General features: G+C 41.6%; 7 protein-coding genes and 1 long non-coding RNA gene across 16 annotated transcripts; 4 read left to right on the top strand and 4 right to left on the bottom strand.

The window, feature by feature from the left end:
- Window positions 1-20,305: 20,305 nt before the first annotated feature.
- Window positions 20,306-25,453, bottom strand: LOC100698024 (dynein light chain roadblock-type 2). 4 transcript variants are annotated; one of them, XM_005470889.2, is made up of 5 exons: window positions 25,315-25,453; window positions 24,550-24,628; window positions 21,868-22,035; window positions 21,665-21,742; window positions 20,306-20,819 (listed from the first exon to the last, which is right to left on the bottom strand). In XM_005470889.2, exons 1-5 carry the CDS (start codon window positions 25,315-25,317, stop codon window positions 20,764-20,766), a joined length of 384 nt encoding a protein of 127 aa, XP_005470946.1. In that variant the 5' UTR covers window positions 25,318-25,453; the 3' UTR covers window positions 20,306-20,763. The 4 variants fall into 4 exon arrangements, with proteins under 4 accessions (XP_005470946.1, XP_005470945.1, XP_003440421.1 ...); XM_005470888.2 differs by having other exon boundaries at window positions 20,306-20,815; XM_003440373.3 differs by having other exon boundaries at window positions 21,678-21,742.
- psmd7 (proteasome 26S subunit, non-ATPase 7) lies at window positions 25,378-30,621 on the top strand. The gene is made up of 8 exons (XM_003440374.5): window positions 25,378-25,547; window positions 25,946-26,037; window positions 27,672-27,764; window positions 27,855-27,952; window positions 28,060-28,140; window positions 28,252-28,343; window positions 29,363-29,561; window positions 30,003-30,621. The coding sequence occupies exons 1-8, from the start codon at window positions 25,474-25,476 to the stop codon at window positions 30,270-30,272; spliced, it is 999 nt and encodes a 332-aa protein (XP_003440422.1). The 5' UTR covers window positions 25,378-25,473; the 3' UTR covers window positions 30,273-30,621.
- Window positions 30,622-31,394: 773 nt separating this feature from the next.
- hprt1l (hypoxanthine phosphoribosyltransferase 1, like) lies at window positions 31,395-37,763 on the top strand. 2 transcript variants are annotated; one of them, XM_003440375.5, is made up of 9 exons: window positions 31,397-31,848; window positions 32,163-32,269; window positions 32,662-32,845; window positions 33,075-33,140; window positions 33,228-33,245; window positions 33,497-33,579; window positions 34,404-34,450; window positions 36,075-36,151; window positions 37,204-37,763. In XM_003440375.5, exons 1-9 carry the CDS (start codon window positions 31,831-31,833, stop codon window positions 37,249-37,251), a joined length of 648 nt encoding a protein of 215 aa, XP_003440423.1. In that variant the 5' UTR covers window positions 31,397-31,830; the 3' UTR covers window positions 37,252-37,763. The 2 variants fall into 2 exon arrangements, with proteins under 2 accessions (XP_005470948.1, XP_003440423.1); XM_005470891.4 differs by lacking the exon at window positions 36,075-36,151 and having other exon boundaries at window positions 31,395-31,848.
- A 701-nt stretch (window positions 37,764-38,464) lies between these two features.
- nudt7 (nudix (nucleoside diphosphate linked moiety X)-type motif 7) lies at window positions 38,465-40,625 on the top strand. Of its 2 annotated transcripts, XM_005470886.4 has the most exons (4): window positions 38,465-38,641; window positions 38,739-38,944; window positions 39,619-39,777; window positions 39,878-40,625. In XM_005470886.4, the coding sequence occupies exons 2-4, from the start codon at window positions 38,789-38,791 to the stop codon at window positions 40,229-40,231; spliced, it is 669 nt and encodes a 222-aa protein (XP_005470943.1). In that variant the 5' UTR covers window positions 38,465-38,641; window positions 38,739-38,788; the 3' UTR covers window positions 40,232-40,625. The 2 variants fall into 2 exon arrangements, with proteins under 2 accessions (XP_005470943.1, XP_003440424.2); XM_003440376.5 differs by having other exon boundaries at window positions 38,465-38,944.
- A 426-nt stretch (window positions 40,626-41,051) lies between these two features.
- nfat5a (nuclear factor of activated T cells 5a) lies at window positions 41,052-65,044 on the bottom strand. Its single transcript, XM_005470887.4, is given in 13 exon segments — window positions 41,052-44,986; window positions 46,264-48,298; window positions 48,384-48,568; window positions 50,102-50,234; window positions 50,354-50,406; window positions 50,508-50,642; window positions 50,764-50,936; window positions 51,064-51,254; window positions 51,863-52,046; window positions 52,189-52,810; window positions 55,415-55,432; window positions 55,435-55,542; window positions 64,680-65,044. Coding segments are annotated over 13 exon segments (4,293 nt in total). The 5' UTR covers window positions 64,753-65,044; the 3' UTR covers window positions 41,052-44,603.
- A 3,013-nt stretch (window positions 65,045-68,057) lies between these two features.
- On the top strand, window positions 68,058-195,862 carry wwox (WW domain containing oxidoreductase). Of its 4 annotated transcripts, XM_019361516.2 has the most exons (10): window positions 68,058-69,124; window positions 71,147-71,211; window positions 71,483-71,540; window positions 71,642-71,811; window positions 79,883-79,989; window positions 103,635-103,723; window positions 107,669-107,854; window positions 110,078-110,342; window positions 159,284-159,378; window positions 195,216-195,402. In XM_019361516.2, exons 1-10 carry the CDS (start codon window positions 68,880-68,882, stop codon window positions 195,250-195,252), a joined length of 1,317 nt encoding a protein of 438 aa, XP_019217061.1. In that variant the 5' UTR covers window positions 68,058-68,879; the 3' UTR covers window positions 195,253-195,402. The 4 variants fall into 4 exon arrangements, with proteins under 4 accessions (XP_019217061.1, XP_005470941.1, XP_025764902.1 ...); XM_005470884.4 differs by lacking the exons at window positions 159,284-159,378; window positions 195,216-195,402 and adding an exon at window positions 131,159-131,458 and having other exon boundaries at window positions 68,059-69,124; XM_013268640.3 differs by lacking the exon at window positions 159,284-159,378 and having other exon boundaries at window positions 68,065-69,124; window positions 195,216-195,862.
- On the bottom strand, window positions 190,965-235,826 carry LOC112841771 (uncharacterized). The gene is made up of 3 exons (XR_003220945.1): window positions 232,317-235,826; window positions 231,523-231,593; window positions 190,965-196,566 (listed from the first exon to the last, which is right to left on the bottom strand). It is a non-coding gene; the product is annotated as an uncharacterized LOC112841771 (long non-coding RNA).
- Window positions 235,827-236,927: 1,101 nt separating this feature from the next.
- On the bottom strand, window positions 236,928-239,829 carry LOC100699096 (transcription factor Maf). Its single transcript, XM_019361517.2, is given in 2 exon segments — window positions 236,928-238,756; window positions 238,759-239,829. Coding segments are annotated over 2 exon segments (978 nt in total). The 5' UTR covers window positions 239,354-239,829; the 3' UTR covers window positions 236,928-238,373.
- Window positions 239,830-254,350: the final 14,521 nt, after the last annotated feature.

The raw sequence follows: 254,350 nt of genomic DNA, 5'->3' as shown, positions 1-254,350 counted from the left end.
TAAGGCATGTCTACACAGGAAAAAAATGTCCTAATATCCAGTACTGTGTAAAAGTCTTGACACTCCACTCATTTCTTCATCTTTTGCTTCTTTTGCTTTGTGTTAATGCTTTTAAAGTAGTCCCAAGCAACAATTCACCAGACTTTCTAAAGGTGTTTCAAAGTTTTTCTTTAAATATTGGCTACTTTTTCACTCACTTTTAATTCAGTCCTTGTACCAGCCACTGAACACTGGCCCATGAGTTATTACTCCAGTCATCTAACTCAAGGGATGAACCAGTGTTATGTTTACACATAACAACTAATCAAGGAACCAATTTTAAATTTCACTTTTAAATTTATGCACTTTGGCATTTTTTGTGACAGGCTGCTAGTAACAACGATGAGTTTGATCAACAAGGTGATTTCCAGAGCGCTATTAGCCAAAAACTTGGCATATCTTATCAGGGTCTGTAGTGTGTCATTAACAAATCTGAAGTACGTAAATGAAACTGAAACAAGTGGAGGAGAAAAGAACAGTATCTGTAAGTCATGTCCATAGAAAACAAAATCTAGCAATGACCTGACACAGAACCCAAGATCCGACTCGATCTACTATCTACCTGTTCACTGACCATCTGAAATGGTCTCAGTGGAAAAATGGCTGTCAAGAAGGCTGAGATATGCCAAACTACACAAGAACTAGACTGAAAATCAGTGACAACAGGTTTTATGAAGTGATGAATCCAAATTTGAAATTGTCGGCTCAAATCGTCACTATGTATGAAGTAGATCAGGAAATGTGTACAACTGTGAGTGTGACCCATTTGTAAAACACGGTGGAGGCACATGTGGTTTGGGACTTCATTTTAGCCAGTGGAGTTGGAGATCTTGTGAAGACTGACAGTATCATGAACACAGAAAAGTACAAGATACTGATCCATCTGGAGAGCATCACAAACACACAATGGATCATCATCAGTCATGGACTGGCCTCCCCATAGCCCAGACCTCAGTATTAACTAGAAAAATTTGCATTTCCTGCGAAAATGCAGTGTGGATGCCTTAACGCTGAAGCTGTCTGCTGAAAAGCTGAAAAAGCTGAAAAGTTGCAAAAAGTTGCATGGTGGTGGAAAAAAAAAAAACGTCACCCTGAGCAGGATTCGAACCTGGCACTCCTGGGCTCAAGGCGACAACTCATCTCACTGTGCCAAACTCACTCTCACAAGGAAAGAGATGGAGAGACTGACAATTATGGTGGAATGAGTAGAAGCTGCTGAGGATTGTGCTGATAAGAGGTGAAAAGGCTGAAAATTTTGCAGAAAAGAGGTGACTCAGTAGAATTTCTGCAGAAAAGAGGGAAAGAAGCAGAACGTTGCGTTGAAAAGAGGTGAATGAGCAGAATTTCTGCTGAAAAGAGGCAGAAGGTTCTATATGTAGAAAAAGAAACACTGTTGAACCATGTGTGAAATAAAGAAAGAAATGAAATGAAAGAACAACCTGGTTCTGCTCAAATTCACCAATCAGAGGTACTGCTTCTGTCTGCTTCATCAGGCTGTTTACTTGTATGTATTTCTGCCATGTGGTGTTGACAAGAATCTGAGGTCCATATTAGAAAAGCTGCTAAAATCATAAAAGTTTGCAGAATTGTAATAAATTAGCAATATAAATTACAGGTCTGTGATAGTGTATCAATTTGTAGTGAAAAAAAAAATGTTGAACAAGGTGGGATTGAACTCACGACCTTTGAGCTGCAGAGCCGTGTCATTACTGATTGCGCCACCTGGAAAGGGGGCAGGGGTCTGAAAGACAGATACTTCAGCAGTCAGAATTAGATCGCAGTGAGAGGCAAAAAACGCCGTTTTTTGGTGTTACAAAACGTCGTGTAACTCAAAAACTAGGAGGGCTAGCAGCATAATTCTTGTACTGGGTGAATCAGGGGACTTTGGTGTACTTTGACTGCGATTTTCATTGCTCTATGTACCTCCGTCGCGGAGATATGACGAGAGAAGAAACGGCTTCATTTTCGGAGTTTGAAAACTGAGAGGAGGACAGATTTCCACCCCTCAAACAAACGTAATTCATTGCTCAACGGTAAGATAATTGTAAAAACTGCTTCCACTGTGAGTGTCAGCAGTGTCTGAAGATATATTGGCACAAGCCTCATGTCCTAACTTTGCTTTGTTAAAGAGATATGGCGATTTGAAAATGCCTCCCGTTACAGAATTTCAGCTCTGAATTTCAAAACCTCCCCATAGACTTTGAATGGGGAGTTGTCAGACCTTGTGTCACTCCGAGGCAAATTGCAAAAAAACGGTAAATCTCACAATAAAGATAGTGACATTGTCTGAAAGCCAGCAAAAATACCTACGTTTTGATGTATAATTTGTGGGGGTTGAGTGTAAATTGAGTAAGTAGCAAGAAGTTGTTCAGACATGAAGACAAAATTCAGAACGGACCAGCACTCACTCTGAGTTAATTGCACAGAATTGTGGAAGTTTCCCATTCATTTCAATGGGACAAATTAAAGGAAAAAAGTGTAATATTTTAAAAAGTATAACAGTAATAAACACCAAAAGTCATAGCAGGAATTAGCAGAAAGAGCAGAACAGTTTAGAGTTTGAACGGAGAAAATCGGCTGAAAACTGAAGAAGTAGTTAAGCGGCGAAGAACGGAGCAACTTGAAGAATAAAGTATAAAGAATAAAGAGAAACAGGAACTCAATAGTGTGGAAGCCCTTTTAGGGCATCCACACAATAATAACTAGAAAAATTTGCATTTCCTGCGAAAATGCAGTGTGGATGCTGTAAAGCTGAAGCTGTCAGCTGAAACTAGCTGAAAAAGCTGAAAAGTTGCAGAAATTGTAAAACCTTTGCAAAAACTTGTAATAACTTTGCAGAAGCATAAGAACTTAGCAAATATGTAATTACTTAGCAGAACTGCAATAACGTAAAGAAAACACAATACTTGGCAGAAATACAATAACATAGCAGAACTTAGCAGCAGAAATTAGAATAAATATTGTAACTTAGCAGAAACAAGATAACTTTTCAGAAATACAGGATTTTAGCAAACATGGTACAAGATTACATAGATACTTTATTTAAACAAAAATACCTAAACATTGCACAAATACTGTGATTTAGGACAAATACTACAACATAGCAGAAATGCTGTAATTCAGCAAATATACTATGCTATGGCACAAATAGAAAGAATATGCTCAAATACTATGATTTTGCTCAAATAATATGATTAAGCAATAATACTAAGATTTAGCAGAAATACTGTATTTAGCACAAATACCGAAAAGTAGCAGAAATACTGTAATTTAGCATAATAGTAATAACTTGCACAATTACAAATATGGACCTGGTAAATGGCCTGTATTTATATAGCACTTTTATGGTCCCTAAGGACCCCAAAGCTCTTTACATATCCAGTCATTCACCCATTCACACACTGGTGATGGCAAGCTACGTTGTAGCCACAGCCACCCTGGGGCGCACTGACAGAGGCGAGGCTGCTGGACACTGGCGCCACCGGGCCCTCTGACCACCACCAGTAGGCAACGAGTGAAGTGTCTTGCCCAAGGACACAACGACCGAGACTGTCCGAGCCGGGCCTCGAACCGGTAACCTTCCGATTACAAGGCGAACTCCCAACTTTTGAGCCACGATCGCCTCCATATATGGAAACACACATGCACAGAGACACACACAGGATCCAATTCAATCAACCAGTGTAAATATATTGATTTTAAATCACACAATAAGAAACACCCATAAAAAGGCTCTCTCTCTCTCTGTCATACACACACACACACGCACACAGACACACACACACACACACACACACACACACACACACACACACACACACACACACACACGCAGCAGCAAGTGAACAAACAGGGGCTGTACATACAGTGTTTCCTGTATGTTTCTAGGTGGGTCAAAAAGCCTGGAGCTGCTTAATTTGAATCCACCAATCAGAAAGGCTATGTACTTTTTCCCGCCAAAACAGGTGCACCTGTTTTTACACACGCAGCACAGAGACAGGATTTGTGCAGTCTATTTTTCATAGTGAGGACTCCTCTCAAACAAATGGCTATAATTTCCTTACCAGCTGCGCCACTGGGAAAGACAGTGAGCTCTTGGGAAACAGGGTGATGAGCAGTCAGAATTAGATCGCGGTGAGAGTTGGAGTTACAAAACGTCGTGTAACTCAAAAACTAGGTGGACTAGAAGCATAATTCTTGTACTGGGTGAATCAGCGGACTTTGGTGTACTTTGACTGCGATTTTCATTGCTCTTTGTACATCCGTCGCTGAGATATGACGAGAGAAGAAACGGCAGACCTCAGATATGATTGGCTGGCTGGGAAGCCGTGCAGGCCCTGATATGTAAATTTGAATGTCTCAGTCCTCACAGAGGACCTGGCAAAAATATATAGAAATAGTATGATTAAGCATAAATACTACATTTAGCAGAAATACTGTATTAAGCGGCACGGTGGTTAGCACTGTTGCCGCACAGCAAGAAGGTCCTGAGTTCAATTCCACCATCAGGCCGGGGTCTTTCTGTGTGGAGTTTGCATGTTCTCCCCGTGTTTGCGTGGGTTTCCTCCGGGTACTCCGGCTTCCTCCCACCGTCCAAAGACATGCAGCTTGTGGGGATAGGTTAATTGGATAATCCAAATTGTCACTAGGTGTGAATGGTTGTCTGTCCTTGTGTGTTGGCCCTGCGACAGACTGGCGACCTGTACCCCGCCTCTCGCCCTATGATAGCTGGGATAGGCTCCAGCGCCCCCCGCGACCCTGAAAAGGATAAGCAGAAGCGGATGGATGGACTGAATTAAGCACAAATCCTATAAAAAGCAAAAATACTGTACTATGATTTGGTAGAAAAACTATAATTAATCAGAAATACTATATTTGGCAGAAATACTGTAATCAGCACATATACTGTAACATGACAGAAATTCCTCCACTTAGTAGTAATACTATAACATAACACAAATGTTATGATGAGTTGAGCGGCTGGTACTCTGGTGCAGTCAGCACAATCTGGAGCTGAACACTCTTAAAACTGTAGAGATGACAGTGGACTTCAGGAGACATCCCTCAACTCTGCCCCCCCTCATCATATCAGACAGCCCTGTGTCGACTGTGGAGATCTTCAAGTTGCTGGGTACCACCATCTCCCAGGACCTGAAGTGGGAGACCAACATCAACTCCATCCTCAAAAAGACCCAGCAGAGGATGTACTTCCTGAGACAACTGGGGAAGTACAGTCTTCCACAGGAGCTGCTGATCCAGTTCTACACTGCAGTCATTGAGTTTGTCCTGTGCTCCTCCATCACAGTCTGGTATGGTGCAGCCACTAAACAGGACAGGTGCAGACTGCAGCGGACTGTACGGGCAGCAGAAAGGATCATCGGCGCCCCCCTGCCCTCCATCCAGGATCTGTACCTCTCAAGAACCAGGAAACGGACAGGGAAAATCATCACAGACCCCTCACACCCTGGACACAGACTTTTTGATCTGCTGCCCTCTGGCAGACGGTACAGAAGCCTGCAGAGCAGGACCACCCAACACAGGAACAGTTTCTTTCCCCTCACCATCTCCCTTCTAAACAGTTGAACTGTCACACTCCTCCCACTGCCAGACTGCAACTGCACCTTATGTACATTCTGTAGTATTCATTCCACCTCATTTCATTTCTGTATTTTATGTATATACGTTTAGATTAGTTTTTTATAGTTGGTTTACACAGCTTTGTGTATGCATGTGTAATGTATATATAGATACGTGTGTGTGTGTGTGTGTGTGTGTGTGTGTGTGTGAGATTTACATTGCTGTGCTCGAGAGCCACCATCTACCGGAACCAAATTCCTTGTATTTGTATGCACATATACTTGGCCAATAAACACGATTCTGATGACTTGGCACAAAAACCATGAGTTAGCAGAAATACTATGATTGAGCAGAAGTACTAAGATGTAGTAAAAGTACTTTGATTTAACAGAAATACAATTATGGAGGAGTAATACTTTAAAATGGGAGAAATATTGATACACACACACATTCACAGAGCCTAAAGGGAAGAGTATTTGTGCCATGGAGTGTTAAGAAGAATCTGAGGTCCATATTAGAAAAGCTGGTAAAAAGTTTTCAGAATTGTAATAAATGATGAATATGAATTAGCGGTCTGTGATAGTGTATTAATTTGTAGGGCAAAAAACATGTTGTCCAAGGTGGAGTTGAACCCACGACCTTCGGGTTGCAAACCTGTGTCATTACCAGCTGCGCCACTGGGAAAGACAATGTTTTCTTGGGAAACAGGGTGATGAGCAGTCAGAATTAGATCGCGGTGTGAGGCAAAGAGCGCCGTTTTTTGGAGTTACAAAACGTCATGTAACTCCAAAACTAGGTGGACTAGAAGCATAATTCTTGTACTGGGTGAATCAGCGGACTTTGGTGTACTTTGACTGCGATTTTCATTACTCTTTGTACATCCGTCGCTGAGATATGACGAGAGAAGAAACTGCAGACCTCAGATATGATTGGCTGGCTGGGAAGCTGGCAGAAATATATAGTAATAGTGTGATTAAGCATAAATACTACATTTAGCAGAAATACTGTATTAAGCACAAATCCTATAAAAAGCAGAAATACTATATTAAGCACAAATCCTATAAAAAGCAGAAATACTACATTAAACAATATAAATAACCTATAAAAATGGTATAAAAAGCAAAAATATTGTAATATGATTTGGTAGAAAAACTATAATTAATCAGAAATACTATACTGGGCAGAAATACTATATTTAGCACAAATCTTATAAAATAGCAGAAATAGTATGATTCAGCACAATAGTAATAACTTAAACAGAAAAATTGGAAAAGCAAAATGGACAGCTGAAAAAATGCTGAACATGCTAAGAGTCCTTCAAATGTACTTGTTAAATGAAAAAAAAACTCAGCAAAAAAAGTGTAACAGTCACACAATCACAAATATGGAAACATATGGAAACACACATGCACAGAGAGACACACAGGATCAAATTCAGTCAACCAGCCTAAATATATTGAATTTAAATCATACAATAAGATGCTCCCATAAAAACTCTGTCTCGCCCTCTCTTTCTCTCTCTCTCTCTGTCACACACACACACACATACACACACACACACACACACACACACACACACACACACACACACACACACAGGATCCAATTCAGTCAACCAGTCTAAATATATTGAATTTGAATCATACAATAAGATGCTCCCATAAAAACTCTCTCTCGCCCTCTCTTTCTCTCTCTCTCTCTGTCAAACACACACACACACACACACACACACACGCGCGCGCGCGCACGCGCGCACACACACACACACACACACACACACAGGGAGAGAGAAGTAAGTTTCTAGCTCAGTCAAGCAGCCTGGGAGCTGCTGAATTTGAATCCACCAATCAGAGAGCCTGTGCACTTTTTCCCGCCAAAACAGGTGCTCGCAGCACAGAGAGACACAGGATTTTTGCAGTCTATTTCTCATAATGATGACTCCCCTCAAACAAATGACCATAATTTCCTAACCGTAGGGGCTAGAACGGTCATTCTTACACCTTTTTTTTCAGAAGAGATGGGGGAATCTTAAAGTGTTTAAAATTTATCATTAAAATATGAATTATTAAAGATATTTGACTTGTAATGCACCATAACTGAGTAGAGGCAAGCGAAAACTGCCTTGGCTTGCCCTCAAACAACGCTTTCTAACTCTAAATCTATTTGGAGTATCAATATCATTCTTTCACCGTAAGAGACAGCAGGCTTTGGTGAACAGTCATGGAAATTTTCAGGTCTCTGTGGAAATCCAACAGAAAGTTATGACGAGAGAAAAAAGTGGTTCATTTCCAGAGTTTGAAATCTGAAGAAATTTGAGCGAAGGACGAATTTCCTACCCTCAAACAAGTCTAACTCATTTCAGAACGGTAATAGGTGAGAAAAAAATTCTTGAATTGTGAGTGTCAGGAGTGTCTGAAGATATACGGGGACAAGCCTCATGTCGTAACTTCGCTTCGTTAAGGAGATATGACGATTCGAATATGCCTCTCATTAGAGAAATCAAGCGGTGATTTTGAACAAACTCTCCATTGACTTTCTATGGAGAGTTTTCTGACTTTGTGTTGGTCTGAGGAGATTTGCCAAAATTCTATAAATCTCACAACCATGATAGTGACATTTTCTGAAAGCCAGCAAAAATACCTACGTTTTGATGTATAATTTGTGTGGGTTGAGTGAAAATTGATCAAGTAGCAAGAAGTTGTTCGGACATGAAGAGAAAATTGCCAAAGGTACAGTGGCTCACTTAGAACCAACTGCATAGCAACCATAACAACGCATGTATTTTGTGAAAAATCACAAAAATGAAACTCAAAACTTAAAGAGGGACAATATGAAAATGGTAACAGATATGAAAAAGCTGAATCATTCATGAATAGCCCAATAATTTGTGAACATTTTAAAGTTTGAATGGTTGTTCTAGGTGAAAGTATGACAAAGTAGTTAAGTTTCAAAAACAAGCAAGTTTTAGCAGAATTTTGGAAGTTTTCCATTCATTTCAATGGGACAAAAAATTGCATAAAAAGCTTAATATTTTAAAAAGTATAACAGCAGAAAATACCAAAAGTCATAGCAGGAATTAGCAGAAATAGTAGAATAGTTTAAAATTTGAACGGTGAAAATCGGCTGAAAATTGTGGAAGTAGTTAAGTGCCGAAAAACGTACAAAAAGTGGCAACTGGAACTAGAAAAATTTGCATTTCCTGCGAAAATGCAGTGTGGATGCTATAAAGCTGAAGCTGTCAGCTGAAACTAGCTGAAAAAGCTGAAAAGTTGCAGAAATTGTAAAACCTTTGCAAAAAATTGTAATAACTTTGCAGAAGCATAAGAACTTAGCAAAAATGTAATTACTTAGCAGAACTGCAATAACGTAAAGAAAACATAATACTTGGCAGAAATACAATAACATAGCAGAACTTAGCAGCAGAAATTAGAATAAATATTGTAACTTAGCAGAAACAAGATAACTTTTCAGAAATACAGGATTTTAGCAACCATGGTACCAGATTACATAGATACTTTATTTAAACAAAAATACCTAAACATTGCACAAATACTGTGATTTAGGACAAATACTACAACATAGCAGAAATGCTGTAATTCAGCAAATATACTATGCTATGGCACAAATAGAAAGAATATGCTCAAATACTATGATTTTGCTCAAATAATATAATTAAGCAATAACACTAAGATTTAGCAGAAATACTGTATTTAGCACAAATACCGAAAAGTAGCAGAAATACTATAATTTAGCATAATAGTAATAACTTGCACAATTACAAATATGGACATGGTAAATGGCCTGTATTTATATAGCGCTTTTATGGTCCCTAAGGACCCCAAAGTGCTTTACATATCCAGTCATTCACCCATTCACACACTGGTGATGGCAAACTACGTTGTAGCCACAGCCACCCTGGGGCGCACTGACAGAGGTGAGGCTGCTGGACACTGGCGCCACCGGGCCCTCTGACCACCACCAGTAGGCACACAATAAGATACACCCATAAAAAGGCGCTCTCTCTCTCTCTCTCTCTCTCTCTCTCTCTCTGTCACACACACACACACACACACACACACACACACACACACACACACACACACAAGCAGCAGCAGCAGAAGCAAGTGAACAAATAGGGGCTGTACATACAGTGTTTCCTGTATGTTTCTAGGTAGGTCAAAAAGCCTGGAGCTGCTTAATTTTAATCCACCAATCAGAAAGGCTATGTACTTTTTCCCGCCAAAACAGGTGCACCTGTTTTTACACACGCAGCACAGAGACAGGATTTGTGCAGTCTATTTTTCATAGTGAGGACTCCTCTCAAACAAATGGCTATAATTTCCTAACCGTAGGGTCTAGAACGGTCATTCTTACACTGTTTTGTTCAGAAGAGATGGGGGGATTGTCAAGTGTTGTGTGTTTAAAGTAAAAATATGAATTTGTAGAGATACATGACATGGATGAATGGTTGACTTACAACCCATGAAAGCCCCAATATGGAAATTTGAATGTCTCAGCCGTCAGATGTGATGGGCTGGTTGGGAAGTCATGCATGACTTGATATGTCAATTTGAAAATTACAGTACTCACAGAGGATTGGCTCCCTGAGGAGCTGGCAGGAATACATAGAAATACTATGATTACCCAGAAATACTGCGTTTAGTAGAAATATTATGTTTTAGCACAAATACTATAAAATGGCTGAAATAGTATGATTTAGCACAAATGCTGTATTTAGCTCAAATACTGAAAAGCAGCAGAAATGCTATGACTTAGCACAATAGTAATAACTGAAATAGAAAAATTGGAAAAGCAAAATGAACAGCTGAAAAAATGCTGAACATTCTAAGGCTCCCTCAAATGTAATTGTTGAATGAAAAAAAATCAGCAAAAAAAAGTATAACAGTCACACAATCAAAAATATGGACACATATGGAAACACACATGCACAGAGAGACACACACAGGATCAAATTCAGTCAACCAGTCTAAATATATTGAATTTAAAATCATACAATAAGATGCTCCCATAAAAACGCTCTCTCGCCCTCTCTTTCTCTCTCTCTCTGTCACACACACACACACACACACACACACACACACACACACACACACTAGCAGCAGCAGCAGCCAAATAGCCTGGGAGCTGCTGAATTTGAATCCACCAATCAGAGAGGCTGTATACTTTTTCCCGCCAAAACAGGTGCAGCTGTTTTTACACACATGCAGCACAGAGACAGGATTTGTGCTGTCTATTTTTCATAGTGAGGATTCCCCTCAAACAAATGGCTATAATTTCCTAACCGTAGGGCTAGAACAGTCATTCTTACACCGTTTTGTTCAGAAGAGATGGGGAGATCTTAAAGTATTGACAATTTATCATTACAATATGAAGTATTGAAGATGTTTGACTTCTAATGTACCATAACTGAGTAGAGGCAAAGCGAAAACTGCCTTGACATGCCCTCAAACAATGCTTTCTAACTCTAAATCTATTTGGAGTATCGATATCATTCTTTCACCGTAAGAGACAGCAGGCTTTGGTGAACAATCATGGAAATTTTCAGGTCTGTGTGGAAATCCATCAAAAAGATATGACGAGAGAAAAAAGTGGTTCATTTCCAGAGTTTGAAATCTGAAGAAATCTGAGCGAGGGATGAATTTCCTACCCTCAAACAAACCCAATTCATGGCCAAATGGTAATAGGTGAGAAAGAAATTCTTGAATTGTGAGCGTCAGGAGTGTCTGAAGATATACTGGGACAAGCCTCATGTCTTAACTTTGCTGCGTTGAGATATGACGATTTGAAAATGCCTCTCATTAGAGAAATCCAGTGGTGATTTTGAACAAGCTCTCCATTGACTTTCTATGCAGTTTTCAGACTTTGTGTTGGTGTGAGGAGATTTGCCAAAATTCTATTATATAGAAATACTGTAATCAGCACATATACTGTAACATTTTAGAAATTCCTCCACTTAGTAGTAATACTATAACATAACACAAATGTTATGATGAGTTGAGCGGCTGGTACTCTGGTGCAGTCAGCACAATCTGGAGCTGAACACTCTTAAAACTGTAGAGATGACAGTGGACTTCAGGAGACATCCCTCAACTCTGCCCCCCCTCATCATATCAGACAGCCCTGTGTCGACTGTGGAGATCTTCAAGTTGCTGGGTACCACCATCTCCCAGGACCTGAAGTGGGAGACCAACATCAACTCCATCCTCAAAAGACCCAGCAGAGGATGTACTTCCTGAGACAACTGGGAAGTACAGTCTTCCACAGGAGCTGCTGATCCAGTTCTACACTGCAGTCATTGAGTCTGTCCTGTGCTCCTCCATCACAGTCTGGTATGGTGCAGCCACTAAACAGGACAGGTGCAGACTGCAGCGGACTGTACGGGCAGCAGAAAGGATCATCGGCGCCCCCCTGCCCTCCATCCAGGATCTGTACCTCTCAAGAACCAGGAAACGGGCAGGGAAATCATCACAGACCCCTCACACCCTGGACACAGACTTTTTGATCTGCTGCCCTCTGGCAGACGGTACAGAAGCCTGCAGACCAGGACCACCCGACACAGGAACAGTTTCTTTCCCCTCACCATCTCCCTTCTAAACAGTTGAACTGTCACACTGCTCCCACTGCCAGACTGCAACTGCACCTTATGTACATTCTGTAGTATTCATTCCACCTCATTTCATTTCTGTATTTTATGTATATACGTTTAGATTAGTTATTTATAGTTGGTTTACACAGCTTTGTGTATGTATGTGTATGCATGTGTAATGTAAATATAGATACGTGTGTGTGTGGGTGCGTGTGTGTGCGTGTGTGTGTGTGTGTGTGTGAGATTTACATTGCTGTGCTCGAGAGCCACCATCTACCGGAACCAAATTCCTTGTATTTGTATGCACATATACTTGGCCAATAAACATGATTCTGATGACTTGGCACAAAAACCATGATTTAGCAGAAATACTATGATTGAGCAGAAGTACTAAGATGTAGTAAAAGTACTTTGATTTAAGAGAAATCCAATTATGGAGGAGTAATACTTTAAAATGGGAGAAATATTGATACACACACACATTCACAGAGCCTAAAGGGAAGAGTATTTGTGCCATGGAGTGTTAAGAAGAATCTGAGGTCCATATTAGAAAAGCTGGTAAAAAGTTTTCAGAATTGTAATAAATGATGAATATGAATTAGTGGTCTGTGATAGTGTATTAATTTGTAGGGCAAAAAACAGGTTGTCCAAGGTGGAGTTGAACCCACGACCTTCGGGTTGCAAACCTGTATCATTACCAGCTGCGCCACTGGGAAAGACAGTGTGCTCTTGGGAAACAGGGTGATGAGCAGTCAGAATTAGATCGCGGTGAAAGGCAAAGAGCGCCGTTTTTTGGAGTTACAAAACGTCATGTAACTCCAAAACTAGGTGGACTAGAAGCATAATTCTTGTACTGGGTGAATCAGCGGACTTTGGTGTACTTTGACTGCGATTTTCATTACTCTTTGTACATCCGTCGCTGAGATATGACGAGAGAAGAAACTGCAGACCTCAGATATGATTGGCTGGCTGGGAAGCTGGCAGAAATATATAGTAATAGTGTGATTAAGCATAAATACTACATTTAGCAGAAATACTGTATTAAGCACAAATCCTATAAAAAGCAGAAATACTATATTAAGCAATATAAATATCCTATAAAAATGGTATAAAAAGCAAAAATACTGTAATATGATTTGGTAGAAAAACTATAATTAATCAGAAATACTATACTGGGCAGAAATACTATATTTAGCACAAATCTTATAAAATAGCAGAAATAGTATGATTCAGCACAATAGTAATAACTTAAACAGAAAAATTGGAAAAGCAAAATGGACAGCTGAAAAAATGCTGAACATGCTAAGGATCCTTCAAATGTACTTGTTAAATGAAAAAAAAACTCAGCAAAAAAAGTGTAACAGTCACACAATCACAAATATGGAAACATATGGAAACACACATGCACAGAGAGACACACAGGATCAAATTCAGTCAACCAGCCTAAATATATTGAATTTAAATCATACAATAAGATGCTCCCATAAAAACTCTGTCTCGCCCTCTCTTTCTCTCTCTCTGTCACACACACACACACACACACACACACACACACACACACACACACATACATAGGGAGAGACAAGCAAGTTTCTAGGTCAGTCAAGCAGCCTGGGAGCTGCTAAATTTGAATCCACCAATCAGAGAGGCTGTGTACTTTTTCCCGCCAAAACAGGTGCAGCCGTTTTTACACACTCAGCACAGAGAGAGACAGGATTTCTGCAGTGTATTTCTCATAGTGAGGATTCCTCTCAAACAAATGGCCATAATTTCCTAACCGTAGGGGCTAGAACGGTCATTCTTACACCGTTTTGTTCAGAAGAGATGGGGGAATCTTAAAGTGTTGACAATTTATCATTAAAATATGAATTATTAAAGATATTTGACTTCTAATGCACCATAACTGAGTAGAGCAAAGCAAAAACTGCCTTGACTTGCCCTCAAACAACGCTTTCTAACTCTAAATCTATTTGGAGTATCAATATCATTCTTTCACCGTAAGAGACAGCAGGCTTTGGTGAACAATCATGGAAATTTTCAGGTCTCTGTGGAAATCCATTAAAAAGATATGACGAGAGAAAAAAGTGGTTCATTTCCAGAGTTTGAAATCTGAAGAAATCTGAGCGAAGGACGAATTTCCTACCCTCAAACAAGTCTAACTCATTTCAGAACGGTAATAGGTGAGAAAATAATTCTTGAATTGTGAGCGTCAGGAGTGTCTGAAGATATACTGGGACAAGCCTTATGTCTTAACTTTGCTTCGTTAAGGAGATATGACGATTCGAATATGCCTCTCATTACAGAAATCAAGCGGTGATTTTGAACAAGCTCTCCATTGACTTTCTATGGAGAGTTTTGCGACTTTGTGTTGGTCTGAGGAGATTTGCCAAAATTCTATAAATCTCACAACAATGATGGTGACATTTTCTGAAAGCCAGCAAAAATGCCTACGTTTTGATGTATAATTTGTGTGGGTTGAGTGAAAATTGAGTGAGTAGCAAGAAGTTGTTCGGACATGAAGAGAAAATTGCCAAAGGTACAGTGGCTCACTTAGAACCAACTGCATAGCAACCATAACAACGCATGTATTTTGTGAAAAATCACAAAGATGAAACTCAAAACTTAAAGAGGGATAAGATGAAAACGGTAACAGATATGAAAAAGCTGAATCATTCATGAATAGCCCAATAATTTGTGAACATTTTAAAGTTTGAATGGTTGTTCTACGTGAAAGTAGGAAAAAGTAGTTAAGTTTCAAAAACAAGCAAGTTTTAGCAGAATTGCGGAAGTTTCCCATTCATTTCAATGGGACAAATTAAAGGAAAAAAGCTTAATATTTTAAAAAGTATAATAGTATAAAATACCAAAAGTCATAGCCGGAATTAGCAGAAATAGCAGAATAGTTTAAAACTTGAACGGTGAAAATCGGCTGAAAATTGTTAAAGTAGTTAAGTGCCAAAAAAAGTACAAAAAATTGGCAACTAGAATAATAAAGTACGATAAAGAATAAAGAGAAACAGGAACTCAATAGTGTGGATGCCTAAAGCATCCACACAATAAAGCAGTGTGGGATCATCATGACAGAGAATGGAACAAAAGGCAGCCAACATCCAAAGAAGAGCTTTAAATGTCCTTCAAAGAAGCCCAGAGAGGTATTCCTGAACACCGGTTCAAGAAATTACAAAAGAAACACCGGCTGTGCTGGAGAATAAAGGTGGTCATACAAATATTAACTTTCAAGGCTTTTAGAATTGTATGTTTCTGTTTCCATTTATTACACCTATTTGTCATTATGTACTCAGTAATGTACTTGTCATATATAAAAAATTTTTAGTCCCAGAATTAAAGGGACATCAGTTTTTGAAAAATGAGCTCTGGTCTCTGTTTTGTTTGTGTGTGTTTTTTTTTTTTTAAGAGTCTACGTGGTCTCCAGCTCAGATAAGATGGCATAATGATCTATGGTATGGAATAAATACTATACCGTGGATAAGCATTAAGTCAACAAACCCTATGTCAGTTCATTTTAAAAAAACACACACAAGATTTTCCTGAAAAGATTTCCTTTTTCACGATTGGGAGGTTTTGATGACAACATTTGAACATGCTGTATGACCTTATGCACCAAAATCAGCAAAAAGATTCTTTAACTGCATTCCGTGCAGTGACTATGAAAACCATAACATGTGATTCAATTTCACATCCATAAAAACAGAAACATTTTCTGTGTTGTGCAGCGCAGTGTGATCCTAAACAGATTCTTATCTCTCATCTCAACAAAAATGTTTCAACTTCACAACACAAGTGTAAAGTAATTGTTATGTTATATGTCACTTTATATTTCTTGCCTGAAGGAAAATTTCTGCCTTGACATTTATTTGGCAGGTTTAGCCTAACTAAAAGCTGTGCGCATAAGACAGAAATGATTACTTTTAGCTTCGCTATCATCAGGCATGAGTTAATGTAAGTTCATACTTAGAGCTTGCACCACTCCTATATCACATGCATTTCTTGATAACATCTAAGCAATTTTAGTCAGGTAGGTAGCTGGGCTTTGATTATACTAGAATATTTCCCCACTGCAGATGACTGCTTTTACTTTTCTAAAACTTATGAATACTTTTTTGAACTTCTGGCTAAAACAGATCACTCTCTTTAAGATGAGAAGGGGATTCAAACTATCACCCACAAAACATCAGACTTTGACCATGACGCTTGGCTATTTAGAGAAAAGACATATTCAGTATTATTACTTATTTATTAAAACTTCCTAGATTAATAATAATGGGAATATTATTTGAAACACTTTAACACGTTTATTTATTTATGCACTAAGGAAGGGGTGCTGCAACACAGCCAACACCCCTACCTCCCTGCTCATGGAAATGTCTGGCTCAGGAAGCTTCTGGATGCCTATCACCAGATAGTTGTTCTCTGCAGAGACATAAAAGACAAGCTGAAGCATCAAATGCAGGCAAACAACTGAGCCAAAAGTCAACATCCATATTAGAGATAATCATTAAGTCAACAAACCATAACTAATTCACACTCACCTGTTGCAACAATGATCTCATTGCTTTTGGAGCAGACTCGGAGGGTGATGACGTCATTCTGAGGGTCAGTATCTCTGATCACGCTCCTGGCTAATGCCACAAGGTTTTGGAGTTGCTCTGCATACTGTACAGTCATGGACTGATCCAAAGTTGATCTGATGGGGATGCCTTAAAAGAAATTAATTTATTCAGAAATTCATCAGACATTCAGACTTCATTTTAAGATTTTCCTAGATAAATATTCTTTTTGGCAGAGGTGTAGTGCTTCTGGTGTGGTAACCTAGTCATTACCACAGAGACGAGGACCCTTAGCCATGAAGGATGCTCTGTACAACATCTGGACATAACCAGTGGCCGTTTGACCCCCCTGCACCTCCTGAAGCTCCATTGTTCCACTGAAGGAAAAAGCACCCCAGACCATTATTGCGCCCTCTCCACTGTGGAGCATTGGAAACATCTCAGGTGGAATCTGCTTGTCCTGCCAGTAACGTTGGAAACCATCAGGACCATCAAGGTTCTTTCTCATCAGAGAATAAAACTTTCTTCCAACTTTCAATGACCCATGTTTGGGGCTCTCTTGCAAAGTCCAAACGATCAGTTCTGTGGTGTTCAAGGAGACGAGGCTGGTGAAATTTTGGGGGGTCTTCCACTTGACTTTTTTGTTCCATAACCCTGAGGATCATTTAAGAAATTCTAAATGACTGTCTTACTGCGTCCCACCTCAGCAGTGATGGTGCGCTGCGTGAGACCCTACTTATGCAGTTCAACAACTTGACCACGTTCCAAAAGGGAAACTTTTTTTGCCTTTGCCATCAGAACGTCATGACAGTTCTGATGGCAAAGGCCATCAGCAAAGGCAAATTCATTGACAGAAAATGACAATGAATCAACATTTTTGCACAGATTTGACCTTTTAAAGGCATGTGGTCCTAAACTTTCGATCAGCTATAAAACAGCCTGTTTCAGTTTAAGCATTGTTTTCAATAAACTGCATGCTCAAAAGAATGTTTTGTCTCACTCCCATTTCTTCTTGTTGCATATTGAAGCTCTACTTGGAACCTTGTTAAGATCCAACTATGCAAAATATGATTTTTGCCATTTTTCAAGTGGTCTTAAACTTTTGATGGGGACTGTATATATACCAACGCTGGTATTGGTATTAGGATTGATATACTTTGTTTCTATCCACTAAGTGTAGTTTGTAGCCCACTGAACTGTGTAACAAATTATTTTTTTGGAAATGAAAAACATGTACTATGAATAATGTCTGAACCTTTTTGGTTTGACTATTTTATTTATAGTCTGTAATACATTTAAACAACAGAAGCTGACCCAAAATGCTTTAGACTCGGGACAATTTACATTCCAGGTCTCCAGAAAGTGATGTTTTAAAATAAATAAAAAGCTGGAAGGTGTTTTACTTTATTAAGTAATTATTGTGCAATCACAGTGATTTAGTGGTTGTCAAAATGTGTTAAAAATTTGCAAATTCATGATGATTCATCTCATGATACACTGCTCTTCCCTACATAAGGCAAAGTGCAGACTACATGAGGGACAGAACTGAAATTTAACAAAAAAATACATGAACACAAAACAAGCCAGGGCGAACAGGGGCATAACCAAACTAAACTGGGGACAGCTAAACTAAACATGAAACGTGCAAAACTTTAGCATGAAGTAATCTAAACATGAACTGAAGTAAATTGAACCAGTAAATTGAAAAAAATCCTAAAACCTGACATGACATGAAGCAGGATGGACAGACAAACCGACTGAACTGAAGGAAACAGAGGACGTAAATACACAGAAGGGTAATGAGGGAAGTGGAAACACCTGGGGAAACACAGCTAACACAAATAAACAAGATGCCACAGGGGAAGCAAAACTAAACACATTGAACATGAAAACACAAGACTTTCAAAATAAAACAGGAAACATGGAAAGACATGAACTGGGACACGCAAGCTTACACAAGAGACAGCGAGAGGGAGCAAGAGATGGAGAGGGACACAGAGGAGAGAGACACAAAGGGAACCTACATAGACAAGGAGATAACACGTGACAAACAGAAAAAGACTAATAAACAAGGAGACACGGGTGAAACATAAACTAGACTAAAACTTACCCAGAGCATCCTGACCAACTGTGTCACAGTCTGGTACATAAATTGCTCTATTGCTGACCGCAAGGCACTGCAGCAGGTGGTGAAAACCACTCAACGCATCACAGGGACTCCACTTCCTGCCACTGAGGATGTCCACAAGAATAGATGTCTACGCTGAGCAAACATCATTCTCAGGGACTCCTCTCATCCTGCCAATAAACTCTTCCAGCTCCTCCCCTCCAGTAGGCGCTACAGGACCCTTCAGACTAAAACCAGCCGGTTTAAGAACAGCTTCTTCCCCACAGCTGTCACCCTACTGAACTCAGTCCACTGCTGAACCTTTTCATCCACACTCACTCAATCCTTCTACACTCCTCCTCCCCCTTATCCCTCCCAGTGACCACAATCATGGCTGTCATTCATTCTCAACATTCACTGTGTGCTCACATTGATTTCGGCTATAGATTTTAGGACACTGGCATACATAGTCTCTGTTATAATGCGTACACTGTTCACTATTATAGCCTGTTCAGAGAGCTATGTTTCCACTACTGTAGATATATTCATAGCACTCTTTGCCACACACTGGTACATCTATGTATGTATATATGTGGCACATCTGTGTATTTGTTCATAGTACATCTGTATATTTGTCTGTAGCTCATCTGTATATTTAGTCTCTCTGTACATAATTCTGTTCATAACTATTACACCATTTATACTACCCTTATCTGTATATATCTGTATATCTGTATATTTGTTCTCCGCTTATCTGTTTATAATCTGCTCTTATTGCACTTACTGCTCTTGCACTTCTGGTTAGATGCAAACTGTATTTCGTTACCCTGTATTTATACATGTGTAATGACCATAAAGTTGAATCCTAATCCTAATCCCTAACTAATAATAACAACACAGGAACTTAACATATTTCTAATATAACATAAGAAATCAAAAATACAAAATAAACTCAAAATGCTGGGTCAAAGACCCAGCCCCTGACACTTTATAGGTTAAAAGTATCAGCATCGGTATTTTATTAGCAGTAATGGACCTGCATTTACTTGGTATTGTTTTTTTCTGTTTGTTTGTTTGTTTTTTTCATTTTAAAGCGGGACATTATTATGTAGTTGTAGGAGTAATTTCTTGAACTAAGCAATCATTGTGGTGTACCAGTTTAAGATGAAAAAATATACATAAAATCAGGTCTTTACTCATGTGTTATTACTGCTCCAGCACAGTATTGACCTAAATGGTCAAAAGTGAATATATACTTTAACTCACTGTGTCAGCACCTTTTTTCCTCAGTCTCATTTCGTGAGGATGACAAGAAACAGTGTGGTTCCTGGACCATGACAACTTTGAGAACGTGTTCTTGAAAAATATCAGCGAGCTCATCAAGCGGTACTGTACCAATCTGGAATGTAACTGATTTGATTTTTCCTTTTATTAATTTGCATGTTTAGGGACATCAGCTCGCTTTAATTCAATTCATTCTGACATAAACGTTTCTTCTGCACTTCAAGGTGTTGATCATCATAGACGTAAAGCCCAAAGATCTCAGTCAGGCATACAGAAGTGTACATCTCCCTGGATGAAATCCATGATGTCAGTGAATGTTAAGTTGCACCAAAACATGTCGAGACGAGTATTAGTTTATTTATCCAAGACATTTGAACTTGTCACCAGTGAATTGTAAAAATAACGCTGTCTTGCCATCTAGTGGTGACAGTGTGCACGGCCTCACAATGTCTGTGGTCTTCTTATGATGTGATTAAAAATGGCTTCAAGGACAGACATCGTTATTTTGCCTCCTTCTTTTCTTCTCTCAGCTGAAACATTCATCTCATCCATGTCTTTCAGTGTGCACACATCAATAGCCATCACTTCCCTCCTTCTGTAGCCAACCAGGATACTCTATTCCCAAGGGAGAACCTGTCTGAGGATAAGGAAGAGTCTGATCAGCAGGAGGAAGAAGAGGACGAGGAACAAGATGAATAAAGTATCAGGGCAATGAAGCTGTTTCTGAGACCTATGTGGATAGTGAGTCAGTCTCAAGATAGTGGAATGTGTATACATACCTTACCTCAAGGGTAATTTTTATTTGATATGATGGAAACAGTTAAAAAGTGACCCATATAGTCGATATAAAAAAAAAAAATTCATATAGTTTTTAAAAAATACTTGATACTGATATGCAATGCTGGGCATACACTGTATTTGATAATTATTGGATTATATAACAATATAATCCAAGGTGACTTGGTATTTAGAGGTTACAGTGATAAATTCCCTGATTCTGGAAACTAATGTCCAATGAGTTCAAAGAGTCCATCAGAACATTCATCTGGGACAGATGTGTCATACTCAATGGCATCATCATTGACCATAACCATGACCAGAAGTTGGAAAATTATGATTTGGAAGAAGACACTGATACACACGGAGACAATTCAAAGAGTTTGCAGCCTCCATGAGCATGAGGATGGAGCTTATCAATCTGCTGCTCTTCCTTTATGATCTTTTTACAAGCTAATCATTAAAACAAACAAACAAACAAACAAACTGATAAATAAATCTAAAATTTGCTTTTACAATTGTGAGTTGAAAGATGCATTTGTAGCACCTGGTGACAAGGCTATGTGACATAATTTGACCATGATGCTTGGTTATTTAAAGGAGGAAAAGATAAATAACAACAGAAATATATTTTAACCCATTTTAAAACTTTTCTGTCTTTCTTTCTTTTTCTTTTTGCACTTAGCAGGTGGTGCTGCAACACACCCAACACCCCTACCTCCCTGCTCATGGAAACATCTGGCTCAGGAAGCTTCTGAATGCCTATCACCAGATAGTTGTTCTCTGCAGAGACATAAAAGACAAGCTGAACCATGCAAATGCAGGCAAACAGCTGAGCCAAAAGTCAACAACTACATCACAACAACTAAAATCATTAAGTCAACAAACCCTAACTAATTTACACTCACCTGTTACAACAATGATCTCATTGCTCTTGGAGCGGACTCGGAGGGCGCTGAGATCATTCTGCGGGTCAATATCTCTGACTGCGCTTCTGGCCAATATCACAAGTTGTCGAAGTTGCCCTGCATATTGTAGAGTCATGGACTGATCCAAAGTTGATCTGATGGGAACACCTTAAAAGAAATTCATTCATCAGAAATTCATCAGACATTCAGACTGTCTGTATATTCAGACTTCATTTTAATATTTTCCTGGATAAATATTCTTTTTGGCAGAGGTGTAGTGCTTCCTGTTTGAATAGCTGAGAGCATCAGTCATGCACATGTTTGAGCTGTTACTTGTTTACACACACTGATCAGGCATAACTGAGCAAAAGTGATCAAACAGACTAAATTTACAACCATAAAGTCATCTGTCTGACCATTTTCATCAGTTCTTACATGGTGCTTTCAGTTCCCTCCTCCCTGGATATGTCTTCTCTCTCTGTGTCACACTATCCTGGGGGACACTTGCCCACACACTCTAACTTTGAGGCCCTCTCACTCCCTCTCTTATTCTCTAGTGAATTTTGAATGTCACAGTTACAGATGTTGTTAGGATGCCTGGGTCGTTGACCCAGGGTTTTTGAGTTTATTATATTATTTATAATTTCTAGTCTCTTGTTTCTTAAGTTCTGTCTTATGGTTTATGTCTATGTTCTCTAGTTCCTCTGTCTCCCCTGTCAGCTGTATCCCCTTGTCTAGTTCGCGTCTCTGTGTATCCTTTGTTGCTATATCCCCGTGTCCAGTCAGTGTCTGTGTCTGCCCTGGTCCCATGTCTCTGTTCTCTCTGTTACAGTGCGTGCCTGTGAGTCTGTGTCTGTAAGTTCAATCTGTGTTATGTTTCCTGTTTTATTTTGAAGGTCCCGGTCTTATGTTAGTGTATCTGGTTTTGCTCTCCTTGTCTCGTTAGTCCTGATTTGCCCCAGCTGTGTTTCCCTCCTGTTGCCCATTCCCTGATTGCTCCCTCTGTGTATTTAAGCCCTGTGTTTTCCTGTGCTCTCTGTCGCGTCGTCCCTCATGCTGTGTGTATCTCCCTGTGGCTCCCTGTGTGTGTGTTTCGTTAGATTCTTTTCAGTTTAGGTTTTGTAGATTTTCTTTGTTCAGCAATAAAGCTGTTTTGAGTTCACCGTTTTGTCTCCGGAGTCTGCACCTTGGGTCCTATTCCTGTCTGCACACAGCCGTAACATGACAGATGTATCTGACAGCTCAGGTGGAGCGCAGGATTCATCCAGAGGAGAGCTGCTTTATTATAAACTATTCCACGGTGTAAACCTGGACTCTAACACTCGATCTAAGCACAGATTTTTTTTTCGTCTGTATGCCATGTGAGGTTAGGTATTTTTTTTTAAAGTTAGTACTAAATACTGTAAGATTCAGACATTAATCTGCTCTCTTTATTTATTGATTTTTTTTCTCTCAACTGTTGCATTTTCAAAGATATTTAAATGTTCTATATTACAGATCTGAGAGAAGGAGAAAAACAAACTACATAAAAATGATTTTTGGTGTTGCAGAGTTTTATGACTGGATAATTTGACTAAAAATCTTAAACACTGCAAATCTATTATTTAAGAAAAAAAATATTTCCATTGCCTAATGCATCTTGTACCGTTGCTTCACTGTAGGTCTCTGAAAGGGAAACCAAATACATATGAACAGCAATAATAACTGCCCATGGGCCAGATTTTTTTAATGCTCTCCTCTAGAGCACAACTATCTTTTGGCATTAAAAAGCTGCTGTTGGGATTTAAGAGGCACAGCGTCGGTTATGGTGCTGAAAGCAGTTTAACAGTAAATTTAACATAGTAAAAGCAGACATATTGTTTTGGGGGGTTTGTGACAGTTAGAGTGCTTAGTTATTTGGAATGAGAAGGCTAAATGTTATCAGAGAGTGTGTAACTGTGAATGGAAATAGACTGGTACTTACACAGCATTTTTCTACTTTAACTGAGCACTGAAAAGGCTTTGTGGCGGGTGGATGACTCAAAGCTGTGAGCACAGCACTCTGTCCTGTAACACTTCACTCTGTCCTCATGTAGAATATTTAGAGCTGAGTCCCTTTCTGGTCCTCTGTAGTAATAGTATTTTACTGAAACCGAGCAAAACTGAGCTGCATTTCAGCTTTTCAACTGCATTTCTGCACAGAGATCAATACAAAGTGAAAACATCTCTTCACACCTTTTTTCAGTAGTGTGTACGATTTGGATCGTTCTTCACACACATGCAGGGGGGCTCACGATCTAATGGTAAACAGTGTTGGTGTAAGAAAACGTGTTAACAATGCAGTTACACTGTGTTATTTTTGTTAGGCGATAACTTGCTCCCTTGTAGGCCTTCATGGAGCACATGTCTTAATGAGCCACTAATCTGTGCGGCTCTTGCTAGTTATTTACTGAAATGAACTGTTGATAGCTATCAGTTGCAAAACTAACACCGTGCCTTTTTGGGAAACCCCAACAGTAACTTTTTGACACCAAAAGAGGGTTTTAAGCTGCCGCACACCATTATTTTTGTCTTTTGCCTTTATTAACTTTCTTCCATTTCAACTCATTATGACCACCATGAATATTTTATTTCCTCTCTTGGAAAAAAAAGTGACAGAGCATCATTCTGAGCAGTACTGCTCTGCTTTTTGGTGTTGCTTACCATCTGGATCGACAACTAGCGTTCCAATCACACCTTTAGTGGCTTCAATCCTCTTCATTTGTGCCTCAACTTCCTCACCCTGCTCAACCAAAAACATGATCAGGCACACATTTACATAAAAAATGTGGCTTTTCCAAGGACATTGTTATTAATATATGTGGCCTATTTACACCCTGCTTCTCGACTGTTAGTGGGATAACAAACTTGAATGATTTATAACAATGTCTTACAAATATAAGTGACTCCAGGTATACTCAAGTAATGGGGGTAAAGTCACCCCCATTTGACTTTACTTACTTATCGGAAATGTCATTCATTTTCAGATACTAAGTGTAGCTTGCTAGAATTAAATGACAGAACAGATACTAAGGCTTTCTGTCTTATATAGTTCATAATCCATCGTGCTTGTGTGATTAGTTTCGTATAATATTATTAAAATGTAGTAAAGAGAAAATAAAAATATAACATAATAAATGAACACAAAATTAAATATAAAGCCAATACTTCTACTTTGAGTGGTTATTTGATAGTGGTTTGTATCATTTCGGGTTGTAAACCTGTTATAATACTTTTATACCCTTAAAAAGAACGGTAGCTCATAAGTACTGGCAGGTTGATGTATTGTTCACCTTGTTTGGTAAACATAAAGTTATCATTATGTAGTAGTTATAACTTTAAGCGTCTTGAGGCTTCTGCTGTTGTGATTTGACGCTATATAAATAAAACCGAATTGAATTGAATTAAAAGTTGCTCATAAAGTCGTACCATTTCGTCGGTGCTCAATTGCCTTCTTGCCGTTTTTGTGCGTCTCTACCTTCTCTCTGTTGCCAAGAGAAACGGAAGAGACGTCAGGAGCGAGCGGAAGTGTAGCGTAGCCGTCATTGTGTGGAGGTGTGTTGTATTCTGTTTATCCTGCCTGCGAAAATGCCGGAGTTAGCGGTGGAAAATGTGGTCGTTCACCCCCTTGTGTTGCTCAGCGTGGTGGATCATTTCAACAGGTCAGTGAGATCTGTATTTAAGTTCCGTCTTATTATCAATATTGGACTCCAAAGTGTCCTGAAGTGTGACGCCGCTGCTAGGCTAAGCTAACGTTAGCCATGCTGAGTCAGAGTGCCGTTAGCTAGTTAGCTTCTGAAAGTGTCAATGAACTGTATGAGCTGTAAATGAATCCAAAAAACAGTGTTATTCATTAGCATTTCTACACACTAATCTACATGCCCGAACAGTTTGATCTGGTGTCGTTAAGCATGACGGAGCTGTGCACTAACTCTAGCTTAGCTTACAGGCTAGCTAACGAGTCAGACTGTATGGGCTTCATTGATTACATTTTTACAGAAATCTGTGACGATAACACTTTCCTCTGCTCGTTTCTTTTTTAATTTTTTTCAATCTACAGAATAGGAAAAGTGGGAAATCAGAAACGAGTGGTCGGTGTCCTCCTGGGGTCATGGCAGAAAAAAGTTCTGGACGTCTCAAATAGTTTTGCAGGTAAAGTACATCCTTAGACATATTTTCACCTTAAAATGTACTAATACCTAAGCCAAGCATTTACACTGTCAATTTCCACTGTAATATGATGATGTCTTTAGAAAATGTGTGTTCACGGGATGTGTTTTAGTTAGAACAGTCACAAACGGACATTTTATGACTAAAGTGCCTGTGTTAGTTTCTTGATGATATTATTCCCACATATCTTTTAGCTTTGTAGTCTACCGAGTCCAGCAGCATCCCACAGTCTGTGATTTCGGCTTTATTTTATTTTCTTGCATTTAATAACCATTAAACATCTTTGTCAATTGAAGTAAAGAAATCTCTAGTATTCTGTTTCTGACCTTTGCTTTTCATCCTCTTTTTGACACAAGCATGTCCACTAACATATGGGTGACCAACCTGATTCATTTTATGCCATGTTAAAATAGACAAATGCCATTTCTAAAGCAGTGATAAAACATTTGTTCAAACACCTATGTTTGTTTTCATTTTAAAGCTTGGAATCATTTTTAGGAAGTTGTATGTGCCTGGACATGCCGCAGTGCGTTCATAACTCAGCTGCCAGTTTTTACCCACATTGTCCCGACAACACATCATCACCACCCTTAAGGCCTCAGTACACTGGTCACGTTGGTGACTTCATGCACTGTCGGTAGTGTGAGCACAGAGCTGGTGGATAATTTAGCCGGTGCAGTATTCTTCTGAATAATTGATGCCGCCAATCAGACGAAATCTCCACATCAGTGCTGATATAGGAGGAAGAGAAGTCAAAAGTGAAATTAAAGCATTTAGTCTCATTTTTTTCAGACTGTCACAACATCTCCCTTTGTATAAGCTGTGAATCTCTTTTGTACTGATAGAGCATTAAAACAATGGTTAGAATTGACACAGTTACACACTTGTGTCTTCAACTGTGTTGGCAGTGGCACAACACACCAGATTACAAAAATTGAGAGGTGCGTAGCATAGCATAGCATAGAATAGAATTCAACTTTATTGTCATTGCACATGTCACAAGTACAAGGCAACAAAATGCAGTTTGCATCCATCCAGAAAGTGCTTTAGCAATAATATAGATTTATTACAGAATATAGATCTATTATAGGTATGTTACAATGTACATGGTATGAAGGTATGTTATGAATATACTATAATTATAAGTATGTACAGGCTATAGCTGTAGTGAGTGTACAGGCCATGTACAGGCTATGACCAGATTATACATAGCTGCCAGAAGCAGACTTGCGACAGCAGATGTGACATCAGTTTGGTGTCAGCTTTGTTGTACGGTGGATATAATGGGGTCTTTGTGGCCTATAAAGTCCTTCACACCTACACATCCCTATGTGCTCTTGCTCCCCAGTATTTATCTGACATTCTCCTCCCCTGCGCCATGTCCTTATTCATTTAATTACTATTTTTGTTTATTCTAACTATTAAGCGATTACAGGACACCAGTGTAAAACTAAGTGGTGTACCAGTTTAAGAAGATCTATTAAGTCAGGCTTGTCTCATGTCTCATTATTTATTGCCAATCACAGTATTGGTCTGAATTATTCTAAAAGTGAATATGTATTCTGAGCCAGTTTTTGACTCACTCTCAACTTGTTTTTGTTTTTTTTCCTCCTCAGTGCCATTTGATGAGGATGACAGGGATGACTCAGTTTGGTTCCTGGACCATGACTACTTGGAGAACATGTATGGCATGTTCAAGAAAGTTAATGGTAAAAGCAGTGCTTCTGTCTCTTAAATTAGTATGTTTTTAATGTTAGTGTGTCATTCAGATTTTCATACTTTTGCGTTCACTTTTTCAGCCAGAGAACGAATAGTTGGCTGGTACCACACAGGACCCAAATTACACAAGAATGACATTGCCATCAATGAGCTCATCAAGCGGTACTGTACCAATTCGGTAAGTAACTTGATATGTTTTTTCCTTGTATTAATGTGCATGTTTGTGGACATCAACTTGCTTTAATTCTATTCATTCTGACATAAACATTTCTTTTACACTTCCAGGTGTTGGTCATCATAGACGTGAAGCCCAAAGATCTCGGTCTGCCCACAGAAGCATACATCTCCGTGGAGGAAATCCATGATGTAAGTGATCGCTAAGGGGCAACAAAAGTCGGGACAAGTAGTTTGTTTTGTTTTTTTTCCTCAGATCATATTCAAAAATCTTAATTCATATGGGTAATTCCTTCTTTGTAGGATGGCACACCAACATCCAAGACATTTGAACATGTCACCAGTGAGATTGGAGCTGAGGAAGCAGAAGAAGTGGGAGTGGAGCACCTTCTGAGGTACTGAGCAAAGATTTGAATTTAAACACATTAATGCTACACTGTTATTCGAATAGAGATTTCAATAAACAAAGAATAAGTGGTATAACAGTACAGAGCATTAACTGTGCACTGCCAGGGCTGCACAATTACGGCAAATTTTATCACAATTATTTTGATTGATGTTGAGATAAAAATTGATTGATTTTAGTGACAAAAATGTTTTTATTGGACTTTGATATAAACATAACTCTGCTTTCATGTTCCTGCTGATGTAAAAATCTCTGCATCAACATAACATTCATCTTCGTTCGCCTAAATTGCAGCCCAAGAAGAAGAAAAATAGAAATAAAGAAATTGGACCAAAATTTAACACACAATTAAATTACCACAATTAATTAACGGATAATTAATTACCAGTTAATTACCACAATTAAATTACCCGGGCACTGCGTTCACCTTTACACTGTGCTTCATTCCTTTTAATTAAAACATTTTTGACAACATATAAAATGTTTATTCAGCTGGCTTAAATGCAGAAAAGGCAAAATATAAAATCCTTTATAACTGCATGGATGTGAAGTGACAAAGTTCTCATGAGTTGTGATATACCTCTTTATGTCCCATGCAATATTTTGTTGTTCTTGTCAGAGGAAATAACATATCTTTTGTCCACTGTGCTGATCAATTTCTTGCAGTCTTTGTCTTGCAGTCACTGTCTTTAGTGAACATGCGCGTCTGACCAAGTGTAATGTGGTTGTGCTGAGGATGCATCACATTAGCAACCACTGCATTGTTTTTTGTGGCCTTAACATGCATAATTACACTGCAGTGTGTGGGGTGGGGTGGGGGGATCATTGAAATCAATGAAAACACAAATGAGGAGAAAATTAAAAAACAAGTTGATTCTTATTCTTGTTTACATGTGTGAGCCAAATGTGCCACAAAACCATTGAAGAAAAAAAAGTGCCATGGATCTTGCATCATAATTTTAGGATAATACTTGTGGTCACTGACTTATTGCTGCATCCCGTCTACAGAGACATCAAAGATACAACGGTGGGCACACTATCACAACGCATCACAAACCAGGTTCACGGCCTAAAGGGACTCAACTCTAAGCTGTTGGACATCCGCTCTTATCTAGAGAGGGTGGCTGCAGGCAAACTTCCCATCAACCACCAGATCATCTACCAGCTGCAGGATGTTTTCAACCTGCTGCCTGATGTAAATCTACTGGTAAGTTGTTTATGTTTGAGGTCTGTTTACTTCATGTTTAATCTGAGAGAGATTATAAAACACGTGTAGTTGTATGTTACTTTGGGAATTTCATGTTAAAGATGTGGCCATTACCTTTTTTTTTTCATTAAAGCTTTACAAATACTTTAATAATCAATGCAGAAACTTAATAAGGAAAATTGTGTTTAGTGTGATAGTTTTTTCAAACAAAACTCAAAAATGAACTGGCATTTTCAATATCATGATAAAATACTCATATGCCTTGCTAATTTGTGTTTTTAATTGCTGTGATAAACAAAACCTTAGGTGTGAATATGAGCTGTGTGTGTGTGAGATCCAATTTGCGCGATCACAGCAATAGAAAATGTCTTTTATTATACATAATAAACTACTAAGTTGTTTGCTTTGCTATGATAATATGCAAGTTTTTGTATTTTGCAGGAGTTCACAAAAGCCTTTTACCTAAAGACCAATGACCAGATGTTGGTGGTCTACTTGGCCTCGCTCATACGCTCTGTGGTGGCTCTGCACAACCTGATCAACAACAAGATTTCCAACCGAGATGCAGAAAAGAAGGAAGGACAGGAAAAGGAGGAAGGCAAGAAAGAGAAGAAGGATGACAAAGAGAAAAAAGATGACAAGGAGAAAGACAAAGACAAGGAGAAGGAGAAAGCAGACGGTGCCAAGAAAGATGAGAAGAAGAAAAAATAGTGAGCGTTCTTCCTCTGCAGTCCTCTCTCAAATCACACCGCCATCTTCTGGATGGTGCTCTACTTTGTGTCCACGGGCACAGCTCTGTATGTGGGTCTCGGGCTAAAAGTAGGACTCTATATGGGGGAACGGTGTCATTTGAGATTTGGTCTCATGGTCACAAACGGCACTCTCAAAGACTTGTTATCCTACAGAGATGATGTTTGCTCGTCGGTGTTGGCCAATGTGAGAACATGCTGTGTCCTGTTTTCATAGTTGCAAACACCCGGTGTTGCTTTTTTTTTTCTTTTTTGTATGTTCGAGGAAAATGTTTCTGTATCATTCATTAAACTTGGATCATATTATAAGATGATTGTTCTGATTCTGTCTTTACATTTTTACACATTTTTTAAAAAATATTTAAAAGCGTGCTGAAGTCACCATTATAATTATAGAATTGTGACTCCACTTATAATTATGGAAGGGGAAGTTGAGTTAGAGAAAAACAAATGTGCGAGGCTTACGCTGTGTGTGTATGTTTATGTAAATTGGTAGGGCAGTTTTAACTCAGCATTGCTAAACTTGACAAATTGCCAACTGTCTTGGGACAGTCAACTGATACAGCTGACTTGTTTTAAAGTGATACTACATAAATACAGCAAAACTAAGCTTCAGTTTAAATACTTAAGGTAAGAAAGCCAGGGGAATAATAAATGTTTCCCTGTAGAGAAACTGTTATTAATGGGGCATAATGGGAAAAGAAAATACTTTAGATTATTTAGAAATTGCACACAATTTGTTTTCACATTTGCAGCTCATCTAGCAGATGATGCAAAGTAAAGCAATGTCCTCAGCAAAGGTTCTGACTAGTCTGAAAGACACCGCTAGCACCTTAATGAGTAATGACCCAGTGCATTTCCTGTTTCAGTATAACTTTTTCACACTTATTCTTTCATACACAAGTTTTGCATTAGTAAAGAATAAAAACACTTTAATTACAATTGTGATAATCATTTAACATTTCTCTTTTTTTAAATTTTAATGTAGCTACAGGAAACATTTCTTGCACATAAATTTCAAGTTAAAAGCGGTTTAATTAATGTATTGGGCCTGTCTGTGAAATCATCGCTGAGCACAGATGCGTGATAAACGCTCGCGCACAGCTCTCTGATGAGGAGGAGCCATCACCTGGCATGTTTTTGTTTTTTTAAACTGCGTCATCTGCAGCTTCTCCCCAGCGCTGGAAGTTTCTCGCTCTTTCACTTACCAAAATATACGCGAAGTAGCAGCAGAAGTAACACCACCATAGCGCGTTTAAGCCCTGGTTGTGTGGGACAAATCAGATTATCGGAAAGGCAAACTGGATTCTGACGTAAAGGGCTTAAACCCCGGCGGAGGAGCGTCGCGTGTGCCGCTCCAGCTCACAAGCGGTCCGTAAAAAAAAGGAAAAGAGGAGAGCCGCTCGTGCAGCCTCCTGTCATCAAACCTCCACACACCCCTCCTCTTCTCCTCTCAGGACCTGAGCATGACTGTTCAGATTTTTCGCTGCGACTGAACGGATCGGACGGCCGCCGGTGTCATGGCTTCCTATCTGCAGGTGAGGCTGCCAGCTGCCGTCCTCTCTCCGGGCTGGGGTGTTTCGTACTTGTCGGGGTGTGGTTGTGCGCGGCGCACGGTAGGCCCTTTTAAACAGAAGGAGGAGGCACGAGCTTTTTCCTCACAATCTAAGCTGTCATGCCTTTTTACCTTACTACCATCCTACCACTAATTCGCCCAGTAAACTGGGTAAACAGGTGGTTGAGAGGGTCGGTGTTGCCGGGGGGTGGGGGGCTTCACTTTGATTTAACGCATCTTTGGCGCACATTATCTGTCAGTGCCAAATAGTTTGCGCATGTCAATTTCTGGTTCCAGATAGCTGATGATGAGAAAGGCCACGACCTGGACCTTTTCTGTGTTCCCAGACATTACGAGAACGATTTGGACAAGGTGATTATCCCACATGGACTCATCATGGACAGGTAAACTGATTTGTCACCTCTCTGGCTGGGTTTTTTGTTTTGTTTGTTTTGTTTTGGTTTGTTTTTTGGGGTGGAGGGTGGGTTCACAGCAGACATCTTGGTTGCACAGGTGTACTGATGGGAAGCTGCTGCAATCGTGAGGTACTTAATGGAGCTGAATCATGTTTTCAGAATGTGTGGTATGAAAAACAGGTGTGCACTATACAAAATACTGCTACCCACAACCAGGAGTGGATTTGTATGTGGGTCTGAGGGTATATGTAGACTCGATGCCAGTAGTGCTAAAGTGCAAAATCACTTAAAGGATATTCTCCCCATCATTTAGGAACTAGGCTTCATTATGATTTACAGTTCTGTCACTGTTTCTCTCTCCCACCTCCTCTTTGATGCAGGACAGAGCGTCTGGCCCGCGACATCATTCGAGACATGGGGGGACACCACATTGTAGCTCTGTGTGTGCTGAAAGGCGGCTACAAGTTTTTTGCAGACCTCCTCGACTACATTAAATCACTGAACCAGAACAGCGATAAATCAGTCCCGCTGACAGTGGATTTCATTAGGGTGAAGAGCTACTGCGTAAGCCGCCTTTCTCATTTCATGGATGTGAGGGGAGGGAAATGGAGTTGGCAGAAGTACAAATGAGAGCAATCTTGTTAAAAAACGCTGCAGTGCAGAGGCATTTTGGAAAGTAGATTTTTTTTTTTTTTGATAAAAATGTTCATTATGAGGGAGTTTGAGCTTATGGACACTGTCTCCTTTTTGTGTGTCCCCCCCCCCCCCCCCCCCCCCCCTCCCCCTCTCCCAGAATGATAAGTCAACTAACAAAGTTAAAGTCATTGGAGGGGATGAGCTGTCCAATCTCTCAGGCAAGGTTAGTCTTTCTGTCACAGAGGAATACTGCTGTCTTCTTCATAGAGGTTTAAATTATTAACTTTGCTTCTGTTTTTTTGCTCTGCAGAACGTTTTGATTGTTGAGGTAAGCTCTTGTTATTATCATTCAGGTGGCTGATGTGGATAAAAAAAAAAAATCTACATCTAAAACATGTTCTCTATTATTAGAGTTAAATAAAACATTAAATACTCAACATATTTTATTACTGCTACTGTAGTGGTTTTAAATTGCAGTTATGTTTTCTTGCTTTTAACATTAAATATCAGACATGATATCTGATAAATGCTTCTTTGTGCTTACATCTCTAATTTGAAAACTTCCGGCTTTGTTGAAAGGATATTGTGGAGACGGGAAGGACGATGGAAACGCTACTTTCCCTGCTGAGTGAATGTAATCCCAAGATGGTTAAAGTTGTAAGGTAGGCACCCTCAGATGCTGTTTATAGTGCATGAGACTGAATTACAGACCTCCACAGTAACTGGCTGGTATGTCTTCAGAGAGACAAAATGCATCTAGCTAATGGATACTCTCCTTTAGGACTGTATTAGAGATGTGATGTGACGGAAGGATGGAGCAGCTTAAGAGTTAATCTGCAGTTCTATTAACTGCACTGTGGAGGCAGAGGCCATTTCTCTGATGTATTCCTGATAGCTGGTTAAAACAGGAAAAGTGCTCAGCCGATACAGTTCCCCTCTGATGTTTGCACCACTTACAGTAGTTTGGGAGGAACATCTCTGTGGCTGTGATGTGTGCCGTGTAATAGTCTCCTATCAGTTTTTTGTCATACCCATTTAAATAGAATTATAGACTTTTAAGGGGTAGTTTACCACAGGAAAAAATAAAGCTCCTCCCACTTGAGTGTGATTTCGAACCATGTGATTATTTTCTGTTCCCCCTGAGGTTTTGCAATATCTACCACTGAAATGTCTTTCGAGCACACTGCAGCTGAACTGACACTTTTACAATCCACAAGCTTCTCTTTTTTCAGTTAGAATTGTCGTTTTCTAGAATCTACCACAGTAAAAAATGTAATTTTGTGAAATAGGATTCCTCAGTTTTGTCTGTACACGGGTCCATAAGCTCAAAAAAAGAGTTTAATCTTGGACTGCAAATAGCCATGTTTGGGTGGATGTAACAGGGCAGTGAAAGATGTAAAATGTGACCTGAATAGCCTTTCTTTTGATGACAGCTCTTTGTCTTTGACTTCTTCATAAAGCTTCATTTCCTCACTTATCATTCCAGTCTCCTGGTGAAGAGGACCCCAAGAAGTTCAGGATATAGACCAGACTGTGAGAACCTCTTATTTTTCTTCTGCATTCTCTGTTTAGTGATGAATGGTATGGCTCAATTTGTGACTTTCAGTCATTTGCGACTCTTCGAAGACCCAGTGAAAATTTTAATGAAGCAGGATTATAATTAATCTCAGGGAAATCTACTCTAAATGTAGCCGAGCCTGGCACTTATGTACTAATGCAAGCCTTATAACCCCCTACTCACACCATCTGTGATTATGTAATGCTTTTAGGTTTGAGTTGGGTAATCTCTTTAAGATCGTCCCTCAAGGACAGCTGTTACTGTAAGTGTTTTGACTTTCTGCTGTACAGCGCTGACTATTTAAGTACAACCTCACTGAGACCATAAAAGAGCAGTGACTGCTTGTTTATGACAGAGCCAGTTTGTTGTTTGTTTTCTTCCAGTGGTCTTAAAAGTAGCTTCTGGTTTCTCTTATTTGTAACCCTTTGTATCAGTGATGTTACATAGGGAGATTTCCCCTTCTCACAGCTCCTAATGTTCCTATCACTGCAGCCACTTTGGACTTTACCTTTCCCATCTGCTCCAGTTGTTTCTTCTGCCCTTGCTGTCTGCTGAGATTTCCACATATATCACAGATGCACTTTGTTAACCACCACTATGTCTGGTTGGTTGGTCGGTCAGCAGCTGCTTGTCTGTCTAGAAGTCAAACTCTGATAGGACCATATTGTTATACTGCTATGATCAGAACTCTCTTCTAAGCCATCTTTTTCTATCCACTGGTAGTATTTCTTGATGCCAGCTCCTTCCTCTATCCGTTGATGGTACATCCCAGGAAAAGATTTCCATGGGGGTTTGGTCATCATGATAGTTCCTCGTCCTGTTCCCTAACTATCCTCAGTTGCCGGAGGTATTCTTGGAGCAGCTCCCCGGGTTGCAATCTTTCTGGTGACCTGAGATGTTCTGTGTTTCATCCTGGACTTTGGCTCTGACACTCCGACACTCACTAATCCTCCCCGTTCCTTTTTCTGTTGCTCGTAGACCCTCAGGGTGCTAGACTTCAGGTAGAGAGCTCTGCACATTGTGAGGAGTTTTTGTGTCTTGACATGAGTGCCATCTCTCTGCTCCTGTGGTCAGTTTGTTATTCCAACTGGGTATCTGATGATCGATAGGGCACAGACATTGATGGCTTAGATCTTATTCCTTCTGTTCAGCTAGCTTCTTAGAACCTACAATACCTTTCGGGGGTATATGGCTGTGGCTGATCTTTGTGTGACTTTATCATGGTTCTCGTAGGCCTGTGGTATATACAGGTACTTATAGTTGTCCTATATATCTGTTATTTTATCTTCTGGTGACTCCACCCCTTCATATCCATCGTATCAGCTCTTAATGATGAGCTGGCTTAGAGGGTTGAGGCCTATGCAGAACAGCAGTGGGGACACCTTGGTATATTCTGCATTTGATGGCAACTTGAGTGATTGCCTTCGGTTTTGTTTCCAGTGTTGTTCCGCAGACCCATTGACTTCCTGATAAAGGTTATTAGCACACTAATAGCTTTGTACAGTGCCAACCACTCCAGTATCCATGTGATTTTACTTATATAATATAAATACATGTTATAATGTAATTTTTTTTTTTTTTAAATTTTTTCCCCCCCAGACATCGGTTTTGAGGTACCGGATGCCTTTCTGGTTGGCTATGCTTTGGATTACAACGAGTACTTCAGAGATCTCAGTGTAAGTGTTTTTTGGAAGTTGGTTACTCAAGGTCTCCTATTATAAAGGTGATTCTAACACAGATTTAGCTGGTTTGGGTTAGTGCAACATCCACTGGAGATGGCTGTGGTTCTAATAATCGCTGGCAAGCTGGCATAATACTGGACCCTGACTTGCCCCCATGCATCCATTGGCATGGAAGTGTGTGAATGTGTGTGATGGGGTGAATGATGCTTGTAGTAAAAAGTGCTTTGAGTGCTCAGAGTAGAAAAACAAAGTGCACAAGTGCCAATCCATTCTATTTACCCAAAGATGTGGAAAATGTCTGATGTTTTTCCATGCTCACAAGAGCAAGTGCACCTGAGATACTGAATGAGTAATTGGCTTGATATTTCACAAATTATCAGTCTGACCTAAGATGAGATTATTTTAGATATTACTGTTTTTACATAGTTGTTTTGAGGGCCCCTCTAATATGCATTATCAGGATTTATCCTGCATTAAAAACTGATTTTGCCCTTCACTGAAAGAAAAAGATCATTTTCTCTAAATGGTCTAAGTGGGATTACATTTTCTTGAGCTTAGTTTGAGTGAACTAGTTGTGCCATAACAATATGTGGACCAGTTATGCTTCCATACATAGTCATCCCACCAGAGGCCCAATTTGAGCCAAATCATGACATTATTTAGGCAGACTGTTGAGGTTAGTTTTAGTCACTTTATCCTCAAAAATCTTGAAAGTGGAAAAGTATATTTATAGTGTTTTGTATAGTTACAGGATTGGGCAACAAATGATGTTTTTATATGGTTGTGTAGTGTTGTATTAAAGTTTTAAGGTATTTGTGAATATAACTTGGCCTTAAATATTTGCTGCAGTAGGAATAAAAGAGGTGTAAAAAAAAAAAAAAAAAAAAAGAAATAAAAATAAAACGCAACTGCAGATTCAGGGTCCTGATGTTCTGCCTGCTTACTCACCATGAGGATGCCATGTTTGGTGTCACTGGTTTTTAGTGAAACCAGTGCTATGATATTCAGCATTTCTGTTGTTTTTTTTCCCCCCTTCCTTTCTTCAGCACATCTGTATACTGAATGATCAAGCAAAGGAGAAGTACAAAGTGTGAGCAGATGAAGTGCTGCAGAGGCTGATGTCTGAATCGCTGAAGACTTGGACCACTGTGACATGCCTCGTTAGCTTTGCTGTGTTTTGAAACGTATTTATTTTTCTATATGCGAATCCACGAAAAATGACTTGTGGGTTGTAACTAACTTTAAGAACATTTCTTTCCCCCCTTATAAGTGGGATTAATTCTGTATATTATCAATATTTTGGTTGTCAATTTATTGAATTTATGTTAAGAATTAAGGTGTAAATAACAGTTTTGAATAGAAGTGGAGATAAAGAATGTCATTAATTTGCTATTATGGAAGTACGCACATCTCAGGCTACTGCTTTATTTTCAGTGAGCTGTCAGATTATTTGTAGCCTTCGAATGTTCCAGTTTGGATTTATACTGAAGACATATCCTCTCATTATGCCATAAAATGACTTGTCATGTACTGTATGTTTTGATTCATGTCCAATGTTTTCACCAAGGACCTCTTTACAGCAATACAAATCCCAGTGAAACCTCGAGTCTGTTTTCTATTTTCCCAGAAGAGGGAGTAACACTGCATTTATGCGTGTTTTTTAAAAAACGTAATAGGCCTACATTAAACTAATTACAAAAACACACTTTACTTTGGTACTATATGAAATAGTCAGGAGTGGCAAAAGTATGTGAGGGGGGTGTAGGACATGTTTCAGGGCAGTAAGACTGTGGTTAAGAATGACAAGTACAGGTGGGATTGCATCAGGAAGGAGGCTGAGCTGGAGGTAACCAGGATGTACAGGATTAGGAAATGAGTACATCAGATGGACAGCTCAGGTTGAAGAGACGAGGCTGAGATGGTTTGGATGTGTGCAGATGATAGATCGCGGATATACTGTGGAAAGGATGTTGAAGATGGAGCTGCCAAGCAGGAGGAAAAGAGGAAGGAGTACGTGCAATGGGTTAGTGAGACAGAGGAGAAAGCTACGGATAGGGTGATATGGAGGTAAATGACACTATGGCGACCCCTAAAGGAGGCAGCAGAGAGAAAAAGAACGCGACAAAAATACCCTCTCTCGAGTTTCTCCGCAGTCATGATAATCTCCGTGATCCTATTAGAGAATTTGTTTTAAATTCTCAAATACTCTCAAAATACACTTTTACTCTTTTTGAGGCTCAAGCATCAACACCAAATGCTTCAGCTAATTGAATAACTGTGTCTAAAGCGGAAGTTGTCACAATTTGACATCACATCCTTTTCTAGTGTTAGCTTAAACTCTAGTAGGAAGTAGCTGTCAATGCCGGGCGAATGGTGTGGGGAAAGTTTACCATTATATACACATTAGCTTTCCTGCAACGCAGATGTTTTCTGAACTACTATGGACTGATTAGACTTAGCTCTGCTGCTAACGTTAGCTTCACTGTAAGCATTACAGTATTTTATTTTAGCTGTCAACGTTTGTTTTCCAAGATTTTGTGTTTATTTACTAATAAGTCGGACCGGAAAATCCTGTTTCAAGCTCACCTTCCAGATTGTTCAAGACGGACTTTAACCAGGTCACTCACTATCATGCACGTTAAAGAAGAGATTATAGGCATTTTAAAGCAGTTTGACATAGGAGGTAAGTTTTCCTATCTGCCAGTGCTGCCCAGAGCTTCTGTGCTGATCCCGCTGTTCGTGAGGAGTGGGCGGCTGTACACCTTGATGACGCTACGTTCAAAAGAGGTAACTTGAGTGGGTAATTGCGGTTTCTTCTGACTTCTCTATCTGGGGTTCGCCACAGCATTTCATCTACCTTTATCTGACCTCTATCCCCAGCTTCCTTTTCTGTCACACCAACCCCGTGCATGTCCTCCATTCAACATCCTTCTCCAATGTAGGCACTCTGTCCTCTGCACTTCCAAACCATCTCAGCCTTGCCTCTCTAACCCGAACTATCCCTCTGATGTACTCATTCTCAAAAAGTATTTTTGTCAGAGCCACCATCTCCAAAACATACATAAATACATATAGGTCGTCTCACTAACATCTTATAAACCTTCACTCTCGCTACTGTCTTTCCACGGGCAGTATTGTGGCAAGCACTGTTTCCTCACAGCACGGTGGTCCAGGGCCTGAACCCACCGTCTGCCTGGGGTCTTTATGTCTGACGTTTTGCATGGCTACCTCCCATAGACGGCAGTTAGTGGGGTTATGTTAATGGATGATTCTAAATGGCTGTAAGGTGTGAATGTGAATGCAAATGATTGTGTCTGCGTAGCCCTGTAACAGACCTGTCCAGGATGTACCCTTCCTCTCACCGTGTAGCAGCTGAGATAACACTGAGTTGGATGCTCTCTCTTGGTCACTGTCTCCATCCATCCTGTAAATCGATCCTGTTTATGTTTGTTTCTTTGTAGCTGAGGACCAGTGCTGGTGAGGTGTGTTTCCCAGGTGGAAAGAGAGACCCCAGTGACCATGATGATGTGGACACAGCTCTAAGAGAAGCAGAGGAGGAGATAGGTCTATCGCCTGATGACGTTCAGGTGGTCTGTACGCTGTTCCCAATCATTAATAAGGTAGAATAAAACAAATAATTTTCTTTAAGAGTATTGACTGACTTGAGTCTCATCCATTTTCTCAAATCACCCCCTCCTAATTGTCGTTCTTTGTCAACAGACCGGTCTGTTGGTGACCCCAGTTGTTGGCTTCATAGAGGAGTCATTTTGTCCCAGTCCAAACCCAGCTGAGGTCAGTGCTGTGTTCACAGTCCCATTGGACTTCTTCACCAGCAAGGAAGACCACCACTCTACATATGGTGTCGTTGGGATGTCGGGGCTGCTGCACTCATTTTATTTTGTGGACACTGATTCGGGAAGCCAATATCACATATGGGGATTGACTGCCTTGCTGGCCATCCTGGTTGCTGTCCTTGCTCTTAAAAAGAAACCCGAGTTTGAAGTTGGCTTTGACTCCGAGGACCCAATAGCATTCTTCCAACAGATCCTACACAGAAGAATCAGTAAACTCTGAACAGCTTTTCCACAACACCTGAAGCCCCATTTAATTTACTGTATAATTTCTATGAATGTGTGTAATAATTGTTTGAAAGGATGTATATAAACTTTCCAGAGTGTGGTGAAAAGATGCAAATAAAAAGATATTTTCAGTTTTTCAAAATTCATTTAATGTAGCAGCAGGATTACAGATATAAACAAGGAGTATACAAATGTCCAGACAAAGGCAAAATTACATGTTAATAATAGTTCAGATGTATGATAACACGCCAGGTTTGACCTTTATCCCTACTGCAGGGTCTTAAGGCTAGATACTAAAGCTCAAGCTACACAGAACGGATACAACAGAACTGTTGGAGAATGTGAAATAGAAGCGAACTAGGAAAAGTGAGCAAACTGATTACACACAAGATACAGCTCACACTATTGGCAATTTAATTTATCATGGCTGCCCCTTTTGATCAAGCGTTTCACAGCAACAATAGTAATGTTGACAAGCACATCAACACAAAGTTCTCGATAAAAACAATCTCCACTGTCTCGTCCCTTTAACCTCACATGTACAAATCTCATGAGGCATGAAAAGCATTTTCAATAGAAAACAACAAGGTGACAATTCACTGGTGAAGCTGCACAATATTATGTTGATATCTTGCAACGGATTGAGAATATGTTAAAGTATAACAGTTACGTTTATGTCCGTGTCAGGGGGAGGAGAAAGTAACGGAAAAGCTTTCGGATGTTAAACAGTCTTAGAGAATAAAAAGGAGCAATGAGACAAAAGGGACACCAGTAAACACAGCAGAGCAACGTTTAAGTTATCAAGGCACACAAAGTTCTGTTGAAAGCATCACAATTGAAATTCAAAATACCCCTGCAGTATATTTCACATTTAAATATACATGGATATTCATTTACATGACTGAAGGACAAAAATATTATGCAAAGATTTGTGTGCTCTTTTCAACGCCTTTAAATCAACACGGTTTCTTTTTTTTCTCTCCCCCCGGTGAAGTGGCTATTCGTCAAAGTCGGACTGAAATTAATAATAATAAAACTAATGGTCGGTTTTGAAATTACACCACAATCAAAAACAATTTGACCAATGTGCAGTGACACAAATGACAGCTGGTGCCGCCCTGCCCATCCCCTTCCCTCCACCTCAAAATATATATGTTCTCTAAGCCTAGAATTGGTCCGATGTCAGATGTAGAGCAAGCCCCATTCCACACACCATGAGGTAAAATTTACATTCATGAAACCGAAGTCACGGGTTGGCTTTCTGTGTTGGTATGGCTTTAAGAGGCATTACTGTTCCGCACTTCTTCCACAACATCATGTGCTCTTTAGCTCCCCTAACTGAGAGGGATGGAATGCTTGGAAACATCACTACTGCACTCTAACTTGATCTACAGTTAATGGACGAGTCAAAGTGCCATTTGAGATGCATGATGTTAAAAAACAAAAACAAAAGAGTTTAAAATACAAAACGCCCACACAAAACACACAGAGCACAAAAAAAAGAGGAGAAAACTTCACGTTATGTTCTACAGTTTGCGTAAAGTCAATATCATGACAGTAGATTTAAGTCTAACATAATCGCTTGATGTCCACTTACATTTCTAGTTTCAGTCATAGACTTAACAATAAACCTGCGCTTCATTTCAGGGGAAAAACCAACAAAACACTAGCAATGATAGTTCTTTGCTATGAGCAAAAAAGAAAAAGTTTAGTTTAGTTTTACAAAAATACTCTACATTTTGATACATGGATACAAAATTCTAAAAAAGATAAGTTACTTTTAAAATGGATCACTAACAGCTGCAAAGATAAAAGAGTATGACCATGAAAATGTAAACAAATGCATGTGAGCAATGCGATTCTAATGTCTGAAGTCTCCAAGAAAAAAATCATGTCTTTTTTTGGGGGGGGAGGGGGGCATAATGCCAAATTGGCTAATATCAGATTTGGAAAGTTCAGCAATGTCAACTCTTCATTGAAAAATAGAGTAATGTATCAAATCAGTGGAAATGTTAATGAGATAAACTGATCCATGAAGCAAAGTACCTTCGCAAAACTATCAGAAATCTTGTAAAAGAGCAAAACAAAACAACCCCCCAGCATGCTGAATTGTTAGCCATGTGAGAGCTGCATTATGTGAACGAACAAATACAAATGAGTAAACGTTACGATGGCAAGGACAAAATGGCGACCATTCACAATCAGGAGCTTTGGTATGCCTGGGTGGGTGCACTCCAGTCTGATCCCTCAACAACAGCCAGCTCTTTGCTTCCAAACTAAAAACAAATGCAAGTGCTATTGATAGTACAAACTGTACTAACACGACGACAGAAGTGCCCATTACTCCTCTACATAGCACCAAAGATGAAATCAAAAATGACAACCTCTATGTAACAGATTTCATCTACCAGTGAGCCCCTGTTCACAACACAAAGGACAGGAGCCAGCTTCATGCGGCACCAACCTGCACGGGCTACAAACAGAAACAAAAACTTAATATCGAAACACAACACGAACAACAGTAAAAACATTCCAACGAGAAGAACCGAGACTTAGTACAAAAGAAAAAAACCAAAACAATGAAGATCCTTCATGTAAATGTACAAACTAAACGAATCAGTATTTCAGATGTGTTGTCAGTGTCTAAAACACAAAAGGCCTAGTTACCACTCAAACACTGACAAGTGACAATGCCGTTTGTGGGAATGGCTGTTTTTGGATAGACTTGACTGGACCACTGGGACTGAATACAAAGAGGGACTCAACAGTGAGCAGACGTTCTATACAAAGTTGTCTAGACCTCAAAAATATTCTGACATGAGAGAAAATGTAAAAATGATGTATCTATTTGTACAAAGACGACTGCTTTCATTTTTTTTTCTCTTCTTCTTTGTTTTTTTTTTTTAACCCCACCCACTGGACGTTTCAGAGTACAAATTCATCTTAGATCAGTAGAGAGCTGTGGACGGATATAAGGAGTAGCAGGTTACACAAAAGAGGTTATAAAGTGCTTTAGATAAAATGTTTATAAAACCACACAACACTCCATTTTCACTAGTGGAAAGGTTTTTTTTTCTATCCACATTTAACTGATAAAGAGTTAACTTTTTCAAAAGCAAAAAAAAAGAAAAAAAAGAAAAAAATATACACACTAAATAGTTGAATGCTATTTAAAATTTCACCAAGAAAGCATCTGCAACCTCTGCGATGAGGCCTGCACATAAGAGAACACTGGGAAGTGCCAAGCAAAGGCCACGTCACATTATTCACCAGGATGAATCTCATTTATGAGTGTGCAATATTCCCTCAACTCACCAGGGTGCTTTCAGTAACACAATGTCTTTACCACACTTTTTGTGATAAAAGTTAATTTCATACTTGTGGTGCCAACACCAATATTAAACTGTGCTGCCTCTAATAATAAACCCGCTTGAGTGCAGACTCCACCCATGCCAGTAAATGTTATTAAAAGAAAACATGAAACATTATCCTACAAAGAACTGTACAGTCTAATATTCTGTACTCTTGGAGCAAATTTCATGGCATTTTTGACATATGGAAATGTAAGCTGTTTATTAACAGCATGATTGTTCATATTCTCCACAGCAAAAGAAGTTTAAATCTAATTACTGTGACGTGACTTCATCCCTGTTTTTACATCAGCTAATCTCCCAAACTAACTAAACAGTTAATTTGTTTTTAAAGTTGGTGTTTCGGGTAAGATAACAACTAGCTGAGAAATGTGTGAGGAGTTTACACACTCAAAATGAGATTCTGCCTTTATCTGACAGTTATGTGCAATCTGATCTTCCATAACTGACTGTTTTTTTATTTTTAAATCTGCCTTCACAACACTCTCCCATCACAGCACCATTCCTCTGTCACCGTTCCTCTGTCGCTGACATTCTTCATCCCTTTCCTGTTTTTTCCACAAATATCTTTATCCTTATCATCATCATAATCATTACCACCACCGTCATCATCTCTTAGGCTCACATTATTTTAAAAAGAAACAAAAAAAAAAACAACTGGCAACAAAACACTGCATTTGTGCGGCTGGATAAAGCAGTTATTACAGGCCTCTCTGATCCTGCAAGAGGGGTAATAACAAAGGTGGGTTCATTAATTCAAGAACAATGGATGAATGGAGGCTACAGTTAATGATAAATATTTCTTAAAAACAGGTCACATGAACTCATGATTTGGGTTTTCAGTAAAAAGGGCAAGTAATTCTTAAATATTTAAATGACTTTTTTTTTTTTAAGCATTGGCACAAACCCCCACACAGGGCCGTTTTTAGGGTGTATAACTCTGAGCTACATACATATCACTCACCCCCTAAGTGCTGACAATGGTCCAAACAATAATCACTGCTTCTGTAGGCTTTCCAGTAGGTCCTCAATTTTATCCATGCTGGACGATGTTGATATGGATGCCTGCAGTTGATTCTGTAAGCTGCTCTGTATCTGTGTCTGTAGACTGGTCTGCATTGGTGTTGGTAGGCTCGCTTCTATGTTTCCTTGTAAACTGGACTGAAGGGCTGTTTGTGTGTTTGCCTGCATTGCGTTCTCCAGGGTGGTCTGCATTTGTGCCTGAAGGGTGTTCTGCAAGCTGCTATGCATGGTAGCTGGGATTGGGGAGGCAGCTTGGGCCATGGGCTGATCCAGCAGAGTCTGCATGTGACCGGAGTTCTGGATTTGGTTCTGGGCAGGTTGGCTGGGTCCAGAAGACGTGAGCAGCTGGGATGAGTCTAAAAGAAAAAGAAAATAATATTATCCATCATTAAACAGTAAATGTAGCATATAACTGTAGCAATGGAGTAACTCAAGAAGCATATGGATTAGAGATGTGCATGACTAGATGACTAATTATCACTACTGTCACTAGTGGGTACCAGACATACTAGCTGTTTAATCTAATTCTTTCAAATTTTATTTGATGCCAAATGCCGATATATTGTTGTGTCCTGGATATTATGCAGCCATCTATCACCAGATGGAGCATCATTGTTGACAAATGCCATAAATCTGTTAATCAGGCTTGATTTTTTTTGTTAAGACTATTAGGGTTAGGTCTTTTAAAAGTAAAAGAATGAGTTTGTGGATACAAGCGGTACTCTTCCTCTGAAGGGTGGATGGACTCTCCCTTAGCTATAGGGTGAGGAGTTCAGTCACGGGCTCAGAGTAGAGCCGCTTCTGCTCAACATCAAAAGGGGTCATTTGAGGTGGTCGCCTCCTGAGTAAGATGTTCCAGAGGGGCATGTCCCACTTGGGATACACAGGAGAGATTAGACCTTTCGGCTGGCTGTGAACAACTCAATGTTTTTTTTGAGAAGTTGGAGGTGGTGGCTGGCAACAGGGAGGTCTGGGATTCTCTGCTTAGGCTGCTGACCCGTGACCCAACTTTAGATAAGCAGAAGCAAATGGCTGGATTATTTATTTATTTATTCTTTTAGATTTTAACTTTTAATTAAGTGGTTGTCAAGACTTTTCGAACAAGGTGCATCATTCAAAATAGACAATATGCCACACTTTTCAGTTGCAATTTATTCATTTCTCGGATGTCAATTTGTCATATTTTAATAATATGTGAACATCATTTTTAGTACCATGTTTTCTTATTATATTTAATATTGGATTATTTTAAGTGTTTTTCTTTTTCTTCATTGTCTGGAGTAAAACGTGAAATATTCATAATGCAACATGTGAGGTGCTGCACAGTTAAGAGGCATGATTTATTGTTGATAGATGTGATTAATGGTTTCAAATGCCTTTGTTTAAAGATTTTGACATTGTCCATTATGCTTAATATCAGAGTGTTTCTTAGTTTTAGACTAGTCGGTTAGTCAAATTTTTTATCCCTCTCATTTAGCTGACTAACAGAATAGTCACCAAGAACCAAATATGGATATATACAAGTTAATAGGTCGATCATGATAGTACCATATGCTTCAGAAAATACGAATTTAATACGGTTAACTTTGATTTACTCTAGATTAAAAGGTGTAGAGGATCAAAATTGTCTTACCATTCTGAATGCCAAAAACAAACAGACTGGCCTGTCCTTGAGAAGCCACATTGCCACCCACAGATGTCTGGAAAAGCTGCTCTGGGGGCTGCTGACCAGGGCTGGCTACCACACCCACACCACCCTGCACCACAAAAATGGTTGTGGCGGGGGCTGGAGCCTGGTTGTTGAGGTCCTGTGAGCCAATAGTACTCTGCAAGCTGGACAGATTTGTCTGTGGTATGAACAGCTCCACAGGTTGATTGTTTTGGACAGAGCTTGAACTTGGGCCCACTTGCATTGGCTGCTGTTCCTGGAACAAGCTCTGTTGTTGGTTCTCAGTGGTTGTTGAGTTGCTGCCCGAAGAGCTCTGGTCTTGGAAGGACATGGGCTCTGCTGTATCTGACTGGGTGATTCCAACACTAATGGTCCCCATAGGGGAAGGGCCTTGGGTCTGGGTGCTAAAGAGAATAGTAGGAGCGATAGCCTGTGGGTTCAGATCTGTGGTGCAGAGAAGCAGACCTGTTTGCTGTGGTGCAGGGTTGCCCTGTGAGTGATTGGGAATACTTTGAAATAAGGAACCCTGCTGGCCCATTGGAAGCTGTGCTGATTGTTGTTGGTTCTGCTGTGGGGACTGCTGCTGATCCATTGGGGTGCTCTGTTGCTGCATTTGAGACTGCGGTTGATTTTGAAACATTGAAACGGACTGAGGTTGGCTGGCTGATGTCTCCATGGAGGAGAGGAATGCCAGCTGCTGCTGTTGCTGGGGCTGGGGCTGGGGCTGATGGTTTGGCGTCAGGTATAGGGTTGATCCTGTGGACTGCGGCTCTGAGTTGAGACTGCCACTAGTCAGTACAGTCAGGGTATTCTGGATGAGGGCAGCCTGGACCTGCTGTTGGGACCCCTGGGTTTCGGCCATGGGCCTGGGCGATTGGAAGAGTTGCTGTGGGGGGGATGTGTGTGAAGGAGGCTGTGTTGGGAAGCTAGTCTGGATAGTAAGTAGTTCTCCAGCCTGTTGAAGGAGAGAGCTGGCCTGGAGGTGTTGCTGTAAATTTTCCAAAACCTGCTGCTCTTGAAGTTGCTGCTGTTGTTGTTGTAGGTTGCTCAACGCTTGATTTTGCTGCTGCTGCTGTTGTTGCTGTTGCAGCTGATGTTGCTGTAAATTGGTAAGAATATGATTTTGTTGTTGCTGATCCTGAAGTTGAATATTGTTTAGAACTTGCTGTTGCTGATTTTGTTGCAGCTGCTGTTGCTGTTGTTGAATATTTTCCATAATTTGCTGTTGCTCTTGTGGCTGTAATATAAGTTGCTGTTGCATCTGTATGTTGTTGATGACTTGCTGCTGTTGCTGCTGAAGGTTTCCAAGTATTTGTTGCTGTTGCTGCATTTGCTGTTGTTGAAACTGCTGTTGTATTTGTTGTTGCTGCTCCTGTTGTTGTATCTGTAGCTGTTGCTGTGCTGACAGTGAATTATCTGTACTCCCCAGTCTAAGGCTGTTCATGTTCTCCTGGACATGCTGCTGAAGGGAATCTGCAGAAGGTGTGGGGCTATACAGCACAGAGTTTAGCTGCTGCTGAGCTACAGCTGCTTCTAACACCTGCTGGAGTGTGGTGTTACTTCCTCCCTGGAGTTCTCTAACTGCCCTTTCCAGCTGGGCCACCTCTTCCTGGGGAAAGAGGGAGACCTGGGACTGCTGCGGCTGTGCCTGAGAGGAAGGTGCTATCTGTGGCATGGCCACAACCACCACCCCTGCACTACTACTGGAACTCTCAGGTGACAAGCTTTCCTGGGGGTCTCTAAGGAACTGCTGGGGGACTTCTGGTGTCACAGGTGGTATTGTGGTGTCTCCTGACACAGAGAAGGAGGTTGTTGGGGCAATTTCTTGCTTTTGTATCGTGCTGAGGGACTCTAAGCTAGGGAAGACCGGGGGTGCCTGGGGAAGGTCCACATCTTCTGATGGTAAGGGCATTGTTCTCTGAAAGGACTCTCCACCTGGATGAGGACTAGAGCCAAGGTCCAGAGTCTGCTGCACTGTGATGAGCGGGTCAGGGGATGACTGAGAAAGAAAAACGGTGTTACAGACTGTATTTCTCAAGCAAATATTTTAAAATCTCTTCCTCAAAAAGCAGGGGGTATCTTACTTTGAAGACCTCTGTGGATGGTGGATTGCTAGACACTTCCATAGGTGTGTCCTCTTGCCGTTTGGAAGTCTGGTCAGAGATTTCTGTTTGTTCGGAGGGCATAGATTTGATCGGGGTATCAAATAAGCAGGTCTTGACCATGGATATCCCCTCCGTTTTTACTGTCAGCACATTTGAGTTATCAGCTGGAGGTAAGAGTGGAGAAAAGGACTGTTAGAATGTGAGATGGCAATGATTAGCTACTTGAAATCTACATGAGGAGCTTAGCACACATGACAATACATGACAAGCTGCATGTTCCATGTTTGTAATGGATGATGTGGAGAAAAAAAACCCATCCAACACCAAGCACAAGGCAGTTTGCAACAACCATACAAACCAGGAGGGTATTATCTACTTTTACCATGACCACTTGCCATCAAAACGCTTTTTGTAATCCAACTAAGAATATTATTTGTTAGACTGCGCACATGGCAAACAGCTACTTCGTGTTCCTATTTTAAACTTAAATTGAATCAACTAAAATTACTAAGCTTCAACATCCAGCTTAAAAAGGAAGGAGTTTCCAAAGTTCAACCAGGAATTTTAAAACCAAGAAATAGATGTTTCTGATGATGGGCGTGACAGCAGCAAAGCATTCTGACACATTTTGTTAGTAAACCTTTCTATCCAGCGGATTATATAGCGTTCTGTGTCTTAAATATGGAGGCTGTTTTTGACACCCTGCACCTTCACCGTTTCCCTCTCACTCTCCCACTCTTACCTGTGGTCCACCTCCTCTTTATTTTCTGTGCAGTTTCTTCTTTTCCCCTTGTCACTCAGACTCAGGCTACCAGCTTCACCGTGCCTAAAATTACTTGAACCTCCTTCCATCTTCCAACAATACGCTGATATGGACTTATAGATTCACTTAAACAGGATTTTCAGTGAGTTCAACAATTCCTGTTTTTATGTTAGCTGGTGGGGGGCTTTGACAGTTCTTTGCCATTTTGAGCTTTAAATTTTTAAATTAAACACAAGAAAAAAAAAACAATTAAATAACCTTGTAAAGTAAAAGCCATAAGTGTCTGTTTTATGAAATGTATTTGACATTTGCAGATTTCAAGTAAATCAATACGATATTCCGAGGGTTTTTAGTAGAGATCACTTACAATAAATCAACTGCTGAGACTTATGATTATACATTTCCAATTTCTTAAATGCTACATCTCCTAAAATAACAATAAAACAAATAATTCAGATTATTTAAATAAACTACCATCCTGCTACTACAATCCCTTGTTAATAATAAGATCGCTGACTGCTATGCCACCTATTCCAGACATTGGAGCATTTTTTCACCAAGCCAATGTCAGGACCAATTCAATCTGCTACACATTTACATATTAAACCTTCAACTGTTAGTGGAAACACAAAGGACTGCCAGTGATCCCTACATCTCTTTTTGCCATCAGGGTAAATGTGTCTGTGACAGCAATAATTGCGGCATTGCTTAATCAGCCATTAGATTTGTCTATATGATTGATTATAATGGTGTAGTGCTATTAAAACTTGTTATAACTATCTGAAAATGGTAGCTCTATTCACTGACTTCAGAACAGAAATAGCCCATAAGTGTCACACTTAGCAATAAGTGTCAACCTTTAAAAGCCATCAATGCCATGACGGCAGAAAATCGTGAACTATGTAACTTTCATGCATAGGCTGCTTGCTGTTACCTGAGTCTGGAGTGTAGGTGAAGGGTTGGGCTTCATGTGATCTACCAGCATTGGTCATCACAAAAATACCCACAGAAACAGGAGAAGTGATTGACTGGTTGTGAAACGGAGGGACTGTCACTATCAAGTGATTCTGGAAAAAAAGATCACATTTGTGTGTGAAATGTATGCTGAAAAACAGGTTTGATACAGCAGCTTAGATTATTCAATGAAAAACTCAAGGGGATCCCCATCATCCCCACTTGCATATACCTGATGGAAAAGATCCATGTCAATCTTTGCTTCAGCTTGCCAGGAATTATCATCTGAAAATTCAATAAAATTTGAGAGAGTTTATATGCAGAAAACCATCCACACACATGACATCGAGCTACAATGCTACTAACAAAAGAAATTGCTACAACACCTGTAATGTTCTCCTGAAAAATAACTTTGGTTCCTTTAAGGAAGTTCTTTCCGATTATAAAAACTTCCTCGCCTCCTTTCACGGAGCAGCTGTGGAGACTCTTTCTCAGGATCTCTGGCACTCCTGCTGGCTGAGCTGAAGAGTAACAGAAAATTCAAACTATCATTAATAACATAACATAAAACTAAAACATATCACTTTAAACAAAACATTAGCCATCAAACTGTTTCAGGAATCCTAGTTGGCTGTTACTCACTGCAGAGGATCGGCGATGAGGGAACCTGTAAAGTCAGGGTTGATCCATCAGGCTGGGGGATGTTGACTCTGAAGGCCAACCTGGCTCGTGTACTCTTCTTCTTGGATCCTGCAACACCAATGCGAGCCTCGACATCTGCATTACGGAGCTTCAAAATTCCTACACAGTCCACCCTGTAGAAACAACACAGGAAGGAGAAGGAAGGGATAACTAAATATACAAAAGCACATACCAAATACTTTTTAAATATCAACATTGCAAGTAATAACTAGTCTTTAATTATCTGTAATAACTCCTTACGCAAGTGTCATGTCATTGCTGGGCTCCAGAGGAATCTCAATAACTGTGGTGCCTTCTATGTCCACCTCTTTGCAAGCAGTGGTGTTGCGTCCTGTCACTCTGCATGCCTGGTAGAAACCGTGAGGCTTCACTCTGCCCGCATCATTTGCTACGAACACCTGCAGCACAACTGAGTCACTCACACCTTCCAACTGCAGACAAAGAAATAAAAAATAAAATTAGTTTTCCAGTTTCTAATAAAAACCCCAAAACAAACAAAAAACACAAAACAAAACACCTCAGCCCTGAAAGATTTTCAGTTAAATATAAAAGTTTTAATCATTTGCCAATCAGCTAAATTTTAATCATTTGTCTGTGCACATTATTCATGGTACAAAAGAAGCATGTTATCTGTTCATAACCACTGAGCCATTCAAGAGCGATGTCAAGAATTTATTACTTTAATAATGAATACAAGGCAATCACTATTTATTCACTTCCCCTACCCTGATTTATCATCAAGAGGTAAAGGTACTTGTTTGGTTGTTTGCAGTGTGAGTACTGGATTTACTGTTGATTTAAAAAAATAAATAATTATAAAAAGAAACGAAATCAAAGAGACAAGTAAGTTATCCATGTTAAATGCCAGCTATTGAAATAGGAGAAAGGAAACAAGCACATGGGCAGTGCCAGTACAATCTTTCTCTTGCAGTACTCCACACTCAGTGTATTGGTTATATTCGATCTTATTTGGCAGCTTCTTCCTTAGGTGGTAATATTTCGTTTGTTAAGAAGCTGCTGGAAGCTTTTGTACTCCAACCTTGACAGTGGGGAATCCTTGTTGTGTGCGATCTTTGACAGAACCTCTGCTGCCCTCAGTCAGATAGCGAGCTCTGTGCTGGGTCTCTGGCTGCACCAGGATCTTTAGCTCCTTCCCATCACTCCTCTGAGGGAACTGAGCAGACAGTGACCCACCTTTCACTGCAGTTCCTGACTCGAGAGAGCTGCAGAGGACCAAAAATGATGATGACATTAGTGTGACATCCAAGAATCCAATTACCCAATTATTGACCCTAATGTATTGCCACAAGGGGGAGAGGTACTCTGACCTAAAGAGAGAATGTACTTTAGTAAGTGTCACCATACCTGGATATGGAACTGGTCTTATCTGTGCCCAGCTGGGATAGCACATAGTGAGGGGCTTTGGCGCTGTCAGCATCAAACACATCCATGCTATCTTCTGGAGGAGCAGGCTTGGGACCGGGCCGCTGGCGAGGAGTGCGTTTTCTAGACTTGCGCGGCACCTCCGTGTTGTCATTGTAGGAGATGGAGCTGATCAAACTGAAGTTCGAGACAGAATCATCGGCCCACATGCTGCTGCTTTGCTCCGAGTCGGGACCTGGTGCACCAGATATGGTAGGTTCCTCTTGGCAAGACATCTGGCTGTCATCAAACAGATCCTCAGGTGGTGGGGATATGCTCAACACAGTCCTTCGCTTTGATGGAGTGTTCTGGGGCTGCTGGACTCCTAGCCCCGGCAACCCTCCTGGCCCTACATCCCCTACTGTGGCGTTTGCTCCACTGCTGCCTCTGCTGGGGGCGCCCTCCGCACCTTGCATCTCTGAAACACCAGCGCCATCTCCTCCGCTGGAGTGGAGATGCTGGGCAACCTTGAGATGGTCTGACGATGAGGTAGAGGGGCCAGAGGATGTAACGCCTATGGCGAGGGAGGAAGAGGCAGAAGGGCTGGAGGTGGAAGAGGTGGCATCTGTAGTAGTGCATATAGATATAAAAGTTAGGACAGATGTTCACCACATAGCAGGCTAGCAGTCCCATTCAAGCAGCTGAATTTGTGCATGATTTGTATAGATTTCCCCTCTTCCCAACTCTAATTTCAACAAACTGTTGTGGGTTATGTGCTCTCACTGTGCATGCGAGAGCTGTCAAGCACTGACCAAATGTTCTGAAGTTAAAGTTGAGAAGGGTACTATAGGTCCCACAATGTTTTGATTTCCTACAAAACCTCTGATTAAAAATCAATGTGACAAAACTGACATGCCTTGTTTACAAAAACAAAAGCAAGCTACAAGTTGTTACATACACATTGCCAGAAAGAAAAATAACAAAATCTGGTCAAACTCTTGTACAGCCAAATTTGCAAGCTGATAATGTGGCGCCAAATTAAATTTGCCAGGGTTACAGTAGAGTTTGTGCAATGTGCATTCAATAGTAAACAGTAGTTTGCGCATGCCAATTGGAATATTGGGTTGGGACTGAGCGTAGCCATGGAGACAGAATAAACAAGCCTCTGACCTATGGAGCAGTGAACTGCAGACCATTTTATATGCAGACACTCCCTGCCTCAGAGGGCACTTCCTGCAATAAAAACGAGACAGCCAATGAGCAACAAGAGAGCTGATCATTCAAGACTTAACTTCTGTCAATCAGTAAACTGGATGAGTTAATATACTGAAGGAAGGAGTATCTTTTGAAGTTTATCATTTATAGACACTCGGAAGCACGTTTGTTTGGTTAATTATGATCTAAAAGACATCACATGAGTCATGCTTTTGATCAGCACTGCTTAGGGCCAGCTGGGTCAGACATGATAGTAAAAAGGCAGCGTTAAAAAAAGAAAAAGCGCGCTCTCTCTCTCCAACATGACTGTTCACCGGTTAGTTTGCTTTTTAGATGAAAACCATGACTAGAATCCTTCACAGTTTTAACTGATGTCAGGAACATCAAAATGCACCATGATCCAAGATCAGGCCATTTTCTTTGCTTTTGATAAGTGATATTCAAAAATACAGTCCAACGCTTGCTGGGGCAACTTCACTGTTTCATGAGCAGACAAAACCTTTGTAATTAGTGAAAATGTTAGCAACTCTGTAACATGAGAGTCAAACACTTGTGCTCGGTTCACGGTGCAATAGATGCATCTCTTTTACTTTTGTTAAAGGCATTTAAAACTCAAACTATAGAGAGGGCAATACTCAAAGCGAAAGAAATTGAAAACGTGAAATGCAATATGCCAACTCTAAAACACTATATAACGTCATAACATGAGGGATGTCGTAGGAGACGATCTGGATCTGTAAAGCTGAGACAATCTGATATGTTTTTTTTTAAAATTTACATTAAGAGCCAAGGGAAAAATAAAATTTAGTACAAGCGTCAAAAAGTTATAAAAAAAAAAAAAAAGAAACCCAAAACATCGGTGAAACAATAAATAAGAGGCCATGTCAGCATGCAAACGCTTCATTCTGAATTTAAAATTTTGATGTAGCTGTACATGTATCTGGTGTTTCTTGTCAGAGATGCAAAGGTTGAGTCTGCTGTGATGGCGACAACAGGGGAATTCAAATTGGTATTTATCTGCTCAGCTATAATACATAATACATACAATAAATGATCTAAACTGTCAATGAATAACATGAACGGCAGAACACTTTTTCCTGGTCACACTTAAAAGACGCATAAAATTACCGCCTCTGGCCTGTGGGCCACACTTTCAGGAACCTGGCCACAAAGAGTGTTAAATGACCAGTTAAGAGTATTTAAGACATTAAGTGAGTTGATTTAGATTTATACTGTGAACTGGTTAAATGCAGTGGTAGTGGTGTGTTTGCAGAGTGCGTGAATATAAAAGGTGAAACGCTGTCATGGTGCTTGATATGTTTTGAAATTTTTTTATTAACACTCTAAAAAAAAAAATCAAACCATGGAGTGGTTAAAATGTTGCCACTGTAGAGTTGGTTCACAGCAGCTTCAACTCCATTGTTTAAAATACTCTCAAAACTACCTCCAGCCTCTGTACCAAAGTACACAACACTACTGAGCACACAGCTGTGTGGAGTTAAATGATATCTTCACATCAGGTGCTAAGGGTGTTGAAATTTTTCACTTGGCCCGGAAATATTGAGTGTCAAGTCAGGCTTCATAAGCAACGTCTCTTTCCATGCTGCTGCTAGTTAACAGGATCGCCCACCACTAACAGTAAAAGATGCTGACAGACAACAACACAACAGATATAAATACGGTATAATATTGGAAAAATTGAAAGTTACAACATATATTTGAATAAATCCTGTGTTTACCTGCACAGAAGGGCTTTAGAACTAAACCCCGACTGACTTGTTGGTGCTGTACCCTTGTATAACATGGGGCCCAGCTTTGAAATACTTAATACACACTAGCCTATATAAATCTCCTTTAGTCACAAATCTTGCCTCGGAAACTGATGAAAGGGTGAAGTTGCCCCCAGTCACTCAAACAAGGCCACATTTCTTTACCCCTGCTGACTTGGGTAATAGTTTGTTACAGGGAAACTGATCCCAGATCATGGTTTTCATGGACTGAGCAGGTAGCTCACCTGACGCCAAGGCTGCAGAGGGGGAGGTCCCGCCTCTCCCCCACTATTCTGGCTCATGGTGGGTGGGTCTGTCTGGGTGGACGACGGCTGGAGCTGGAGTTCTTTGGGGAGGAGGTCATATACCGACTCTGCCATAAAGGATGAGTAGGAGAATACAAATTAGTTTCTGAAAAATAAATGAGATTATTGGTAATTGGAGGACAATGCAACTATAAAAAGATCCATACCCACTCTTCTTAGATGAAAATATTCTGTTTTTAAATACCCATTTTCAGCAGGTTTCCCTTTAACCTGTTAGGAATGGTGGAGCATGATGAAATTAGCAACCTTCAAGTTACAACTACTCCCAACTTTTTAAAACTAGAACAAAAAAACCCATCTGCCTTTATTGCCAGTTAACTCAAATAGGTTTTGCCACAATTTAACCCTGGAAACATGACGCACACAATGTTCTAAATTATTCTACTGAAAACAAGGCCTCAAGGGTTGCATAAGGGAGCAGTCTTGGCCTCAAACTGAAGCTAATGCAGAACTGCTCTCAAGCACAGTCCAAGTAATAATACAACCACTGGAGCTTAGTTCTAGAAATCGTCACAATTCTTCACAAAATAGAACCATGCCAACAGTCAATTTCACTTCCACTAATGCAAGCTTCATGGCAAAAACAAAACTCCTGCAGTATCTCACCAAAACTGGTTGTTTCCTTATTTGCTATTCGAAGACAAGTGGAAGCAATAGTGCAATCCTCCCACATCTCTTAAAAATTCTGCAGTCAACACTAGCACAACACAGGGTATCTTATGATGAACTAAATTAGCCTCCCGTGGGGTTTGGTGTAATAAAACCCACAGAGTCATGAAGATATTTAATGGCAACATGATTCCTTGTAGACATAACGACCACTGCAGCCACACTGGAATAAATCAGATCTGATGCTAGATAAACACATGATTAGGTAGTGCGGTTGCTAAGAAACAGGCACCTATCAACACCTTGATATGGATATTTCAGCTTTGCATCAACAGCACCAAGGATGTGTAGTAGTCATCTGACACTTGCCTATGATTTTGTTCCCAACAGAGCAATGAAGCTGACAAGACACATGATCTTGCACTTCTGTGATGTCACGGATGGTGCTGAGCTGGTGGCAATGCATCACCAAAATTCACGCAAGGAACAAATAAAATCTGCTATTGTTTGCATCAAGTCCCCTTACAGCACTGCTGAATGAATAGCACAATCTAAATGTCAAAAGGCCAGAGAAAGTTTCATTTCTTTTTCTTAACAAATATAGAAAGCGCTGTGATATTTCACGGATCTTGGTGAGATCAGTTTCCTGTGCAGCTAGAAAAATAAAACGTGGATTTCAGTGAACCTGTTCACAGCGAGCTTCAGAGACTATAGAGAACTGCCAGCAACCGTCTAACTGTATGCACGAATATCACAACCACCCTCAATCTTCGCCTGTGGTGCGTGGCATGAAGAAAGTGAGTCTTTGTTGCTGATTGCATTACAGATCGACTGGCAGCGAGACATGACCTCAGCCTTAACTAGTATCCCTATTAACAATAGAAGCATGCATAGTGGGTCCACTGAAGATGTGCTGTCACCTGCTTTGAACCCATGTATATGCTTCAGTATTCAATCACATGCAAACAAATGTTCTCTTAATAGACTCCCAACACATGTGCAGGAGTAGCATGGCACTTCTGCTAAATAAGAGCAGCACATAATAAAAAACAAAGGACAGAAATTGCTGTTCACTAAGCTGGGTACCCTCTGGCCAAGGTTGGCAAAAGGCTTACATGTACTGGCTAGATCAAAAGGAATCCACACTGTGTTAAAGAATGTCACTGTTGGCCTGAAAGGGGTATAAATCACCCGTTCTCTCTGGGTGCTTGCTGGTCACACAGCAACACAAAACAACCACAGAAAGTCAGACTGTAAAAGGGTTCATTGTTCATAGATTTTTTTCCTTTAAAAAAAAAAAAATTTAAAAAAAAATCAGCACATGCACTACAAATGGTTGTTTATTAGAAATAAACTTTACAGAATCTTATAATCTGTTTGACTACAATTCAGAGCTTTACTAAATTACCCCTCTAAAAGTTCACCACAGTGTAGTTTAAGCCTAAAGGATTTGCTCGTGATGGGAAACCTACCCAAGAAATGTTTTCAAATCAGAGGCATTTTAAGGAGTCTTTAAAATAAAACCAGTTATGAATCATAAAAGCCAAAAATAATGATTAGCATGTTTACCTGCAGCACAAATTTGTTTAAATGTGCACAAACATTAGGTGGAGATGCACACAAGATTCAATTATCTTGTGACACAGGCCAATAACCACACATTGTTATTGAGTCAATCACTTCAGGTTCATAAATGCACAGATTAGATTGCTGTCAGCGATTTAATTTTTACTTTTGAACCACACTTCCCAGTTTAAGTTGTGCAGTATATGCAAAAGAGTGCTTCCATATTCAAACCGTGCTGTGGCTTGTGCTTGTGGAGACTTGAAGTAAAAATGATTAATTGGAGCCTTATTGCTATTTTCTCCCATTTATTCTCTATTTTCTTTCAATTTAAAATTCCATCTAAAGCATAAAAAATGCTCATAATAATCCACCAACTAAACAGCAGCATTTCCAAATGCTTTGTTGAGAGAGTCCAGCAGCCATAATGTTTAGTAGGGCTTTTATTTTCATGTACAATTTTGGCTTCTGGCGATTATTAAATTAAAATGAACGCGGTAAAACAAATATTCTGCTGCAATCAATTTCATTTGAATGTTCCTGTTTAAATTTAAATCCAGCAGAAGTTGTGCGTCTACACCCCTCCATAAACCTGAAACTCACTTAATCTTAATCCAAAAGCAACACAAATCATAACTTTCAAAACCAAACAAGCTGTCTGTAGGTGAAAATGTCACTTTCCCCAAGAGTGCAGCTCTGTGGCTACCTGGACTTCTTTTTTAAGCTTCCCATTTGTATATAAACCTCCTGTCGTGGAAGTGCTCTGTATAGCTTTACAAAGACAACAACATCAAACGAGTATCGCTGATTAAAGCTAGGTGATGTATTTGCTTTTTCAGGAAAACCAAAAAATTTTATTTTTATTTTTTAAAAGACTCTGTGGGCTTAGAAGCTGTTCTGCAGCATATACAAAAAAAAGTTTGAAGACAAATGTTATCTCAATTTTAAATGTGTGTGAAACAGTATACTAAGTGCTTCAATTAGTGGAAACGCCATACTAAGAAACTGCTGCAGTGTCAACAGCTGCTGTTTGGATTTTGTTGCACACCTTCTCCCGCATGTACAGCAAAGTCCTTGAAGCCAGTCTCATCAGTCATCACTCAGCAGCCGTCCTGAAATGCCTCCAGGAAAATTATCTTTAATTTTATTCGTCACCTGTGCTTAACCCTAGAACACCAACGTTGGATGATTTTCACCCACGCGCTTGTAGTCAAATGCCATCTTTTGTTTATTTCTCCCACAGCTGTCAGCGATGCACGGAGATTGTGCCTTCCCTGGACAAGGCTCACACGACAAGGAAGGGGTGGGCAGAAGAACAAGTTACGACTATTATTTAATTTTAAAAGAATATTTTCGTTTACGATTCCCTTTTTCTTTTTACCAATTTTGAAGCGTTTATATAGGGTTTCAATTTATGAGACGTTGTATAAGGGGAAATGTAACAAGAGTACTTCAATTTGCCACATATTGGGTTACTTATTTTGATGGGAAGTATATTTCATCAGGCATATTATATCAGGTAAAAAATACCTGACATTAGTGACAGTGTTATAAAACTGCACATTAGTGTTCTAGGGTTAAGAACTGCCCTCTATCGAAACAGATAAAAACCTCTTTAAATGTTTTCTGACCAATCCTTAAAATAGGTTTTAAAATGTAGGTTAACTCTCCAGTTCACAAAATACACTTCCTGCACTAGATTTTGGTCTTATCTTGCTTCATAGTAGCAAGTTTGACAAGTCTGTTTGCACAAATCTATAAGTTTGTCCAAACAGTAGCCTGCAGCACACTAACCTGCCAGGAGGTTGACTGACTTTAACCTAGAACAATTAAATTGCATCATCACATAGTTATGCACTGCTCATATTACACAAGCCTTAAAGGTTTTCCAAATAGCAAGGGCACCACTCCATTTCTATTCTTTAATGAAAGATGAGTAGACAAGCACGTTTGGTTTGTTTTTTCCATATTAAAAAAAAGGGGAAAAAAAGAGGAAAAATGCATCACAACCTACAGTGGTGCTTTAATTATGGTTTTGAACACATAACAATATGGTCAAGCCAGAGTACCGACATAAAAGCTAATTACCACATTCAAACCACAAAGAATATCATTTTGGGCTTTTAAAGCTAACCATTTATCTTAAATTTTAAATTACTGCAAGAAATGGCCAAATACAATTTTTATTTGCTTTCAGCCTGCTAGTGCAAATCAGATGGATAAACAAGGTTTAACAGAATTAGCTAAACTACATTTCTACAGTGTAAATTGATTGTACTGTCCTCCTAATCATAATTTTATGGATTCTGCTGGTGGCTGTAGCTATAGAGGTGAGCATGCATGGGGATGTGGATGTTAGCAGAGGGAAACCACAAGGCCACATTAATTATTAAACAATACCATACAAAAGATGGTCCTCTGCTAATATATGCAGGCAACTTTGTGACAACTACATATCTGAGCAACAATCAGCTGCTTCTAAAAGTAGTCTCTGGTCTCTACAGTGTACAAACTGAGTCTACATGTAATGCGTGCCATATGCATTTCAACTTTTAAAAACAGAAGCTCTGTGGCCTTTAACTTGTGCCCTGCCCCCACTGAACCTGCCATTTGTCCATCTCGAGAAACTGTATAACTTTTTGGAAGTGAGGCTGAATTTCACCGGTCCTTGAGGATTTAAAAAAATAAAAATTAAAAAAATAATCGAAAACCTGCGTCATGTGGGGAGATTTCAACACTTTACACCAGGCAACAGCTAGCACTGTCTGATGTCTAAAAACAACTCTAAGGACATTGTATTAAAAGAAAACATATGGAGATGATTGGCTTTCCTACTCCTGCACAAGACAATCTGCATTTATGAACAGGCCGCCAAAGGTGCACCAAACAGGCAAACACAAACTTGATTGTGATTTAAAGTTATGAGGCAGCATGCTTTAAAGGAATATTTCAAAGAGGAAATGTCTCAGGTGATTATGAATACACAGATATGTGCACATGCACATCATGCACATAACAGAATGAAAGATTAACTCCAGTTTCATGAATAGTTCACCATTTTATTGCAAGCTCAGCGGTGCTTGGGGCCACAGATACCACCTGGTGTGTCTAGGCGTTATTATTTATTAATTTCTGCATGTAAGAAAGACAAAGCGCCCCCCCCCTCCAAAAAAGGAAATCAATAATGGCAACATTAAACGAAGGAGTCTTAAGGCAAATGACTACAGTGAATCTGTACTGCTCTTTCGATCGATTCAAATGCAATTTGTTTCAAAAGCCGACTATGCAGTGGTGTACATCAGAAAATTGGCACAATGTACGCTAATTTAAATGATGATAAAGCACTTTGGATGTAGTTTCCAGTATGTAGCTCTTTGCTTACTTTGTCTAAGTAGGTATGGCCTGTTGAGAAAAAAAAAATAACAGAAAAAACAAACTTGACTTTTTTTCTTCTTCTTGGAAGCCATAATTTGGCCAATGTATCCATTTGTACTCAGATGAAAGCAGCAACATTTTTCACTTTAGTAACAAGTTAACTGACATCCATCTTACTTAGTCACCAGGATACATCATATATTGCGGCACGTGAATTACATTGAATGGGATTCTGTGCCTTCATTCAACGTAGCCAGAGTAAGTAGCAAGAGCTGCACTTGCACACTGTTGTCCCATTGCTATAGGCTGTTGCAAGCTTTTTTGTTGTCCGACACTTAACTGCATCGTTACTTTCCAATAATAATCATGGTTTCATTGAGTGTCCTGTAATAAATTAAATATCTCACAGGGTTTCATTGGAAAGTACTACTGTCTTTAGACTGTAGTGAAGTCAGCCCATGCTTTACCTTTAAAGGACGGCCAAGATTTACCCACAAGACTGCAGTCATTAAAGTGGAAGGCAGGGCTATTAACGCTAAAGCAAGGGAGAGTTTACTATTGGCCTACATTTATACCAGAGAGACATAACAATGGGAGAAGGGCCTGTTTTCTTTAAAAAGAAACAAGTGAATGTCTGTACTGAGTGTACATATTACATATTACACAAAGCAAAGGCAGCCAGGGACAAGTGGTTAATGTATCCTGTATGTAACCTGTGGGAGAAATGTGTTGTGGAAGTAAATCTCCCTTGTGTATATGCTACAAACAAAACATGTTTTTTTTTTAAATCAGAGTAATGAGAGTACCGTAAAATCTGTGTCCTGACATAAGGTAATAATGAGGAGAAAACCAGTATCCCACCAATCACAACCACTTACTAGAAATATCTATTGCTTTTACCATTTGTTAGTAACGACTGTAGTAGAATTACACATTCTCCAATACCCAATAAGTGTTTTCATTTAAACATTGTGCTACTTTCCTGTGAATTAAAACATCTTTGCAGTGAATTGTTGTTCAACTAGCCTAACTGGATCTCCTAAAAGCAAAATATAAAGTCTTTCACTCAATTCACTGTACATGCATGATGGGCATGAACAAAACTTTTGTTAAGTATGTTGACAATTTTTCTGGACCTCTCTTTATGTCCTGTGATTACTGGACACTTATCTTTGGCTAAACAGACATGATCGAGTAAGTAAGTAAGTAATTTTTAGGAAGGTACAGGTGCGCTTTTATGAGCGTCTGAGTTGGTGTTGGATGATCTTTTTAGCAACCACTGCACCGTTTTTCTCATCCTTCGTGCATTCATTATACGCCAGTCTGTGGTGTGTTTTCATGCAGCTGAATCACCAGGTTGTAATGCTTTGCAATGCAGACACAACTCTACAGCACTCTTTGCATATAATTTATTCTAGGTTAACGTCATTTAGACTAAATTCGAGTCATTTCCAAACAACGACTCATGCTCCACTTCGGGGGACAAGCTCTTCACATTTCGCTGCGCCAGACATTTAATTTCAGTCATTGGCTGTCTTCTAATGCACTGTTAGTCATCCAGGTAGTCCATAAAAGTTCAGTGGCTTTAATGCACTGCACTGTGTAGGAAAGCAAACATCTTTAATATTGCTTGAACACGTTTATTTAATTGTAGGGGGTCAAAGCATGTTCATGATTAATCAATTAACTGGGCAGCCCTAATCTGTATATCTGTTGAGTAGGTATTTGGTCTTCAATTTTGGGCTTTCAGTACTTGGATTTGGAAATAGCATCCCAGTTCGTCTGTCTGTTCATCACGTTTCAATTCACTTTGCTGTTGCTAACTCATTTTTTGCTAGGTTGAAGCCACTTTTCATTTCCCTCTGGCAGATTTTTTTTCGTTGGCTGATTTGAAAAACAAACAAACAAACAAACAAACAAACAAAACCCAACACTTTTACAGTTTTGCTCGAGGGCTTGCTCTCCTCACACAGGAACAACACTCTCTCTGCTGTGAGAAAAGGGAAGAGACTTTTGTGTCTCTCCGAGTAATCATAATTTTTATGTAAATATAGCCAAAAATCACTATCTTGATCATTAGTTATATTTTTATGGTGTATTGTCACAGTAATAAAATCAGGCACGAGTTCTTGAGCTGTCGAGGTTCCAGTAGGACCCTGCTTGCTTCTCAGTAAGCCCTGTGTTACTATTTCTATTCGTAACTTCTGAGATTTCACATTTTCCTCAAAACAAACAAACAAAAAAACAGAACCCACTAAATAATGCAATATATTCTGGCAGCTTGGCCAGTTGTCTCCACTCACCCACATAGTCTGACATACATGAGCACTCCCAATAGATCGTTGATGAGCATGTCTGTTACCTTGACCCCAACGTGAGAGCGCACACCCAATTACAGAGATATAAATAAACAGTCATCATGTGATACAGTGTGACCATATGGCAGTCTCAACTGAGAATTTCAGGGTCACAGAGCAAAGCTTTCTGCTGGCTCATGAGCACCCTATACATAGCAGCCAGACAGATGTGGGACCAGCAGGCAAGTTAAGGCCCAGTCGGGTATAAATAATATTTGAAAAAAAGAAAGAGAGAATAATTTTTGTTGATGTGATCAAAATGTAGGGGGGAAAACCCAAAGGGTTGAAATAGCACCATTGTTTTTAGAAAAAGGAATATGCATAAATTCTTGTGTCTCAGGTTACATTTGCACTTTAGGATCAATAGATTATATACAAGCCTCCCTCATAAACAAGCAAATGCATGATAACTGCCTGAGTCGAGTAAGCATATTCAGTGACAGTTGCTTTGCACATTAAATTGAGGCGGTGGTTAAAAAGGGGAAAAGACAGGCTTGCAGGCAAAGTGCTGCTCTAACCAAGCTAAATGCAACATTAGTTAACGGTTTCGCACTCCAGAGATGCAGCAACACCCACCTAATAATAACATAACAGTTGGCTGACACGTGTGCAGCGATATTAGAGGCAGAATATATTTTGGCACCAGAGGGCCCCTTATCCTGACAGGCAGAATAGCACACTCTAGGCTTTGAAGAGCCAATAACTGCATTCTTTCAGTGAAACCAGAGAATGTGAGGAGGATACCCTGGCTCGATTCCACCAAACAAACCAAAACAACAGAGGGACTGTCACTCGGTAAAACCAAACAAGGAGAAAACACAGGACAGCCATGCACTACTTTTCCATCCATGCGATATGCGCACACACAAATACACACCTCTGCAGAACCCGAGCACTACTTAAGTACCTTAAACCACGGAACAATGTGGTGGGTAGACAGCGACCTCACAAAGCTGTGTTAGCTCATATAGGCACCTAAAATGATGCTAGTCATCAATCTGCATGACAAGTCTAACCAAAAAACACACATAATTGTTGTTACATTTACTTTACTATTCCAACATACCATGCTTTTCCACGCATGTGACATGGACAACTAACCAGCAAGGGTAGTCGAGCTGACTAACTATGCTAGCTAGTCTTGCTACTAGCAGAAAAGAGGCTAACCATTGCTAGCTAGCAGCTTAACATGAGCTATCAAGACAATCATATTAGTTCCTATTAGACAAGGACAAAACGGATTAGCGACCTCGCAGTACCTTCCTTTAGATAAATCTTACCTTTAGAGTATAGAGATTTGGGGGAATTGAGGTCGATATCCGAGCTAAGGAGGGATATAAAATCAGAGGGCATCGCAGCGCTTCATCGAGGGGAGGAGAAGCGGACACTCTTTAGTAGAAACGAAGTCGGCTGCTCCTGGCGGATAAATATTACGTTTTACAAGCGGAATGTTTTAATATACATAGTATAAAACCGTAACAATCTTAAGGCGGCAAAAAGAAAACTTTCAAAACCAAGAAAAAAAACAAAAACGTTATCTAGCACGTCTCACGTTTGTGTGTCTTTGCTGAGAGGAGACACGTTTCGTGTAACGTTGAGACAAACACACACACCGACACACAAACACACTCGACTACAGCGGGTCGACCTACCTCCTCCTAGCCCGCCTCTCTTTGCTGAGAGCATGCGCAGTGGCCCGAGTGAGAATAGAGGATTTCCAGCCATCAGAAGAAAAGGAGTATAATAGCTTGGATCGTTCTTATTTTAGGATAAATGGCATCAGGTAGAACCAGCTCGTGTGACCTAGATAGATTTATCCTGATTTCACTTACACCGTAAAAGTAAGAGTATCTTGTTATAGTTTTTTTGGATGGTGTTTATAACAAATTGAAAACTATGCAAACATTTTATCTCTTATTTATGTATAACTATTAAAGGTGGGAATCACCAGACATCCCGTGATTCCACATCACAATACTTGATTCACAGTATGATAATATTGATATTTTTAACATTCTGTAATGTCCTGAGTATTGCAATAATACATGTTGCAGTTTATCACCTTTCCAGCATACTAACACTGTAAGATGAAGACAGGTCAGTCTGACATTATTTTACAAAGGCTCATTCAGACTGATGGGAACACGTTAGCACATCGGTCTGTTGTTATTGATAGTAATTATTTGACATCTCTCTGAGAGTGATTGCAGTCAGTCCTAGTCAGACTGAGAGTGTTTGCAGAAAGGTTGCCTCGTTGCAATCATAAGGGGTTGTGAGTACCCTCGAGCTTTGGGCAACCATCTAGTCACCACATGTTCCAAGAAGTCGCAGAACGTGAAAAAATTCAATACATAACCAGTCAGCCACTGTTTTTTCATTTATTGATAGATTTTTTTTTGTAGATGCAGTGAGGTTGCATCATATCAGTATCAATATTTATTGTCCCTGTATTGATACTGTATCACCAAGCAAAGTATCACAATATTGATTTTACAATACAGTAACATTTATATTGTGAAACTCAGTAGTCAAAATCAATATTGATATTGCCTCCCCCAATCCTAACTAAATACTGTTAAAAAAAAAGCTAATAATTATTATTATTGACAGTACCTTATTATAAAAGCTAGCTAAAACAAACTTAAAACCAGGTCATTATAAGGAATATACAAGTTCTTTTTCTTGCATCATGCAACCTTTGTTCAATATCTGAAGTAAACCATCCAAAGCAATGAACAGCACACAAGCATGGCGAACATAAGGGTGCAAGCAGGGTGATGTCAGTAAAGATGATTATCAGGGGTGATTTGTGACAGAAAATAGTAGAAAGACTTAAAGGGACAGTTTACAAGATGGTATTGACACCTACCATGGTGTATGGTTTGGGGACAGTGGCACTGACAAAAAGATACACGTCTGAGCTGGAGGTGACAGAGCTTAAGACGTTAAGGTCTTCACTGACTAGAATGGACAAAATTAGAAGTGAGTACATCAGAGGGACAGCTCAGGTGGAGCAGTTTGGAGACAAAGCTAGAGAATCAAGGCTGACGTGGTTTGGGATGCACAGAGGAGGGATAGGGGCTATGTTGGAGTAGGCAAGGCAGGAGGAAAACCAGAAAACCACACAGATTCATGAATCTAGTGAAGGAGGACATGGAAGGGGTTGACAGATAGAGGAGAGTGAAAGAGGAGAATACCAAGGATAGGGTTAGATGGAGGCAGATGATATGCTGTGGTGACCTTCAAATGAAGCAATCGAAAGAAGAAGACTAAATAACTTTTAATAGTTATTTTGAATGGAGAGCACAGAATCTGTTCAAGAGAAAGGTTTCATGAAGTTTTGGGTTTTTTTTTTTTTTGGTTTTTTAAGGAGGAGGATGGAGTGGGGTAGGTGTGAGAGGGAGTAGGAGTTCTCTGGGAGGTGGAAGGTGGAAAGCAATGAGGAGTGATTAACCAAGTGGCTGAGTGGAGCAGAGAGTATACAGATGGGAGTGTGGCTGTGTGGATTTGTCGGACAAACGATTTTGAATATAGAGCTGCCACGTACGAGGAAACATATTAGAGAATGATGCTAAAGATGGCAATGACTGGCTGGCAGATGAATTTTATGAAAAATCCCTATGAACAAAGAAAAGTTGGCCATGGTCACTACCCCCTCCACTGAGTAGTGACCGTGGCAGTGCACATCCGACATTGGACAATGAGGGCAAATTATGAAACAATCAGGTGGAAGGGTTTGGAAACAGGGAACAGTGCACTACAAGATCTACGTTTTAACTGGGAAACACTGAAAGATGGGTGATGGCCTCTTCAAATGGTCCTGGGAAATTTCATCTAGATATTATCAGAGAACAACCACATTTTCTGACCTGAATCTTGGTTAGAGGCTGGGTGCCTGGAACTGTTTGCAGGACATTCTTTGGCTGGTGCAGTCTGGGCTAGGGCAACACGGGCCTCCTTCCAAACTGCAGCATTTCAGGCAACGGGCATGCAAAATCTCTCTTTCCCTGCCAATAGGTCCTTATAAATCCTAATTGTTGCTCTTGGTGTTGTTGTTGGTGTGGCACCAGAGCTTGACCAAAACATATTGAAACTTGCAACAGGGATTAAACACCTTGTTCTGAGTCTATACGGCCTAATCCCTGTCTCCATATCCACAGACTTTGAGGCACAGTCCTGCTAAATCCTTTAGGGCTCAAGGCTGTGCCACTATGAAATCATCCAGTGCACAAAGGCCAACTTGCAGATGTTTTAGGTTTCTTTTATTTTCTACTTTTTTGCTTTTGTTTCCACATGAAATGACATGGAAATGTCTAAGTGGTGGCCATTTAAAACAAAGGCAAGGTGTTTTAGTGTTTCCTTTTCTTTATCTCCTTTTATAAGATGTACTGGATCATCCTTTATGAAACAAGATTATGTGAGTATTGTGCTGTTTTACATTTTTATTATCAGTTATATTTATCAACGGTGTGCTATTCCACAGAAATTTTGCAGCCATTCTGTGGAAAACATAGACTCTGCAGACAGAAAAGACACATGTAACAAGTGCACAAACTGGTTAACAGACACAACAGGCAGGTCAAGTGGCAGGAACAAGAGAAGCAAGAGACGGGCACAGATTTTGCATACAAAAGAGCCACTGAGCTGATGGGGAACAGCTGTGCTGGTCAGGTCACATTGGCAGTTGTCGAATTTCAAGGCATGGGAAAAAAAAAAAACAGAACACATTTAGCTATATCTGAAACATTTTTACATCTATTTTTTATTTAAATGTGTGAACATTTAGAGGCAGTATAGCTCTAACTAATTCGCTTTTGTTAGTTGTTGTCATTCCACTGTGTTGACTAGTTAATGAGGTGGTTTAATGCTACCTTTGTCCCCAATAGGTTTAGCCCTGTCATCTGTTCAGATTTCCTCTGGCCCTCTTGGATAGTCTGTAGGGTACGTTTCTATTACAATAGACAGAAAAGGTAATACTGGTAAAACGTGCCCAACTGCATGGTGACCTCTTTGGTTGATAGATGTCTGAAATGTGTACAAAAGCGTAGTTATGACAGGAAAGGTGATTAATTAGTGGAGAATAAAAGGGTTGGGAGGAGATTTAAAAAAAAAAAAATCAGAAAACTTTAGCTGTTTCTTTGTCAGTGGGCCTGACTTATCTGATTACATAAATCAACAGCTCTATTTGCCCACTTCCAACATCTCCCCACATTATTCTCCTACTTTAGCCTTACAATTTATATACCCAGATCAAAGGCTGAGAGAAAACCCAGCCAGTGTTCTTTAACATAAAGCCTTTAAGCTTATGGAAAAAAACGACGAAATTAAACTTGAGACAGTAACTCGAAATTTCGACTTCGCTCTGGCTGCCATCTTTTTTTCGGTGGCGGAAACAAGCTTCCGTGCCATAACAGAAGCACGATTTGAATCACAAAAAGCCGGATCCTTAAGCATATGGTCTGCCGCCTCAATGTCCCAAAATGCAGTTCGGCAGTCGTCATCGTGTTGTTGCGGAAGTGCTGGAGGATCGCCGTGTCCGTGTTTCTGCTCTCTCTGACATCTGCATTCATTCTCCAGAGCAGATATTTCTCTCTGATTTTCATCATTCACTGGAAGCTATGGCAGCTCTGAAGTACGCAGGTATGGACGATACAGATAGTGAGGATGAGTTACCACCTGGATGGGAGGAGAGATCTACTAAAGATGGTTGGGTCTACTATGCAAAGTAAGTGAGATCTCACTATTAACGCTATCAGCAAGCATGTCTGTGTATGAGTTCAGTCCTAACACCTACTGACATCAGGGCCATGCCATTTCTATTATCATCTGGCTAACACAGCCTGCTAGCTACACTTGTTAAAAACCTCTGCCAACTGAAATGTAAAGTCTGTGTTATAAAGTGTGCCGTCCTCATTTCACTGTAGGGTTTGTGCTAATTGTTGTTAGTCTTTGATAAGTCTGTGAGTTTGTCATCTCGACCTATCCTGCCGTAGTGTCACTATCCACTAGCTGCCATGCTGTACACTTACGCTGAAATATAAAGTCACAACCCTCCTCAGTAATGGGATAATGCGTTAAAAATGTACCTTTTGGATGTGCAGCTGAAAAATCTGTAGCAAGTGTGTGATGCTGTGATGCTATCATGACAATATCGACCAGAATATCTACTCATCTTAGACATGAGGAGTCATGGAGTCAATGTGGGGCATTTACTGATTTCTTTGAACTGTTTGAATTTATTTAGGATTTTCTCAAATCCACACAAGGTTAAAAATCTACTTCCAGGCTCAAATATGTACAATATATAAAACTTAGCAAGCAACAGCTCAATGACATGCTTTTAGTAGCTGTCAACAAGCTCCTGTCTGGATACTTGATCACTCTTCTTGGGAGAATTTGTAGAGTTCATTTAAATTGGTTGGGTTCCTAGCACAGACCTGGCTTTTAAACATAGTCTACAAATTTTAAATAGATTAGAGGTCAGGCTTTGGGGCTTTGGGAATGTCATTCTAGAGCCTTAATGTTAGCTTGCTTTATCTGTTTAAAAAAGCGTTTTGATGTGTTTTGGAGCAACGGCTGGTTTGACATGAAGTTGAAAAATTTGTATGTAGTATTTCTTCATTATTCAGTCCATTTTGTGCAGTGTAGAATAGAATAGAATAATCCTTTAATTGTCCCACAAGGGGAAATTTTGTTGTAACAGCAGCAAGAAAAACACATATACAAACAAACAGGAGACGGAACAGAAACATACACAATTTTTTTTACATATTTACATCAAGGACAATGGTTACCAAAAACAGAGTACTGTACAGTTATTAAAATTAAATAAAATGAAATACAGATAAGAGGCAAACCCAGGTTGTAGTGTGAATCGGTTGATAAAATAGTGCAAGTTACAGCGCTGATATTCTATGTTTGTTGGGAGCAGTTTTGTTTGTACAATCTGACAGCTGCAGGGAGGAAGGACCTGCGGAAATGCTCCTTCATGCATCTAGGATGCAGCAGTCTGTCACTGAAGAAGCTCTGCAGTTCAGCAACATTTACATGCATGGGGTGGGAGACTCTGTCCATCAGATATGTTATTTTGGCCAGAGTCCTGTCTCCCACCACCTGCACTGGGTCCAGGGTGCATCCCAGAGCAGAGCTGGCCTTCCTAATGAGTTTATCCAACCTCTGTACCAGCACCATTGGCAAAAAAACTGCCCCAGAACATGATACTACCACTACCATGCGTGACAGCTGGCACAGTGCTCTCAGGTTTAAAAGCATCACATTTACTGTGCAGAATATACCTCTGGGGATTGTGATCAAAACGCTCAATCTTTGTCTCTTTTATCCAGAAAGCATTTGGCTTGTCGATTTTGGAGCAGTGGCTTCTTTCTTGGTTTGCACCCTCTCAGGCCACGGCGATGTAAAACTCACTTCACTGTGGACAATGATGCTGGTGTACCAGCAGGTTCCAGTACATGGCATGCTTTAGTCTTGGTGGTTCCTGGGTTGGTCCTGATTATCCTAACAAATTTTATGTCACTGAGGGTAACAGTTTGGGTCTATTTCCAGACTTTGGCAAAGTGATGATACATCCTGTATATAAAAAGGCATTAAAGATGCATCCTGTATAATTAGTCCACCCCGGAAAAAGAACAGTTCAAAGACATCATTAAAAGGCCAAAATTGCCATGACATTCATGCCCATGATGAGTGTAAAAAGTTTTTTTTTTGATCTCTATGTTTGTGCCAACAGTCATGATGAGATGAAGACACAGTGGGAACACCCCAAGACAGGAAAGAAGAAACGTTGTGCTGGAGGTTTGCTTTATTCACTTGTGTTTTTCAGTTTGCTGGAGAGTTGTTCACATGTATGCAAAGCTGAGATTATTTGATATTTCTCTAACTTGGACTTGGTTATTTGGAGTATTGTCAACCACAATACTTTTATGCAATGGCCAGTAGCTAACCAGTCAGTTAAAAAATTAATAAAACAGGACATAGAATTCAGTTTTGGCTTGAAATGTATATACACTTTTTTTTAACAAACTTTTTCTATTAAAGAATAATATATGTCTGTCTTTTCCTACAGACTTACCATATGGTTGGGAGCAGGAAACTGATGAAAAAGGACAGATAATTTACATTGAGTAAGAAGACTTATGATTAAACTCCTCATGTTTGTGGAAATGTTTGACTGCAATAAAACTACATTGCTGCTTTCATTCCTGCTTTCCTCTGTCATTTTCAGTCACATTAACAAGCGGAGCACATATTTTGATCCACGTCACGCATTTACAGTGGAGGACGTGGTGGTGAAGCCGAAGCGGTACGATGGAAACACTGCCGCTCTAGAGATCCTGCAGGGTCGTGACCTCTCTGACAAGGTTGTCCTCATTACTGGAGGCAATGCGGGCATTGGTGAGCTTAATGTTTATTTATCTCTGAAAAGTTGAAACCATCACTCTGCAGTAATGTGTGTTTCTGTGATGACACCACTAGGTGGTGATATGGTATTACGCTATAACAGAAGGGTGCTTGCCAAGACTCTCTCTACTCATGGTATGTCCCCATCTCTTCACAACGGGGCATTCATCAACATTAGCCTCCAAAATGATACACTTAGACTCAACAAATCACTCCTTAATACCGAACATGACTGTATTGAAGTTCATTAGCAGGGCTGAATTGGATGTCATTGTTAACTGTAATGAATGGTGTCCATTTGTACCCAGCAAATGCATGGCTCACTATATAATGGTCTGGAAACAAATTTATTTCCTCTTTCCTTTAGTTTAAATTAGCACAAGTCCTGGCCATTTGTTCAGACTCGCTTCTTTGTTCGAGATAGATAATGACAGCATGAGGAAAATCAAATAAACATAAAATCGTTAATTGTCTTTATATTCAAATTCTTTGTCCCAACGAAAGTCCCTGCAATGTAATTGCACTGTGTGTGGGAGTGTGTGTCTCTGTGTATCTGTGTACGTGTGTGATATGAGATGTAGCAAGGCAGCACTGTATTACATAGATTTACAGCAGCCTGGGGACCTTCACTGAGGGAAGAAGCTTGTGAACTTAAATGCCTGCCTGACCCTGATGTTCTTCTGTCTTTTATCTCTACACACATTAAGAGAACACAGTTTTTAAAAAGTAACACAAATGAAAATGATTTATTGTTTAGTCTCCCGGGCCTCTGCGTCCTCATGTGGACACTGCACTTTATACTTAAAGAGTGTTTTATACTTTTTTAAAACAATGGCGACTTTATTGTGTTTCTCTGTAATATAAACCCATTGCACCCATATGAGGACATACAGTTATTTTCTTAATTAAAAGAAGAGTTTCTGTTCAAAGATGATGCTTAGGTTTTATACTTACTGGGTCCAGCTAATGCCCAAAATTTAGGAGAAATTAAAAAGAACATTATTTTCAAGAAATATTTTTTTAAAATGTTTTGATTTAGGATTACGTCTATGTGTAGTTAAAAAAGTAATAATTTCAGTATGAAATCCACATGAACATGTGAAATGCAGTAAATCTGTACCCATAATAAGTGTAATGAACTGAAAAAACGGCAAAAGTAAAATGGGAATGGCTATGGTTAGCAGAACAAAGTGTAGCATGACTCAGATACTAAAGGATAATTATCAAAATAAAGAAAATGTGAACATTTATGGCTGCAGAACGACTGTAGGCATCAGAGGTTAAAATTGCATAAGCCTCTCATTCAAATGTATTGCTTTTACTTGTGTAGACTCGTCACCTTCATGGGGCCTTTATTTGTGTACTAAATTAGAGGATTAGTTCTTAAATACATCCGATATTTGACTTGAGCGATAATTGTATAGGATGAATGGAGAATATTACTAATAGCTTTCTCCACAAGAGGGCACAGGAGGTCTGTGATGTGCCTGCTATTGATATTTAAAAATGTTATCATATTAGCTGTTTTACACATACTTATTTTTTGCCTTAATTAAAAAAAACTATATAATGAAAAAGATAATCCTCATTTAACATTTGTTGTAATATATATTTAGTAAAAAAAATGCTGGAAAAAATGCAGTTTTTCACAAAAGACTGCATCAAGTAGTGGTAATACACAGACACTATATAGTGCATGAATACTTATTGGAACCCATATTAACATAACCTTTGTTTTGCTCATATTAAATATGCAGCAGCTTTAATTAACAGTATTCTAATAGTAATTGCTACTTCTCATGTACTCCTTTGACATTCCTTTAGTGAAATGTGGTTATGCCAATTGGTTGGACCCACTTAGCATTTTAATGGCATCAGTAGTGTTTTAATCCAAGTGTCAAGGCTATTTCCAATTCCTGTAGTGCTTATTTCCTCCACAGGAAATGTGACATTTTTATTAGTAATGGTAGGATATTAATTAATTCCAAAAATTTACATTAAAGTATTTTAATTTAGTTTCAAATGCACATAAACATGAAAACCACATATATAACATTATTTATGCATGAAATATTAACGCCTCCTGTTTTTGTGACCAGTCTTCAAGCTCCACTGCAATAGTGCTGGGAGGCGAGACAGTGATGCAGTTTGTCTTGCCAGTGTGATCACTGCGCTCGCTTTACAACATTAGTCTTCCTCTCTCTGCTTTCTTTTGTAAATTAAAAACCAGTACCAACCCGAATGGCAATTTTTAATTGTGATAATGGAAATGAATGATCGTAGTTTGTTTCCCCCCTTCTGCTCGTCTCCTTCCCCCTCCCTCTTCCTTCTTTTTAAAGGTTTTCTTACTCGTATAGACCTGTGGTGGTACACCTGTACCTCTGCATTGATTCCTAAGCGGCTTTGACCCAAGCCTGAGCCTCCTATCCATCCCCATTACACAGTACTGCTCTGGCTCTAATTCGCCCCTATCAACTAACTCTCAGGTTATTTACTGGCCAGGGGTCCATGGAACAGTTGTCCTTAAAGGGCCATTGTCCTGATTTCTCTAGCCCCCACTAGGTTCAGAATGAGGATACTTGCTTTTTAAATATAAAACTGCACAACATTGCACAAAAATGTATTTCTATTTTCCCTCTCAGGACATGTGGTCTTATTTACCCAGTGACAGCTCCTTAGGGAACTGTTTTTATGGACATTTATGTGTCCAAACACCTGGGGAAGGTCATCAGTCTCTCAGGTGACTTGTTGACATATGTTTAATAGTGGTCAGAAATAACATATCCACCTCCCGTCTTACTCAACTAAAACGGTCCTGCTATTTTTAAATTAGTCCAGTTCAGCATGTCTGGTGCACAAAAGAAAGAAAACACTTGTTCAAGTGTGTTTTTTACTTATGCAGATCTCTTTATTTCTCAAAAAGTTCTCACAGATTATTATTTTTTTATTCAGTATGTCAAATTGTGAGTTTGAAACAAATTTTTATTTATTCTGCTTTTCAGTGTTGACGTGTTTCATACCTGAACTTTTTGCACCTTCTATGGAGAGTCTTGCTGTTGAGCAGTGCATACAGTTGCAAAGCTTTACTCAGTCTAAATGCATGCACTGAATTCCACATGGTCTTCTTGTTAAGGTGTAGGGTCAATGTAGGAATAAGAAGCAGAAAAGACTTAGGATGTCCAGACGGGGAATAGCAAGGATTTAGAAAGGAGCGCTTCATAATGTTTTAGTCTCTCTATGCATTGTCTCTGCAGTGTTTTAGGACTTTCAATGTTATTCTTATTCATGAAAGACTAACAATGTTCCATAGTTGTGTTGATCCCAGTGTTGTGTTGTGAGGATTAAGTGTCAGGCTGGTGCTCTCCTCTCTCTGGATGGAGAGATCCCTAAGCATATTCAGTGAGTCGCAGAGCTGCGGGAGCCTCTGTGTGCAGATTAAACCCATAGCCTAGCTTTGTGGCTGATCATTAGATTGAGGCAGATTTGTTAAGCATAACTGCCATTAAATTGGCTGCAAAGCTCTGGTATTTACTGCACTACTGTTTATGAATAAGGACCTCCTTAAAGACCCGTGCAGCGATGCGTTAAACCCGAGCCTCAGTAAGGAGGGAAATGCATTATTCATAGTGGGAGGAATTAGATGGATAAAAAGATGTTCCTGGTGAGGATGGCGTGTGGCGTCTGTGTGTGTGTGCGTGTGTGTTTGTGTCTATGAGCATCTCTCAGGGACTACGTGTGGTTTAGATGACATCCAGAGTGCATCTGTGTTTATATTAAGTCTTTATTGTGTGTGTGTGTGTGTGTCCATCGGGTGAATGGCCGGCCAGTGTCCTGCTCTGCCTTCTCCGTATCAACTTGTGAACTGAACCGCCGAGGAAACCGAAGGGAAGTTTTATTTTATTTTTTTTTTCATCGGGCATTTCATGTTCTCACTGATGAATGTGTTTATTGGCTACGTAATAAGAACCAGTTCCGGTTGGTTAGTCAAATTATTCAACTTTATTAACCTTAGATGAAATTTGCTATGCAGACCCAAACTGGTGTAACGTGCAGAGAGTATAATGCTGGAGGCTAGCAGGGTTCAATAATGATTACAGCTCTAATATAATGGAACTGAAGTGGTTAGAGAAAGAGAGGATGGAATACATATATGTGCTTAAAGGCTGTAGGTAAAATAAAATGAAGGGGCATTGGGTTATTGTGTGTAGTCAAGTAGTTTATAGACCTATCGAGTTTACAGTCTGCACATGATGAGGGGGATGAAAGTTACATGACGGGGGAATGGGGGGGGGATTTTGATGACAGTGATGAAAATAGCCCTAATGCTCAGCAGCTATGTGTGCATGAGCAGGCCTCTGGGGTTTGTGTTTATCATTGTACACGTTTGTGATTTGGTGCGCTATGTGTTTATCAGCTGTACTGTCCTCCTTCCTCTCTCTGTGAGGCTGACTGCTGGAGGACCAGGGGTGTCCAGTGTGTTGTGAGGCCATGATGAAAGATTGTGTTGGGAGTTGGAGGTTGACACAGAGGGTCAGAGAAAGAAAAGGGGGGTTGGTGGGTGGGTAGGCGGGCGCTAGATAGGGCTGCATGGCTGGTGAGGTGGTAGTGGGGGTGGTGGGGGAGGCAGGAGGGGATAGGGAGGGGTAATAGAACCACTCCAGTGCTCTCACCTGGAACAGCTCAACCTTGGGCTGTAATTACTAACCATACATTCCACTTTTGGGGTGACATCTCCCTCCTCTTGGACTAATGGAGGGGAATTAGAGGGGATCTTAAAAGTCAGAAAGAGCGGGGGAGTTGTCCCCTTCTTCACTTCTTGGGCAAGAAATACACGGCAGCCACAGGAACAGGTGCACTCATCACATCAGAGATGGTCAGGAGTTTGAAGATGTCTCTCAAATCCGGCCACTCTTTGCATTCATAGATACACATGCACATATGAAAGACTCGTTTTGGACTAATATTTGGACTAGAGCTCAAATAATTAGTTGACAGTCAAATAATTTTTCTGTTGTTTATCAAATACTACTTTTTTTTTTTTTTTACTGAGCAATTCACCTCACTGTGGAAAATAGAATAAAATGTATAAAATATAGAAAATGAATATCTGTTTATGTATATCACAGTTATGTTGAAAAGTGAAAAAGATGGTGCTTATTAACTATATTTTTAGAAACATACTGCATGTATCTGTAACACTGTCTGCTCACTTATATAATATGTATAGTAACTGGGATGAGATGGGCACGTGGGATAAAGCCATGTAACAGTGCAGTGTCGGGTCACATGGAGGTGATTGTCGCAAGTTGTTAATAAATCTACAAATTTCTAAACTCTTTACCAACTAAAATCAATCAAACAGAAGACAGAAATAAACAGCAATAAACATAATAATAAAAACCATACTTATCATGTTTATTAATTGCCTCATAAATAGTCCAAATGCACTGTCAGTTAAAAACACCTTGTAACTCATTGAGGTTGGGCGATATGTACTCTGTTCATAATCATGTTTTTTTCTCTCGAGTTCTTTCGAGCACAAATTCAGCTCTGGAAAAGGGGATTGTGGGAACCCGACATGTTTACCCACAGGTCTTGTAATGATCTGAACCGACTTCTGTTTGCCCAATTGTACTGCAGAGCTTATTTTAGTTAAATGCCTCTTTGGATGCAGATCAAGAGAGGGAAGGAGCAGGCGGCTCCGTTTGCCAAATAAACACGTTTACTGACGAGGCTGGTAATGATCTCATTACATTGAGCCAATACACCTGTGTACGAGGGGGATCCAGAGAGGGGCAGTGGGCCAGGGAGGACAAACAAAGCGTGAAATCACTAAATCACACTCATTATTGGGGGATATCAGTAGGGCCAGGATCCTAATGTACCATGAAGAGCATTCACAGCTTAATGGACATTTTACACATTTTTATGCATTTTATACATTACAGTAAAACACATTTTCAACAATAGCTGAGGCATGTAGTGCATTCTTGCTACTTTATAAAGCTTGAGATTGAACATACACACATTCAAAGAAACTTCCCCCCATACACAGACTCTTCTCCGTAAACCTCTGCAGCTACTACGTCTGTTTAGACAGAAAAATCTGGGTGAGCATCACATCCAAGCGGGCCTCCCGTGCGCTGTAAAACAGCTTATGGCGTTTGTCGATCCACCAGCGCAAAAGAAACCCCTGTCTGACCTCTTGTCATGTTCCGCCATCAGCATACAATGCTGAAACAGGCTCCCTTTGTTGTACACCTGACCAGGAACTAATTTCGTCGCGGCCCTCTCCACCGGTAACACGGGCAAGAGGGCGGGGAGTCTCTGTTACAGCAACGCCACACTCGTTATTTCACAATTAATGTCAAGCCCTTGTTATTTGTCATTGCAAATACATGGCTTCGGCGCTGCTGCTGTTGTCGCTGCCATATTCTAATTTGTTCTCCATTATGGAAAACACTGGTGTCGATTAATTTCACTTTCATGCTTTGTACACACAACCAGTCGGTGTGAGGTGTTGTTGTTTACCAGAAGCCAGTAGTCTTGTCCAATTTATAAAGACCGGAAAAAAAACGCCTTTAAATGAAGCTGCGTTTGTGGGGAAAAAAAATATAAAAATCGTTTCCTACACATCCATATGATTTTATTATTTTTAAAAGCAGTGTTCCGATTATGCCGAAGTGAAGGCGCAGACACTTTGCGTGACACTCAGAAGTTACGATAACATTTGTTTTCTTAAGCCCGCCGCCGCTCATTCGGATTCAAAGCCTATTTTTACCCCGCCAGTCACTCTGCTTGTTTTTTCTGTCATGCTGTTTTTATTTTCATTTCCATTTCCTGTGAGTGAAATGATCTCCGCTCACAGTCACAGTCCCCTCCATTACACCTAATAAGGTGTCATATAATTTCATTCCATGCTTCACTTGTCAGAAAGGGCTTCCAATCCCACTCCAATTTTGAGTTTTAATAGATATTAGTCCTTAATGCTCTCCTCACAATTAGGCCTCCCAGTTTTGCTCTTAATGAAAATCAGATTAAGACATATAATCTAATTACAGTCTATATTAATCCACCACCCGATACACTCTGCCTACTGCTCTGCCACTCAGACCCTCTTTGCCACAATCAGTTATTGAGCCTTTCACTTTGTCAGTCAGGACTCTCATACTGCATGTGGATATGCGCTTGTGTGTGTGTGTGTGTGTGTGTGTGTGTGTGTGTGTGTGTGTGTGTGTGTGTGTGTGTGTGTGTGTGTGTGTGTATGTATATGCATATACATACACACAGGTTTGTATATAGAGGTAGGATTAAAAATATGACACGACTCTGTGCTCTTGAACTTTTCTGTGACACGTGAAGGGTAGTAAATGTCAAAGGAAATAAAAATACGGTGAAGGAAAGAAAGTTAATCTCATAAATTAATTCAACCTACGGGATGAAATGACCCATTTAGACTTGTAATTTAGAAATGAACTTCTCTCCCTCTATCTTCAGTTTTTGTCAGTTTTATCGTGACTACATGATTTGGATGGAGCCATGAAGTAGTCTTGGACTGATAAATTCTGCGCATATCGGCGGACCTCGTTTCATGGGAGAAATGTCCTTATCAGAGGCCCTTTGATGTGCCTGAAATATCACGCCAAGGTTCAGTGTGAATGTCATGTCTGTTCGATTGCTCGTTTAGTTCAGTTACGACCCGTGTTTTCATAATTACTGCCATAATTATTAACGTAATTAACAACAGCCTCCGTTTTTCTGACTCTATGCGAGCGGCGATACCTCATTGAGAGTTGGCGGTCAGATCCAAAACTTTATCTAAGACGAGAGGAAGAAGTCGTGAACCACAATAATTCAATCAGTTTCATCACTTCAGAGAGAAATGATTAACTCCACTAGACCACTGGGTTACTCAATGAAAGAAAGTATATGAAAAAATTGATGGGGATCTGAAGTTATCTTTAGAAAAAAAAAAACTCATCTTTGAGGCATTGCTCGCCTGCAGACTTTTTTCTTCTCATGTCTATGTCTCCCTGTCTTCCTGTCTGTCTGTCTCCCATCTCAGGCTTTGAGACGGCCAGGTCTTTTGCTCTTCATGGTGCCCATGTGATCCTGGCTTGTCGAAACCTGACCCGTGCCAACAAGGCGGTGAGCCTCATTCAGGAAGAGTGGGTAAGTGACAGTCTAAGTAATCCCCTGTTTCCTTGGAGCTCTAAAAGCTGGAAAGAACGTGTGGTTAAGTTACGACATCTTTCTCAAACAAAAACAAATCCTATAAAAAGACGACAACAATAAACCGACTTAGAGTAACTTCCATATTGAGGTTTAGACAGAATAAACTTTTAAACATCAGTGAGCCACACTCGTGTATTAGTGAGCATACATAGACTGGGATTTCTGTAGTGCTTTTCTGGCATTACCAATCACTTAAAGCACTTTTTACCAAATTTTTAAACCAAATTCTCACCCATTCACACACAAATCGCAGTTGCACTCCCTCAGCAATGGATACAATTTCAGCTTCAGTATCTTGGCTATGTACACTTCATATTTCAGGCTTCCCAGGATGGGGATCAAAATAGTCTGAAGCACACCAAAAAGGGTTTGTCCGTGGCAAAAATGGCCCCAAACCTAAAAACCTATTGTTGTTACACTGACACTACATTTTCAGACTCAGCTTAATTTTCATAAAACATTTGACGTGATATAAGCAAAACAATTTTTTTTGGTCTCAGTATATGCAGAATACGACTAAACAGTAGATAAAACAGTAGAAATAACTAGAACAAATACTAAAATAAAATTTAAAAAGTACTAAAATATAGTAAAATATAAATAACTTAATAAATGTACAATTTGGCACAATGTGTGGCAGGGAGCAGCAGCAACTTGAAAAGGCTTATGTTCAATAATACATGTTGTCATTTTCTGTGGAGTTCATACAATAACAACACTGAAATATATGTAGAGAAATTAAAACATGGAAAAAATTTTTTGACTATAAAACTTCTTTTGGCTCTTCCCCTATTCTTAAGAGATTGCCTCAGTGGCTGGACCCGCATGTTTGATTTGGCACACATTTTCCTTCCTGACACAGTCCCACGTATCCCGCGGATACATGCCTCCTCCCAGTCTGGAACCATAGGTTACTTTTTCACTATGATTTGTGAAATTTACTGTTTCTGTGACATAATAGTTTAAAAAGTGTTTGCGTTAGTTAAACTGGATGTTTTAGATTAGATTATAAAGCTCAGACAAATAGGAGACTTGGGGCTTCACAAGTGCAAATTGTGTCAAGCATAACATTTATAATTTAGATTTCTGCATAACCTACCTGTTTAGGGCTCTGCTAAAATAGAGGCCTTTTATTTTATAAGAGTGTGCTTTAAAGCTTCAAACCCACTTCCACATTTCACAGGAGCAGTCAAAAAACTTCTGAATGAGAGTCTCTCTTTAAAGCAGTAGAGAGAGTGTTAAACGGAGAGAGGGAGAGGGAGAAAAAGTGAGAGGGCATCTGATAATTACCTGAGATTATTGCTCTAATATCGCTGCGCTTGTGACATGTCCCCAGATTTACGAGTGTGGGAAAATAAACAAGTGAAATGTGGGTGCTGGAGCAGAAAGAATAAGCCATTAGCACTGAGTTGATTACAGAGAGCAGGACTTGAAGAAGACGGAGAGTGAGTGCTCAGCGTAGATATGAAGAGAGAAGGAGGAAACGAGGGAGAGAGAGGAAAAGCGAGGGGGAGGGAGACAAATGCCTTTGAGCGGGAGTAGATCTGCAGTGTTTAAACTCACCAAAGTCTCTAATTGAAGTATGCCCCTGGGGCTGTCAGTGCTGCTCCACTCTGTGAAATCCAGTACTTTGACTAAATGAGTGAGGAAAAGCTCTGATCCAAGCACCAGATTTTGTTGTCAAATTGATTTTTTTTTTTAAGGCTTCACACCTGCCACAGAGTTATCCATGTTAGTAAATTAACAAATGGACGCTGCCCAGGATTGCTTTTAAAGAATAAACAGCTGTGACCTATGTGCCATAAATGCTAATCTTCCTTTTTTTTTTGGTTGTACATTGGCATGTAGCATATGCAGATTGTCAGCAAAATTAATGACTGAGTTAATAGGGGTTGGTATAGTTCAAATAGAGCTGGAATAGAGAATTAGCATTCCCTAAGCCCGCTCTATATTTCCTTTTCAAGGAATCCCCCCTGTTATAGGCTAATGAATAAAAGTCACAATATCAGAATAAATCTTTGCTGCAAATTTCCCCCCTCTGGCGACATTATTAATAGATTCAGGAGAAGAATAGAGAGGAGGATTAATCTTTAAGATGATGGATGGGCTGTGCTTACCTTCCCATGCTCCTATGTTAAGGTCATTTTGATAAGAGGGTATATTTTGGGGTCCTCTGTACAAAAGGTCATCATATCTACTTCCAGGTCCCTCTCAGAGTTCCGCTCTGGCTGCCAGGAGTGGAACTGCTGTCCCGATTGCGCAGCACCTCTGACCTCTAACTACCTGCTTACTATTACTCTGTACTCTCTCTTTCTCTGCGTGTGGGCTCGTGTTGCTGTTCAGGGGTGAGAGTGATGGCTCGCTCGCAGCGCAGGGTGGTGCGGTTCAGCGTAGCGCCGTGTACCGACAGTAGGTATAATAGTGGGGTCGCTGATGGATAATGGGGCAGGTCAGAACAGGCAGGAAGAGCAGGGTCGGAGGGCTCATCCTTCCCAGCCAATCATAATGTATTCTCCCAAGAATGGCTCCTGAAATTCTGCTTCATATTTAACTCTTCAGTCATTAGTGCTTTATGTTGTAGAGCTTGTTTGGCACTTTAGTGATTATATTGCTTGTTTTTTTCCCAACTTTCTTTTTATTAGTTTTCTTTCTTCCTTTCTTTTCTTTTTTTTTAAAACTTTGTTATTGCTCGTTACTGTTTTCCCGATTAGACTTTAGCGCCGTCTCCTATGCAGTCCTAATCCGAGTTGAATGTGCTGTTTTCTCTGCCTCTATTTGAGCTGTGAGGTGAAACCCCTCCAGCAGGCTCATTAGGGGAGTTTAGAGTGGCAGAGAGGGGATAAACATTTACCTTATGATTGTGTTTTACAATAAGCCTGATGCTGGTTGCCTTTATAGGGTTCAAAGAGGGCTGTCTTTACTGTGATGAAGCCACAGTAAAACCAAGGGAATAAGCAGCAGATGGGAGCTGGAGGGAGAACAGAAGGACATGGGAAGGCAGAAGGAGAAAATGCACAAGAGTTAAGCATGATAATAAAGATATGCATCAACAGTTATATTTGTGTTGCCAAAATCGTTTGAGTCGTTCACACCAGTGCATGTAGACACCATGATGCCACCCACTAGTTAGCAAACTACTCTTTTGGAGCTTTGAGTTCCAAACTATAATGTTATCACTATGGAGGACATAATAATCATTTTCAAACACTGAAACTTTTTTTTTTTTGTGCCAGGGTTTAAATATGTTTCTTTCAGGTGTAAAATTACATATTTAATCACTGGGAATTGACTTTCTTTTGGGATTCAGCCCCAAGTGGCCATTGGTGGAACTCCAGTTTTTGGCATATCCACATTAATTTCCTAGTATTGTCATCTAAGTTTCTCCAGGGAGCCTTGTTCAGATTTTTAAGCACTGCAGCTCTTGGCCTTTGCCTGACGCTTTAACTATATGCATTCTTTTCAGTAGCCTTTTACCTACCCATCTCCTATTCCCCTCACAGTGTAAAGCAGGTTAAGTTGCTGGTTAACAACCAAAGTGTTGTCTGCATACCAGAGATGTATTTTTCCTGATTGCCTTTAAATTTATGCTTATCTTTGATTCCAGCGTTTCCCTCAGAGAACCGTAATGGACTCCCCTGAGATGTAGACCACTGCTTGGTGGGCCAACCAAGGCCCTCGGCCCCTGAGTAGAATATAACACACACATGCACACGTGCGCCTAGGTCCTTTTTTGTAATTTCTTTCCTTTTTTTTTTTTTTTAATCTAAAATGCTCATTTCCCCCATTGCCCCTTTCTACAACACATGCTAATGAGATGCTTTGTAAGGGCGTTAATTAGCGAGTTAGTCACTGATTGCTGTGCTTGTTTTTGTTGTGTGTGCGTGTGTCAGGATGGGAGGGGTTGGGGTGGTGGGGTGTTAATATGGCTGTGTGCCGCTGAGGAGAGGTTCTGTCAGGGTCTGCTCTGGAACCAATTAGGCTAAAGCCTAGTGTCCACTGAGGCTGCTGGGAGAAAAAAAAAGCCTGCTGCTTGCAATGTCAAACAGCAACATTAACACAGGCCAGAGAGGAAGAGCAAGACAGGCAGAGAGCTGATAAGCAGTGGTCATTTATACAGACAGGCAGACAGCCTAAAACACAGACAGTCCTTCACTGAATATGAAAATCAGGCAGAGAATGCACTCATACCCCTCTACCCTCTACCATGAAGTGCTATCTTTGCCATTGTTATCAGTCCTTTAGATCTATAGATATATATGTATATATGCCTTTTTTTTGCGGGCTGCTGTAGGATAAATTAAGATCCGAATCAATGGCACACAATGTTCCTTTCCAAGCACCTGCTATTTCAGGTGGAGTAACTGATTTTTTTTTTTTTAACAAAGCAGAAATGGAAAATGTTTTTAAAGACAGACAGGAAGAAGGTAGTCCAACCTTGATGTCAGTACATAATGCTGTGTTCCCATGACTTCCCGATGCACCATCTTACCGCGGCACACTGGCTTCTCCCTGCCGGTGGCTTATGATTTATAAGATAATGCCACATGTTTATGCGTCATGGCCTACATACGGCAGTATGAGGTGGCAAAGTTCTGCACGAGTCCCACATTTGTTCTAGAAATCTTCCCTGCATGACTGTGTGTGTTGGGATACATGCATTTCAAACCCTTTGCCGTCACCCCCACTCTACCTTTAACCTGAATCACACCAGTTTGGAAATTTGTGTATGTGCGTGCCTCCATGTGTCCATTTGCCCAGTGCATAACCTCCTGTGTCAGTCTGACAGGCCCTGTGCCCCGCTGGCCACCATGACATGCCACGCTATAGCCTGGCTTCTCTTGTTTGGGCCAACATGAACTGACACTTGTGAAATGCTGACCTGGTCCGTCGCAGACCCTCCAGCGCCTCAGGATGCTGCTCTTTTAGTCAGTGTTCCTCACTTCTCCCCTCACTTCATCATGCCTTTCTTTTCCCTTCTTTTAGAAGGGCCTCAAAAGTCCCTTCTCACTCACCTTTCGGACCCCTACCAGTTTGTCCTCCTCTTTTATCTTCCTAAATGATTAAGGAAATTGCAGCCCATTTCCCAGGTCAGTGAGCAGGGCTGGAGCACTCTCTTCTGCTCCCAGAGTAACCAGTATATCATAATTAATCATTTTCAAATCCTCTATCTTGCAGATGCGAGTTCACACTGGTACACTGGTATCCCCACATCAACCTCTTCTGGGAGGATGCCGATTAAAGATGAACATATCAAGCAAAAATACTGCTCATATATATTTTCTGGGGAGCTACGACATGTATAGATGTGTGCACTCTGCTAGTTTTACCTAATTTTGCCAAGTGGACTTTATTTTATTTTATTATTATTTTTTACTGAAGGAGTTCTGTGCACCTGTAGTGGTCTTTGCATTTGAAAGTTTATTCAGTTTGTAAAGAGCATGAAATCTCACCGCACAACACACGTTTTACCAGTTAGGTTGTTAGCAAGGTTATTATTATAGTTAACTAAAGTTTAACTTAAACTAGATATGAAAAACAAATAAAAATAAAAAACTAGAAATTTAAAAAAGATGGAAACTAACTGAAACGATTTTGTGAATTTGGAAAATTAATGAAAATAAAATAAAATTACAGAGGAAATGTCCTTAGTTTTAGTATTTGTTAATTTGGCAAAATTTGTGATCACATGATGAGGCTTTTATCGACAGGCATTGGATGTCTACAAGACTGTATTTTGTCATATCTATGCAGATTTTCCAAAAAAATGCCCTTTTTTGCCTTAAATACAATAATATTTAAAACAAGACTAAAACTCACACTGAAAACTAATTAAAACTAAACAAAATCTAAACATTTTCAAATGATGAAAGATAAACTGAAATAAGCAAGCCCACTCTGGAAACTAACTGAAACTAAACTGAATTAAAAACAAAAATTAAATAAAATTAAAACTAATAAGAAATACAAATTTATAACTATGGTTGTTAACAACCTGTCCTTCTGCTTTTTTGTTATTCAAAGGTCAACTTATAGGTTATAAAGCAATATGACCACATGGTGATTAAAAAAAAGTAATGTAAAATATTTTAGGAAAAGAAGTAGTTGCAAAATATGGTCATTAAAAAAATGAAATGCAGAAATAGACAATCATGACCTTCCCAACCAGTACCAGCAGCTGGGAGACCTAATTCCTCCAGCTTGTCCTGTCTGTCCTGGCTCTCCTCCTGCTTTTATATGCCCAAAAGACCTCACCTGGGAAGCCCTTCTGACAGATGCTGGAGCCCCCTCAGCTGGCTCCCTTTGATGTATAAGGCTTTACTCTGAGCTTCTCCTGAAAGGCTGAGATCCTCACCGTATCTCTCAGGGTGAGCTCAGACACCCTTTGGAGAAAGCTCATATCCACCACTTATTCTATCAGTCAGTACCCACAGCTCATGGCTATTGGTGATGGTAGAAGTGTAGATGGACCAGGAAATGAACTTTTCACCACAATCCACAGCATCTGCATCCCTGGAGATGCTGCACCAATCTGTCTGTCATCTCCTGCCCCATTCTTTCAATATTTGTGTGTAACACTGGGAGATACTTGAACTCATTTTCTTTCTCATGTAGAAATGAGGCAATTTCTTCACTGTGGGGTTTTGCTTACATATCACTGTTGGAGCTCAGATAAATCCAACAGAGATTGTTGCTGGTGATGTCAAGACTTGTACTTAAATAGCCCCTTAGGTTGTCTCCGGACCACAGCAACATACACCTGCACCTCCCTCTGCTCACCCAATCGTCTCCTCAGCTGCATCCACTAAATCACCGAGGTAGAGGTGGTTCTCTTTTATTTCCAGGATTGTACAAATCGTTCTGTTTCTTTGCATATTAGCAGCATGAATCTGCCTCTCCAGGGAGAACTTCTCATCTCTCTTTATTTGCTTATTTGCTTGTTTTCTACTTGAGCTCTGCCTGCGAATTAGGATCCCCAGTCCCATGCCTGTAACTACTTTCTACTCTAGCTTAAGAACAGAAAGGATGGATTGAATGAAGGTGCACCCATGATATGTAAATTTGATGAGGAGACCCCCCCTTTTTTAACTCAAATTTATTCCCTAGCAAGTGACCACACAGGGCTAAGGAACAGCAATAAGAGTTACTGTAATATACCACTGAGGATTTCTTTGCATTACACAGGTGACAGTTCTAGTTTAGCTTCTGGGAATACTAAAGGAGGCTTTGTGTAGTAGAGACTATTAGTACAAAAACCTTAAGAGTTGAATATCTTGAAGTTTTACAGTAGTCCAGTGTGTGATTGTGCATCTTTGCAATACGTTCCTCAGGTTCAGTATGTATGCGCCCTCACATGAACAGTGCACACACACACATTCGCGTGGTGTGTATTTAAATGCTTGATTATGCATTTTGCATAGCTTTGGGACATGCATCACTCTTCCCAGACTGCTAATAAAGTGACCAGGGAGATGGGGAACCTAAATGAATCCTAAAGTGCCTGGCTTGCATTCCTCACTCTCTCCCTCTCTCTCCCTCAGCGCGCTGCTTAGTTATTCCAGCCCACCGTGAAAAGCTGTGTGCCGCTCAGCTCTGTTCCTCCTTATGTCTGTCGGCCGTAGCCAGGTGCTCTGTCTCCTGAAGAGGTGTGGCCTGCTCCTAATTGCCTGGACCACAGTGAACTATGGGCAAATGCTTTGTGTGAGGGAGCACCATGGAGGAATAATTTTGAATAAATCACGTAGTTAGCCGGTTGATATTTTCTGCTAAATAAGCACTTCAGCGGGCGTCTCACAAGGAGGTGTGAACGTTAGAATGATGGGTCACTTGCCATAGGTCATGTTGGGGAGGATTTAAATGATTTAAATGATGTCACTGCCACTGAAGGGGACGAGTTCAGGAAGGATGTGTAAGGCAGCACCTCTTTGTTGTTTGAACCTGACAGATTTTCATCCTTCTCTCTTTCACTTTTCCCTCTGAAGGAGGACCCATTGCCCTGGGATGAGGGCTTCTTATGATGAGAGAGGTGAGAGGTTGCCTGGATCTCTTTCCCTCTTTCCCTCTCTCTCTCTTTTTCTGTCTGCCAGCAGAGAATGTTATTATTGAAGTCTGAGAAGTGCTGACCACAGAGAGACACGTCCAGCACACACTCTAATGTTTTAAATCAAGAGATGAGCCAATTGTAATAGACTGCAGCCAAATAGACCGAGGCTTAGTTGACGTCTGCCAAACAAGCAAGCATAGTAATGTCGAATGCAGGAGCCATCTGGCAACAGCCTATAACATTTATCTGCCATTACCCCAAGCTTTTTTAGCATCTTTAGCACAGTTTGAAATTAGCATAGGCTCTCAGATCCCGAGATAAAGTTCATAGGCGATGCAGTAGGCTAATTACATGTAATTCTGTGTTTGATGTCTCTGTGAGATTGAAATTGTCGGATGCTGTCTCTTGTCATCATGAGATGGGAACCTAATGATTGTATTCGGTGCCCTACAATGTCTGGTTGCATTTCACATATGAGACAGAGGAGGGGGTGAAAACGGAGAAGAAGGAGATTGTAGATGTTAGTAGCGTGTGTCGGTTAAGAAGGACATCGGGATTTGTCACTAATGAACAGACAAGTGTGTCATAACAAGTCAACTGCTGGGATATCCGACTGTTCTGACACTGTAAGTCACAAATTTCAAAGTCAGGCTGGTCGTCCGTCTCCACATTCCACAAAGCTCTCCGAAATAAAAAGATGATGTTATTACAGCTGGATGAGACTGGACCCTTTTAAAGATGTGCCTTTAAAAAGCAATACATACCTGGAGCTCTGTTATTTAATTTCTCCACAATCAATATATGCAGTTGGATTTTGATGCTGGACTCTGCATGTCATCTTTCTTGACTGTGCAAAGTGTTTTCTGCTGATATGGCTGTGTCTCCGAGCCTTTGACTTGTGTTTATAGGGTATATTCTGCAGTCTGGTCTCATGGAATGATACCAGTGAACTGCTTCAGGCATCCGAATAATCCTGCCCCAGGCACGGCTATCATTATTTTCTGGGAAGTTGTTTGTGTGCTTGTGTGCATGTGTGCATGTGCACATGTAAGTATGTATGTCTGCGTGTTTGTATGTGCTGTGACACGGAGTTAACACTGGTTTACAGCTTAATCAGTCTGTGTAACTGGATGCATATTTATCAGAGAGAAAATTCATGCTCAAAGAATTAGACCTTAGCCCATACATCATTATCAAACACACACACCCACCCACACATGCATGCCCTTCAACACATACACAGACACACACACAGATCCACATTTCATTAGAGAGGCAGATTCAGGCAGCAGTAGATTAAAAACAACGTGTGTTTTTACAGGTCCATAAATCAAGCGCAGGACGAGGGGGATTCATTTAGAGAACACCAGAGTTGTGGCGTAGTTGCCCTCACGTGACTAATGCTCAGCTGCGATACTTTGATGCACTGCCTTTTTATTAGTTTCATTCTCTCTTGCCCCATATCAACGATTATCTCTCAGCTCACATCTGACTCGTGGTCTACGTTATATGTTCAGTTCATTTTGGTGAGGAAAGAGCCAACATTGTGACGCACGATTATGCCTACATACTTGCATGTGATTAGGCCTACAGTACAGATTTACCAGATTAATTGTATGGCATTGTTTGTGTGCCGTTCACTGGAAAAAGTCAGGTCATGTCCTTTGTTCTCTGCATCCAGTGGGAATGTTAGATGATTAGCATCTAACATTTGGACTGCTCAGACTTACCACTGTTTTAATTATTATTATTATTTTTTTTTATTAGTGATGCTCTGCAGTAAAGGTAACACCCACACATTCACTACCACTTCATCTGTCATACAGCTATTGTCTCAGCCACGCTGAGGCTTAGCTGTTTGGTCATGTGTGTCTGTGTTTGTGGGTGTGTAGCCCTGATTTTCAGCATGAGTCTGACACACGGGGAGCTAGTGTAATTTCCCCCTGCACTAAAACCCCCAACAAGTGGCACCAGGGGAGAGAGGAGCATATTACAAGTTCAAGCGGCTATGCTTTCCTTTACCTCAGAGAACTACAAGCGCTCCTGACCTGTGACCAGTCATAGCCTGTGTGTGTGTTTGTCTGTGTGTGTGTGTGTGTGTGTGCGTATGCGTTGGTACGTTGAGGGAGGCTCAAAGGTGTCCGAGCTACCTTGCTGTTCTTTCAAAGTGTAAAGCATTTATTAGGGTCCAGACCTGTTTGGGGGGCCACAGGGCAATATTATTTCATGTGTTCCAATTGAGAGGTGTGTGTGTGAGAAAGAGAGAGTGTGTTCTCTGCGCAACTTTTTAGATAACCAGCTCTATATAGGAGCAGGCTAGAAGGTGAACAGGTTTGGTAAATATATCAAATAACTCTGTAATAAAAACCCGCTGTAAACCAGTGAACACAGTTTGACCTTTGACCTCCAGCTCCCTCGGTCACAGTGCTATATGTAGACCACATGCAGCTCTGCTGATTAATTCTGCTGTGGACCATGAGGAGGAAGTATGTGTCTCAAACTTCGGCTTGAAACTTTTCTCTTCCATGTAATAAAGTGTATTAAGGCAACTGTTTGTGAAACCTTTCTCTCAAATAGTGGTGATCCATTCATAACTTAGAGACTACAGTAAAATTAACCACTGTGTATCACAGTAGGTTAATTTAAGTAAATTAAAGAAGACTCAATGAGAATGGCGACCATCTAAAAAGTGGAAATCGGGACATTCCTCTTCTCAACTCTTTGAACCAGAAGTTTATCTATGCATGAGTTATGATATTAAAAGAACCCATTAGATTCAGGTTACTGTAGTCTCTAGTGATCGAGGGTGGTGACATATAACCCGAGTCTCCTGACTGAGAGTTTTGTGTTTTATTTCAGCCTCTAAAACAAAAACCAGCTCTAAATCTGCTTTAGCGATCTTTAGGGCTGCTGGCACCAGCCACCACTCCAAACCTCCCCGAGGAACTTTTTGTTGTTGTTGTTGTTGTTGTTGTTGTATGATGCAGACTTGGTATAGTAACAGATTACCTAACAAAACAGCATAATGTGCTCTTAAGTCATTTAACATATTTCTGTGAGATCAGGCTGGTTGGAAAACTAGAAATGTGAAAGTCTGCTTTTGTCTTCCTTCATCTGATGTAACTTTGTGTAAAAATCTTTCGTTAGGGTCATTGTGAGCTGCACGTGAGCTGTGCTAGAACAGCTGTAACTTCTGTCTAATTTAACTTATCATCTTCTGCTACAGGACATAATGATATGACAGCCCTTTGTCATTCCTACAGGTCTGTTTGTGGGAGCGAACGGTGAATAGAGATAATTGCTGCCTCTCATCTATCCTGTGAAGGGCACTTGTACATTTTATCCTAATTGCAACTCAATGGATATATAACTCAAGTGTGAGTGTAGGGGCTGTGTGTACTTGGATATTTCCTTGGATCAGTTTGCTCCATTAATTTTTTGGAACCCAAATCTCTATCAGGGCTTGAATGCATGATCAACAAGAGCCAACTAGGGCAGTGTAGAGGACTGGACTTATGTGCAAAGGGAGGGAAAAATCATGAAAGTAAAGGGAGGAGAAGTAGATAAGGTGAAGAAAGGGAAGCATGGAGGAGTGAGGTGTGGTTACGTGGGGGTAGGGTGCAAGGATGCTCATCTATTACATCGCACAGGAGCCCAGGGGTCAGCTTCAGCAAGACGGATTCAGAGCTATTGGGTTTGGACTCCATCTCCCATAAATCCTGGCACGTGACGCTGATGGATGTGGGCCATAAAGCCTCCCGCGCTGACATGTGGAGAGCAACATGGGAGAACCATGGGAAAAAGTGAGTGCTCCAGGTTAATGTCAGCGAAGCCTGGGAGTGAAGAGGGGATGATGGAGAGAAAGAAAGACCTGGGCAGCGAGAGATCAGAGGTGTAGAGAGGGAGATTGAGAAGAATGAGCAGAAAAAGCCGAGCGTTTGTGGGAACACTGTAACAGAATTTGCTGTGGCATTTGCAGTAATTCAGCTGTCATCATACGGGTTTAAAGCCACGTTGCTTGGAGTGCAGTGGATTGCTCCACAGTGTTTGTATGAGAGAGGGAAAAACATTCACTACTGTGTGACTGTACCAGCGTTTAGCAGAAGTAGATTTGTATTATGTGCATTTATTGTTATTATTTGCTTTTATGGTGTCTGACGCTTTACCAAGATGAATATAACTCATTAAAAAAAGCAATAGGATTATAATAGACTCAACTACAGGAACTGCCGACCTGGCTAGACAGGAAATGGAGACATGTATACTTCCTCATTAACAGAACCCCGTTTGGGCCATAAACCACCATCCCAATGTGCTCGAGGAAAATGCCCTGATTAGGCGGGTGGAGGGGCATTGCTGCCCTAATGAAGGCTTCCCCCACAGTCATTTATGATATTGGTATGGGTAGTATGGTGACTAGGCCTATGGGATGAGCTGACTTACAAGAGATATGGATGTAAGTGAGCGGACGCAGTATTTTTGTATGGATGGGAGAGTTGAGAGGGCCGGGGGAATGCATATTCACAACTCATTTGGAGGAGTCAGTTTTACTAGGTTGCGGCTAATGGAGATGAGCTTGTGTTAAGAGCCGGGGGAGACGGTAATTTTACATAAAACCAAAAGAGGTTTGAGATGGGTGCGTGTGTCTGTGTGTGTGTGGTCAGGTTGTGTTTACTTTGTTCTGCCATCTTTTTTTCGTTATTTGCTTTATCTAACCAACTGAAAAAGAAGAAGATGTGACTGAGAATGACATTACTTATCATTATCATTTTTCTCTTTTAATTTACATTTTAATGAATTGATTTATGATAAAAAAAAAAAACATCGTATTTGGTTTAATCTTGCGGAGAAAGACTTCTGTGTAGATGTACTGAGATTGAGTTTTGAGGTTAATCTGCATTTTTGTGCCTCACTTGTTAAGAGGGCAAACTTTAATTCCTGCTCTCTGACAAATGGAGGCAAATTACAAAAAAGTTTTCGGCCTTTTTTCAAAGGATTTTATGAGCACCACTATAAATTTTTGGGAGAGTTGGAAAGCGTTAATAGACACAATGTTTTATTTGCACAGTCTTGTGTAAAAAAGCTATTATGCGGGCTGGATAATAGGATTTACATCGTGTTTATGAGGCTTTATTTTTTGACCAGTGGTATTGTGCGTGCCTTACACTCATTACGATGCTTTGCAAATAGAGTTGCATTCTAATTTAGTCATTTTGGTGATGCTGTTGGTACCGTTTCCCCTATAAACTTTCAGTAAATGCAGTGGGATTTTTCAGATTTTTAAACTTGGTTGTGTTCATTAGGAAAAATAAGTCTTTGAAGGAAAACGAGACACATAAATATAGATTTTAAGGTCTTACAAATGCCTTGAACAAATGTTACAATAAGCTAATCCCTCACCACCATTGTTTTCTCTCTGCTTCCTAATTTCTCACTTTTTCTTGACTCACCCCTCGTCGCTCCCCCCCACCATCGCCACAGGAGCTACCTGAGGCCCTTGTGTCCACCTCATTCATCACCAAGGTTTGATTCCTCTGCTTTGAGAGAGATTGGGGAAAAAAAAAAGAGTTTAGGAGGAAGAGTAAAGAGTCATAACAAACCCTCCTCTGTTCTCTCCTCTTCTTTTCTACCTCCCTTCCTTCAGCGTGTGAGGGAGAGATGAATGCAGCCAGTGGAATTAATTGCACTCCGTTACTGAAGATCAGCAAGTTTGCACTGTTGGCGTGCTGATCTGCCATATGGCTGCCCACTAGGTGAACACTTTGATTAATGTTGCCCACTCCCCATTTTTTCCCCACTAATATTTGATTCTGATAACTGAAACTCAGCTCCTCATTCTTAGTCTTTCCCTCTTCGCTCCTTGCACCCCTCCTGTTTGCCTTTTGTTTCTCTCTTTTTTTAATTTATTTTTTGCCGTGGTCACCCAAGCCATCTGTATTTGCAGGTAAAGTTCGGTCTCGCCCCTCTTCCTCATATTTTTGTTTTGCTTACAAAGAGTTTGTGTGATGTGGCATCGGTATCCGTGAGCATCTGTGAGATTAGAGGGAGAAAGAAAGGCCAGAGTGTTTGTTTAAGAGAGAGCTTTGGAGCTGTGGGTATGTGTCCTTCGCACTTGATTAGGCCCCTGGTGTGTTCAGTGGTTCTCTATTAGCCTCCTCAGCCTCTCGTCTTCTACTGTGCAAAGTGACTACTCTCATGCCCAGAGGTCTTAGATGCACACGTACACACACACACTCACAAACCATGCACACAGTCAGATAGGACAGTGCGCTGGGGTCCATGCAGTAACAAGGAGGTGAACAGATGCTGGAGTCACAATATCAATAGGGCTGACTGTAGGTAATAATGCCTTAGCAGGGTCCAGCCATGAGACAGCGCTAACTAGAGAGGCAAGTCTCAAGTGGAGCATTCACTATCTGCAAATCGCACCATGTGGCTGTGTGCGTGTGTGCTTGTTTGTGGGTGCGCATACTCCCATTACATGTTAGAAAGAGCCTGATTTTGCTGCAGGGGTGCAGCGCGGCGATGTCAGTGTCATCATCAGCTCGGAGACAAAATGTTCTCACCTGAGGTCACAAGTTCAAGTTTGTTTTCTTTTTTTTCCTTCACCCCCCTGCTGTAATGAGGCAGCAATTCAGAGCACTATGCAGACATCTACACGGGAAGATCTATTACGATCACACGGGTGCTTTGTTTTCCTTCTTTTTTTATGGCCTGTTCTTGCTGCTCGTCTATTTTGGTCTTCCTCAGTCTTGTTAAGTGCTGCCATTCTCCAGTGTTTGGATGTGGCCCAGAGGGCCCTTAGCGAAACCAGGGGCTGGGAATGAGCAGCGAGCCCCAGCCAGGGGGTGCCCATGGTAGACTGCCAGTCCCACTAAATCTCCCTGATTACCTGGGGTGGCTGTGGTGTGATGGGGGTGTTACCAAGGTGCTGGGCTCTCCAAAGAGGCTGATTGAGATGCAAATGGAGGCCATAACTCAGAGGTAATGCAGATCGGAGCACCTTTTGCCTTGTCCGTTCTTGCTTACTTCACTCTCTCATCACTCCCCATTTACCCCAGCATAGGAGGAGGCACTGTTATCGTCTTGGGATAAAGTTAGATATTTATCATAGAAGGAGAGAAATACTGTGCTAGGGCTGAGTATGGGAATTGATCGTGGTTTTGACTCGACAAAAGCGCCACAAACTACCAAGTTAGCTCACATATCCCTGCATTTAGCTACATCAACACCTGAAGAGACCAGAATGTTCTCCTGTTTCTTAGACAGAACAGATGGACACTATAAAGTGTGAGGGACTCCAGGCTTGCTGGTATAGAGAGGTGGAATGAACAGGGGAGGAGGAGAGGAGGAGTAATTGCATAGTCCTTTGCCGAATTGTTCTGTGGATGCAAATTTAAATCCCTCCTATTATTTTAATAATCTGCCTTTTACTGCTTGTGCTCGGATCATTTGTTTGCAAACCAGGTTATTTGGAGAGGGAGGCTCGGGGGTAATTTCATGCTTTGGAGCATTTATATCTATAACTTAATGAGGAGAGGGCCTGTTGTTTCCTGGTAATACACTGCTAGAGGGGAGCAAACTTTTTATTCTCCGTTTAGGGTACTGTTAGAGGGCAATAATGTGGGATTACTCTGATGGAATTAAGGAGCAAACTGAGGAGAGACCTAATGTAGCTTTGGGTGATAGACGAAAGTAATACTGATGGTTTAGACGGGGTTTTTTAGGTTCATGGGTTGTACCATAGGAGGATGGGCTTTCCTGTCTGCTAATCACGATAAGCAGATTTCTTCAGATTTTAGGCCTCCTTTTTTCCATCACGTCCACGTCTAAAAGAAGAAACATCTTAATCAACATGCTCTCGGCGCACCAGTTTATAAAATTCAGATATTGTCACTCAGTTAGCGCCAGGGCAGAAAGTCAACCCAGTGGTCCCAGCTCGAACTCAATTTGACACAACCTTAATAGATTTAGCTGAGAGACAAAAGGAAGACTCGCCGTCTACAGAAAGCAGCACGCAGTCTTGCGGGATGATCGGGACTCTTAATGCAGTTACTTTCCTTCAGTGGAGCCAAAGACATCGTGGGATGGAGTGATGGAGGGGAAGGTGTGTGTCCACGTCGTCCTCCTCTTTCCTCCCTGCTCGCTGTCACTCCTTCACTCCTCTGTTCCCCTGTGTAGGATCCCTCCTCCTGCAAATTGAATCAGACTGCATGAATTAAAGCAATAATTCAATTTGTTTACAAGGCATCATTTATTCTCTGTCACGCCAGTGTTCTGTTGACGATCCGTGGCTCGCCGACCCTCGACCTCTGCTGAGGTCACATGACGCACTTATTACATTTTTCAACCAGAGTCTTTTAGGCTATTATCAGGCGACAAGGGGCTAAAGATACATGATGAGAATCCTATTATTCAAATCTGCCAAGCATTTTCACTGAATGCAGAACTGCCCTTATCAGCCGACAGGACAGATCATGTAAATCGTGCTTCAGCGACTGCATTCGGGGGTTGCTGATGAACGTGCTCCTGACTTTGGAAATTGAAGTAATGTTAATAGTAAAAACAAACACTCTGATGTCAGATGGTGCCTCCCTTTTATCCCTTTGCTAAAAGGTCACTCTTACATTCCCCGTTTGTTGCACTCGTGGTGATAACAGAGTATCTCTACCGTGTGATTTCATACAAGCGAGGGCAAGATTTTCTATCCCAGAGAGAAAGAGCAAAAGGCACCATCTCCTGTCTTTCCAGACTAAACTATTGTGACAGTGGAAAATGGTAAGCAGTTTAGAATATTGCCAAACAAAAGAGCTTTTAATCAAAGTGCATACCAGACCCTGCGGAGTATAAAACACTCCCTCATCAAAAGGCCTATTATACACTTACTCACATCAAAGGCCTACACGTTCCTTAATTGCAAGATTCTTTTCTTATTCATTTATGTTATGCTTATGTTTTTATAACGCTGATACAAAAAAGGGGGCTCGGATAACCAAATCAAAGGGGCTTAATTTATTATCTCTGAACAGCCGATGTGTGTTCACTACAACAGTATACATTTGTGTAAATGTTTTTGGTGCTTTACCAGGCCTCGGGATACTGAGATGGCACAAAGCACGAGCGTTTCAGGAGAAATTAAACAGAGTAAAACTAGCAGGTTTAGATAAAGCAATCACATTACTGTCGCACTTGAAAAGAACGCATTATTTTGTACTTGAGCGAACGGAGCTTTATTGCTGACACCCCCAAACAGAAAGTTGTGTATACAATATAAATGCACAGGGCCTAGGAGTTTTTCTCCATCTCTTTTGTTATCTAACCACAACATAATCAGCAGCTAAGTCTGCTTGCGCTGTTCAGCCAGACACTAAAGTCCCTGTGCAGAATTGCAAAATAAGTTGGGTGTAAATATGTAATTGCCAGTGCTTATTCTGAGATCTGAAATATTAGGGAGCAATATGGAACGCATTAAAATCCTGGTTGTTAGGGGTATCGGTTACACTGAAGACATGCAGGAAAATGTGCACTGTCTGCGAATCTGGCGGAGATAGAGGGGGGTAAGATGAGGGGGGGAGATAGGAGCAGGAGAGGGTGAGGAAATGGAGAAGAAGAGACAGAAGAAGAGAAGAGTAAGATGAAAATCTCTTGATGTCTTTCTGAGAACATAGACACATTATTTAAATCTCCATCACTTTTTAATGTAAATCTGATCAGGCTGTGCCCTGGATGAAGGAGGGGAGAAGGGAAGTAGAGGCAGAAATGGAGACACGCACACTGACACAGAAAGCTTTATAATAAAACACCGTTAGGAGTGAAAGCTGGATGTTGCTATCTCGCTTCACACTTGATTCTTTATGAAACATAAACAAAAAAACAAAACCATTTTATATTAACAGTCTTTTTTTTTTTCTTAATGAAAAAGAACTTACTTCCACTGTGGTGGAATATTTTTAATGTGCATGTTTGTATATATGGGTGCACGTGTCAGCTTGTATGTGCGTGCTTTATGTGTGTGTTTGTGTGCAATCTGATATCTGCCTCAGGCCCCATGGCCCTGGTCTGTCTGCATCCGAAAAGCAAACTCTGCAATTATGATGACCGCCCTGTCCTTTTCATTTCCCATCGCTGTCTCTCTCTCCCTCTCTCGTTGTCTGCTCTTATGCCTTCCCCTCTCTCTGTCTTTATTTTTCCTCTTGTCTGACCTGTCTGTCTCTTTGGAAAGGTAGCCAAAGTCTCAATAGCTGTAAAATAACGCCAAGCTCGATCACCTCAAGTTTCAATGCAAAATCATCTCGCTCTTTTTCTCTGTGTGCAGTCCGTTCACCTCACAGATAGCCTCCAAAAAATGGTCATTGTTCAGATTTACTAGCAATAACCCCCCAAAAAAGCCAAACCCCAATACTTCCCTACCTAATTTCTTATATATTGTTGTGTGAATTTTGCTTTATCTGGTTGTGCGTTCATTTAGATTTTTGGAATCGCTTTCTAAAAATTACAGCATATTCTAAGACAATTTTTACTGAACTATATTATGCTGTATTATAATGCATTGTATGCATTACAGAAGCTATTCTATACTCCCACTTTACTACATTACAGGGAAATATTGCACTTTTTACTTCACTAAATTTATTTGACAGTTAAAGTTAAAGATTTTGAAAACCTGTAATGAGCGTATAAAATATAACGCCTCACTATTCAGTAAAATTAAATTACACACCAGCATATAAAGTACTTAAAACTGCTTCACCTCCACCAGCTATACCATTAAAATTCTGCTTACACATTAGTTAATAATCCAGTGTTATAAAAAGTAATTATGTAACGTCGCCTCTGTAATGACTACTTTTTGTTTATTTAAATTGCACATTGCTGCTAACAAAGATTCAATTTAATTATTCGTATATTTTTGTACTGCTGCTTTTACCCATTAAAGTAACAAATACCTCTTCTTTTACTGTTCATCTTTAAGTTCTTTTAAAGATGATTTCTGCTCAGCGCGCTTTTTTCTCCAGCTTTCTGCCTCCATGTGACTCCCTGACAGGTTTGAATGAATGATTAGCTCATTGAAGTGCTTACTAATTAACGCATTTAATTAATTACAGTTATTAGAGCCGCGCTTACTAACATGGCACGGCCGTCGCTGACCAGAAATGTCAACCGAGTACTTAACCGAGGCCTGGCCTTTTTGCTCCCCGCGTGCGTGTCAGGTGCCCCTGATGTCCATGTTACGAGCAGCGGCACGTGCGCGCCTCATTCTTCATGTTTCTCATCTGGAAAATCATCCCATGTCCTTCCTTCACCTTTCCCATATCTGCCCCTGCAATTGCTTGATTTGTAACTTGATTTCAGGAAAGGGAAAACCTGTAGATTATCCAGCTTTCATTAGAGGGGAAAAACCCAGTCCGTGTCAGAGAAAGAAGAAATCAATTTAATACAGACTTAACTGGAGGAAATTGCATATTCTGCCTGTATGTGCTGAACAGGCACTTTCTCTTCCTCACCAGAGACCTGCCTCCCTATTAATTGCAGTGTGCGTGCATGCCAGTGAGTAAGTGGATGTGTGTGTGTGCGCGCGCGGGCGTGCATTTTGTTTGTTTGTGTGTGTTTAGTGTTTGTAATGTGCAGAACGCGTGCTTTCATTTGTGCGTTAGGCGCTCGAATGCATGTCGTTACCTGAGTGTGTATTCAGTCTTTTTGTCTGTGTGGAGGTCAGTTCTCAGACCCGTGGTAGGGCACCCAGCCAGATGTGTCCTTTTCTTTATTTGCGATGTGCATGTGCGTTCTCCACACGTGGGGTGTGTGTGTGTGTGTGTGCGTCTGATTTCTTTGTTGGTGTATAGCGCATGCATAGGCACAAGTGCATGTGACTTAGCCAGGTGGAGAGGAGATTGGTTGGTATTTATGAACAAACGTCATAATTGTGACAGGATGATATATGACCTGCACATTCCACAGTCCCCCCCCTCCTTCCTTCTCTCTTTTTCTTTTTGCTAAAAATATATATCTATGATATGAGTCTTAAAAGCTGATGGCCAATTTAGTATGGTGTGTTGCGGCCAAGGTCATAGAGATCTGAGTTCCTTGGTGTTCCTCCCTCCGAGGCCTGTTCTAATCTACAGAGCAAGAAGAGGGGCTCAAAGTCATTTCTCTAATTGCTTTTATAAGGTGCCCTTTTCACATGGTGTCTTCCCTGCTCATTCACTTTCATCGCCATTACAACACCTTACCTCTGCACCTGCTGGTTAGGATATGTCCATATTATACTGCTGTTGCTTTATATTAATATTACGAATCTCATATTCAGAGGGAGTGATACTTCAAACCACAGGAATTCGACACTTACTGCATCGTCTTCCTTTACTCGCTTCTTCTCCTCGTCTGAAGCGTTAACCGGGGTCTGCGGGCTAAGTGTTTTGTGTATATATAGGGGTTTTTCTGATTCCTTAAGTGTTGCCTCTGCATTGGTGATCTATAAGAGGCGCTGAGGTGGGGAGCAGCACAAGGTGAGGGAAGATGGAAGCAGGGGTTAAAGTATGAGAGTGAAGGCTGAGAAGGATAAGGGGAGAGGGGGATGAGATTGAGTCTAGTGCATTAAGACAGTGTATTATTTGGTGGTTCCACTTGCTTGCGTCCATTAGGGGTGGCTTCTGTGCTATTAAAGGGGTCAGCGAAATGTGTGCACCTGTGTGTGCCCACACGTGTGTGTGTGTGTTTTAAGAGTTAGTAAAGTGGTCCAGTATCTTATTGAACAGGATGGGACTCCCCTGCTCTAATACTTCTTCATTTTATTGGATTGGATGGCCCCGGTTATAATTGTATTAGAGCGCTTCCCCATCTATCCTCTCCTCCTTCTCCATCTTTCTTTCAGCAGTGATCACATGTCATTCCCGGGTACGCCGCGGAAAAGACCAGGATAGAGAAGGAGAACCTCTGCAGTTGCCAACTTTCTGTATTCACGGAGGAAAAGTTTAACGGTTTCGCTCCATCCTTGCTCTTAGTCCTTCCTTCTTTCCTTCCTTATGGTGAAAGTCCTAAAGGTCATTGTCTTGTTACAGATAGCTCGTCTTCTGGGTTTGATGGCAGGTGACAGGTGAGAGGTGTTGGCAGCAGCGGTAGTCTGAGGCATCAGGTGATGTTATCTTCACGGTGACCTTGCCGATTTCTGTCCTGAACACGTGCCTGTTTTGCGAATGCGTGGACACGAGGACGCTCACTTTGCAGCGGTTTCTAATTTTTGGAGCTTATTTACAGTGTTTCTCTCAGAATTAGCCTTTCTGTTTTAGTTGTAGCGATAGGTTGTGTGTAGCTGGGGGGCGGTAAGCACTGTCACCCTGAGCCGAGCTCTGTGGTGTTGCCTACTCAGCGATTGCTCCAGAGTTAACCAGAGAGGCTTCGCTGCCTCTCACTTTTCCTTCGCCCTTGAAGAGACCAGGAGTTGTCAGGGTCCTCATAAAAACCCTGAACGATTGCGTCTATGCGTTCTCCCTGTCTTTTTCTACTCCTTTTTTTCTTCTTCTCCTTCCAAAACCTGGCCATCTGTCTAATTGTTCACCTCCATCGCTTTAATGCTTTTTACATGCTTTTTCCCCCTCTTTCCAGGCAATAAACTTTATTTTCTTCGCAAGACTTCAATCTGCAGGGGGAGGGTAGGCGGGCGGGCAGGCAGGCTGCTCACCTTCTCCCTGCTGGATTTGCTCCAGTGGCCCCTCTTCAACCCCCCCTCTATCCTCCCTCTGGTCTCCCATTACTCCATCTCTCCTTTCCTTTCCCTCCATGTCTCTAGAGAAGAGGATATGTGTTCGTCAAGCTGACACCTGCTCTCATCTTCTCTGCTGGTCATACACACAGAGAGAGCTATCCTGTTGAGGAGGCCTTATAGTGACCTGTTAATTATCATGCTGCTGTCTCTTCTGACCTTGTTGGGAGGTAATGCCTCATTTTTCTCACAGTAAAATGAACAACTGAAGATGATTTTTTTTAAACATATGTGCTGCAAACTATATTGTTACTTTGGTGACCAAATATTACTTTTCAATCCACCTGCATTTATGTGCATGCATACCTTGTGAAAGTGGCAAGGAGTATAAATGCACACTGCACATATAAGCAATTAAATCAGACAGTTGTCTCCTCTCACCTGTGATTACTGCTGTGTACAGATCATATAAGCAGGTACCCTATAATCATATCTATAATAGCCATAATCAGCCCTTTAATGCTCTGTAATAGCATCCATATAATGGCATAGAGTGGCATCAAGAGAATAATTCAGGCATAGATAATGGTGTGATAGCGTGGTTTTACCCTTGAGTCACAACATTGAATTTGTTGTGTGCGTGTGCGGGCGTGCGTGTGCCTCTGTATGCATGTATAAACACACCCTGGGGCAGTTAAGGTGTCTGTAAAATGCCTGAAGAATCACATTTCCATCAGAAGATGCTCTTAACCCTTTATTGTTTTCTTTGTGCTCACTGCTCCATGGAGCGTCCTTGCTGTGAGTGTCATGTGTACTTAGCTGTGCTGAGACAGACACACTGAGGAAAGACGTTCCCATATGACACCCAGAGACAGGAGATCAGATCAGAGGAGAAGGGATGCAGGGGAGCAACACCAGTGGTGGCGGATGGCGAGCTGAACGCCTTTCCGGGTGTAATCTGAGCTGACAGTGTTCTACTGGGATGGCGGGTGGGAGGAAGGAGGGATACCTGGTGCTACTGTGCCCAGAGACCAGAGCATGAGGGATGCTCTGGAGTCTGGAATCTACATGCTCCATCTCAATTCATGCGGCACGCACTCGTGCTAACATATGCCAGAGTCCCATGTGAGCTCATATGTTGCAGGTAGACTGAACCTGGCTTTTTTTGTCGAGGGCCTCAGCAGATAAAGGGAAAAGTGGGGAGAGACAGAAAGGCATGGAAAGACTGTGAGTTGACAGACTTGATGAACCCCGTTGTATGATTCTATTAAACAGATATGGTCCTTGCATGCATTTTTGCTGAGGCCTTTGCCCTGCAGCACAATGCTACAGTAGGATGGAGGGGATGATGAATATTTAGCCTGTCTTCAGCAGTGTGTAAATGCAGCTATGCATTCACTTCTCAAGTCATTTATCTTTTTCTTCCTCTCTGCTATCTGTCTGCTACCCTGTCTGCCAACATATGGTGTGAGATGAGCCACACACAAACACGCAGGGAGAGGACACTGTCACTACTTATGAGTTTCTTAAGAGTCTTTAGACAGGACGGTAACTGGAAACCTGGATTCTCTGTGTGTGATTTTTTACCAGACTTCATCAAAGTAAAAGTGGGGAAAACATGGGGACTACAAGCAAAGAGCGATCACTCTTCCAGGACTTGAATCACTACATTTTCCTGTGAAATAAAACAGAATGCAAACATTCAGCCTCTACTTGTGATCACTATTTCCTTTGACAACAATGATTAAAATGGGCAAAAACTAAAAAAAGTCTCAGAAATTTCTTTTAATTTGCTGTTACGTCTGTATTTTTCTGATCATATTCTTTTCTCTTTCTCAACAGCACAAAGCGAGAGTTGAAGCAATGATGTGCAACCTGGCTTCTCTGCGCAGTGTCAGGGAATTTGCTGAATCTTTCAAAGCAATGAAGCTGTAAGTAATAAACACAATGTTGTTAATTTTCATCCCTTCCTTGTTTTGGAAATGCAGGTTGTGTGTTTTTAGGATCACGCAGGCTTGGTGTAACAGATGCCGTTTATAAATTTTGTCTCCTCTTACTCTTGCCTTTGAGGTGGTCACAACTGAAATGTGCTGGCATTTGTCCCACAAAACCACACAGTAAATGGTATTGCTCATGCAGGTGCCCTGCATATGGAAAATTGCCCTGCATGATGTTGGACCTGGACAATCAAACAACATGGAGAATCTCCAGTGTGAAAAAACAGGAGAAGAGCTGGTTTAAAACTGATTTGTTAATTAAAGTTATGGCAGAGTGCCCAACTAAAAAAAATCATGGCATTTCCTATTAGTTGATCAGACTTATTTTTAGTCTAAGAGCAGGAATAAATAAACAGTTAAGTTTAAAACTGTGGGGACTAAATAGCGTCTTTTATTTAGGACTAGCAACTATTTATCTCTTTTATTATGCCATACTGAAAGGACATCTAAAATGTTACTGATGGACACCATATGGGGAAGGCCCCAGGAGTGAGTGTGTCTATTTGTGTCGATTTGCTTGACATTGGTCGAACACACTTTATGGCACTTATTTTGTGGTGGTCAGCTTTTATAGCATGTGTCTTGCGTCCCGTGGCCGCTCGTACGGTTGCTATTTTGGGGTCATAATTTCTATCATCCATACGGCTCATCCACCCGCAGGTCTCTAGGCAGGGGAGTGTGTGTTTGTGTGTGCGTAGGGGGTGTTGGTGTCAAGGGAGCCCCTTGGGGAGAGGCCGGGCAGTCATCGCCCGTAGCAGCCCTGGGGCAGGTTATGGCCATCCAGGACACGTGTCTTGGGTCACAGCCAAACCTCACGGTGGCTTCCCTCACTCTGTGTCCTATAGTTCCCTCCCTGCGCTTACATATATCCCTCCCACCCACACTCAAGTTATGCTGGCCTCCTTTCAACTCCTCAGTCCTCTCACACTTGGTTTTTTGCATATCACTGTTTACGAATGTTTTATCTGCCTTAGTTTCTCTTTCTTTCCCGTTCTCTCGTGTCGTCTCTCTGTCTATGTCGTTCTCTCTCCACCTCAGTATTTTGGCAAGGTTGTATTTCTTCATTAGCCGTGCTGTTGGGGGGGGAGTGCGGGACTCCCAGGGGACGTCAGAGTACATTAATTCTCATCAGAAGGCGAACAGAGCAGAGTGGAGGCTGGGAGCTCTGAGCTGTGAATGGCACTGGGCAGCTGTCTGAGTCTACCACCACTCTATTACTGCACGTATGTCTTCAGGCATAACATGCACAGGAGCGGCAAACACAGCACGCACAAATATGTGCATACAGACATACGCGGGCGCGCACACACACACATACACAGATTTGTAAACACACAGAGACAAACAGACACAAACACACACACATGCTCATACGCACATGCACAATAATGCTCCTGCAGCGTGTCATTGACAGGTGAAATGTAATCAGAGTCTTTTTCTTTTCCTTCTCTCGTTTCTCACTCTCTTGCTTTTAAGTGCTTTAGTCAGTGGCTTTCACGCTGCTTTGTGTTCCATTGACCCCGATTCTGCTTTAATTGCCTGTCCTTTGAAATGAAATTACCTGGATATTGATATTGTTGAATGCGGCGCAGTTTCATTGGGATGTAATTGATGGAGGACGGCACTGACAGAAGGCCCTAATACAATTTCTACTGATCGGTCCGTAATTAACACGTGGAATTTGTTTTCACCTCTGATTTGTTTTTACTGAGTTCAGTTTTAATTTCAAGCATTTAAAATGTAATAGGTGATTTGTAAAAACTAAACAAACAAATGAATAAAACTAAAAATAATATACAAACCAGACAACCTTCGTCCACAATTCTTCCATTCCTTTATATTCTTGTAAGGGTTGGATTATTTTCTTGCTCCCTTATTATGTTGCTTCTGGTGTGCGAGTTTAAATGTGGGTCAAAAAGAGTGGCGCTCTCATATCCACTGTATATGTGTTTGGAGCAAAGTGCATCATTAACGACCAGCAGTACGAGCCGAGCTCACACAGGCAATCTCTTCCTGCTGGCCTACATTATCATAGAGGTCAGGGGTCATACCCAGGGGGGTTATTTAAAGTAAATATATAAACTGATGTCTCCCCGTTCGGTAGTTAACACCCTCGTTTGACCAGCGCTGAGATTGCACGGTGCACACAGTGTTGTGTGAGGTCTTAATGTGGACAGAGGGAATGTGGTGTGCAGCAGTAGGCCTATTAAAGACATTCATTAGACCTGCGCTTATGAGAGAGGGACTAACTGGTGGGCAGTCGAATTAACAGGCCTTTTACATTACAAGCAGACTCACCAGAGGCCCATCTGAGCTGCATGGGAGAAATCGCTGTACTGACCAGAGGAAAGTTGTTTATTTGTGGAGTTTTTTGATCACCAATTTGTGATGCTTTGTTTTTCTTTTGCCTTTACAGGTCACAACGTGCAATTCTAAAGAGGTGAAAGTGTCGTAAGCGTTAGTTTAAATCAACAGCTGCAGTGAAAGGTTGAGAAGGTCAGGCGTTGTGTCTGTGATATTACTGCCCCTAGCCACTAAATTAGGGATAGAGCCAAGAGGTTTGCACACTGTTACTGTACTTCACACTCTATTAGACACGTGAACACTGGGCCAAAAACAACTAGTCTTCTTTTTTGCCTACTTTTAAGCTTAGAGCGATTTCTGAGCAAATTTCTGAGCATTACAGCAACTTTTACTCTCCTATCTCGTGTTATCAGGATTAAATGCAGGTCGCAGAGGTTGTTTATTTACAGATGTTCTTTTAATTAAGTGAGTCTTCCTCACCTTGTTTTATTTTGGGCGAAAATTTAAATATCTCACATTCCTAGTGTGTGCGTTGCTGATAAAGCGCTGAGGTCGGCGTTCTTTAAGTTGACTTGTGCCTAGGTTGGTGCTCTTTAATGAACCTTGTGTGTTCAGAGGCCTGAAGGTGATCGTACAGTACACTACTATGTAATAGCATGGGATGGCTCATTATAGCAAGGCATAACAATTCACACATTAATTTTCCAGCATCCAGTTTTTAATTAATCCAGTAGGCAGTCTTAAACACAGGGTACACAAATTGCCTTCGGCCTCATAATTAATTCTAATGGAAGAAATTAAAAATTGGTGGGGTGTGTTTGGATTGTTCGACTGTGTTACTGTGGTTTTGAGCTCGCTGGAGCGACGCTGTCACCGACAAGGATCTCTCGCTGCCCTGACCAATCCAGCAGTCTCCTTCCCTTTCCGTGTGAGCGGGGAGCGTTGCTCAGTCGCCCACACGGATTCTGCAAGAATAAAAATGCTTTGTATGTCTCCGTCTCCTAAAACATACGCTTTCTCACTGGACCTTTTTAATAATGCCAGCTCCTTTTTTATTCCGTGACTTAGTGCGTGCTTTTTCTTTGATCTGTTTTCTTCTGCTTGGCCTTTCTGAGTCGATGTGTTGGTAGCTTTGGTTACTCAAAGTGCTGCCACAGAGCCAGTATCAACATCCATTACTTCCACCACCCCTGTGTGTTGAAACTGTTTGAGATTGCTTTTCACTGTGGTGTTGCTCTTGGATCCCAGCCAGCTGTATTCAGTATCTACAGTAGCTGTGTAGCCATAGGGAGTTGCACTGGAAACCTCTGTATCATATCAGCATTACTGATGCTCTGTCTCTGTAGACCTCTAAAGTCTACCGCACTCTGGAATAAGACACCCCGTTTCCTCTCTCTGCTTTCATTTTTCTCTAATTCCCCTCTTTTAAAAAAAATAAATAAAAAAAATCCTCCCTCTGTCTCTCATTACATCTTCTTCATCCTGATATGGTAGGAAATCTTTTTCTATGGCCGTTTGTTTTCGCTTCACAATCAGTCAAACATGTTTTGTTTTTCTGCTTTCTTCCTCCCGTAGGCCGCTGCACATTCTGGTGTGTAACGCAGCAGTGTGCACTCAGCCCTATATGCTGACTGAAGACAACCTGGAGTCCACCTTCCAGATCTGCCATCTGGGTCACTTCCTGCTAGTGCAGTGTCTACAAGACGTGCTGCGTCGTTCAGCCCCAGCACGTGTCGTGGTGGTTTCCTCTGAGTCACACAGGTAAAGAAAAGGAAGATTGACTAGTTTTGTGTTAGTGAGTGTAAATATGTTTGATTGGTCGTCGAGAGGTTGCTATCTGTATCAGTGAGGTCTTTCCATATTAAAGTCACGCTGATAATTGCCCAGAACTAGCCTGTCTAGTCTTCATGAGTTCATCGCCAGTCGTGCACTTAAAGCCGCTGCACTGGCTAGTTTTCTCGACGAGTTGACAGATAAGACTTTATGCGTATTGTCAAACATGACAGCCTCACTCACTCAAACTCATTCCTTTCCGCATGCTGTCACTGTGAATTAAACGTATCATCAGCATGATGGATGGACTTATCAGCCCAAATTTACTTTGATCAAGTATCTGCTCTTTTATGTCTGACCCCCCTGACTCAGCCCCTTTCTCCTTTTTTTTCTCAAGGAACTCCAAAGGCTCAAGTTTTTCTGTTATGCAGCAGACAAGCGCAGAGTCTTGCAGTAATCTGTAAGCCCAAGCCCCGAGCCATGTATTTTAGAGCCAGTCCCTGTCTGTGTGCAGCATTGATCGTGGCTTCAGTCAGTCAGACGGCCAAGCAGTGATTGATTGGAGCTCGGCAGAGTGACCTGAGACAACGCGAACATACGCAGAGTTATTCTAGCAGATCAAACAGCAGCACTATTACAGGGGCCCTCATATGAGTTATGTTATACAGGCTGCCATGCATGATTGGGCAGGAGCAGCAGAGGGGATGGTTTGACACTCAGATTCACTTGGGGTCACTTTGCTATTACAAGCTGTAGGAAAAGTCGGAGGAAGACGGAGTAGGAAAAGCTCATGGAAGGAAAGGTTGCCGTGAAGGGAATATTGACATGTGATTGACGCAAAACTTGCTGTAGCAGTAAGAAAAGTGGGTACAGGCAAGTTTTGATTGTGTAAAAACTGTCAGGTTAGAATAAGGAAGATGTGTACTATTTTTACGTATTTGCAATGCTAAGAATGCACAAGTATTCTCCTTACTCTTCACCCTACAGTTTGCTCTCCTTTTCTGCCTCCCAAACACTGCCTCTCTCCTTCTGTCCTCAACAATCAGCAGTGGCTTTAACCCCTTCAAAGCAGGCTAAAGCAGAACCAGAGAGAGTCAGTTACACACTAACACAGACTAGAGAGAAGGAATAAAGGAGCAAAAATAGACAATATCTCATATTGCATCTTCCATTCTGTCCACCTCATTCCAGACCTATATTACATCCACTGAAGTCCCTCCCTTTTTTGCTTGTGTTATTTTCACTTTCCGCTGATTTCCTGTTTACTTACTTAGCCTCCCCTCACAGGCAGTGTGTGACCCATGACCTGGCAGTATATTGTATTCCCTAAGCCCCTTGTCCGCTTGGTAAAGCAGTGACCTATAAGGGACAGGAATGGAAAAGATGGACGCAGGAGTAATGGCTGGACACTTTATCAGTTTCCACCACAGGGGCTTACTGTGAAATTGACCCAATACAGGTTTACTTTACTCTAGTACTGCATCAGATCTGGTCAAACGAGAGATCATATCCTTAATGAAATTACCTCTGAAATATCTAAGCTGCAGGACAGTAAACGGCATGTTTGAAAACCAAAATCTCTACATTTATATCGCTGCGAGACCTCATTCAATTGTAACGAGGCACAGCTTCGGCTTGTCGTGCAAACAAATTTTGATTTACCAAAAAAAAAAAAAGGCTTTAGCGTCGAGGCAATTGATTTATTAACCTCTACTTGCTGAAGTAGTTACGAAGTTGCAGCACATGAAATGAAAAGCCTGCAGATGTTGTAATTTAGCCAAGCAAGGATGTTGCGGAAGGCGACAGTAAACAAGAGGCAGCGAGCTTGTAAAATCACAACAAGGAAACCAGGTGACATTTTGATTGGTTGTTTTCTAATGACTGGATTAATATGTAGGATGTGTTCCGCTGGTTTGGAGTCTCATCCCGCGCCTCTCACACATACGTACACACACAGACGCATAAATACACAGTGTAGTTTTCGTGTATTGAGATTTTTGTGTGAGCGTGTAATAACACAACGAGTAGTGTAATGTTTAAGGGGCCTTGTCAAACATCTGGATTTTAACAGCTCTGTCGCAGGCAATTAAAGAACATCATGTCACGTCTTTGATTTGTATGCAGAAAGCGCCACACATCTGCCGGCGGAAAGCCTACGCGCAGGCCGAGGCAGACTCACACTAACTACTCTTAATGCAAACTATCTTTCAGGTTCACAGACCTCCTAGACTCATGTGGCAAAGTGGACCTGGCGCTGCTGTCCCCCTCAAAGAAGGACTATTGGTCCATGCTGGCTTACAACCGCGCCAAACTCTGCAACATCCTCTTCAGCAACGAGCTCCACCGGCGGCTTTCGCCTTATGGTGTCACCTCCAACGCATTGCATCCTGGGAACATGATGTACACCTCCATACACCGGAGTTGGTGGCTGATGACCTTTCTCTTCACGCTGGCCAGACCTTTCACAAAGTCTATGGTAAGCGAGAGAAGAAGCTTGGAGAAAGTGTTATATCACCTCATGAGTGCGCAGGCTGTAGCTCAGCCTGCCTGAAGGCCCGCTGCAACGCTCGACTGGTTAACATTTGACATTACTTTTCATTGCGCTGGAGTAATTCTGCAGCTAGTTATATTTTTCTAAATGCAAAGCCAGCCTGTGAATTTGTGACTCTCATATAGCTCTTACAGAGCCGGCGTATTTGTCTTGGCACATTTCTGGGAGAGAGGACAGGAACAGGATGGAGAGGGGTAGATCTGCTGAAGGCTCAGGGAAAGAGTCTGGGTTTAATAGATAGAGAGATATTTGTGGTTTGTTTTCCTCTTCCTCGTGGCACTGTTTGTTTAACCCTGAAAGACAGTTTTCTATCCTTTCAGTACTCTATTCCAGAGAAATGCGACTATTATAGGCTGCTGTTAATGCCTAATCCCAGCCCTAGCTCCTATGCAGTTAAGTACTAAAATAAAAAAAGTTCTGTGCCTAATACATTTTTACTGAAGAAGGATGTGGCAGCTCTTTGCTGTTGCAGTGATTTAAGTTTCCCCAACCAATCAGTATATTTTGGATGGGTATATTTTGGATGAGTATAGTTTTGTGTGGGGTGCCATTGCCACTCCTGTTTTACAGACACAAGTGCACAGTATAGGAGAACCTCTAGCATCTGTACCTGAGTTGTGGCTGATCTGAGAACTCCTACCCAGTTTTGGAAGGATGGCATTAAGGAAGGATTTTGAGTTTGGCTCAGCACTTTTATGATACAGTGTCTTTTTTGGGGATTACATTAATGAAGCTGCCCAGCACTACTTCAGCTATACACACATGCATACAGCATCCGCTGTGGCATCTGGTTGGATCATAAGATATCGGACAACTTACAGCTAAACTCCCGTGAAGGGTTTAACCTTTACAGTGTGGCTCAGACACCAACTGTTGTGAATGTGTAAGCATCTGCATGATTTGTATGTGTGGGAACGTTTTAATAGCACATGTGTGTGCGCATGAGATGATATAAGGTGCCTGAGGTTAACGTCCTCACACGCTTTAGATATGAACGATAAAATCTAGCACCGTGATTTATTTCAGTCCATATTGTGTCCTGTGCTCTCTAAGACTTTTCAATGGATAGCAGCACTCTACCCTTTAGGCTCCATAGCCTCCTAATATATGCTTTAGTTTGACTATTACATCTTTCCATTAGCTGTTCTTCATACTTTATCAATTTAGTGTTTGCACTGAAGTGAAAATGTGATGTTGAAAGGCAGCGTGGTGGAGTTTTAGTGAAGCGTTGTTCTGATCCATCATGTTTGACAGACGCAAGGCCTCGGGCCGTCATTTGTCTCTCCGCCATTTGACATAGGATGAGAGATGAGAGGAACGGCTCCTCAGCACCTTTTTGCAAAATGCCAGGCTGAATATTTCCTCAGTTTGACTTTTTCTGTCACAAAACACTCTTTTGCGTCCCGTCTCTTTATTTTAGAATTAATTTTTTAATCGCTTCGTCCCGTGTTTCATTCTTAAAAGCCAAAGTTTGTCCAGCATTCCTTCTAATCACATGATTGGAGCTGTACCCCAGTCTGGATGATACTTCTGTGTATTTTTTCATGTATCTTAAGGAATGGGTGCTAACATTTTAGGAGCAAGCACACATAACCAATTAGCAGAGGGTTTTCTTTTTCTTTTTTTAAATTTTACATGTCGTTAATTTAATGAAGTGTAGATGTTAGTAAATATTAAAGGACAAAGGTAGAGCTAGTAATTAAATTCTGGTGTGCTGACGCAGCGATTAGCTAAAACTCATGTCTGATAAAGGCCACACGCAGACACACAGCCTTACGCACAGACTCACACAGATACACAGACACACCCCTAAGCTGAGCATTTGCTCTTATTTAAATCTGGGCTTGATAAGGCCCCTGAAAGTGTATCCTCTTTAAAATCCCACTCCTCACTCCTTCTGCCCCCACATTAAGGGCTTAATAAAACAGTGATATTATTTCAGTTATTGGTTGCAGGGATATGAAGATGCTATCGCTTTAATTGCTTGCGTACGCTTGCGGGATCCATGGAGATTGTTCTGGGATGCAAACATAAGCAGAATGTTGACTCCAAAAAACAATCACAAAGCCCCCATGTGTGTTCTTGCGCAAATAACCAGCCCCTCATTTAAAGCACAGGTTTGATTTATAGGAGCACAGGTGGGGTAAAATAGAGTTTTTCAACACGAACAGACACACATGGACAAGCACACGCATGAATTCGCAACACAGAGACGGCTGGAACACCTGGAGCTACATGTGGTCCTAAGTCATTAATTTGACTGCTATTGTAAAGGTGATCAAATGTCATGTAGGGCAATATGTGCCGTGGTTGGTCATTTAATCACACCCATGTTTTCGCCCCTTATTTAATTGTTTCCTGCTCTTTTATGTGATCTTTTAACTTGCACGCTTTTTTCTGGTCTTTTCTTGTTGCCGTACTTTGGTCACGTCTAATCGAAACATGTGTGACTTCCTCGCTTTTGCATTCCTTGTGTTGTGGTTTGAACTTAAGAGAAAGAAACTTCTCTATTAGCAGGGAGCCCCAGCCCACTCTGCTATTGATGCACAGAACTGATTCCATTTTGCTGAGTTGAGAAAGACATCTATAAAGAGCCATGACATTTTAATCAGCCAAACTATCTCTCACTAACATCATGTTCCCCTCCCTGTGCCTTGATCTACTTATCAGAGATTGTGCAACCAGGCCTGTAACTCCTGTTTCTTTAATTCAGCGTGTTTAGTGTGGGAGTTTTGCCTGTGTCCTTTGGTGTGATTATCAGCACCAAATGATCTGGCCTGAAGTTGTGTGTGTGTGTGTGTGTGTGTGTGTGTGTGTGTGTGTGTGTATATATGTGTGTGTGTGTGTGACAGAGAGAGAGACCTAAGAGAGAGCGAGAGAGGCAAAAAAACATCTGCTATCAAGTGATTTAGTTAGAGCAATTTAATGCAGAAAAGTTTGATTGACGTAGATCTTGGTTGATTTGTTTGATCAAACATTGTATGATTTGTGGGTCTTTCTAGATTGTAGATGGTTTCCTTTGAATGAGAACTCTGGGCACACTTTTAAACAGCACATAATGAATTTCAGTGACTGTTGCAGTTATTAGTTTGGCTGTAACCTTTGTGAAGTTGTCACCGTCCTGTCATGCTGGATCGCTGACCCTGTGACATTTTGTTGACTGACTGATTGCTCCCTCAAGATCGGTATACCCTCAGGCTCTGAGCAGCTGGGCTCAGCCTATACCCATCAAATATATACCTTAACTATAGGCAGAGACAGTGCTGAGCTGAATGGAGACCAGTGTGTGGGCAGTGGCTCCAGTACATCATCCACTATAATGGATAAAGAGAGGGGAGGGGTGTTGTGGGCACAGGCCTAAGAGGCTCTACTGGTCCAATCAGACGCCTCGATTCTCCCAGAGGCTGGTTTCATCAGCGCTCACGCCTAGTCCCATGCTTCTTAGCGTTTTTGCATGATTATTTTACCCAAGATCCTGCCTCGGGCACCCAGCCACCTTTTTACATATGCACAAGCTGAACTTTTGACCAGGCACCAGCAGTCAGTGGTTCAGACACGAGATGTGGGACTGGCGTTGCCTCCTTCTCAGCTGAGCCTCGCCTAATGTGACCAGGAGCTCAATCCTGCAGCTTGGGGGTTAACCCAAGAGACAGATCCTGCAAGAGAGACATCAGCATTACCGTTTAGCAGACACACCGTAGAATGGCTGGTTGGTGCTATATGTGAGTACAGCAGCCACTGTTACTTCGGTATCAGTTTCTCTCCTGCAGCCAGACATAAGGTCAGATGCTCCATCTCCTATCTGGTGTAGCCCAAAGAGGCGGGGAGCTTTGCTGTACACCTAGGAAGCCTGTGTGTATGTGTGTGTGCTGCTCAACCATGTGGAAAGAAAGAGGAGCAGAGGTCCCAATCTCCTCGCCCGCCCCCCCACCCTTCTTCACTGTGAGGTTAGATGAGCTGCCAGGCCGTTGTAATAGAGTCCTCTTGGATGATTAGGGGCTACACAGGAGGGGGTCAGCTCCAGCCTGACTGGAAACACTGTGTAGGTTTCTCTTCAGTGGGGTAGAAAGAATATTACATATTATGCCAACTGGCATGAGGTTCACACGCTCTGTCATGATTCAGATTTCCTTTAGAGGCCGTGTTTTAGACCATTTTTGAAGAACTAGATATAATCAATGTGATATTCCTGCGAGATGTATCCTGCCGTGCTGCTGCACTACGTAGAGAGAGACATCAGCAGGCAGTGAGAAACAAGATGTGTTGGTGTGGCATGATAAAAGCATACAATCCTATTTGCCTGTATTGACATGTGTGTTCTGCCCAATCCTGTTACTGGGATTATTGGCCATGGAGATACCATTTCATTAAAGAAAACACACAAATGCTCAGAGACACACACACACACACGCACAGTGGGTGCACAGAGATGGCCTGAGGCCTGGTTATGTGCTCCATTGCACAGGGAAACTGTGTAAATGGTTTATTGTGGATGAGTTGATGTGATGGAAAGCGTGTCTGGATCAATAAAGAACCAATCAAACGCTGACAGTCTGCTGCTGTATGCAGTCAGTCATTCACCCCTCATGCCTGCGTACAGTTATACAACATGAGTGTGAAGGAAGGATGAACAATATCCCTGTTGAAAACAGAAGAAGTTTAAGAAGAAAAGAAGTAATTTTTCAACAATGAAACAAACAAAAAAAAGCTTAAGTCTGCAAAAGATTGTCACTTTTTTTTTGCGTGCATGAGTTCTGCATGTACCTCTTTATAAGACGTGTTTCTGTGACTGGCTAAGATTTGTTTGTGAAGAAACATCATTTAAAGAATCAACCACATCCTCTGCTCCTCCAGCTCCAGACACCTCAGGGAGACCATTAGGACGGCTCCCCAGCTGAGGTTGTCTGAGTTGGGGCTGAGTCTGAGTTGGGGCTCGGCTAAATTACCCCAGAGCTACAGGTCAGAACCAGCTAGACCCTGACTGCCAAGGGACACTCTCTCTAATAGAAGGGATCAGAACAGGCCAAAGAGCCAGAAACTGACCTGGCCAGAGAGACATCCTTACTCACTTACCCTCTACTCTTCCACATCGCCTCCTTCACCCTTGGTCTCTCATAGCTTTAGAGCTTCAGAGCTTTTCTCCTGTAACCCTCAGAGAGGAGAGATGTAACCTATCACCTCTTTCTCACTCATCCACCGGTACCGTTTTCCTGCTGCTGACCCTCACAACTTGACACACACACACACGCGCGCGCGCACGCACCGCTCCCTCCCCTCTTTGTTGTCACACAGAGCTGATGGACTATTTTTCAAATTGATTTCAAAAATGTACATAAGCAGCCGATCCCCTAGCCCAGATTACCTATTGATTTTTAATATGAAAAGCTCATTATATAAGCAGGAACTGCAACACAAAAAGCTAGCCAACCTTTGCATAAATCCTTTAATTGAATTTCCAGAGCCCGTGGTTCTACATTTTTTAATTAAATCCATTTCTTTTTTTAAGGGTTGCTGTGTAATTTGCATGCTGTGAAGTGGGTGCTGTCCCAGATAAAGTGCCATTGATCCTTATTAAGGCTCACCTCTGGGCTCGCTGAAAACCAACCGCAGAAATTAAATGTGCTCATGGTGCATACACTTATTGCCCGCATGATAGGATTAGAGGCGGAGAGAGAGAGAGAGAGAGAGAGAGAGAGAAGGAGTGATGGGGCAAGAGGTGGTGCAGGAGGACGGGGTGGGGGGCGTTATTATTAATAGTTGTTCATATTAATGTAATATTTCACCTGTCCTTCTGTGGGATGAGATTGTGAGGATGCTGTTTGTACTGTAAATACAGCCCTGTTTAGGTTTCATTCTGGTTTCTTTTCAAACGTACTCGGGCCCGGTGGTCTCTGCCTGGGGTCGCTGTGAGTTCACCTGCTCTCCAGATTAAAGCAGAAAAATCAGCTTCTTTTTATATAACAAATACATGCATTGCAAACATGCATATTTTATTCTTATTTATTTTGTTTTAAAAAAAAAACAAGGATGTGAGCATGTTTTAATTGAATCAATGATCATATTGCTCATTGATGCTTATTTAGAAGGTCATGATCTGCATGCAGTCGGCCCATGTAGAGGGCGTTTGACTAACTTTATAGGGATTAAGTGATGCTTAATTTTCTTGTCTTTACCCCACTTAACATGTGTGCAGAGGTGCAGGTGTGAGATGTGGGTTTTTTTTTAATACTGCATTTGTTCTGTGTGGTAGCTGGTAAGGCAGGCCTCCCCTTTCTTGTCTTCTCGTGCTGCTGTATGCAGACGGTGGAGTAAATCAATAGGGATTAACCTGTGACCTCAGTCACATACTTATAGCCCAGTCCTCGCTGCTCACACATCTCTCATCAGTTTCACTTAAACACTGCACCTCACTCAATAAGGCACCACACGCTAATTCATTTCAAAGATGGAGAGACCTCTCTTTTGCGATAATCACACACACACACACTCACGCACACTCAAACACATGGGCACATACTAAAAAGCTAAAGCACATGACCGAATAAACAAAAAAAACAAAAGTGATCTAACAGGATGCGGCAAAGAAGAGTTTTGGACGACTAATCCATCACATTAAAATATATTTTTTGAAGTTTTCTATATGTATGCTACATGTGCAATGAGATAAAGGCTTCAGCTCATTATTATTTCTTTCATTATTGGGGAATCTGATGATTATCCTTAAATCAACCGCATAGTCATATGGTCTATGAAATGGAAAAATGTAAATAAATAAAAGACAGAGATAAACGTGATGTCTTCAAATGTTTTGTGTTCTCCAGTCATCTGAAAAAAAAAAATTTGCTATCTGGGAAGAAAGCCATGAAATACTCACGTTGAAGATTGAGCGACTGCTTGCTATTAACTTAACTGATTTAGAAATTATCAAAATATTTTCTAATTATTTTTCTGCTATTTTGATTGATCAGCCGGTAAATAATATTTGAAAAAAATCGAAACATGATGTAAATAAAAAAAAGAAAAAGGAAAAAAGTTAAGTTCAAATTGATTTGTATTAAAATTTTAAGTTAGAACCACAACAAGGAACGTGCCTGGAAACAGCTCAGAAACTGTTTTGTTAAATTTTTGGGTGAACTGACCCTTTAAATACTGGGTCTGCTGTTTTCCCTTAAAATATAGACAGCTGTAAGAAAGGTGGACGGGGCTCACAGTGACTTAGTTCACTCTGTTAAATGTCCTTGAACGCGGTGGATATCCGGCATGTCTGACTTTGTCTTTTGTACAGTCGCATACCTTCACACTCTTCTTTTCTCCGTCTTCCTCTTGAAATATTGACACCGGCTGACTGATTGGTCTGATGTCTGTCTGTCTGTCTGTCTGTGACAATGTGCGTGTTTGTGTGGCACGCATGCGTGCGCGTGTTGAGTGGTGCAGTGTCAGCAGTATGTGGTGCGAGTATTGACCCAGACCTGTCCTCTGCTCTGACTGGCTCTTGTCCCTAAGTTGTCATCTCTCTCTCCCTTTCGCATTCTCTATCTTTCTGTCTTCCTTTTTGTTCTTTTCATAGTGGATCCCTTCATGGTTGATCTCCTCATGCATTGATCAGTATTTTGTCATCTTTTTAGTCACTGCATTCAGTGTACCAACTAGTGTCAAGCAGGCTGATATGCTATAAATGAGAGGTGTGGAAGATTGGGTAAAACACAGACGGAGGAGCCTTTCTTCAGTGTCAGTCGTTAGTTATTTTTTTCACTGTATCTAGTGTGGTCTCACTTTTTGCTCTCTTTTTCTGTGCACAGTAGAAACAAACAGTATCTACTCACTCAGTGTGAGGTGCTGGCCGAAAATGGGAGCTCTGATTTCCCTCGGATCATATCATAATCCACTCAGTCAGACTACCACAGCTCGGTTCCTTTTTTGTCCAAAAGGAATCAACCAACCATACATATTTACGCTCGCACACGTATAGAGTGCATCCTAAATGCCTGTGGTTGGACGCCCTCCTCTCCCACCGTCGCCGCCACCACACACACCGGGGTTAGACCACTCTATATGCTATTGATTGCACTGCTGTTGCATGTTGTGCTCAATCACGAGTTCCATGCGTCTACGGTTGTCCTCTCCCACCTGGCCCATTAGATTAGGCTAATGCATTCAACCATTGATTAGTCATTACACTCAGACCTGATCAGCCAATCGCCTACCTGGTTTGACTCTACTTGACCCGTGGACCCTGGCTCTCATGTCATGTGGCCAGCTCTAACGTGTTAAAAGCACATGCAGCTCACAGCTCCATCTGATATGTATTATGTTAGGGTTATGGGAGGCGCGATTCAGATGGGTTCACTACCTGTATCATATTCAATACTGCGCATTTCCATGCATTTCCTAATCACATGCAACAGAGAGCTATAGATTGTATCATCGAGCACATTACTGTTGGAACACTGATCTCAAAAGTTAACATGAATGAGCTTGAAACAGTGCAAGCAAGTGTGAAACACTCTTCAGCCCCTCCTTGCACTGCTACAACAGGTCTAACTATTGGTTTCTCTGGTGAAATTGTGTGACGCTGGCAGCTGATCCTTTTTGTTGCTGAGGGAATCACAAGCAGGCTTCCGTAGATTGGGCTTCTTCCAGCGCATTGCACAGTGGTGCTGTTGGTTTGGGACCTGGAGAGTTTGGAGGCAGGATCACTGCCTTGGGCTCTTTGTCGTTTTCCTCGAGCCCTTCCTCAACAGCTTTTGCAGGGCAGGTGTTGCGTTTGGGGAGGCTGCTGCTGTAGTAAGGGAGTACTGCTGCCTCGGGGGGAGGGGGTAGTGGGGCTGTCGGGTCTGCTGTGATGTGTAGTTTTCTGGACTGTGTCAAAGTAAAATCCATATGAATGCCAGAGTCCCGGGGTTTCTCATCAAGAACTAGAGGGACAGGTTTACTTGCCGTCACTCGTCAGTGGGTTTAATGGTGTAGCTGCTTAGTATACTCCTCCTTAACCACTGAACACGTGTCCTCTTTAGTTTGGTCTTATATTTTACTGTCTGTGGCATGCTGTTTTATACAGCTCTGACAGCTACTAGCGATGCAAGTTACGCTGAAAATTAAGATTTTTACACACAAAACAAATGATTAGTAAATAAAATATGATAAATTGCCAGGATTAAATTGCTCAGCAGCATTCAGGTGGTTAAAGAGTACCCCACTGATTTAGTATTGTACCTCTACAATATTTAAAGACCCACAGTAAAGACTCCCTTGGTGCCTATATTACCCAAAAAGAGTTTGCTCAGAGATACGGATGTTTTTATTCTCTTTGCTAATGTGGCCATGGGTCGCTAGGTTTAAACACAGACGAAGAGTGTTAGTATCTTTCCAAAGCCTACACTTCCAGATGTCCTTCATCAACTTCATTCCCAACTGTTGAAACATCCACTAATATAAAATATAAAATCATAACCCTGACAGGGACACTTCTGCTGCACGTTGAGCACTTTTGAGACAGTTTAGTGAGTAAATCTTTAAATACTTTATATTTCAGTGTTTCCACTCTTACCTTATTTTGTGCACACTTCTCCCACCTCTGGTTCCACGTTTAGGTGTGACCAAGCCACACTTTGCAAATGCATACACAATAAACTAAAATGAGAAATTCTCTCTGTTGGCTCTATGCAGCCATCAGTTATTATTGTTTCACCTTGGCAAGTTGTTTGTAAGTAATCATACACTAAGTCCTCCTCTTTTTTCCACTCCCTTCCTCCTTTTTTGTGCTGTTTTCCTTCTTCCACACCCCTGTCTACAGTATTGAGTCAGTCAGTGAGGAATAGCTGTTTTAGGGACAGCCCTATTGATGTGTGTGTGTGTGTGCGTGTCTGTGCGTGTGGGATGTGAAGCACCGGGCTGAGTGATCGGGGATAGATGTCCTTATTGGATATGAGCTGGCTACTCCGTGGTTCTGCATTAAATTTGTATTGAATAGGAAATTAATGAATGGATAACTTTATTGATGTTTTGGTATTGAACATATAAACAAAATGTTCTTTTGAAGCATTGTGTGAGCGCTGCACCCCAGGGGGGAGGGAGTGGTCCCAGTTGTGCTTAAGAAAGAATAAGTCCATGTTAAGTCCATAGTGCATTGGAAAAGAGAGCAGATAGATCAATGGGAGCTCGCTGCTTGAGACACACTTTAATTGTGTTGTTTTCTTTCAGATTTCTGTCCTCCCACATCCATCTCAGTGCAGCAGTGACAGATTTGATACGTATTGCAGTCAGTGTCATGAAGACAGATATGAATTTATTGAACATTTTCAAAAAGGGATTTGTTCAGCTTTTATTTGTAAACCCATATGGACTAAAAGGGGGATGTAGTTATAGTGGAGTGTTTGACAAACGGACTGTTTCTTTATGTTTTCTGTAACTTTTTTCCTTTTTTGGTAAGTGCTCTGATGCCTTTTGGTGTAGCTTGAATCAATGCTGTGCTGCCGCAATCAAACACGTACAACTTCCTCAAAGTGGAGTCGGACTGATTCTTTTCCAGCGAGTTGGATGGGAACAGATCAAAGAGATGAGAGATGGCGAGTGGAGGAAACTTGTTTAATTAAAATGAAGTGATGAAGGGGGGTTGGGGGATAGAGGGATGTTCTTTGATGCGTGCTCTGGATGCACCGTATACGTTATTCAGTTATATTACTCACGATTTTTGTTTAAGAGGTTCCAGCTGAGGGTGGGACAGTAGGAGGTGTTGCAGACGCAGGGAAAGAGGGAAGGAAGGGGCGAGCTTGATGAAGTTTCTGATTATCCAGCCTCCTCTGGCACAGGGAAGAATTACTGAATGCCATTTGGGTCAGTGCTCTTTATGGAACTACATTTATGAAATACATCTCTCCCCCTCTTTCTTTCACTCTTTCCACCTCTCCCTTTTTGTAACTCTCCCTTCCTCCCTCCCTCACTTCTAATTGGCGATGCAATAAAGGTGTGTGGGGTCAGTGGTTCTTCAAGGTGAGACTGCATGTGTGTCTCTCTCTCTCTCTCTGGTGTTCTTCTCCAGACACACAGGCAAGCGGCAGTCATTCCTGCCGCTCCAATCTCACATTTTCTGCCGTGCTCACAGAAACCAAAGGCCTAAATCCACCGTCTGCACCTTAAATAACTTAACTAATGCCGCGCCATCTTTTCTCTGTAATAAATGGCTCTATCATTTGAGAGCTCCGTGCTTACCGCCCTGCCCTCCTCTCTCAGCTCTGCTCTGCGTCCTTGTGCCAGCCTGGTAAGCCAGAGGGCACGCTGTGGGTGAATCAGAGACAGGTTCTCTGCCAACACACCCAGTGGGAGAGACCCTGCCAAGGGTGCCAAGGCCCCAAGAGAGGGAAAAAGGGGAAGATGAGAAGGTTTGATTTGGGAGGAGATGATTGAAGCGAATGAGGGAAGAAATGAGGTAAAAAAGCAAGAAAAAGAACGACTGGTGGTGTGAAGTTTGAAGGAAAATATGCAGGATATGCATCACAGAGGGATAATATAATAACTTTTTTGTTTTGAGGTCCTCAAAATACTTCTGTATCTATTTACTTTAAAGGTCCCGAACTATTGCAACGCCACAAGTTCCACACAGGCTCTTTGTGAAGATTGCCCTGACCCAGTACCATTTTAGGCCAGTAGGGGTCATTGTAGTTCAACTGACTGAGCAGAGAAGCCTGATCAGTGATTGTTACATCTGCGGTTCATTTGCAAACGCAACTCTGCTGTCATGGGCTCTCACGCACATTTATTAAAACACATATATATATTTATATTGTGTTGCAATTTCTGATGACAATAGGATTCTTTTAACTTGCGGTAACCTCTGCAGGTGATCAGGGGTCAGTACTGTTACTACTGATAGAGAGCTCAGTGGCTTTGTCTCCTGTTTACCTGAAAATACCCGAAATGAGGCATGCACCCAAAAAACCAAGATGCCACCTTCTGCTTGGCGTGCCGATGCAGCCTAATTGATTCAGCACTTGAGCTGGTAATTTAATGTCCAGGTCTCTGTGAAGTCTTTGCCTGCAGGTATTGTTGGAGACACCAGTGTTGAGAAATAATTGCAGAGTCACTTGTTTTCTTTCACCAGGGCTAAGAAGAAACAAAAATCCCAGTTTCTGTCTGCATGCAAATGAATATTTCTTAAAGTAAATTACACAGTTCTGTCTGCAGATAGTGTCTGAATGTAAAGACAATAGAAGTGACTTGTAATGCTGAAAATTTGAAGGTGTAATCACGTATAAACTCTGTTTTTGACCAATCTAAACTCTTAGTATCCACCCTTAATTTATGTATACAAATTAAGCATGCCACTGCTGCCATTGACCTCCAGTAGATGAATATTAGATGAAGCAGCAGCCAATATTTGAATAGCTGAGTTCAGGACGGCAACGATTTTAATGGCAGCAAGCAGCCATTAACAGTATATCTGAAAATAGACAGAGTATTTTTCCATAGATCATTAATGACGGAAAATCTATCTCTCTTTCCTTCCCACCATCATTCAATATATATCTCTCTTCTCCTCTCTTCGTATTTTTCTACCTTTACTGTATTTCACCCATGTCATTCTTTATTTGTGCCGAGCTCGAGCTCCTGCTTCCAACAGCGAGGGAGAGAAAGAGAGGCCTTTCAGAGCTTCCTATTAAAATGCACCAGATATTTGAATAGAGGCCGCTAATGTCTGTTTAGTATATAATCCACGTTCCCTCCTCCCATATTCCTTGTTATTCTAGTTTAGTGCTGTAATCAAGCAGGGCTTGCCAATAAAGTTTATTGTACGGAGCTAAGTGTCAATATCACACACACACCCAGGGCAGAGAGGTCCCTTTAATTAGAAAAGGAGAGAGAGGAGGCTGCGTGTGTGTGTGTGTCTGTGAATACCTGTGTATGTGTATGCGTGCATTTATTTGTATGTTCAGATTTCTTTGTTGATTTTAGCCATCATAGACTATAAATGCCATTCAGTGTTAACAGCAGGCCTGTTCTTTTAAAATGTATGGAGGAAAAAAACAAAAACAAAAAATGTGACGCTGGGAAAAAAGAAGAAAATCATAAATGTGACACCAACTTAAAAAATTTCACTGCTTTTATGAACAAATCAATTCTAGCTTTACATGACTATTGAGCCTAGATGTTTTGAATCTATGTCAACGCTGAACAAACAATAATCCCCGCTATATGAAGTATTGATTAGACCTGCTCCCTCTCTGTGTGGCTTTATTAAAGGTACAGTTGTTTAGGTCTTTATGATGATGGTATAACCTGATGGGAGAAAACTTTCACAACTACAGTGGGCTACCTCCAGATGACAAAAATAAAAATAAAAGATACTCTTTTTGCAGATGAGCAACTCTTGCTTTAATCGTTTCTCGACTGCGACAATGAAAATGTTGACATTTTCAGCCTGCGTGTAATCCAGAGTAACGTTTTCTCGGATTGGAAGCCTCTTTCATTTTTCTCTCTGGCTTGATTTTTCTTTCTCCACTCTTCTCCTCCTCCTATTAGGCCACTTACAAACAGCCTGGTTAATATGTAGAATGATATTGCCGATACGAATTCTTTGATAGAAGATCATTTGAGCGAGGGCAAAAATGGAAAACACCTCCCACTCCTAAACACAGTGTCCCGCGGTGGTAGGGGTGGGCTCGTGGCTTCAATCAAATAATAAAACACAAAACCATTTCCCATTACACTGCAAAGAGATTAAAGGCAGATTAAACGTACTGTATGGGAGCTGGGGCCTGTGTCAACCGCCGATAGCGGCGCGGTCCTGACAGGGAAGAGGAGAAGATGAGGAGATGATGAGACGAGAAGAAAGAAGAGAAGAGAGGAGAAGAGAGGGGAGGAGGAGAGGAAAGAGGAGAGGAGAGGTGAGGGTAAATGCACGACGCAGAGAGGGAGAGCAGATGGAGGAGTAATTTGCGTGGGATGTAGATGGGGGAAACATGGCTGTGTGTCAGTGCTGAGCGATGCCTCCCGTTCTGAAAGAAATCAATTTAGGGCGGGACGGGGACGCCGTGCATACAATAATTGAATATTACTGCGTACTATCTCCTTCACATGCAACTGCTCTGCACCGGCTGTATGGGAAAAGTGAATCAGACGCTAGAGCGAGAAACACAGGGTCAGTGCCCAGTGTTGAAGCGGTTCAAATGTTGTGCGGATATTAAGTTGAGACTCCAAATAATCTCTTCGAGTTAGAACGTGATGGAGAAGAGGAGTAGTGTGCGCTCATGTCGTCGTGACCGTCGCATCCAGCGACCGACCAGCCTTTCTCTCTGTATGTCTGACATATCAGATGTGTCAATTCTGTCTGGACCACATGGTGTGATCAATAATCACAACTGTTAATCAATGAGCTTTTAAATAAGCAATGACCCTCTGTTACGAGGTTAGCCTCATTTATTGGTTTACTTTAGGCTAAGTGACACAATCAGCTGGTCATAAGAGCAGTTATGTCTCAAGAAGATCAGAAGAAGTTGTTTTTTTTCTCCCACTCTCTACTTGTAAGTTCACCTTTTAGGGGACAAAACACACATAAAAAAATTATACAGGTCAGACAAAAGACCTGTATAATACCTAGTAGTTTTTAACCCGATGCCACTGACTGCATTTTAAAAAGAATTAAAAAAATAATGTTTTGGGCTCTTCAGTTTGTTCTATATTTAAATAATTAAAAAAAGTAGAAACATAACTCTTCACCTGTGATTATATGGCAGAAAGTTTGTTATTATTGCGGCTCACAATTAGTCTTGAATTGATTAAATCTAAGTTAATCCAATATTTAATTTACGCCTTACTTCCACATGGTTCCTCTGTACAAACGCTCATTAATTCTTTGAAATGATATCAGACTCCTCTGTTATACTATCATTTAATCATCTCTGAACATAATAATCATCCATATATCATAACGGATGATCAGGAAACATTTAATTAGGATAATTACTCATTAATCCACCGAAAGGGCTTTTTTTTCTTTTTCTTTTTGCAAGGTGCCTCACAGATTGTTTGTGCGGTTTGTGTGTGGATGGCTGTGTGTAAACCCACGAGTGCACGTGTGCGTTGTCTGTGTGTGCATTTGTGTGTTCATATGCACGCAGCATGGCCCGTGTAATATTCGTCACTGTCTGATTTACTGTAGTGAGGCTGCTGTAGTAGGCCGGGATCCACTGCATTTATCTCCATTTCTTAATGGTATTTCAACAGCTCCTACACCATCGGCTGTTTCTCATTTTAATGACTAGAGAAATGACTTGTGTGTGTGTGTGTGTGTGTGTCTGTGTGTAAGAGAGAGAGTGTGTGTGTGTGTGTGTGTGTGTGTGTGTGTGTGTGTTTTTATCCACACACACACGCACATTTTTCATTCAGAAGGATGCAAATGTAGGACTGAGCTACCTGGGCTGCTGTCCATAAAGACAAAACAACACCAACAATATATTTTTGTTTGAGTAGGGGAGTTTCTGATTGATGCGATAGCGACTGGTGGCTATTGAAGTGACTACTGTTGCACTGGTTGACGTGATTGAAATTGGGTTTCTCTTCTGCCCTGCTCACACACTAACCCCCCCCCCCCCCCCCCCCTCACTCCTCAAACACAGAGATGGTTCCTACAAGATCTGACAATTACAAGAGGAGCTTTTAATCAATCTGGAATGCAGCTCGGAGGGGCAAGTGATGGCAGTGGAGGAAGAAAAGGACTGATTACTCCCTCTCAATCTTTATCTCTTGTTCCCTTTCTCTTTGTTCCACTTCTCTCCCTCCCTTCCTCCTGTTCCTCTCTTGTCCCTTCACTTTTGCTTTTCTACATGGTCCATCCCCTGTGATTTCAGCCACAGAGTATTTAAACAGCCCCTCACTTCACTTCCTCCTATTTCTTCTCCTGCTTTTTTTCTCCTCCCTCCCAGCTCTTCATGTTTGACTATTAGCTGACATGCACACAGGGAGCATCGCTCATCTCCCCAATTTCTCCTCCTCTTGCCTTGTGCCTACCCCTCGCCGCCTCCTCCTCCTTCTCACTTCTTTCTCCTGCTCCATGTGTAACTATTAGCAGACATGCTCTCAGGGAGTCTGATGAATATTTTAGCAGCCGCAGGGAGGGGCTCCAACCCTCTTCCCCAGCATCCAACACAACTAATGGACCAGAGTCAGTGTTTCCCTTTGCACAACTTAGCATTGCACTCTGCGTTTTGTGCACACGGACTCTGGTTTGATTAGGCTACCAGTTTTAAGAGGCTGGAGAAGGTACAAGGTGAGAGTACAGCTGAACTGTAGTAAGTGCTTTCTGGATCAAGTCTCTAGCTGCACAACTACAAGACACGCCTACTTGGTAGTAACATCACACTACAAGCCACACCTACATGATGCAGCGCCTCTGGGTAAATTAATGTTGGAGTTGAGGCAGATTTATGGTGTCCATTTGCGTAGCTGTTTGGCTACACTCTGCTGAATCTGGTGAAGAGCCAAATTAGGACTGAGATTTGCATTAGACTGAGAGAGACCTCTTGTTTCCAGCTCACCTTACTGTCTCCGAACAAATGTGGCACTTTGTCATTTTTTTAAAAACCATAAAATCATACATCATTGATGCTCTTTAAAAAAAAAAACAGTTTCTACATTTTTCCTTTAATTTTATTAAGTTGGACAGTTGTTTGTATGCATTACCACAAGATGAAGCATGTTCTGCTTTTCATTTAATCTCATTAGGTTCTAATGTTTCAGCATTTTTGACTAGACATCTGTACGACTCAGAATGGGAGTCTGTCTACCAAGTTTTAGCTGTACAAGGCGCAGTGTGTGAAAATTATGTGGATTATCACGTCTTCCTGGTCCTTACTGCTTAAAGCTGAATGTTTTGGGTTTCAAAATGCTGATTGGTTACTGATATGCGACCATGTGTGTGGCTTTGCACCTACCCATATGCTCTGTGTCCTGGACTGAAATGGTTCCCTAAAACAAAATCAGCATAATCCTCCTTGCACCCACCTTAGCATCCACCTTTCACTCATCTTTCTCACTGCTTCACTTCCCTTTTTTCCCCTCTCGCACCTTCCATGTCTCGTCTCTCTGTGAGGTACAGTACACGCTGTGTATGTGGGTGCTTTTACAGTATGTGTGTGTGTTTGCGTGCACGCTAATCTTTAGATGAGGGGCTGGTGGTTAAATCATGATGCATAGTCCAGGGCTGCTCTGGCCACTGTCATTAATCAGTACAGGGGCGGGGGACGTATCTGCTTTTTATCCATCTCTTAAATCAGTCACTGCAGCTATCGGCAGCCCTCCCTTCTCTCCCCCCCCTCCACCAACCCTCCATCTCCTCCCTGTCCCCCAACCCACCTCCCCCTCCCCGACGGGCCGCTGATTGAAGTGGCATTGTTTGGGAGACAAGCGGCGGTCAATCAATAGGCAGTCTCACTAAATTACCGTTTGCATGAAGAATGAAGGGCCGCCCAACCTGACTCCATTCAAGTGTGTGTGTGTGTGTGTGTGTGTGTGTGTGTGTGTGTGTGTGTGTGTGTGTAGATTGGTGCGACAGATAGAAATCCGTGCATGGGACGTACTGTAGGGAAGAAAACTGTGCGTGTGTGTTTGTCAAGGGACAGAGAAGACAAAGTGGGCCAGTAATAGAAGCAGGATGCGTCTCTCTGTGCTACAGTGTAAAATGTTTGCAAGACCACCTACAGATGTATAGGTATGAAGCAGAAACGAGGCGCTCTGATCGTCCAGGTCACATATTGATTATCGCTTGTTAAGGACTTCTGCCGTGGACATTTTGACCTTCAACTTTACCTTTCACCCTCACCCCTGATTGACCTGCTGTACAACTCCTTTGTTTATCTACCGTCCAAATTGAACCGCTCCGCTGAGAGGAATCCAGATTCAGTAGATCTGTTTTGGTTTTTATGTGTGTGCCAACACATGTACAGATGTACTATTGAAAAAAGTAAGGATATCCTGGCCTTAAGTGAGTTATTGTGTCCAGGTAGGCTGGAGTGAGGTCTCAGTCTCTCTGCCTTCTTTTTTTTTTTTGCTCCACCCTGACCTCTGGCTATTAATCATCTCTAGATCTGTGTTTACCCTCAGTTCTGCTCTCCAGCACACAGGCACCTAGAGGGGCAATTAGAGAGGAACCACCACCCCAGCACAGAGGTTTGCCCCCCTCTTTCAGCCTCACTTACACACATGCACACACACGCACACACACCTGGGAAGCTGGACCTTGCCTCCACTAGAGAGCCGGCTATAATGTTTTTATTTACTTTAAAAGCATCCTGCTGTTAATACAAGTGCCATATCACAATGCTGCCATAATATTTGTATGGGAGAGAGTTTGCACATCTTTTTGTTCAAGCAGTGTTATGTGTGTGTGAGTGTGTGTACATGTGCGCGCGTGTCTCCCACCCCCACAGGGCATACCAAACATGCATTAGTATAAGTTGCGCAGGCTGAGTCTCATCCAGTGTACATATGGTAATGGATGGTGTGTGTGGAACATGTCAGCCACCTCATCATGTAAAAGCCTTCGTGTACAGGGGTGGGGGGAGCGTAGAGGGCTGGCAGGTAAGCATTAGGCAATATAATGGCCTCTATTTTTACACTGTGGAACACAGTTGAAGAGGCGACGCTTATGAAGCTTTCAAAAAAGCAGACACGCAAGTCGGGGGGGCGTTATAAGTGGGTAAGTGAGAGAATAAAGCTGCTTTTCAAATCGCCTGATTGTTGGACCCGTTTGTCTGTGCCAGTGTGTCTGAGAGCAAGTGTGCATATGTGTTTGTGTGTGTGTGTGTGTGTGAGTACACATATTTCTGTCTCTGGTTTTTCTTTTTTTTATTAACAAAGCCAAGAAAAAGCAGTACAGCGGCGATGTGTAATCCATTTTGTTTTTATTGCTCAAAGTAATCAATGACGTGGGAAAAAGAGGGCCTTTAATGACCTAATCTCATCTCTCACAGTTTGGATTGTAGTGCCTCAAACTGAAATATTCCCTCATCCGTTTTAGAGAAAAATCAGCCAAATATTAATAAGTGATTCAGAAGTGAAATATGCAGTCTTGTTTTAATGCGTCACCTTTTTGTCAGTCCTTCAAACGCTGATTGAATGTTTCCTTTAACTTTTCTCTAATTAGTTTCAGCTAAGTCCTTCTAGAAGCAGCTCATGCCACTCTGCAGCCATCTCAGTAATGCCTCCAGGTGCTTATTTTGGCTAACAAGACCCAGCACCTATCTAAATGGCTGGTGGGAGAGCCATAACCTTTATTTCAATGTTCTCTGGAACCTTAAAAAACACAACATGCATAGAACCTGCAGTCATATTTACTTCACAAAAAAGAAACGTTCAAAGTTTGATGATGAGTTTAAAAAAAGGAAGAAAGGTAAGCTGATGTGATCAGGACCTCCGAGAACGTCAAGAATTGTCATGCTAATTCACTTCCACATCTTTAGTATGAAAACATTTAGATCTGCAGTTTAAACAGCGATAAAGTTCATGCAATACGATTGCTTTACATGGCTGCTTGTTTGGCTGCAGCATGGTGGAGCTACTATCATGTTATGGAATTTTCTGTTTAATATTCATTTCCTGTCATGTCTCCTCCTTACAAGATCTTGGGGTTCAGTGCCAGTGCACGTTCTCACACACACATGCACACCTTCAAACACATCTGCAGTTGCCAGGGTCTTGTGCTGAGTGAATGTAGGCCTGCCCTGGGCCCAGGGAGGTACTTAATCTCTGTGTGTATGACATGTGTGAGCTCAGGGTATTGTACTGTATGTTTCCCTCTCACTCAGCTGTACTTAATGTAGCCCATAAAGGCTACACAACAATAAGCTACGCCTGGCACTCAGGCCACCATTCCGCACTACACTAGCCCGCTGAGCAGGATAAATGACTCCTATAAACCTGTCACACACATACATACACACACCGCGGCGTGCACAGACTATAGAAAGTCATCTCTCCGGCTGTGGAGGATCTGCTGGGGTTCTCAGTGCGGTTGTGTGAAGTTTGGTTCTCTGCGTGTAATAAACAGAGCGCTGCTCGTAAAAATCTTCAGGTAAAATAACCAAACAAACTTGGATGTAGAAAGCTTCTCGTTATCTGGAGCAGTCGCTCTCAAAAGATGTTAACGGAGGCAAAGCCTTCATGTGATGGTTCCATTATACATTTGTGTATCTGTCCCAGTTGATGCAATCCCTTTCTATTCCTTCACCCTGGCCCAATGTTTAATCAGTAGCTGAAGACAGATTCCACTTCTCTAATGTCCCGGACCTCCCTCTGCATCTCACCCTAGAAGACTGATCTACATTAAGAGGGAATTAAATAGCCTTTCCATGTGATGGCTAGCCACACTGTTCGTAAATGACTGCCATTTAAAATCCATAAAACTGTTATTCTGCATAATACCTTATGAATATATGTGTGCATGAGAAGTAGTTGAGGATTGCCGGGTGTTGTGTGGCCAGCATTAGATGGCCCTCGGATATGCACGCATGTGTTTGCATCTCTCACTTTGTAGCACGAGCACCTGAGATCGAGGGGATTTTATCATTTCTTACAAAAACACCCACTAACCACCATGAGAAAGAGCTATTAGTCTATTTATGGATCCTGCGCGGTGTTTATCAGTCACACACCGACTGCGAGACAGACGGCATCATCTGGCCCCTCATGTTGGTTTTAATGATTTTCCTGTTAAAGATGTCGGTGTCATGTTGCTTTTGTTATTTTCACAGTTGTCCTGGAAACCATGGAGGAAAACGGTGCACGCGGCTTTAGTGGCTCCCAACTTGATTTTGATAAAAATGTAAATGTGATGTAAATCCCAATATTTACTCTTTCAGTTTAAGAGAAGAAAATGAAAAAGGGCTAAACACATTATCTCTGTATTTTTATGTTTTGCCTATTTTGGCACCAGCTGTGGTATTCATAAATAAACCACAGAGATAATAGTCGTCGACGAGAAATCCATTTTCATTCTTGATATTTATTCAAGCAGTTCTCTCCCATGTTTATACAATCCGGAGTATTAAAAGATTGATTCAATTTGATGTTTTGAAATAAAATGCAAACAAAAACAGATGCTTGTGTCTTTCTTCCCCCTTCCAAGCTCAGGAGGTATTGTGATTTATGTAAACCGTGGAGCTCTGAGCTCTATTCTGGGCCTGGAGCTTCCCAGAAAGACAGAAAGAGTAGGCAGGGATGCTAAAGGTAGCCTGCTGTGCTGTACAGCGAGAACACTGTGTGGGTGAGAGCAGAGGGCTTAAAGATGTTGTCGGTCTAAGGGTTGGTACAGGTACGATAACATGACCCCATTTTAGGTGCTGTAATGGATTTGTGCACCCACCTAAAGCTTAGCGTATAGGATAGTGTATAAAATCTCCAGTCGATTTCTTAAATAGAAATTTAAAGTAGTTTTACAACATCGTGGCTCAGTGGTTAACACTGTTGCCTCACAGTGAGGGGGTCCTGGGTTCAAACCCGGTAGGGTCCTTCTGTGTGGGGTTTGTTTTCCAAGTGTTTGTTCAGATTTTCTTTGGGAGTTTCTCATGCTCGATTTATGATCACCCTGGAGGAACACTGGCAAAAAAAACTCTATAATCTCAAGAATTTGACTTTACTTGGTTAAATAAAGAAAGTCCTTTTTATATCTAACAACCCGAATCTAAGAACTTATTGTAGATACAAATGCTAAAAGGGACTTTTGGCTGACCTGTTCTTTCCCACAGCTGCCACAGAACCCATTTATCCAGATTTGCACTTGAACTACACCCACTTATGTCTGAGGCTGGCTTTGTGTCTCCTCCTGTTCTTCACCTGGAGATCTTTCAGGTGTAAGTCAGATGTGTTAAGCACTCCGCTATGGAGTCAGATTCACCACAGATTAAAACGTTAAACCTTTTCAAATTAGAATTGTTGTAGCTGGATTGTTTTTTCTAATGTCACAGAATTTAAAAGATGCATAAAAAAAGATGAGTTAATTTAAAATATATGGTAAGGCAGAACACCGAACTGACTTACTTGAAGCATCTGCCTAAATACTGTTTAGAAACATGAATTGCAAAAAAAAAAGTAAACTAATAGACTTCTCGAGTTCCCTAAACCACATTATGATAAAGCAAACAGAGAACCTGCAGAGGTTAGAAGCATGAAAAAGAAAAAATCGAAAGAAGAAAGTGCCAACTTTTATAAGCTTAGATTTTTTGCCATGCATATGTGTAGAGATATGTAGATATGTGATTAGAGAAGTGTGAATGTCCTTTGCTGTGGTGGATTTTTGGATTTTTGGTGGGTAGATGGACAATAAGTTTGTCATATCTTAAATTATCAGCGTCGCTTTTCTCTCTTAGTTTAAATGTTGTTTCTTTGTTGCCTCATTAATAAAAATGTCTGAGTCCTTCAAGCTTCTATCAGTTTTTAGTTAAAATAACAAAAAACACTGATACTTGGCATTAGTGCAAAGATGATGTACAGCATCACAATGTCAGACCTTTGAAGCACACTCTGTTTATGGTGGGCATCTGCTGCTTGTTTCTCCACGGTACGCTTGCTTTGCTTTACTGAGCTGCCGCACATAATTTAATCCTCTGTTTGCGTCACTCACTTATAGGTTCCCTGTCTCACTTGCCCATCAGTGTTTTCATTTTGGCCTTTGGCTGGTACAAGGCCACAGTGGGACACGCCCTCGGTGTTGCTGCTACTGCTTTCCACAAATCCGAATTTTCAGATTAATATCTAGGTAGCAGGCGTTATGGGATTTCTTGTGAACTGTATTGTTTGTGGAGTAACTTTTACACTTAAAGAAAGTTTTGTATTTAATGTTTGGAATTGCACGTGGTCCTGTCTATTTTTTTTTCCATTGTTTTTTTTAAATATAAAAAATATTTTTTTGATTGTTTGCTCACAAAAATTACCACATACATTAAAAAAATAAATAAAAAATTGACTTAGTCTTCTACATCGTGACTTTTTGTTCCACCTTATAGTGCAAAGAGATCCACTCTGCACGGAGCACTAATTAAAGGCATATTCTCTCCATCTTGTTTTACCGAGTGCTCATGTGTGGGACTGAAATGTGGGCGTCCTTACTGACTATGTGGGGGAAGGGAGGTAGAGAGGGTGGGTTGATTTTACACGGGCGCAGATATGCAGGGGGAGTGGCAGCCAGACAAGGGGGTGTTGAAGCATCCTTCATGTAATTTAAATGCAATTATACATTCCCCCACCCCGTTCCTTCGTGCTGGGGTGAATAACAGGGGCGTATCTTCATCTAGTCCTGCCGGTGAACTAGTGTTTCTGTCTGAGAGCCTGACTCCTGTCTCAGCTCCAGTCACCTGCTCCTCTTATTATTGGACATTATTCCACTGGCAGAGCAGAAAGGAAGAGAGGAGGGGAACTTTAATAGCACACCTGAATGGAGGGTGTCATATAATCAATGCATACAGGCCTGCATTACAGGCTGTCACTGAGACTCCATCACACACTAGCAGAGAGGAGGAGGGAGAATGGGATATTAACTCTTGTGAAAGGAGGGATGGGTATCAGTGGCCTGAAATTAAATGGCTTGCTCTAAAGGAGATGAGGCCAGAAATGAGGCACCTGTTTGGGCTGGAGTTCAGCGTACGTGTTTTGCACAATATTTGCCTCTTTGGATTCTGATCCGCTCCGTCTCTCTTTCTTTTTGTTACCTCTCTCCTTTGTTTTTTTCCGTGTTTTCTCAGTGTTGCGACGTTATGATCGGAGAAATCGGTTGCTGCTCTTTCCAGACATCTAGTTAAAACTTCCTCAAACAGAACTTCCCTTAAGAAGTTTTCTGTTTTTATGCCTGTGTGTGTATTCATCTGCTGTCGTCAGCAGACTGTAATCCCTCTGAGCCATCCCTGCGTGTGTGTGTTTGCGTTAGTCCATTTTTTTTTTCTGGGTTGGAAAATGCCGGACTGCATGTTTGTGTGTGTCTGTGCGTGTGTGTGTGTGAGGGATGTTCAGTGGAATGCCCTTTGATACAGAGAGAGTTTTAGAAATGCAATTTCCTCCCTTTCTGTATATGCGTGTATTCATGTTGGGTTTATTAGAATATGAAAGTGTTGCGCCGCAGTGCCATGGTTAGCCTCTCCCTCCGTCTGCTCTCGCTCCCTCGCTTTCGCTCGTTCTTTGGCCTCCGCGGTCTCTCCGGCTGACTCATGCATTAGAGATGAGGGGCTGGAGAGAAGAGGGAGACCAACGCCAGGGGAGACCAACCGCTTACACCAGGAAACTCGCCATTATAAACAGAGTCAACACGCCTTGCATATCAGACACTTTCAAGTCTGAGGGTGTATGTGTGTGCGCTCCTGTGTGGGAGGGGATGTGGTAGTTAGGAATAGATGAGTGCGTGTTTTTAAGTTTCTGTATTTCTTTCACAATATTGTCTTTTAACTTCAGGCTTTGAGTCTAAATTTTGAGGAGACCTTTTTTCTTTTTAGTGCTACAACTTCAAAGTTCAAAAGCGTTAACGTCAAGCGATTTTGGGATTGTAGGATGACGCTGTCAGAAGAGGTGAAGGACAGAAGAGGCTTTACTGCATGTCAAAATCCTGCCCAGCCCTTTTCCTGCGTCTCTCTTTACTCTCACAACCCATTCTCTAACTTTTGTGAGCGCTCGTTGTTCAATGAGCTGTTTGATAATGCCAGATGAAGAATTGAGCCTCTGTTCCTTGTAGGTGCTCGAGACAGTGGGCCTGCTTGTTCAGGGTCTTCCCCCATGAGAGGTGAGGGGGTAGAGTAGGCACAAAAAGGCGGTCTCACCCCTGGGGCCTTACCTCTGTTCTCCCATCAGCAGACTGGGATGAGGTCAGCTCTGGGGTGATCTGCACGATGGCGCTGCCTGAGTCTGCAAATGCCAAAACCACATCTTCCCTCTTACTGTATCTGGAAAGTTGCCACTCTGTCTTTTCAGTGTAAGACATTTATGATGATTGACTGTGTCTGTATACCTAGACTTTTTGTTTTTACTCAGTCTTGATGCTTTATTACTACGTACAGATGGGCAGGAGTGTCACAAGCTGATCAGCAAAGTGCATTACAAAGCCAATCAATATCCTTTAAATGATCTTTTAAATGATCACTGATTAAAAAAAAAGTAAAGTATGCTGCAATTCTAGTTCTCATCGATCAGCGTCTATCACCAAGCTACTTGTCAAAAGCTATAATGCTTCTTTAAATCAGATGAATCTTTTACAGTGTATAGGTGTGAGCAATTTTAAATAACACATCACCACTGAGTGGAAGTGTGCATCAGTGATGGTTTAACAAAAATATGCTGGGGCATTTATTGTCTCACAAAAATCATAGATCTGAAGTAGATTTTAAGTTATGAATGGAAGTTGAGAAGACAGAACCTAATGAAGGGGATGCAGACTGTTCACCTTGTAATATTTTGGATGTATGTGTATCTGTTGCTTGGACTATAAAGCACCTTGAGTGGCCAGTAAGACTAGAAAAGTGCTATATAAGTGCCACTCCATCCAGTCCATAATTTGAATTTGTGGCTACATGTTGTCATCGCACATTCTGCGCAGTCTTTTTGGCTGCCAGCAGATAGACAAGGGCAGATTTACATCACACAGACCCATGTGGACACTTGCAGAATTCAAAACTATAGATGTGGGTTATTTATTTATATATTTATAACTTTTCCCACTTCTCTTTGAACTGAGAATGTGTTTGACTGATAGAAAAAAGCTGATCTGTGTTTCTATTTCCATTTTCCTGCAATACACTCACGTGACACGGCACACTTGTTTGGTTGTGCATGAAATATGTGATTTTGTTTTTTAATTATCATACGTTGCTAATAGTCAAAAAATATTTCTATTCAGCATTTTCCACCATTAGAGACTTTTACCTTTTTCCTAATCGCTGACCTCTCTCAGTCCAGTATGGGGTGGTCCCTCCACGACCCCACCCCACTGACCAGGGGCTAATGTTCAGGAGACCCCCATCCAGACAGGGGCTCTCCTCTAGCCTTTGACCCCAGCCTCCCCCTCCCTCACCTGGGTCAGCCCACAGAGGACAGGGGCCCAGGAGAAGATTAATGGAGCTCCCTGCTGGAGCAGGTGTGTATATGAGTGCGTGTATGTGTTGATGCAGCACATGAGCGAGAAAGAGAGAGGAAATGCAGGAAGGCTTGAGAGTGTAACAGTGAAAAAATAAAGCAAAAGTTACCAATTTTTGGTTAAATAGCTTTAAGATTCATAAATGACGATACTCATCTAAAGAAAAAAGATTAATTTCTTAATTTCTTTTATAACAGACTTGCACAAGTGACTTTGGCAGTTCATAAGAAAGCTTATGTATGTTTTTTTCGTCTTTTTCTGGTACAAATAAAACCATTATTTTGTAAGTGATTATGCAGGCCCACGTGGCACAAACTCTTGTCTCTCTCTCTTCCTGTCTCTCTCTCCCTGTATGTGTGTGTGTGTGTGTGTGTGTGTGTGTGAAGAGTGCTGTTTCAGCAAGGTCTTCTGTTCATTCTCAAGGTGTCCTCCGTGCCGGCTCTTTTCTGAAGGCCCTTTTAATGGATTGGCCTGATATACCTTCCAAATGGAGCACTTTGAGCGTTAATTCGCTTTCTGATAAAGATCCCCCCTTTTTACCTTCCCTTTCTATAAGTCTTCTCCCCGATATGAAGTACACAAGGAAGGGCAGATGAGCACAAAATCCTCTCTCTGTGTCAGGCCGGGTGGGAAAATGGACTAGGGTGAAAAAGAATCAATTGGATACCCATTCATGTGTTAGTGGGGTGGAATGAGGAGAGTGTATTGTGGAGAATGGCTGGAGGTTGTCTCTCTACCCCCCTACTGCCTCCACAGACTGGCCTAGTGTCTGGGGGGGAAATTGGAGCCTTTCTGACAGCTTTGTGGCGACAGCAAGGGTTATCGCCAGGATCTGGCCATTGGCAGGTATAGCTGTCAAAGCTGTCACTACCTCTGAACTCGGGAGCATGGCGACACACATACAGCATGTGCACACGCAGACGGGAGCACATACACGGGCAGCAGCATGCTTAATACACATACAGCACACCTACACAAACAAATGGGGAGCATGCACACACAGACGCGCAAACAGCATCCAAATTATGGAAGTATGCTGTATAAGATAAGCAGTACATTTTTGGTCAACCTATTACCGCTCCAAAGCTCATTCACTCTGTTAACCCTCGGTGTGCCGGAGTCCCATGCTGTATTTCGGCTGCTCACGAAGGAGCACAATGGAGGTGGTTTGACCTGTTTGCCCAGTCAAGTGTGACATTATTGAGCCTGTATATGCAGCTGGACTTGAAAACTTCTTTTGCTCAAACTAAAAATTAAACATCATGTCTTTACACAAGTGCTTACATGGTCAGATTTTTATGAATAACTTCCCACCCGCCTTCATTACCCATCTCTGCAGGAAAGTACTCTATGTCTACTGGCCCTCTGATGCAATGTGGTGTGCTGGAAGCCTCTGACTCTTCAAACGGTTTCTCTTGCGCTCGATTATTTATTTATTTTTCCTGTCATTGACTGAGCGGGAGCAGCCCTCCGAGCGGTTTGTGTTTCTTTGTTCATCACTGGGAATAGAGGGTCAGAGTAAAGTCCCATTTCTTGTCGTCTTGGATTGTAGTTTATTTGTTTGATCAGCCTGCCCTATTGTGTTTTCAGATATTGTGTGTGTGTGTGTGTGTGTGAGGGAGAACTGAGAGCAGCTCTCCCACCCAGAGAGAAAGAGATGGGGAGAGTAAACTCATGTTTACAGTGTTGTCCCAGCGGATGAGGGCTCCCTGCGGTTCAGCCCAATTATGAGCGGAGAAATTAAAGCAGCCCAAAACATATGCACATCTCGGCTCTGGAGAGGGAGGGAGAGAGAGAGGGAGCAGGAAGAGAGGAGGAAGAGGGTAAAAAGTGCAGAGCACAGGACCCACAGGGCTCTCACTTGGACCACTCGGCATACACGCTAATTAACAACGCACAAACGCAAACTCACACAGAGACACTGCCACATTTTTCAGTGGGTTGACTTAATTCAAATATTTTCTCTTCCACTCATTTGATTATTAAGTGCACTTTGGCTTCATTATATTTGTTCTGTGTCTAATACAGTAGCGTTAGTCTCATTTGTGAACGAGTTGATTCAGCCCACCCCCGCCTCCACCCTCATCCCTCCCTGACATGGCTGGGCCCTCCCCTCTCTCCCCTTAGCGAGACAGTGAAAGACAGAGACAGAGAGCTAATCCAACAGCATGTTTGATGCATTTTTAAACAGCTCTGGACTTTTTCAAGTTTCCAGCCAACAGAAGATCTCATCTGCTATAATTTAATCAGCGGCTAGAATCACACTGCATATTTAAGCAACATTAAATATCTCTCGTTCTCCCTCGCTGGCCACTTAACTGGGAACAGAAAAAAAAGGATTTTATTTTATTTCCCGCGTATTTCCTCCCATTTACACTTTTTCATCTGAGTCTTAAAAGAGGCAGTGATTTGTCAAGTAATTACCATCTTTCTTTGGAAAGAGAGAATGCTCAAGTGGCGTTAGGAGATTCGTGGTTTTTCTTTCTGTTTTTTCCTTTTTGGCCCACAGTGTGGAAAGCTGTAGGAGGACTTTAAAAGCACCGTGTCATCCCAGAGGTCATAATCTGTTTAAAGTAAAACACAGTTGAATCATATTGTAAATCTAGTGTAATTTATACTCCATTCAGTGATGATGGAGAATCACATCTGTTATCTGATGCAGGCTGTTGTAAACTCTCAGTGAGTGTGTTCTCATTTCTGGATGCACGTGTGTGTTGCAGAAGGCCTTGTTGGGAAGGCTTTCCTATTTTTGCCCATCACCCTTTTCTGTAACATAACAAAAAAATTAATATTTATCACCTGTGCAGGAGCGTGTGCTGTGGGGATAGGGAGAGCGAAGAGTAGCTTGTCTGTCCGGATCGGCGAAGAACAAGAAGAATTGATTTTTGACCAAATGTGTTTTGGATTTAATTCAACTGCTGTATTTTTCTCCACTGCATTATTTACATAGAAATCAAGTACAGTATGAGGTGAATGAATTTTAGAGGACAACCAAGATGAGTGAAGCTGCAGTCCTTCTTTGTGCATCCAGGATCATGTGTGGTTTATTTGTGTGTTTTTTTTTACACTAAGCCTGGGGAATCCTGGAGTAACTGAAGATAGGATACTGTCATGACAAGTAATAGCGCTGTCGTGTTATTGTTCTACATTGTAACACATAAATAAGCAAATAATTGCCTTAAAAATAACTGTTACACATCTATTCACCGTGTTGTGGCATCGGTGTCTCATTATTATTCGGTTTTAATAATGTGACAGTTCAGTTAATTCGTTTTACCCTGTTTTCTGCCATTTACCCCCGACTTTCTAAGTCTCCACAGCAAGTTGGTTAACTTCCATTTACTTTCTGATCATTTATTTTGTAAGCACCATCGTGAGGGCGCATGGAGTCGAGCCTCTTGTAAGAAAAATTCGAATCTGTTCAGTGTATTTGCATATTTTGATATTTAATGTTATCACCAAGCAAATTGCATAAGGAATACATTGAAGTCCATAAATTACATCACTACAGTGGATTTTAAATTGAACAATCACTATGTGATTGTCTAGAGATTATATCAATTTTTATATATAGTTACGCATTTTCAGAAGCTCAAAATTAATTACATAATTTAAAATTGATAATAAACCCTTTCATGGCCAGGTGAGGTCTGTTCCCTCATTACTGTATGGTAAATTAAGCAGATAAAAGAGTTGACTCCATTGAAAGTGTTGAACTCATTGGTAGCTTTTCACTTTAACTCTCATTATGAGTTCCAAAGAGAGGATCCAAGGGAAGGATGCAAGGGAAGGTGGCTATCATTAGGCTGCAAACCCAAAACAGAGCTGAGAGATGACAAAAGCCTAGAGTGGTTTCAAATCAACAATCTGGTGCATTCTTAAAGAGAAGGAATGCCCTGACCAGCTCAGAAACCCTAAAAGGCTGGAAAGACCAAAGATGAGAATTAAACAGGGAATCGGAGTCATCAGAGAATTATTTCCTAGGGGATGAAAAACCCTTTACAACATCTAACTGAGCTGAGTGCTCTCGAGGTAGTTAGCTTCTCATTGTTTAAGTCTACAAAACAGGGGCGCCTTCATAAATGGAAATACAGAGGGTTTATAACAAGGTGTAAACCACTGGCTGCATTGAAAAACAGGAAGACCAGGTTAGACCTTGCCAGAGAAAAATCCTCGAGCCTGCACAGATCTGAAAAACTTTTTGGACAGATGAAACCAAGATGAACTTGAACCAGAATGATAGGAAGAGAAACATATGGATAATTAGAGAAACCAGTCACGATCTGAATGCCACATCATCTGTCAAACATGGTGGAGGCAATGTTACAGCGTGGGCATTTATGGCTGCAGGTGTGACCAGGCCATTTGTGTTTACTGACGATGTGACTGGTGAAAGAAATAAATGCTGAAGTGTGCAGTTGTATAAGCTCTGCTCTGATTTAGCCAAATGATGCCAAACTAAGCGGGCAGCAAAGCATGCTACAAAAGTAACCTAAGAGTTTCCTAAGACTCTAGTTGAGAAGACAGCCAGCTTGCACACGTCCAAAACCTAATGGGGTTTTGGGAAGTGAATGCATAATGTTCACCTTCTGATACTTTGGGTGTAGATGTGTATCTGTAGCTTGTACTTTAAATCGCTTTGAGTGGCCAATAAGACAAGTATAAATTGCTATATAAATACCAGTCCATCCAATCCATATTTTAAATTTGTGGGTACATGTTGCCATTGCAGACAGCCTCCAACAGTCTTTTTGGCTGCCAGCATTCAGGCACAGGCAGATTTATGTCACACAAACCCATTTGGACGCTTGCAGAATTATTAATTTCAGACTCTGAAAATGGGGGACTACGTATAAAAATGGCCGTCTGTGCTTCAGTCACATCTTGATTATATGAGTTAAAATGCCGTTGAGCTATTGTACAGAGACAAAAACTACAACACTTGTCGTTGTCCAAGATCTTATGGACCCGTATTTTGATATCGATATTGTGTTTATAATGAACGCATGTGTCTTTATATTGTTTTTGCATTAGGAAGCACTGCGTATGTGTTTTCTCTTTTTGTGGGCTCTAAGCTGCGCTGCCAATGCGAAAACAGCAGCGCATAACCTAGTGCACTGACTCACACACACACGCATGCATGCACGCACACGGGCGCATCAGATTCTAAGAACCTTTTTATACTCTCCTCTAAAGGGGAGCATTCTGATCACAGTCAATTGCCCAGACAGCAGAGCTTTGTCAATATTTAGACAGTACTGTAGTGTTGTAAAATGAACCAATACACAACGGATGAAGCTCCTCACTGGATTAATGATGCCTGACTGACTGGCTGGAGACACGAGTGGAGATGAAGATGTTATTTACCCCATTCTTTCTTTCTCTCTCTCTCTCTCTCTCTCTCTCTCTCTCTCTCTCTCTCTCTCTCACACATACACTCGTTCCTTCATTGGAAGCCGCTCTTGTGTTGTTTCACGGTGATCAATAAGTCTATGTTCAGTTAAAGAGGAATTTGATTCCAATAGAATAACACAGAGCTTTGTTCACTTTGCATTTGTGGCTCTCTCGACACTGTCTCAGCTTCACAAGAGCGCCGTTTGCACATTAAAAACAGTAGAAAGAGTCGCTGCTGTTCTGCTTTGGATAGGTAATGAGTGTGAGAGGAAATGTGGATACTGATTCAAAAGTATTGGAATGCACTCATGTAATAATTTATTACAAAATTCATGTGTGCCTCTGTTTTGTGAGTTCTTCAATGTGGGCATTAGAGTCACCACATTTCCACTAGCTGTAGTGGAACAGGATGATTAGTGATGTACAATGGGTCTGACACCTCAGTTTGGACCTGTAGGAGATGCATTGTGGGATACCCTAAATGATACCCGCCTCATTTTGGATGAATGTAAAGACAGGGTTAAGCACATCATTCTTTTTTCCCCAATTTCTCCTGGAAGAGTGCAGTGTGTTAGCGAGCAAAAAAATGTGTTTCTAAATGTCAAATGTTTCTGAAAGCCAGTAAAATCATTAGCTGTCTTAGAAAGGTGTCTTAGAAAGGGAGAAGAGTAAAACCTAGCCTTGAGGGGGACTTCGCCAATAAAAAAAATACCCTGAACTGATGGGAACAGTGAAGTGTGTTTGGATGCATCAGAGGAAGTAAAAGGTTAAAGAGATCTGGTGAAACTTTTGATGATCCATTTATAAAACTTGGACTGGTAGCTGCATTGTCTCATTGTCCAATAGGTGCAATCAAATGTTCTGCAACTCTGCCTTTTCAACCTTTAGTCCACTTCCATTGCTTTACAAGTCTCCATCTTGTTGTGAACTTTTGGATGCATGCTCTGTGATTATATGACATATGCAAGCCACTGTTGTGTGTACAGCTGGCCTTATTTGAATGTCCAAGAAGCAATTTTCAGTCAGATGCTCCATAGCGTCCGAACCAGTGTTAATTTTCACAGCAAATTTTGATTAAGTTTTAAAGATGTCTTTTAATTTTAGTCAACACATAGTCAAAATTTAGACATCTAAATTATTTTTGTTTTAGACTAAAATTGATAAGATTGTAGTAGAATAAATCTAAAGTTAATTCAGTTGGCTGAAATCTAAAGTGTAAATGTTTGTGAACTGGGCCCATATTTCTACTCTTCTCTTTTTCCCCAAATCTTGACATTTTTGCGCTTTATTGAGAAACTGGGAGGATGGGAGGTATTTATATCATTTTCAAAAAAAAAAAAAAAAAAAGGAGATCTGCACAAGGAGATTACTTGTGACTGGATCACTTTCAAAATCGTCGCGACTTTCTACACAACCTAATTAGTTTTGATTGGTCGCCATCTCTTCAGAATATGTTCATCTTTTGGTTTTTTTCATTGATTCAAGTGCCAATGACATCATGTTTTTTTTGTTCTCTTCGTGTATTTGTTTTTATTTCTGTCAGGAAAAAAAAAGGTCGTTGACCATGACGAAAATTATTGGCCAACCAAATTAACACTGGTCCATACTATCCAAAGTTGTGCAGCAAGTCTGGAGCATTGATATTGATAGGTTTGTCGACTGTAAACTCATCTCCTCTGATTTTCTATTTTAACATCTGAAGTCATACAGCACAAAGAGACCTGATCTGTGTAACACTCATGCATATATAACCAGCATACTTAAGTTCAATTTAAGTTAATTAAATTAAATTGAAAATGGTCATCATAAGGCACTTGAATCAGGCAGCTGGCAACAGTGGAATAGTGGAATAGTGGACTGTGGAAAATATCAACCAGAGATCAGAACAGGGCACAGATGGATCTAAATTTTAGCATCCACAGTGGGAGTGGTCCAGAGGGGAACAAGAAGATGACCTGGAAAGGGAGATTGGGTCCATTTAAACCAACTATGTTTTTTTTCCCCCTTTCATTTGTTCATCATGCACAGCATGCACACTTTATGGAACCTGTTTGCAAGAGGGTTGTTTATACTTATGTCATGTGCTTTAATTGCAAACATATATCTTTACTTCAGCGTTCACTGTTGGCACTCTTTCTAGTGCACTGATGAACAACACTGGTCAAATTTCCTGTTTTGAATAAGAACTACCCAGCACTTTGAGTGCAGCTGTATCTGGAGGCTCTTTCTGTTTTCACACCGACAATTTCCGACCTGTCTACTTCAAATAAGCAGAATTGAGAACAACTGTAATGTAGCCGGTTTGTGTGCATATCCCAATCTCCCCAGAGTCATACACTTCTTTGATTGTCACCTTAGCTGGCTCCAGCGCCTCCTGACAGTGGTTGTTAGGCCTTTGCCTCACCGCTGTCTCCCACTTCCATAATGCCGCTTCGCTGAAACAGATTAAATGAACACAATGATTCTTTAATCAGATAACCCATGCACCGAATAGATTAACCTTCCTTAACTCAGGTCCTTTTCCCTCTCTCTTCGTCTCCTCTCCTCCTTTCTCCTCAACCGGAGAGTGGAGGTCCACAAACTTTAATCTTCATTACCTGCTTTGATTTCTCTGCTAAAGGAAGAAATGCATAATTTACATCCTTTGAAGTAGCTGCACTATTACTGACAACATGTTACCTTTAATCTTAAGAGCCCTGGAACATTAAATATTTAGTCATTTACCGAACAAAGGAGGACTGAGGCGATGCCTTCTTACCTCTTTGACTTTCACTGTCATCTGCACTCAATGTCCCCAGTAAGAAGCAATTAATTTCGGGGGGGAGAAACAGCTTTTACTGAAGTGCAGGTAACTTTAAGTTGTTTTCACACTTTTACCTTGTTATTTTATCCTGCTGAAAAGAGAGCTTTAAAGTAAAGTGCTATCCTTAGCAGAACTGGGTATTGGTGACCGGAAGGCTAACAAGTTAGTGCCAGTCTGTCTGAATGTATGTCTGACTGATTTGTCACTTTCAGGCCCATCCTATTCAATCTCGTCTATCCTTGCAGCAATGGTGGATTACTGCTAATGCCTCTGATCCCTGATGATAATTTCCTTTTCGTCTTTTCCCATGAAGCGATAGAGAATCCACTGTGTTGTAGTGTTGCCTTTTAAGAGTACTTGTGTTTCCACACCTATATGACATCTATATGAGCTGCTGTATATGCATGTGTGAAGATATCCCCTGGTGCACACACGTGTGTAGGTATATCTGCCCTATTTGGGTCTCTTCCAGGGAGTGTAGTCCTATCCCCGTGTGCTTTGGCTGAGCAGGTAGATGAGTGAGCTCGAGGTTTTTTCTTTTCTTTTTTTCTTTTTATATCACCGGCAAACAATGACACCCTTCTCCACACCTGGAGACGGCCCAGGGTTGAGCATTTATGGTATTTCAGTGTTCATTGAATCGCTAGTAATGATGCGGAAAAGCAGCAACTTTTTCAACTAGCGTATATTTTTTTAATGTTCGGGACTTTTAGTGAATGGTGAATGCTTCAGTAACCTTCCTCTTTTTTCCAACCTTGGAAAGGAGCACTAGCAGTTTGTTTTTTAATTCCTTGTTGGGCTCTGTGAAGGAAAATTAGACAATTACCCAGACTCATAATGTTGTTCCATCCTCCTCCCCCCCTCCCTCTTTCCTCATCTCCTCCCCCTCTCCGCCTTTTATGATTAATTACTCTGTGAACATCATATGCCGGCTGAACAGAAACATAAGTGTGGGACGACGTAATTGTGTGTCTCTGTTAATGAGTGTTGATACGCGCTTGCGGTAGTTGCTCAACACCTTGCTGTTGTCTTTCGCCGTCCCTCTTATACATATGTACACAAAACATGTATATGTATATATATGCACACGTGCGCGCACCAAGGGTATAGATTACCATAGTAATAGCTGCTGAGTAGCTTAAAGCTGGTGACTGATGGTCTTATGGAGCACCTCTGTCTGCCACTTGGTCAGTGAAATTAATATCCACTCCATGCTAAGCTGGGCTCTGAGCCTGAAGTTGCTGGTAGGAATTGTGAGCTGTAGCCCACGGCTAAGATCTACTCAACTTCTCCTCTGTGCTCTGAGCCGTGAGCTCCAGCTGGCACTGTAGACACCGCTGCTACTGAAGTCCTTAAGATATAGACCCAGCTCTTTCTCTCACTGTCTTTCCTTCTTTGGTTCCCTCCCTCGCTCACACCTTCAAACATGTCCACGAGAGCCTGCAGGAATAGAAATTCTCTATTGATCAGAATAAACAGTGGAATAATCTTTAGTAATCAGCCAGGGCCCTCGCTTTATTAACAATTGATGTGACCGGAGTCGAGATCAAGAGAAGTGTGACCGTGTATCTTTATTGTGTATGTTTGTGGGAACAAGATGTAGGATGGTTTATGTATGCATTTGGTTCTGTTTTTACGTGTGCACACATCTGTGTGTGTCTTGATATTTCAGTACCCCAGTCCGTCGTTGTCTATAGTATCCTGTCTTAGGGTCTCATAAATTATTAAACACTTGCACTCCTGGAGCCTACCCTGTGCCTTTTGAAATACACAATACACTGAAATACCTATTGTCTAAAGTGTGTGTACAACGCCACTAATAAGCAACTAAAACCAACAAAACTGGGGGAATGAAGCTGGACAAGAGTGGGCGTATCTAAAAGCCCCGGCACTCTGCTTTCCCTCTCCTTAACATTGCACTTGAGCTTGACATATCACCGGCTCATTTTTCAGTATCAAGCCTTTTGTCTTTTTTTTGCTCATAGCACATCGCAGTTTGTCTCATTGTTAAGTGTGTATGTGTGTTTTTGTGTGGGCCCGTGTGCAGCCACCCCTGGGCAGAGCATTTTTCTTCTTTCAATACGACATTGATTTCCTGTATGACTTCATCAGACTAATACCCGCTTTTGCCTCCTTCTGTACACACACACACACACACACACACACACACACACACACACACACACACACCGATGCCCATAATGCCAGCGTTTCCTCCCAGCAATCAGTCAACGCAGCTTGTCTTTGGATCAATGGCCTCTATGAGCAGACTTCAACACTGGAAATGGAAAATGGTCCATTCAGAGAAGCCGAACATATAACATAATGAGCAGTTAGCCTGTCACTCCAGAGAGAGCACCGTGAAGAAAACTTAACACATCTGGATTTCCATTTGCATTACATTTATTCTCATGAGACAGTATTCATGTTGCTCTGCCCTATTTGCAATCCCTCTGCATCATATGAAAAAAAGCACACATAATCTCTGCAGATATTTCACTGGAAAGACCTTTAACAAGACATATTTCCCCCAAAATACTATGTGACAACAAAGAGCTATGAGTGGACTCACCATAAACCTGTGTGTCTGCAAAGCCAAAACTACAGGGAGCAGTGATCAGATCAAGAATTGTTAGGCTGCTTAAAAGATGTGGATAGTTTTTTCAAAATGTTATTATTACCCCCACAAACACACGTCCACATGGCAAGTGTGCCCGCATGCACAGACAGCCAGTAATACTTTACACTTTGATAGCACAGCCCATACTCTCTGTGATAATACACTCAGTGATCCTTATCAGCACTACATGAAGTGTTAGACGGAAAAGAAAAAAGGGGGAGTTTGGACAGAGAGAGGAAGCTAGTTATCCTCATACTAACATGCAGATTAGACCCTGCTGGCTTCACTACATGTAATTGAAGTGAGGCACTTATCTGTGAACTCAACGGAGAATATAACTTCCCCTACATTGCAGGATGTTTCGAATAGAATAGATATCTTAAAAATACGGTTGAAATGCATGAAAACTCACACGCTGGTACATGCGGGAATGTGTGTGTGTATGTGTGTTTAAGTGTGCATTGCCAGTTAGTCAAGCTGTGAGAACTCAGGAGCAGACTAAGCCTTGTCAGGTGTCAGGAGTTGCGAAAGCAAAGGTTCCCTGGTATTTTTGGCTCCCCCAGGCTCAGAGTGACAGAATACACTGTCACAGTGTTATCACAATATTTGTTTCAAGCCTTCACATTATTCCAGCAAGCATGTAGGGAACATTTGTAGGATTAGACACAAAAGCTCCTTCAGGGATAGTCCTCATTTTTCTGCCCCTCTGATCTGTTTGGACACAGTTATTAAATGTGTTTTCCCCCACTGTCACAGCAGTTTTGTTCCTCTTTATGTCTGTCTTTCCTTTTGTTTTTGCTGTCTTATGTCACTCTCGTAAACCCTGCGTCACGCTCATTAATCAGATGGTAAAAATGGTAAATGGCCTGTATTTGTATAGCGCCTTACTAGTCCCTAAGGACCCCAAAGCGCTTTACACATTCAGTCATCCACCCATTCACACACACATTCACACACTGGTGATGGCAAGCTACATTGTAGCCACAGCCACCCTGGGGCGCACTGACAGAGGCGAGGCTGCCGGAGACTGGCGCCACTGGGCCCTCTGACCACCACCAGTAGGCAACAGGTGAAGTGTCTTGCCCAAGGACACAACGACCGAGACTGTCGGTCGTAACAACAATGACACAGTGTTGTTACTTCCCTTTTTTTGGTACTGGCTAAAAGCAAATAGGGAATGCTAAAAAATCCAGAATAAAGGGGTGTACACAAGAAGAGAATACCAGCAATGTGGTGAAATTGTGAAATCCAATGTGGTGGAGTTAAACCGCTCTCAGCTTTGAAACAGTCGATTAGAGCAACAACCAATGGGAGTGAAGGGTATTGCTGACTGGTGTGTAATGGCACGGAAAATATAGTGTTACCTATTCATTTGGAGCTTGGGATGTTTGCAACCATCTAAATGCATCAACTATTTCTTAAATTAATAATATTGCTATTTAAAGATGTGTTTTGCATTTGCTTACGGGTTTTAATCTCATATTTTGGGAAAGAGTCTGACAAAAATAGGAGCACAGTCATCTTATAGCAAAAAAATGTCTGATTTAACATAAACATCTAAAGTAATCCTTTCAGAATTTGATGTGTTTGCAGCTTTAACAAAAATGTTGGCGACCATGGTAACATTTTGTTCTTGTGTTATAAGATCTTTGTTGTTTTTATGAACGCTCCCTCCAGTCAACATAAAGCAGACCCGTTTCTCACAGATATTCCAGAGTTACTGGAGACTCTTTGACCTGGCGGTGCATTTTGAGCACGTGTACTTCGGCCCTTTACGACACCGTATTTCCAGCTGTGACTTCAGGTTGTTAAAGTTTATCCCCTTTATGTACTTTAACATCCTTTAATATCAGCGCATAAACTAGCACCAAACAGGCCATGGAGGCTCTCTCCCTCAGATAGATAACACACTAATGAATGCTCTGCCAATTAAGCGTTGCTCATCTCCAACACTTGACTGCCTCAACTGGGAGGAGCGGGAGGGGCAAGTGTGAGTTTGCAAACATGTGACGCCGTCAGCGTGAGCAGCGGCAAAAAGGACTTTTCCTCTGAGGTAAAATAACTGTGTGAATGTGTGTGTTTGTGTCCCAGTGGAGTGTGTTATCTCTGCTGTGTCTGTCTCCTGCCTGGCTCTGACGCAGAGGGAGGATGTGATGGAAATCTCCCTCTATTTAAATCCACCGCTGGCACATCAAAGCCTGCTGCTGCTGGAATAACAGAAATAATTAGACACAAACGTCTCATTTACATAAAAATGTTAATTAATCTCGTCTCTCTTAGCCCAGTCAGGCTGAGATGGTCCTGCTACTGTACATCTGCCATGTGATCAGTGTAGAGACTGATGCGCTTTTCCTTTTTTGGTGACTTGAATGTCATGAGTCATGAATGAGGAATCATGGGTTTGTATGTGTTAACGTTTTGGCAGACCTCATAATAATCCAGAATGAGACCATGTGTGAGAACAGCACTGAACTGCTATTTAATTTAATCAATTGTCCTCTATCAAATGCTGTTCTCTACTCTGAATAGCTTCATTTTATGCAGACAAGCTTTCTACTTGATTAAGCTGCAACTTAATGCTCTATTATTAATTCAAGTTCAACTTCATTAGTTACACGTTAGTATTATCAGGTTGGAGCTCCTTTTGCTGTCAGAACTGCTTTAATTCTTTATGTCACAGATTCAGAAAGGTGCTGGAAACGTTCCTTAGAGATATTAGTCTATATTGATATGCCGATTTGTCAGCTGCACAGCCATGATTTGAATCTCCCGTTCCACCAATTACCTAAGGTGCTCTGCTGGATTGGGTTCACAGTTCTCCAACGATGGTGCAGGTCAATGGAGTACAGTGAACTCAATGTCATGCTAAAAAACAAACAAACTGTGATTTGATGATTTGAGCTCTTTGACATGGTGGATGTAGCCATCAGGTACACTGTGGTCATAAAGGGATGGAGATAACATGGTCAGCATCAATAATCAGGTAGGCGGTGGTGTTAAAACTCCAGATCCTGACCTTACCATCTAAAGGTTATAACACAAATTGAGACTCATCAGATCAGGCAGCATTTTTCTAGTTTTCTATTATAAAATTTTATTGATCTGGCGTTAATTATATCCTTGATTTCCTGTTCTTAGTTGACCAGAATGGCATCTGGTGTGGTCTTCTGTTGTAGTCCATCTGCTTCGAGGTTCAACCAAGATTCTCTTGCTTGTAACGAGTGGTTATTTGAGTTACCGTTGCTTTCCTTCTGTTTGAAACAACCTGACCATTGTCCGTTGACCTTTGACATTAACAAGGCATTTCTTCCAGAGAACTGCTCGCCACTGGATATTTTCTCTTTTTTAGACAATATTTAAACCCTAGAGATGGTTGTGTGGGAAGATCCCAGCATATCAGCGGTTTCTGAAATACTCGGACTAACACATCTGGCACCAACAATCATGCCATGTTCAAAGTCATGTGCATCACCTTTCTTCCCCATTCTGATGTTTGGTTTTAACTTAAACAGCTTCACCATTGTCTACATGCCTAAATGCATCGATTTGCTGCCATCTGATTGGCTAATTAGATATTTGCATTAACCAGCAGCTGAAAAAGTGCACCTACTGAAGTAGCTGGGTAGAAATACATACGTACTTGCAACTTTTCATTTATTTGATGTTGTTTTCCTAAACCGATTACCTCCACATTAACTGCCTAACATTTTGTCGGCCCTGGTCTTGTTACCAGAAAAGCCCTGACCTGTCAGGTCGTGGATACCCAACATCTCGGGGTGTCCTGTGATGTCTCTGTGTTGGCCATGATTCTTTCAGGATTCTTTTGTGTTACAAGTTGGGGCCTCAGTGGATTGGGCTTGTTTCATTACATCCCATTGGTGCTTGATCAGATTCGAATCTGGGGAACTTCATGGCTGCAGCAACTTAAGAAGTTCTCTGTCATGTTGTTTGACCCTTTCTGCAAAGTTCTTTTTTTTAGCAGTCTGGCAGGAGATGCTGTCTTGCGTTTCTGTGTTTCTTCAGTCTTTCATTGTAAACCATTTTGTTGTCTTCTTAAACCAGAAAAGTGCTTCATCAGAGAAAAAACCAACAACAGCAAAAACCCTTTACCTTAATGCATTAAATTTAAGATAAACAGGATTTTACATGGTTGTCACAGTGAAACATGCGTCTGTATGTTCTGTCTATGCAGTACTTAATATTCTAGATTACAGTCTGTCTGTAGAGGTGACCTCCGCCTCCTCCTTTCATCTCTGTCTGCTTAACCTGAGACAACGCTCTCTGACTGGAGAGTACAGGCACACCAAGTTGATCCTGATTATAACAAGCACTTAAATCTACTTCTTCACACCCCCTAACACTAAGGTTTTATTGGAACAAGCATTTACATCAGCCTCTACATCGGCTTTATTGGATCTAAGAGCTCTTACATCATGCGAGATACGTGCTCATCCGCCAGTTTTCTTTTGCTCATGCTTTACTGACCAGATCAGGATTATTCAGTGCTTTTTTGTTTCGTTTGATTAACCGTTTCTTCAGACAAGACTATAAAAAATTTACAGAGGGGAAAAATCAGGTCACTTTGGGTAATGTTTGTCATTTTTGCAAATAATTAGATGACGAGCCTCCCAAACCCTCAAATTTCTTTAAAATCTAAAACCTGCAATTAAAACAATTAAGACTATATAAAACTATATATACTATACTATAAATAATATAAATATTTATATGAAGTCTTTGCTTCCTTTGTTCACAATCGCCAGCGAATAGCTGAAATCTGCAAATACTTCAGACCCTTCTAAAAACGCTTATAGCTGCCTATTTTAATAGTTCAAACACCAAGTGTACCTTAAATTGTCATCCCAATGAAAATAATTAGCCAATATTTCAGATATGCTCTATGAAAAAATATGCAAATAGTCAAGTTTTCCGTAAATGATTTGGAGTTACGTTCCACAGAAAAATCCGCGAACACTGAACCGTGAATAGGCGGGGGTCGGCTGTATACTGAAACTTTTTTGGACTTCATTGCCCCGTTTCTCTGTTTTCTGTTTTATCATTAACTGTATTGTTTTTTATTGTAGCCTCAGGGTTTCTGTTTTTAAGATAATGTTTGGTAGAGTGATAAAATCAGATTCTGTTAGAGAGCAAGCCCCTCGCTTATAAACTGTACTCCTAAGAAATTAAAGCGGGAGCATTTCTTTTTTTTCTTTTTCATCCTTTTTCTTTTTAAACAGCTGCTCTATCAGTCCTGCTAGTAAGTTACTAATACCAGTGGGTTTTGTGTGTGTTGTGAGTGTGTGTGAGAAACAGCCCTCACCTATTCCTAAAGCTGTGTCTCAGTATGACTCTCCAGTAGCTCTATTGACTGGCTCTCTGCTCCTCTGGTCCAGTCTCAGTTGCTCCTTTCATTTACACAGCCAGCGCACAGCGGCCCTGCTCCGGGGAGAGCCGCTGAAACAAGACTTCATCAATTCCAGATGAAACACCAACATTTCCTCCCATTACACCAAAGCACCGCTCCTGTTCACTCTCCACGATCTCTCACTGCTCTGCTCTCGCTGTGTGTAATGAGGAATGGGACCGCGTGTGCGCATGTGTGAGTGTGTGTGCATTTATGTGTTTTGTGTGTGTTTGTGTGTAATGAGGAATGGGAGCATGTGAGTGTACGGCGGAGGCAGGGAAAGTTGGGGCAGTGCTGAGGGGATTGGTCTGGGGAGCAGGTGTGTTTGTTTGATGTCTTCCTGTGGAGAGAGAAAAGAGAAGGGAGGGAGAGAGATTTTCAGCAAAGACTTTCTCCCCTCAAACCCCATCTCTCTCTTTCTCCCCTCTTGCCTCCTACACATGAGTGCAATAAGACAGAACTCCCTTTCTCTCTCTCAAGGAATTCAACAATTCAAAGTCTGACCCAGAGCCCAAATTTTAATTCACATTTGCTCTATTGTTAAAATCAACAAGTCGGTGCATGTTTTACAGCGCTTACATTTTCATATATAAAGTACTGTGCACTCTTACACAAGCTCATTTTCTTTACCTGGTCTTCAGGAACAGTTCTTCAGGTTTCTTGAAGCTCTTCTTTGGATATTAGCTGCCTTTTGTTCCCTTCTCGATCATCATATTTCCACACTGCTTCAATAGTGTAGAGGCCCGGACTCTGGGGAGCCCAATCCATGACTGATAGTGATCCATTGTGTGTTTTTCTATCCAGTTATGCTTTTACTGCACTGGCAGTGTGTTTGCGTTGTCAGTCAGATGCTTTCCAGATGGTACAAAATCCAACAGTACTTCTGTGTTCACGATTCAGTCAGTTTTGACAAGATCCCAAACCCCACTGGCTGAACTGCAACTTCTATCCTGTGCCTCACCGTACTTCTCTCCTCACCAACTTGAACCAACAACTTCAAATTTGGATTCATCACTCTGTAAGACCTGTTGCCACTGATTTTCAGTCCAGGCCTTGTGTAATTTGTCATACCTCGGCATTTTCTGTTTCCCTTTCTTAAGAAAGGCTTCTTGACAGCCACCCTTCCACTTGACCATTTTGGATGAGGCTTGTGCAAACAGGAGGAGCCGATGCAGAAAAAAGTATCCAAAAAAATCCCCTATATAAACCCTGGAGAATTACTGCTTAAGATCGCCTAGAAATTACAAGAAGCTCTGGCAAAAAACCGCAAAATATGAAGGAATGAGCTTACACCTCTATTTAGTCACACACTCCATTTAGGATATATTTATATATTTAGGGATGTCTGTGGTGAAAAAGTAAGCTTTAATTAGTACTCTAGCTAGTTCAACAGTTTCCAGAAGTAAGTCCTTAATTCAGTAATGCTTATAGAAAATAAGCATTGGTACATTGTCATGATCCTCTGCGTTCTCATCTCAGAATATTGACTGTTTTAGTTTTTGTCTATTTGCATAAGTTTTGTCTGAAGTTCTTGTTGATCTTAAACATTGCACATCGTGGTGGTACACTATAACTGAAGAAAAAAACTGAATGTTATCCAGTGATAAGCTATAATTTAATCCTAATTTAAATTGAGAACCATTAAAGAAAGATTTTATCTTTTATTTTAACTTTTAAACATACTTTTTGCCACGGTTGCACTGCAAGCAGTATAACAGTTATGTTAACAGTTTTTTCCATTTACAGTGATGACTTTTATAAATGAGCGAGCTGTAGCCGCTCAGTCTGTGCTCAGTTAATGTCTTTCTCAGTTTCTGTTTGTTCACAGTGCTCAAAATATCTGCTTCTTGCTATTGTCTGGATGGGGCCACATAGCCTTTAAGACAGCAGATGGAGACAGCTAGTCTGTCCCTCTCCCTCTCACAATCATAGCTGTTGTGCTGCTGAGAATGCCTTTAACATGTTTTTAAGAAATTCTTCCAATATGAAGTCACCACTGTTTCAAAAGCAGAGCAAATGAAGGAAGCAGGATCTCTCCGCCCTCTCTCCCCACCTAACCGATTTACTGGTATGAACCTGCACTGCTCTGGAACAAATAGTGTCAGACATACTGGCCTCACTGAGCCTCAGTGTAGTGGAAAAGTGAAGCAACAAGCCTGGCCACAAGGGGAGGATGTGCTGTAGGAGGGCAGCGGCTGATACGGAGGGAGAAATGGGCAGCTGGGGGAAGAGGGAAGAGTAGGGCTTCTTGTTTGTTTAATATCTTTATCTTAATCTCTGCCCTCGGGACACAAAGGCGAATTCATCCGGAAAACTGGATTATCTCACTTAGATGACTCAAACACACATAGTCCTGCACTCTGTGTGGGTGTGTTTGTCAGTGTGTGTAAGTAAGCGTGGGAGAGGGAAAGAGGTGCATGTGGGTGAGTGCTTATTTATTTAGGGGTTACGTGTCCTGTTTTCTTTAAGTCACCGGGTTTTCACACTTGGGGTTATTCCTCTAACAGCTTTTCGAGCCGTCGATTTGGCTGCACCTTGTGTTTTCTAACAATCTGACTGCTCTGTGAAACTTGGTGCCGAAAGTTCAGATCATTTCCGAGTTACAGATAGTACAAAATCATCTTTAAAGCCACTACCGGAAGAAAGCCAAGACTTTAAAACTAGGCACGATTATCATTTGTTTAGAGTCACTCCACTGATTAAAGTTCAGCTATTAATCTCAAGGAGTACTGCTGACCCTAAGAAAGCAGTTGGTCAATGTCTTCTTGATGGAGCTTTCTAAAGTCAGAGAAAATATCCTTGATATCATCAGGTAGTATCAGCTGGATTTGGGCCTTAGAAGGTTTAAGCACAAAGCCTGCATTAAAAATTGGAGGCAAGGCAAATACGCTTGAGCACTCTCCAAACAAATGTGGCATCAGAGTCTTTCAGGCATGCAGTCTGTTCTGCTGTTGTGATGGCATTTGAATGTCATCACTTTGGTTATTAGCAAAGTTAATAACGAGCGATATTAGATATTATAAAGATAGACGATTGCGTAATTGTTTGGCAGATTTCTCTAACCTATATAAACCTATATATAGTTTTGTCAAGTGCAATATTCAGCTTCTTAATGTTTCATGGAAACCATGTGTAGAGTCCACAAACTTATTGAGGAGCTCGGGTAGCTGGTATAATGTGGCAGCTGAGAGCACATTATATTATGCTGTATTTAGTCAAAGCATGCATGCCAGAAAACCTCTGTGGAAAGTAGACAGACTGATCAATCTTCTGAAGGAAAGCCTGCTTACTTTTAGTGGAAAACATTTGTGAGACGGTAAAAAGCTTGCTAATTGAAGTTTTGTTTTGAATCTAGCAGCCATTAGAGGAGCTCCATCTTAAACTCTTGTCCAAGTCATTTAATCCAGGTAATTGGAAATCTAGCTCAGTTGCTAAAGATGGTGAGATAACTTAAAGGATTATCATTTGAGATCAGATTCCTCTCTCTCCTCCTTAATCTAATAAAATGGTTCCTATCTTGATTATGAAATTCTCATAATATGTAAACTCCTATAAGTGTGTGGTCGGAAGGCTGCAGAGCTCATGGTGTTCATACGGGAGGCTTAAAGATGGTTTCATGTAGGCTGCTTCTTCATTATTGTTTAGTTATTATCTTGAGTTAATGTCTGAGATAATAAGTAGCTCAAATAGGATAACACTGAGCTTGACACTATATTTAAAGCATTTTTGCTTTTACGTACATACTGCATGTATCTCCCCATGTGTGTTTAACAGCTAAATTATTCATACTTCCCTTTGCTTTTGATTTAATTGGCCCTCTTTCCATATTTGCCATGATGCCACCCGCTACCCTTGTCCTTCCTCTGGCTCCTTTTTCCCCCCGCTCACCACCTGACTTTGCTCTCAACTTGACCCTAATTGATTGTAATGAGTATAAGCTCTTATACTTTTCTCCCACCATCTCATCGTCTCTGCCTTCTTCCTGTTTCATTTATTATTTGTGTGTAGCGGTGTGGGAGACATGGATTCCTTCTGTTTCCATGTGAGTAGCAAGCACTTGCAGAAGCCCATATTAGTGAGGACATGCCCAGCAGGTTGTGAAAGGCCCCAAGTGTTGTACGACTAATACTGTGCCACTTTTGAAAAAGACTCACAGTGTCTACTTGATTATATTTCCTTGGTTAGAATCCAATGACGGGATTAGGGATGGGATATTTTCTCAAACACTTTCCAATTCCTTGTGCCTCTTTTCATTTCCAGAACCGCTGTTAATGAATGACCCTACATGAAGTCACTGCTAATTCAAAGCAACTGCCATTTTTCTTTGCTTTGGAATGCCAATATGATTGAACACCATGTCAAGACCAACTATCAATCTGCACCTTCATAATCAGCACTAAAGGGATTGAGCAATATATACTATAACACACACACACACAAACACATAGAGCATACATGCACAGCACATGCAAGCCCACGCTCATGTACATATTAGTGTGCTGCAGCATTTGCATCGGGTATTAGAGTTATGGGGGTCTTTTAACATTGTAACGAATGAGCTTTGACACCCCAGAGATGACAAAGTGCAGGATTGTTTATAGTAGAAGGCCCTTGCACTCTGTTGATACCATACCATTTACATGCATGACAATGTACCAGCGTGTGAGAGCCATATCCATGCCATACTATATGTTATGCATGTTATAGCTCTCGTATAAAGTCCAAGTCCTTGCGCCTGCAAACCGAGCAGCCACTAAAACAAAGGTCAAAATAATAATAACCGTCATCTCCATCCGTGGCAGAAGATTCCCCCTCCTTTAATGTATGTGGATAGACACCATATATGTAAATTGTTAGTTTGACTGATGTTAAGGTGGCATTTACATTAAAGTCCAAGTGATCATTGGGGTTTTAAATGACAGGTCGATATAGCTGAGAGCTTTCAGCCTTAGTTTCAACCCAACATTGATCCATTGACTTATGGATTCATAGGAACACTGATGATAGCCCACAGAGAATGTGGTAATGACAAATAGTCCAAACGCACACACACACACACGCACACACACACACACACACACACACACACACACACACAAAGCGGCAGTTTTAGGTGACCTCTGAGCATCATCAGGGTCAGCCCATTAGGTCAGACAGGACATCTGGGGTGAGATGTTGTGGTGTGAGGCACTGTGACATCGACTTGTCTGTCAGATGTCTAATCCCCATCATGCTATCTGTTCCCACAATATGCTGAGCACTTGTTGGCTGTTTTTCCTTCCTTCTGCTGTCCGCCTCATCCCAGAACAGGATGCGGAGGCCACGCAGTGAGCCATATCTGGCAAGTAGAGTGGTTAATGGGTAACTGTTGTATTTATGTGAGGAATAAATTCACAATGCAAAACAATTCACACACATCCTCCTGGCTAAGCCCTTGACATCTGTGTACTCTCTGTACAGTTTGAAGGTCTGCGGTGAAACTACAAATGCTTTTCTGCAAGAGATCAGACTGGGACTTTTACAGTTTCTTTTGTGTGCAGAATAGTATTGTACATGCAAAAGCTTCTAAAATAAGCTATTTAAAAAAATCCTGTCTAGCTTTACAGGTAAAGGTGTATGATGCGAGTCTTTGAAATTGTATTATTTTTGCAGCTTTCTTTGCCTCAGAGTTGAACCAGTGGTCAGTAGAGAACCAGAATTGTGGGTGATGGCAGGTTGATGTCAGGGTCCTGCTCTCAACACTCATATTTACAGCAACACACTTGTCTGTACCCATATATAGGTTACAGCATTGGCCCTTGTGAGAGGGGGTGAGATCGATAAATCTGAACGAGATGCGTGCATGTATACCCTCCCCTATTACAAACACACACACACACGCACATACATTACCTCATGCATTGAGATACACACACACACACACATCGGCACTCACAGTCAGTCACCCACCCTTCCCCCTGTCTTCACCTGTCTGTGGAGGTAAACACATGCATTTAAATCAGTTGTGGGGTGCTGTGGTAACAAAGACAAATGATGTTGTATGTAATATTTTTCTATTAACATAAAGTAATATAAAGTGAAGGGCAGTGGTGTATGGAGGGAGTTAGGGGCTAATGTCCCGTATCAGATGTGGACAATGTCAGGGCTGCATACTGAGCAGTCTGTGTCCTTCTCTCCTGCTGTGTGTGTGTGTGTGTGTGTGTGTGTGTGTGTCCGTCCTGCTCTTTCAGAGGGCTAGAAGGCGGTGACACACCGAGCTGCCAACCCTTGTATTATTCCCACTGTCTTATTAACCCCTCTGCCCTCACCCCTCTTTCCTCTCTCTGTTCTTTTCACACTGAACTGAATGTATATCTAAAACAAACTTGAGCTCTTGAGCTTCACCCACCTCTCCTGTCATGGCCAGCACACGCCTCACATTTGTCAAGGAATAAGACATCAGAGTTTCTCTTCTGTTTTCTTACTTGCAGAAACAAAATAAATCTGTAACAAGTGGTAGAATTACATAAAATCTTGAAAGCTGCCTTTCCTTTCTTGTTCTTGTCAGGATAGAGGTGTGACACATGAGGCCGGTGAAGCTGAGGAAAGAAAAAGGAGTAACAGGCAGCTGAGTAAGAAAAGTCAGACCAAAAGAAAAAACAAGTAAATGATTTTACTTGTACTTTTAAATACCTTAATTTAAAAATAAAAAATGCACAAATTAAGCAACTGACAAACCAAATCACAACTTTTTCCCCCTGTAACTCATAATGCATGCTTGACCACAACAACTGATCTGTATATTACTGCCAGTAGTGAACATCCTTCTGTAGGAATGCAATTCATGCCTTTGTAGTGTGAGGAAGAGAGGTGTGCGACATCTTTATGCGTGTGAGATGAAGGATTCTACCTCCACGTACCGGTGATGAATGCAGTACACATTTAGACTGACAGCCACAACACTGACAACTGATCTAATATTCATCTGCCGTTACACACTGCCACAGCATTGCTCCAACGCTACTTGTTAGCGAGTTCACCCTATATTGGCATCCTTATTTTGGAGCATCCGCGCCTGTATTTGTGGTGTGCGTTTTTTTCTGCGTTATTATCCGTCTTATGCTGTGGGATAGACGGGAATAGAGAGCTGGTCCAGTTGAGCCTAGCTGGCGTATGGATTGGATCCACTGTAATCTACTGTAAGACACTGCTATCTCTGAGAGACTCGCAGAACGCCAACTCAGCCCTTATTCTCACACACACAAACACACACTCGTGCACACGTTCCCCTAATGCAGGGGGATTTCAGGGGAAGTAAGTGAATAGTTTCAGGTCACCAGCTAGATTCCAGTATCAGGATGCTGCGTCAGCGGGAAACAGCAGTGAGGATGTGATCAGAGCAGCCTACACTGTCCTTAACTCTGCAGACTGTCCCCGCACTGATTCCCACACACAAAAACATGCACAGAGGAACACCAGAAGCCATGAAGCATAATGTGTTTCCCAGATATACCTGTGTTTATCATTACTGATACCATCATCATACACACAGTACACACAGATGTTAGGTAATTATTGGCCTGATCTCCACTCATCAGTAGGGAGCCACTCTGAGTGGGTTGCTACATCAAAAGTAGAGCGATATCTGTTTCAGGGTTTTCCCTGCCTTTGTTGAGCAGCAGTGTCTGGATCAAACATGAATATTCATTCATCAGACTGAGGAGATGTTGGCACAGGGAAGGAAAAATGTCTAGAGGGCTCATTCTTTATCGTTCTCTTTCTGTATCGCAGACTCTCTCTTGCTTCTCTCCTCACATCTAATACTTCAAGGACGGCAGTTAATTTAAGATCTATTATAAATGATTAATTCAATATTTATGAATATTTTAAAATCCCTATTAAATTACTTTGTATCTGTTTAGCATTACATCTTTCCGGATTTTTTTGTGTGTGTATATTCTCTCAAAGAGACAAAACTGTTACTATTACTATACTCTTTCATCCTCTGAGATGCCTCATGCGAGATGTATTTTGCCTTTGATGTGCTTCACGATTAAACCAATGTTATTTCTACCATCATCCTGCAGTGGATACATGGTTTGTGTATGTGTGTGTGCGCACACAGGGATGCCTCTGTGACTGCCTGTGTGTGAGTTTGCTCCACCGACTGTTGGTGTTAAGAGATAAGAGTGGAGGAAAGTCTCCTTTCTTCCTCTTTCAGGACCATTACCTTTCATTCCAATCACAGAGGAGAGCCCAGGGGAAAAGGAGGGGGAGATGGCTGGGATGTATATAAAACTGCGTCGTGCATGATGCATATGAGAAGAGTAAGATTGGTAACTGGTTCCACCCTGTTGTAACGGGCAGTGTACCGGTTGCCGTTTTTAAAATAGGAACAGTAATGACCTTTTATTTAATATCTTTCACTTGTTTCAGTTAAAATTATACTACAGGTTAGCATAGAGTTTAGTGGAAATCATGGAAAGCAAACTGCAAATAGCTAATTTGATTGGTCACGATTTATTGATTTTAAGTCCATTATCATTTTATAAAAATTGGAATTGCTTGGCTTTGTCTTGTGCTGGCTTTTTAATGCTTGTACACGTTTTCCAAGTTTTTGTTCATCTGGTGAAATTTACCACATATTCATGCGCAGCTAAATACTTTAATAATGAGCTTAATTATTATAAAATAATATATTTGATCTTTTAGGATAGTTTAATGTGTTTAAACAGAATGCACATGTTTACCTCTCACATTAGAAACACAGATACAGAGTGTGTTTTAAAGGAAATATGAAAATGTAAAAAAATTTTTTTTAGGAAAATGGGAAAGATAATGCCAAAAAAATTAGAATTTTCTCTCTGGCCCAAAATGGTTGAGGAGTTACAGTAACGGCAAAGCAGATTTTTCTGTTTGTGTTCTGACAGCAGTACCTCGTGAATAGTTTGTTCTACCATAATACACCAAATATGCCCATAAAGCTCGTCTTCTCTTCTTTCTCAGACTTTTTCAATTTTGTCTCTATCACGAAAAGCAACAGAGTTACGGTCTCTTTTAAAGAGCCCCTGATCAAAAAGGGTTAACTTCCCACTTTGAACACATACAAGACCAGAACCAGTCTCACATATACGCACACGTTAATCCTAAAATATTCTTAATTGCACAAATTTTTCAAGTTCATGTATATTTTCCACAGTAACAGTAATATGCCGAAGAGAAAGACCATGATTCACCTGCCACACTGGTGATGGTGTAATGACAGATGATGTCATAAAGCAGCAAGAGGAAGTCATTATTACTCCTTCCTCACCATACCTCTCTTCAAACTGCACTACCATCAAAACAGGAAGTGCGGTTGATCTCAGAGAGGTTGATCAGAGAGAGAAATCGATCAGAAGGCTGTAGATCTTGTGGGAGGTTTCGTATTGATCCCTCTACCTCCTCCCACCTTTGTGATTATCTGCAGCATGGATAGATTACTGATGTCTGGGGGGACACTTGCAGAGATTTTGTTATCCCAGGTTAAAACTCAAAATAATCCCTAAATTGTTGTGTTTCATTTATTGTTAACTTTTCAATTTATTTGAATTTTTTTTAAGCTAAAACAAAAAAAGGTTTCGGGTGATTACTTTGTTTTTACACTGATATGAGCAGGAAAACTGTGAGTACAGTAGATAATCCAAGTGGTGTTTTTATTCATAGCTTCTGGTGCTGACTCCACCTTCTGTTATGGTTAAGTGGAAAGTATTAACAAACTCAGAAAGACATTTTTAAGTATAAATGAGCTGCTGTTCTCTTTTCTCTTAACGATAGCCGTCGTTCATTTTTTTTCTGTGGTTTCTTCACTCGGTCACTTGAGTTCATCTGCCATCATGTCATTGGCTTAAGTAAGGGTCTGATCTGAATCTGGGATTTGTGTCTGCGGGTGTGGGTGGTGGGGGTTGGGGTTTTGACATCATGTAAGGGTGACATCTGTCATGTGTGACCGTAGGTTGGCCAGGTGACAAAAGTGAAGGCTGATTTACTAAAAGGACAGGAGCATCAGAGTAGAACCTGACCACACATCCTTCACTCTGTCAGAGAGATAAAGCCTCCTCTCTCCATCTCTGAAAGTGAGTGAGGGACAGAGGGTAAGAGAGAGCAGGAAAAAGACACTGAGGCCTCCACCTGTCGACTTTCAGGACAAGTCTAAGCTGTCTTGGTCTGTCTTTATCTTTTTATATCAACATGTACTTTTTACCCATGTCGTCGTCTCACTTCTCCTTCAGTTTCTCTTTGCAAAAAACACACACACAGGGATTTATGTGCTTTGTAGATGCTCAGATGTTTGCCTTTAGATGGATTTCAGTTCCTTCCTTTCTTGATCCTCGAGCTCATCTTGAATGTAAGGCTGTGCGCACGTATATGCTATCAATATGCCCTTGTGCTCTAAGTATTGTAATCAATAACCATATGATTATCTGTATAGGGAAGGTATAAATGATTTAAAACAGGGTGAGGGTGACGGATGTTTGCTTTTCACATTGAAGTTACTGTCAATAATTAATGCATGTGATTAATCTGTAAACAACTTCACAAGTGAGGAAGAATGAAAAGGGCGTAGTGCTGGTATTGTGTGTGTGGGTGTGTGCTTGAATATGTGCGACCTTGACCCCTTGATTCTCTCTAAGAGAAAAAGCTTTGGAACTTTATGACAGCACTTATTACAATTATATACACGTGTTGTACCAGCTAACATGGAAATGCATTCAAAAACAATGTCACATGTGTGGCTGGGAGTCAAATTAATATCTTCACAAAGGTACTCAGACTAGAAGAATGAATTACAAGGATTTCCTCCTTAATAAAAGGAAGGAAATTGAAAAGATTTTGAGTATTGCAATATTTCCTGTCGTGTCAGTTGTCATTTGTGTGCTCATGTGTGTTCATTTGCACCGTGACAGTAAAACAGGGCGGCGTTTCTCCCATGTGGTCATTAATGGGCTTTGAAATCATCCAGTTTAAAATCTTTTTTAGTTGTTTGGCAGAGAGTGAATGTGCCTCTCTATTGTTTTGATTTGCTTGAAGTGGTAACAAATCGTAACTGTGTGTAAGAAAAAGTGTAACTGAAAGGTTGATGCTTTCTATCAGTTATCACGGGATTATCACACTCATTAATCCTGTCGTGTGAAAGAAAACAGCTGCTGAAAATGAGGGAAACACAGTATAGTAAAACCATATATATCTATGGTACATCAGCTGGTTACTATATAGCGCTTTTCTACTCTACAAGAGTACTCAGAGTGCTTTATAGCAGCGGTCCCCAACCTTTTTTTGCACCATGGACCGGTTTATGTCCGACAATATTTTCACGGACCAGCCTTTAAGGTGTCGCGGATAAAAACAACAGTAAAAACCCCAGTACCACTACCAAAAAAAAGAAGATTTATTCATAACACACGGGAAAAGACCCAGGGAAAATGAGTTAACAATAAAAACAATAAAAAAATAATGCCAAAAACAGATTAAACCCCAAAAACCATGAATTTCACACCCGAGCCTCAACTCTCGCGACCCGGTACCAAACGACTCACGGACCGGTACCAGTCCGTGGCCCAGGGGTTGGAGACCACTGCTTTTTAGAGCCCCTACAACAATTCACGGCTATTCATACTAGCACTTTTTTCTAAGCCTAAGTGCTTTTTAAGATTCACACAAATTCAACTATCCTTCCAATGTTTTGGCATAGAGCCACCTCTATTCATCCATCCATGCAGCCATCCATCCAACCATCTTGTTCCTCTGAGCTAATTCAGGGTCATCGGGGTGCTGGATTCTATTCCAGCTGCCGTTGGGTAAGAGGTGAGGTACACCCTGGACAGGTCCCACTGTGTCTCTGTGTGCTAACACAGGGAGACAGACATCCATTCGCACTCACATTCACACCTATGGGCAATTTAGATTCACTAGTTAAACAAACCCCAATTAAGGTAATCCACCCCGACACAGGGTAAACCTGCAACTCCATACAGAAAGGACACAAGCCAGATGGTGGAAAACCCTTCTTGCTGTATTATTCAGAATATCAGTTAAATAACTTGCTGATATTTGACGTTCGCTGTTTTCTAAACAGAATATTGCAGACTGACATCAAGCACTCATGCGCTTACATTAATGTTATAGATGCTTGTTAAATTTTGAAATCATTGATATTAAGTTCAAATTTTGCTTTGGTTGTTTTGAAGACTTTGGAGCATTTCAGGCGACCTACTTAGTTTGTCTTCAACGACATCACTGAGGTGTCACGTTCTTGTGTAAATCATCATCTATAGCACCAGTGATGAAAGGGGAAGAGCCTTAATAGACAACACGAATTCAAGGTTCAAGCAAGGGATTCACTGGCCATGAAGCTTAACAAATCTGGGTGGCAGATCCCATGTGGAACTGCTTTTGGAACTCGAGTAATGTTACTGGTGTTCAGAAACTCCACAGGATGCTTTGAAATCAAATGCAAACATTGTCACGCACCGTTAGGACTTTTAAACTGTCATACCAACAGAAGAAGGGGAAGTGATGGTATACTGCCCGAGATGCTGGGCTTCACAAAGCGAGTGTGATTGAAGCAAACTTTTCTAAAGACATGACATGCATCTGGGTGAGAAGCAGGCATGTACTATTACAGGTTGACACATCAAACACGGGCTGTTTTTGTGTTGGTACCAAAATACCAGTGTTGTAACGACACTAGCAAAAACATTTAAACAATACCCAGAATCTTCATCCTTGAGTACACACCTTTCTTACTTTCTGTAACTTAGCAAAGTCAAAGAGTAAAATGGGAAAAAGGTTTAGCCATCGAAGGATCCTATGCCCCCCGTGCTTCTCTCTCCTCCTTACACACACTCTTTTTCTTCGACTGTGTGTATGTGTGTGTACATGAAGGAGAAGCCTATCTTGCCTGCTATCATTTCCTGAATGACCTCTGCTTTCAGCCTATGATGGATTGTATTGCGCTCATAGACATTAATTTTCCTGAACCAGGCAAAAAAAAAAGCTTTACTCACAGGAAGAGCATGTTAGTACAAGGGTAATTCTATAAAACAACAGCTAAGATACAGCAGAGAGTCGAGCATTATCAACAGCAAGCCTTGGAGACTGTACACATTTCCCTCCTTCATCTCACTAACTCTCACTTTGAGTCTTTTTGTCTTGCTCAGGCGTTATCAAGTGTATTTGCTTGTGTCAGTAGTTAGTAGCAGGTATTAACATGCACTCTCCTGTGAGCGTGTGTCTGCAGCGTTCAGGTAAGTTGCAGCTGCTGTCTCTGTGGTGCTGTCTTCTCATTAAGGCAGGTAATGAGCTCAGTCACATCCACCTCTGCAGGTCACCCCACGAGAGAGAGAAAGGGAGGGAGAGAGGATTAGAAACAACAGAGGAAGTGTTGCAGGAAAGAGGTACTCTGTGTGTGCATGAGGGAGAAAAGGGATGTCTTAATTATTTCACCTGCCTGCTGTTCCACTCGACTGCAGCACCTTTGGGTTACTCCCTGTTTACACTACTGTGCAAGCCTCTGTGCTCCGTGCGCTCCAGGAATTGGATGATGGGAAAGCAGAAGACGAGTTGAGATAATTCAGGATGTAGTCGAAAGGGTTGTGGACGGGGGTGGGGTGGGGACAGAGACAGAATGAGGTTGTTGAAAGCAACACAGGAAAAGGGTTAAAAACAAGCAGGAGAAGGAGAGGGAAGGAGAAGGGAGTGTTAAAGAAGAAAGCAAAGGAGTGGAGGAGTGGGGAATAGAGGGAGTGTGTCTTCCCAGGAGTGAGCAGGCTGTCTTGTCGAGTAGTTCATCATTGTGTCCCCGGTGACTGTGTCTGTGGCCTGGCCCCGCTGTAGCTATAATAAGACATAAATAAGGAACAAGACTGCCTTATCTACTCTGTGGCCCCCATCTCGTTCTCTCTCTTCTTTCCTCTCCTCCTCTTTCTTCGTCTTCTCACACGTTTGTGCTGCAGCAGATGTAGAGTGGTGCTTTTAAGTAGTGTTTCTCCCAATGTTTACCATTGCTGCTGTCTGATGACCCACAGGCATTCACAACCCTGTGCCCACATACACATGGACAGGTTTTAGTCTTAACTGTCTTAAATTCTCTAATACAAACAAATTACCCATTAATACTGGTGTCAGACTCAAGCTGCACATCAAAATAAAAACTATCTAAGTAGTTTGGTCATTATTTATAAAACGCTAAGTGCTCTTTCCTAAAAAGGCACCAGAAATATGTAGACAAAAATATGTGGATTTACATAGAGAGGAACTATACATGTCTTGGATACTCTGTCTATGATGTTGCATTTGTTTTTGCTAGTAGTCTGATTATTTATCTCTCTGTGATTATTTGAAATGAGTAAAAACATGGTGAATTTGGCGGTTCAAGTATAAAAAAAAACACAAGAATCAGGTGAAAAATTAAGTTTTCACATGTAGGCCTGTGAAAAACTAAGTATGCCTTTATTGCTTCCATAGGAAGAGAGTTAATCAAATGCACTTGATTAACTGATCATCAGTAAGTGTGATCGTGTCTATAAAGGTAGAAGTTCAAGTTAAAATGATTATTCACAAGTGAAAAACATTCAAGACAGCTGCCGGACTTTCTAGGAGGGGACATTCCAGAAAGTTCACCCCAATGAATGATTCCTAGAAAAAAGAGCTACATCTCAGACGCTATATACCTTAGCTTGCATGTTTCATTTCATGACAGTACAGTTAGAAAAAGATTGGGCAAGTATGGCTTGTTTGAAAGGGTAGCCAGGAGAAAGCCACTTCTCTCTTAAAAGAATATGGGAGCACAGCTTTGGTGTCCAAAGTTACTACAAACTACAAGACTTCTGGAACAATGTCATTTAGACGGATGAACAAAGTGGAGACGTTTGGCCAAAACACAAAGCACCATGTCTGGGAAAAACCAAACACAGCACACAAACACCTCATATCAACTATCAAGCACAGCTGTGAAGGGTCCTTTGATTTTCTTCATTCTTGTTTCCTGTTTCTTGACCTTACAGTCAAGAAATCAAGGTTTTGCAATGCGCCAGTCAGGATCAGACCTCAACCTGATTGAAACGCTGTGGTGAGATCTTAAGAGAGCTGTGCAAAAACAAATGCCTACAAACCTCAAAGAGTGGGGCAAAATTCCTCCACAACCATACTGGGAGCTGATAAAGCTGCATAGAGTCCTGTGAAAACTTTCTTTGACTGTCACTGTAAACCTAGCTTTGGAACATATCCTCGAGATATGTTGTCAGCATGTATGCTTTTGCTGGTGCATTATGTGTTAATTGCCATGTGATTATGTCCCACTATTTATATGTGGAACATAAATAAATAAAAATGATGGGGCTTTTTCCCTCCTGGGTCCCCGCTCTTTGTTATGGTCATTTTTTTTTTTTTTACACACAGACTTATTTTTCCCTCCAGTTTTTCCACTTCTTTTCACATTCCCTCATGTCCATTCTGATAGTTTCAACAGTCTCCCTCCAGGAATCTGCTGCTGACATTTGTGATTCCTTTTATTGATGCTATGATTATTATTCCTTATACTGAGATGATGATTGTTTTCTCTCACTGATAAGAAGCACCTGCAAACGCATGGGAAGTATCTACGGCACTGAACAAGCCAAACGAATATGCGTCAGGTTATGCTGTAACTTGCAGCGTAGGGTTTCAAAGAGGTTTGCAGTTACAACATAGCTACAGTGTAGATTTCCCGCTGAAGCATAAATCCCCAGTAACATCTGTGACATATTATTCATTACCCACGCCAAGAAAGCTCTGTTTTTATGTAGCATTTGTGTGTCATCATTATGTCTGCAAACACAGCAGCTCAAAAAGTTTTGTTAATAATCTGTCTTGAAGGTCAACTTAAAGATTTATTGGTTAAACATTAACAGAAAAAAGTCTTATATCTTAGAAAGTAGGTTCCTTTGAAATGTGGTGTTTATTGTCAACATATAACAGAATTGTATAAAGATTTAAAACATCATGCCACAGTTGACCTTTGACCTCTCCTTCACAGTCAATTGATTGATCTGAAGGTTAAGGTGATAATGCTTTTTTACTGCTATTGTTTGTATTGATAACATATAAAGGAAACGATGGGATGGAATGATGAAGTATGTTAAATTATAGTAACAGGTTAAGACCATTTAAATACATAATAATTTGAATACGTGTACAGTGTCTCTGAAGAAGTATAATAATTTTGAAATTTGAAAAACAAAATAAACGTTTGATCCAAAACGTTTTTCACTTGATATTTACTACTAAAAATGTAAACAAATTTACTAAGCAATGAAATGAATAAATAAAATTTTTTTAAAAATATTTCCCTAAAATGTAAATACTGCCCAGAAAGAGAGTGAGCTGCCTTGGAAGACGTTTGCATTCTCTGAGTGCTTTTTATTCCAGTAACACCATTTCCCACAAGTTAAATGCAAGCACGAGTTATAAGTGAACAGTTCATTTAAAGGGGTAAATAATCATTCTTACACACACTAAAAACTATGACATTTTTAAACAAAACTTAGACCCAGGGGATTAACACACGTCACTTCACTTTCTGTGTGTTCACGTGTTTCTTATTTCCCACACATACAACCCCTTTATTGTTTTCTTAACTTCTTAACCATTCCCCTCTGTTTTGTATGTGTATGTGTGATCAAGGTGCTATGTGAAGTCAAGTTATTAATGTTTGTGTTTAGTAGATTTGCAGCTTCACTGGGGAGTTGGATCTCAGTGATGTCTCACTTTTGTTTACACAACTTAACGCTGCTTGACTCTGTGGCAGGCATACCCGCATGTGTGTGGATGCGTGAGTGTGTGTGGGAGTCAGAAAGCAAAGAGAGAGAGAGTAAGGTCAGAGCCCGAGCGAGAGGCAGAGAGGGAGACCCCAGGAGAACAGGGTTTTTGCAGGGGCTTTGGTTGTTCCTGCATCATTACCCCGACTGCAGACAAAGCCTACTTATGTCTCTCTTTCCCCTCCCTATCCATACAATCACTTGTACACACATACAGTCACACACATACACTATACTGTATGTGTCAACAAAGACCGAGGGAGCCTGCACAGGAGAGAAAAGAGGAAATATGAGAGACTAGGCAAAGGAGGGGATGCAGAGAGAGGAGAATGGAGAATAGATTTATGAAATAAAGCATTCCAAACAGCACTATCTGCCTGCTGTGAGAAACACCTTTCATAAATCACCACACAACGGCAGAAAATAGAGCATTTGGTGGAGTCCTCGTCTGTGTGTGTGTGCACGCGTGTGCATTTGTAGTTGGAGGGACAAGGGGGAAAGAGTGAGAGAGTCTTTTATTATTGTCACCGGTCTAAGTGAAAAGTGTGGTGCAAAGTAGTGTTACAAGTGATGCATATACTGCATGTGTTTGTGTGTGAGTGCTCACTTGTATACATGTCAGTGTAAGTGTGTACAGTCAGAGTGTGCGGTTGTGTTTGTTGCATACTGCCCTCCCACAGGGTATCTTTACAGAGAGCATGATATAAAAAGAGACAGATAGGGTTAGAGAACGAAAAACCGAGAAAGAAAGGGGAGAGGGAGAGCTGAGTACAGTAGCTTGGGGGGATCTCTGTCTGGGTCAGAGACAGAAGAGTCAGAGAGAGAAGGCGAGAAAGAACGAAAGAGGAGAAAGGCAGAAAGAGAAAAGGGCGACGTGCCGAGAGGGGAGTTTTTCCTCAGGTGAGTTGTTCTGTAAGTGAGCACTGATCTACCCCGATCCTGTCACTGAGAAGAACGCGAGGTCGACTGCATCGAGAATACAAACAGCGCCTTACTACACACGCACACCTACACACAAACATACATTCGCGAGTGCGCGCTCTGTGCAGCATCTTTCAGAGCTATTCAAATTCAACTGTGAAGCCAGTGAACTATTCACCTAGCTGTTGAACACATTGAGAGCTTATTAAGTGCCTTTGCCAACCATAGAAAGGCCAAGGATGTAATTTGCCATTCACACACTGGTTTTACAGTCCGTCTCTTTAACACATCTAGCGCTCATCTAGCATCCTTAAGTCCTCAGAATGAGACAATTAGCGCTCAGAGACAAGGCCAGTGCACTCAATGGACGAGGAATGGCAATGCGGTGAGAGACAATTTAGCCGAGGAATACATTGTGACTGAGGAAGAAAGAGAGAAAAATGAAGGAAGGACAGCCAGATAGTCGAGGAATGGTCTTTTCAAATTTGTAGCAAGCCAGATGAGATACGGGAGGAGGAGAGGGAGACTTTTATGGGTCTGACAATGAAAGGCAATCAGATAGGAGTAATATGAAATAAGAAACATGGAGCATGTGTTCAACAGCAGACTAATTTCATGAACCTCCTTCACTGATTGCATGCAGAAGACTGAAGTGAAGAAGCTTTGGAAGAAAACTGATTGATGGGTAAGACGCTCATATGTGTAGTAGGAAGCATCAGCAATGATTAGTCATTTAAACTTGGCTGACCTTTTCTGAAAATGAGCAGAATAGTCTTCTGGCACTGTTGTAGACTGGCAGAACACAGGAAACACCACCTACATAACTACTACTGCAGCTTAAACTGGATGTGGGATTTGTTGTGCTTCACACTTTTGCATCAAATTTAATAAAGTCACCGATTCATAGTTTTATTTTTTGTCAACATGTGATGGTCTTTTTCTCAAACGTTGTTCACTTTGACTTTACGGTTTTGCAGCTGTTACTCACTAAATTTGTGGATTTGAGATCAGCCCTTTAGACAAGGTGCCTTCTGCTTTGCAGTGCATACAAAGAGTCTTTGTCAAGTCATTGCCCATCATGTTCCTCATGTCCTCTCCTCTATTTGCTACTGCTATCAAACATATATCAAAAACAAAAAAATCAGATTCATATGAATTACAAGGAAAAAAAGACTTTGAAGCTCAAAATGACATGTTAATATTGACAGTTTGTGCAGCGTAGTTTATTGTGTAACTTTACCCAGTCGTATGACTGGTCTACAGGGTTTTGGACAGAGGGCGGTAATGTAGCATGCAGCTGAATTAAAGGGGTTGGTATTTAATTGCAGCCCACAGATGGCCTCATACATCTTTGGATCATTTAAAGGGGCGGTGGGCTGAGTAATGTGTGTGTGACACGGCGCTGTGTTTTATAAGAGAGCTGCTATTACGCAGACTGCTCTATAAAGGGACACAGTCAGCGGGGGAGAGGTGTGGTTAAAAGCCTGGTTTGTAATTGGAGCGTGACACCCTCTGTTTAAATTCTCTTAATCCAGTGCCAGTTTTGTTTACATACAGATTTAATAAAGATCTCAAAATGATTTTTTTTAACCTGAACCTTTTTGTTACGTTATTGAAGGCATACAACACCATTCTGCTGCATTTCACTGGCTTTACACACAGTTTTACACAAAGACAAAGAAGTCTTCTAAATAATAATAGGCTGGTTGTGAGACACAAATAGATACAAAGAGGGAAAAAATGAAAAATATAAAACCAGTGACGGACGAGATTCAAAATTAAATGGATAGGAGAAGAAGCGGGAGGAAAAGATGAGGCTGGGGAAGGAGGGATATGGAGATGGTTAAGAAGAAATGAAGTGGGATATGTTAAGAAGTGTGTGTTCGTGGTTGAGCCCCAGCTGTTTTCTCCCTGGGGGTTCAAACAGCTGTCATGCACTCCAATAACACACATGTACACTTACGTTGTTTTCTTTTCAATATCTGTACACCCCCTTTTATCCTCAGCTTTGTAAAATTTCCTTATTTTCTGTCTTTTAACCCTGTCTTCAGTTCAGCCTCCTCTGCACACGTTCATTTTTCTGTCCGCATTTCCCTCCCTCCTCTTTCTACATCCTTCACTTTCTAAGCGAAACAGGAAAAAAGCGAGTAGGAATGATGGTAAGGAAGGTTTAAGGAAAGAGAAAAGAGGCACGGGAAGCAGGAAGGCTAGTCTTTCATGTGGCCGTATCCTCTGGTCTGCATAGTCCAGATTACATTCCTTCTCTTTGGTTAGACAGCTTTTCCAATTTCTCCCAGGCAGCAGGAAGACAGGTTGAGAAGACGTTGCTGGTTAACTGCATTAGCTTATTTTGGCCTCCTCAATGCATCCGGTGCCCTAATCCCTCTCTGTTGACATGGCAGGATGAGGGAGTGTGGCACTGGTTGATAGGGAGGTCCTCCTGCCGCTCTGGTAGACACATGCCCTCCCATCTTCCTCTCATCATGTACTCCTCTTTTCTTTCCTCAGCGTTAAGCAGCTCCAGCTCACAAAATTCCTACAGACAAATTGGAAATTTTGTCTTTAACTGCAGCTTGGCTCTTTAGCTCATGCACAACACACAGTGAGACAAGAGGGGAAATTGGATTGGTCTTATGAAGGAGAGGCAGAGGCAGCTTGTGACAAGAGGACAGAAAGGAGTGAGAAGAGGGTGAGGTTGGTGGAATGGGTCAACTTGGATAGAGGCAGGTAGAGGTTGGATATATGTGTACATGCACCGCCATGTACACTTTGGTTGGGGGATGGAAGGCATTGTTGTAGGGGTGGATACAGGGGAGATCTGGAGGGATAGAGGGAGATCAGCGAAGAAAAAGGAGGAGGGGGTAAGAGAAGAGTGATTATGGTGGGTCTTGGCTGCCAGGCCTGATAAATGACTAATCAGGAGAACAGGGCCTTAGGTCCCTCACAGGACCACTACTACCACAGGCTTATCACATGCACAGGCTGCAGACGCACACACATACACACACACACACACAGACATACACTCTTTGCCTCTCGCAAACACACTTCACACATGCAGCCTTGTACACTTGGACACAAAAGGAGAGGGTAAGAGAAACGAGAGGGATGGGTTGAATCCATAGCTGCCTCTCCTGGAGCAGCACTCAGTTTGGAGAGCTGTTATAGATCCACCTCTGCCTCCTCCTCTCACCTGTCTCACCTCTCTGACTCCTTGCTCCAGGCCTAATAGTCTGCCAAGACTGGGACAAAGAGCAGGTCACATAACTGACAAACTGGGGTTTTGTTAACTGATAATATCGCCTCTGTTTTTAAAATGATGGCTCAGGATACATTATGTTCATCTATTTATTTTTTACTTTTGAGCTTCATGAGTTTTTGCTCAGGACAGAAACAGCCGCTCTCTCTGGTTAAATCCAATCTGGCTGTATTCCAAGGTAATGATCAGGAAGGGAGGGGAAAGGGCGGGAGAGAGAATTATTGAGAGAAGGGAGTAGGAGGAAGCGGTGGCGATGGGATGTCTTTGTGTGTCATGCTCCATTGACTCAGCCTCCATACCTCAGCAGCCATGTGATCCTAGTATGATGCTGCTAATAGTGACACCAGTGGGGTCGAGAGCACGCGTGAGGGTGAGACAATAGAGGTTAGGTGCCTGGGAGTGCACTACAAGAAGTGGCGAGGGAGGAAGGAACAGGAGAGGAGGAGGGCAGAGATGAGGGGAGAGCTGGAAGAACAAAAAAAATTAGTGGGAGCAGAAATGCAGGAGAAGGAGAGACGGATGAGACTCGGGTCTCTGTGGGATTGTGTGCAAGGACGGCCAAGTTGGCTTCTCCATCCCCTTGTACCTTTATGTCCCCCGCCATGTGTCTCTGGATGCAAAGTCACTCCCTTAGCTCAGATCACCTCTGTAGCTTGTAATACTGAATGACCAAGCTGTGTTTTTACTCCTGTGGCTGCAGTTGTACTGACGATACAGCTCTGTGTATATATGTGTTGAAAGTTAGACATTAACCTAGACAAGCAAGGTTTTTCTGCCTCCCTTTGGGGCATGAAGGGTATAGAACAGTTCTTATACCCATTCATTTGTTCTATATTGGGCCTGTTCTGTGTTTTCAAGGTGCCTTCTTTTTCAAATAATTCATCTGAACTTTTTTTTCTAATTATTTAACTTTATGATATTGTTGTTTTGCCGTTGAACCTGAAATATACTCATAAAGGTTTGTTGCAATATGTTTTTTTGGCATTTATCTACCATATTAAACACATAGTTTCCACGCTATATGCTCCACAGTAGATAAAGATGAAATTGTACCAGTCTAATTTGTATTTCACACCCAATATGCATCTCTGCCGTTCCTGCGGCAGCCGTTATAACATGGGAAGTGCTTAAGCCTTTCCCGCTCTCCGACTGTCACTCCCTACTAACTTCGAGCCGTGCTGAAGCCTTGTGATGCCTACTTCCCCCTGACTCTCTGTCTCCACCAGTCGTAACCAGCAGCTCCGTGATGCCCTGTGATCTTGTTTCTGCAGATGCTGGTGTCTGTGGCGATAAGGCCTCACAGTTGGGCAATCTGATTGGATTAGGGGGCTCTTTGAACAAGCCCTGACTGGCTGTTTGCCGGGGGGATGCAAATGAGCTCCTTAAGAGGAAAGCAGGGACTTGACCCTTATTGGGCATGGCAGTATGGACAGTGGCACGGAGGGAGGAAGGAGGGGTGAGAGTGCACCATCTGAAAGCTGAATTGTGGAAAGTGAATGGGTGAAAGTGTATCACTGGCAGACTCTATCTCTTCCTCTCTTTCTCTCTTTCTCTCTCAGTCTGGATAAGTGTCTTCATGGTGCCGCTGTCTTGCCTAGCCGGTCGGCCTTCTGGCTTTCTGGCTTAGCTCATTTGTGTCAGAGCCACTCGCTGCTGTGTTTCACCCACTGTGACAGCCACTTAACCTCCAGGTCTGGAAGTATCCACAATTAAGGTTCTTGACCCAGTGAACTGAAGCTCAGCTTAATCAGCACCACTGTTCTAGCCAAGATTCGATCATTTTGAATCCAGACAGAGATCCAAAACAACAAAGGCGAGACAATCTGAACTATTTTAACTGCCTACTGCTTTAAAGTTGTTGGTCTGCAGATGTATGGGGCCTCCATGCAGCACAGCTATAGCTCATGTACCATAAGTGCAGCAGCACAATGTACAAAAGGGCTCCGTGAAGTTAAATATAGACTAGAGGATCAAGTGGTTAATAAAGTCACATCATCGGATCTGAAACGGTTCTGCCAATCATGGTGAAGCATGACGACAGCTGCTCAACAGACAGAAATATTTGCTTGTTGTTGTCTGGATGGTGCATTTCAAGCATTTTCCAGTCATTGCTGTGGTATTCATTTCCTGTTGTTGACAAAAATCACTAAAGTGGGTGGCAGCAGATTGACGTGTTAGAAACAGATGTATTTTGAGGCCTCTATCTGCCGAAGACACTCGTTTCACCAAAATAGGAACAACTGTGCTGCAGGTTGATTAAACTTCCCACCTGTGTACATTTGGCAACATACCACAGAGCAGAAAGCCAGTTTCAAGGTCAGGAAATTACCAAACTGCTGGAGTGCTGCTTGTGCTGGTTGTTGCACAAGTGATACACAAACATTCTTTATAGTCAGTGAAAAAAGACGTTCCAGACCAAGAGAAAGACAACGCCATCCCTCTGGTCTACTGAACCTTGTGTGCAACATGTTAACGTTGTGTTAATGTTGTGGTCTCGTGTCATTTAGGTGCAGCACTGTGTGGATTCGATGTTTGAGAATCTGCTGTGGGGGCTTGGAGGAATCTTATGCTGTTTTATGTGAACACACAGACACACTCACACATGCTAAATGACCTCTTACTGCCGGCAGAGGAAGAAAGTCAGGTAGGGGCTGTAAGTCATGCTAGATAAATCCTGCTTTTGTACCAGAGAGACAAGGTTGTTTTGGGTGCAGATGGAGAGAGGATTGGATGAATGGAGTGGTGCCTATACAGTTTTAAGAGCACATCCCGCTGTTAAAGGCTTTGTAGGCAGCGTGGCCCTTCGCTCACCCCCTCCTCTCCCCTGGGGGGGTTTTATCTGCCCATTTCCTCCTCTCGTGCTGGGCCCTCGGGATGCCTTAATGGTGCCATGTTCCCTGTCAGTCAGATATTTAAATGGAAACCGACCATGAAAGTATGGCCGCTCAGGGCTGGCTTGCCTGTGCCACGTCCTTGCTCTCAGCAGCTAGAGTCAAATTCAGAGACCCAAACTCCAGCCCCGAGCTCCAGACAAGCCTGGGGAGGGGGAGTCAGGCTCAATCTGCAAGTTTAATTTCCCCCATCAGGTTTTAAACCTGTTTACCTTGCAGATTTGATCAAGGATACTGATGCAAATGGAGGCAAAGGCTCCTTGCTCTGGAAACCTTATGTCCAGAGGTTCATTGATTCATGCTAAATGGGTTCAGGCATCATTATTAATCACTCACTTTATTTAATTGATATTGTCCTAAACCCAGAAGAATATTAGTTCCTCTGCACGAGCTGCATTTGTTGTGTGTTTGTGTAACTGATGTTGCTTCACTATTTTCTTTCCCCACAGTTATAATAATCACTGTGACAACTGACAGCTGCAGGTGGTCTTACCAACCCTCACCAGACAACCTAATTTAACCCAGTAATAAATCTCTGTGCCCAGTTGGCCATTTTAGCTGTTTGGCACGGGGCACTGTAAATTCACCCTAATTAGATCCTCCCTCTACTCCTCCCACTCTCTTCCTCCATCCCCCCCCCAATCTCCTCCCCTGCTCATTGGTACATATGCTCATACACCTGGTCTGCATCGTTACCTGTTTACAAATGACCAGGCTGGTTCTGCTGGCTTCAGCATCCACTTCACCGCACAGCAATGAACGTCTCCCTCTCTCGCACTCTAACCTCCCCTGTGTCATAATTAGACCTCAGAGCTCATGTTTGCTTAATATTATAATCTAGTACACCTGCATTTCTCTCTCCATAGTGCATCGGTGTACCATCAGCTGCAACAACACCTCCAGTCCCCCCCCTTTGACCTCATGCTGATAGAGATTTGGAGTTTATGTTAACAGAAACTGTTAGCGAGCGTGTGTATTTTGTTTTCTCCACCAACACAGTGGCACTGAGAGGTTTTTGTAGCTTCTCTAAAAGGTACTGCATAAGTTTTGCTCCTGCGTGTGTGTGAGTATCAGGGGTATCAGTGTCATGGCTAATGGTTTCTAGCAGGGGTGCCTGCCTGAAGATTTATGCCACAAATTAGTCAAATGTGATCAAACAGCCACCCAGTTAATCATGCAGGACCCACGTTTATTCCTACTTTATCTACAGGCATAATTATAGACACCCATTCCTCTGACAGGCCAACGCCAGGCCCCTGCGGAGTGATATTGGGAGGCCGCCATGCAGCGTTGTCACTGTGATGAATGTGTTAGTGGTGCGGGGAGTGTTTTAAACATGTATATACTTTACACCCCCTTGTGATTGCTGTGAGTGAAGGCATGGCCCCTGCAGAACCGGTGTAACTCTTACATGCGGACCCTCTTCCTAAATAAGTATTTGTGTGAATGAGTCTAGTCCTTCGTCCCTCTCCAGCTTCACAATTTAAGCACTTCAGGTATTAACAAATCCAATTCATCATATGACTCCCAATTCATTATGTGTTAAGTGTTGACTGGTTAAAGCCAGATCTATCACTCACCGACTCACACTCCAGCTGCCTCCTCCGTAGCCTTACGCGACTTGGAAAAGTGGGAATGGGAATCATCCAGCAGTATTCTGTTATTCCAGGCCATTACCATGTGCCAGGCTGGGAAAGAGATCCAGTGATGTGTGCTGCAGTTTGTGATTGGAGTGGATCCTCTCTCTCTCCCCCTCTGACAGCCATTTTAAACACTCGTTTATGCAGCGCTTTTAATATCAATAAGAGAAGCAGGCAGGCAGGCGGACAGGCAGCAGTTTCTTATACACACACACACACACACTCTCTCACACATACACACAGAGTGACACACACGGCCTGGCTGGAAATCAGCAGCCTCCATCTCCCTGGTATGACAGGGTGTGGTAATTATGTCTCTGTGAGAGTGTGTGCTGTTTGCTGGGTGAAAAATGATAATGGGGTGATTTTTAAGTGCCATATCTCCCGCACGGGTAATGAAAAGTACTTTTAATCCAGTCGGAGGAACGGAGGGGTGGAGGAGAGGAGTGGTTGGGGAGAGGAAGCAGAAGGGTCTGTTGTGATGGGAGGAGAGGAGGAGGAGTGGAGGAATAAGAGAGTGCTCTGAGGGTGGAGGAATGCTGATAGAGGGAGCTGAGGAAAAGAGAGAGATGGGTGAGTTCTGTATGGAGATGAGGGGGAGAGGACAAAATGAGGAGCGAGGAGAGGTTTCAAGGCAATCCAGTGGCTGAATCATGCATGTGTGTGTGTGTCTGTGTGTGTTCACGTGCATGTGCGATAGGGGGGCTTGTGTTGTTGTGCCAGGGGAATGCCTAAGTCTTGGCATGATGCTTGAGCTCAGCAATTAGAATAATTAAGAGGGACTGACAAGCTTTTAGAGTCTCTCCCCCTTCCTCTCTCTTTCTCTTCCTCTCTCATTCACGTTCCAGCTGTAAATGTATGTATGTATGTCAGACAACACTATGTCAGTTATGTCAGCTTAACACACACATGTGTTTGTTAGAAGCCTGCGACTGTCAGGTGCACGAGTGGCAGCTAAACGAGGGAAACCCTGCAAACTGCGTCGGCTCTCATTTCTCTCACCCACACATTCCACCTAATTTGTGCACACAATAAAGCTTGCTTTAACACAAATGTGTGTGATACATTCGTGCTGGGGAAATCTGTTTTTGAGAGGCTGTGCAGTAAAAGTGCAGTTCGCTAATATTATCCAGGAGTCGGGATTGCTTAACAGGCTTATTACACATCACAAGTGTAGACTGAAAGAACAGATCTGTTGTTATGCACATGCAAGGTTTTTTGTGTGTGTGTGTGAGAGAGAGTTCACTAATGACTTCACACCCCATTAGCGCCTTTGCTTGATATGTCACACTTCATTATGTACTTAAATCATTGGTGCATAAACTTGGAAAGTGTGCGTGCATGTATGAAGCATGTTTTCACTAGGGAGTGTGTGGCTATAACAACTTTTGGCTGCAACTCTCTCCTTGCATATGAGACCGATGGGCATTACTGTTTTCTTTTGGGACATTTTCAGGTTTTTATATGTTATGTGAACCAAAACTGTATTGATGCCTAATAAAACTATATGGCACACTGACAGGCTGTGTTCTATGCCTTAATATGGAAAGAGACTGCACTAATAAGTGCTCGATAGTGGAGACACATTCATTTGTTCAGTTATTCACCTTTTAGCTTTGTGACCAATTTTATTCTTTCTCCGTCTCAAGCTTGGCAATGAACTCAGGATGATTGTTACCGGGTTAGGCTGCATAATCTGTATGCAGGACACCTCGGAGCCACAAATAAATGCCCTTGTCTAAGCAGATACATTTCTGTTTAAATCTGCTTAAGATTTTATAATAGGAGTTTGATATATGGAGAGTTTATTTGTATTCATAATTTACACGATCTCTTGTGTGTGATTCATAGGTCAATTACTCAAAGAGCCACCACTGTCCAAACATTTATTCTACTGTTTAAGCATGCCTTTGTGTATAAATCCATCATCAAATCCTAAGTGTGAACCGTGAGTGTGTTTGCATGCATGAATGTAGGTATCAGTGTTTATGTGCACACGCCTGCATGCGTGCATGTGCACGCAGCGCATGTGATATGTTTTAATTCATGGTAAGCAGACAGCAGTGCAGCCAGGCAGGTTGGTTTTATCAGAGTGTGTTTATCTTAATTCCCCTCAGTCTCTTTCAGTCCGACCATCCATTACCCATCTGAGGAGGCAGCGTGCTCTCTTGTGCCTTGCACACAAACACACACACACAGACACACACACACACACACACACACACACACACACACACACACACACACACACACACACACACACACACACACACACACTTGCCATGCGCTTAAAATATGATAATATGACTGTGAGAGTATTACTCACCTTGTGTGACTGCCTGTGTCATTGTCAGTTTCTTATGCATTGTTGCCTTGGCTTATATAGAAGATGATGTTTTCATAGCGGTCCATTGTGACCTTGGCTGTGTAAACAGGTTTGTAAAGTAACCATAAGTGAAGGAGAGGAGCAGTACTGACAAGGACCTATAAACAGGCTAAGCAGGCCATGCAAACATGACACATATCGCACGTCACGTCACAGCGTATGTCACAGACGGCGCTTTAAGGACAGGTGTGTGTGTCTACAAAGAGAGAGGGCATCAACATGTAAACAGCGGAGATCCACATTTTCATGCACACATTCTATGTATGCTCACGCTACATCACCCCCTGCGTGGAGAATGACAAGCTCTTTCGAGGGTATGACCCTCTCCCCACGCTGTTTGTCTTTAGGGTCACGTCCTGGCCTCTAACTTTTGACCCCTGACCTTTAACCTTAGTTTGTCAAGCACCAGACACCAGGACTGCGCTGACAGCTCCCAAAGCCCACTGACCCCAAAAACAGAGAGAGAGAGAAAGCCGCAGACAGAGGTAGACAGATTTGACTGTCGACCTCTCTTGGAAGGGAACAGCACACACTCAGCATGAGTTGAACAGTTTACCTGTTCAAATAAGTCAGCGGTGCTTTTATTTTATATGAGTAGTGGCTCGTGCAAAAAGAAAGGGAGGTGAAGATTGAGGAGAGGGAGAGAGGGGGAGGAAGTGAGAAATGAGATGGGAGGACAAACATGGGTGAACCTGGCTAGTGGAGGTCACACTCTGCCTGAGGAGACAGGTGCCTTAAGATTAGCCTCCACATTAATAGCCTTTACTTACTCACACACAAACGCTCTCTCACTCACACACAAAGACACACACACACTCACACACACACACATGCATACATGCTGCAAGCCAGTCCTACAGAACTCTTATACCACAGGGACGCGGAACTAGTGAGAACACAGCTCTGACTCTCATATCCTATTTATACATCCTTTCCTGTACATTACAATCCTATTTAGCTCGCCCTGCTTCCTACACAATCCTATTTATGGACTCAGTCCCACCCCACCCCACTGCCGCTGCACACCCCCATACCACTTTCGAATCCTATTTGTGTGCCCCCTCCTCCTGTATGCAGGTACCATCCATCCAAAAGGCTGGGTGTGTAAGCTGTGATTCAGATGAGTGTGCGTGTGTGCTTGTGTGTGTTCACCAGTGATTTGTGCGGTAATGTAGCACTGAAATTGGAGTAGTCCATGCAGGAATAAGAGAAGCACTGTTCTTGGACTCCTTTTGTTTGCCAACATTAGTCAGTTGTATTGTGACTAACCAACAAGCTTTCTTTTTTCTTCTCTGAAGGCAAAAAACTTGAATTTTGTTTTGGAAATTCAGACTGTCTTCTAAAAGTGAAACGAACCCAAAGTAAGGTGAGACCAGAGGTGTTTGCCCTCTACCTCATCCTCTGTGATCTGATGTAACACACTGCACATCCCCTTCACTGCATTTACAAATCATCCTTTAGACAAGTGTCTGTGTCTTCTGTCCCATCCTATCTCCACCCGTCCCTATGACAGGCCTCTTATCCTCCATTAGTGTATTTAAACAGGACAAAGTGCCTGTCCATATCACGGGCCTGTCTCCACCTGACTCCGCTACCTGTCACTCAAACAGTGATATGAAAGCTTGCTCATTCTGTTTGAAGATGGCAGATGAAAGGAGAATGGCAGTCCCGGACCTGGTCGGCCTGACAGACTAGATTATAGTTGCCGATCCTGGAGAAGGAGGAGTGTCGGAGGGGAGAGGGCGAGGATGTTCCTGCCTAACTGGATTAGGAGAGGGGGTGAGGGAAAGGTGTATGTAGAGCAAGGGTCTCTGCCTGTCTTTATTAGGAGAAACAGGTGTAGCAAAGTGGGCGTGGAGAGCCGTATGCCCGTTCATATTAGAGAGACAGGTGTGGGTCGGTTTTCCATTGGTGCTTTGGTTTGAGCTGAAGAGCCCGTGTCTCACAAACAGACGTAACGATGAGCCAGCAACAGGAAACTTTGCATGCCGAAACAACGTCTCGTACTGATGAAACTGAGAGGGAGACAGACAGACCACCAGAGCACAAGGAGCAGTCACTGTACTGCTGGGATCGACTTGAGTTACAAGATAAAGGGATGAGTATGAGACCATTTTATGATGCTGTGTATGTTTATACTCTTATTAGATAAATGTGTGTCATACAAATACATCACAAATGAAAAAGGATGTAGAGCAGAGGTGTAAAATGTTATATTTCTGGGGTCCTTTACCCAACAGTATGCTAATGGGGGTCACCGAGGTTTGGACCTCGGGAATTTTTCTTCTAAACAAGACTGTAAAAATGGTCATGAATCATTGTGATGCTCTAGTAGTAACCAACCTTTTCACCTTGTGATATTTTTATTTCAAGTGAGGGAATAATTCTGTGTAACATTTTGCTATTTTTTCGTATTTCATAGTTTTTTAGTGTAGTGGTTTACACATTCGCCTAACCAGTGAAAGCTGGATTGCAACAGGTCATTGAAGTGCAGGTGTTAGACCTTAAATATGATACTGGACCTCACTAATTTCCAAATCCTTCTTACGGCCGTGCACAACAGGCTTTAATCTGACCACCAAGAGCCACCAAACCTTACTCTAAACGTCACACGTGTAAATCGTTTTGTATGGTTATAAAAAAAAAAAGTCTCCTTTCAAAGCACAAAACCATCTTTGTCATAGGTCCTTTCACAGTGTGCCTCCAGGACCAGGCAAAGAAACAAAAAAAGCACACAGACGCTAAAGGTGAAAACAATGCCAGCCTTGCTGCTGCTGCTGGTAATGACTCGTCCCATTTGGCAGACATTTTTATCCAAAGCAAACACCCGAGTGAAATGTGTGACTGAGCTGAATTTATTAATCATTCAATTAACTAAATGTTCCTTCTTGGTGCGGTTCAGATGAATAGACCGTCAGTATTTAATGCAATCTCATTCTCAGCACACCTCAAGAGAGGAAGCTGAGAACTTAACTGCTCTGCAACTCTTTAATTCCCCCGCGCCCCGGCCCGTCGACGCCTTTTATCCGCATTACTCATTCCCCGGTATGCTTTTGTCATGCTCATTTTTACTTTATTATTTCTCTGCAGGGTAAATCCTGATTTCTTCCTCTTGTAGCAACAGTTCAAGTCGCCCCGCAGTCTGCCGTCTTCATTTCTTTTCCTCTGTGTCTCTCTCTTACCTGCGCTTAGATAGAGGCTTCTTCTGTGTCTTTGGGGCTGGCTGGTAACGACAGTCAGGGCATTCGATCGTATCAGACTATCAGGCCAGTTCAACCATAAATTACCTGCAGCTAACAAAGCGTGATGCTGTAACTATTAAACAGGCAGTCAAAGTCACCCCGGCCCACACTGCTAGGTTACACCATCTCATACAGCGTATGAAAGTGCAGGGAGAGTGTTTGTGTGAACGTGGCCAGTCACTCACTGAAGTGTCAATATTCTCATACAACGTCAAACAGAGATGGTAAAAGCTAATAATACAGAGTGGGGCACCAAAACTATATTCACCTTATTTCTTTGCTGCTATAAATTTAAACTGACACACATATGATTGTTACTGGTCTTTGTACACAGCTTAAACATAAATGTGTGTAAGTTAATAACCTTTCGAATTAATATCATTGTAGAAGAAGAACAACTCATCCTATCAAACTTTGCAAATGATGCTTTTAAAAGCAAATCCTTCCTGAAATATGAGGATGAAATAACGATCTACAATGAAAACCAAATTATGATATATATAATGATAAATAATATATAATTAGAGCCTCAGAGGATATCTGTGAATTTCTCCAGCAGTGAATTTCAAAATACGTCCACTTCTTTCGAAGTCCTGCAAATGGTGCATCATCGTCTTCTCTCATAAGCTAAGAGAAAACATATCATACTCAGACTATTATGTTAATGATAAAATGGCGTTTGAAGTAATTAGAAATATGTTTAATTTATGTGGGTTCTCGGTCGGCTGCTGTTGTAGCTGTGTCCACTGTTTCTGTATGTTTAACTATTTCTTGTGTCAAGACAAAGCTGTGCCTCCCTCTCTCCTGGCTGTATGCGCAGGTCTGTGTTGTTGGCTAATTGAGAGCGTGTTCTGTGCTGCCCTGGAGGTTAGTGTTGGCACACACACACCGTAACAGGACAAATGAGAATACACCCCGCCATCTGCCCAAGAGAGACACTCCCTTGCCCTCTCCTTGTCCCTCTACCCTTGTCCCTTCTCTCCTTTTATTCCTTTCATCTCATTTTTATTCCTTCACGCTCCCACCTACTCCTTTCAGCCTACAACCCTCCCTCTGTGTTCCTCGTATTTTCTATATGACATTACTACACTTTGATCCTCCTCTTTGTCTCTTCTGCGCTTCTTGTTTCCTCTTTCTTCTTCTCTGCTTCCTGTCTTTCTCTGCCCCGGAGCGAGTCAGTGAGAGGTGTGTTTGTGTTGTGATGCGGGGGCCACGAGTGTGAAGGTGTTACTGTACTCCGGCCTGAGACTTTCAGAATGCGATCCATAGGGAATGACACCGAAGGTGACCCCGGGTTGGTAACCTTGGAGACCAACTTTATTAAAATGAATTTGAGTAGAGGGGCCATCCTGACAGCAGCATAATTACATCGCAGAGCATCAGCACTAATTTATGCAGCCTGCATTCAACCGGTCAGGAGTGCCGAGATGGGGTCAGCGTGGACACGCAGAAGGCACCCACACACACACACACACACACACACACACACTCTCTCTCAAGAACATATTGGCATGCACACATGCACACTCTCACCCTGCCTTACAAACACACAGCTATGCACATGGATCAACATACCAGTAAAAATAGGTAAATATGATTTTTTTTTAAGTAGCACAATGATGCACACACAATCCCTCTGTAGTGTGTTTACTGCTTTAAGGGTCACTGCGTGTTTGAGTGTATGCAGGCATGTGTGCCTGACCTGTGTGTTCCAGACACTCTGTGTGTGTGTGTGTGTGTGTGTGTGTGTGTGTGTGTGTGTGCAAAAAAGTGTGTGTGAGAGAGAGAGTATATTTAGCGGTGTTATTGAGACAGGTGCTGGACAGGTCTTATTAGTGTCAGAGTCTGCTTAGCTGCTGCAGAATGATTGTAGGCTTGCGCTGCTATAAAAGCATAAATGCTCACCAACCACTTCATTAGGTACACCTTGCCAGCACTGAATTGGACCCCTTTTAGCTTCAGAACTGCTTTAATTCTTTGTGGCGTGGATTCAACAAAGTGCTGCAAATATTCAAACATGTTGAAATGGCAGCTTCACACAGTTGCTGCAGATTTGACAGCTGCACATCTGCCAAGTGACTCTTCTGTTGCACCACATCGCAAAAGTGCTTCATTGAATTGAGATCTGTTGACCGAGGTGGTCATTTGAGTACAGTGACCCAACTGTAACATTAATGAAACACGTCTGAGATGATTTGAGCTCTGTTTCAGAGGAGGGATACACTGTGGTTATAAAGTGATGGACGTGGTCCACAAGAATATACAGGTAGGCTATTGTGTTCTCAGTGTTGCAGCAGAAATCAAGAGTCATTAGATCAGGTGAATTTTTCAGAGTCTCTTTTTTTAGACCATTCTTTATGAACCCTGGAGAAGAATCTCAGTAGATCCGCAATTTCTGAAATACTCATAGCAGTCTGTCTGGCAGCAACAACTCTACCACATTTAAAGTCAAAATCACTTTTCTCCCCCCTTGAAGAGCTGTACTAATAAATTGTCCAGTGAATGCATGTACAGTATATACATATTCACAGATAAAACTTGCACATATTTTTTTTGAATAAAAGCTCAACAAATGAGGAGAAGATGAATACTCTCAGTAATAATTGCCATGTAATAATAATAATAAAGTATTTGAATGTAATATTGTAGATTGTGATAGCTTCTCATTCACTAAATGGCCAACACTTCAAGATACCCAGCAATGTAATTCGCACGCTGATTAGTAAGCTCCTCTGTAGTCACTAGGCTCCCTTAAAAATGATGCCTTTTTGATTTTGCTGTGTGTCCCTATTTCTCAGCCTGGTTACAATACAAACAACACTGCCATCCTTTCCAAGAATACAAGTGCAACTTCTCTGTGTTTGCTTCTGGCTACCAGACGCTTTCCAGTTTCTGTTTATACTCTGATTCTAGTCCGTCTTCTACTGAAGACCTTGTAGACGGTAAAAGCGTGATTACATTTAAAAAAAAAAAAGCAGACTTGAAACCATCAGCTAGCATCAACTTTTTAATTTAATTTAATTTAATTTGTATTTTGCCAACAATGACCAATAGACTGAACAGGAAGTATTGCAGGGGATATCAGATATCATGGCTATCAGAAGCCCCCCCCCCCCCCCCCCCCCAAAAGTGTCCTTCGTCCTCAAAAGCCAATTCATCAGACAGGCTGATGGGTCGAGAGAGTGGCACACTGCTAATACTTAAAGATAGCCATCCCTCTGTGCTCATTATGCTCAATTAGCAAAATCATTAATGCGATAACACAATTTTGATAATGTCTCATGCTTTTCAGTCAGGTTGCAACACAAACACCTCTGCCATTCTTTCTAGACACTGCAGCCTTTGTGTTTGACAAGTTTCCGCTAGGCGGTCATGAACTCCATGAACCTCGTGAACCCGGGGAATGCAAAGTAGGCCGAGTAAAATGTAAAGCTGAGAGAGGAAAAAGAGGAGAAAGTAGAAGAAGAAGAAGAGGAACAGGAAGGATGAAAAAGAAGAAGACAAAGAAGAAAAAAAGAAGATGAAGAAGTCATCAGTGGATGAGAAAATGAGGAAAGTGTAAGAGTAAAGAGGGTGCATGGAGTGGATGGGGGACATGGATATAAGTCACAGCTCCAGTTGCTCAGTTGTAGCCGTTGTGACCAAGGGCACGCTAATCTATCCCATTAGCAGATCTCTCCGACTCTCTCATAATGTTACTGCTAGCTGCTCTCCTGTGACATGTTCCTGGTTTGTGTGTGTGAGATACAGGAGGAGTTTGTGCATGTGTGTGTGTGCAGACACAGTGTGAATGAGACAATGCTTTCCCTATGTGTGTGTATGTGTGTGTGTATAATGACAGTTCAGCTAGTTGCTCTCCTGTGAAAATGACACGTTCCTGCCAAATTAATATCATTACTATCAGAGTTTAATGGGCCAGTGCTGCCTTCTTATTTAAAACAGAACATCCCTCTCTCTCTACCTCCACCACAAGGGAAGGGGGTGGTTGGAGAATCGGTTAGAGGAAATGACTAACTGAACAAGACAGACAATAGGTCCAGATGACTTTTCTCTAAGCCACAGAGATAGATGAAGGGAGGAAACTGAACTTAGTTTAAGGTTAATTCGAGTTTGACAGCAAGATAACTTAATATTTAGAATCAGAATCAGGGAATATTCAAGTATTCTGATTCTCATTTTGATTCTAAGGATAAACAAACATGACAACACAGAACACTGTTACAGTAAGATTTTGGATTTCCGTGTTGTCGTGTTGGATTTTAGGGATGACTGGAAAATTAGCTGCTGCTACTGGCTTGCATTGTCTTTTATGTGTAAGAGGGCAGTTGCCTTTTTTTTTGTTGAGGAATATCTTGCCGGTGACTTAAAAGTGTGTTTTACAGTACAGTGTTGTGGTCTGTGGTTTTCATTTTCTTTTGCTGTACTTTTAAGCAGGAGAGCGTACAGTATAAGCAGTATCTGCTCAGGTGTCATTCTTCACTCAGAGTCAGCGCTGTGATAATGAGTTGATGTGGAGGTCCACTCTGCAGGCTGCCTGTAAATGTAGACTCATGCATGGTTGTGTTCACACACGTGCGCATTTACACAGTCAGTTTACACGTGAGTATGACTATTGCCCGCTACGCTGTGTGTATGTGTGCGTGCGTTTGAGATTTGGAATGTGTGAATATGTCAGGTTGCCGCAGGAGACCAATTAGCTGGTGCATCAGTGGGAAGGTGAGCATACACACACCTGTGTGTGGCCCTGTTACACCAGCTCATCACACAATCACATACGGACAGACAGACAGCATTGCTCTGCTCATAATAGAAACATACTGACTGACACTTACAGTACGTTGACCATATGGAATAATGGCTTCACTGTGTCAAACTGTCAGACGTGACTCACTAGCGTTATTCCAACTAACTTATTACCAACTTAACAAACTTGTGTGAATTACAGGTTATCTGGCTGGTTGTCTTTAGCTATATGTACTTTATTTCTGCGCAGTTCCTCACATTAAAGTGCATCTGCATGCCTTGTAGCACTCATGTGCAGTAGGCGAGATCAGGGAGGGATTGAGTCCAGAGTTGCAGGTATCATGCACTGATGCAATTAGGTGAGAGTGAAAAGGAAGATCACAGCCAATAAAGCAGCCAGGCCTCTTCATGTATAATTCAGATTTTTTATGGTGGGCAATGCACCCATATGGACATGCTAAAGGAAGACTAAGCCTATTTCGAGCCAGAGAAAAACCCCTTTAAAAGCTAATCCCTGCGCCAGAGTCCTACACCTTTTACTGCTCCTTTTTAATGAATAGGTGTCCAATAAGGCCTTTTATTGTCTTAGCATATGTTGCTTTTATTAGGGGAAAATAATTAGGTTGTGCGGATCACTTCGGAAGTCCTCTCACAAGATAAAAATGAGATAGTTTCACAGTCGCTGCGCAAGTCCTTCTGACTCCCCGTCGTTTTCCCCTTGGATGCCTTGTGTCCTAGCTCCTTCATCTCCTCCTCCTGCTTCGTTTCCTACTCATACTGGTCTCTCCTTACTTCTTTATGCCCTCCCCTCCCCTCCTTGTCCTTTGCATTCCCTGCACTTCGTTTCTTACCTCCTCTTCTATTGTTCCCTTGAACATGGGAGCATTAAATGTATGCAGCGATGTCGCATTGGACTGCACATTTACACAAGCATATAACAGTCGAACAATCACTGTGTGACAGGAGGCTGTTGATGACTGACACTTGGTTGATCTTATCTGGCGCAAAAGGGGTGAAGGGAGGGCCGCGGAGAAAAAGGAGAGAGAAATAGTGCAGAGGCATTGGGGGTTTTGCTGCGCTTTGTGTTGTGTTCTGTCACTCCTGCAGTTTACCCCTCTGCTCCTTTTTCTGTTTGCCTTCACATGCTTCACTGTATTACAGAAAGAAAGACTGTTGGCAGTGCTCATCTGTGATTCAGGGCTCCAGGGAAAGAGATCCTTTTACCTCCAAGAGGTCCTACTATGACCATTTACCCGTGAGGCCTCAGTTACAGTGGGTCTGTACGCCCACTTCAGTGAGTTATGGGGATGGAGGAGGATGAAGTTGCAGGGGAATAAGGATCTACACACGGCTGATGGAGAAGATAGGGCTGAGAAAGAAGCAGGGGGTAAGGCAGATAGACACAGAGAATGAGGAGGTAGGATAAAGGAAGGGAATGTGAGGCAGGGAGGGGGGAAGCTGGTCCCTCCATCCTATCCTTAATGCCCCTCAGGGGAGCACGATGCCTGTAGGTGAGTATTAGCCATCAGCCTGTGGGCTAATGGACATTATGAAATAGCGTTTAGTGCATACAGATGACCAGAAGTACACTAGTCACTGGAAAGAACCATGATGCGAAGATCTGATGTTCTCTGGCGGTCTAACCAGGCTCTCAGTTTATACAGTTTTCTTTATTTTTTTTTAAGAACAGAGCACTTAGACTTTTGGTTATCTAACGTGACCTCAGTCAGGGTGACGGAGGCCACCTCGGATTCACGGTTGTGAGTGTCAGGGTGCTTTCTGAAGTGTGCGCTGGGGTGTTTTAGGTGCTAATCTCTTCTCATCTTGGTTGAGTGCTCAAGCTGAATAGAAGGGCAGCTTGTTTATCTGTGGGGACCGCATTACCCAGGATTCCCTCTACAGCTGGGCCGGGCACGCTCAGCTGAGCTGTCAGCTCGCAGAGGTTACCACAGCTGAGGGCAAAGATGGCTCTGAACGCACACCGTCGTACACACATAAACTGCACAAAAACCAAGCTTTGATTTCAATGGTTATTTATTAAATGTAAAATATCTTTAGCACAGATTAAAAATCAGACACCTCCATCTATTTTAAACATCACAGGTTCAGGGTGGAAAAAAAAGAAAAACATTCCTGGAGCAGAATCACAATCAGTTTGGAGTCCCACTTTTCAGGATAGTTACTCCACGAGGCGTGGCAGAGGGCTGAGGCAAAAACTGCACTCCTCCTGATCTCTTTACTAAGACTACAAGCCAGGAAATACTTTTCCAATTGAGTGCCGTAGCCTTATTACACTGGATGGTTAAAAACAACTTTTCTCAAAGTATTTGTCTTTAGAATTCAGGTGTTTTACTGGTTACAAATGAGGACAGAAAACATGTCAGTTTTCCTAAAATGGGACTGTCTAAAATGGGCTAAAAATAGTCAGTTCTCCAGATTATTAAACTTAGAAAAACACCCAATTTGTACCTTTGCACATATATAGAGGGCCTTCACACTGCAAACACTGATTTACAGTATGCTGGTACAGTATGTGTGCTTCGGGCCAGGAACAAACTTTTCAAATTGTGTCCCAGGCGCAAAGCGCTTTGCCAACACTTAGCACTGCTGCTGAATTGGAGTGCCATCACAGAGGTCAGCTGGTGAACACTCCCCCTCTCTTCTATTCTCTGCCTCAACCCTCGCTGCTGTACAAATGCCAACTGACAACAACTGACACAGATGGTGAGCAGAAACACAGGACAGGCAAAGGGAGAGAACCACCCACAGGAGTAAGAAAACAGGAAGACTCTACACACACTGTCCAAGAGAGGATATTGCCTGACAATATTACCAACGCATTTATTTTAAACTTTTTTTTTTTTATTTGAATCTTTTACTTTTTCTACTTTTTTATATTATTTTTTATAGCACATGCCATATGAGAATTTGGGGATTATAAAAGTACCTGAAAGAATTGCTAGGTGTTCAGCATGCATAGCCATTAGTATTTACAGGTTTGTATGTACAGGGATGGGCCAAAAACAGACTGCTCTACAGTACTGGGTTATTTACATCCAGGTCAGAGGGAGAGATCAATGACATAACTACAGATGTGGGGGTCGAAGGGTCACATGCACAGGGTCAGAGAAAGCTTATACAACTCGGACGATGAAGACACAAAACAGAACACGGCAAAGTAACAATACTGTTAATTCAACATCACATCTCCCCCACGTACCCTTTTTGCTTTTGATACGCTCAGTAAGATGTTCTCAACAACTGGTTATTGCGTAACACTATACAAGGACATTTCTATTGCAAGTCCATGAGGTCCTTGGGTATTGAGTCAATGCTGAGATTGGAAGACTTGGATCTGGTCCCAGAGCAGTTCCAGAACCGGAGTGTTGAATCCCAGGCTAAGTACAGGCTTATTGCCACTTATCAGCAGTCAGCTTATTGCAGGGTGTTTTGTAAGTCTTTCCTCAGTATTTATGTTTATTTTTATTACCCACAAAGGAAGATCTACACACACGTAATCTATAAAACCTGCTTCTGCACTCGGCACTGGTTTATCATATTGCTGAGATCTTTGCATTTTATTTTTAGCATAGAGAAACATTTTCGGTTTGGAGTTGTTTTGGTTGGTTTGGATCCTCCTTGTCTGTTCCCTTCCTCTCTCCCTCCCTCCCTCCTAGAATCAGTGTGGTGGTAACAGAGCTAGTTTTGTTTTGGGGAATGTGAAAGTGAAGTCTGAAGTCATGCTTAAGTCTAAAGTGTTCATAGGAATTGCAAGATGGTCGTCTAAAGGATGTAAAGGGTTCCCTCTTAAAGCATTTAAAGTCACATTTGTAACTGCATTCCTATACTTGTCTCACTTTTTATTTTTTGGACTAAAATGGCTTAAGAGGCCGATTCCGGAAGAGTATCCAAGGACAAGTCTTATTTTTTGGAGCTTAAGTTAGTGTCAAGTCAGCTTCTCTGGGTAGACGTCGTAGCTCTGGGTACCATAGATGTCTCTCTGACAATAAAACTACTGTAGTCAAGGTAATGCTTCACATTAAGGTGCACAGTATAGACAGACACACACCCATCATTTTGTAGACAGCTTAATTTACAGACCTAATCTACAGTTGAACTTGGATTAGAAATCATCTTTGGACGGCAAAGATGTGTTCGACGCGCACTGGTTTAGTGACATTACCTTCTGGGTGGTTGTTCATGTGTGTACCTGTTCGTGCTTGAGCGCAGATACACTCTTGTGTTCAGGCTGTGTGTAACTGTAAGTGTAGCGAAATCGTTGCCCACCACCTACTTGCCAGGTATCTGCAAACACACACACACACAGTGATAAATGGCTGTGGTGGGTGGTTGAGCATGTTAATGCCTAATCTCATCAGCCTTATCTTTTACAGAGGTCACAAGGTCAAGTGGTGAGGGGGATGAGCTAAACACCAATAAGATAGCACATTGCTGGGCACACCGCACAAACAGCCCGTGTACTGCTCCGTTTGTCACTAACTGCATGCGTGGCAGCCAGCAGAGAAGCCTTTTCTAAAGAATAGAAATGCCTTTCAGATTTCAGCCACATAAATCTCGATTCTGTACATGAAAGTTGTTTTTTTTTTTATATCAATATTTAAACCCAACTGTTTGGTAATTGGACGCAAACAAACTCGTCTGAAAGTCAGCCAAGTTCAAGGTGGTGTCAGGGAGTCAGAGCCGGCGGCACTGAAATCTTCAGTGAAGTTTAAAAGGCATTTGGCTTTCAGACGAGCTAAATCAGATGCCCTAAGTGAGAGAGATGAGTTGAACTGAGTGCGTGTGAACCTGCAACTCAGAGACACTGCTTGGCATTTGTCGGCCTTTGATCTGGCGACATGTGATGTGGATGAAGTTATCGCCTCACTGGCAGGTGAGACAGACAGCGGCACACAGAGAGATGCTGCCTTTTTCATCTGCTGTTTACGAGCTCTCTCATCACGGAGCACTTCAAACACGCTCAATCTGCTTCTGCGACGTTACACACCAGGGCTCCTCCTGGTGGAACTTTACTCAGAGCTTAGAGGGAGTTGTGTGTGGGTGCCCGTTTTGGTTTGCGTGTGTCGATGAGAGAAACATTTCCTGGAATCTGCTTTATGTGTGTGTGTTTTTGTGTTCGTAGCATTTGCATTTTGGTGCATATTTTTGTACTAGGCTGTGAAAGCATAAATGCTTTAGATGACATAGGATCTTGCCACTTTTAGTGTGCTGGCCTGTGCTTTGGGAATCTGTTCAAACAGTTGGCCTGTAATGTGCCTCCATTACGCATATGTGTACGTTTGTGTGTGTTGCCCGCGTTTGACTACTGCATATACGTGGCTGTCTCAGTGTGTGCCAGTGCTCTGTGCTAAACACTAGTCTTCAGTCATCACATCAGTGTTCCCTCTCATTCTTTCTGCCCCCACCCCCGTCTCACTCTCGCTCCCTCACATCAGGAGATAAAGAGGCGAGCCATTTCATGTGGCCGCATAGAAGTCGTCTCCAGCCCTGGAGTTTGCAGGGAAGCTGTCACAGCAGCTTTTAGCCGGAGCTGCAGCATGAAAGATCCCTCTTTGAGCGGTCGGGTTATGTGTGTAATTCTCTCTGACGTGTTTATTCTGCCGCAGTTTCAGCTTTCATTTTCAAATGTCACAGAAATCTCCCTCCATGAATATCCCTGCTAATTACTGACTGATGGGATGGGGTGTATTAGAGAACTTAGCAGGTTGCGTAAAAATACTGTTTCACTTTTACAGCGCGTCTCGGCTTGAGACGACGTGTAACAGAGTGATTTTTCTGGGCTGAGTGATCTTCAGGTTTAAACTTGCCTTGAGAGGAGAATTACTGAGAAAGAACTGGAGGGAAAACCGTGCGACGTGTTTGTGTGTTGTACGCAACAACCAAAAAACTTTTGATTTAAATACTTAGTTGTACTTGTATTTTCCAGCACTTGAATATTAATAAACATCACGTGAAAAATATACATATTGATAATCATGGCATTGAAACCTGCTGTTCACACATCGCACATCAGAGCTGTAGTTTCCCTGGTGATTCCCATCCAGACAGGAGCTGGTGTAATATTTTTGTTCCTGCCTTATCCACTGTGAGTCTATACATCTGTAGCATTCACATGGTCCCATATAGCGAGATGTCCTATACACACCTGGCAGAGGAATAAATAAATAAATATATGTATATAAATATATATACAGTAAGGAGTTATATGACCCAGTCATCGGGATGCAGGGAGTGGGGAGAGACAGCGTGTGCACGAGTCTTTTTTTTCCCCCCCTGTAGACACAGTCCTGCTGTCTCTTTTTGTCTGTGTGTGTTTGTGTGTATGCATGTGTCCGTCTATGTGTGTGTGGGTCTCACAGAGGACAAAGGAATGTGGTCAGAGTCTGCTTTATGTCCTCTGTCTTTTCCTCCATACAGCACACATCCTAAAGTCTGCCTGTCATTAGATGAGTTCTCCATATTTTGTCTGCTCCTGCAGGCTGACGCCGCCTTGCTGTCTCAGCGTCGTGAGTCGTCCACTGATCTTCTTTTTGTGTGTTTTTTTTTTTTTGTCTGTCCACAGCAACAAGGGGCGGCCACCACAGTGTACTGTGCGGTAGCACCGGAGCTGGAAGGGCTGGGCGGCATGTACTTCAACAACTGCTTCCGCTGCCAGCCATCTGCCCAGGCCCAGGATCCGAGCAGTGCTGCCAGCCTGTGGGAGCTGAGCGAGCGCCTGGTTGCAGAGAGGTCAGTGGGCATACAGGCCCTCTAATGGACAGAAGACGAAGAGGAAGAGGAGGGCAACTAGCCAAAGAGGAATCAGAAAGGAAACAGCTGATGTTTCGTTAGGTGTGGACTAACTGTACTCTGACGGCACTATGTAAGAGCTGCCAAACCATGGAAGCCCATCTGGATATGTCACATCACTACAGCGTCTAAAACACTAAATATACAGCACAGGAGGGGATTTCATATACAATCTATTGAATTAGTTAAAGTTTAAGTGAAGTTAAGCTCTGCTGTAGTATTTTAAAACCGGGAGTGGGGGAAAGGGGAAGATCTGAGCCGAACCTGTCACAGTTTGTTCTTTGTCTGTTTGTCTCTGTAACCTTTTTAAGCTCTAAAGTCCTTTTTTTCCTCAAACGTCTACTTAAATTAGTTGTAAACAATGTAAACAAAATGCAAATGAGCTGTTTTGATAACAATACAAGGTTTAACTATTAAGCATACACTCTACGGCATATGCATCTGATTCCAGCAATAGTGGGCTATCAGCAAATATAATGTCTTCCCAATTAATGTCTCTAAGTTCAGTGTCCTCTCGTCTAGTTCTATGTTGGTGTTTATGTTTCCTATTCTGATACAGAGAGCGTTTGCTAATCGTTGTGCTAAATCTTTTTGGGTAAGAAGAAATAAATAATAATGGGCATGTGAAACTTATTGAATTATAAACACAGTAGAGGTATGATTCTAATGGCTATGTACACAATTTTGCAATACTTATATTTCTTATCAGTGTCCCTATTTGTTTTCTGTACAGTATTTACAACATCCTGATTTCTGGCCATGTGCTAAAGGGGGGGGTGGACATCATATTTTTTTCTGCTACTTTACTCAACCTAAGTATTGACAATCTATGCTCTGGTAAGTTACAATTTGGAGATATTTACGGGTTAATCTTTGTCCATTTGAATGACAAATACAGAAGGTGGAGAATTTTATTTACAGAGTCCAGGATCTTTAATTTCTTCAGTTCTCCTTTTTTGTTTTGTTTTTAAATCATCCACTTTAGTATTGAACTCCGGCTTTGGATTTGCTGTGGATTGGTTGCCCTGAAGCCACAGGGGGTGGGACGCTTTTGAGACATTGTGCTTTATGGCAGTCCGGATGCTGTAGGTTGGTCTTGAAACAGCATTCCAGTGTCATGATATCTGAAAAACAAAACAAAACACACACACACAAAGAGAGAACAAGTCAATAAAAACCTGTTCCACAGAAATATGTGAATTCCTTCTATAGAAGTTCATTCATCTGAAGACCATTAGGGGGGGATATTTGTGTGGGAAGCTGAGAAGTAAGCAACAAGTCTAAGTACGACAGTTTCCAGTTTTCCAGAGTGTACTAACCAAGTATGAACATCACAGAGTAAAAAAACCTGTTTTTACAGTATTTTTTCCCCTCTGACAGAACAGGAAATACACTCATATATTCAAAGAACAGATCAATCGACGCAATCGCTCGTTTGACCAGCACCCTCACACATGAATCCTCATTGTGTTTCCTTCTGTAGAGAATCATCAGAATGACACAGCATCACAGTTATACTTAATATAATATACTCTCACGCATGTATTGTTTCTTTTCTTCCCTTCCTGGCAGACATACTGAAGAGAAGAAAAAAACACAGGAACAGACAGAACATTCAGAAACATGCTGTGCCCTGCACAGAAACTGATACTGCTGTTATAATCTGTTCTGTACCCAGAGTACAGGTGTCTTATCGCTGTCCTTTCACAGCACTGCACACACCTGGAACAGAGATGCAGTACAAACACTCACATGCACACACACACAGAGCAGGAACAGTCAGCACCCCGCATGTACAGTACAGCAAGCAAAACAACATTTTATTAAACTGTCCAGAATCTTTTGCCTCTTTATTTCGCATCAGATTGAACAAACGGTATAAATAATGTGTGTTTAAAAATTGTTTTAGTGTCTGAAAAAATAAAAATACAGAAATCTGTCATACGCAGAGGAGGAGTTAAACAGTAATAAAGGATGTTCCCAGCCGCTGTCCATGGTGCTGATAAGGCTCAGGTCCTTTCCTGGCCATACTTTGGCAAACATGAGAATTTGCCTACTTGTCAATCAGTTACAGAGCATATTGTGTATGTGCTGACATGAGCCTCTGTGAGAGACGTTTTCCCCTGCCCGAGTGTGTGACTGATCAAGTTGTGAGCAGACGTACTTGCCAGTGTGTTAAGCACGTCAGCTGTTTAGTTTCCCTCTCTTTTATTTTGATTTAGTTGGTCTGCCCTGATGTGTTCCGTTGTTTTGTCTTTGTTGACTTCATATGTGGTTTATTAAAAGTGTTTGGGTTTTTTTGCTCTATTGGGTCTCTAAAAATTAGGTCTCACTTCTTGTTCTCACACTTCACCACTACTACAATATAACACACTACACTACAATATAATCTTATTCAAAGGGATTCTGACTTGTTCAAATAGTTATGTTATTGTAGGCTCTTATAGCCTCCTGAAATGATCTTAAAGAGTGTAATTCTACACCTGGGACTTCTGTAATGTTAGCCCGCTTTCCCCAACCTCTCTGCTGGAGGAGAAACTCAGAATAAAATAACCATAATGCTGTTTATGACTATATATCAAGAAACTGGTGCTAATGATGAAGGCTGTATGCTGGAAACACATCAGTTTGACTGATAAATCTCAGAAGTGCTGCAAATTTTATTTTATCACAGTCTGACACCAGCTAAAGCACTTTATACACGTGCGATCATGTAACGTCGACCATTTGTGGCCTACAGATATCGCCGTTCTCAACTAAAAGTGCAGGCTTAGTCTATCAGTCGCAGTTCTATGTAAGCTGAGCATTTAAGAAAGCCTTTGGCAGAAGGGCCAGATTCAGAACTCAAATGAGAATCTTCAGGAGAATTACAAACAACTAGACTTGTATGCGGGTGTGCACTGCAGAGGCAGATTCGTGGGTGTGTGCCTGAGTGAAGTGGGAGGGTCCTGCCTGGCTTTCATGCAAAGTCTTATCGATCAGGCCCTATCGGAATCATCTGATAGCTAATCAATATGCTACACTTCCTCTCAGCGAGCAGAGAAGAAGGAGAAGCACGACTCTCACAAGAGGAGGACCTTGATCCTTTGACCCAACAGTTAAGGCTCGACACACACAGTCACACACAGTCACAGTCTGTTTCTCTTCATTTCTTTTTCTCTTTATTCCCCGTCTTAGAATAACGGCACCCAACAATATAATAACCGAAAGCCTGTGTAAAGCAAATAACCGATATACATTAGAATGTTATTTTAATTAGTCGGATTTACAGTTGATTTTTTCCCCCCTTCACTGAGTTTATTTCAATTTGGGCAGTAATTGTTTACGACTGATCATTTCATTTTCCATTATTGTTTTTATTTCTTCTTGTGATTAATTTCACCTCTCAAAGAATAATTATGAGAGGATTGATTTGATTATGCCTTTGTTCTGCTCCTATTGGCTCCATCGACCGAAGGAATGCCATGTTGCCATTTCGAGCGGATATATTTAATGATCACAATCAATGTTAAAGCTCTCTCTAGACTCAACTAACCCAATAAATATCTGCCAGGAGGAAATTTACCATCTAACTACAGCAGGCAATAAAGTCTTACTCTGTGTTATCCTCCCTCCCCACTGCTCTCTTTTAATCTCTCTCTTTTGAGGATGGCATTAGGATGAAAACTGATGATCAGTTTTCATAAAGTACCACAGCAGAGTCAATGGAAATATGATTTTCTTTCAATATCTCACGATTTGGATTGCTTGCAGGCTGCTTTTTTGATAGAGTCTTAAATTATATATATTTTAAAATTAAAAGATAATTTCCCCAGGCTCCTTTCCACTTAATTAGCCCACTTTAATATAAAAATTTGCCTGTCAAAATGTTTTTTTATGTCTTGTTTGCAGATTCTTAAAGAAATACTTTAATTCTGTTGCAGTATTACAAAAACAGACATCCCCAGTCTCTCTATGTCATTACTGTACCATTGATTTCTGAGATGTAATGAATAAAAAGCAGTAAAATAGACTTATTTTTTGGGCACATTATTATTGTTAAAAGAATGCATTGTAAAGATCATGCAACTGCCACATATGACAGGAAGTGGAGCATTTTAAGGTGAGTTCTCTTTTAAATGATTAAAAAAAATATGTGTAATATGCATGCAAATGTAGATGACAATGCTTCAGTTTATCATTTATTCTTCCATGAAGACTCATAGTCATGGTAACATTTGAATCCAAGTTTACTGAGCTTGTTCACTATCAAATGCACTTATTTCTCCCTGTAGATCTGCTCGTGCAATCTATAACTTTCTGTTTTTTATTGAAGTCTCAACACGGCACCTTTGAGGAAATCCTTCCACTCCCAAATCCCCAGCGAGTCCTCACCGCTAGACAGCATGACCTTGTAAACCCTGAGTTATTTTACTCACCCATTGTGTGAGGATAGGAAGAAAAGGGAAAGAGAAAGGGGGAGACAAGGGACAGGGGGGTGGAGGGGGGGAAAAAAGGAGCTCCTGCCTGTCACAGCTTTCAAACACAAAGAAAAATGAGCACTTGGGCTGAAGTACAATTATTAGCCCCTGTCTACAGATTCATCACACTATAGAGAGCCAGGGAGTGGGAAGGAGATACAGGGAGGAGCAGAGCAAGAGGTGGAGTGGAGAAAGGTAGAAAAAGAAATGTGTAGCTTTCAGCAGAGCCGTGCGGAAGACGGAAAGACAATGAGGAGAAAAGAGGGAGGAAATAGAAAATAGGGCTGTTACGCTGTGAGGGAAAACTTGCGAGGGAGGCAGGAGAGGTGCAAGGTGAAGCATGCAAAGCTAGCGTATGCAGGGCTGGAAGGAGAGAGAGGGAGGAGGTTTTAGGTGAAATAAAAGAGTGAGAGGAAAGGGGAAAGAACAAGGCAGAGGTAGAGGAAGGTAAAATGAAATAAGAGGATTTGTCAGGCCAGTGGTTGGTGGCAGTAATAAAGCCTGCTAATCTGAGGGAGAACGCTTGACTGCTCACACACTGACTCTCTTGACGCCCCACTTTACCACCGGGCCAAGCCAAGGTCACACACACACACACACACGCACGATCATGCCATTGCAAACACACACACACACTTGCAGAGACACTGTGCATGTTTCTTAGATCTTTCTTTTTGTGAATCAAATTCGTGAGCGCTTTCCACCTGAGTGTCTTCCTCTGAAGGTTTCGCCGGCATGACTTTCCTCGCTTTACTTTTGACATGATTTTTTTCTCTCTTACTCATGTCACTCATCTTCTTGTTTAGCTATCATCTCCACCAAACACCCCCCTCAGCCATGTTGATTTTAAAATCTCATTTTTCTCTGTTTCTTAACTGGCTCCGCCGTGTGGATCAATACCTATCAAAACCATTACATAAATACATCTGTCACGAGCAGATAGTTGAGTGGGGATGTAATGTGTCTGGTTAAGGCCGCCATAGGGTGAAAAAAGATATGCTCTGTGTGTGTGTGTGTCTGTGAGCATTCTCAAAGGACAGCATGTGTCATTTTGTGTGACCAGGTGTGTCGGGCAGAGAGAAAGGTTGTTATTGAGCCGCGGTAAATGACGCATAACCTGGTGTACTGCTTACTTAGCCCCAGACCCCTGCTTTATGTCACTTTTTTCTCACTTGCTGTGTGTGTGTTTGTATGTGTGAGTGCCCGTTGTTGGTGTACAGTCATGGGAATATGACTGAAGAAGCTCAACAGTGCAAAATATTTTTGGAAACCCAAATGAAAAAAAAAAATACATTAGGTTTGTTCAAGTTACTGGGAGCCGGTTAACAACTTTCAGTTTATGTAAAAAAAAAAAAAGAAAAGAAAAAAAAAAGATGTTGTTTTATTATAAAGTTTTCTTTAGCAGTCTTCTAAATGGTAACATTTCTCACAAATGCTGAAAAGCAGTCTGAACTCAGAAACTATCTGATCCAAGGACTAATAAAACAATATTACAGACTTCCACCAATATTACTCTCATATCTCCTTGTAGCTTAAATACATGTAATGCACTATAGTGGTGGCCATGGTAGCCCTGAAAGCTGAGCTCAACACAGGTGCAACACGTCAAAAATACCAAAAGCGCCAAAATACCAAAAGACAAAAATGTGACAGTCTGTATATAAAAGATGGTCACAGTCACTGTGATGTCACTCATTTGTGAAACCCCGTTTGGACAGCCGAGCTTATACGTTTAGGTCATATCTGGGTTTTTTTTTTATGTGATCAATCTGAGAGGAGCCCCACCCTAAAGCATACCCCACTTGATAACATGTGTTTTACTCAACATACAACCATAATTTGCAAAATGAACATCATACTGTAATCAACAAACTTTAAAACTAATAATTAGTCTGGTCATGGACCAGCAGATCAGGGGGGTTGTTTTTCTTTGACTTTCTATACGCAGAAACACTCAAGAACTGACTTTACATTTCAGGTCAGCTGAAACTTCTTCAGTCCAGCTTTGATATACAACTTTTGGAAGTTACTGATTTTTTTTGTGTTATTCATTGCTGTTAGGAATGTTTTATTACAGCCAACTTTCACTTTTTTAGCTACTCTTAGGAACCGCATAATTTACTTGATATGTTTACTTGTTACCAATTAAATAAGCACAGGGGTCATTTAAAAATATCATATCTTTAAATATCTCTTAAAAACAATCGAGAAAATCGGGCAGTGCAAACTGTCTTAGGCTGTGGTATATTGCCTAAAAACAAGGGACAAGTCTGTTCATGTAACAGACTTGTCCCTATAAAAAAACTACTTAAACTAAACCAATATACGAATCATGCCATTAAAGCTAAGAAAAACAAATATATACATAACCTCAACACCACCAAAACAGCCATAATAACAAGTATGTCTCAGCTATTGTTATATAATTTGTTTGTTGTCCCCTTGAAGCATTGCCATCACAGGCTGTGCTGTTTACAGCTGGTTGGCGTGTTTTTGTGTTTTGTAATGTTTTCTTTTTGCATGCATTTTCACAAGTTATATTGTGATGTACTACTAAATGGCCAACAGAAGGACAAAGACACTGGGCCCAACTGGAACCCAGTTTGCATCCACTTAAGAAAACTCTTATCTTTCATAAAAATGAATTAGTTTTTGAGCACTAGTCATTCGGATTTTTCCTTCTTCATCGTTTGGGGTTGTCATTGTCATTTTCACACATCACTCTGCTGACAGCGGGCTCTGTGATTGATGGAACGATGCAGATTTACATGTCATGCTGAAATAGCACAATAACCTGCACGCAGATAATCACCTCATTGAGAATCACTCTGGCCTCTCTCCACTCACAATTACTATTGTGTATTTGATCATATAACCACTCTCCAACAATGCACTTAATGGGCTTATTGGCAGCAGACCAGCAGTTGCTTGTAAATAATCTTGATGGTGTTTGATTCTAATAAATTAGGCTCATATATGCAAACACGGTAAAATCATAACAATATCCAAATGTGTGTAGGCAGAGGTGGGGTGGTGACAGGCGGAGATTTATGCTGCTAGCAATTGGCTGGCTTCATCACTCACTCAGCTATCTTCAACTTTTTTTATTTGTTTAATTTCCAAATGCGATTGCTCCACCACTCCCGCTCCTGCTGATGAATGCAAAGGATCATGGGTAGAGACGAGAGCAAGATTAATACAGTTAATTTTTTAACTGTATAATCTCCTCCCAAGAAATGAAAAAAGAGAGAGGGACAGGACTGTGAGGGCTAAGAGCTCCGGAGAGGAGTAAAAGCCATTTCTGCAGGGACACGATGAAGGCGAGCGCTACAAGGTAAATAAATGATAACATGATGCATTTCTCTCTTTCAATCACTGCACGATGTGATATCACCATATTGGTGTTATCACAACAATCTACAATGGAAAAGTCAACACAATAGTTCAACTTTAGACTTACTTTTGGTTTCAAAACACAACTGCAACCTCATGTTTGAACTATTCATGTTCATTCTTATACTGCCTCATGGGGCATTGTAAAGTATTTTCCCTCTAAATCCTAAAGCTTTGCATCACAACTTTTCAACAAACTGCAAAGATACTTTGTGTGACAGCTGCAGCACAGCAATATCAGATACAGCTGCGTTAAGTATTTTAACCAAATAAAAAACAAAGACAGCATTTCTGGAAGCCTTCTATTCAGACATATCCAACTCCTTTAATTACACATAAAACGTCTTATTATGTTTTTTTCAGCATTTATTACACAGTGAGAGGTATACACATTTTTGAAAACACTAGACAAAGAAACTGCATAGATTTCAAGTTACTAAACAATTAGAAAAGTAACAAATCATATCAAACCCTGTGTCAAGTATCAACATATGTCAGCTCACTGATTGAATGGGTTTTATTGGCCATAAATATATTTAAGAACGATATAATCAATAATAGCAACAACCATAATAAGCAGATAATATAATTTTTGTGTTGTAGCCTTAAGAAAGACTGGTCTGGTGTGTGTGTGTGTGTGTGTGTGTGTGTGTGTGTGTGTGTGTGTGTGTGTGTGTGTGTGTGAGAGCAAATTATAAATGGAAGGGAGAAGAGTCACCTCTCAAAAACACACTCACATATCTACGAGATTAATTACAAGTACCGTGAATCACTGTGCAATTAATTAACTCATCCTTAGTAATGAGTGTGTGTGTTGTGTGTGTGAACTGAGCACACTACGTGTCACACAGACAGCCTCTCCATCTCTCCACCTCTCGGCCTGTCCCCTCTCTAATTGCTTCCCTCTCTATTAAAATGCAGTCTGCTGTGACATCACTCAACCCTCTGTTAGAGCAGGCCAGGGTGCTGGGCAAACCGCACACACACACACACACACACACACACACACACACACACACACCCCACACACGACACGTATACAAAGATTTAATTTTAGAGAGCATGGTTTGTGTTGATTTTAATGAGGATTCGAGATACTGAGCGAAAACTGATTTTGTCTCCATGAAAGAGCCAGAGCGAGGGGAGAAAAGAAACAATGGCGGCCCTAATGATGCATTAAATCTGTTGCATCAACAGCAGAAGGCTACTACACTACTTTCTACCTTTATTTGTGTTTGATATGTGTTTATTTATGTACTTAAAACTGAAAAGACCTACAACTGAAAATCTAAAACTCCAAACTGAAGTTTCATGTGTCTCTTTTATGCCTGAATAATGAATTTATCATTTATTTATCAGTTTTCAACACTGTAAAAATATGTTTTGTTTCACAAAGTTAAAAGTGAAACACTATTCAATAAGACAAACCAAGAAATTTTATTTTAGCTTTTAAAAAATGTATTTTAACTTTGAGCATCATTTAGACTCCTTTATTTACACTTGATTTTTCCATTTTTATTTATTTATTTATTTTTATCATTTTGCACTCATTATTACCATTTCTGTTAAATCTTTTTGAGCTTCTTTCACCTGAATGTCCACCATAAACCTAGAGCACTTTAAAGGTTATGAATCAATTATCTGTTATGGACCCTTTAATGTATTATTAAGCAAAAGTTCTCCGGTTTGATTCCGGGTTTTCTCAGGATGGCCTTCCTGCATAAAAAGATCGGCAAATCAAACATGTGGAGCTACCTCTTATGAATAAGGGATCAGCTGAAAGTAGCTTCTTCTAAGTTATTTTAATTTTACATCTGGATATAGATATATTTTATGAACAATAAACATACTGATTTAATTCCCCCCCCCCCCCAATTCAGCTTGGTCGTTACTCAGCACAATAGCATAAATACTTTCCTCCAGGCACAATGCCTCGTCTTTACTGTGTCCATCTGTATTGAGCAAAAAATTAACACAGTGATGAATGCACAGCGATACGAGTAGAAGAAGAAAAATGCATTAATGAAATGATTTTTAGCTGTTCAAAGTCTGTATTCGGCCAAATACCCAACGAAAATCACTATAAACCAGAAAGTCGCCGAATATCTAATGTCCCACTCCCTTTCTCGCACTGTCTCGCCCTCTCTCTCAGAGCTAATCTGATTGGTGCATAAATCATGCTGGCATCAGCAGGGATTGAAGTTGGACTACTCCTGCACACACACACATACACACACAAGCTGAAGGCTCCTCAGCGAGGTGAGAACAGCGGCGGGCTCCGTGGTGATCATGAGGACATGGATAACAGATCTCTCTTTTATCATTCCCTGACTTTCCCTGACATTTAAAAAGCCATTAACACCACTGAGATTCACCCTCGTGTACATTTCATATGGAAGCACCCCCAACACACATACATGCTCGCTTGCCATTCACTCACAGGGCTTCCGCGCTCCTGTGCGTGTGGGAATGATCTCAGTGATAATACAAGGCCCAAATGACACAGACAGAGCAGTGAATTATACCTTAACAAGCTTTTCACAGCTGCCCCCTGTTCTGTAAGATTAAAAAAAAAGAGAGATCCAGTGTACTGCTGGTGTATTGTAACAGTCGTAAGGCTCAGCTTGTGATGCACTTATCAGTCCCTTGTTGAAATCAGTGACATTTAGGGGCACTGTCCCAGCAAATGGACAGTAAGTGTCTGCTGTGTTGGAAGGACTGTGAATAGTGATTATCCACCAATTCAGTTACATATACATGGGTATGCTGTAAACACTAACAGCATAATAGTATTTACTGCTGAGCACTGTATTAATTTATGGCCCATTATTGTGAAGCCCATCGTTACAATGCGAGGGAGCATTTATTGTAATCAGAGGACTGATAGAGACTGGAAACGTTGCTAATGTATGTAATGTACTTGCAAGCAGTCTCCCTGACAAAACTGTACAGTGGCTAATGCAGCAAATGACATATGGCTTCACTCTCTGTTGTTAGCATTTATTAGAAACATGCAGAGGCCTGGGTGCAAAGCAGCTATCGACTAATTATATTCCATTGTGTCTGCATGGAAAACAAGAAAAGAACATGCTGCGCAGCGATGGAGTGGCCATCCCACCACTTAATCTGAAGGATATTAACGTGAAACTGGAACCAAGCGTGTGGTTCGGCTCGGCCCGCAGTATATGAGTCATGACCGGCAGTGATGTACGGGAGATACAGATATGGACTTCGGTCATTTAAATGCTTGCTATTGTAATTCTGCAGAAGGCAGAGGTACTTTTGGTGATTATGGATCGGACCTTTTTCAACTCCTCTGAAAATGGCTTTGAATCTTACGCGCCCCGAGGGTGTACAGACACATTTAGAAGACAGGGAGACATGCTTGAATTTTGAAAATCATGAGAAGGAAAAGAGAAGAGAGACAAAGTCAGAGAGGGCTTTGGGGAAAGAATGACTTCTGGTTTAAGGGAGTAGGGGTCACGGGTGTGAAATAACTGGCATATTCAAAGATAAAAAGGGAGCGAAATGACAAGCGGGAAGCAAGGGTCGTTAAAATATTCAGGGGGGGTCTAATATCGCGGAGAGCGTCAAAAAATGCTGGACTTTTAAAGAATGAGAAGGGTTCGATGGAGCGTCTGTAAAACGCACTCCTGGAGCAGTGCATTTTTTATTCTGGATATGTGTATGTTGCAGGAGGTGTTGCAGAATGAATGTGCTTTGTTTCTTAACTTTAGGGCAGCTAAGGCTCGGAGCACGTGTTGGAAACAACAGCTGGATTTGGGATAAACACTGAGGGAAAGAAAAGGAGGAGGAGGAGGTGGTGCAGGAGGAAAGGATATAAACAAAGAAAGTCCCATTCTCTCTATCGTCTCCTACAAAGGTCTGCTCAGCACAAGATATGATGCTGACAGAGTTTGACTCTCTTAGCTGCACTTTTAATGCCGCAGGCCAAACAGCCTGCAACTCAAGATAGTAGGTGTTCTTTCTCACATCTGTTTTCATCATGCGTGTGAAAGTTTGGCATTAATACTCATCTCTGTTATTAGAGTTTCTTCTCGCGCTGCGTTTATCTTCGCTCATTAACATAATGAGCTCAAAGACCTAAGATCCCACCACCCTTCTTCCCCTCAGAGTGACGAGTTGTTTATCACTCCTTCACTACTTGAGTTCAGTTTTTGTCTATCATCCTCCTGTGTGCGTCGTTCTGTATTCAGCACAGTATTATACAGTAGTGTCTGGTCTCTGTTGTGCTTTGCTGCAGAGGAGCGTAATGCACTGGGTCTCGCCTCATGTCCATCACTCAGCCTGCTGTAAGTCAGGCAGGCAGCCAGACAACCTCCCACAGGAGAGAAAGAGATGAATGGCGGGATTTGGAGGAAGTGCGCAACAAGAGTCTTGCTGTGACTCAGATCTTCAGCGGATATGAAAATTCCATCGAGACGAGCGAGAGCAAAGAAAAGAGAAAGAGGAGCCAAGTGGTACAAAGGCATAACTATGAATGGCTATGAGGGAGCAGTGAGCGAGCAGGTTAGAAATGAAGAGAAACCCAGTGACTTATGGGAAAGGCAGAGCGAGAGGGAGGAAGAGAGCGACGAGACAGACAGGATGAGTTACAGACCTGAGGGGGGACAGAGAGAGAGAGAGAGAGAGAGAGCTTTCACACATTGAGACAGCCCGGTGATTTAGGGCTAAAGGACACTGAGACAAGCTCTGCTGCGAAAGGTGATAGACCTAGAGGTGTAACAGATCCACTGCAACACTACAGCGCCGACTGTGTCAGCATCTGCACCTCCTCTCTTATCTTATCTACGCAAGCATTCATGCACCACATGTTATGAAGACAAGTGCATCACGAGAGCACTTCACTGTTAAGGAGAGAGAGAGCGCGAGAGAGGCGCTTTCAAGTAAAAGCAGTAAGCACGTGCTTATCTTGTGCATCAGGATGAAATGATAACACACACACACACACACACACACACACACACACGGAAATGAAAGCATTTAAGCATTTGTGTATATAACAAAAAATATCACTAAGTTTTTCGGAACAAAACCTGTTTCTGATCAAATGGGCTAGAAAAATAATAGTTTTTATCTTCCAATGCTAAAATGTTCAAATAGTTTAGCTGGGAAAACTTGTGCCATGGTTAAAGAACCACCTGACTGCTGGGCAAATAGAAGCAGCAAAGATTCAGTTTTACTCAAACGTTATAAACCGTGACTATAAAAATTCCTATGATACGATGTACATTTAGCATTAATGTGGGATGAACACTGAGGGAAAGTAAGGAATGCTGATTGTGACATATAATGTTAGAAATGTTCAGTATTACAAACAAATTCGCAGAAGACTTCTTGCACTTCTTGATGCCTGTTCCAAGCTGCACTGCCACATGGTGTCATTGCTAAATAAATATCTAAATAGTTTAACGATCACTGTTTTTCTTTTAGGTCACTGTTTTTCACCAGAAAAATAGTGACCTAAAAGAAAAAAAAACAAAAAACAAAACCCCAAACACTTACAGTTCCCCAAGACTACATCCGCACTAACACTGTCTACTTATAAACACAGTTGAGTAAACCAGTCAGATTTATATCAGTATGTGTGTCTGGGACCGTGTTGGTACAGGCACGATGCTTTAATAGCTGCAGGTATTTGTATGGCAGCACGGTTGTGTCTATATTTGGCCGGTGTGAGGCGGTCACTAATCCATCTGACCTTCTGGCTCATTTGCATGCGCCGGCCCCCCCGACTGAGAGATGCCATGACCTTTATTAGCTAATTAAGAAACATAACAGAAATAAACCTGACAGAGTGGGAATGGACATACACACACACACACACACACACACACACACACACACAAAGACATATACACACTCTCAGCGTGGCTGCTGACAGAATGGGGATGGGGAGAAAAGACAGCAGACAGGGGCCAGACCGGAAAAAAGACACGAGCAGAGAGAAATTTGGCATTCATCAAATGGAAACAATCACAGCAGCCACAAATGCAGCTGTTTGCAGATTCCCACTAATATTCAGCCACTTGGAGGAAATGTTACCACACACACACTCTCTCTTAACCATTACATTCGCCAGCAGACATTCAAGCATTATAGTATTATAGAAGTAGTTTCTCTTAATCACATACTGAGCTCCTTTAAATCTTTGTGTGCTGGAATAAGAGAAGTAATTCTCCCTGTCTGTGCTCTGTGCTGCCACTTAAGTGTAGTCGGCCTCTTGTTCTCTCTTCCCTCTCCCACTAAGGACTCATAATAAGCTGCTAGACCCCTCGGGCTATAGGAGGAGGTGTGTGAGCGTGTGTGTGTTCCCTCACACTACAGACAGACAGGAGCAGCAATACAAACACACACACACACACACAAGTGCACATACACACACACAAACAGCTATAGTAAGCGCACAAAACATATTGACACATTTCAGAATAAATTTGCAATGACACATATTGAGACACTTGCACACACGCCTAAACAGACACACACATACAAGTAGTGAGGAAACACCGAGATGTAGAAATTGGGGTGGTTTCCTCTGACACCCTCCCAGTGTTCATCCTGTGTTAATCTGAGCAGTAATCTGCAGTGTGGGCAGATCATCATCTGAGCGGCACCATTTTGATGTTTGTAAGATTACGCAATCAGCTCCCCTCCCACAGTAAATCAAACTGCTTGACATACAATGGAAACACACACTCACACAAACTCACGCACATGCATTTAATGCTGACGCCAGTATAGCATCTGGGGCTGACACACTTTACGCGCATTTTCTTTGTGCACTTTTCTAAAATTTTCTGAATTTTGTTTTCTGGCTTTTATAAAAGTGCAACACTTAGTTTCACAAAACGTTTCATAACATGGAACAAAAAAATGAAACAGAAGTATTTACAGATCACTTTGATTTGAATTAAGCGTAGAACGAGTACGATACGAACGGAGACGGCATGAAATATGTTTTTTAGTATAACCACATCAGTTAGAGCAAGAAATAATGAAAAACAAACATTACTAATTTCACAACACCCACAGCTTGCTTCCATCGCAGCTTCTGAGACAAAGTGGGGAAGGTGAGAGACTGTTAGACGCTGAATGAGAAGACCAGAGAAACATGAATGGATGGGTATAAAAAGAGAAAACTGGAGGGCTGCAGCCTCTCTGTGCCCCTCTGTGTCAGTCTGTCTCTGTCATCATGACAGGCCTCCAACAGCGGGGAACCCTAAAGAGCTTCATCCACCCTGCTGCACACAGGGGCTTCACCCGCTGACAGACAGAGCCAAGGGCTGTCCTGTCCACAGCATATCACAGCCTGCACACTGAGTGCCAGTTTAGCTCCAACAGGCCACCTCCCTCTTTCATCACCTACTGTTTATGCACACAGAAACCAACTTGATGTAGAGTAAGTGTTGGCATATCAGCCTGAGCTGTTGTGGAGAATTTTGCATGTCTGTAATTGTCACGAAACATAAAACATGAAAGTTCCAGAAGATTTTTATAATGAGTGCAACAAAGTGTTTTACAGTTTGGTGTCCAAAGTCAAGACGATAGGAGAAACATTTATTATTTATCATACTGTAGCTTTCCCTCTAGAAATGTGTGATGGGGAAAAGCTACAAATTCAACCTATGGAGGGTTTCATAGTGAATCTGAGTGAATATGGATGAAATAATCCTACATCTTTACATTTGCAAGTAAGTACAATTGTCCTGGTTAAAATATACATCTTTTCCATCTTCTACTTTGGAAAGTGCCATTATATTTTATAATCCACATTTGTCACATATATCCTCCCAGTGTCTTCTAGATGCACCTATTTGAAAGCATTGTGACTGTCACAGCCTTTTTTTTTTTATCTGCATAGAAGAAGAACTTGAAGATAACAAACACTGTTGACCTGGTAAATGGGAAAAAGATCAAAGATGATGATGAAAGGTAAGCTGTGGTTTGTTAGTCACAAATATAAGGTTTCTTTTATGCTTCTGCTGACATTTACGTTTCTTTTGTGTTGCAGTAATAACTGTCCTTTCATTTAGACTCAACAATCAGCACAGATCCTTGACTGAAATCAGACGCCCCCCCTCATTGCTGTGTAGCTGGCATTCGGCATCACCTTTTGACCGCTGGAGTTCTACGAATTCACTCTTTCGCAACAACTGGCCCACTGATGCTTCTGCATGTGGCGGGGCCACGGATCAAAATGCTCCACCACCTGAACCAAAGCCATCCATTTCCATTGAAATAACAGATAAAATCTCTATAAAGTCATAGGTTGTAATTCTCCAGCTATAGATACTTGCTGCGAACAACGAGGCCTTTGAATCTCATTTATTAGCAAATAGTTCAATTTCAGAAAGTCATGATTTATATATCATTTGAAGACGGATATATTTAATAGCTTTCTGAACTAATGGTTTAAAGAAAAATGCTCTAAATTTCTTTAATCACAGAACAGAAGCAGGATGCTTGTAGCGACATGTGCTGCAAGTGCGCCGTATGTTGCATCTTTTCTCCCGCGCTCCCCTTTATCCGTCTGTGTGGGCTTCCTCTGCCTCTCTGTTTGTTTGTATTTGCCACTCTGCCTCTGTAGTGTGATGTCTAGGGTTGTGATTTTTATCCTCCCAACATTCTAGTAAATACTCAGACAAAATCCAGCGTGCTCTGAGGAGCCTTAGGCCACTGCAATCAATCAGGGAGAAAACAACACAAAGATGTGGCTGTTTCTGCTCCATAAAACAACCTTCAGAACAGCAGCAGCCATTCAGCGTCTGGGATGTAGAATTAATACGCTCTCGCTTTGTCCCTCTTTATTTCTCAGCCATCCTGTTTTTGAATCACTAGATCAAAAAGGAAAAAAAAGCTGTCACAAATCCAGCAGTGAGAGCTATAAACTGTATTTGTGACTGTCACTGTGTAATTTACCCAGTGGGTCCTCAGCATAACCAGCCAAGGGTCCCTGAAGAAAACCTGGTGGTGGATGAAAGCCAAAGTGAATCTGTAACGGCTCCAAACCAAGGCCGGAGTTTGAATACCGAACATATGTAATGCTACAGAAAGTCAGCAGAGTGTTTGCCGTACTTACAGCCTATAGGATCGTGGATAATGTTGTATAAATATTTGATGGTTTCCTAGCAGGGTCCTATATGGCAAGGGAGTGCAGCATTAAGGCTGATGAGCAGGGAAAACTTCAAGGCATGCTTTCACACATGCAGACACATTAACGGCAATGTGCGCACACACATATATGCGATCCAGACTTCTCTGTCTGTCTGCGTCTGCATTGGGTTTCACTTTCGGCGTGTGCTTGGCTTACAGATGTTGCTCATGTCTCGCTGAGCTTGCAGTGAAAAGAGAGATTCTTTACATCTTTGAGACCACGGCCAGTCGCGCACTGCAACTTGTTATTGTTTGACAGAAACTGTAGAAAATGCTTTGATTGTATGCAGAGGCTGCAAGCATTAGAAAGCCTCTGCAAAATTTTGATAATGCAATACAAGAAAAGTAGTTTTCCTTTAGTTCTTAGTCTGCCAAAAATGGTTGTTAGAAACAGTGTTAACAAATGAGTTAACAATGACTTTTTCTTGGACAATACGTGGCATTAAACTCCAGTCCTGCGATGGCTGCCCTCTCCACAGCCCTAAAAGAAACTGTCCAAATTTTTCAAGCGAAATGTCAACCGGCATATAATCCTAGAGTGATCAACCCTACAAGCAGAGAGACAAAGAGTGTTTTTCTCCCTCGGAGCTGTATGCAGATGGCAGTTGATATATGATATTAACCTTTGCTATTGTAAGTCCTGTCTATACCACCCCCCACTCACACGCTTACACTCACACATACATGCGTGGCATACTAATCATATTGATCCACCTCTAGAGACACTGTGTTGTTTTTCTCCCTCTTGGTCAAAATGTGCATGTGAGTTGTCGGGAAATGATGCAAAATTGTCTCATATTTTATTTAGGAAGTCAAGATATATTACAGTTGTCAGATCACTTTTTTTCCCCCCACAAGCATCCCAAAGTAAGTAAACCTGCCATAGGTGCAGTATATTTTACACAAATTAATTTGATAAATGTGTAAGTCCTCAAGTATTTTCCTTGGTTTAGATTGCTTGTCAGTGCAACATTTTTAGACAAATGGGCTCCTCGGTTTTAGCGTCACTCCTCTCTTTGTCTACTGAATTGTCAGTTTTAGCGAAGAGGAAAAAAAAAAAGAGAGGGAGAAGCAGGAGGATGAGAGAGGAGGCAAAGTATAAAAACAAATTGGCACAGAGGGATAAAGTGAGATATCAAAAGAGTGGATGGTGAGGGATGAATGAAATAGAGTTTCAGACGTGCTGTGGTCTCTGAGGTCAGGGCGTATATCACTCTCTGCTTCTGAAACAACAACCACCACAAGAAGCATCGGGGAGCCAACCAATCTGGGCTACGGCATTGTTCACTATCTGCTAAAGAAAAAAACCCCAGCTTGGTCTGTCGCTCTCTCTCTCTTTCTTACACACAAACTCACACACACACACACAATCACTCCTCACTGTTCATATCTGGAGAGAGAGAATGGAGCGTGTTCCTTATTGTCCCCTTAGTGGTGATGTGGGGGTGTGTGTTAGGGCTTGATTGTTACTGGTTTACATAAGGGTATTAAACTCTAGCATACCACTATCTATCTGAGCCAGGCAGATATATTTGTGTTGTGGCTCCTTTATGCATTTGTTATTTCCAAAGAGGATTGGGATGCACAGTGGAAGAGAGGATAGATAGCCTGCTGATATTACCCTCTTCCTCTCTCCCTCGTTTCCTCCTTTTTCCTCTAAAAACCAAACTCTTGCCTCTTTCTGAGTGTCTGTGCATGTGTGTGCATGTGTGTGTGTTTGTGTATTGCCTCCAGAAACAAAAGCGGGTAATTAATTAAAGAGAAGTGCACTTTGGCGCCATTGTCCTGTTCAACAACTCTAACAGTGTTCGGCATAGCAGCACTCAGTGATATTACTCCTAATTATTAGCTGTTGTTTCAGTCTGAAATGGTCTCAAATTGCGGATATTTAAGCACTGTGCAGAAGCATTTAGCCGAGCCAACACGTGCAGAGAAACATACATACTTACAAGCATAGTGTACAGTATATATATGCAAGTTAAGAAACACATTTACACCAGACTTGTACAAGCTCATTTACTCAAGAGCCTCCGCTTCAGTTACTTTCTGCTTCTTTAGTCCCCCAGCACGTTTTTCAACAAAAAACTTTATGGCTTTTCTACTACCACAGCAAATGAGCGAATGCCTTCTGGAAGGTTTTCATCCCTGCAGTACAGACTTGCTGCACTGGCTGTTTGACAGTGTCCACTTTGTGTTGGTTTTCCTTCGACTTGAAACCAGTCTGTATTAGCCTGTTTCCAGGGGTTTAAAATGGGATTTGGCAGATGAGATCAGCTGTAGCAGTGCAGCATGGGAAAAATAATTACTTAAAAATAAATCACACAATAATTTGTTTTATGAGATCGAGTAGATTGTTCTTTGTGTACAGCTGAACGGTGCTGCTACTTTGATATTCACCTCTCTTTGTAATTTTAGCAAACTGAATACAACACTAAGCAGATGTTTCACTAGCCAGATGGCTGATTTTCAACACACAGACACTATAAAGCTGGTATAAAAGCTGGAATTCGGGGAATGAATCTGAACAGCATCTAACTGCCTACTTCAGTATTTTCACGCAACCTTTGCTATACCAGGCTGCAGCACAGGAGAAACTGACTCATGCAGCAGTAATATGCATTAACCTGCATATCAGATTTAATTGCTCATTAACTGGAGGTGCCCATTCTGGCCCATTTTAACCCCTGCCTGTTGCTATCCTGACCTGGATGTACTGTAATATAGTGTTTTCTATTTTTACAACATAACAACGGAGTTGTTAAACATCAACTTAACAAAAGTAATGTAACAGATATTTCAAGGACTTTGTTTCACTGCAAAGCAATAAAACCGGTAACTGAGTCTATATTTGAGGTGACTTGCCCATCGCTATAAATAATATAACTTGAATCCGAAATGGTGACATCCTAAACACTTTATGAATAACTAAGCAGACATAATGTAACTGTAAGTAAATATAAACATTTATTTATGCATTTGTCAACAAAGTAGTAAAAGTAAAATGTTAGAAATTAACAATAAATTAAAAGAATTTGCACAGTAAAGAATTCCCACCTTTGATTATTAGCTACAAACGTGTATACTTGTAAAATTTTGAAAGCAGCATCTTCATTTCTACACTGTGGTATAGCCACTTTCACCAAAATAAAAAGGATCTGAAGCCAGTAGTATATTCTGAATGGCATCTTTTACATGCTCATCTCTTAGAAGGCGGCTGGTATTTTGAGAATTCCCAAATCTGCATGTGTCTGCGAGCTTCTGAGGATCAGGCAGGAGAGGTTAAATCAAAGTGGAGTCAATAACTTCATCCCTCCCTCCTGGTCTGCTGCGTCGTGCTGCTGGGAACGCCTGCTGCTCACTCTCGGGCTCAGGAAAGAGGAGGACAGGATGGGGTTCATCACTTTCACAAACACTAAAGGAGGGAAGAGTCGTGCCGCTAATACAGAGGATGATCTAAGTCTCGTGCACACACACAGACACAGACATTTATCTGCACACGTTCACCGACAGAAGGCTTCCTCACCATGTCTGAGAATGTTAATGAGCTAAATTCTCTCTTCTTTCCAACCTGAGAGCCCGAGTCCAGTCATGGCCATAGCCCCGGCTAAATCAATATCATCATCCATAATCTTTATTGTGGGATGAAACACAGCATAAATCAGCACAAAGCCTTTCACACATCTCTCTCCTTAGCAGCCTCCAATTGCATGCACCACTCTCTTGGGCTGAGAAGGCTTTCTTTTTAGTGCAGACAGGTTGTCTCCCAGTGTCTCGAGCCTCTGCAGCACTTGCTCATACATGCACGACACATTAGTTTGGTGGTTTTGACTCTGTTTTATCTGCAGCAGATGTGAAAGGTGAGTTTAGAAAGCAATGCAGGTGTATTTTTGAAAAAAGAAATCCTCCTCTACCTGGAGGCAACAGACAGAGTGGGCCGATGTTTAAATTGTTAAAGCTTCGATAGAAAAGCGTGAATTTAAGTAGGAAAGAAACCTCTGTGTGTACATGTCTTTGTGAGTGGTGTGTGTGTGTCTGTGTGTGTGTCTTCCAGTTCTGCTCTCTTTGAGTGTGAGTAATGAGGTTTAGAGAAGAAAGCTTAGCCAAATCCTCTCATCAGTCTTCACTCCTTCAATACGAAATCAGCAGGCTAATTCAATACCCAATCACAGGGCTAATAGCATCCAGCCAAGAGTAGAACCAATGAGAACTCGGCTAATGGACCTTTGGGAATAACTAGCTGGACAAAAAGTTAGTGCAAAAAAAAAGAAAAGAAAAAAAGGGAGATGTTTTTTTTTCCTCTAAAGAAAATGTACCGTCTAACGATCTTGTCTGATTTGCAATCGCCTGCCACCGAAGCTGAAAAGCAGAGGAAAAAAATCTCTCTTTAAACTGTTTCAGACATTTGTGTCTACTCGAGTGTGTCAGAGGGATGGGTATTATGTTCCATTCAAATCAGAAACTTAAATGAAATAAGAGATATTTCTGTCATTTTCCACAGCATCTGACTTTAGTGCTTGTTTTATTTTAGAAATACAGCCTTGTTTCAGCGTCGCACAGCGCACGGTTCTACAGCATTTAACATGCAAACAGATTCACATATCCTTCACTCATTTTTCCCACTGGAGCTGTGAATGGAGGGTGCATAAGTGCATAAGGCTGCAGGAGTGTTCCAACCATTGTAGTGTCACAAATCCCCTCATCCTGACATGCACTGAATAAACTGTCACAGGCATTATATAGTGTCTCCATAAAGCCTACCATCAAACAGTTACTACCTCCATAGCTTCAGTCCACTGCACCAACAACACAAACAAATCACTCGGTGGTGCGTCCCAGTGTTTTCTGGTCTGTGTGTGTGTGACACGGTGTAAAGTGGGGTGCATACATAACTGTGTTTTCTGGTATGATCATACACCATATAACCTTCTATATCTTGCTCAGCTGCAATCCATATTGACCTCCCTTTGCCTACCTCCGTCGCTAAAAGCTTTCCAGTGTGTTTCACGGAGCATATTCAGTTTCCTGCTCCTCTGCTTTCTGTCACTGCACAGTTTTGTGCTTGGTCATTAAAAGCACACATCAGCATTCATCACATTTATTTTGGTGGTGTGATTCCAAGTCTGATTTAATGTAAGCGCCACTATCCATCACAAAGATAGAATGTCTTTCTATCATAAAAACAAAATGTTTTTATGAATGAGAAAGCTGCTGGGATGAAATGTTGTGGTGTATTTCTACTGAATACCCATGTTGAAAAAAACAACTTTCAACCCTTTGCCATTTCTCACTGGGAAGAGGTGCAATCATTTCACAACTCTGCCTATCAACAAAAAAACTGAACCATATCCACTTTAAATTGTTTCACCTTCAAGGTTCTCTCACTGGTCAACGCTGGACCTCTTCCAGCTTCGTTTTTAAGAATGACCCACAGATTTGCATAACTGCCATGAGTGATGGAGCTCCTATGGTGTGTCAAAACTGTGACCCTTAAAATAATTGTATTATATTGAGAAAGGTGACAAATTCTCACAGAGCCACACCTGCCAAGTAGGGCAAGCGGTGAGCAAAGATTGCCTTGGTGTACCAACTCCCCCCTCGCCTTTTCAATGTTCAAGGTTCTAACTGGAGGCTGACAGTCAGATAGATATATACACAATGCACAACACAGTGACTGCTTAAAAAACAACACTCCTCACCTGATGAGCTGCCTTCAGGCTTGGCAATATAGAACTCTTTGCTAAACTCTGCTTTTTTGGTCTCTGGATCATAGCTAGAAACCCAGCTCCAACCAGAGGTAATCCTTGGCAAGAAAGATGAGGTTTCATCTGCAAGTTTGAAGTCTATGGTGAATTTAAAAACACAAGAAGGCAAGTGGTCAGAGCTTCCACTGAGCAGTGTAAAAATAAGAGCTGCACTGAAAGCAACACTTTAATTTTTCATATTGTTATTATATATATTCTTTAAATTGGGCCCTGTGACCCCGGAGAAATCCCGTGTTGAAACATCTTCTTCAACGATGCTCAAAAGACCAAAGTGCAATCGAGCAACATTTGCATTTTGACTTGCAACATGTTTTGGCTGTAGAGTAGCACTCTGGGTTATGTAAAAGATCACTTACTATTCGAGGAGGCCAGGCTATTTTAGAGAATCTGTACCATGAAAAATAATTTCCGCACTTCAGAGAAAAACCATAACAACCTTGAAGCACTAAACATCACACGCTAATGATATACTGTACAACGGCGTGAGGGTATGTGAAGAGGAAATTCCCTTTAATCTTCTTCACGGCTACATCATCTTTTATTGGTGGACAAAGTGAATCTCAGCCTCCAGCCCCAGTCCCATAGAAATGACAATTGATTTGCAGGTTATTTCCTGCTTCCTGTGAGCTAATTGAAATAAAGTGGGACGGTAAGCTCAGGCTCTGCAGCATATATCAATACTGCAGTTGTACAGCAGAGAGTCTCATGCCTACTGCTGTGCCTTAACCAGTCCCTCAGAATATTTGTTTCCTTATTTAGTCCTTCAGCATCTAAGCGCTTACTACTTTTGCATTAGCCTCCTATTTAAAATCTGTGGTTAAGCAGGCAAGATTATCCAGAATGAACGTTTAGGAATGCAAATGTTGTCAATATGTAATTTTTTGTTATTATACTGTTTAGTTTTATATATGAACTCTGTGAAAATGGTCACACATGTGTCACACTGTCTCACTGTGTAAAATCATTAATATGATTTAGTAATTAATATAATACATTTGATATTTGTTATATTAAAGTTCAGGATTATGTATATATATATATATATATATATATAAAATAATGAATGCATTTGATTATATCCCACAGAAGAGAACTATGAGTATTTGTGCTGGTCACAGAGTCAAATATATTCCTTTACCCCCTTTAAAGCCTCCAACACAGACACTTGTGCATGCACACACACACACACGCACACACACGCACACACACGCACACACACGCACGCACGCACATACACTGACTACCAACGCCTTTTCCCATCAATTTAATTATGGCGAGCGGACTATAGATAAATATAAAGTATCCAGCAGTGCACATCTGTCCAGGCGTATGTACAGCAGGAGAAGGGAAAAGAAACAACTCGTTGCGCATGTATGGAAGCCAACCGAGGAATAAGTGTTGACGTGTGTGCATGCGTGTATGTGCAAGCTCAGGAGCCACGTTTTATTTACTTATAATGTCCCAGCTGTCGTGAGCAGCTGGATGTTACACAGATTAAACTGGTAAGTGTATGAAATCAGATGTACAGTAGCCTTCAGTGTCTCTGCTGTCAGATAAACAACCAGAGGAATTTATCCCAGACAACAATTTAGAAAAAACAAAACAAAAACCCTGCACTGCTTCACAGCCTGAAATTTTACATGATCCAAGTCTTTTTTTTTCTTTTACAGACTGTATTCATTTTGAAAGTGCATTTTGTTTCAAAGGTATTTAGATATAAACTGCCTTTTTTGTTGCTTTTTGACACACGCTGTATTTAAGCATGGATTTCCCTAAATTACATTTCAGAATATCTTTGAGAAATCTGCCTTTCAGAATACTTTAATTCCATTTACATTTAAATGCCTTTTAACAACAGTTCCTTTTCTTCCACTGCTTTTCCCTCCAACCACAGTAATGATTTCAGCCAACGTCTTCCAATGGTCTAATCTAACTCTCGTTAGACTGCAAGATACACTGAATCATCATTAAACCAATCTGCATATTACCTGTGCTGCTACACTTAGCTATGAATCTCATTTGAATCTTATTTAAATTCCTCCTATGAATCTCAATTAAACAGAGATTCAAACAAACAAGCGCAGCATCTAAAATAACACACGCACACACGCACACACACACACACACACTGCACCTGCTGTTATCATTGCTGTTGTTTTAAATGTGTTCAGTTTAATTAATTTGTTTTGATACTCAAGACAAATCCTTTACAAATCCTCATGTGGTAATTAACAATTATCGCACATTTAATAAGCATACTGAGATAATGAAACAATTAGAGAAACAAGCCGTTTAAAGGCTGGAGCTGCGCTTTGAACTAGTGTATATGCTTTAATTGTCTTTCAGTGCTTTCCGACTTCAGTAAGCTAGCAGATCTTAAATGTACTCAGAGCTTACAAATCAAACACCCTTCAAAGCAGAATAACAAACCAACAACGTATTACTTGTAGAAAATGTGAGCTTTCAGCACTGCTGTAATATGAAAACGTCTCCACACACACTTTACCTTTGTCTCTGGTGTTATCACAGGGGCCAATTAGCGGGCCCCAGCTTTCTGCTCAGGCATGTGTCAGGGGACCTATAGGGAGCCCGCGAGGCTGCAAGAGGCCTCAGGGTAGCGGAGGAATTATCACTCTTTTCATCTCTCCGTCTCTCACACATCCTTGCATACACACTTATCTCCTATTTGTTTGGTGCGAGCGTGTTCCCTTTCATTCCTTCCTTTCCTCTGTCGTTTCTTGCTGCACAAGCTCCCAGAACAGCTAACAAAGGACGATCCTGAATAATATAGAGCACACGAAGCTAATTTACACGAGTAAGGTGGCCGAAATGGACGAGGTTCAATAAACATATGCATAACCTCGACATACGTGTGCACCAGTCGATGCAGTATACTCATAACCTTTGATCCCTCTGAACTGTACACTGTATGTAGGCCAACTTTGTGTCTGTGTGCGCATTTTTAGGCAACAGAAAGGCAAAGTCATCACAATACATGCTGATTAAAATCCATGTTGCACTCTGTATCGTGACTATTAGTGATGGAGTGCTCAGGGAGACCTAGCAGATTGCTGGAGCATGTGCTGAGCTGTGCCTGCGTGTGTGTTTGGTACCATGTGTTTGTTCTTGCTGAGAGTTTTATCCCTATCACACTCCTTCCCACCCCCTCATCTTTCTTTCCTTCCTCAGCCCTATGTGGCCCCCTACTGAGTGGCTGGTAGGTGGCTCACACACACACACACACACACACACACACACACACACACACACACACACACACACACACACACACACACACACACACAAAGACAAAAACAGACAGTAAGCCCTCCACGGGCTGCAGATAGCTGTAGATCCCTCTCTCTACTCCACACCACAGGGAAGAGAGAAGAAGGGAGTGACAGGAAAAGAAGAAGAGGAAGAGTGTGAGAGAGTGTGTGTGTGTGTGTTGGAGTGGGGTTTCCACTCATTGTACAGAACAGAATGAGTGGACACCTGTCCTCTGTCAAGTCTCCATCTACCTGTCTGCCACACTGTGGGCTGTAAATCTTTCTTTCTGGCATGTGGGTGAAAACTGAGTCAGTGCAACCAGCTGAATGCTGCTGAACAAGAGTGAAACTTCCATCTCAGAGGAATAATTAAGACGCTTCATAAAATATTAAAAATTATGTAAAGTGCATTTAAAAATTTTGGCTTTTTTTTAAAATATATTTTTTGCCCATTCAATGTTATTTTTTTCTTTATGTGTGTGTGTGTGTGTGTATTTGTGTGTGTGACACTGGCAGGGAAAGAGACAGCAGAGTGGAGGCAGTAGATAAGATAAGCGTTCTTTATTTCTGACAGAGTCATTTAGCTGTGGATGAAGAGAAGAGAGGAGGAGAAGACGGCGAGGAGAGAGTTATAGTTATGGAGCTGTCGGAGGTTCGGGAGTGTTGAATGAAATGAGGTCCGGAGGAGCAGAGGGAAACAAAGGTGGAGAGAGAGAAAGCGGGAGGCTCCTACATGACCTTGCAGTGAGAGAAACAAAGTGAAGAGGAGAACCGGTTTCCTGTAAATCATGTGTTGTGCTGTGTTTTCCCCTCTTACTGTTACTCAATTAACATGTCAGCCTACATGCCAGTTGCTGAATCTCCCTTCTCCTCGGCCCACATCCCTGAATCACTTTCCTTTTCTCTTTTATTGCTCGCAATGACTGAGGGTGTACCTGTGTTTTAGTGCTCAACTGCATCACACTCACACAGTGTGTCACACACATTCATACACACTTCTGGAAAATGTTTCTTTGTCATATATTTGCTTGTACTGAGGCATCAAACTGTCAGAGGCCTCCTGTCATTTCAGCTATTTGCTTCTTTCCCCTCCTGTTACTCATATGAAGAAAAGTATTTATTTTCATTTATCAAAGCCTTTTACCCCAGAGAGAGAAAAAACTGCAGTGTCTGCAATACTCTGTGTGTGTGTGTATATGTGCACATGTGCATGTGTGTCAGGGGGTTGTGGAGCAATGCTGGAGGTTATTATGAAGAGACTGAAATGCGACAGGAGATTCCTCTGATTGGGAATAAAACACCATCTTATCTATTTAAATAAACCCCACTGCGACCTCATTTGCACACACTCACACACACTAAAAATAAAGGGGCATATACAGAACGACACAGGAACGTAAAGGCATCCACTGAAGCATACACAAACGCGCACAAAAGTGCAGAAGCTGGCAAATCTATGCATGTAAACAAACACAAGAGCAAATTCACAAAGGGATTTGTAGTAATTAAATTGCAATGATCGCCCTATTTTAGCTTTCACTTTGAAGATGAAAATATAGTGTTCGAGCCGAGACGTGAAGAAAAACAGTCCTAATAGAACATGAAAAGAACATCTAATTATTCAAAGGAGATTAGTTACTGTAGGAATAATACAACAAAAATAAGATAAACAAATAAAAAGGTTTAATGCAAACACTCTGCAGAATAACGCAGAAGAGTGCTTCACAGCTCCGCGAATGAACCTAGAGTTTGACCATTTGTGAGTTAGGTTCTGACGTGAACCTGCTGACCTTTGACCTCTGGCTGACGAGAGGCACAGAACATGCATTTAACTTGTGACAATGTAGGTTCTTTAATAAACAGAATGCATCGCTGCAGAAATGGGCAACTGCATGTGTATGCCACCAAAACACAAGTCATCTGAAAGGAGAGTTGGCGCATGCGCGCGCGTGTGTGCGTGTGCGTGTGTGTGTACATATTTGACAGTGAATATGGAGAGGAGGAACAGTGATGTGTGTTGGGTCTGCCGTTTGAGACTGCAGATGTTCACCCCAGGTGGTCTGACGCTAATAACGTTCCACTCTTTACAAGCCCCTTAATTCACTCAAGATAAAGCCACATAAAATATACAGTATAGGATACACTGCTGCACCTATCCAGATCAGGCAAACACTGTCAGAGATGCGAGTTTGAACTTTCCTTACATTCATTTATTTCTTAATTACGCACTGATTATGAATAAAGCGCCCCTAAGACTTGACACAAAGGTATATAAGAGGAAAATAACTTCTGAGAAGGCAAAGAGGTCACTAGCACTTTCACATAGTATGGTTTGAATGTAAAAAGAGGGCAGTGGAGAGGTGGTGGTTTATATAGGTAGGACAATATGTTCAAACGTGCCAAAAGTGAGCGTGCTTGTGCCTCTCTAGCCCGTTGACTCCTCCTTCCCTTGCGTCTCCTCCCCTTTTTGTACTCAAATGTGTCTCAACCTTGAACCAGAGCAGATGAGGAAGACGAAGAGAGTGAGAAAGAGGTCAGCACTCTTCCTATGTCACACAAGTATGCTCGAGTGTGTGTGCGTGCGCGTGTGTGTGTGGATTTATATACATGATGTGAAATGTGGAGGATGATGGTGTTTAAAGCACAAGAAATCCCCTGCACATGCTAATACTTCCACCTGCGTTCAGCCATTTTATTAATATGAAAACACACGCACACACACACGCACACACAAACATTATGGTATAAAACCACGGTAATATAAACATATTAAAAGGTGTTTCTGCCAAAACTAGAAAACAAGTCAGAGAGAATGAAGAGACTCACATATCTGCCCTCTGCTTTGGAAGATTTTAGCATGCTTCACAGTCTTTGGTAATACTTTACTTACTGCACAAGTACAAACACACGCACACCCCCAAACACACACTCAGTGTTGACTTTGTATTCTGGTACAGTTAATGTGTACACAGATTATTTTTCTCCCCAGAAGAGCTGCTTTTGTCGCAGGAACCAGCTTTCAGAATCACTCTACTGGTAAAGCCACAGACAGCAGGGCCCTCCCTGCCTCTGTTGAATGCAGCGTTAACACATACACACAACCGCACACTATACCATAGAGGTCTTTCTGCACGGTACACAAACAGGCAGTTGATTTGAAAAAGTTGTAACTCTTTAAACAACAACAACATAGTCACACACTCACACAGCAACTGCTGAATCCTAATCTTCTGCTGCAACACTCACTCTGCAGCAGGAAACCTGACTGACTCAACTGACTCTCAATGGTCACATTGTAAAGACTTTAGCCAGTTAGCGACTGCTGTCTTTAATGAATGAGAGCTCTGACTGTCGGCAGAGAAACCACAGCTTGTCTCCTCTCTTCTTCTCCTCTCCTATCTTCAGCCCATTAAAAGAGGGCTGTTTCTTCTTTTATTGTTTTTTGTCATGAATCTTTAATCAGCCTTTTCAAGTGAGTGCGCAGGCTGACTGTCAGCATAGCACTGACCCTTGCTGCTGAAACACACTTTCTGATGTAACTTATACAGATGCTACGTAGCATAGACCACATTCACATCCAGGAACAGACCTAAGCTTGAGCTTATGTGCTCAATTTCTATAAGGTGAGGCCAGAAAGATGTAAAAATCAAAGCATGCCAGAGTTTTAACTATAAGAGAATTTCCACTTATGCACTGACAACAATAAAGGATGCTGTGGTATAGTTTGGTATGTGGAGTAGCTACTCTCCTGCTTAGCCTGGGAAGAAATCCATCAGCAGCGAACGAAGAGGGTGAACTGACAGTTCTGCGTATGCGCTCTCTGAATCTCTTTCTCTGTCATGACACTATTGCATTTGCTCGTGCAGGCATGCACACAGCTGCACATACGAACACAAATAAATAAAGCGGTGCAGTCAGGTCAGAATCACAGTAAACCCCACAAACGACTACCATCTGCCTCTTTGTCTCTGCCTGTATGAGTCAATGAGCCTCACTGGCAAGAGTTTATACAACACCCGAACACAAAAACATTCAACGTTATTAAAAAAATGAAAGAGGAAAATCTCTGTGAAGTGGTACAGGCAATCCATTATTCCTCTCCCTCTCTCTTATCACTCTCTTGTTTCCGCTTTACCCAACTCTGTCCCTCCTTCGCTCGCTGTAAATGAGTGATTTATCAGTCTTAATTGCTGGCAGTGGTTCATGTGGTCATGTGACCACAACATGACAGCATGTGATAAATACACCCTTAAGATTAGACCCTGCATTGCAAACAGAAACATGCACTGCTTGCATTGCATCTAGAGAGGAAAAGAGTGTTTGGATAGTGACAAAAATAGAATTGGTCTAATAGAAGCACCACTTAAAAATAAATAAATAAGTTTTAAAAAAAACCTAAATCTCTGCTCCTCTTTTGCTATAAAATGCCATAATAAAAGACATTTATCAAAGTGATACAAAGGGCAAAAGGGAAATTTGTGCAATCAGCATTGACAGACCACACAAATTTATTGTTTTAAAGTATTTCATTGTGGCCACCCATAAACACTAGGTGCATACACACACACACACAGCCTAGAGTTGAATCTGTCACTCCAGTTTGCATGTGTGTCGTCTTCACAGCGCTCAGCTGCAAGATGCTGACTGAAGGGTCTGCAGTGCTCTGTCCATGCATCTTATTGTTACATGAAGCTAGTTCCCAACCACTGACCTTTTTATTCACCGCACTATACATTGTTAAAATAATGTATGAGGTGTCTAAGCCACAGCCACTTCACGGTGTGTGTGTGTGTGTGTGTGTGTGTATGTGGGGAAAAAATTCTCTTAGTAAAACATTTAAGATAAACATATAATACATGCGAATAATTTTGCACGTTAAAGCTGATAAAATTAGATAATCATTTCTGGCTCATATGCTTGACTTCTCTTTGCTTTTTGTTTATAAATCAGCTGTAAAACACCTTTACGCCATGCCTTAGTTGTCATTAGGCAATGTGTTGTGTGTTTTTCCAAAAGTGAAGTTTTGCATCTTAAATTGCAAAACTCAAAATGTAATGATAAAAATAATCAAGAATAAAGGACAGCGAAAAAATGGACAGGCATCAGGATAAAAGTAAAACATGACTAGATTCATCTTTACTCTTTTATTCTAACCTAATTTTATTATTCTGATTTTCTTTCCCCCCCTGTTCTGTTCTCAGGAGCAAACCCGGTACAGCTAACAAAGGTTCAACTGACACTGAAGTGTATAGCTGTATGTCAAGAGAACAATCATGAAAACAAACACAGTACAGATCAATCTATTAATAATGGGAATTGAGAGAGCAACAGGGAATATAAAATGATACAGTTTAAAACTCATCGGTACCAACTACTAAAGCTAGAAACCATTTTTGGGGGTCTTTTCTTAAAAACAAAACAAAAACAAAAACAAAAAAATTCCTCTTTAATTATTCTGCAATGTTGTCTCCAAATACACATAAATACAGTTTAATCCAGATCATTGTACTCCAGATGGAGCTCTCCCACCATATAGCACCTACACTAATATACATCTCTGTTTGATGAAGCACAAAAATCAGTAACACTGAAAGAGAAAATAAGAAATGCAAATAATAAATAGAGATGAATGAAGCCAATCTTCCTTACTGATTGACTGACCAACTATCTGCTTCCAATATGTCAAACATTTGACTTTGCAGGAGCTGTGCTTATAATAGGACAAGCTGATTTTACAGTTTGGACAACAACAGAGGCGCCTATTGAGAAACCGAGTGTGTGCGCTTGCTTGACTTTGCACCATTTGTGTGTATGGTATATTTTTGCAGGTTTGCATATTGCGTCTATGAATGCCTGTGTGTAAACAGGTAAAGGGGGGGAAGGGAGGGACAGCACTGACTCCAGCACCTCTGCACCTTCCCTCCCACCTCCTTATTTATTTGTCTGTATTAGTTAGCTCCTTCTCAGCACTTAAAATTAATGTCATCCAGCAGAAAATAGAGGCTGAAAGCTAAAATTCAGCACTTTCGCAGCAGCCTGGTTATTTATCAAGCTAACAAGGAGAAGATGCATCCCGTTTCAGCCGGGCCCAGGAAATATGTGCCATTAAAGCCCAGAGCTAATGTTTGAGAGCCAGGGAATAAAAGTGAAGGTGTCAGGGAGAGGGGATGGACGGCATCGCCAGCAATATGGATGCAGAAAGACCAGCAGACACATTTATATAAGCGACAATGGATACACTCAAGTAGAAGCATGAGAAGCAGGGGGAGACGCACACACAAGTATACCAGCGGCGTATCCACAAGACATATTCTGCATGTTCTCGATGTGTGTATATGAAGTGCTGATTTGCTGATGGCTATAAAAAATGATCCTTTAGGGGATACAGAAGACACAGTTTGGAGCTTTGAATAAATCATGTGTTGCCAAAATGAGCTTAGCACTAATTTTCTCATTAAAAGAAGAGTGTTGAACACGTCCTGAGGATTGTTAGTATTGTGCTGTGTTAACATAGCATCAGGAGCTAACGCCTAAGCGTTGGAATTCAATTAGACACTGCGTGCAGTGCTAAGCAGCTAACACTGGGCAGTCACCGCAGGGAAGAAAGGGAGAGGACGGTGACGCGAGGGGAGTGTGGAAGGTGTGTGTGGAAGGAGAAGGAGGCTGCGGGCAAGAGGAAGGCCCTGGGCTGCTGGCTGCGGTGATTCAGGGGAATACATTATATCACACTAACCTCCGGCTCATCGAAAGTTCCTCTCTCAATCATGCTGCGAACACACAGTAACAACCAGAGGACAACAGTGGCTCTGAGGCTCAAACACAAACACACACACGCGTGCAGCAGTAACAGCTTTACAACTAATTATATTTGAATAAAACAACACAAATCAGGCTTAAACAGCTGAAACAAAGGAGAAAAAATTCATATATTAACGTTAGTTGAAAAGAAAAGTGGCTTGATGTTCAGAGGTTTGGCTCGGGGGTGAAACTTTATCCTCATCAAGTATCATCTAATCTGTGGCTTAGAAATAAAAACACGCTTTAGAAAAAACAATCCGAATCTAAAACACGGTTGTTCTGTGTTCGACTTGTGTGTCTTTACAACCGCACGGAGTGAAATCTTCTCTCCTTTTTGTTATTTCTAACACCGACCCAGTTCCACTTGGTCCCTTCTCTTTTCAGACCAGGCCTAATAATGAGCATACATCCTGTTCATATCCTCACTGTCATTTGGATTTTCTGGATGGAGGGATGACATCTGTGTCACTACCGAAACTCTAACACTGTAATGAGTCTCACTATAGGCAGCTAGTAGTTATATATATCCAAGGCAGTGAAGGATAGTGAAGTGTGTCAAACTGTGGATGGAAAAAAAAAATCCCGTTTGCTGCTGATGACAAATGAGTGCAACACAACTTCAGTGTTTCATAAATGACACTTCTGTGTTGGGGCATACACTGAACTGTACTGTTAATCACCTGAACTTGTATTTTTATTTAAATTAAGTTGTGCTTAATCTAAATGTAAAATTCAATACAGATTTCCTCCAGAATGTTTTCTGAGAAGCTGAAAAATGTGATTTGATTTGAGTTTTTACTATATGCGATGCAAAATATTGAAAAGTTATCAGGAGATACAACGTATCACTATCTTTTTTGTGCCTATGTACCCATTTAATTTTTCTCATTAACAGCCAACCTTATTTTATAACCTTTCTGTTAATATCCACCATCTTTTGCAAAAGCTTTTGGGGTTTTTACGTATGCACCCCATATGTCCATTTAAAGATGTGCTCACTACCTCACCGTAAACTCGCACCTTAAAGCTTCCGTGTGCACACGTGTCCTTCCTCGTCTGCCGTGTCTACAAAAACCTGACCAGCCTGCTGTCAGCCATAGAGGCACCTTGCCCCTATGCGCCCCCTCCCCCCGAGTGGCTGACTCACCCCGTCACCACGAGGAGAAGGCGAGCCGGAGTGAGCGGGAAGAGGAGAGGAGGAGGGATGACGGGGAGAGGGGATAACAGGGGGAAGAAGGAGGAAAAGTGAGGGTTGAAGTGGTGGGAGGGAAGAAACGGCAGAGGCGTGGTGTGTGGGTGGGGGCTCTGAAGCTTACTCTAATGTGCCCTCTCCACTCCCTCTGCCTGTGACCTCAGAGCTCCTGACAACCAGAAAGTGCTGAAGCACGCAGGTGTCCTCGCGCTGCAGCCACACACACATGCGCGAACGCAAACACGTGCTCCGCTCACACCAACAGATGCACGAGTCCTGCCTTAGCAGGCTGCATTCTGTCAGCTTTTAACTCTTTCCCCGCCTGCATCCACGCTACGGCCATGCTTTCACATATAAAAATGTTCACATCGGCCGTTATCAGTCAAGAGCAAAATAACAGGCGGTGATGGAGAGTGTGTCAAAAGCAAAACCGGCGTGCGTTTCACAATGCTGAGCACACGAAGAAAGTAGAGTGTGCTGCCTGCTGCATGGTAAAATTAGCTGATGCTGATGCGGTAGTTTCCTCTGTCCAGCCTCCTGATTGTACAGGGTAAAACCTGAGGTGTCCAGAGAGTGTCCTGTCCTGTGCATGTGTGTGTGTGTGTGTGCGCGTGCGTGTGAGTGGGGGGGGGGGGGGGGGGGGGGTTAGCATTAGAGAGTTGTATTACAGTGGTGATGAGTCGCCTGGCTGCGAGGCTGATACCTCAGCAGCACCCAGCATTGACCAGGCCTTTAAATAAAGCCTTCGATCCTCCAGCAGCAGAGAAGGTCACCGCCTTCCTCTGGTTTCCCTGCCTGTCTGTCTGCATCCACGACCAGGAGCCCTCCCGCCATGCGTTCCTCCATTACCTCGCCTCCTAACCTCCTTCTGTCCTCTCGTCCCGGCGTGTATGTCTGCATTCAAATGCAGGCGCCTTACTTTCCACAGTTTCTTACCTCCAGTCTTAAGTTTTTCTCCTTTCATCCATCCTTCCTCTTTTTGCTTTTATAGCTTCCGTTTTCCTACTGCAAGTGTCACAGTATAAAAATCTCTCACTCACTCCATCAAACCCACATCCCCCCATCTGTGTATCTGCCAGAAATAAAACAAAACAAACAAACAAAAAATACTGTATAGTGTCTGTCTCTGCAGAGTGAGCAGATGGGGACAAAGGAAGTCAGGGGGTCAAGACAGAGGTGAAAGGTTTTGGTCTCATCCCATGAGCTCAGTGCATGTCACCCCTCCGTCATTCAAGCAGCACTGTCAGAGCCCCAACACAGTGATGCCAAACACCGCATACAATGGATGCTGCGAGAGAGCGCTGAGTTTGGTTGTGAAGTGAGAAATAAAGGCAGTAATGATAATCAGCAGGTGTCTGCTTTCCTTGTTAAAGGAAATCATTTAATCTAATATCTGATGCAAAGATGAACCTTTTAGATGAACTGAAATATTGATTATCAAAATACTGATCAGAGCTAAAGATTTGAAGTTTCAATAGTTTTTATCAGGAGATCCTGTCTGTATTTAAAGTGTTTCAATTAAGAGCACAAAGCAGGTAACAGAAATATTATAGTGGCTTTCAACTTTTCTACTTCTCTATACTAATGTAATAAAACATAAAGAGAGCTTTCAGGAGTTAAAACAATGCATAAGCAGCTCTCTAGTATGGTTATTGTTTATAATTAATGTTTTGCTTGATCCATTTCTTTTCATTTTAAATCTATTTTGTTTTCTGCTGAAACCTGCGAGTAAAGGAAATTCATTCTGAGACCTTTTTGTATAAATGTATAGTTTAGACAATAAAATATAAAACACTAATCATTTATTGCTGCATATTATTTAATGGCTACTGAAAGCAGTATCATTAAAATCTTAGTGAGAAAATGGTCTGTATTTAGTTGAATCTGCAGAAGGATTTAGTCTCTAGTGCCACCAAATATTAAAATATTAATTTAAATTTTATTTTCACCTTGCATCAAAAACAGCAAAAAATGTTTTGAAGATTGTTTTTGTTGTTGTTGAAAGTGTCAAAGATGAGCATCAAGTTACCTCAGACTCCAGGGTGGCGGGGCCGAGAGGGCACAGCTCTCTATCACAGATGGAGGAATTTTCTTGACGTCCTGCAAAAAACAAAACAGGACGAAACATTAACACACTCTTTGATGAAACAGAAGTGCACACTGGTGTAAACACAACATATTTCAGACATTAAGTAATGGCTATCTGGTTCCCAAAACTGGCAACGATTGTAAAAAGAAGTGACTTTGTGAAGAGTGCAAAGATGAAGTCAGGGGTCATTTCAGTCCGCTTAGAAAACCAGTAACGCTGTGACTGATTAATCAATACGAGGTGCTCGTACAGTTCCCCAAAACCAACCTGTTATGTTACTAAAATAATATCAAGTGATTCTGAGCTAATTTTTATTCATATTCATATATTTTTTATTTGTATTTAATGTGTTAAATGCAGGGATATTTCAATCAGTTCAACATCAGGAATTAGATTTGAATAAAAGGTTTAAATTCAAGCAGTTTTTATCCAGCTCGTTTAATAAAGCATGGATACAGACTGATGCATCCAAATATGCTGACAATGAGACGTAACTTAATTATTTTAATAACATATATTTAAAAAACTGTATGCACAGAGCAGTTTAGTAAAAAAAGGAAATCAGTGCAGTTCACATTGTTATATTTTCATACTATTTTGTAATCGTCTATAATTTAATTTCTACTCCAGTCTTCATTAAACTATCCAAATTTAGGCTTTTTTTGCAAATACTTTCATTAGAATATAATTAGATGTATCATAAATGATAAAATCCTACATTAAGTCATGCTTACATTCATCAGTGTTTATAGGTGTCCCACAGCAGGGTACTTGCATATTTTTGCACACATGATCTGCACACCTGTGGACATTATATGAAGACACGGCAGCGATGACGGTGAATAAAGGAAACCTGAGTAATGAATCACACTAAAAAAAATAAAAAACTTTTTGCTTCTGAGAGTGAGAAATGAGGCAAAAGAAGGATGTTTAATGCCCCTCAATCCATCTTTAAGCAACAATGAAAGCCATTCATTTCCCTGTAATCCGATTCACACTGGCACCAAATGAACTCTGACGCGTTCGGGTACGAAGCAGCTCCCAGTTACAGACCTGCAGCACAGAGAAGACCTTAAAAAGCACCAAAGTATGGAGAGACTCCCAGATGTACAGCAGTTTAAATAAAGCCCCATAGAAGTGAATCTGCAAAGAACTGCATGCACCTGTTCGTGAAAGTAAACACAGAGCTGGTTAGGCACAGGGTCAGAAACACGTAGACACAAAGCGTCGACATGCATGTCCACTTTCTAACTCAAACAGACACGCACTGACACACACATGCAAACAGGGCTTTATACAAGGGAAGTGAGGTCCATGTGCAGAAGGCCACAACATAGTGGCAACGTGTGGGGTCAAGGCCTTTCCCAGGTACAAATGAAAGGGAAAGCAGAGACTTTGGAAGAGCTGAAAACACTGTCGGTCACCTTGCTTGGCAAAGAGATCAATGTCTACTGGACTGACTGACAGAGAGAGAGAGAGACAGAGGAAGAGAGAGTGGCTGCAGCAGAAGGGTAAATCACCTCTTGCTTCATTGAGATGCAGGTAAAACACACAGGGGTCGGGCTTGGCTCCAGCTCCACCCTGCATAAAACAAACTCATGCATAGCCAGACCTAAACATGCACACAGACAGCTTCTCACACACCCACCCACACAGTCGCATAATGCACTCACTTGTCAAACACCCACCCTCCCCGAAACCACGTTCGCCGCGGTCCAAAACACACCACTTCACTGACTCTGTGCCCTGAAACTCAACTCACTGTTGAAAACATCAACACAGCCTCAGTTATGTTTATCTGCAAGTCAGAATATTGTGATCCCCTATAATTAAATCATAATTAGCTTTCATCTATTGCCCTTTAGTTATGCATTCTGAGGACAGCTTCCTACACAAGCAAATGCAAATCTACTCCAGTGTCTATAAGCACATTCTTTTGCATCTCTGCATTTACAGCTGTCTCAATTTAACGCGCAACACTGTAGATTTGGATCCACACAATCACATTTCAATCACTCTGCCCATGATTGTATTTGGCCTGTGGAAAAAAAATATAAGCATGCAAAGCCAATCAGAAACATTCACAGGAAACACCACCAACGTTTTACAGCCACTGCTTTTTTACCACATGCATAGCCGTGACAGGACGGACAAGTTAAATTATTAAGCTTTTTAAATAAATGACATAACTCAGGACACTGCGAGAGGGTGCGAGAGGAAGAGAAGCTCGGGCACTGCGGGTCTAAGATGATGGACGGACCACAGAGGAGCATAAAGGCAGCCGATTTAAATCACTTTAAATGTAAATGTTTATCGTGTGGAGTGATGCAGATGCGGAATGAGTAGGAGAGATTGAAATTGTTTCCTCTTGTGAATACGAAAATGTTTTTAACCCTTTTCAGGGGTTTGCCACGCTTGGGAAGGAAGCGTTCGCAGAGAATGACAGAGAATGAACGTGCACATGTAAAAACTGCCGTGTTGCCGTGCTGAATGAATGAGACATGCAGATCCCATGCAGATTTTGGTAAAAGAGCAGGTTTTTTGTTTTTTTTAAGTCAGTGGTTGGTGATAGCTCTGAATGAAATGATAACATATATTTTTACATTATGAAAAACAAACACAGGTACAACTGTAACGATCTACTGCAAGGGCTTAAACTTTAACTGAGTTGCTCTTGAATGAATTGCAATTGTATTTTACTACAAAAAAAAGATTAAATGCATGGCTTCATATTTTTAGCATTACACAACGAAGACTACAAATATCTGAATTTCATGACACGACGACTCATTCTTACAGATTTACCACTCTCCCTTAAAGCGAACATACACGCTTCCGCAACAAGGTCACATAAAAGACAATGCAGGCAGGTTATTGAGCACTCACACGAACAGACACTAACCACTGTGCATATCCTTTTGTCCTATTAATTCTGAGACATTAAAGCAAAGTACATGATGATGATTTAAATGTCAATACTGATAAATTTCAGAGTGATTTCCCATAGTTGACCTGAAAGGGAGAGTCCAATATTGTGACAGCAGACAACTACATTATCTTTAATAACCTAATCATTGGACAGACTGCAAATGATCACAGTGAAGAAGTCAATATGCTGGGCCAGAGAACAGAATTACAGTTCATACTGATAAGATTAATAACGTGGAGTGTCTATAGGGTGCGTGTACACACTTTTTCATGCTGTGCAAATAACAGAGGAAGCAAAACACAGCGAAAGAAGCAGTGATTATGGCTGCTGAGAAGTGAGAAGGAAGCCCTGAATTGTTGTTTCCTGTGCATTCTGTCCTCCTCCAAAACAGGAAGTGAATCAGTACTACTAAATCCCGCAGCCCCTCGGTGTGTCTAGAGGTCAAAACACACCCACAAACAACCAGCATCCCACACAATTTCCACAGCCCTACAATGATCAGCAATTTTCCGTTTTATCCTTCTTACGCATTGATGCCGGAGCACAAACCCTAGAAGCCTGCGAACCGTGACACAAAGCAGCCCTCGATCTGCTACTTAACAAATTCACAAAACTGTTGTTGTACAAACAGGTAGAGCCGTCCTGAGCAAAGTCCAGAGGAAACCTCGCTAATCCTATCAGGCTCACATAAGAAAGGGGTGACATGAAAGAAGTATAGTATCTCCAGTTCTAGGTTATAACACAAATGTAATTAAATAGCACACTATATTGACCTAATCAGATAGCAAGGCCATAAATTAGTGGACACATGCTCACTAAAAGGCCGTCTCCTCTCAGCTAGGATGCATCTCTGATCGTTTATCATCTGAAAGGAGCAGGAAGGCAGCCAGCATATCTCTCTCTCTCTCTCTCTCCTCCCTCTCCTCTGTATTGCTCTCTCTCCCTCTCTTCCTTGGGCCCCCATCCCTGTCTCTCACTCTCTTTTAATCACAGAGAAAATCCTTCCTTCAGGCATGAGTGGATCATGCTTTGCCATCTTGTCCCTCACTCCAGGCTTTCATGGAATCCATATGAGCCAGGTGACAGTGTCACTGTTGTACAAGTGAGACTCAGAACCAAATACACAGTCCACAGTCTTTGTTTTCAGCCCTACACTGAAACATTCACCACTGTGGTGCATTTTAAGGTTTCCATGAGATAGACACTTTTCCTAGTCTGCACACACTCTGTCAAAAGGTCCCTCAGAGGGACAACCCAGTAACACTTCTCTACATACACTCGCACACACAAACACAAAGATTTCCAGCAGCATGCATTGTAGTGACCTTGTATGGGAGCCTGAACCAGACCCCGTGCAGCTTTTATAGCAGCCATAGTCCTCTTAGGGATGCACCGACTTCATCGGGAAGGAAAGGCGTCCGCAGGCCACATTTACCCGGCAGGTTGGAGGGCTACAAGACTTGTCACTCGCTAGCAAATCAAATTACCCCCGAGTGTCTCCTGTGCCTTTAATTCAATCTTTTCAGCATTTTTATGTCACAAGTCGAAGGATTTTTTTTTTCTTAGAGTGAAATGAAAGTGAGGCATTAAAAATTTTTTTTTGTTTGGTTAAAAATATGAGGCGTGATTTGATTTCCAAAAAGAAAAGAAAAAATATGCAAAACTGCGGAATTATTGTGGACTGGCAAATGACACGTCAGAAAAAGAAAATTGCGACATGTTTGTGTTCAATCGCACATTTACCTGCACACACAACTAAATGCATCACGTTTGCCACGCAGAGCTTTATCTGCGGTCGATCTGAATTAAAACCTTCCACAGGCAATGTTCAACAAGTGGACATGTACCGAGTGAAAAGTGCAAGTTTACTCTAAAATCAATCATTAACTGAGCGTTTGCAGGTGACCTGCGGCACAGATATCAGGCCACAGGGCGAAAAACGAAAAATTATATAACAAAAACTGAGCGCTATTTTTTCATTTTCACACACGCTTATAAAGAACAAGATTGTGTCTTTAAATACGCAACAGGTGAAGGCCGTAATTTTTTTTCTAAAAAAAGAAAAAAAGAAAAAAAGCAAAAGTCATTAAAAGAAACCCTTTAAAATTATTTGCCAAGATAATTTAAAATAATAAAAATTAAAAAAAAATTAAAGCCGTATAAAGGAAACACATGGATAAACTGAACCAGATCACAAAGTTGAAATATCGCAGGCTACTTGATGTTTGGGAGCTGCGATAATTACACGGCTTCCAAGCAAACAACACGTTTATGAACGAGACGCTTTTGTTATTGCAATCCAGCAGAGGAAATTCGGATTCGTTACAAGCCTCAGAGTGTGTGGTGTCGCCTCAAAGACACAGAGACAAACAAGCAGCAAAACTGAAGAGAACAAAAACGAACATCATCAGGAAGGTGCATTTGTTTCCATTCATGGAGGTTTATTGACGAATGGTAACATTTATTAGATTCAGCTTTTTAAAGTGAACAGGGCGTGTGCCTTTTACCTGTCCCGTTCAGTTTCTAACTGAACAGAAAATCAGGGCGTCACAAAAAGACGAATGGCTGCTTGATGCTTTTCCTTAAATATTCTGCAACACCGGTGGGAACCTTAAACTTCAATTTCCAAACAGTTCACAGTATGTTTACCAGAAAATAAAGAGGGGGAAAAAAAGACCCACAGGGCTCCGAGTGAACTTAATCAGCCTCCTTAAATAAAAGGAAAGCACATGAACAGTGAATTTCTACAAGAAAAAGATCATTTGTTGCATAAAGTAGCATGTCCTCCACATATTTTCAGGAAATCTGCTTCTGCTCTGTTTTTATCTTCAGCTCCACTTGTTGATCGCAATAATTTTAGTGCTAGTGTTGGAAATTTTATAATTATTGCTTATAGTAAATATGCAGATGCTGCTCATCTTGATGCCATGTTGCCTAACAGAAAAAAATCAATACTGAGCACATTGTTGCTTTACATGAAGTCCCCTTTCACTCCCCCCCCCCCCCCCCCCCCCAAGGCTCCAAAAGAAGCCAATAAAATGTTGAAAGGGTCGAAAACGCGATGAACTTTCATTAAAGAAAAGAGGCGCATAAATAGCCCTGTTCACTTGTTTTACAAATTAAAAGAATCCAAATGATAGTGAAACTGAACAATGCAGTCACGGTATAATACAATTATACACAAGTTCACAAAAAGGTAGAATAAAAAAACAAAAACAGAAAAAGAAGAAAAAACAAACAAACAATCCGTACATGACCAGCATGCATGGCTTCATATAACTCACACAAGTCTCTCCAAACTTTGGCGCAGTTTGGATATTTTTCATCAGACAGGATGAATGACATGAAAATGAAGTAAAGCATATTAAAACAGAGTGACTTTAAACAACCAAACAAAATCAAAATCACATCAAATAAAGCTGTTGAGTCTGAAAAGTTCTTTGTTTTAATTCACAAAACAAATATGGGTGTAAAGGGAACAGGATGGATGAGGCGCAGAAGGAAGGCTATGCGATCGGTCGCAGCAGGATGGTAAGTTTATGCAGTGTCTATAAAGGCAAACATCACAAAGTGGAGAGAAATCCTTTAAAAAATGTATGGATACTGTATTTTTATCCAGAGTCCTTTACTAATTTGTATTCTTTAGAAAGTAAAAAACAAACAAAACAAAACAAATCTGGGTTTCTGAAACAATATACTTTTAAAATGACACAAACTGGGGAAAACTGGTTTAGTCCTTAACTAAAAGCAGCTTCAACACAATCACACACAACCTATTTTAGCTGCGCGCAAACTCTTTTTTTTTTTTTTTTTTTTTTTTTTTTGGTGAGGTTCGCTTATTAAAACTTTTCAGCGCCGGGACTCACATGAAAAACTCCGGGGAAGAAGGGTTGTTATCGCTGCTGGATCCTCCGTTTTCTCTGAAGCCGGTGCTGATCAGCTTCTCGTATTTCTCCTTGTAGGCGTCCCTCTCCCTGGCCAGCCGGGAGATCTCCTGCTTGAGGTGGTCCACCTGCTGCATGAGTTGCGTCTTCTCTCCCTCCAGAACGTGCCGCTGCTGGACCCGCTTGTACCGACAGGACTGGGCATAGCCTCTGTTCTTTAGCGTCCTCCTCTTCTGTTTCAGACGGATCACCTCTTCCTTGCTGACCCCCCGCAGCTGCCGGTTCAGTTCCCGCACCGACATGGTCACCAGCTGCTCGTCCGTGAACCGCTCTTCCAAGCGCATGTGTTGGTGGTTTCCCCCGGGCCGCCGCTGGACTGAGACCCGGAGGAGGGGTGGTGTGCCCCTGTGTGGTGGTGGTGGTGATGATGGTGGTGGTGGTGGGGAGCCCCGTTCTGAGCTGCGGCTGCAGCGATAACCGCGGACACCACTGCGGCCGCTGATCCCATCTCCTCCCCGGCCATTGCGCCCCCCGCGCCGGCTGCGCCGCCGAACTGCTGCCCTCTGGCATAGCCATCGAAGGTCTGGAGCTGATGACTGCTGCTGATCAGCGCCTCTACGGCGTCCTCCGGGCTAAAACCCAGAGCTTCGGGGTTCAACTGCTGTTGGTACCCGGTCATCCAGTAGAAATCCTCCAAGTGCGCCTTCTGTTCGCTCCCTGATCCCGGACTGGGCGCCGAGAAGCTTGGAGAAGGGGGAACCGAGCTGCAAGGCGTGCTCATCGGGGTGGAAGATAGGGATCCCCCGGCGACCAGGCGGCTGCACTGGTTGATGCTGCGATCGGGCTCCACCGGCTCCTTTTTCACTTCAAACTTCATCAGATCGAAGTCATTAACATATTCCATGGCCAGGGGACTGGTGGGCAGGTCGGAGTTGCTCATTGCCAGCTCTGATGCCATCCTCTTGCTGTTGACAGTCCTCCAAAGGGGGTGAGGAGCACCTGTCAAAGTGGGCTGCTGAGACACGCACTGAGCCAGCTTGATTTCTTTATTTATTTTCTTCAAAACCGGAGGAAAAAGTGAATTTTCTCGCACTAATTGCGCAGCGCAGGTTCAGGTTTTGTGAGTCGATAAGTTTTTTTTTTTTTTTCTCTCTCTTCAGTCTGTGTTGCACAGACGCATTGGAGCAGCGCTGTTTCCTCCCTCTCTCCCAGCGTGCGGGTATCTGAGCGCCGCTCTCTCCGTTTCTACCGTTTAACACTTCATGGCTCCTTTTAGGATTAGTGCGCCAATTTGAGGAGGTTCACGTACGTGTCCCGGGCAAATAGTTGCCTTGTGGAGACGGGGGGAAAAAAACTCCACCCAAGGATTGATAGATTTTTTTTCTAAGGGATCAGTCAGCCGACGAGTTAAAAAGCATTGCTTAGTTTTATAGGCGCCCTGACGTCAGGACTGAAATATGAAATTGACTGAGACTCAGCCAATGAGCAGCGCGATCCAGGGACGTAATTAGCATAATAGTAAAGAAACTAAGTTTTCGGACCATCCAAGTCCATACACAAATTTACACATGAAACTTGATATTCATTTTAATGATTTTTTCTAGCATGCGTAGGAAAATAAAGCAAGCAAAAGAAAACAAATTCCGTGGATTACGCTAAAGAGTTTAACGATAAATTAAACTGGTCTGTAGCCTCACGCATTTTTGACATTAAAGTTCTTTTTTTTTTTTTTTTTTTTCATTTTTTCACTTAACCAACTTAAATATTTCAAGTGGAATTATGTCAGATTTATTATAGCCTCTCTGCTTAAACACGAAATAGACAAACCTTCTTGACCCCGGCCGCATGTAAAACCTTGTATAGACTTTTGAATTAGTTATTTATGCCATTTATTTCACAGGTTTCTTGTTAATAAGCGAATAAATCTCCAACTCTTCTTACACACTACCTACCGTTTTAACTCTCGGCTCAAACACAAAGTAATTGTATGAAAAAAAACATTTGAAAAATGAGCGTCACATTAATTGTTCACACTCTTTTCTTCGTCTAATCTCAGAAATAGATGACACGAATCGGGTGGTTGAGTAAGAAGGCGAAACAGTTTGAAAAGAGCACGGCACGGGTCTGGCTCGTCTACACTGTTTGGAAACCCAATGTCGCCACCATTCGGTGCAAAAATATACTGCTGGCGGCTCTTATCAGGCGGTGTAAACCCATTTTCTTATACACGTCAAGTGATAATGTATTTACACTAAATGCAAGTCAATATCAAATCCTTTTCTTTTGAAACAGTCTGCAGTGACAACATCTTCATCTGTGTCCTCCCATGTAATGATCACAGCATTAGCGGGCCTTTCTCCATCTCTTTGTATGCCTCTTTCTCTCCTGAAGCGCAGTCCTCAGGAGTGGTGGCACATAAGAACAAACAATGAGCAGGGCTATACACACAGGACCGGAGAGTAAATAAGAGCACTCTCCCTGGAACATGTCACACGGGGAAACTTCAGAAAACTACAAAGCCGCCAGCAGATAATCCAACTCCCCGGTGTCCCAACACAAGTAAATATTCTCTTGGTCCCCGTGACTGTTCATGGGGACTTAACGTTAAACAGGAAGGATAAACATCGTGTTTTATTCATTACAGCACACATCAGGGGCCCTTCTGATGCTTTTGAATAAATAGTAGCTAGATGAGATGTCCCATCTGATGCTGCTACATGCTTTTGCTGCTTGAGTGTAAATTTAAGACTGGCAGGACCGTACAGGAAGCAAACATTAAATTAACAACAATGAATATATGCTTTTATGTTTAAGGCGAAGCCATTTTTAGGTCTTTGAACCACTGTAATGCATTACACCTTCTCAGTGTCCTATAGAATAGTAGCTATGTAGAAAATAATCTTACAATCAAGGGTTGTAAGAAAGTTTAAAATGAGACAGTGAATAAAAATTATAATTTTGTATGTAAGATAAGCTCGAATGCTCAAAATGATCACCACTGCAAAATATGTGTGGTTACAGAGAGCTGCTCAAGTCATATACGAGCCTGGGCAGATCTGTAGTTGATGCAACAGTAGACACAAGTTGCTGCGTGAGCTCTGGGTTTGCCAGATCTCTTAAACCAGGATTTATCTGCCTGGAGTCTCAAGGGTTAACAAGAAGACTAGAGCCAATGCATCAACTGCATTACTGAGGGCTAATAGCCCTGTATGCATCACTTTCTGCCTCCCTTTGGAGTTTCATACACATGAAGTTTACTGCCGTCTTTGTTACATCACACACACACACACACAATACAAGGGGTCCACATAAGTGTATATCATAAAAGATTACTTTGCACACAGTGTTGGTGGAGAGGAAAGTTAAGAGCATATGAATTTAAACGTTATACCGTAATCGCATGCTTGGCTATAGAATAATAAAAACACAGTACAGGATTGGCTCCTACTAGAAATGTTTCTCCAAATGAATTAAGTGCAGATAAAATGAACACAAGTGTCTCCTTTCAGTCAAAGTTTAAGTGTCCCGCTGGGAGCATGAAATGCTTAAACCTCATCAATAGCTTTAAATACATTAAAGAATGAAACATTGAACTCTCGGAGGCTTTTACAAAACATTTTTTGGTGTGTTACAAATGCCATTGTCACAGCCTAACGTTTACAACCCAGCTTCGTGTTAATTGTCCGTCGCCTACATTTGGAAGCTACAGAAACTGTAAATGAGACACTGTCTGACCTTTCAGAGTTTAACCCCAGGAGAACACTGAGGCATTCTGGGTAACTGATAACCAGTGCTCCAGGACTTCCTTATGATTTACTGGTACAGTGACTTTACTAATTGTTACATCTATTTAAAACATCCTCATTACAGTATGACTTATGTGCATGTTGCAATAGACCTCACTTTTTATTTTCAGCACGTTAACCTTTTGTTTGCCTCTGAGGTTCCTTCACGTTCTGCATTAACAGATAATCTTCATGTGGGTTGTTTCGTGCTTTGTTACAGTAGAAATGGTTTGCCTACATGCTTGTTCAGCTGTACCTATTTGGAGAAGACGGGGCTAGTTGTGTCTCCAAAATATCATGCAGAAACATCATTTTCACACAACATATAGAAAAACCATGTACAAAACCCCTGCAGTATATTCATTTAAATTAGATATTTGGGGGGGGGGAAACTCATTACACGCACTCTATGCATTTTCAAAATATGAATTTTATAACCTCAGTGTTGAAATTTTAACTGTGCCAAAAATAGCCAAAGTCATTACCACATTTAACAGACAGTAACTTAAATAAAATGACAGAAACTAAACTAAAGGATTTCTGTATTACTAAGATTATGTCTCCTAATCATCCATTACATTCCCAATGGGAGGTAGGCTTCATTTTCATCCTCAATCCCTGTTTAATGCCATATATTAAACTCTGGTGGCACTCCAAATGGAGGACAACCCGACAAGTGGGCTCAGTGGGCTCATCTGAGACACATTTAATTAGAGGGAAAGAAAATGAAATGTTTCGTGGGGTCTTAACTAACCGTTGTATCTTTTGTAATAGAATGAGGAGCTGTGAGAAGCTATTACAAGGAGAAGCAAGAAGAGCTCCACGCTTCCCTTTGCCAGTGTTTTATAGGGGGAAATAAAAGAATGCTTAATAAGATAATAAGCTTCCACATCACAGAAACACGGTGGCATATTTGCAAAGAGGAACATCTGACAGAACGGTCTTGGTCGCCATTTCCCCACCCACTATCTGACTCTCCTGCTCCCCAGCCCTGAGTTAATCAGACTTTTACAACCCTTTCGATTCACTTACCTGCTCAGGAAGCAGATAGCTGCTATAACTGTTGGTTAGTGCGGGGATTTGATAAGCTGAAAAAACTATTCCAGGTTGATCGTGAAGAAGCAGGCCCTAAACAAGTGAGTTTGTTCATTACTTTATATCAAGACAGACAGGGCATCCTGATATAAGTGAGGTTGCTTTGTTGTTTTTCTTCAGTCTATTTCTGCTGTTTGAACTCAGATAGCGGAGAAGATTCTTGAGAATCCAGCACAAGTAAACACGAGTTTCGGCTTCACCCGTGTGGATGAATTTGATTAGGGAAAAAAAGCAGCGTGTACTGTAGCACCCTTTCTGTGTGGCTCTGTGGCTGACAGAAAGATGCTTCAGCCTGGTAATTAGCCACAATGAGCAGACTTGCATGTGTCAAACTCTCCTCTTCACATCTGGTTATTGTCTCTCACAGCAGGTGGACATCACAGGCGTCGTCTGAGCGGTCTCATCAGCTCTCTGGCTCTGTGCAACATGGGATACACTTCTATCATATATGTTAAAAAAAAACAGCAAAATGTCAAGTGCAGTTTGAGTAGGATATCGGTAGTGTGCCGACAGCGCAGTCTGTGCGCTGATGATTTTTAAAGGCTTTTTCAGCACACAAATACGTGGCGCCGGATGTAGCAGGTTTTCTGTGAAGTAGTTAATTGTGGATTCAACAGTCCTGGTTCATGAATGTAATAATGTTTACACACAAATACACAAAAATTAAATGTGAATTGTAAGGAACCTGGGCTCATCTTCTCTCATTAGGCACACACTGCTACATTATTGGCCTCATTAACTATCCCCACCGTGCATCACCCAGCATGTGGAGAAGCAGGTAAATAACAAAAACAATACAGTGTGCATGAGCTATTCATTTCCCCTTAAAGCTAATGGTTTCTAATAGTCTGCTGAACTGAGAGAGACACACTGGGACAATTTTAGCCTTTTGCGGCTAATGACTGTGATTTTCTATTTTTAGGTGTTTACATGAACACAGGGTTTGCCTGTGTGACTTCCAGTGTCCACATGGCATGATGATTCATGTTCTAGTTGGAGATTATGAGTTATTATTGATGTGGCTGTTCCAGTATATGTACTGCGCTATATGCTCTCTGCAACTGTACACTGTTATTAATGTCCACACTGTCCACTCTGTGCTGTTATTAATGTGACTCATATACATAAAGAGTTTCCCCATTAGTCAGAGTCCAACTGTGCCATCAAACATAGATGAGTTGCAAAGAGTCCTCCTTCTCCTTCCCCTCCTCCTCCTCCTCATCTTCATCAACGCACACATGCACACTCACAAAGATGCATGCAGATGCAGCATGCTTCTTCTAAATAAACTCCGATTCAGTCTAAGACAACACCTTCTGTGACCGGGTGACTCCGGAGCCCTTAATCCCTTATGATAGTAATGAGACAAATTTTAAAGTTAAAAAAGCCACAAATAATTTGATATGTTTTTAAGATTGTAATTGAAAGAAAAATAATTAAAAAACATTTTTAAATAAATAACCAATTCTTTAAGTTCATTATTAAGCAGAAGAGCCAAGTACGGTCACTGACAACCTCTGAAATGAGGATTTCCTGTGTTTTACATCAGTGTAAATTAAATATATATTTATTTTTTGTCAGACAAAAGTACTGTAATGATGTTACCATAGTGCTGATAGACTGTTTAAAGATTAAGCTGGTTGGCGACGTAAACATAAATAACTTAAACTAATTAAAATTCTGTAAAATGTTGCACTTGTTCCATGTGTATACTGTATATCCCTGATATTAAAGCACAGTTTGTTCTGCTTCTCCAATTCAGGATCAAGGGGGTAGGGTGGGGTGTTGCAGCCTATCCTAGCTATCACAAGGTGAAAGGTGGGGTATGCCCTGGACAGGCCGATCTGTTGCAGGACCAAAACATAGTGGAAAAACAAGTATTCACTCTCACATGGTCAACTTAGACTCACCAATTACCCTAACCTCCTGCATGTCTTCGGACTGTGGGGGGAAGCCCAGACAGAACCCACACACGCAAACTGCACACACAAAGACCTTCAGATTGGATTTGAACCCATCTTGCTCTGTGGTGACAGTGCTCGCCACTGTGTCACCCTGAGTTAATTATATAAAAGAATAGTGTAAAGTTAGGAAAAAGAAATTTAGTGCTGATATATAAGGACCAGACTGTGGAAGTAAACGCTATGTGCCATGGTAACTATGGTAAATCTAACTGGAAAAAAAATGTAAGCGTTGTCATAAATATAAAAAAGAAAGAAGATGACTACAGGCTGCAGTGGTTCTCTCAGTCTTGCATCCACACACATACACACACACAGCTTCCAAGAGGCTGATGTACATAGACCTCTGTGTACATCAGGGAGCAGCCATAACAGACAGATGTGAAGTACATTACAGATACAACAGATCACATGACCCAAGTCTTCCCACACAAAACTCTTTTCTCCAGAGAGACTCTTCTAGAGAGCATTTAAAGATTCAGACAGAAAAAAGACAGATGAGAATATAAACACCTCTGCGTACAGTGTGATTTAAGATTATTGCAGATGAATGCAAATATTAATTTTAAATTCGCTGTGATAATCCCCTCATCCGTCCCCCAGAAATTGAAGAATAATTTGGAGCGGAGGAGTGTGTGTGAGTGTGCGGGCAAACTAAACTCACATCCTTCTGCGTTATTCTGCACTCTGTCACAGAGGAAGCTGCAGAGACAATACAGCCCACAGAGCGCCATGGCCTCATACAGCAATCCTTTACATCTCCACTAGATTAATGCCACGAGACAAATGCACTTCCACTGGGATATTCTCTTCTCTGGGGAGGGCGGGGGTGGGGAAGGGGAACGGAGGGGAAAAAGGGTTGACCGTTACTGGACTTCGGGGCGAGTGAGGCGAGATGATGAACAAGCTTCATGTAATAGGTGGGCTTTTGATTATGGCAATATTGAGTGTGGAAATGAGATGTTTATCAGATGTGGTTTTGAGGAAGAGACGGGAGGAGCGAGGGAGCAGGGGGAGGGCAGTGATAAGCTTTAATCTGCCTGCTAAATGGAGGGCTTGACATGTTGTGTCTGTCTGCAGAACCCAGTGGAACAGGTGCTCTGTAAACGCTGATGACGCTCACAAACACTCACAATTAACACTTCAGGGAAATGACTGGAAAATGTGGACGCACGTGGCGAGTAATACATACACTTAACACTCAAACGAAAAGAGATCCTAAGAGCGACAGATGATTTATTTATTTATTTTTAGAGGGGGAAAAAGGAGGTTATGACAGCAAGAAGAAGCGAGATGAAGAAGAGAGGAAAGTATCTTTAAGCTTTCCCTAAAAACGCACAAACAGACTTAGTCAGAGTTAGTCATGGTTCTTTGCACACTCACAGTAGATTTGGATGCTTACACAGGAGCAGAGACACCCTTCCTGTTGCTTATCCGCTTCCTGAGCCTCAATTTGTATTGAAATCCCTCACAGGCAATTATCCATATGCGAATGGTGTACTTACTCTGAGCTTATATAAGTTTCTTTCTCAGTAAGCCGCACCATTTTCATTTTAAAACTCTGATTACAATTTCAGAGTTTATTCCTATGAGAAAATGGCAAAAATGGGTGCTCATAGTTAACACAGAGCATAAAATCCTGCTGGACCTCTTGCTGGCTGTATAATTTGAAAGATTATTCAATCTTTCCCTGGCATGATGTCGAAAATCCCTTCGCAAGAAGAGAAGTGGGCAGCAATTGGCATCTATGCGGTCAAGAAGGCATTTTGTTGAGTAAAGTGTTGGCAGGCAGGCAGGAGGAAACCCTCGCCACTGCTCACCCCCTGCCTCCTCACCCACCTCTCAGGCTGTCAGGAGTGTCATATATCTAGGGGATATCTGAGGGCGAAAGAGATCGCAGCCCAATTACGGGCTGATAACTAATCAATAGGTCGCTTATTCCTACAGCAGGAAGTAAAGGAATGGGCCCCTGGGACACATAGTTCAGATTACTCTCCTCTCAACGTGGGACAGCCTCTAATGATGAAACAGAAAAAGAAGTGGCGAGAGGCTGACGGAGGAAAGAATATACATTTAAAAAAAAAAAAAAAACCCAGCCAGGAGAGAAGCTGCAATTTGGCAAAAGACCGTCATGTTATGACGGGAGAAAGACATAAAGACAAATAGAAAATGGAGCACTCAATAGAGTGACAGCACATTCGAAGGACAGTTTGTTGTGCCAAATAGATAATGTGCAATATGCACAAACTGACACTTTATCAAATTACTAATTATTAATTCAGGAGTCCAGCAAACATTGTTCAGACAGTGACATAGCGTCCCTGGTCAAAAAAGATCATGGTCAGAAGACTAAAACTCTAATATAGGGCCCACCTTTTTATGTCCAGTGGTCCAGGTAGATCATTACTTACAAACCAGGAAATGTGGTCTGAAAAAAGTAAATAAATGTATCTTTTTTGGGGAGGGGGCAAAAATACAAAAATTTGACTAAGAGCTGGTTATGACTGCCATAGAACATTCACTCCATGTACACCAGGCATCCGTCTTTCAGACACATTTATACATGACATATACATTTAAATATTCCTGTTTCATTGTTTCATTCAGAGTTCTTTTATATTCTCTCTACTTGGTCAAATTTTTCTTTGTTTTTTTTGTTTTTTTACTTGACATAAAAGTCGATCCATCCAATTAGGGCTGGGCCATATCATACCATTCACGGTAATACTGGTATAATGTTAGGCAATGATAAGAAAATGAAATATCGCGATAGAATATGGGTAAAACACGCATGCGCAGTGCCTTTGTTTTCATGCGCACATGGCGAAAAAAGCATGACGGCGACAGAGAATGAGAAGGGCGAAAACGGATCGTTGAATGAAACAGATGAACCAGAATTGGTTTGTAAAAATGGTGCAACTTCAGTGGTGTGGAACTGGTTTGGCTTTCATCCATCAGACACACCAAAGCACAATTTTTGGTAGAGCACGCAAGCAGGCCGTCATTATTACAGGGTTTTTCAGAAAATGAGGCGCTCTTAAAATCCTTTGATTTTCTGAAAAATCAACAGTGCACCTTATAATCCGGTGCGTCTTATGTATGAATTCTGTTGTGCTTACTGACCTCGAACTGTTTATGTGGTACATGGTGCTCAAAAATCTGTCAAAAAATGTTTTAGTACGAAGCCGCACCGCTTGATGGATTGTTGGAGCATTACAGCTACCGTAGTCAGGAGCCTCGCAGAGTAATACGTACTGTGCTTCAACATAATATTACCGCATTGTGTGTATAACCTCTTTTTAAGTTTTGTTACTATTATACACGGTTATGCTCAGGATGTCGGCCAATTTCCACTGGAAATGCCTTTTGGTTAAACTGTCAGCAAGGAATTTGCATTTGCTCTGTTAAATTTTTATATAGCTTTAATGCACATAAAAACAGCTGCTTGTTTAAGTGAAAATACATAGATGTTTTTTATTTTTATTTTGCACTAATAAAGTTGTGGAGTTGTAAAGTATTTTGTCTCCCATCAACTATATCGTCAGTTATATCCATCCATCCATCTTCATCCGCTTTATCCGAGGCCGGGTCGCGGGGGCAGCAGCCTAAGCAGAGAAGCCCAGACCTCCCTCTCCCCAGCCACCTCCTCCAGCTTATCCGGGGGAACACCAAGTCGTTCCCAGGCCAGCCGAGAGATATAATCTCTCCAGCGTGTCCTGGGTCTGCCCCGGGGCCTCCTCCCGGTGGGACATGCCCGGAACACCTCACCCAGGAGGCGCCCAGGAGGCATCCTTATCAGATGCCCGAACCACCTCAACTGGCTCCTTTCGATGTGGAGGAGCAGCGGCTCTACTCTGAGCCCCTCCCGGATGGCCGAACTTCTCACCCTATCTCTAAGGGAGAGGCCAGCCACCCTTCGGAGGAAGCTCATTTCTGCCGCTTGTATCCGCAATCTCGTTCTTTCGGTCACTACCCACAGCTCGTGGCCATAGGTGAGGGTAGGGACGTAGATCGACCGGTAAATTGAGAGCTTCGCTTTTACACTCAGCTCCCTCTTCACCACGACGGACCGGTGCAGCGTCCGCATCACTGCAGCCGCAGCACCAATCCGTCTGTCGATCTCCGGCTCCCTTCTCCCATCACTCGCGAACAAGACCCCGAGATACTTGAACTCCTCCACTTGGGGCAGGAACTCATCCCCGACCCGGAGTGGGCACTCCACCCTTTTCCGGCTGAGAACCATGGCCTCAGATTTGGAGGTGCTGATCCTCATTCCCGCTGCTTCACACTCGGCTGCGAACCGTTCCAGTGCGAGCTGGAGGCCTCCACCCGATGAAGCCAACAGAACCACATCATCCGCAAAAAGCAGAGATGAGATTCTGAGGCCACCGAAGCAAAAGCCCTCCGCCACTTGGCTGCGCCTAGAAATCCTGTCCATAAAAATTATGAACAGAACCGGTGACAAAGGGCAGCCCTGGCGGAGCCCATCACCCACCGGGAACGAGTCCGACTTATTGCCGGCAATGCGAACCAAACTCTTACAACGGTTGTATAGGGATCGAATGGCCCGTAGCAATGGGCCAGACACCCCATACTCCCGCAACACCTCCCACAGGACACCCCGAGGGACACGGTCGAATGCCTTCTCCAAGTCCACAAAACACATGTAGACTGGTTGGGCAAACTCCCATACACCCTCGAGTATCCTTGAGAGGATAAAGAGCTGGTCCAGTGTTCCGCGACCAGGACGAAAACCGCATTGTTCCTCCTGTATCTGAGGTTCGACTAGCGGACGAACTCTCCTTTCCAGCACCCTGGCATAGACTTTCCCAGGGAGGCTGAGGAGTGTGATCCCCCTGTAGTTGGAACACACCCTCCGGTCTCCCTTCTTAAAGATGGGGAGTTATATCGTTATCGCAAATTTTCAAATATATATCTTGATAAATATTTTTGGCCACATTGCCCTGCCCTACATCCAACCTGGGTCTTGGGTGGCAGCTATATCCCTGCTACCATAGAGTGAGAGGCAAGGCAGACCCTGGACAGGTCGCCTGATGCAGGGCTGATATATTTTTTATCCACTTTACACCAAAGGCATATTCAGTTTAACTCTGTTTATCATTGAAGATTATTCAGAGTTAATGGGTCACCATTTCTGACAGAAGATCAGGCTGAATTAGATGTTTCAGTATTTAGAGGACCACTTTATCTAAGTGATGGAGAAAAATCTGAAAGATGAATGTCTTGTAGGTCCTGTACACCTACACAAGTATACAGAAAACACACACAGGCATGTAGAAAACACACAAACTCCACACAAACAGGGCCTGTCAGGGCTTGAACCTAGGACCCTCTTTTTATAAACCAACTGTTAACCACCGCGTTGCCCTTTTCAGAGCATATTTTGACTTGTTTTTTAATAATAGATAAAGTGTTGATGTTTTTGCTGCTGCTGCTACTGTACCACAGCACCAAAAGTAATGGATACTTGTGCACATCTCTGAGACACCAGAGGCTTCAGAAACAGGAGCAGTAGTTGTTGGCCAAACATAAGAAAGTTCAGCCATCATAAGTTTCATATTTGCACTTGTTTTCCGACTCTGGTGCCGAGATATCATCCATGTAATTTGACTAAAAACTGGATGATAAACTTCTAAACATTTAATTCACTGCTAAAGGCCTCATCACTGTTGAGCATTACTATAGTAAGACTCAGGATTCAGAGTAGCCAGCAGTTATGCTAGTTGTAGTCTGGGTTCTGGTTTCTGCCTCCAAACAAACCAGCCCTTGATGCTTGAAGGGTCTTCTTACTATGTAGTGCAAGAACTATTTGTTCTCATTTCTTTTGACAGGCCATTCGTTTTGTCGCTCCTCTGTCACTGTCGCCTTCATGAAGAAATATGGCAGCAGCCTCTGCCCCTGTTCCCCACACCCTCTGCCCTTAGCTGACAACCTGCCCAGACCCCCCGGTGGTCCCCCCTGTTTCCTAAGGCCCCTCATTCAATGCTGCTATCAGCCGTACCGCCATAATCTCTGAGCTAGGGGTGGAGGACCCTCATCTGATAAGTGTTTATGTGTTATAACGTTTAAGAATGATTTGTCATAACTTAAATTTTAATGTTCACAATCATCTTACAGAAGATGAAGAAAAAACACACGGGCATGATTGAGTCTCTCGTGCCCGTCTTACTCTCTCAGTAGAGCCATCTAATCAGTAGAATGGCGTTTTTGGCTGTCAGGTACAAGGCGTCAGTGAAAGACAAAAGACTAAACCTTCGCCATTAATACTGATCAGGTTTCTCCCAATCTGCTTGTTTATCCTCCTTTCTCCTTAGAACAGTACAAAGCTACTTTACAGCCTCTTAAACCAAACACGTTTCTCCTTGGCAATACGGTGGAACCACAAAACAGTTCTTAGTGACTTCAGTGATTAAACAGAAACAGTAGCTTTGGATGAAATGAGACAGAAGAGCGCAATAGAGGCAGAGAGAGTGAGAGTGAGCGTGAGGGAGAGAGAGAGAGCCACAGCTTCATCTTCAAATCAGCTGCATTTGGCATCAGCACAATGGCCAGATCCAAAGTTTTCCACTCATAAGAACACACCACGCTCTTTCCAAATCGATTGGTAATACGTCTCATCCCATTGATGCCATCTCTAATCCATTCTGGGCTTCTTTGCAACATGGAGATGAAGGGACAGAGGAAGAGGTATGGCAAGGCGCGCGGAGAGAGAGAAAGTGTAAATACTGACTGAGCAGCCATGTATTCTGAGGAATTTGTGTTGTGTCGGTTTTTTCTCTCTCTCTCTTTCCCTCTACTGCGATGGGGCTGTGTTGTTAAGCTCTTTAGTCCGCGTGGCTAATGGAATAGGGTTGGCAGGATTACACAGGGCTAAAGCACTGTGCCTGGTGAGCCTTGGAGAAACCGCTGTAGCTCCGCCAAGTAAAAGGGAGGGAAGGATGGAAAAGGACGAGGGGTTTATAGAGCAGACGAGGGCAAAGAAAGGGTTGGGGGTGGGGAGGGAGAGGGTAGGTTAATTGTAGAGGCGAAAACTCCTGGCAATTCAAGGACCATTATCACAACTGTCAGGTCTCATTCTGGATAGTTTTTTAGATTTCTGTTGCAGTGAACCAGAGGTGGTTGGCCTCTGTTGAACCCTCCGCTCCCTACAGGCTCTTAATTTTTAGGGTCACCAAATGCTGGTGGGGAGAAAAAAATAGAGTGGAGGAGAAGATAGCTCACACTTAGCTTCTAATAGCCATAAAAGCAGCAGAAGGTTTTTAACTAGTCGTAAAATCAGTGGCAGGAACAGGAGGATATTAATTGGATTAGCGCATTCATGGTCCCGTGATCACCTCTTCTGCTTCGATGACCATTTCTGAGCGATGGAATTAGATCAGTTCATCATGCGATAAACCGTATTTTGGTCGGTCCTAAAGCGATACTGACAAAAACATTTCACGTATCACACATATCAATATTAGTAGGCTACATGACAGCAATGACAGGATCAGTGTCTGCTGGCTTTATTTTTAAAGGGCCATTCCACTAATTTGAAGACTTAAAGTGAATCTATACCACGGCTGTACAGAAACAGCTGTAAACTAATGAAGATGATGCTTTTTAAAAAGAGAAGAAACCTTTATTTTGGTGAACTGTTTTAAAAGTCTTATATCACTGCCTCAGATCCTTCATTTTGGTGATTTCCTCAGGTTTATGAATGCACAGTACTTAATAGCATACTACACTCTTAAAGCATCATTTACTCTACGTCTGTTTATCCCAGAGACTCATCTCTCTGCCCTTTTCCTCTCTTCTCTGCTTCCTTTCCCTCCTCAATTCCCCTCCTCTTGTTACTTTGCAGGAATAAATCTGTTTCAAACATAATGGAGCCCTCCGTGGGGGAGGGGCCTCAGTTTAGTATACCTCTCCCTGATTGGCTCCAAGCCTTGATGTCGTATATGATGATAAATCTGGCCCAGGTGTCACCTCCTCGGCAGCAGGTGAGGATTGATGGGATACAGGAGGACTATCCATCATCCTGGGCAGGTGGCACGCTATCGGAATTTGGGAAATCTGTTCCCAATCAGGGTCCCGCAGTGCTCGGCGGGGTTCGCAACGCTGTTTGGGAGGCGTTACTGGAAATCAATGGCAACCACTCAAGGTCAATGTACTGTTAGAAAACTCCTTAAGCTCTGACAGATAGACCCCTCTACTCCTTCTCTGCCTTTCTTTCACTTTCTCCACAGTTGAATACGAGGAGACACTGACATCTTCTATCCTCTGCCGCCCTAGCCGCCCCGTTAAAGGAAAGGTGGTTTTTAGGTGGATGTCATTGTGGCTGTCTGGAGTAATTTGCGACGTAGCCCTTCTCTAGGTGGAGCCAGCAAGTGCCAATCTGGGGCCGATCCTGGGACTGGGGTTGGGGCCGGGGAGTATTGGAGATCTAATAAAAGCCCAGGGCGCCTGCCTGGCTCCTTATTCTTATAGATTACCTGTAAGTCACCTTGTCCCTGCTACTGTAAAGGTTGGGAGTTAAGCTGCATAAAGGCAGACATTCACCCTCACCTCCTTGGCTGGCTGAAAGTCAATTCAAACTGCAGATCAGAGAAGGGGGGGAAACTTTGTTACAGACTTGCTGCAAGTCAGTGATTCAGCATCTAGTCTAATTGTGGTTTCAGTTGCAACCTAAAATGGATGGGAACCCAGTAAGTAGAGTTTAATCATAGCTTGTCAAATCAATACTGTATAGCACAACATGTGTTGTCTTCTTTTCTTCTTTTCAATTTAGCTCCCGGAGACAGACAACTATTTTTTTTTTTGCTTAACAAAGCAACAGAAAAAAGGGAGACAATGTATTTAAAGGCCTTAAAACAACTTTGGCTCACTGCAGAATTACACCAAACTTCAAAAAGAGTCAAGTCATCTTTACTTTAGAGCATCTACAATCAATGAAAAAGGATCACAAGACTACTTTTTTTTTTAGAAGCTTCAACATCTAGTGGCCAACACAGAAGCAAGTTCAACATACCTATGACAGATTTCTTTACCTGGGTTTACATCGGCAGTGAGGCTAAACGGTCACATGAACATTCGTTATCAAGTCTAAAAGTA

Source organism: Oreochromis niloticus, linkage group LG7 (genome assembly GCF_001858045.2).
Source record: "Oreochromis niloticus isolate F11D_XX linkage group LG7, O_niloticus_UMD_NMBU, whole genome shotgun sequence".
Classification (NCBI taxonomy): domain Eukaryota; kingdom Metazoa; phylum Chordata; class Actinopteri; order Cichliformes; family Cichlidae; genus Oreochromis; species Oreochromis niloticus.
Note: the sequence above shows the minus strand (reverse complement) of the source record. Positions and strands in the feature narration are given on the sequence as shown.

Bases quoted from the DNA above. Each gene is read 5' to 3' on its own strand.
- LOC100698024 (XM_005470888.2), bottom strand. The intron at 21,743-21,867 runs GTGAGTGTAAAT...ATGTCTCTGCAG, and splicing joins TGAGATCATTGTTGTAACAG to AGAACAACTATCTGGTGATA. The intron at 20,816-21,664 runs GTGTGTTGCAGC...ATCCTCAGACAG, and splicing joins CAGGGAGGTAGGGGTGTTGG to GTTCTCCCTTGGGAATAGAG.
- psmd7 (XM_003440374.5), top strand. From the start codon at position 25,474: ATGCCGGAGTTAGCGGTGGAAAATGTGGTCGTTCACCCCCTTGTGTTG. The intron at 28,141-28,251 runs GTAAGTGATCGC...CCTTCTTTGTAG, and splicing joins CCGTGGAGGAAATCCATGAT to GATGGCACACCAACATCCAA. The intron at 28,344-29,362 runs GTACTGAGCAAA...TCCCGTCTACAG, and splicing joins GGAGTGGAGCACCTTCTGAG to AGACATCAAAGATACAACGG.
- hprt1l (XM_003440375.5), top strand. The intron at 32,270-32,661 runs GTAAACTGATTT...TCTTTGATGCAG, and splicing joins CATGGACTCATCATGGACAG to GACAGAGCGTCTGGCCCGCG. The intron at 34,451-36,074 runs GTGAGAACCTCT...TTTCCCCCCCAG, and splicing joins TTCAGGATATAGACCAGACT to ACATCGGTTTTGAGGTACCG.
- nudt7 (XM_003440376.5), top strand. From the start codon at position 38,528: ATGGTGTGGGGAAAGTTTACCATTATATACACATTAGCTTTCCTGCAA. The intron at 38,945-39,618 runs GTAACTTGAGTG...GTTTCTTTGTAG, and splicing joins TGACGCTACGTTCAAAAGAG to CTGAGGACCAGTGCTGGTGA. The intron at 39,778-39,877 runs GTAGAATAAAAC...CTTTGTCAACAG, and splicing joins TGTTCCCAATCATTAATAAG to ACCGGTCTGTTGGTGACCCC.
- wwox (XM_013268640.3), top strand. From the start codon at position 68,880: ATGCAGTTCGGCAGTCGTCATCGTGTTGTTGCGGAAGTGCTGGAGGAT. The intron at 71,541-71,641 runs GTAAGAAGACTT...TGTCATTTTCAG, and splicing joins GGACAGATAATTTACATTGA to TCACATTAACAAGCGGAGCA. The intron at 103,724-107,668 runs GTAAGTAATAAA...TTCCTCCCGTAG, and splicing joins TCTTTCAAAGCAATGAAGCT to GCCGCTGCACATTCTGGTGT.